The following is a 267,017-nucleotide window of genomic DNA, read 5'->3' as shown; positions in this document are numbered from 1 at the left end:
TGGGTTTGGGAACTTTAACAATCAACCTGAGAGGCTGGGGTTATGAGGACATAGCCGGGCTCACACCCCAAAGTCAAGATTCGCTGAGCAGGAGAGGACAGAGGGCAAGGATCCAATCTTCTTCCTGGGAAACAGCACTCTGGAAATGGAAAAGAGTGAGAGGAAGGAGCAGTCAGGTCTTAAACAAGGTAACAGCTGAAGCAGATACATGAAAAAAATGCTCACCCCCAATTAAAGAAAAGCAACGGGCCACTGCCAAGTGCAATTTTCACCTGCAACTGAGCAAAAGTCTAAGAAATCTCAGAAATACAGGATTGGCAATGCTGTGAGGATCAGACCCCTCACACACAACATCTTGTTTACAGAGATGAACTCAGCAAGAAACACGGGCCAAAGGAGCCCTCAGCTCCCAGCAGCTGAGACCTGTGGCTGTAAACACAGAGGCATGCTGATACAGCTGGGCAGGTGTAGGACATCTCACCCCTCAAACTGGCTGGACAATTCGACAGCAGATGTGGAGGTTTGGGGCCGCGGGGGTATGGAGCACAGGCATCACTAATTGTTCATTTAACCGAAATCCTGCAGGGGCCCATATCAGCCCTAGACCAGGCTCCAGGTTTTATTTTTAAAGAAGAAAAACTGTATTAGAAACTTTAATAAGAATCTAAACACAGCCTCTGTACTTTCATCAAGTGGTTTTAAAGCACAGACATCACTAAAGATGAAAGAATATTTTCCTGGGTTCTGTCTTGAGAGATGGTCCAGGTGCTGGTGGCAAGACACTGGGATCTGCTCCCACCGTCACTGCGACCCAGGGCTGCTCTGTTCCTTTTCATCTTCTGATGCCCTTACTTCTCGTGTCAGGTTTCTTCTCTCTGCGTTGAGGGCAGCAGATGGGAGATTCCAGACCCTCCACTGCATTCAGTGGAACAAACTGCAGCCACAGAGCAGGTGTCTGCAGAAAGAGGACTGTACTTCCGAGGCCCCGTGGGAAACTGAAGGAAGCAACATCATCCTCTCAGATGACATCATCACCCTTCTGTTTTCCTGCTCGTTTAGTCATTGTGGGCACAGTTGACAATAGTTGATGAGTAATGATGAAATTATTCCTGTAACTGAGCAGAGCAGTTTTACAGACACTAAACCCCCCACCAAAACGCAGACATTCATGTCCATGAGCCCATAGCCCCCAAGCCTTCTGGAGCCTAAGGATACTGTCAACCCCTGTGACACCTCCCGGTTACCTCACCATCAACCAGAGAACTATGCCCGAGCTGATCTCTGAGGGGCAGCCTGGGATGCCCCTCCCTCACCTGGCCTTTAAAAAGGCTTTCCTGAAATCCATCAGGAGTCCGGGCTCTCCCAGCACTAGCTATCCCAGATTCTGTTTATGGTGTGCATGCTAATTTGCTTCAGTCACGTCCTACTCTTCGCAACCCTATAGACTGTAGCCCGCCAGGTTCCTCTGTCCATAGGATTCTCCAGGCAAGAACACTGGAGTGCATTGCCATGCCCTTCTCCAGGGGATCTTTCCGACCAAGGGATTGAACCCTAGTCTCTTACATCTAATGCATTGGCAAGCCAGTCCTTTACCACTAGCGCCACCTGGGAAAGCCCCCTTTTAAGGCTTCTGACAATAAGTGCTGCACTTCCCTTCACCACTGGGTGTCAGCAGATTGGCTTGACTGCAGCATACCCGTTTGGTTGGGTAACAAATATTCCTAGGATGATGAAGTAGCAAAACGCTTCAAGGTACAGCAAAAGTAAGACCAAGGTCAGTGGACCACAGTGGTAACTGCAAGCCAGGAGATGATTTATTCTATCTGGAATAGAATAAAGGAAACAAAAGTAACACAAGGAAACAAAAGTAACCTGATGTGGTGTTCCCCTTGTGCTTTGAAGACCTGTAAAACTTAAAGTCTCACAGGAGTTAGAACTGCGCACTACCTGAGGTGCTAAAGAGGCACTGGAGACCCAGTGTTGCACCTGGTCCTCGGAAGGTGCAGCTGGGGTGTGTGGGGGCTCCACCTGGAAGGGCGGAGAGAGGATACAGGATGGGGAGGAGGGCCGGGTGGGGGTCACTACAGGCTGGGGAGGGGGGAGAAACATCATGGGGAGGGAGAAGGAGCAGGGTAGGGAGGAGGAAGGAAGGTGGGTGCAGAAAAGGGAGGGTGTGCAGACTCAAAGCCCAACACCCACCCACCTGCAGGTGCTGAGGGGGTGGAGGGAATGGGGGAAGCTAGGCGTCCAGGCCGCTCCAGACCAGACTGTTTTGGAGGCACCCCTGAAGTAGAGGAGCCTGCTGAGCCGGGGGTTGCCCCCTCTGCACTGCAGGGACCTCTGAGGATCAAGGGAGGGCCAGGAGGCTGGCTTGGGACCAGACCAGACTCTCCAGAAGGGTTTGTGAGGGTGGCACCCAGTGGACAGAGACCCAGAAAGCTGGGCATGCCTGGGAGGAGATCCCCCTCCGTGTCTTTGTCAGAATATGGAGCCTCGGAGGACCTGAGCCGAGGCACTGACCCTCCAACCAGAGCCCAAGAGTCAGCCCAGGAGTGAAGGGGCTCCTTGCAGGGCCCAATGCCAACCCTCCCACACACACTGAGGGTCAGTGCCCATGCTGCTTTCTCCAGGAGAGGCGCAACTCAACTGCTCACTTTATATACCACCTGACTTCTTGCAAAGGTGCCAAAGCAACCCAGCAAACAAAGGTAAGTCTTTTAACATATGATGCTACAATAACCAGACATGCATGTGCAAAAAAATGAATCCTATGTTACACTGATAATGACAGAGTAAAGGCACAAAGTGAAAAGTGTGAAAGTCACTCAGTCGCGTCAGACTCTGAGTGGACTGTAGCTCCCCCAAACTCTTCTGTCATGGAATTCTCCAGGCAAGAATACTGGAGTGGGTTGCCATTCCCTTCTCCAGGGGATCTTCCCAACCCAGGGGTTGAACCCAGGTCTCCTGCAATGCAGGTGGATTGTTCATCATCTGAACCAATCAGGGAAGCCCCAAAAGGGACGAAATAGGTGATTAAACAGTTAATCCCATTAGGAGATTATAAGCAGAAGAAATACACGAGGCTCTTGTAAGTTAACGATTACTCAAGAAAGCAGTATTGCTTAACCACAAAACCAAGCAGGCTTGCTTAGCAACAAAACTGTACAACAGAAGCATGAGACATGCCCCCCAAACAATAAAACAATGAGGCCTACATTTTGCCCAGTGAACTCAATAAATTAGGATATGCTCTCTGAACACGTAAAAAAACAATAATCTGTGGACCCAGATTGACCATATAGGGACAAGAAAACTCCCCTGCTCAACCTGGAGGAGGAACTGATGATGGAAGCATGACGTCTACTCAAGAAAGACAAGAAGAACTTCTTCCCCTCCCCACTGTTCCTTTGATTATAAAACTGTAGCCCAGTAAGTTCTCAGGACATGGTATCCCCTTGCCTGCCCGTGTGTAGGTCTTATAAGCATCCAATTCTAATAAATCACTTCTTATCTATCACTTTGCCTTTTGCTGAATTCTTTCTGTGCTGAGACATAAAGGACTATAGTATTATAGCTCTTCAGAACTTCCTCCAAAATGACAGCCAACCGTTTAAACATTGTGTACAAAAATTAATTTACAATGCACCATAGATTTAAAAATGAAAGCTAAAACCCTAAAGTTTTAGAGGAAAATATCTTTTGACTTAGGGAAAGGCTTCTTAGTTCTGAGAAAATGGAGAAATTTGACTTCATTGAAATTCAAAAAAATTTCTGTTCAAGAAAATCTACTGTTAAGACAATCAATCAGCAAACCAGAAGATGGGAGAAAATATTTGCAAAACTAATATATGACAAAGAATGATCTCCAGACTATAAATAACTCCCACTGCTCTAAATGAAAATATCAGACTACCCACTTGGAAAACTCCATCCTATCTCACTTTTGCTTTTTCGTTCACATTTGAAAAAGGGTCAGCCAAAGCATGGACCTGAATGCAACGTCTTTTATGGAATAAAGTCCATGGTTTGGGGGATATTTCCATTGCACCTTGATGCAGAGAGCCAACCAGCCCAAGAAAGTAATTTGGGAGCTGTCATCAACTGAAGGACACAAAGCAAAAGTACCCAGATATAAGTTAATGTATCAGAAATTGGAATATGTGCTTTTTTCTAGATATAACAATATTTTTTAGATTTTTTTTAATGTGGACCATTTTTAAAGTCTCTATTGAGTTGTAGCACTATTGTTTCTGCTCTGTGTTTTTGGTCTCTTAGCCACAAGGCAAGTGGATTCTTAGTTCTCTGACCAGGGATCAAACCTGCACCCACTGCATTGGAAGGTGAAGTCTCAACTACTGGACCACCAGGGAAATCCCTAGATGTAATAACTTAATTGCTTACATGATAGAAAGTTACATAAAACATACACTAAATATCAATAACCTCAGATATGCAGATGACACCACCCTTATGGCAGAAAGAGAAGAGGAACTAAAAAGCCTCTTGATGAAAGTGAAAGAGGAGAGTGAAAAAGTTGGCTTAAAGCTCAACATTCAGAAAACTAACATCATGGCATCTGGTCTCATCACTTCACGGAGAATAGATGGGGAAACAGTGTCAGCCTTTATTTTGGGGGGCTCCAAAACCACTGCAGATGGTGATTGCAGCCATGAAATTAAAAGATGCTTACTCCTTGGAAGGAAAGCTATGACCAAACTAGACAGCATATTAAAAAGCAGAGATACTACTTTGTCAACAAAGATCCATCTAGTCAAGGCTATGGTTTTTCCAGTGGTCATGTATGGATGTGAAAGTTGGACTGTGAAGAAAGCTGAGTGCCGAAAAATTGATGCTTTTGAACTGTGGTGTTGGAGAAGACTCTTGAGAGTCCCTTGGATTGCAAGGAGATCCAACCAGTCCATCCTAAAGGAGATCAGTCCTGGGTGTTCATTGGAAGGACTGATGCTGAAGCTGAAACTCCAATACTTTGGCCACCTCATGCAAAGAGTTAACTCATTGGAAAAGACCCTGATGCTGGGAGGGATTGGGGACAGGAGGAGAAGGGGACGACAGAGGATGAGATGGCTGGATAGCATCACCGACTCGATGGACATGAGTTTGAGTAAACTCCAGGAGTTTGTGATGGACAGGGAGGCCTGGCATGCTTCGATTCATGGGGTCGCAAAGAGTCAGACATGACTGAGTGACTGAACTGAACTGAACCTCCTTACTCTTCAATTATCACATATCCTCCCTACAACATGACTAAAGCTGTCAGAAGGAGGTGTGCTGCTCAGAATTACCAAAAGCCTGAAAATCCTCTTTTGCAGCACAGAAGTTTAGGGGGTCTCATTAGACTAACTACAATTTTGCTACCTTAAACAAGGGCTCGAACACTAGGAGGGGTATTCAAAAATTCCTTTTCTGTGTAAAAACCCCTTTCAAATGCCCTCCTGGAAGTTACCTGTGATAGTAATATTAATAAAATGCCACTGTTGAAAAACAAATTTAAGCTAAATAACCCAGTTTTTTTTAATAGACAAAAGATTTGTTATTTTCAAAAGAAGAAAAAAAGTGCTGTAGTATCATTCATCATCAGAACAATGAAAATGAAAACCACGGTGAGATACCACTTCACTTCTATTATAATGGCTACCACTTTTTTAAAAGTACTGCTGAGGATATAGAGAAATTAGAACCCTCATACACTGTTAGTGGCCTGAAAATTGAAAGCCATGATGGAGGAGGATCTGTGGCTTCTGGTGAAACAAACACACTCCTGTCCTTTGATCCAGTCCTGGATATCTGCACAGAGAAATAAAAACCTATGTCCACTGGAAGGCTTCAAAAAGAATGTTTGCAGGAGCTTAATTTACAATCGCCAAAACTGAGCCAGTCCAAGTGTCCATCAACAGGGAGTTTACAATGGGGCCCTACCAGTAACCAAAATGGCAAACCATCAATGCAGGAAACAAGGGTGGGTTGCAAAAACATAATACGAAGTGAAGAAACCTTACACAAGAGTGTGTACTCTGTGCTTCATTTATATGACTCCTAGAACAGGCAAAACTACAGTGGAAATAATCAGAATGGTGGATGTCTCTGTACAGTAGGGGTGGACATGGAATGGGAAGGGTATGAAGGAACTTTCTGGGTGATGAGCATGTTCTGTTTGTCCTGACTGCACCTTGGGTCACACAGTAGTGTGTATTTGCTAAAGTTCTGCAAAACTATGATTAGGATTTATGTACTTCATTGTAAATTTAACATTAAAAATCTATAAACAAATACTACATGCTAATGCTATGCATGCTAAAGTATTTGGGGGGACATGTGCTTATATTTGTAATTTAATAATATTATAAATATTAGAAATATATAGTTTTATGTTAATGGGCACCTGCAAATCTACTGCCAGCACCAAAACTGGAGCATTTCCAAAAACTTGAGTCTATTGGAGAACTTCTCCCCATCCCTCTCCCCAAGATGTTTAGCATTTTCTTGCTTTAAAGGGTTCCCCCCCGAGCCTTCCTAAGTGATCAATGCAAAGAAATAGAGGAAAACAATAGAATGGGAAACACTAGAGATCTCTTCAAGAAAATTAGCACTACCAGGGGAACATTTCACGCAAACATGGGCACAAAAAATGACAGAAACTGTATGGACCTAACAGAAGCAGAAGATATTAAGAAGAGGGGACAAGAATACATGGAAGAACTATACCAAAAAAAGATCTTCATTATCCAGATAACCATGAAGGTGTGATTGCTCACCAAGAGCCAGACATCCTGGAGTGTGAAGTCAAATGGGCCTTTGGAAGCATCACTAAGAACAAAGTTAGTGGAGGTGATGGAACTTCAGCAGAGCTATTTGAAATCCTAGAAGATGATGCTGTTAAAGTGCTACACTCAATATGCCAGCAAATTTGGAAAACTCAGTACTGGCCACAGGACTGGAAAAGGTCAGTTTTCATTCCAATTCCAAAGAAAGGCAATGCCAAAGAATGTTCAAACTACCACACAATTGCACTCATCTCACACATTAGCAAAGTAATGCTCAAAATTCTCCAAGCTAGGCTTCAACAGTATGTGAACCAAGAACTTCCTGATGTTCAAGCTGGATTTAGAAAAGGCAGAGGAAACAGAGATTAAACTGCCAACATCACTGGATCATAGAAAAAGCAAGAGAATTCCAGAAAAACATCTACTTCTGCTTTATTGACTATGCCAAAGCTTTTGACTGTGTGGATCACAGCAAACTGGAAAATTCTTAAAGAGATGGGAATACCAGACCACCTGACCCACCTCCTGAGAAATCTGTGCAGGTAAAGAAGCAACAGTTAGAACCAGACATGGAACAACAGACTGGTTAAAAATCAGGAAAGGAGTATTTCAAGGCTATATATCATCACCCTGCTTATTTAACTTACATGCAGAGTACATCATGTGAAATGCCAGGTTCGATGAAGCTGGAATCAAGATTTCTGGGACAAATATCAATAACCTCAGATATGCAGATGACACCTTATGGCAGAAAGTGAAGAGGAACTAAAGAGCCTTTTGATGAAAGTGAAAGAAGAGAGTGAAAAAAAGTGTCTTAAAAATCAACATTCAAAAAACTAAGATCAAGACATCTGGGCCAATCACTTCATGGCAAATAGATAAGGAAACAATGGAGACAGTGAGAGACTTCATTTTCTCGGGCTCCAAAATCACTGCAGATGGTGACTGCAGCCATGAAATTAAAAGACACTTGCTCCTTGGAAGAAAAGCTATGACCAACCTAGACAGCATATTGAAAAGCAGAGACATTACTTTGCCACCAAAGGCCTGTCTAGTCAAAGCTATGGTTTTTCCAGAGGTCATGTATGGATGTGAAAGTTGGATCATAAAGAAAGCTGAGTGCAGAACTGATGCTTTTGAACTGTGGTGTTGGAGAAGACTCTTGAAGAGTCCCTTGGACAGCAAGGAGATCTAACCAGTCAATCCTAAAGGAAATCAGTCCTGAATATTCATTGGAAGGACTGATGTTTAAGTTAAGGTCCAACACTTTGGCCACCTGATGCGAAGAACTGACTCATTAGAAAAGACCCAGATGCTGGGAAAGATTGAAGGCAGGAAGAGAAAGGGAACAACAGAGGATGAGACGTTTGAATGGCATCATCCACTTGATGGACATGAATTTGCGCAAGCTCCAGGAGTTGGTGATGGGCAGCCTGGTGTGCTGCTGCCCATGGGGTTGCAGAATCGGACACGACTGAGCAACTGAACTGAACATGTTTTAAGTGTTTCTAATGAATTTAGATGCCTAACAGTAGGCGGGCTTGTGGATGTAAATACTAACGTGGTGGTGTTCACTGGAAAACAGACTTTGTTGAGTCTGAAATTATCCACTGAACAAAACCCTGAAGGGCAGGTTGGGGTGAGGCAATGCTCTGATCTCTAGGTTGTCCACCCTGGACGAGCTCTTTGCCGGAGGAGAGGAGGCGGGGATTCGAGCGCTCAGAGCTGGCCTACCTGACCGAGGCTCCGGAGGCTGCTGGAAACCCCGCCCCCATCCCCGACGCCGGCCCCCAAACCCCGGCCCCGTGACCCGGATCCCTAGGGCGGACCCATCCGACTGGGCCTCCAGGCCCGCAGTAGCCACAGCTACCCACCGCGGCCCAGCACCTCCTGCACGTGACTGGACCTGACCAATCACTGTATCACAAGCTGCGGCCTTTGCGATTGGGCCAGAGGTTGACACATGATCCTACAAAACCAATCAGAGCCCAGGGAAGCCTTTTTAAGGCTGAGCCGACTTCACTTTCTGAACCCGGCCGCCCGAGGTCTGTAACTTTTGGGAATTAGTTTTTGCGTTGGCGGCGATCCGGAGGGACGCTGGAGGATCTAGAGAGTTGCCGAGACGCGAGAGGCGCCCGCTTGGACTACGCGGCCCTTGCTGCATTCCCCAGAGGACGACTTGGGATGTCTCCCTAATAAGCACGCGGGGTCGGAGCAGGTTCCTTGGCGTGGTGGTTCTGAGGTGCTGAGTCGCCAATCCCGAGAAAGCCTGGCCCAGAGGACCCGCCCAGAGACAGGCGCTGCAGACATCAGGCCTCTCTCGCAGTCCCACCGCCCCTCGGCCCCCTCAACGTGACAAGGACGCGCCCCTGGAAGGAGCACAGGGGGCTCCGGATTAAATGCTGAACGTTTATTGAGAGACAATACACCTGCTGTAAAATTCACTTATTTAAAGTGTGCGCTTTTGAACCAGCTTCCTTTCCGTGATCACTTTCTAGAATTTGCATTTCTCTAGTTACGCCACAACATTTGTCTGTGAGGGTTGAGGGTGTTAAGATGTAGTGCAGTTGTGGTTTGCGAAAGTGTGACAACACTCACAGTCTCCTGAAAAATGTCTAGGCTTTTAGTAGCGGTAACAATATTATCAATAATAAATAGTGTGCGGTTTAGTGGTTGTCAGATTCAGAGTTGAATGTCTATTTTCATCATTTCAGATGGAAAAAAACTTGCGCTTGTTAGCAGCCATTTTCCTCCCAGTCCCTCCAGCCCTGCGGCTGCTAAGTCACTTCAGTCGTGTCCGACTCTTAGCGACCCCATGGACTGCAGCCTACTAAGCTCCTCCATCCATGGGATTTTCCAGGCAAAAGTACTGGAGTGGGGTGCCATTGCCTTCTCTGCCCTCCAGCCCTAGGTAACCACTAATCTATTTTTGGTTCATATAGATTTACCTATATTGCTCATGCTAAAGAATTATTCCTTGTATGTTTGAAGTACAAGTTTAACAGGGTATCTTGTATGTTTGTTGGCTAAATTTGGCCCCCTCAAAGGGGAGTATTCAAGCACTCTGGCTTGAGGAGGAGGACCAAGGCGTTGACTGGAGTGTGAGATCTGCCCATAGGACATACTTCCACAAGGTATAGTTTCCAAGAAAATGGAACTGCAAAGAGGCAGACATCCAGCAATTTCTGGCTGTGCATGGGTCCTCTGGGACTATCCCTGGAACACCCTCCATGGAAGAAGATACAGGAGCTCAAGGAGAGGAGCAAGTAGTGAGGGCAACTTCAGGTCTTACAGGCCCTGAAGTCCTTTCATGAATGTATTTTTTTCTGCAATGATCCTGCTTCTATATTTTCTAGTTCTCTCTGTATTTAAAAATAGTCCTATTTGTTGTTGTTCAGTTGCTCAGTCTTGTCTGACTCTCTGTAACCCCATGGACTGCAGCATGCCAGACTTCCCTGTCCTTCACTATCTCCCAGAGGTTGCTCATACTCCTGTCCAATGAGTCAATGATGCCATCCTACCATCTCATCCTCTGTCACCCTCTTCTCCTGCCCTCAATCTTTCCCAGCGTCAGGGTTTTTCCTGATGATACAGTTCTTCACATCAGGTGGCCAAAGTATTGGAGCTTCGCTTCAGCATCAGACCTTCCAGTGAATATTCAGGGTTGATTTCCTTTAGGATGGACTGGTTTGATCACCTTGCAGTTCAAGGACTCTCAAGAGTCTTCTCCAGCACCATTGTTCAAAAGCATCAATTCTTTGGCGCTCAGCCTTCTTTATGGTCCAACTCTCACATCCGTACCTGACTACTGAAGAAACCATAGCTTTGTCTATATGGACCTTGGTTGGCAAAGTGATGTCCCTGCTTTTCAATATGCTGTCTAGGTTTATCATAGCTTTTCTTCCAAGGAATAAGCATCGTTTAATTTCATGGCTGCAGTCAGTATGCTTCTTAAATCACATTACAATTTTGTTGCTTTTTACTATTTCCCACAATTTCATGATGTAGCACTAGTCTCTGAGCAGCTCGGTGACCCTTCCTTTCACTTAGATGGTCCTGCTGATGGGGATTGAGTCTGGTGCCCCCCCCCCCTGCCCTCCTTCACAGCAGAGTAAACAGGCTGGGAGGCCTTACCAAGCTCACCAGAAAGTAAAGTGGGCTCTACGGCTTGCAGGCTAGCCTTCCAATTTCACAGCCAGTTCCCTTCTTTCTCTGAGCGTCAGGTTCATCACACGTCTCAGGTCATGGAAGATGATCATGTTTCCTAAGTGCTTGCAAGGCCCTCTCTTGTTTCATCTATTTATATTTTACTCATTCATTCTCTGTTCTCTTATGCCTGACCTCATAGGCAGCCCTTCAGATGTATGTGCACATGTATTTCTTTTTATCTCAAGAGGTGATAGACTTAAACGCTAACTCTTACTACAATTATTAGCAAGCTCGGAATGATAAAGAAGATCTTTAACTTCCAAATATCCTTTTTTCAAACTTTAAAATAAACTGTTTATTTTGCTGCACTGTGTGGCTTGCGGGATCTCAGTTCCGTAACCAGGGATGAACTCAGGCCACAGCAGTGAAAGACCAGAATTCTAACCACTAGGCAACCAGGGAATTCCATAAACTATTTTGTTATAGAACACATGTATGTTTATAGAAAGGGCTTCCCTGATGGCTCAATGGTAAAGAATCCCCCTGCCAAGCAGGAGACATTGGTTCAATCCCTGGGTTGGGAAGATCCCCTCAAGGAGGAAATGGCAACCCACTCCAGTATACTTGCCTGGGAAACCCCATGGACAGAGGAGCCTGGCAGGCTACAGTGTATGTGGTTGTGAAAGAGACATGACTTAACAGTTAAACAACAACAACATGTTTATAGAAAAGCTGTGAAGAGAATACAGAGTTCCCATATACCCCACATCCAGTTTTCATCTGTTATTATCTTACATGAATGAGTATGATACATCTCTCATAATTCATGAGTCAATATTGATACATTATTATTTTTTTCTCCATTTATTTTTATTAGTTGGAGGCTAATTACTTGATACATTATTATTAACTAAGGTCTACACTATTCAGGTGGCACTAGTGGTAAAGAACCCGCCTGCCAGTCTAGGAAATTTAAGAGACCTGGGTTCAATCCCTAGGTTGGGAAGATCCCCTGGAGGAGGAAAGGGCAGCCCATTCCAATATTCTTGCCTGGAGAATCCCATGGATAGAGGAGCCTGGAGGGCTACAGTCCATAGGGTCGCAAAGAGTCAGACACAACTGAAGCGACTTAGCATGCATGCACACTATTCAGGCTTCCTCAGGTTTAACCTCATGCCTTCCGGCTGCACCAGGACCTGTCCTGACCTCACATGACACATAGGCATCACGTCTCCTCCAGATGCTCTTGGCAGGGAGGGTCGTTCAGACTTTCCTGGTTTGAACGACCCCAATGGTTTGGAGGAGGGCTGGGCAGGAATGTGCACACTGTCCCTCTGCTGGTTTGTCTGATGCTTTCTTGTTGTTTTTCTGGGCTTGTGGGTTTGTAGGAGGAAGACCACAGAGGGAAATTGCCCTTCTCATCACATCCTGTCAGGGCTGTTCTCTCAACACAAATCCTCTTGTGCCCTTGGTCACCTGACTGAGGTGTGTCTGTTAGGTGTCACCACTGAGGAGTTCCTCTTGCTCCCCCATCCATCCCGTTCTCCCTGGAGAGGGGACCCACACTTGTGGCCCACACTTAAGGAGGGTTTGGTCTCCCTCCTGGAGGGCAAAATATCTACATATGTACCTTCAGATTCTTTCACACAGATTTGTCTCTTCTCCTCATTCCTGTATTTGTTCAACCATTTTTATATAAGTATGGACTCATGGATACCTATGTTTACACTTTGTGTTTTAATCTGAGGGCTTCCCTGTTGTTTATTTTGCTGCCCAAGCTATTCCAGCCTTAGTCTTGGGAACTCCTTTATCTTGTATCCCTTTTAACAGAGCCCCTTTGTTGTGGGTTGTTGTTTCATTTTGTTTTTGAGCACTTCTTTCCTTTCTAGCTATATTTGCCTGCTAGGGATACCATAACAAAGCACCACAGACTGGGAGGCCTAAACAACAGAAGTTTGTTTTCTCACCGATATGGAGATTGGAAGTTCAAGATCAAGGTGCTTGCAGTTTGATTTCTCCTGAGGCCTTTCTCCTTGGCACTTAGATGGCCATCTCCTCCCTGTGTCCTCACATGGCCCTTCCTTTATTTACTCACTCACTCCTGATGTCTCTTTCTCTTCTTGTAAGGACACCAGTTCTGTTGGATCAGGGCCCCACCCTTAAGACCTGATTTAACCTGTGTGCCTGCTATGTTGCTTCAGTCATGTCCGATTTTTTGCGACCCTGTGGACTCCAGGCAAGAATACTGGAGTGGGTTGCCATGCCCTCCTCCAGGGGATCTTTCCAAGCCAGGGATCAAACCCTAGTCTCTTATGTCTCCTGCATAGGCAGGCAGGTTCTTTACCACTAGTGCCACCAGGGAAGCCCAATCTAACTTCAATTACCTCTTTAAAGACCCCATCTCCAAATACAATCAGATGGGGAGTTAGGGCTGCAATGTATGAATTTTGTGGTGGGGTGGAGGGGATAGATTTTTGGCCACAGTTCAGTGTACTAACCTGTATGTATACACATATCTATAAATGTTTCTACATGTCCCCACAAGTATCCATAATAAGCATGAATTCCTATTGATGTCTCTAATTCTATTACTTCCTCCTAGCCTTTTCCCTGCTGTATCTGTAAACGCCCACTCCAACAGAGAGAAGTGGCTCACAGCATCTACCATCATACACTCAATAGTTCAATTGCAGTGTGCCTGCATGGTGGTTTCAGAATTAACTGGTCCCCGTGGGAAACAACATTACCAACTACACTACAGGTCTATGTACTGTTCTTTTACTTTTAGTCTTAGAGACCCACTCATTCCCAAAGCTACTTAGGTCAGCACCTTCCCTCACCCCTTTCAGTGAAATGGTCTCAGCTACAAACTGTGGTGCTGGAGAAGACTCTTGAGAGTCCCTTGGACTGCAAGGAGACTAAACCAGTCAATCCTAAAGGAAATCAACCCTGAATATTCAGTGGAAGGTCTGATGCTGAAGCTGAAGCTCCAATACTTTGGCCACCTTATGCAAAGAGCTAACTCATTAGAAAAGACTCTGATTGAGGGCAAGAGGAGGAGGTGGTGACAGAGGATGAGATGGTAGGATGGCATCATCGACTCAATGGACATGAGTCTGAGCAAACTCCAGGAGATAGTGAAGGACAGGGAAGCCTGGCGTGCTGCAGTCCATGAGGTCCCAAAGAGTTGGACATGACTTAGCGACTGAACAACAGCTTGTAATGCAGCTGGATTCTTCTGTCATCCCATCTGGAGATCACCATCTCCTAAATGATTCTCTTAAATTTGCATACGTTAAGCCTCATATAGTCTCTGGGTTTTAACAAACATGTACTTTCATGTATCCACCATTACATTACCATACAGAGTAGTTTCACTGCTCTAAAAATCCTCTGTTCTTCAGCTATTCTTCCCTCCCCCTATCCCCACCCCTACCCTTGGTAATCATTAATCTTTTTGCTTTTTCCAGAATGTCATATAAAAGGAATATACAGTATATAGCCTTTTCACATGGACTTCTTTCAATGTAATATGCATTTATGATTTATCCATGCTTTGTGTAACTTGACAGCTTGTTTTGCCAAATGATATTCCATTGTGTGGATGATCCAGTTTGCTATCCACTCATATAGTGAAGGACATCTTGGTTATTTACAGTTTGGGGCAATTATAAACAAACTTGTTAAAAATATTTGCAAGAAGGTTTTTGTATGGATGTAAGTTTTTAACTGTTGGGTAAATACTTAGCAGCATGCCTTGGTTCAGGCTGTTATGACAGAACACATAAACTGGGTGGCTTAAAAAACATTTATTTCTCACAGCCTGGAAGATGGATGACCAAGATCAAGGTGCTGGCAGACATGGCATCTGAAGGAAGCTGCTTCCTGACTTGCAAAGACGTCTTCTTGTTGTGTCCTCACTTGGCAGAAAGCAGAGAGAGTGAGCTCTCAGGCCTCTTCTTAGAAGAACATTAATCTCATCAGGAGCTCTGCTGTCTTGACCTGTTGTTGTTTAGTTACTAAGTCATGTCCAACTCTTTGTAATCCCCGGAGTGCAGCATGCCAGACCTTCCTGTCCCTCACCATCTCCCGGAGCTCACCCAAGTTCATGTCCATTGAATTGATGATGCCATCTAACCATCTTATCCTCTGCCGTCCCTTCTCTTTTTACCTTCAGTCTTGTCCTACTCATCGCCCCCCAAAGGCCCATCTCCTCACACCATCACACTGGGGGCTAGGATTTCAACATAGGAAATGGCAGGGGGGCAACATTCATTCAATAGCAGGGCATGACTGCTGGATATTGTAGTCTCTGGGATGGTCTTGGTCTGATCCACCACACACTCTCCACCAGTACTATAGGCTTGGGGGCATGATTCCCACTGGTCTGCTGTTTCTACTGTGCTGACAGCTTTTTAATCAGTAACAAAATAGACTAAATCTGTTGTATTCAAGGCACGTGTCAAGTGCTTTTCTGTCCCTATCGACTTATTCATAGGATCTTTCTCCTTTATTTATGAGATGGATTTGGATTGATGTGTTTGGTGTTAAACTAGAGAAACCCAGACCAGGAGGTCTGTTTCTCACTTATAATCATGAACTTTTTTAACCACCAGACTGCCAGGGAAGCCCCCTGTAATTGGGCCTAATATTTTATTTCAGATGTTTTGCACCCAAGTTCCTGAGTGAATGGGCCTCTCATTTTCTCTTCCCATTTGTCTGGTTCAGAGCCAGACACAGTGAGCTGGATGCATCCCACACTCTTCCACTTTCTGGAACATTTTGTCCAAAGCAGGAATTAACTGGTCCCTGGAATCAGGGTGGGACTCAACTCACAAAGCAGCCTGGGCTCCAGGCTGGGAGAGAGGAGGGCTTGGACCATCACTTTTTAGTCTATTGCTATTTGCCCTTCTTTTTGTGATTTAATATTTTTTTCTAAGAATTTATCTGCTTCATTTAGGTTTTCAATTTTATTAGTTTATGAGTGTTCCTAATTCTATTATTTTAAAATCTGTGTTGTGTCTGCATTTATTTCCTCTTTGTATGTTTTATTCCAGTGTTGTGCTCACCCCTTCTTTCTTGCCAGAGTATTTTCATGTGATTGTTCTTCCAGTGAACCAGCTTAGGGTTTTGTTTAACTCTGCTCTCCCTTTGCTCTCCCTCCTCCGTGATCTCTGCCCTTTTAAATTTTTTGTGTGTTTTCTCCTTCTTGTGTCTTTGGCTTTGCCGTGAGTTAAACTGCATTTCTGGAATCCATGTTTAGTTGGAGCAGAGCTGGTCCTGAGTCAGTTGCCTTTTCCACCCCATCCCTCTCTCAATATCACAGAGATTATTTCCAACAGTCGTCACCGCTGCCCTTTCCCGGGGTTTGTGCATCCTGAGCACGGCAAGAACCTGCACCACATTCTCCTCCACCCCTGCCCTGCACTCCTAAGCAGGTGTCCTCAGCCTCATTTGAGAGCACTCCAAGTCTAGCCTTCATTTGACCCCAGAATCCTCAGCTCTTGTCCCAGTTCCCAGGGCACCCCTCCTGGAGGCCTCCCAAGGGAACAGGCTTCAAGCTGGCCGGGGTTGGGTCACTCAACCAGACACCTTCTGCCAGCTGAGATGGTGGGGTGTTCTGGCTGGAGGGCCCCTCTGATGTCAGAGGCCCCAGCCCCCACCATGTCAGGGACCATGCCGCGGGACCTTCCAGGTGTGTGAGGCCCCAGGGGAAGGGGTGTTATGGAAGTGCTGTGGTCACCAGCTCACTGGTGGCACCCATAGAGGCTTTGCCCACCTGAGGCAGAATCTCAGCCCAGTGACTCACTGCCCAGTCACATAGCACAGCTGGAGATGCAGAGGTTGGCAGGCGAGGGGTCTGGGATCTACCAGCTGGCCTGTCCACGGGGCATACAGGGTGGCCACAAGAAAGGGGAGACCACCTGAGGCCAGAGAAAGGCCAGCAGCTACAGCCCACCAGAGAGGAGATTTGAGGATCACCCCAACTTCCTTCTGTCCAGGCTAAAACCACAGGTGCCTCAACCATGTGGGCATCACTCCCTGCCCATAGGCTGCCATCCCTGGCAGCTGGGACAGCATCTATAGCCCTGCCCATCCCCAGGGTGAGGAGGAAGGGGCTCTCGAGGGAGCTGTGTGGGCAGGTAGGGGCAGGAGCAGGTCTAGACCCCAACTAGAAGACACCCCAACTCTGCCTACAGGAGATGACAGTGGACAGAGAGTGGCGGGGTCGGGCTCTGGGCCAAGGGTAGAGGTGAGAGCCCAGGAGAAAGGCCTCCTGCAGAAGGGGCTGCCTCCAGAGATCCTTCTACTCGTGCTGGGGTAGGGTTGGGGGCCAAAGGGGTGCTGCCCTTGGATTCCAGAGAGGCTGGAGAGACCTGCTTCCTGTCCAGGAATAGGGCTGAGGACCACTTTGGGGGGACCCTCTTGCATCCACTGACCAAGGATGACAGCAGTGCAAGCTCTGGGATGTACCTGCTCTCTACAGGCCTGCCCGAGCAGAGGATGAAGGCTGGAAACCAGCTCCCTGAGGCTGAAAAGGAAACAGGGAACCGCAAAGAGGGGGTGGGGAGCTTGGGCTCAAAGGTCAGCGTTGATGTGCTTTCAGAGTGAGGTTGCTGCCTCAGCGCCTGCTGGCCCTCTGTCTGTCCCGTCCAAGTACTGAGGACCTGCTGAGGCTGTGTAGCCAAGTCTCTGCCCTCCGGAGAGGCTGGGGCAGGGTTGGGGCGCTCCCGAGCTGGGCCTGCTAACACAAAGACGGAAGACCGACCTGTACCCAACCCAGGTGACGGTCGCCTCTTGAGTGTGCCCCTCCCCACGCCCCCACAGATCTGAGGCTCAGAACTCCAAATGTCCAGTCCTCTGCCTTACAGAGAGAAGGGCAACACACTTGTGGATGTCCTTGAGCACGCCCCCCACCCCTGCCAGAGGCTGGCACAGTAGAGCCATCCACCCACCAGGCCTCCTCCAAGCTCCCACTCTCACCTGACCCAGGTAAAGGACCCACGTGGGAGTCAGGCTTACCAAGGTCCAGTGGGCAGAGATGCTAATCAGGTGCTGGGCTCCGTCTAGGGCAGGGAGCTCGCCACCTTGGCCCCCGTGACACTTGGGGCCAGATCATTCTCGTTGCGGGGGGGGGGGGGGCAGTACACTATGCACTGTAGGATGGGAGAGAGTCCTCCACCCATGAGGTGCCGGTGAGCCCCTGACTGTGATAACCCAACATTGCCAAACGCCGCCCCACCCCAACCCCGTCCCCATGCCAGTTGAGGCCCCTGGTCTCCAGCAGCCCTGCCCAAGAGAGCTTTCTGGAATGATGGAAATACTCTGTTCTGTGCTGTCTGATCCAGCATCACCGAGCACACGGAACGTGGCTAGTGAGACTAAGGAACTGGGTCTTTATTTTACTTCATCTTAATGAAGCTAAATAACCATGCATGGCTAGTGGCTGCCTCCACAGCAGACTGGGCTAGCCCACCCCTCCACCCCAGTCTGGCCTAGGCCTGGGCTAACTGTGGGAGTTTGGTTGGTGGCATGAACTCACTTCCGTTTCCTTCCTGGTGTGGGCCAGGGCTGCACGCCTCTACCCGATGAGTCATGAGGCTGGCACAGAGCACCCAGAGCCTGGAAGGATGTTCTGCCCGATCCCAGGGGTGCTCTGTCAGGCTGGGGACCCTGGATGACCCCAGTATTTTGTGGAGATTTCCTTGCCGGTGGCTGCGTGCTAGCTGTTTGGGAAATACTCACACATACACACACGCACACACAAGCTGCTGGAAGCCAGAGACCACAGCCCCATACCCCTCTGTGCCCACCTGGAGCCTGTCTGGGGGCTCCACAGTTCACTTCCCAATGGTGGGTTCAGTCCCCCAGATAGGGACTCACTGGGCAAGTTTGGTTAATTATGTGGGGATGATCATACAAACTGGCAGCAAGGGCTGGGCAGAGAACCTGCACCAGGATCTGAGCAGGAGGCTCCTGAGGAGGGCCTGGCCCTGGACTGAGATGAGGAAAGCATCCCTGCCTGGAGGGCACTCTGCTGCCTGAGATGCCCCTGGAGTTTGGGAGTCAAGGATGCAGCTGAAGAAGCCAGGCCCACAGCACAGGCAGAGTGGTTGCGCTCTGGGCCTGGTCTGTGGCCCCTGAGGCAGGCCCTGCTGTGGTCCCCATGATCCCTGTGCTAGCCCTAGAATCATGTTCTAACCCCAGAGTCTCCTCCTGCTTCCAGGGAGAAGCTGTTAGTGGAAAAGAGGTGCCTTTCAGTAACAGGGAGCAAAGTTCTTAAAGTAGGGGAAGGGGAGAGGCTGAGAGCAGGCTGCATGGTGACCCCGGGGTGACGGGGACAGTCCAGGCTCTGGGCCGCACCCCGGGAGAGTGGGAGCTTGGAGCAGAGAGTGAGAGGGCTGATGTGTAGGCCTACTGTTTAAAGGTCAAAGGTGGTTTCCATCAGCCAAGGTGTGTGCTCCCCATGAAGGAACCGCAGCTTCACCTTGGTCTCAGGGAGGAGTAAGGAAGTGAGCACTTCTTGTGGGCTGATCCTCCCCCCCCCCCCACCCTGGGAGCAAAAGGCAGTTTGGTTGTGTTTGTCCTGGTGGCCCTGGAACCCTGGACCCACTATGCCCCCAGCCAGCCCAAGGAGAGCTTTCCTCCCCACTAGGAAGGCCAAGAAGAGCCGCTCTCAGCTCTTCCCAGTTCTCAGATGAGGGCCCCAAGAAAGAGTTTCCAGCTCTCGGACTGCACGTCGGGCCCCTGGATGGGGAGGGGCCACAGTGAATTGTGTGCAGAAGTGATACTCCCACCCCTGCCGACCCACAGAAGTCTCTTCATGTGCTCTCCCTTTTGAGAGGCCAGCTGCTTCATCTCTCTGGGCCTGTGAATGACTGACAAGCAGAGTCTCCTCCCAGCCATGATGGGGGGTAAGCAAGAAACTCTTGCTTTTTGTCCCTGAGGTCTGGGGTCTGTTTGTTACTCAGCTTATCCATCCAGGCCTGACTGAGACAGTCTGTACCTATTTGATCCCAAAGTATTCAGGGCTGGGGGCTGGAAGGTGGCTACCTGGAAGGGGATGGGGACTTAGGAGCACCCCCCCAACTCAGGCAAGAAGCACTTAGGCTCATTGTGGGGACCCAGGAGAAGGTCAGTCAGAGAGCAGGTGTTGGGGGGTGGCATACCTAGCCCCACAGAGGGCATTGAGGGTCCAGAAGTTTGCCCACTTTCCTTGTCCTTCCTCCAGCTCCAGTTCAGTTCAGTTCAGTTACTCAGCTGTGTCTGCCTCTTTGCGACTCCACGGACTGCAGCACATCAGGCTTCCCTGTTCATCACCAACTCCCGGAGTTTGCTCAAACTCATGTCCATCGAGTCAGTGATGCCATCCAACCCATCTCATCCTCTATCATCCCCTTCTCCTCCTGCCCCCAATCCCTCCCAGTATCAGGGTCTTTTCTAATGAATCAGTTCTTCACATCAGGTGGCCAAAGTATTGGAGCTTCAGCTTCAGCATCAGTCCTTCCAATGAATATTCAGGACTGATTTCCTTTAGGAAGGACTGGTTTGATCTCCTTTCAGTCCAAGGACTCTCAAGAGTCTTCTCCAACACCACAGTTTGAAAGCATCAATTCTCCAGCTCCAACCACCAGGGTGAAAAAGCAGACACAGGAGATGAAGGGACTGTCCCCTCCAGTACCCAGAGCTGTAGGCTACCCGGGCCAGTGAGAGACTGGACCTGGGATCTCTGGAAGGCTAACTACCTTGGGGTTGTTTTTTTTTAATTTATTTATTTTTTATTTTTGGCTGTGCTGGGTCTTGGTTGCTGCTTGGGCCTTTCTCTAGTTGTGGCAAGCGAGTGCTACATTCTAGTTGTGCTGCCCAGGCTTCTTACTGCAGTGGCTTCTTTTGTTGGGCAGCACGGGCTCTAGAGCTCGAGGACTTCAGTAATTGTAGCCTCAAGAGCACAGGCTTAGTAGTTGTGGGGATCTTCCCGGACCAGGGATCAAACACGTGTCTCCTGCATTGGCAGGCAGATTCTCTACCACCGAGCCACCAGGGAAGCCCCCTGGGACTTAGGTTTTAATAAATGAAGAGGCCAGAAACTACAGATCTGCCCAGGAAACCCATCGGGCCTGGAAAAGCAGTTTTCTCAGAGCAGACTTGGGACAGTGGGAAGGAAGTCATAGCTGCTCCCTGCCCTGGCCCCCAGAGTCAGGCTGCCCAGCCATGCCTGGCCCTCCCTGCTCCTTCCTTTTCCCACATTGGCTCCCCCGCACTCTGCTGCTGCCCTGGAAGCCCCACAGTACTTTCCATTCATCTATGACGTTCCTTCCCCTTCCTGATGTTAATAAGCACAGTTGTTTTTTTTCTGCTGTTATTTGAAAGGAAGACACCAACTATTTTTCTCACCAAGACGATCTACTTCTCAACCTCCGCCCCATAACAAGATGAAATCTGTGGAACAATCTTTCCTGTTTTCTCCCCTCCTGATCACCTATCATGAGATCTGGGAAGGAGTCTATTCCCTGACCCCTTCCCCTCAATTTCAGATTTGGTAGTGCTAGCCAACTGATAGTGGCTTCCCTGGTGCTTCAGTCGGTAAAGAGTCTGCCTGCAATATGGGAGGCCTGGGTTCAATCCTGGGTCAAAAAGATCTCCTGGAGAAGGGAATGGCTACCCACTCCAGTATTCTTGCCTGGAGAATTCCATGGACAGAGGAGCCTGGTGGGCTATAGTCCCTGGGGTCATAAAGAGTCAGACACAACTAAGTGAGTAAATTTCACTTTCACTGTCAGTCTGCTGATAGACTTCTTGGCAGCCACCTCTATGTATCAAGGATCTTTACTTTTAACACTTACTTCCCCCAGTTCCCCAGATATGACCACTACCTATTTTCCACTATATGTCAGCATGCATGCGAGTGTATGTGCGCAAGCCACGTGTATGTGCACATGTGTATCTGGGCACACATCGGCATGTATGTCTGTGCACAGGTATGCATGCAGATACACACATGAACTCCCAAATGTATCCATGATTGTGGTGTGCATATACACACACATGAGTGCACACATAGCTATGTACGGGTGCACACATGCAGGCACGCACAATGTGCACATCTGTTCGGGCATGCATATGCACAGATATGGGGCTAGGGGAAAGACAGTTCAGCACAGCTCTCCTGGATCCTGTATGTCTCCATCCGGAGATCTGGCTCTGTCTCATTCTTGTTTACCAGGAGGCCTCTCTGGGCCCCTTTCTGCTTGGGCTCAGGTTGTCAGGTGCCAGCACATGAGTTCTGGCAGTGGTCCAAGCTGTTCAAAGATGCTCTTCCCCCGCCTCTGCAGGTTTCCGGTCACACAAGGAGCCCAATGCCAGTCTGACTGTCTTTCCTTTGTCAGCAACCTCTTTCTCAATGAAGCTTTGAAAATCTCTTTACCCGTGGGGTTTAGGAGTTTAACCAGGATGGGGCTGGGCGGGGCCTATCTTGGCCTCCTGCCTGGAGCTTGCCGGGGCTAGCATGCCTGCAGCCTTGGATTTTCTGGGATATGTTCTGTTATCTATCCAGTGCTCCTGGTTGCACTGACCACCTGTTGCTTTTGCCCCTCTGGGACCCCATCCACAACTGAGGTCTAAGCATTTCACCTTTTCTTGTGTGCTTTGCCTCTCCTTACATTTTCCCTCTGTGATATGAGGTGTTCCTTCTACCCAGGCATCCAGGTGTTCTTTGACAGCCACCTCTCCTTCAGTTCATTCTTCTAGTTCAGTTGCAGGGAGTGCTCTCTGCATGTGAGAACACTTGTGTGTATTAGTGTGTGTGTGTGTTCAAATGTGTGCACACAGGTTTTCTCTCTAGGGGCAGAGGGGTGGGATGTTCGCACTGCCTCCTCTGGCAGATCTTCCTCTTTGACTCCTGGGCTCAGGTCCGTGTCCCCCTGCATTGTTGCCTCATTGGTGCCGGGTCTGATGGAAGGAGATGCTGGTCTCAGCATCTGTGGTCCCACCGGCGATGAGGACAAAGCCATCATCCTACCTGGATTGGTGGCTGCCCTGGCCTGGCTGCTGCCATGGGCTGGCCCACCTGCCCTCTTCTTGGCACCATCTCCACGGCACCTGTGGCCTCATCCACAGTCTCAGTTACAGAGTTAAAACACAAACAAGCAAGGCTCAAGCAGACAGCACAATACTGTTGCAGCTGTGTGAAGCTCCTGGCACCCAAGTGAGGAAAGCAAGAAAGACTGGAACTATCAGAGTCATGGTGGGCGGTGGGGGGCAGTGGGGTGCGGGGGGGTGGGGGTAAGAAAGAACAGTGCTGAAGGGGGCAAGTCTTCCAGGGTGAAGGGTCCCAAGTCCCCTGGAACCTTTTAGGACAGAAAGCTGTTTACACCAGCCACTCCTCTGCCCCTCTTCCCCTCTGTCTCTTTTTCAATCCATGGATTTTTTTTTTAAATGTGTTAAATATACATAACATACACTCACCATTTAAACCACTAAGTGTACAGTTCAATGGCATTAAGTACAATAAGTACATTCATGCTGTTGTGTAACCATTACCACCGTCCATCTCCAGACTCTTTTTCACCTTCCTAAACTGAAACTTTGTCTCCATTAAACACTAACTTCCCCTTTCCCTCTCCCTCCTCTGGTAACTTCTACTTGACTGTCTCTTATGAATTTGCCTGCTCTAGGGACCTCATGTATATGGAATCAGACTGTCTTTGTCCTTTTGTGACTGGCTTATTTCATTTAGTATAATGTCTTCAAGGTTCTTCCACGTTAAGCACTTGTTGGCATTCCCTCCCTTTTTAAAGGCTGAATAATATTCTATTGTATGTGCAGGCACACCTTATTCTATTGTGCTTTGCAGATATTGCATTTTTAAAATTTATTTTTATTTTTGGCTGCATTGGGTCTTTGTTGCTTTGTGCAGGCTTTCTCTAGTTGCGGCGAGTGCGGGCCCCTCTTCATTGCAGTGTGCGGGCTTTTCACTGCAGTGGCTTCTCTTGTGCAGAACACGGGCTGTAGGCTCGAGGGCTTCAGTAGGTGCAGCAGGTGGAGTCAGAGCTGCAGCTTGCAGGTTCTACAGTGTGGGCTCAGTAGCTGTGGCACACAGGCTTAGTTGCTCCACAGCATGTGGAGTCCTCCCAAACCAGGTATTGAACCCATGCCCCCTGCATTGGCAGGCAGATTCTCATCCACAGTACCACCAGGGAAGTCCCGCTTTTTTTTTTTTTTACAAACTTGAACATTTGTGCTCTGTGTCGAGCAAGCCTATGGACACAATTTTTCAACAGCGTTGTTTTAAAATTAAAGCATACGGACTTTCCTGACCATCCAGTGGTTAAGACCTCGCACTTTCCTTCGTGCTTCCAATGCAGGGAGCGCTGGTTCCAGCTCTGGTCTGGAAACTAAGATCCCACATGCTGTGTGGTATGGCTAAAATAGAAATAAAACTTAAAAATAAAATTGGGGTATTTTTAGCCTTAATGCTGTTGCACAATTAATAAACTATAGAATAGTGCAAACATAATTTTTACTGAAGTATAGTTGTACAACATTATATGTTACAGGTGTACAATACAGTGTTTCACAATTTTTAAACATTATACCCCATTTGTAGTTATTATAAAATAAATGGCTATTATTTTACATTATAAAATAATTGGCTACATTCCCTGTGTTGTACAATATATCCATATTTCTTACTTTACACATACTTTGTACTTCTTAGTCCCCTATCCCTATATTTTTCTTCTCCCTTTCCTCTCCCCACTGGTAATCACTAGTTTGTTCTCTCTATTTGTGGGTCTGTTTCTTTTTTGTTATATTCACTAGCTTGTTATATTTTTTAGACTCCACATATAAGTGATATCATACAGTATTTGTCTTTCTCTAACTTATTTCACTTAGCATAATATCCTCCAAATCATCCATGTTGTTGCAAATGGCAAGCTTTCTTTCTTTACAGCTAAGTAATAGTCTGTCATATATATACACCACATCTTCTTATCTATCCATCTGTTGATGGACATTTAGGTTGCTTCTATGGAACTGTAAATAATGTAAATAACTTCTTGGCAACTGTAAATAACACTATGAACATTGGTGTCCATGTATCTTTATGAATTTGTGTTTTTATATTCTTTATATTCACACCCAGAAGTGAAATTGCCGGGTCACATGGTAGCTCTATTTTTAGATTTTAGAGAAACTTCCATATCCTTTTCTACAGTGATTGCACCAATTTATATTCCCATCAACAGTGTACCGGGGTTCCCTTTTCTCCACATCCTCACCAATATTCGTTATTTGTATTCTTTTTGATGATAGCCATTCTGACAGGTGTGAGGTGGTATCTTATTGTGGTTTTGCTTGCACTTCCCTATGATTAGCAATGTTGTACATCTTCTCACTTGCTTGTTGGCCATCTACACTTCCTCTCTGGAAAAAGTGTAAACACAACTTTCATATGCACTGTTGTTGTTGTTCAGTTGCTAAGTCATGTCCGACTCTTTGCAACCCCATGGACTGCAGCACACCAGGCTTCCCTGTCCTTCACTATCTCCTGGAGTTTGCTCAAACTCATGACCAATGAGTCAGTGATGCCATATAACCATCTCATCCTCTGTCATCCTCTTCTCATCCTGCCCTCAATCTTACTCAGCATCAGTGTCTTTTCCAATGAGTTGGCTCTTCACACAAGGTGGCAAAAGTATTGGAGCTTCAGTTTCAGCCCTAGTCTTTCCAATGAATATTCAGTGTTGATTTCCTTCAGGATTGACTGATTGGATCTCCTTGCTGTCCAAGGGACTCTCAAGAGTCTTCTCCAACACCACAGTTCAAAAACATCAATTCTTAAACACTCATCCTTCTTCATATGCACTAGGAAACACAAAAATTCAGGTGACTGACTTTACTGTGATATTTGTTTTGTTTTGATAGCCTGGACCTGAACCTGAAATATCTCCCAGGTGTCCTGCCTGTCTATGCTACATTTTGTTTATCCCTTTATCCATCTGGGGTTGCTTTCATCTTTTGGTTATCCCATCCTCTCTTGAATCTCTCTTTTTGTTGGCTTTTGTTAAAATCACAGAGAAGTTGAAATTGCAGGTACCCTGGAAAATCTTGGAATTTTAGTCAGATGGCCTCTCTGGGCCTGTTTCTGCATCTTGTAATGATGTAATGATGATCTCTAAGGGAACAACATGAATCAGCATTCCAATGGTTTGTTGACATGTAGCAGAAAGGAGGAGAATCACTCCTGGGTGCTCCGGTGGGAGCCAGTTAAGGAAGGTGGCCTTGGAGTCTTGGAGTCGATCTTCCCTCCAGGGTGTGAGCCTGAGCCACAAAACCCCTCCTTGGTGACCCTGGGCTGCCCCAAGCTCTGATCAAGGGTAAACTACAGGTGGATACAATTTGCAAATAGCCTTGGCCCCTGTGATAGCTTATGGTGAACAATGTCAGATTCATGATCTCTGAAGAAGATTTAGCTTCAGGACCAGGGACCAGGGTTGATCACTCAAGAGCTTTTGTGTAGCAGAGTTTTATTAAAGTGAAAAAGGGACAGAGAAAGCTTCTGACACAGTCATCAGAAAGTGCCCCCACTCACCAGTCTTACCAAGGCCTTATATACTTTTACCAGACCCACTCCCACAACATATGTCTTAAGATAACAAGATTAGTCAGAAAACCTTGTTAAGGAGAAACATGTCCTTGAGCAGGATACATTGTTATATTGACTAAAACAAAGGAAAGTAGAAAAAAAACCTTTTATCTTCATGACCCAGATAACCACCATGGTGTGAATACTGGGATAGAGCCAGACATCCTGGAATACAAGTGGGTCTTAGGAAGCATCACTGTGAACAAAGCTGGCGGAGGTGATGGAAGTCCAGTTGAGCTATTTGAAATCCTAAAAGATGATGCTGTTAAAGTGCTGCACTCAATATGCCAGCAAATTTGGAAAACTCAGCACTGGCCACAAGACTGGAAAAGGTCAGTTTTCATCCAATCCCAAAGAAACTCAATGCCAAAGAATGTTCAAACTACCACACAATTGCACTCATCTCACATGCTAGCAAAGTAATGCTCAAAATTCTCCAAGCCAGGCTTCAACAGTACGTAAACCATGAACTTTCAGATGTTCAAGCTGGATTTAGAAAAGGCAGAGGAACCAGAGATCAAATTGCCAATATCCATTGGATAATCAAGAAAGCAACAGAGTTCCAGAAAAATATCTACTTCTGCTTTATTGACTACGCCAAAGCCTTTGACTGTGTGGATCACAATAAACTGTGGCAAATTCTTCAAGAGATGGGAATACCAGACCACCTGACCTGCCTCCTGAGAAATTTGTATGCAAATCAGGAAGCAACAGTTAGAACTAGACATGGAACAGCAGACTGGTTCCAAATCAGGAAAGGAGTACATCAAGGCTGTATATTGTCACCCTGCTTATTTAACTTATATGCAGAGTACATCATGAGAAACACTGGGATGAATGAAGCACAATCTGGAATCAAGATTGCTGGGACAAATATCAATATTTGTCTCAGATATGCAGAAGACACCACCCTTATGGCAGAAAGTGAAGAACTAAAGAGCCTCTTGATGAAAGTGAAAGAGAAGAGTGAAAAAATTGGCTTAAAACTCAACATTCAGAAAACTAAGATCATGGCATCCGGTCCCATCACTTCATGGCAAATAGATGGAGAAACAGTAGAAACAGTGGCAGACTTTACATTTTGGGGCTCCAAAATCACTGCAGATGGTGACTGCAGTCATGAAATTAAAAGACACTTGCTCCTTGGAAGAAAACCTATGACCAGCCTAGATGGCATATTAAAAAACAGAGATATGACTTTGTCGACAAAGGTCCATCTAGTCTAAGCTATAGTTTTTCCAGTAGTCATGTATGGATGTGAGAGTTGGACTATAAAGAAAGCTGAGGGCCAAAGAATTGATATTTTTGAACTGTGGTGTTGGAGAAGACTCTTGAGAGTCCCTTGGACTGCAAGGAGATCCAACCAGTGAATCCTAAAGGAAATCAGTCCTAAATATTTATTGGAAGGACTGATGCTAAAGCTGAAACTCCAATACTTTGGCCACCTCATGCGAAGAGTTGACTCATTAGAAAAGACCCCGATGCTAGGCAAGATTGAAGACAGGAGAAGGGTACGACAGAGGATGAGATGGTTGGATGGCATCACCAATTTGATGGACGGGAGTTTGAGCAAGCTCTGGGAGTTGGTGATGGACAGGGAAGCCTGGTGTGCTGCAGTCCATGGGGTCACAAAGAGTCAGACATGACTAAGCAACTGAACTGAAAACAAAGCAATGTAGAATAAAACATTTGTCTTTTTCTCCTGAGAGCCCCAGACTCCTTTCTCCTCCTTGGGGACCCTGGACTTCTTATCAACCTACCTAGAAATTGACTCTCTCACCTGACCCATTAATTGACTCTTGCCAGTGACCTGGGGCAGAAAAAGAACCAGGGACCAAGACCAGCCAGTCAGCTGAAGGAGGCACAGCAGGGAGGTCAGGGGAGCTCGGGGACAGAAATTACCTGAAGCCAGAGCAGCCAGCCAGAGGAGGAAAGAGAACAGAGGGAGTGGCTGGGAGGTGTGGAGCTATAGTGAGATACTGCAGCCAGAGGACCCAGAGCATCTCCCAGATCCTGCCCAGGCCCAGGTCAGGTGTCCCTCCAAGGACACAGGCACATTCATGTGCCTCGTGTCTCTGGAGACTGGAGTGTGTATCTATCCCTCTCCCCCAAAGGATGGGTCTGACAACCCATAGCAGGAGGCCAGGATGGGATAAGGAAGGTGTGTGCTCTCAGGGGACAGGAACATGCAGACCTTTGCAACCTGATGTCAGCCCTGGTCTGACCTCGGAGAACACAATGGCTTCATTCATGCATGGGATGTGCAGGCATAGGTGCGGGGTACGGGCTTCTTTTAGGGGTGATGAAAATGTAAAATTGATAGTGATGATGGTTGCTATATACCAAAAACCATTGAACTGTACACGAATTGCATACTCTGAAAGGGTGAAATGTGGTTTATGAGCTTGATCTTGATAAAGCTACTCACGTAGGCACACAGTCGTAACCAGCAGAAGCCCAGGAACCCTCTGCGTACCAGGACACACATGGTCTCAGCTTGCTTCCTTCATGCTCTGCTTTCACATGAGGGCAGGGGACAGGCTGGGCAGCCCCTTCCCTCAGAAGCTTCCTCACCTACCCAGGAAGTCACAGGGAGTTCGGGTTAAAGCAAAAGGGACCGCGGGTTTGGAAATGCATTAAAACTGCAGTGCCAGGTGGGATGGAGATGGTCTGCAGGGACATGGGGCTCTGACAGGGACACACAGGGGATGGAAAGCGGTGTCAGGGACCCGTTGAAATCTAGGCAGCAGAGAGGGGCCAGGAGGGAGAGGATTGGGTGAAAGGCCTCCAGCCCTCCAACCCCCACTCCCCAGCCTTTCGGATGAGACTTTCCTTCTGCAGTTTTAGATTAAAATAAAAAGATCCCGGGCAGAGGCGGATGGGCCCCCAGCCCATTGGGGCACACACCTGGGGCAACCTGAGTGTGAGTGAGTTTTTGCGGGGCAGTGCTGATACAAGTCAGTGCCCCTGCTGGAAGCAGAATCATGAGTCTTGGAGGAAGGCAGTGAAACCCATCCTGGCTGTGAAGGTGGGGTCTGAACCTGGCAGTTCTCCTGGGAAATGGCCTGGCCTAGGAACTGGGAGTTCATCTGTATGAGTCATTCGTGAAGTCAGGGTTTACTGAGTGCCTACTATGTGCCAGGCGCAGCCTGGGTGTCAGCTTGGAATCAGCCTGAGCTGGATGCTAATGAGGCCATTTCCAACAAAAAGAACACTCACCTATGTGGCAGACTCCAGGCCACATGCCAGCCTTCTGGCCGTGTTATTCCTGGTCCTGACACCATGCCTCAAGGGAGGGTCTAGGGCACTGACTTTGACCTTCTCAGGGTCACACAAGAGCAGGGATAGAGGACAGGACAGGAACACGGACAGCATTGTGATTCCCGAAGGTGTATTAGGCCCTGTCCCCAGAGGCCAGAAGTGGGGAAGCAGCTCTCATTGCACAGCATCTGCAAGCCCTAGCCCTTGGAAGGGTGCTTCACAAATGGGAAACTGAGGCACACACAGCAGATGGCCATGGGATTACCCTGACTGATTCTGGGGGCGGAGGGGCAAGGAGAAGCAGGCAGAATTCTGGGGCATGAGAGGAGCCCAAAGAGCCGCAGCTTCTTGTTGAGAAAGGACTCTGAGGCCCCAGCAGGGGACTGCTGGCCAGCAATCAGCCCCAGGGCAGCAAAGGGAGTGGCCAGTCCAGTAGTTCCAGGAAGCTGGGGCCAGGCCCCTTTCTGTTTCTAGCCTGCACTCATGGTTTCTCTGATGGGGGAACTGGGCACCTCAACAAAAGATTCTGCCAGCAAGGCTATTTTTTACTAGTTTGCCAAAAATCTTCCCAACCCCCTAAGACTGAGAAACTAGGTTCACCACTGTATGTGGATATGAGGTGGTCCTGATTGCCCACCACTTAGTGGTTGATCCCGGTTTGCCTTGAAGCCTCTCATTCTGTCTTCAGGCACTGCTATGTAATGCTCAGGAACTGATGCTTGCTCCTCCAACCTGACCACCAATACTTTTCAAACAGGGACTGCACTACTGTGGCGGAGTGGTGGAGAGGGAAGACTTGTGAATGGAGAGACCAGGCATTTTCCTCCTCTGCAACTAGAGAAGCTGATCCTGAATCAACAGCCTGGGCAGCTATCTCACCCACACCTCTATGTAACCCCTGTGCTCAGAGTAGTATGTCTGTTGGCTGTCCAAAAATATGCATTAACAGCTTGTTCATGGTTCCTTCTTTTTGGCTGGGGTAAGAGATAGGCCGAGAGAAGAATCCAAGTGAAACTCATTTCCTTTTGGTTCAGGGGCCTCTCTGAAGAGCCAAGGCAGACTAAATGAAAACGGAGATCCAGTTTCCAAGACACAGAACTGGAGAGGCAGGCGATGCAGGCCTCACCCTCTGAACCACGGTAGCATCAGCCTCACCTTTCAATCTGACACCAGAGTTCCTAGGACTGCTCCTCCTTTGGATAGAGGCTTGAGCTTGCTGTAGGCCGTTGAGCCTGCTGGAGGCCCGGTGCTTGGCTCATAGGGCGGGAGGGGAACTGCACAGCGCACACCCTAGCCAGCCCAAGAAACCTGTGCACACTTGTGTCCCGGCCTGTGTCACTTCCTGCAGGCACCTGTGCAGGGAAGGGCGTCCCCACTCCCATCACCCCAGCCGCTGAGAGTCCCGAATGCGTGGGTCTGAGGCCTGCAGAGACAGGCTGTCCCCTCTCTCCCTCCGGCAAAGGGCACTGCCTGGAAGTCTGTCCCATGTCTGTCGCGAGGAGACTCTGGCTTCCCAGACACCTGCGGGGACAAACGAAGTCCCGGCGAGGACACGTGGATCCTGCATGCGGAAAGGGGCCAGGCAGAGGGCTCTCGGCCAGGGACTGCTGGGCGGGGGTGGGCAGGGAGCAAGGAAAGAGAAGGACTGGCCGGGACACCCGAGGGTCGCGAGTACGCGACACAGCACTGGCCCCAGGCCCAGCCCTGACCCAGGCTGTCTCCGGAGGCCCCGGCCGCGCCCCTAACCCCGCCCCTAGCCCTGCCCTAGGCTGCGCGGCCCCGCCGCCTGTCCTCCGCCCGAAGCCGCGGCCCCGCCCCTCGGCCAGCGCAGCCCCGCCCCACCGGGTTGCTAGGGGAAGTGACGTCACAGCGCGATGGCGGCGGCTCCTTCAGGCAGCTGAAGGGAGATTTAGGCCCGGGAGATCCGAGTCCATCCGCGGCGGGGAGAGGGCGAGCGGGGCCGGCGGGGGCCGGGACAGGGGCGGCGGCGCTCGAACTGTCCCATCCGCCCCGTATTGAAGCGCTGGGAGCGGCGGGGCGACCGGAAAGCGATGGTGAAAGCGGGGCCGTGAGGGGGGCGGAGCCGGCAGCCGGACCCGCAGTAGCGGCAGCAGCGGCGCCGCCTCCCCGAGCTCAGACCCAGGAAGCGGCCGGGAGGGCAGGAGTAAAGCGGTCCCGCCGCCGCCGCCATGGAGCTTAGAGTGGGGAACAGGTACCGGCTGGGCCGGAAGATCGGCAGCGGCTCCTTCGGAGACATCTATCTCGGTGAGGCGCCCCTCCCCCCGGCACGGGCCACCCCAAACCGGCGTCCGCTGGCCCCGGTTCCGCTCCGGCCTCCGCCCCGGCGACCCCGCCCCCGGCGGCTCGAACCCCAGGTCAGACCCTCTTCGCCCGTGGCGGTGAGCCGGGTCCCCGCTGGTTCGGATCTCCCAGCTCCCCAGGCAGGAACTTTTGGCCTTTTTGACCCGCGCCCCTCCACCCCACCACCCCACCCCGAGGGCACCTGCTTAACCTGAGCTCGCGGCCTCTGGGCAGCGGCCAGGAGCCTCGGTTAGGCCCTCGATGCCCGCTCTGCTCGCCCCGCCTGGTGTCCGCTCCCAGTGTCCCCCCCCCTCCCCCCCCAGGCAGACAAAGGCCGTCGGCGAGTGCGGCTCCCACGTCCTACGCTCGTGCGGCGGGCACGAGAAGAGTCCGGGGCTGGCCGAGACTTCTTCGGCGCTCCTCGTGATGGTGCAGCCTCAGCTGACCAGTCCCTCTGGCCTGGAGCCTGGGCCGTGGACCGCAGGTGGCGCACAGGGTCGCCTGAGGGCCAGTCCAGTGGTCGTTGAGAACATGTTGCGCATCCAAGTTCCGTACTAGGTATCTCGGCTTAAACTAGAATGACATTCAGGTGATTCTGGACAAAGTCAGCGTTAAGGTGTTGGCAGCCTTAGAGGCAAATAAAGTGCAAAGCTCTACTCATTAGCTTGCCCTTTTGCTATGAAAATTCTTCCAGATAGACGGGGGGTGGAGGGGGGAGATTAGAACGTTCCGGATGGCTTCAGATTTCCAGTGAAAGAAAGCGCATATACACGTGTGTAATGAAAGGTTGGCTTCAGTCTTACAGTTAAAAGTTTAAAAATAGCTTATTGGGTTTTCCCAAAGGAATAATTGTATATGAGTTACTCCTACCCCCACATTTGGGGACGTCCAGCCTGGCACGCGGTGCGTGTGCAGAGGGACTGTCATTGCGCAAGTTTGGGGTAAACATGCTCTGTGCTTGCGCAGCCCGCTCTGGTGTTTTTGTTTGGCTGGTGTAAGGGAGGGTCAGGAATAGCTTCTTTTGTCAGTAATGCTTCTGGTTATGCCTTTCAGATGGTCCCAAGTTCGCGCTCTCACCGCCCCATCCTTGGCTATAGTTCCCAGAAAGATGCATGACCTCCTGGGCTGACAGTGTAAGAGGAGTCCACACTTAGGGTAGTTCCTAACTATTTTTGGTACCCTTACCCTACAGGGAAACCTGTCACATCAGTAGGTGCTTTACTGCCCTGCTGAGTAGAATACACTTTAGAGACACTTGGATTTTGCTGTTTAAATATTTATGTCCGGTAGTCAGCAGTTGCCTTCTCAGCAGTGTTTTGGGAGGCAAAGTGCTGGGTAAATGCATGCTGTTTGCCTTATTTATAGAACGATAGATTTTGGCAAAAGTTTTAATCTAGGAGCTGTAGTGAAAAGCCAATCCATTAGCCACCCTTACACTGATACGAAAAAGTCAATATTTTGAAACTTTTTGTTCTCTGGTCTGAAACCTTGCCAGACAGCTCTCTGCTTTCCAAAACTTTGTTCAGACAGTCAGAGTGTGGAACACTGTCACCAGGTCATTCACAAAGAAGTTGAGAGTTTTGTGGGAGACCCTGTAGGCTTTATTCACAAGTGTGTCCTTTGGGCCTCACCTTGTTCTGGGCACACCAGTGGTGCTAGATACAGATCATCAGGCTGACTGGTCCCAGAGGGATCTGTCCTCAGTTTTCTCCTTCACATTTATCCTAAGATGGATAGACTGTGGCTCTTGAGTGCTCGTTATGAGTACCCACATGGCCCAGCCATTGGAGTACACTTAGAGTTACTTGTGTGCAGTTGGATACAACCAGTTATTTTCGTCAGCCTTGGCCCATGTAGTGGTGGCTTCAGACTACATGCTACCTCACTGAGAAAATGTGACATGGTCTTGTTAGATTGAGATGTGACTGGAAAGTGGGTCAGAGGTGGTTCAGTCGCTAAGTCGTGTCTTACTCTTTGTGACCCTGTGGATTGCAGCACCAGGCTTCCCTGTCCTCCACTATCTCCCAGAGTTTGTTCAGAATCATGTCCATTGAATTGATGATGCCATCCAACCATCTCATCCTCTGCTGCATCCCCTTCTTCTTTTACCTTCAGTCTTTCCCAGTGAGTTGGGTCTTCACATCAGGTGGCCAAAGTATTGGAGCTTCAGCATCAGTCCTTCCAATGAATATTCAGGGTTGATTTCCTTTAGGATTGACTGGTTTAATCTCTTTGCAGTCCAAGGGACTCTCGAGAGTCTTCTCTAGCACCATCATTCGAAAGCATCAGTTCTTCAGCACTCAGTCTTTTTTATGGTCCAAGGACCACGGGATGTATTGAGTCATCTGTACTACTGTTGTTTGTGGGTGTGTTTTTTTTTCCATTTTTTAGGCAATTAACTAGTCATTAGTTGAGGAATGAGGAATTTGGTTCTCATCTTAAAATTATGTCCTACAAATTATAGTATGGCGACGATTCAAGTTGTCCCAACTGCTGTCACTTTGCTATAGGTCAGATCACTGGACGACGACTCCTTCACCTTGCTTTCAGTGTGGGGTTTAGGGTCTTCCTGGACTTTCTAGCACTTTTAGATGCTTGAAGCCGAGGGTTAAGAGCTATCCTTCAGCTTGCTAAATGCCTTATGGACCAAGAAGGCCCAGAGCTGGCCTCCCTTTCCAGCAGCCTGCTGTGCTGACATGAGCACTCGGCACTGTGCCCTGCAGTTTATTCCAGTCTTTCCCAAACTGAGCCCCCTGTTCTCGTGGAGCTCTATTCTTGTCCATGTTTGTCTTGTAGAGGCGGTTACAGTACCTTGGACCCACTCTACTTCATGATTGGTGAATGGAGGAGGTTTTCTTCCTACCAGTTTTTGGCATTTGTACTTGATCCTGACACTCAGTTTGTCAGAGGATGGCCTCATCTGTCCAGTCTTTACCCAGGTGGACTTTGCAGATTGACTTTATTGTGTACACAAACGCTTTGGGGGAGCTAAAGCTTAGTAACCTCTTCATATTTGATTTTCATGTTTTTCCCCCTCTCTGACTTTCATTTCTCTTCAGTGGGGTGTCTGGCACGCAGTAGAGGTTCCAAAATGGTGCTGACTGGCCAGGAGAGGAAAGCAGTCGCCAGTACGCAGCTCTTGTAGTCATATGCCTGGGTCCTTTACAGTGGTGGCTTGAGTGTTTCTAGATACCAAGTCAGCTGCTTTGTCAGTGGTTGTCCTGCGAGAGTAACTTTTGACCTGCTGTTGAGAGGCCTCTCCCTCTTTCTTAAGATAAGACAACCATCAATGGGAGTTAACCTTTCTGTTCCAGGAAAGGGCCAAGCTTAGGGTTAAGTTCAGTTCATTTATCCTCTGCCTTTGCCTAATTTGAGGGACATAATTTTGTTTTCCTAGGACCAGTATTAACCTGTGTCTAAACATAGACTAATATCTATACCTAGTGAGAGGGAACTCTTGTCTGACTGGCAGTGGAACTGCACAAAAGAGCTGAGGTTGTTGGATAAAACATCTCACTATAAACAGACACTAAGAGTAATCATGATGTGCCACTTGGTTTTGACTTGCTCTGAATCTGGAACCCAGAGCCCAGTAATACCTTTCAGATTTTTTTGTTCCCCATCTAGAAGTACTTCTAAAAGTTACCTGTTGTGAAGGACCAAGTTTTGTAATTTCCAGTTGTGGCAGAAACCAGCCCTTTTGTTAAAAAAGATTAAAATGCAGCAATGTCATTTTGCCATCAGAGCTCTTGGGTGCTTCCTCGGTATCCTGCAATTTCCCTTTGTGGACTGGTGGCAGTTTGAGGACAAGACTTGGGGCGGCACTGGTGGTAGAGCACAGGGGCTGCTGTCAGCCAGGGGAGCTGGGATAGGACTACAGGGCTACCGAGTGGTGCACCTTAGTTTTGCTCAGGGGTCTCGTTAATGTTTAGTTCCCATGGAACATACAGAATTTGAAGCTCTGCTTCTTCAGCGGTGAAGAGCTCTCAGAGGAGACAGCCTGGAGTGGGTGCTGCCCTCAAGTCTGTTTGGTAGAGAACCCATGTCCAGCCTTTCCTCTTTTAGTCATCAGACTCAGGGCACCCTTCACATCTGTGATGCTGTAAAGGGCTGGCTCTGTTGCTGATATGATCGTGGAGGAGGTGGACTCTGTGCCCTGGTGTAATCTTAGGGCAGGCTGACTGTTTGCTGGTATAATCATGGAGGAGGTGAGCTGTTTCCTGGTGTAATCTTAGGTGAGTCTGACTCTTGCTCTGTGTGGTCTTGGGGGATGCTGGCTTTGTCGATGTGATGTTAGGGGAGGCTGGAATTCAACTGTGTTTCAGAGTTGCCTGTGGTCATTTGTCCCCAAGACTGTCAGTATTGCAGGGTGACTCAGATGTTAGCTTGTAACCATGATACAGTGGAGCTAGAAGTGTTCTCAAGCTTCTTGAAGGTGCAAGTTCAGTAGGTAGCCTGTGCAGGCCCAGGCTATGTTGTCATTGAGAAACTGCCTCTTGGCAAGGTTGACAGAGCAGACATAGTTGAAGGAGCAAGAGTGCTATCATCAGAGACTTTGCTGCTCCTGCTTTGGGGTGGGGGAGTTGCTGATGTAACTAGTAGGATGAGTCATCTGTTCCTCAGGGGCTGGCAAGTTCGGTTCAGAGTTCCAGGTCCTCACAGGAACTCAGAGTTCATTTTCCATTTGCACAGTACATTTTAAAATGAAGTCATTTCTCTTGTGATTAGGTAAATTATCACCGTCTGAGGCAGAAAGGACAAAATGTATTACCTGTCTTTCTTCTGAGTGCCCAGGAGTTTTCGTGGCATGGTAAATGGAGTTCTTAAATTCAAGGTGGTCACTAACAGTGATCAAATGGTGGTTATTCCCGTGGAAACCCAGCATTGGTGACCAGCTTTGTACCTAGGGCAACTAGAAATGGATGCATTTCAAGCAGCTGTCTGAGCAGACTAGAGGGGAAAGTTTGTCTTTCTTGGGCATTTACTGGGTTCGTGAGTATCAAGCAGACAACTCTCCTGCAGGTCTTCATTGTTCTAATGCTTGCTGACCTTACTCTGCCTTTTTCTGGGAGTCTCAATGTGCTTTGTGACCAGTAACCCATTCATCCCTACAACTCCCAAGAAACAGACTGCTGGTCTCCCCTCTGAACTCAGATGGTGAGAGAAATTTGAGTTGCCAGGGACTGGCAACATTGCTTTGCCCAGTGTGGGTCTAGGTTTCGTCTGGGCTGCTGTAGCCAGTGTTAATTCCTTTACAAACAACTGTACTTCTGGGAAGTATTAAAGTGCTTTAACTTAGAACTGGTGAGGAAAGCAAGGGAAGACCTAGTTATGTGCTTTTCCTGTTCTCTCTAGTGAATGTGCCTTGGGAGAGGGAGGGGGGTCTTGTAGCATAGCTTTGAGTCAGACTGGCACTCAGAAACATTTGTGTGATAAGCCTGCATAGGTAGTGGTTGTCATGTATGTAGGTCCACATTGTAGTAAATAAGAGAATGGCATCATGAGGTTAAACCTCTGATCTTCAGTCATGGGCTGGTGATCAGGAGGTGTGAGCAGATACGTTGCTAGTTTTAGCACAAAATTGGCAAAAGATGAGTGACAAGTACGTGTTGCACAGGTGTGATTAGGGCTTTGAGAACAGAACCCAGTCCTGATCCAGTGTCCATAGGAGACACAGAGCAATGTCTTGGTTCCAAGAGGGAAGGGATGTGCTGGGTCTCCCTGGGCCTGGCCTGTGTTGGGCAAATGATGGCTCCTGCCATGTTGTGGGAACCGAGCCCCCTTGGGAAGCACCCTGCTGTTTGTGGCTTGGTACTTAGGCCACGTGGACTGAGATGGGCTTAGACCATGTGGTTGTTCAGTGGAAATGCAGCTTTCCCTCTGGAGAGAGGATTGTACACACTTGGGGCCTATCAAGGAAGCATGGAGAAATGGGGTCGACATGGAATGTATTGCCCTGGGACTCCCCATGGTCTAGCCTTGGGTGGGTGAATGCAGGGCTGACCAGCAGGCTGGATGAGAAGGTTTAGACCAGGTAGGGATCCTGTGGAGAGAACTGTACAGCCTGTCTCTGGGTCTCCTGGTGATCAGAGTAGGGCCATATGGAAGTGGGTGATATAAAGCCATATAAGATTTTTCTATACATATTACATACTTCTGTTTTAAAAAGTGAAAATAAGAGTTATTTTCCCACAAGGATTTATCTACCGCTGACACCATTTTGTAGTAGAAAGTGGAGTACATCCATCTGCTGGTCGTCCTCAGAAGATTCCGATAGCACTCATGACTCCAGTGTGTCATGACGTTGGGTTAGGTGGGAGATACCAGATGATTAACATTTGTGGTTTTCTTTCTCTGCCAAGGTACGGACATCGCTGCAGGAGAAGAAGTTGCCATCAAGCTTGAATGTGTCAAAACCAAACACCCTCAGCTCCACATTGAGAGCAAAATCTACAAAATGATGCAGGGAGGAGGTATGATTTTTACCTGTTAAGAAAACCAAGGTGTTGTTTGATAAGGGAGATGGCAGATGTCATGAATCACAGTCTGGTTGATTTGGAAAGGGGGCAGGAACGTTCATACCCTTGGCCCCATCCTGTGACTTCCTTCAGATACTAACTGAGAGGCCTGCAAAGGGCCTCACTTGACAAAGGAAACATCATTTTATGCTTTTTGCATGAGTATTCCCTTCCTTAGGGAATGTTATGTACTGGTGTCTTTGAACACGAGCTTATGTCAGCACTGACATGAAGCTTGCTGCTGATTCTTCCATGCTGTCTCAGTCGTGCCTGCAGCTTTTGGACAGTCTGCGGACTCTTCCTCCTGAGTGAGACCCTTTCCAGCTCAGTTACTGTCCCCCTTCTGTGAAACCTCCCCTTGGGCCTGAGGGTACCTGATATCAGAGAGTACCCATCCTGGTTTCAGAATCTACCTTTTAGAATTCTCTAGACTTTGAGATTGTTTGGCTAATAGAGCAGGAAGGGGTCTTATTGGAGGGGTCTCAGTCCTGAAGACACTGCAGCATTTTGAAGGGTGTGCCTGTGCTGCTCCCCAAGAAGCTTGGGAAGTCTAGGCACAACCCTGAATATCTTGAATTTCTCTGGGGACAGGGCTTTGTGTGTGAAGAATAGCTGTGTTATTCCCTCTTGGAAACCCTTCAAGGCAGAAGCCCCCATGATACTTTCAGAGTTGGGGGTGGGGGTGGGCTGTTGCCTTTTTGCCAAAGGAAAGCTTGTCCTCAGAGTCTGTTGGTACTTTTGTCAGGTGGAAAAGGAGGACTGGTGAGGTGACTTCTTGACATCTTTGCTTCACAAAGCAGTTTAATCTGTGCTACTACTACCAGAAACCACCATATCTCTGTTGACGTAGCACAAGGTGTCTCTTTAGCAGCAGATACATTTTAAAGCAACATTCAGAGTCCTATGAGATGATTGCAGAGGGGGTGTCCAGTGCCTCTCATCCCTGGTATTATGAGACCAGAAGAGGCTATAGGTTCTCGGATGGCACATGGAGAGGAGACTCCCTGGCCCCTCCAGTGCCCAGGAGAGGTTGACAGAGGACCCTGCCAGTGTGTCTGCCCTCTGGAGGCCCTCAGTGAGCTTCTCAGGCACCAGGTGTGGTCTACACAGCTTTTAAGGTGGTGCTGACTTGGGATATGGCCTTCATGGTGGAAGGAGCTTGGTGATGGTGATTGGATGAAACCTTCTGACTGAAAACCGTGTGCATTTGAGGAGCAGCATCTCTGGGAACTCAGAAGCTGGGCGCTCAGGGACAGAGGGAAGGAAAAGAACAGATGCCAGGGAGGTGCTGCTATGGAGTAGATTAAGACTCAACAAAGGAATTCCCTGGCGGCCCAGTGATTAGGACTCTGCTTTCTCCACTAAGGGCACAGATTCAATCCCTGGTCAGAGAACTAAGATCCTGCCTCAACAGAAAAGAGTTTATTTGGGTTAGAACAGGGTCTCTCCTCCAAAGCGTTACTGTTTATTGTGGAAGCTGTCTCCTGCATGGAGGACAGAGAGCAGCATCCTAGGTGCCAGTAGGCCCTCACCCCCTCTCCCAAGTTGCAGTGATCAGAAATGTCTGCAGATGCTGCTAAATGCCCCTGCATGTACTTCCTGCTTAGAGCCCCTGTTTTAGAATGCAAAGGATCACTTACTTTAGTCTTCCCATACCCCTCCTCTAGGATCATGGAAGCCCACCAGAATACTAGAAAAGATATTCTCCTGTCTGACCCTACCCACACGTAGATCGGGTTTTAATCTTGCTTCAGGTATACACTTGGTGAATTCTATCAAGATGTAAATGTTTGTTTTTAGAAAACTGATTCTTTCCGGGAGAGTGGAGAGCTCCATGCTGGTACTGTTTTGTGAGCTTGTCCTAGCCGGGATGAAGCTGGGATGGCAGAGGAGATAGAGGCCTCTGCCTGGAAACCTCATAGCTCTGCAGTTGGCCAGCCTTCTGTATCCATCTCAAGTGGTGCATCTCTGATCATGGATTTTTTCCTTTTTATGCTGAGCTCTGGGCTTCTTTGCAGATGGTTGATATTGACAGCATCACAGGAGAAAGCTTGAAGCCCAGGGCTTGCTTTGCCCTCTCTAGCTCGTAGTACAATGTTGCCTGGGTTGCTGCCTGGTAACGTGGCCTTGCAGTGCTCCACTAGAGAGAGCCGCTGTGCTGGCTCACTCAGGCCACTTAGGGGAGGGGTTGGCATTTAAAAAAAAACAACAACAAGTTTTAGGGTGTGGATGAGATGGGTGAAAAGTTTCAGTTGTATGATAGCATTTGGTAACCAGACTTACTGTGGTAATCACCTTTTATTAGTGTATGCAAAGATGAAATTGTACACTTGAAACTAATATGTTTTATACCAATTTTACTTCAATAAAAGCAAAAGCAAAAAAAAAGACACACTAGTGTCAAGGTATTGTTAAAAGTATTTTTACATGTGCCGGCACGTTCTCCACCACAGTCATGTGCAGTAGATATCATCACCCTCATATAACAATTGAAGAAACTGAGGCTGTTTCTAAAGAACACAGGTTTGAACATGAGCACTGTAGCTCCCAGACCACTCCTGGAGAGCAGCCCTCCCTGAGGGTCAGCAATCAGGAACGAGCCCAGATCTAGTTGGTGCAATAGATTAAAAAACTTGAAATAGCAGAAATAATTTTAAGTTAATTATGTTGGTGACAGACTTGGGTGGACACCCAGTTTTTATCAAAACAAAGTGGACTGCCAGGCAGAACCTAGAGGCTGACTGCACTTTCCAGTCCTAATAACCCCACAAAGTATCTTTAGACCACATCCTCCTTGGGGAACCTTTGAGTGGAGATCTCTTGTTTAGTTCACAGCTACTTCTGGTCGAGGCTTAGGGTGGGTGTGGGAGGAGAGGGTGGGCCCTTTGTATGAGAATTCAGGCCAAGGGTGAGGATGGGAGCTCTGCGCTGATGGTGGGTGAATGCCACCAGTGACGTGGGCAGTTGAAACAGGTGGCCTCTCACCCAAGTTCACTCTCATTTTACATGCCTGGTCAGTTCCCACAGTATATTTAAGACAGTTATGATCTTTTTTATTAGGAAAGGTTTTACAGTGCCTAAGAACATGTAGAGCTCGTGGCTATCAGAATACTAAAATGAACCCCCAGAACTCCCATGTGCTTGAGAGAGAGAGCAGGAAGGCCTTCAGCACCTGTGTGCCCACCCCAGAACTTCTTCTCTACAGCTGCCCAAAGCCTGTCTCCCCATGCCCTTGCTTAGTTTGTTTCTCATTTTTTTTTCCTCCATTATCCTGCAAGAAGTTAGTTTTTTAAAAATCTAATGACATTGCCCAGAAACATTTGGCCATTGTGTTTACAGTTGTTTTAAGGTTCAATTGCCAAGCACTTCATGAACAATTGTATTTGCATTAATACTGAGTCCCTAAGTTTATATTGAAACTTTCCACAAATCCAATGGAAAGCATTTACCTGGTGGTATCCCCCCTTTTTCACCCCCGGGCGTATTTTTCATTATCTTTGGACTGAATGAGGGGAAAAGTATCAAGTGTCCAGAGCTGCCCATAACAGTCCAAGTGACGCATTTCCCATGTTAAGGGCGAGTGGGCAGGGGCAGCTGAGTGTCCCTAGCATGGCTGGTCACCGGGTAGCACTCTGGTGGCTGTGTCTCTCACCTGCGGCCTCACATGTCCTGCCCCAGCCCCAGGAGTGGTACTCTGGCATCCCAGGTGCATTTCAGCTTTCTGGTCTCACTGCACCACACCTCTGAGGTCACGGAGCAGCTGTCTGTACACAGGGAGCGGGGTCATTCTTGTGAGAGTTGATTGCTTTAGAGTTGATTGCTGCCTGGACCTCAGCATTTAGCTTGCAAGACAGTCTGCTAAGGATGAAGCCGGCTCCATAGCATCTTCCTCTTCTGGCCAGGGAACTGAGAAGAGGAGCTCCCTGCTTCTACTGCATCTTATCTTAGGGTGATAAGGTATGTTGGTGTCGCCAGCAAGAGACAGTGCTGCCAGTGAAATGGACCATCAGAGCAGATGAGTGGCAAGTCCATACCCCACATCTTCCTAGTTCATACTCTTGTGAACACGAGTAATACAATTTTACTGTGTGTATTCTACAATTTTCCTCTCTGACCTGCTGTGTTCCTGAGGTTCTTGAACGTTGACACAATTGTGGTTCGATGGATTTCGTTGCAGTTTATAGGCTCTTGTGTCTCCATAAACAGACCTCCCTGTGTTGAGGAGGAGCCCTGGCTGGCTTCTAGGGTTTTGCTCTTAAGCATGGTGCCACAGTGACTCCCTCGCCCACAGCCTGTTGGTGGAATAGCATTCTATAAAGTAAGCAGGTGCTCAGCCTGTAGGGTGGCACCCCAGCCATAGGGATGTGTTCCCAGGTGGTTACCCACATTTGCCTTCTCCTGGACAGCCTCGGGGGCTCCTGTTAGATCCACATCATCTTCAACCTTGCCATTAATCATTCTTCTCCAGTGTGACTTGGCGTGTCTCAGCTAGCACAGAAGGGGGAAGTTTCAAAGAATAAGGATGGAGAAGAAAGAAACAAAACTTACTGGTACATGATCTGACTTCCTATATAGGAGACCAATAAGACAGGTTAGAGTGGTGAGCCAGATACTTCAGATCAGAGTATAAAATTAGTTCTCTTATTACACCAACAACAGTCAGTTAGGAAATATAGTTCTTTTTCTCCTCAGTGCAAGCAAGTCTTTATTCTTTACATCTGACAGGGAAAAGAGGGAAAGGGCCAGCCCATGTGACAGGACATGGTGAGTGAGAAAGGAAGTGAGGGCACAGCAGAGTCAGCCACTGAGTCTTTGCTTTCTGGGGGTGAGGTCCCTGTGGCCCCAGGGCTGAAGTCGCCTGTAGTTCGAGAGCAAGAGGAAGGGGAACCAGGAGAAGACAAACTACTCCTTCCTCCTAAATTCAAGATTTCAAACAAAGCTTTCGTGTCTAACAGAGAACATGGAATTCTATTTGTTTGCTGTTAAACAGTCATGTGGCCACTTTGACAGACATTTCTTACACTTGCACAAAAGCTCTTGAGGGACCTGGAGATACATACATCTTCCCCTGAGTGGTCTCCCAACCTCACTTTCTACAAAGAAGCCCCTCCGCTTGCTTCTCTCTTCCCTAAGATTTGAGATTAAAGTAGGTTTGATCCATGCAAATTCAGCAGTGTGTTTGTCATGAATCATGTCAAGTAACAGTCTTGATTTGGAGTTGGGAACAAGGGATAGAGTGTTTCTAGCTGCTTCAGTACTTCTGCACAAACCTTTTGAGTTGTGGAGATACCCCACAGACTAAAGGTACAGGGTGTGTTGGTGAAGATGGAGAACGGAGTAGAATAGGAGTCAAGTTTTTAGTACAGAAGATTTGGTCTGAGATGGGGGAAGGGAACATGAAAGACCCCTGTTTTGAGATGGGGGGTGGGGCACCCCCAAATTTATGTCTCAGATTGTTTGCTTGGTACACAGCCTTTTATCTGGCTCTTCTTTGAATACAGTAGGAAGCTTGTAAACAACAAAACCCCAGAAGAACATGTGAAAAGGCCACTGCCTTATATTTACACCAACTAGGCTACCTCATGTTATTTCCAGATCAGTGACTCATGAAGTCCTATGAAGCCCCCACAAATAGTAAGTAGAGGGGCAGACACTGGGGTGACAGAACCCAGCATCAGACATACGTCCCTCCATGTGCTCCAGTGTATCCACCCCGTTCCAGCACTGAGTCTCAGCTTGTGAACTGAGCCCTTTGTCCTTCAGCTGCCACGACACTGCTGCTGCTGCTGGGGGCAGGTTGCTGATGCCAGACATTAGGAAGAAGCCCTTGCCTGTGGTCTTGAGAAGCCAGGGCGAGAAAGCTCAGCGTTATTAAAACTTAAGGATTTTGCTTCACCTTCACCTGGAAGCTTGAGCTGGGTGCAGAGGTACCCTTTGAACCCACTTCTTACAGACACACAGGAACCCTGGTGAAGGCTCAGGGAGGTGAAGCAAGTCTGTGCCTGGGATCGGAGGTCCGAAGCGGGAATCCCTCATCACACGTAGAGACAGCCCTTACCCAACCATGGCTTCCTCTTGGTGCTGTCACCTGGCCCTGCCTCTCCTGACCTGTCTACACCACGTTTCCTGCTCAAACTGATTTCCGTCCTTCCAGTAGGAGATCATCAAGTCATGGGGCAACAGTTAGAACCTTGTCTCCTGTGGAGCATTGATGGTAGAGAATGCTCTGCTCGAGACTGAAATACACAATGGAGCATTTCTATAAGGAAAAAGCTAAAATGCAGATGGTTCATTTGCACACAGCTAGTGCAGCTTGGCATCCTGAGAAAGTGGGCCCCCAGGGAGCAGTAAACAAGTGGTGCTGGCTTCGGTGGAGGGAGAGGGCTAGCAGTCTGCAGCTGTTGCCAGCCGTCTCTTTGCCTGTCCTCAGTCTCATGTCCTATCCCCAGAGCAGGTCAGGAGGAGGCCAGCGGGGGAAGCCCTGCCTCAGCCCTGAGAGCCGGGCTCCCAGAGAGCAGCAGCGTGTCCTGTGGTCTTGTGCTCAGCCTTCTCTGACACGGGAAGTGTTATTACCACATAGCCTTCCACAGGAAAGCACTTCCACGTCCTGGCCACTTGCAAAAGCTGGAAATTTGGGAGTGGAGACCAAGAGGTATTCAGGTTCTAGAGGGATTTCCCCCCACGCCCAGGAGCACTTGCCCAGAGCCTTCTTCCTCTGTCTCAGCCCTCCCTTGCCAAGAAGGAAGTGGGAGGGGTGCCATGGACCCTGCCTGAGGTCTATGGCAGTGCCCCTGCCCACTGTTTCCCTGCTTCTGCCACTTTGCTCCGTAAAGCTTGGATTGCAGAAAGATAGCCCTACCTACCGTGGCTGCTTTCAGCCCCCTGGTGCCTTTCACTCCACCTGCAGAACACCTCCCAGGACTGGTGACTGGAGAGACTCCATGCCCTTGGGGGACTTCTCAAAGGTCAGCTCCACTGCTTTGCTCTCCTTCAAATTCCATAAGCCCTCTGTGTACAGCTCACTCTAGAGCTTAGAGCCATCCACGTGTAGGTCAGGTATGACCCCAGGGATCGTGGATGGGAAGCTGAACCTGGCGCATAGTGACCCACTTTGAGTTGCCAGTACTGCACAGCAACTCCCCTGTGGCGCCTTGGCACAGCCACCTGCAAACATCTGGTCGGACAGAGAACCAAGATCCCTGGTCCGGTGGCTGTTGGACCCAGAGAAGTCCAGAGGCCAAAGTGTTGTTCTTATAATAATGTTTACAGTAGGGAAAGACAAACCGTAAGGTACAGGAATAAATCCTAAGCCAGGTGTGACCTGTATGTAGAAAATGTATTCGAGGATACTGATGAGGACTCAAGCAAGCGGAGACATTCTGTTCATGGAGAAGATGACTCAGCAAGATGTGTCCCAGAGCGGCTCAGAGAGAGGGCTCGGGCTTCCACTCAAAGTCCAGCCGTCCTGGCCCTCCTCCCACGGGACAGGCTGACAGATTTGAAGAGCAGTGAAGGGCCAGGTTGACCAAGATGTAACTGCCACACACACACCCAGCACTCAGATGTCGGCTTCTAGTATCACTCCCCACCAAGAGGAGCCCAGATTCCAGGGTGAGGCAGGAAGAGGGAAGTTGAGTCTGAAGAACGGGGCTAAAAGGAGAGACGTGCTTAGCCTCTAACAGGTACTCTGGCGGGAGTCCTGAGGACACAGGAACGAGCTTGAAGTGGCTTCAGTTAAAGCCTCAGCATGAATAACGGATTATAATTTGTGGATTAGACTCTCAGCACTTCTATTCAACATAGTTCTTTTGGACAAAAAAAGAAAAGGTATCCAAATTGGTAAGGAAGAGGTAAAATGGTCTCTATGTGCAGATAGGTGTATAGAAAACCCTGTGTACCGACTCCACACACAAACTACCAGAACTGATAATGAATTCATCAAGGTAGCAGGGCACAAGTGTAACATACAGAAATCTATTTCATTTCTTTACACTAACAATGAAGTAACACAAGAGGAAGGTAAAAAGACAGTTCTTTTAAAATTATATCAAGTAATATAAAATACTTAGGAATAAACTTAAGCGAGGAGGGTGAAAGACATATACTGAGAATGATAGAACGTTGATAAAGGAAATGGAAGATGATTTCAAGAGATGGAAAGATACACCATGCTCTTGGATTGGAAGAATGAATAGTGTTTAAATGGCCGTACTGCTTAAAGCAATCTACAGAGTGGATGTGACCCCTATCAAATTAACCATGACATTCTTCACAGAACCAGAACAAATAATCCTAAAATTTATGTGACACATGGAAGAGGGGAGAGTTCATGAGTCTACAGTGCTCTACACACAACTCGCATATGCAAAGTTAAGCTCCACAGAGGGGCAGAAGGGACAATCAAATGGAAACTGGCATTTTGTGGACACTGTTTTGTTACTTAATTGGTTTAAAGGGTATTGAATGGATACAAACATACCAGGTTGGTACAAAAGTAAATTGCTGCCTACCATGAATTTTAAATCATTATAAGTCGGTTCAAGGACATCTTTATTAATCAAAACAGGAACCATTAAACAATGACCACATTGTTGCAAACAAGAAACAAGTTTATTCAAATCTGTTCAAGATTCGACCAACTTTTGGAAAGTGTCTTCTGCCTCCTGCTGGTTGTGGAAGCATTTTGCTTGCAAAAGAAGGCTGTTGAGATGCTTGAAGAAGTGGTAGTTGGTTGACACGAGATCAGGTGAATATGGTGAGTGAGGCAAAACTTCATAGCCCAGTTCAACTTTTGAAGAGTTGGTTACACGAGGTGCGGTTGGGCACGTTGTGGAGAATTGGACCCATTCTGTTGACCAACACAGTCATTGCAGTTTTCGGTGCATCTCATCGGTTTGCTGAGCATAGTTCTCAGATGTAATGGTTTCACTGGGATTTAGAAAGTTGTAGTGGATTAGACGGGCAGCAGACCACTGAACAGTGACCATGACCTATTTTTGGTGCACTTTTGGCTTTGAGAAGTGCTCTGGAACTTGTTTCTTCTCAGTCCAACCACTGAGCTGGTTGTGGTATAAAATCCAGTTTGCATTGCATGTCATAATCCGATTGAGAAGTGATTCATTGTTATGTAGAATAAGAGAAGGTGACACTTCAGAACGGCAATTTTTTTTTTAAATTTTCAGTCAGCTCATGAGGCACCTACTTAGCGAGCCTTTTTACCTTTCCAGTTTGCTTCAAATGCCAAACAACCATGGAATGGTTGACATTGAGTTCTTTGGCAACTTCTCGTGTACTTTTAAGAGGATCAGCTTCGATGATATTCTGAGTTTGTCGTTGTCAACTTCTGATGGCCAGCCACTACGCTCATCTTCAAGGCTCTCGTCTCCTTTGCAAAACTTCTCATACATTCGTTAGCAGTTCCTGGATCAAATGTGATGATATTGCAAGTTGTCTGCTGCTTTCCAACCTATTTTGAACTCAAATAAGATTGATTGAATTTGCTTTTTGTCTAGCATCGTTTCCATGGTCTAAAATAAATGTAAAATAAACAGCAAGTAATAAGTCATTAGCAAAAAAAACAAAAAGTGAGAAATGCACATTAAAATGATGTGTAGCATAACCACATTGCAGAATGTATTCCAATATTAAACGGCCAAGTTCAACAATGCAAAACCACAATTTTACACCAACCTGATACAAGTTCAGGTATTGACACTACCCTCAAAGCTTCATCAACAGATTATTTTTTTTCCCTCACAGGTTACGTATTAATAATAAAGAGGGGAATTCCCTGGTGGTCCACTGGTTAAGACTGCACTTGCAAAGAATTTTAAAAAAGAGAAGAAAAAGAAAGACTGCACTTTCACTGCCTAGGAGCCAGGTTCAGAACCTGGTGAGGGAACTAAGAGCCCACGTGTCCTGTACACAGCCAGAATAACTTATAGTAGCAAAGAGAAAAGTACTTTTTGTTGGAGAAATCTGGCAGATTTCCATTTGTCAAGTGATTAGAACCAGCAATCAGGCAAATCCAAAACTGAGGACCATTCAAAATTGACCTGAACCCTTCAAAAATTTCTCTTTGCTGGAAGATTAAAAAACTGTTCTAGACGTAATCATGACGACGACATGGTGGTGCCTGGCCCTAGGTTGTTCCCTAGGCAGGGGACTTCTGTGAGGGACATTACTGGGACGTGCAGTGTGAGTGTGGATTGTCTGTCTGCTGTGCCACCACACTCCAGGCACAGAAAGACCCTCGTGGGCTCAGGCTGCTGACTTCATCGGAGGAGGTGTTATGGACAGTGAGGGAGGCCTTGTGAACACATGTGACTGAGGTTGCTGCCTCCCCTCACCCCAAGATCCACTTCGGATGGCTCAGGTGACTTTAGTGTGAAGAGAAAACTAAAACATTCTGGTTTTGGTTTTTTTTAATCAGCATTATTGAGAGGAATCAAACTGCATGTGTTTTGAGTGTGGTGATTTGAGAATTTTACCATGCGTGTCCTCTCAAGAAACCATTGCCATAATCACGGTGACAGAATATCTGTTGCTCTTCAAAGTTTGTTGGGTCCTTTTGTGCTTCCTCTACCCCCGCCTTTTGTCATCTGCTTGTCGCTGTAGGTTGATTTGCATTTTCTAGAGCTTCCTGTGCAAGGAGTAGTACTGTGTGTACTCTAGTTTGAGAATTTGTGTGTATGTCAATGGTTACTCCTTTTTATTGCTGAGAATTATTCCCTTGGGCCTAGTTTCTTTATCCGTGCACCTGTTCATGGGCACTTGGATTTGTTCCAGGTGTCAGGCACTCCAAACAAAGCTGCTGTGAACTTTGCTGTAGATATGTATATGGATGTTCATTTCCTTTTCCTCCTGGGTAAGTGACTAGGGATGGGATGGCTGAACCGGAAGTAGTGAGTGTTTTTTCTCTTTGGAGAAACTGCCGGACTGCTTGTACTTGTGTTCCCACCAACAGCATACAAGGGCTTTGTTGGTTCATGTCTTTCGAATAACTTGTTTGTTTCACCTCAGTTACTGAATGTATTGGCATAAAGCTGTTTATATTTCCCCATGTTTGTGCATGCTCGGTCACTTCTGACTCTTTGTGACCCCACGGACTGTAGCCCCCCAGGCTCCTCTGTCCATGGGGTTTTCCAAACCCTGGCAAGAATACTAGAGTGGGTTGCCATTTCCTCCTCCAGGAGATCTTCCCAACCCAAGGATTGAACCCACGTTTCCTGTGTCTCCTGCATTGGCAGGTGGAATCTTTACCATTGAGCCACCTGGGAAGCCTGAATCTAGTGATGTTGCCTCTCATTCCTGTTTGTTTTGTTTTGTTTGTTTTTCATTTTGTTTTGTTTTTGGTTGTGCCATGCAGCTTGTGAGATCTTGGGTCCCAGACCAGGGATAGAACCTGGCCCCTCAACAGTGAAAGCACAGCATGCTAACCAGTGAACCTCCAGGGAATTCCCTCATTCTTGCTGTTGGTAATTTTGTGTCTTCTGTTTTTCCCCGTCAGTCTCATTAGAGGTTTATCAACAGGCTGCTCGGAGGACCAGCTTTGGTCTCAGTCATTTTCTCTGTTGTTTCTCAGTTTTCTGCTTCTTCAGTTTCTGCTGTGATCTTTTATTTCACTTCTGACTGCTTAGGGTTTAACTCTTTTCTTAAGGTAGAAGCTGAGATCATTGATGTGTTTTCTGTAGTATAGGCATTTAGTGGCTATCAAGTTTCCCCCTACCATAGCAATATCTCAAATCCTGATGAGTTTTCTTTTTCCTGAAGTTCAAAATGCTAATATTACCCTTTTGATGTCTTTCTTGATCCATAAATTATTTTGAACTGTATTATTTAGCTTCCAGATATTTGAGGATTTTTTTTCTATAGAACTGTTATTTATTTCTAAATGAATTCCCCTGTTTTCTGAGAATACATGTTGTATAACTTGAATCCTTTTAACTTTATTGAAGCCTGCTTTCTGACAAGAATGTGATGTGTCTTGATAAATGCCCTGTGATACCTGGAAAAAAAACCTTGTCCTACTGCTGTGAGGGGTGACTGACATCTCTGGTCAGGTTGTGGGTGTCTCTCTCCTTGCAGTGTTGCTTCGTGTGTTTTAAAGCTCTGTTGTTAGCTGTTCAAGCACTTAGAATATATGTTTTCTTGATGAGCTGATGCCTTTATCACTGTGAGATACCTGATAATATCCCTGGAAATACTCTACTGCACAAGTCTACCGTGTCTGATGCTGACACAGCCCTTTTGCTTTCTCGTCAATGTGGTGTGGTGCACTGTCCTCCTTGTGGCATAGTTATATCTGAAGAGTGTTTGGTGTGGATCTTTTCTTTTCTGTCTAGTCTCAGAAAGTGTGCCTTACCTGTGGGGTTTACATTCAGTGTGATTAATGACAGGATTGGCTTTGCTGTTATTTTTGTGTTATCTGGTCTTCAGTTTCCCTCCTTTTTAACCTTATTTTGATTTTTTTTTTAACATTTCTAAATGGTTTTTCTTGTGATGATGTCCTTTGTTGAATTCTTTCACTGTCTTTGTGTTGTTACTTTAGTGGTTCAGTTAGGGTCTATCATCTGTTTAGCAGGATGCAGAGGAACCTGACCTCGTGGACTCCTGCCTGCCTGTGTGATTAGTGTCATATGCTTATATTTGCATGTTGTAAATGCTGCGGTGCATTGTTACTTTTGTTTAAGCAGTCATGTCTTAATTAATTTTTTGTTTTTTGCTGCTCTGGGTCTGTGTTGCTTTGCGTGGGCTTTCTCTAGTCGAGGTGAGCGGGAGCTACTCTTCATTGCCATGCATGGGCTTCTCATTGTGGTGCTTCTCTTGTCGTGGAGCACAGGCTCTAGGCACACAGGCGTCAGTAGCAGTTGCAGAATTTTGGGCTCAGTAGTTAAGGCGGGTGAGTTCCAGGGCACTTGAGCTTCAGGAGTTGTGGCGTGCAGTCTCAGTAGTTGCGACCCTGGGCCCTAGAGCGTGGACTCAGTGGTTGTGGCGCACGGGGCTTAGTTGCTCCACGGCAGGTGAAACCTTCCTGGAGCGGGGATAGAACTTGTGTCCGCTGCATTGGCAGGTGGATTCTTAACCACTGTGCCACCAAGGAAGTCCCATAAACAGTCATACTTTTTAAATTTAAATTATTTTTAATGTACTTATGTTGTTATTTTCAGTGCTTTTCATTCCTTTTGTAGCCCCACACTTCCATGTGGCATCGTTTGCCTCCTGCCTGAAGGACATCCTATAGCATGTCACAGTGCTGGTGATTGATTCATCACCCATTTTATATCTGAAAATATCTTCATTTTGTCTCTGATGAGGTGTTTTTCTGCAGGTTACCAGTTCTTTTCTTAGTTCTTGGAAGATGCTCACCCGCTGAGCTTCTTGCTCTAGCTGCTTTCAAGGTGCTCTGCTTATCACTAGTGAGCAACTAACTGACTGTCAGGCACGTCAGTGTTGTGTTGTTTATGTCTCTTGTGCTTGGGGCCCTGCTGAGCTTCTGTGTTCATGGTAGGCCACAAGCTTTTGTCACATTATGCCTTATGACCTATGGACCTTTTTAAGTTTGTTCTCATGTCATGTGTAAAATGTATTTTTAAAATATTTAATTGTAAAAATGAAAAGTTGCCCTGTTGATATCAAAATCAAAAGTATTTAGCATCTTATAGTGCCAAAAAGGAATGCAGTACTCAAAATAAACAGCCTGCAGTGATGGGGTGTTAAAGGGCCCCAGGAGCTGCTCACTGAGAAACAGGCAAGGCTGGGATGCTTGGAGCAACAGAATAAGTGATACAGTGTTGGAGTACAGACCAAAGTATAACACAGACACTAGTGGCTTATACTGATGGGAAAAAATAGTGAATAAGTAAATGAGGAGAAGAGACACATCTCTGTGGAAGCATTCTGAGTCATATATATATTATATATATATATATATATTATATATATATGCTCTGCCCTCTGGGAAGGGGGCCCAAAACCCCCTCTTAAGTGTGGGCCATGTGTAGTGACATCCCCGCAGGGAGAACGGGATGGGTTGGGGGGGGGGGGAACTCCCCAGTGGAGACACATGACAGATAGCCCTCAGCCAGGTGACCAGGGTCACAGCCACAGTGAGGAGTCATGCTGAGAGCACGGCCCTGCGGGATGTGATGAGAAATGTACTTTCCCTCTGGCCTTCCTCCCCAGACCCACAAGCCCAGACTAATAACGAGAAAAATATCCGACAGGCCAGCAGAGGGACAGTCTGTCATCCCTGCCCAGCCCTGCTCCAAACCATCGGGGTCGTTCAGACCAGGAAAGTCTGAGAGACCCTCCCGGCCAAGAGCAGCTGAAGGAGACGTACCGACTACTCGTCACGTGAGGTCAGGACAGGTCCTGGAGCAGCCCGAGGGCGTGAGGTTAAAACCTGAGGAAGCCTGAGTAGTATACACTTTAGTTAATGACAGTGTATCAGCATTGGGTCATTAACTGTGACACCTTACCACACTGGTGCAGGATGTCAGTCGTAGGGAGACTGGGACCTGGTTGTGGGAGCCAGCGGGGGTCTTCCTCCTGAGCCCCTCACTCCACCCCCACTGTGAAGCTGGCCTTCCAGCCTCTCCCCACGTCACTCCTCACTGCTGCTGCCCAGCCGCCCCCCATCAGCATCACAGGCACGGGCGTCCTCAGTGCAGGTGCGCGGAGGCGGACTGACGCAGACTCTCTTGCAGTGGGCATCCCCACCATCCGGTGGTGCGGGGCTGAGGGGGACTACAACGTCATGGTGATGGAACTGTTGGGACCCAGCCTGGAAGACCTCTTCAACTTTTGCTCTAGGAAGTTCAGTCTCAAAACCGTCCTACTCCTTGCTGACCAAATGGTAAGACTTCATTTTTCTCCACTGAAGGGCAGCCCACATGCTTAGCACATGCTTGGTTTGATTCATCATCTGATGAGGCCTTCAGGGTTGTTCGCTTCCTTTTTGTGCCATTCGTGCATACGGAGAAAACCGAAGCTTGTTAACTGTGCAAGAGATAGTGACCCATGGAGGGCAGGGTGTGTTTGCAAGTGGGCCAGGGTTCCCCTTGGTTCCTCCTGCCAGGCTGCAGCCTGGGGTTCAACCTGTCACCCCTGCTTCTCCACCTGCAGATTAGTCGTATTGAATACATACACTCGAAGAACTTCATCCACCGAGATGTGAAGCCGGACAACTTCCTCATGGGGCTGGGTAAGAAGGGCAACCTGGTCTACATCATTGATTTCGGGCTGGCTAAGAAGTACCGGGATGCCCGCACCCACCAGCACATCCCCTACCGCGAGAACAAGAACCTCACCGGGACGGCGCGGTATGCCTCCATCAACACACACCTTGGCATTGGTGAGCCCTCCCACCCTGGCTGTCCTGCACCCTCTTGGGGGCCCTGAGGGTTGGTTGTGGAACATTGGGTATGGAGGCTGGCATCAAACCTTCATAGCAAAGGCTGGCATCAGGGCCTGGAGACCTTATCTTTTGGGGCATGGGGGACAGCATGTGCTGGGGCCTCCTAATGGGTGGTAGTGCATCTCTTAACAGCACAGGAGAGTTGCTTCTGCGGAAGCAAAGACTCCAAGTGTCCTTCTCTGGGGCTCTGAGTTTATCCCCAGGCAGCGTCTGTGGGGTGTTGCTGTGCATGCTTAGGCATGCCGCCCTGACCTGCTCTCCTCTCTATCCAGAACAATCTCGAAGGGATGACCTGGAGTCTCTGGGCTATGTGCTCATGTACTTCAACCTGGGCTCACTGCCCTGGCAGGGCCTGAAGGCTGCTACCAAGAGGCAGAAGTATGAGAGGATCAGTGAGAAGAAGATGTCCACTCCCATCGAGGTGTTGTGTAAAGGCTACCCTTGTGAGTGTCTGGTGGATAGCGAGCCAGCTGTAGTTCTGTGGGAGGGCAGAGGCCTTTGAGGTCTGGAAGAAGGACCAGGGAAGCCCCCTAAGCGTCCTGCACAGTTAGGGAGCTGAGGGCTGGGCAGGTGACCCGCTCTTCAAGTGGCCACAGCCTCTGTCCCTAATGCTTCTCCACCTTCCTGAGCCATGACTCAGGGAGCTTTCCTTTTGTTTTTGTGAGACTTCTCCTGGGATAAATGTCTCAGATGAAACTATGTTACGCTCTGTGGTGCTCAGTTTTCTCATCCTCTTTCCTCAAAGGATTCCTGATGTTTCAGGCTCCAGCTTTCACAGCCTCTCTCTGGGGCCATGGGTGGTCAAGGGTTCTGTGGACAGACACCATTCTGGCTCTCAGTCAGGAATACTGCTGGTTACCTCTGAGTCTTCTGGTGTTTACAGCTGAATTCGCCACGTACCTAAATTTCTGCCGTTCCTTGCGTTTTGACGATAAGCCTGACTACTCATACCTGAGACAGCTCTTCAGGAACTTGTTCCATCGCCAGGGTTTCTCCTATGACTACGTGTTTGATTGGAACATGCTCAAATTTGTAAGTATGCCCCCAGTTCACCGACCACTCAGCGTGGAAGGGGCTTGCCTGTCAGCAGAAGGCCACCAGCTGCCACCATCCTTTTCTGGGAGCTATACGGGGTGGGGCTTCAGGAGGCATGGCTGCCACATGGGGAGCACAGGGGTTCTGAGAAGCAAAATGCCAGAGGGCAAGCCAGGGAGGCGCCTCAGGGCCACAGTGGAGTCTACAGTGCAGTTTTGCCCAGACCAGGGCTCTCATTTGAACTCTGTGGTCCTCAGGATATTGTGACTGCGCTGGTCTGTGAATTCCTTGTCAAGGGGATGTGACCCCCGCTGGGTGGGGTGAAGACTTGCCCCTGCTCCCCTCACCTGGCTGTGCCTCCCAGGGGTTGGGAGGTGCTGTGTGTTAGGTCTCTGTTTGGCCTTGTGAGGAGCTGGACTTAACATTTGATTTCCTTTGTCACCCAGTTTGTTCGTTAAGTATGAGCCTATGTTTTTGTGCATGTGCACTGTCAGGACTCAGGGTGGGAGCTTGGACTTAATTTGTTTTCTCTAAAACAGGCCACCTGTCTCTGAGTCTGTTGTAGGAGTTTGTTTAATCTCTGACACTACAGCCAGAATCCCATTTTGTTTGTTTTTTTAATTTGCACTTCCTCTTTCATTAAAAATGTGTTCTATGAGCTTAAAACAAAAATTGGCATGTTTCTAGGGTGACAAAATCTGATGGAGGAACAGAACCTCCTCCTCAGAGTGCAAAACAGGAAGCCTTATCCCGTGGCCTCACGGGTGCATGGGTGCTCACACAGGGAGCAGGTGGGGGCAGAGAGCCACAGCCTCCTCAAACTGGGGCCAGCCTGCAGAACCGGCCTACCCTGGACCTGGCCTGTGCCATCCTTCCAGACCTCTTTATTAGGATGGCCTTTGAAGGACAACCTTTGGGGGCGGTGCTGCAGGTTACTTGGAGTCTGCACATCAGGGTGCACTTCCTGCCAGAGCCACTTTAACAAACTTTTTGTTCTTACATCATCATCCCTCACAGGGATTCGGCAAACCTCTTCTATAAAGGACCAGACAATAAATGGTTTTATCTTTGCCGTCTGTATGGCATTGTGGCCACTCGACTCTGTATTGTGTGTAACTGGAGAGCCGCCAAAGCAGTGCGTCAGTGAGCAGGCATGACTGTGCCAAGAAAACTATTCGCACGAATGAGTGTGGCTGCATTTGGCCCGTGGGCTGCAGTTTGCAGACTCCTGCCTTACGGCACTGGTGATTAGGACATAACCTTTACTAGGACAGGTATCCTGGCGTCACCACTTAAAATCCAGTATCCCTCTGCTTGTGGTTTGATACTCACTAAAAGTGTCAACTAGCTGTTCTGGGAGCAGCTAGCTTAGCTAAGGCAGTGCCCACTACCTGGCCACTCAGGACGAGCCTGGCTGCCAGCCTCATCTCATGCGCACCAGCAGGATGTCAGCCTGAGCCAGGCATCTGGGCTCTGGTTGGACTCTTCAGCTGACCAGATGCGGTCCTTTCTGCCTGTCGCATGGGTGCCGTCCCCCAGCTGTCGCCACATTGGGCTGCCTCTGACCTAGGCCGGTTCCCATCCCCACATGAATAATCGCAGAGAAGAGGGCCGCCAAGTGCTGTTGATGGTTGGGTTCTGAGGAGTGATGAGGTGACTGGGGGGATGTTTCCTCTGCTGGAAAAGGAGACAAGCCCGGTTCCACTCGCCCTCCGTCGTGGGATGGGTCAAGCATGTACCCGGAGTGGGGAGCGCCTGACTTGTTAGAGGCTGTAGACTTCGAGGGGGGACTCCTGCACACGCCCCCATGTTTTTTCGAGTGGTGGCCAAGGGCCTTAGGTGGTTTTGCACCAAACCCAGTTCAGTTCTGCTGTCACCCTCTTTCCTCCATAGGGAGCCAGCCGGGCAGCTGACGATGCTGAGCGGGAACGCCGGGACCGAGAGGAGCGATTGAGACACTCCCGAAATCCAGCCACCCGCGGCCTCCCTTCCACGGCCTCGGGCCGGCTGAGGGGGACACAGGAGGTGGCTCCTCCCACCCCCCTCACCCCTACCTCACACACTGGTGAGTGGTCCCGCGGCTGCAGCTTATACCCCGGTCCCCGCGCTGCAGGCAGTAGGGGTTCTATTTGGTGTGTTGCTTGCTCTGGACACTCCAGTGTGTGACCTCATGGGGTCTGGGCGGGTGTGCCTCGTGAGTGAAGCATGTGCATCCTCGTTCTGTTCATTTCTTACTCCCGAAATTAGACACGCCAGGGAACCACCTGGAATAGCGCCTTCCAGAATATCTATTTCTCAGAAGTTGGCTTGTTGAAGGATTTTGTTCCCTGCAAGCTCTGTTGCTTTGCCTTTTGTTCTCATGACACAACATTTAGCCTCTTCCTTGCCTGTTGAGACAGGCATTGTAGGCAGAGGCCCCAGCCACCCTCCCACTAGACGCCTGGGGCCGTACTCCTAGGGATCAGCCTGTGGTGCCGACCTAACCTTAGGGTGCAGTAAGCTGTCCTGTGCCTGAAACTGAGGCAGCTGAAGGTCCTTGTTAGACGTGGCTTTCAAGGAGAGACCCTGTGCTGGAGTGTGGGGCTGCATTCCGAGGCCTCACGCTTGCCCCTGTCTCCCTCTCCTCCAGCAAACACCTCTCCTAGGCCCGTGTCCGGCATGGAAAGAGAGCGGAAAGTGAGTATGCGGCTGCACCGCGGTGCCCCGGTCAACATCTCCTCATCCGACCTCACGGGCCGGCAAGATACCTCCCGCATGTCCACCTCACAGGTACGCGCCCCGCGGGCCGGCCCCTAAGCTCGCCCAGGCCGGGTGCTGCGGGCCTCCAACTTCTCCATGTTTGGTCTGATCTTATGGGCTCCAAGCAGAGTGAGGTCATAGTTTCAAAGGCATTCCTTCTTTCCTTCCTTCCCTTTCTTCCCATTTTCGGGTGTTTTAACTGATGGGGTAACGTTGTGCCCCTCGATGCAGCTTGGCCCCTTGGTTGAGAGCCTCCTTGATGAGCTGTGCGGGATAAGGGCTCCACACCCCTCCCCTCAGGCTGTGCTGGGACATGCCACGGAGCTTTCTCTCTCCTGCTGCCCTCCACGTGGCTCCCAGCCCCCGGGCAGCCTTGGAGCCTTGGCCATCTTCCCTGTGCAGGCTGGTGCTTCCAGCCTGCTCACACCGTTTGTTATGGGCACATCCAGCCTCGGAGACTCTGTCCTCGGTCTTGTTGGCCAGGTGTTCCCCCAGCAGAGTGCCGGGCTGGGGGTAGCAGGGGTGGCATATTGCCAGTCGTCACTGTGCAGTGTCGTGGGCAGAGGCCTTCTAGAGCCCAGTGCTTGGCAGTGTGCTTCGGGGCGAGGGTTCCTGTCTTCTGGTGCCCCTTCTGATGTCTGTCTTCTGTCTGGCGAGGCAAGTGTGCTCAGAGGTGCAGGGCCTGGTCCCAGGGCCCCCTCCCCCCATGTCCTCTTCCCACTGTGGCTTTCCTCGCTGTCCTTTTGTGCTTGCTACCGTGCCTCCCTCAGCAGAGCAGCTCTTTGCCCACATGCGGACGTTTTTCCTCAAGTAGCTTCAGGGCCGCCTCCTGCAATCAGGGCAGTAGGCGTGGACAGGGGTCAGGAACAACCCAAGTGGACCACTTCTGCTTCAGCCAGTGTCCTGTGGGGACTGGGACCACCTCCTGGTGTCTACTCGGTGGGCAGGTGGTGGGTTGAGGAATGTCCAAAACCCGGGTCCCGGCCGTGTGCTGGCTCAGCGGCCCTGTGCTTCACCACGATGCCTCAAGGTTACGCTTTGCGTCCTGCCCTCCTCGGTGCTTGCTGTGCAGTGGGCGTAGATTGTTGGTGAATTTGGTGGGTCAAGCATTTTGTGAGAACTCCCAAAACCTCAGTCCTGTGGCATCTAGCCAGTCTTGTGGCAGAGGAACAAGGTGTGCCAAGGCACACTTTAAGCAAGTGAAATCATGTTTTTTGCCAAATTTACTAGTAATTTACTAGCAAGTCTACTAGAAATGGGTTTTTCTTATATGGTAGCTTTCTTTAAGAGACTGAAGATGCAGGTAGTTCAAATTGTGCGGCTCAGTGGGTCAGTAATGAGATTGGGCCTCTTAGGGCTCCCAGCCTCACAATCGTCCTCTGTCACCACAGGGCACAGAAGGGGCTTAACAGGTTTCTTTCCACAAGCCCTGGGATGCATGAGCTAGCAGTTGGAAGCAGGTCCCTGGAGGTGTTCACCATGCCTGGCCAAGCGGGCCTGGAGGAGGGCTCCAGAACACCTCAGCCAGCAAGGACCAAGGGAGGAGCAGACTAACTTCTTTTCTAACACAAGAAAACGTGTTTTGCTTTGAGGATCATTGAGGAAAGTGGAAGAGGCTGAGAGTTCTGAGAGTGCCAGGCAGTTAGGAGTTTTAATCCAGCCTCTTCGCCACCTGTGTCCGTCTTCATTCAGCCCATGACCCCTGAATGTTGACAACACACAGCTTCAAGACCTTTGCTATAAAGTCGTCCCATCACAATTGCATGTCTTTGCCCTCTGGTTCTCTCTCTGCTTTCCATCGAAGAAGTGGGCCTGAACAGTGGGGTGGGGGGAGCCGGTCTCTGAAGATATTCAATTTGTGTGTGTCCCTTCCAAAAGAAGCACCCTGGGAGTTTCCTTACGATCTTCATGTTGAGGGCTGGACAGCCCTCCCCTTCAGGTTTTCCTGATCATCCCCCAGGTGCTCTTCCTTAAGAGACTCTGAAAGACTGCTGTCCACCAAGGGTGTGATCAGAGTTGCTCCAGCTTTTATGACTTTGTGGCCTCCATTCACACACCCCACCCCGCTACCCCCGCCAACAGATGCAAGCAGGAATAGGGCCAGTGACACATTGATCCAGGGGGCAGTACCACGTGTGCACAGACCCCAGCCTCTTCTTACCAGCTTCCTCTTCCTCGAGGAGAGGTTGCGTCCTGTGCCGGTGTATCCAGGCCAAGGAGGTAGCACATCATCAGCATACACGTGCCTGGAGCCACCCGCCTGCTTGGGGGATGGCCCTGCTGACCCTCCCCATCTGGGGGTGGGAGGACGTGATACACCTGTCCCTTGTCCTGGCCACCACTCCTCACCCCTTGTCCTTCTCCAGGGACTACAGTCCCCACACCCCCGACCCCAGCCTGCAAATCTGGCCTCTGTTTCTGGAATGTCATGAAGACTGAAAGGCTTCTGGTGGCTGAACCTGTGTGTGATGTTTCTCTTTGTGAGAAGTGTCTTCTTCATCCAGTGCTGTTAATAGAACATAATACTGACCTGTGGTGCCAGTTTTTTCTTCGGGTGGGCTGACTCGTTTTAATTCCAGCTCTCCAAGTAAGGTCCACAGCCCTGTCCTTCTCCTTGTGTCAGTGAGAAAATACGTCCAGTCCTTGTGTCACGGGGAGGTGGCGTCCTCTCCACCTCCCGAGCACAAGCCTCAGGAGCTCCTGATGCCAAGATGCTCTGGAGGGGCTGCTGTCTGGGCATCCAGTTCTCTTACTGCTTGAGGAGTTGGGAAGGATCTCCCTCATTGGCCTCCCTGATGGATCCATCCTCAAGGAGCAGCGGCCACGTGTCCAGGGGGCCACTCTGGAAAGGTGGGACCCAGTTCCTTGTGTGGTCCCGGGATCCCCTTGAGCAGCCCCAGCCAGGAGTCCTGGACCTGGTTGAGGCAAGGCAGCACTTGTGGAAACAGGAGGGCCTTACGTGCTGGTCCAGCCAGTGGAACCCTTACCAACAGCTGTCTTTTCCCCCCACCTCAGAATAGCATTCCTTTTGAACATCACGGCAAGTAGCTGCACGTCTCCCCGTCGGAAGGCAGCACTGGGTGAGTGTGCTCACGGCGGGGCTCCTCGGCAGGCGCCGGGCCGGGTGGGAGCTGCCGCCCACTCACCGGCCTGAGGGAGCACGCAGGGGGTCGGGCTTGCATGCCAGGTGCCCCAGGTAGAGCCAGGCCCCGGCCCAGGTCCTCTCCTTACATGGATTCCAAAGCAGCTGTGGTGGGCTGTCCAGTCTAGGGTGACCCCAGAATCCTGTCCATTGGCCTTCGGCCCTCGCTATGGTCTCTAGTCAGGAGCCAGCATGGGGAACAGGAGCCCAGTCTCGGCTCCAGTGGCCCCAGAAGGCTCAGGGCCTTGTGGTCCCAGGTTGGTCGCCGGACGTGTATTGTATTGTGCTGGCTATGGGGGCCGCGCTTGGTGGGGACTCTTGCGCTCTTGCTGCGTGAGACACTCCTGATGGTCTCTGCTGTCCTGGCTTTGTCATCTCTCTTCCTTTAGCATTGATTTCTGTCCTCCGCGTTTGCTTTTCTTTTCGAACTTGGTCTCTGCCCAGCATCTTGTCTACACTCGTCTGTATTAACCCATCAGCCACAGCCGCCTGCTCCCTGCCATTGGTGCATGGCTGGGCCTCCAAGCCCAGCTCCCCTCTCGATGGCAACTCTTGTGGCTCCTCCCAGCTCAGGGCTTGCAGCTTCTGTCCACTCGGCACCGCGGGGCAGACCGGCTGTAGTTGTAACGTGACTGCACTCTTGGGGGACATCTTGATGGGAAGTGCTTTTCACGTCTTGCCCCAAGTGGAGTCCCAGTGCCCACTCGGGGCCTGGTCCTCTATTTTGGAACACCAGGCTACTTTCTAGGAAGGGGGCCCTGGGCATCTCTTGCCCGCTTGGACTCCGTCCGGTCTGACTGATCATGAGCTCGCGGCCCCACGGCCTCCTTGCCTGCATGGCTCTTCTTCCTTCCCCGTCTTCCTGTCACTCTTTCTGCTGCACGTGTCCTGGCCTCGAGGGACCTTCCAGAGCGGCTGGGTGGCACATGTCCAAAGGGGCGAGGCGCCATCTGTCCCTTCCTCCTCCCAGGGCGCTGTCACTGGTGTTTTGTACTCAAGCCTGACCACCTCCTCTCCTCTGGCCTCACGCTGACCTTCTCCTGTGCTTTGGCTCCGACAGATTCCCGGTCGGGTGGCGTCCAGTGGTCTGCAGTCTGTCGTGCACCGATGAGAACTCTCCTTTTTGCTGAGGGCAGACAATGCATGGCTGATCTACTCTGTTACTAGTGACACGCCCCCGGTCTAGAACCGAAATGTTAACACCGGGAGCTCTCCAGGCCACCCACCCAGCGACGCCCATGGGGGAAACAAAACACAAACCCAACCGGACAGACTCCAAGCGCTGCCATCGCCAGGGGCTGCACTGAGCCCCCATGAACTCGGTTCTAGCGGGGCTGGGAAGAAAGCAGTGAGACGGTTGCAGAGAGAATCAAACTCCCATCCAAGAGCCTTTCAGTCCCCTCCGTGGTGGCGCACCCGTGTCCCTGCCGAGTCTACTGTAACTACCGATCTTCTACTTGGTTAAGACAGTTTTGTATCATTTTGCTAAAAATTATTGGCTTAAATCTGTGTAAAGAAATCTGTCTTTTTATTGTTTCTTTCATGTCTGTTTTTGCGGTCTTAAAGATGCTGACTTAAAGAATTCTGAAGCAGGTCCTGGTGTGGAGTTTGTGTAGGAGTGAGGCAGGGAGCAGAGCACACGTGGGTTTCTGTGGTCTGCGTCTCGTGGTTTGTTATGTGGTCCACTGTGGAGAAGGGATTTTCTCATCAGAAGTTCTATCACGTATATACGCGTGTGTAAGTAACGTGTGTGTCCGTGTGCCGTGTGTCTCGTGACTTCATTAATCTAGTTTTGGCTGTCACGCTCCCTTCCCCACTATAAACTGAAATGCCCGCTCACTGCAGACCCGCTGGGATTCTTGAATCATCAGGGCAGTTAGAAAGCGCTGGCCACACGCCCAGGCACACCGGGTGCTTCCCGACAGAGCAGCCCATGGATCTGACCTTCCCAGACGCAACAAGAAGGAAGCTGAGCCTGAAGACTGCAGAAGCCATGGCTTCGCGTCGTGTTGCCGACCTCTCAGGAGAGGATTTCAAACAGAGACTTGGGCCCCTCCGTGGAGTCATATTTGGTTATGTTGGTGGTGGTTGCCTCAGTGCTTTTGAACTTGGGAGATTTTCTAAATAGGCTGTCAATACTACCAGTGCAAGTTGGCCCCCAGTCTGTGTTAACATCTCTGCTCAAAACCAAGGGCCGTGGTGTCCGCCCTGTGTGCCAGCATTGCCCAGAAAGGCCAGCAGGCCTAAGGGAATCCACTCTGAAGTGCCAAGAAACAGGTGACTCTGACGACCTGATGTCCAGGAGAGTGAAAGATAACATGCTTTTGTGACCTTCCCTGGGATGTAGTGACCCCACAGAGTCCAAGAAGCAGAGCAGGGCCAAGTCTCCCCAGAAAGACCCTCCGGGGCAGCCGGGCTCCAGGTGGGTTCCTGAGACACTCTCCTCGCTTTGCAGTAGCAGTAACAGAGGCACCAGGTGGTAGTGGCGGCCAGTAGACAGGAGCCTCCGTCTCTGGAAATGAGGTGCAATATATGTGTTCATAGGTACTTTCACATTTCTTCCCATCATTGCCCTGCAGTGTGTTCTGTTTAGAAACAGGCACTGGTAGGAAGCTAGGGACCTGAAAGGTGTCCATGTCTGTGTTTTCCCTTCCTGCCCCCAAAGTCCCAGCACAGGGACACTGGTCCTAGGATGCCCTGACTGCTGTGTTGATGGCACAGAATGCAGCTGGTTGCTTCTTTCTGAATCCTGAGCTGGCTACTCTGTAAGTGTTTCGGGGTGTGGACACTTGGCCAGGTGGGACTGTGTTTCTGGGAGCATAGGGGGAACTTGGGTTGGTTGGAGTGAGTTGGGGGCTTTCATCGTGTCCCAGTGGCTTCCTCAGAGGTGGACCTCCCCCTCCTGGAGAGCTGTTAGCAGCTGCGGCCCTGATGTTCTGCATCCAGGTTTTCACCTGGATTGCCAGATGGCATTTTAGAAGTGGACTCCAACCCTGAGTCCTCAGCAGTGTGGTTGTGGACAGTTGTGTCCCCGCCCCCGTCCCCCCATATTTAACTCCCCATCCTGACTTGCAGGAAACATAGTTGGAATGTCTGTATCAACCTGTGTATCAGTGGCCAGTCTCTGAACTGCGCTTTTGTATGACCACTGTATTTGTGTCCTTAACCACCATGTAAATAATAAATTCATGACGACTTCTGCCTTTCTTCCCTGCCCCTGCCATGTGGTCTTTATTTCATCAGTTTGGAGTTTTGATTTGTGTAGATTAACTTTGTGAAACTAATTTTCTGAGACTGGGCATTCATGTCTGTCCTTTGGAAGCCTGTTGGTGTACTTTTGTAAGCTGATCGGGAGCAGGTGGGATGAGCCTCTGAGGCGTGGCAGGGATGTGGCTGAGCTGCTGCCGATGTAGGCCGTGCGCACACACCAGTCCCCTGCTTTAACCACCTCTGTGGGAAGGAGGTGCTGCCACTCACCTTGTGTTCTCCGGGGAGTGAAGAGCATGGTAGTTGGCCCGTAGCTGTGTTGCTACTGCCCGTGGGGGTGCTCATGGTACCCATGAAGGGGCTCCCAGGGGGGCCCCTGCTGGGACCCAGGGGCTTGGACCTGGCAGTCGCCACCCCAGTGTGAGCACCAGCCTGCATCCTCATGCCCCAGGTGCTGTCCCTTCTAGTCAGGCAGTGTTGGGAGGGGGCATCGTCTTTCCAACTGTTGGGCTCATGGCCTCCGCTTCCCTCTGCCCCTGGAGTTGTTGGAGCTCAAGACGCCCCTACCCCTGGGAGCTCCAGACTGAGCCGAGTGAGAAGGTGTGGCCCTGCAGGAAAGTCCCTCCCTACTGAACTGGGACCACAGATGTGTTCCCATAAATGTGTGGTAACTAAGCACCTTCTGGTCCACACCCACTTGTCCTGGAGCTGAGTGTGCCAGCCTCGCATGTACTACAGGGAAATTCTTGGTGATGGCACCTGCATGCATGGAATACAGGTGGGGCAGGTGGGTCTCCCACCTGCCACTGGTTAGTGTTTACTGCTCACAAGCCAAGTGTGCCAGGCTTGTGCCAGATGGTCCCTGAGGATGTGAAAGAGCCTGAGCTCTTTATGGGTTCCCCCTCCTCCCCTCAGCCTGCTGACGCTTGGACTCAGCTGAAATGATGATGAGGTGAACCCTGTACCCGCGTCTCGTTCTCCTGCCAGGAGGGAGGTCACAGGCAGAACAGGGACCCTGGCCCCTTTCACTCAGCCTGCCTGCCCTGCTCCCCAGCCCCTTCACCACCTCTGTCTTCCCAACATGGAGAACTCTACCGCCTGAACTGCCTGGCAGGCTCCATGCTCGGGAGAGCAAGCTCTGGGTCCAAACCTCCACCTCCCACCTGCCCCAGGCCCTGTCACCTCTGAATGGGGTGCTTGGAGCTCCTCCCAGAAGTCCCTGTGTTGGAGGAGGGGACCATGCCCACCCCTGTCGGCTGAGAGCTATGAAAGCAGCACACTCCTTGGCACCACTGTTTGCAAGGTTATTTAGGGTTACAGGGGAGTGTCCTTTGGGGAACCATGAGGGGGCCCTGCAGGTCTAGGCAGCTGCCTCCCAGACTGCCATTGGCAGAACACTTGGGCAGCCACTGACAGCGGGGTCTGCCTTCCTGCTAGGCTCTCCCAGTGTGGCCTGCACATGTATACGGTGATTTAGGCTGGTGTGTATGTGTCCTCCAAGGAGCTGCTAAGGGCCTCTGAGAGTGGGCTTAGCACAGGCATCTGTGTCTTGATGTGAAGCTGGGTGTGAGCCTTCTCTGGTGGGACGTCTGGAGGACTAGGGAGAGCCCTGTCCATTCCAGAGCACTGACCACTCTCCTAACTGCTTTTAGGGCCATTGGCCCTTGGCAGCCACTGCTTCCTGAGGACAGGAAATTTTCTTCCTCTGTGTCTTGGGCACAGCTGGAAATGTCTGGAACCAGAAAACCAGGCAGACCAAACCATCTGGTTACCCTCTCCCCAGGGTTAGGGTTAGACTGCAGGTCAGTCTCCAATCTGGGCAGAGCCCCTGCATGCTTTAACCAGCTGATGTGGGAGCAGGGGGCCTCAGGTGCACCCTGGGGTGCATGGATCCAGCCCCAGACCAGCCATGGGCCCCACCCCCAGGGGAGGGACTCCCGCACCATCTCAGTCACTGAACGGTATACCTAGTGTGGCTGTAGAAGGTCCCAGTAGGGAGTGGGGACGAGTGAGGCAGCTTCAGGTGAGAGTGGAGGGGGGTGGTGTGGAATACAGGGGCCCTGGTCACCCCCACAGCTGGTTCCAAGAGACGCAAGAAAACTGAATAACTGGCGACAGCCAGGCCAAGCTCTTGCCAGGAGAGAAGGGGGCGTCATGATGAGAGCTGGGAGGGTGTTGGGGGAGGGGCACAAGCAGGCCGCCCACTCGTGCCCTTTTCCCTGCCCCTCTCCAGTTCAGAGGCCACAGGTGGGGCTGACAAGTTGGGTGCTCGTGGCTCAGCTTTCCCAGAGGGTGGCCCCTGCCTGGCCCACCTTGAACAGGGTGAGGTCAGTGGATGCAGGGCAACCACCTGACCCCTGCAACTGCTAGCGCTGCCCACAGCCCAGGCCCCTGGCAGAGGGGAAGGACAGAAAGGATGAGATGGGGCAGGGTGCTGCAGGCAGGTGCCTGTCTCCCTCACAGAGCTCAAAGGGCAGATGGAGGAGGGAGCCAGCAGCCCCCTTAGGGCAACACCTCTTGGGGAGGGGGGCCCAGGATGTGAGCTCTTGCTTGCTTTTCGTTTCAGAGGAGCAGGGATGTGGCATCTCTTCGGCTGCACGCGGCCCGCCAAGGTGCCCGCTGCCGTCCCCAGCGCCCTCGACGCACCACCTACTGAGGCGGCCCCAGCGGCCTCTGACCGGGCTCCCAGCCACACAGGCCGCCACTGGCCACGAGGGCAGGTGGGTGTGAGGTACCCAGGGCAAGGTTGAGTAGGGCTGTTCCAAGAGGACAGGGACCAAATATCAACCCTGGGCGCTGAACACGTGGGATGACTGTTGGCTAACGAAGGGGTGAATAAACAAAAGCAGGCAGATCATTTTCTTCAAACACACACCAGTGAACAGAAACCACATGTACATTCCAGCCTAAGTGTCCACATCCCTGCAGCGTGGCCCCTTCCCTGCCGACCACCAGGGTGCTGTGTGAACACGCTGAGCCGTTTGAGGTTCAACAGGAGAGGGTCCAGAACGAGCAGTACTTAGAAGGCTGACGTGGCTGACGAGAACCAAAACCACTTTGTAAAAATAAGCAGGCTGTCTTTTGAGAAAGAGATCTGGGGTCAACGGTTAGACCACTGTCCCTAAGTAAGAGCAGGTATATCTCAAACCTTTCAGAGGTGAAGGAGGGAGATTTGTCCACTAAAACGCTCAAAAGAGGGGTGGGCTGGGGCACACAGGAGACCCGGTAGGACAGGGCACTCACGGGCACATGGGGAGGCCTGTTGTGGGAGTGCCCACTCCATAGCTGTCCCCGGCCCTGCCCCCTGATTAAAGTCATGTTGTCTCCAAAGTGTGGGTCTCTGGGTCCTTGAGCCCAGCGGTGGGCACTGGGCTCCCTGGGGTCAGCAGGTGGGGTCCCTGGTGCAGACGGCTCATAACTTCGCGGCTTGGCTTCACCGCAGATCCGCCTCGGAATGACACGTTCCCACCCCGCCACCTCCCCTGAAAAACACTGATCGGGTGATGATGCACTGCCCAGGCAGCCGGCGCGGAGCCGAAGGCCCCGCCCAAGCTGGTCCTGTTTGTGAAATAAATACGAGCGTTGATGGTCTCTGTCCGGTTCCCTGCACCCCTGCCGTCCTCCCCGGGCTCAGACGCTCGTTTCCGGGGTGTGAACCACCTCCCCGTTCTTCTCAGGCTCCGTCTTCAGGAACTGCTCCACCTCCCGGGAGTCCACCTTCACATCCTCCGGGGGCTTGTGGCACTCCTCCTCCGTGGCCGTCTCGGGCCTCTTCCTAATGCAGAAGAAGTTACCCAGCACCAGCACGAGGGAGGAGGCCAGCACCTCGGCCCCCGCCAGGATAAACACATACTGGTAGACGTGCGTCGCGTCCAGGAGCTTGCCTGCAGTGCAGGGAGACAGGGTCAGCCCAGGGCTGAAGCTTCCACCGAAACCCCACCCCCAGTCCCAGTCACCAGGACAGCCTGGGACCCTGAAGGCAGCCACCCTCACTGCCCACCACCCCACAGCCCTGCCCCAGGTAGCGCAGACCCAGAGGCTAAAACAGAGTGGATCTGACAGAGTGGTTTAGAGCTACGCCAAGCCTTGAGTGGGGGCCCCATCCAGGGCCTCCTGAGGGGTCTGACCCTGCTACCTGTTGCCGCAGTGGCCCTCACAGGAACCATATGGACCCCAGAAGGACCCTGGGACCCCAGTTCAGGCACCTCCTCACACCAGAACTCCGCCCCCCAACCCCAGGCAGGAAGAGCGAAAGGCCCAAGGCCAGGTGAGAGGTAGAGGGCCTACAGGGTTGGCTGGAGAGACCCAAACCCAGGTGCAGAGGCTTGGCAGAGCCTTGGCCACACTGCTCCCACGTCCCCACCATTATCTTCTCAGCTATAAAAAAATAGAAGTCCAGTGTAACAAAAGCCGACCCTGGCCTCAGCTCTGAGTGTCCCCAGGGTGTGGGGACAGTCAGAAAGGAGGACCAGGACTCCACCCTGGAGCCATCGCCACGGCTCAGGCCCATGGACTTCCCATAATGAAACCAAGTGGGTCCTGGGATGTATAAGAGGCTGTGTTCCCCCACTGAGGTCAGCTGCCCATGTGCAGAGGTACATGGTAACCTGGCTAGACAAGGCTGGGAGCAGTGGTGGAGGCCTTTCCAGCTAGGAGCTCCCCACAGTGAGTCCGCTCCCCAGGAAGAGTAGGTGTGGAAACTGCCCAAGGGCCTAGCTAGGCCCAGGGAGGGGAGGCCGCTCACGCCCCACCCTGCCCCCCGCCAGCACTCACCTCCAGACGGTGGCCCAATGAGCACCGCTATGGCCTCCAGCAGCAGCACGAGGCCAATGGCACTGGAGAACTTCTGGGTGCCCACGATGGCCATGAGCACCTCAAACTGCAGGGCCCCCACCATGCCATAGGAGATGCCGAAGAAGATGCAGAAGACCACCAACCCACCATAGTCACTGGCCGTGGACCCTGTGAGGTCGGTGAAGCCGTTGAAGAACATGGCGAAGCTGAAGAGGTAGACAGAGTAGGGCCGCACCTTCTTGAGCCCCGTGATGAAGCCAGCGGTGGGCCTCGCAAAGATGTCGATGAAGCCCAGGATGGTGAGCAGGAAGGCCGCCTTGGTGTCGGGCACCCCCAGGTCCTTGGCGTAGCTAACCACAAACACGGGTGGTACAAAGAGCCCCAGCACCATGATGGAGGCAGCCAGGGCGTAGATGACGAAGCCACGGTCCCTGAAGACGCTCAGGTCCAATAGCCGCCGAGGCGGCCGCTGGGGTGCAGGCCCTGAACCCAAGCTCTGCCGGGGTGCCTCCAGGGGCCGCATGAGCGCAGCACACACGCAGCAGTTGAGCAGCAGGCCACCCAGGATGAGGAAGCCGCCCCGCCAGCCGTAGTGGTCCTGCAGCACCTGCCCCAGCGGGGACAGGGCGCACAGGAACACTGGGCTGCCTGCTGCCGCCAGCCCGTTAGCCATGGGGCGCCGCTTGTTGAAGTAGCGGTTGAGCATGATGAGTGAGGGCTGGAAGTTGAGCGCCAAACCCAAGCCTAGAGGGGAGCAGGCAGGTGAGTGCAGGTGTCCCGGCCCAGGTTCTCCCAGGCTCGGGCACCCGCCTAAATGATTCATGTGTGGACCTTAGGCATCCGAGTGAGGGGACTCAGTGTGTGTTCAGAGCCCCCGTCACCAGCCCACGTGTCCAGGAGAGAAGGGGAACAAGGGGGCAGACGGGCGCCTGGCAGGGACACCCCACAGCTGGCCTCCCCCAGGAGGCCCTATCTCTTCTGTCAACAGCAACCACTGCCACCCGGCCACTCCACTCCTGGTGGGGCCTCACTCACCAGTAAGGACCCCTGTGGTGAGGTAGAGCTGGATGATGCTTCCACAGAAGGACGCAGACACCATGCCCAGGGATGCCAAGAGGCCGCCTGCAAGCATGACTGGCCGGCAGCCAAAGCGATTCACACACACGCTGCAGAGTGGGCCTGGAGGGTGAGGGATGTCAGCTAAGGTGCGGGACCGAGGCTGTCCATGCCCAGGGAGACCTGCCCTTCCCCGATGCCCCTTCAGCCCGGCCCAGGAGACAGGGACACCACATTCACGTGTCTTCCTAAGTAAAGCATGGCTCACAAGGAATGGTCCCCACTGGGGGCATCTCTCCTGACTGGTCTGTGCAGGCAGCGAGGACGGCTCTGGGGTCCAGCACAGCTGTGCAGATACAGCCCTCTGGACAGGGTCTCAGACAGTTTGGCCTTGCCGACCTGCCCTCGGGAGACCATGGCACCCTCAAGGGCTTCCCACCTGCTGCCTCTGGGGACCAGGGCTGCGGACGCTTGGATGCACCACCCAGCCCCCAACCCCCATCCCCCAGGCCTTTTTGCCCAGAAGTGAACTTGGTGAACTCCCAGAGGTGGTCACCTGGCACGACAGCCCCTGCTTACCTGTGCCGTAGAGCATGGCCAGCAGGATGGAGGAGATCCAAGCCGTGTCACTGTAGCCTATCCCAAACTCCCTCATGAGTTCCTTGAAGAAGACGCTGACTGCCTTGGGGAAGGCGTAGGAGAAGCCCGTGATGACGAAACAGCCCCAAAGGATGGCCCAGCCCCAGCCCCCATCCGGGGCCTTGATGCCGGTCGGGCCCTCGTCGATCACTGCCCCTCCCATGGCCAGGAGGGCTGATTCCACGTCCCTGAGAAAGAGGAAGCCAGGCTGACTCAGTTGTCAGTCACTCAGCTGCAGCCCAGCAGCGTGGGGACAGAGATGTAGCTGAAGGCGGGCACCCGGACAGGCCGCCCATCCCTTCAGGCCCTAGCCCCCAGCAGCTCTGCTCTGGGCCAGGCCAGCCGCCTGATGTTACCTGAGAGCGCTGCCTCTGCCCCTCACCTGTGCTGGGTGCAGGGCAGCAGGGTGTGGGGTGACCAGGGCTGCGGCTCCTCCTCCCTCCCCCGCGCAGGCCTGGCCTGCTCCCACACAACTGGCTCTAAAGGGCAGTGTCTTTTTTGGGCTCAGCCAGGTCTCAGGTTACCTCCTGAGGAGGGCAGACCCCAATGGGGAAGTCAGCCGTGCTCTGGCTTCCCTCCTGACCTTGTGTCGGGAAGCCGCGTGGTTCTAGCCACCAGCGCCTCGGGCAGTGAAGCCAGGCCTTATGGGGACCTGGGGCTCGGTCTAGGGTGCTGTCCCTCGAGACCTCAGTCTAGATGTGGCCAGCCTTGCTCTCCCAGTCCCAGGAGGACAGGGCTTCCCTGTGCTTCCCACCCTGATCACATTGCACCAGAAGTGAGAGTCTAGGGAGGAGGCACACACAAGGCTGTGCTGTGCAGGGACTGTGTGGGGGAGCAGACAGGGATGGTGGGGGTCACTGCTGGCCCCGACTTGTCCCATCCTGTTAGCAAACACCTGCCTCGGGAGCCCGAGGGAGAAGGTGCCTGTCCTGCTGCTGGAGTTTTACTCCTCTGGTGAGGGAACGGAGGGAAGAACATGCTTCCATCCAGCCCACCAGAGCAAACCCTTCCAGCCCCTAGGCTGCCCAGTGGAAGCTGGCCACACCCACTGTCAGCCCCAAACCTGCGGAAGCTTGGGGTCAACTTCCCTCTTTTAAACCCCGAGGAACTTAGTTCATTTGAGGCCCAGGAACTTGATTTTCACCTGGAGATCCTCCCCTTCCCACCCATTTTCATCCCCAACCCGTCCCTGATCCTCGCTCCAGAAATCCCCAAATCCCAGAGATCAGCCTCACCTGACAGAAGCTGTTCCAAGGACAGAGTAGGCCTCCTCGCTGCAGGCGTGGGGAAGGGAGGGCTTTCCGGATCCAGCCACTCGCTGCCCACTGAAGCTCCGTGTCTCCCCACCCACAGTGAGCCAGCTCCCTGGTGGAGGAAGCCCTGATATGTAGTATCTGCCGATTCCATGGTGTAAATACTCCACCTGCGCGGCGCTCAAGGACCTCCTGACCAGGGGTCAGCACACGCAGCACCGCCACCCTCCTATCAGCCCACCCACCTGGGTTTCGTAATCTGTCCTGGCTTCACCCCTTGCCCCTTTTCCTTGGATCCTTCTTGACCTGGCACAGCCCTCCAGGTGGCCAGTCCTGCATCGGTGGCTCCAACAGAACCTGGGACAGGACTCTGGAGTGAGGACAAGGGCCTCTGTGCCCGGCCTGTCTGAGCACAGCTTCAATGTGCAGAGCAAAGGAATGTGGGGAATAAGACCCAACCCCCCACCTCCAGCCTGCCCCCCAGCACCCTGGCCACAGGGGCTGTACCCTCCAGGGCCCCTGATTCAGTAGTCTGGAGGGATCCGGACTCTGATTCAGTGTGGGGAAGGGGTATCCAGGTTGTGATCCAGCAGTAGAGGGGGATCTTGGGCTTTGATTCAGAGGGTGTCTGGGCGGGGGCAGGGTTAGGGGCTTTGTAGATGATTGCAAGCAGGAGCTGCTGTCTGAGCACCACCCTTTGATGGTTGGACCCCAGGAGCCAGCTGGCTATCATGGTGATGACAAGGCAGACACAGCCCACTGGAGCAGAACAGCAGCCCTGCCTTCACCCCCAGACTGGGCCAGAGGTCCACCTTCAGAGCCTGCGCTGGTTCTCAGCTGGGCCAGGGCCACAGGCACCACTGGGGAAACCAAGGGAAGCCCTCACCTCTCCCTGCACTCAGACCCCGGTGCTCAGAAGATACCTGGACTTCAGTGAGAAGGACAGAGGGTGTGTCTGAAGCCAAGAGCCATGCAGCCCTCTGGGGACACAGCCAAAAGGTGCACGGGGGCATCCCAGTCAAGGGAGCCCTCATCCTTCTGCAAATGTGGGCACAGCCCCTTGACCTGGTGCAGCCCCCTGGGTGGCCACCTCTGCATCTGAGGCCACACAGAACCCGGGACAGGACTGGAGGAAAGACAAGGGCCTCTGCGCCCAGACAGTCTGAGCACAGCTTCAGAGTGGCCCACCTCCAGGTTCTCCAGAGCCCTGCCTTGGATCACATGGCCACATGCCTGAGCCTGGTATGGGACAAGTGGACAAATGTCATCCCAAACTCACTGGGTGCCGTGGGGGCACTGAACCTCTGCCCTTCCCCTTGTTAGCATTAAGTTTAAAGGGTCTTTAAGGTACGTGCAGCTGAGTGATATTAAACAAAAAACAACTAAGTATATTCTTAGGAATGTGAATGCTCTATGATGCAATGACACTAAGGCAGAAAACACAGGAATCCTGACCCAGGACTCTGGACAGTGGTCGTGATTGTGGTCACAGGGACACTGAGGGATTGGTTGTCCTCAGTATCCCAGCTTGTTTGGGGTTGTGAGCTTTGTAAAGGAAATCAAATGGATCATGTGGAGGCCAAAGAGGAGAGTGTGTCTGGGGTGAGCAATTAGGACACTTATAAACCCACAGTTATAAGACAGGGCCTCCCTCTAAGATCTCCCTGGTTCCACCAGCCAGACCTGGGCCACCAGGGGAATCATGGGCACCACAACCTTTGAAGCCCCATTCTCTGCCCGCCAGGGCTGGGTCCTCCCTGGAGGCCTCCAGGATCTTGAGGAGAAAGAGCATCGGGGAGGGTGAGGCGACAGAGGAACAGGTGCCAAGGCCCAGAGGCAGGAGGGTACAGCGTGTCCCAGGACCTGTAAGGGCCAAGGCTCACACTAGGAGGGAGCCATTTCGAGCGTCTGGATCAAGGTCCTGTATAGTCATCTCTCCCACCATCCCCTGAGCACCCCAGAAGTTCTTCCTCAGACACTGCTTTCTCCTGGCTAACCCCCCAGCCCAGGTTGCAGCCACACTGAGATGACCCCCACCCTGTTCCCCCACACCAGATGGTTCTCAAAGGGAGATTTCTAGTGAACTTCAATTTGCAGTGGGGGAGGGTGGGCAAGCAGGGGAAGATGATGGAGAGCAGGGGTCTCTAGGTTGGGGGCAAAGGGATTTCACCCAGAAGTGCTCTGTGTATTTATGGCAGGGGCCAGGGGGTGGGGGGAGCGGAAGCTAAGATTTCCAAGAGCAAAATGACTTCATCAGTGCAGCCCATCCTATGGAGGAGGCAGGCTGGGGCACAGGTTGGCTGATACTCCAAGGGAAACTTAGGATGGGAGGAGCGGCCCCCTCGGGGACTGGTTGGGGACCCTCAGTACAACGCAGAGGGAGGTGGCACCAGCACATCTGTTAACACATGCCAGCCGGCTGTCCTTTCAGTGACATTTACTTTCACAGGGAAGCACGCAAACCACGTTCCCAGCCCAGAAATAACCCACCCTCCAGGCCTCGGAAAGCTGATCTCCCAGGTGGGTGTGTGTGCCTACTTTTGGGTCAGGTGAGGCTCCAGGGGCTGCCCCCAGGTCCTGGCCCAAAGAGGCATGAGTACAGAGGTCCCTCGGAATGACCCGTCCCTCGTGCCCTCCCACATCAGGGGCCCCGGCCAGCTGCTGCCTCGGGGGCCCACTGGCTATCTGGGTGAGGGTCCTAGCTGGGGTGAAGCTCCAAACTTCTGCATCACCCCTCTTCCTGTGGCCCCCTTCTCTGCCTACAGTCACCAGCTTCGAATGTCCTTGGTGGTGAGAGTGCCCAGCCTCACCCCAACCCCTACATCTCTGCCCAAAGAGCTAGTGCAAACCTCATACCAGCGTGTTCCCAACCTGACCCCAGACTCCCACCTCAGAGCCAGCCCTGACCATGTCCTGGTGGCCTCACCACCTCCCAGGCCCCTTCTGCCACTCCATTCCAGTCACAGGCTTGCTGCCCCTTAGGCCTCTATACTGACAATTCCCTCACCCACCTCGGTGTCCTGGGTCTGTGTCCTGTCAGCCTCCAGGGCAGGCCATGAACCGGGGAAGGGGCATTCAGTGTAAGGGGCCTCCAGCCCCAGAGCCTGTGTCCTGTCCCAGGTGCTTAGTCGGTGCACTTTCCAACCTGGCCAGTTACTTAACTGAACCTCTAGCCCTTGGAGTCCAGCTCCAGGTAGGCGGGGCAAGAAAGGGGCAATTACATTCCTTCCTGACTCTTCCGGCACCAGGAGGCTTGAAAGACATGCCTGAGCAACAGGGAGAGAGCCCAGCGAGGCCAGCTCCTGGCTCCTCAGGCCTCAAGGCCCCTGAAGCCCATGGGGGTGGCTGTACCCTCAGGAGAAGGGAGGGGCTCCCCTTCTTCTTTTGCCTGCAGCCCCTGTTGTGCAAACAGGTAACCAGAGGATTCAGGACACTCTGATCAGAGTGCCTGTCTTCTTTCTAAGAGGGGGGAAAGGACCCATCTCAGCCCTGCCCTCATCGTTTGGAGCTGTGACTGGAGGGAGGTGCCTGGGGCTTTTTCTGAGGAGGTGGGAGCTGGGCAGTGGGTGAAGTCTGATTCAGGCCTCCTGAGCCTGGCCTGGGCCCTCCACCCCACCTTCTCTGACCATGCACATGCCCAGTGCTCCTGCAAGCTCTCCTGTGGGCTCATGTCTTGTAGGGGCCAGTGGGGTGGAAACAATGGTCTCATTCACCAGACTGGACACTGCCGCCCAGGCCAGCCCCTAACTCTGAGTCATTCTCCACCTCCATCACCCAGTTATGACAAGAAGGCTATTCGAGAGTGGCCCTGGAGATGTTTTTTTGTTTACCTTGTTGGGGGGCCCCCTCCTCTAGGAAGCTCAGAGGGCAATGGGGAGGGGCCTGAAGGTAGCTGAGCAGGTCCAAGCTAACCCCCCTCAGGCCTGGATCCAACCCTGCCCAGCCTGGCCCTGCCTGGGCTGCCCATCCACGTGGCCACCTTGTCCCACTCAACTCCCTGCAGCACCCCCCAGCCAGCCCTAAACTGTCACCTAAGACCAAGGCCCAGAAGGTGATCTTTGTGTCAGCAAGCCCCACCAGCCAGGAAGGGACCCTTCCAGCAAAACTGGGTTCCTAGTTCCCACCACCACCACCTGGGGGCTTTGGAGCAAGTAGAAGGTGGGGGAGTTGGCTGAGGAAGTCAGAACGGTTGGGGAGGGGGAAGTGGAAGCCCGGCCGTCCCCCCCACCCCCACCCCAGGGAGCAGGATGGATGCTCCTTCATATTTCAGCTTCCGGCTGGGCAGGTGGGAATCCGGCCCACCCTGGGGGGCGCCGGGAGGGGGTGGGGGTGGGAAGAGAGGATGCTCCGGGCGGCCCCGCCCCAGCCCCGCTGCCAGGCAGCGCGCGGGACGTGGGGGACGTGACCACGCCAAGGGAGGAGCCGCCGCCGTATTGCCTGGAGTAGACGCCCTCTCTGTTCGCTACCGTATTGGCCAGAGCGCAAAGCCAACACTTAAGGCCACCAGGGTCAACGAACCCCTGAGCTGCACTGGGCATCCCCTCGCGCCAAAAGGGACCCCGTTGTTACCCCCGGGCGGGGCACTCTTCACTGTCCCCGCGTTGGAGCTGGGCCAAGTGGGCGCGGCTCGGCGCTCGAAACATTGACTGAGAACGCTGGGTCTCCGTGACCGGCTTCCTCGCACGGCCCATCGCACAGATGGAGACTGAAGCCGGGAGGTCTGCGCTCGCCGAGACGACGCTGGCAGGAGCCCCAGGCCTTATCCGCTCCCGCCCCTCCCCGCCCCTGCGTCTGGGCCCAGTGCCCGACGCGCCCGCGGACTGATCCCGCCTGATCCGGAGTCGCGTCCAATGGACTGATGGCTCTGCGTGGCTGTCTTCTCCACTGGCTTCCTCCCAGAAGGGCCGCGGGGGGCCCTGGGGTCGCTCTACTGGGCTCCTCACCTCTAAGGGGCGGTACTAGCCCCCTGCACACCTGCTAGGTCCCTGCCCTGGAGCAAGCCAGTCTTGTCCTGGGGACACCACCAGCCAGTGAGTGGGACCCCACAGACCCTGCTGCACACGCTCTGCCTGGTCAGTTTCCTGAGGAGCATGAAAGCCTGCCCCTTGTTCCTGCCTTTCAAGCAGAGGTGTCCAGCTGTAGTGAGTGAGAGCTGAGTTGCCTTCTGGGTATCAGGCCCTGCCCAAGGTCACATGGGGTCATTACAGAGCCTGCCTTGGGATCAGGCCTCCCAATGTCCACCCCAGGCACTGACTATACCACAGACTGGGCAGGAAGGTGCCACACCTGTCTGGGCACTGCCACTGCCACCTTCAGAGCCCCTTGGGGGCAGACCTCCCACCATGGGAGCAACTCCTTAAGCTGAGCCCAAGCCTCAGTCCATCAGTCAAGGGGCTGAGTCCATCCTCCAGGACACACTCCTCCATCTGCCCCCGTCCCTCCCAGCACCCATCTGACGGCTGAAGACTTCCTGGGCCTTCAGAATGAGGCGCTGGACCCCAGAACCCTCCAACCCTCAACGCACCCACTCCTCCTCTTGACTTTGGACAAGCCTCTCTGACCTGGGTTGCATAAAGGCCATGGGTCCGGCTGCCATCTGCTGTCCCACGGACCACTTAGCCTGGCCATGGTCATCACACAGAGTGATCCTGTCGTCCCAAGCACCTCTGGATGTACAACCTAGTGCCTCTGGGACAGAGAAGCACTTTGGCCCCAGGGGCTGTGTCTGCCCCTCACCCAGAATCCAGGCAGCACCCCCCGCCCCTGCCCAGAGGCCATGACCCCCACTGCTTCCCTCCCATTCACAGGCCTGCCAGCCACTGGCCTGGGCCAGCATCCAGGTGGGTGAGTTTTCAACCCACTTTTCAGATAAATAAACCAAGGTCCCTGAGGCCCCACCTGGTTTTCCCAGAGCTCAGGGCCTGGGAGCGGGGGTGAAGTGAGCTCGGGGAATCCAGTCTGATCCAGAAGCTGGTTCCCCATCTCTCTGCCCAGGGTCTCGATCAGAACCCAGTGCCTGAGGGCAAGTGTCGCTTGGTGAGTGTTCAGGGCGGCAGCGAGAACAGGAAGGAGGTGAGCCCTCGGGCACCACCACCCCACCCCACCCCCCGGGCCGGGAGAATATGTGCTCCCGGTTTCCCCCCGGGAAGGGGACCCGGGCCAGGCGTTAGCTCCACCAAATATAGCCAGCGCGCCCAGGCCGTACGCAGCGAAATGAGCTATTTATACCCGGAACCCGCTCGTCCGCCCCACAGAGCCGCCTCCTGGCGGTGCCCAGCCCCCGAGGGTCGCTCGACGGAGGGGCGCCCGAAGGAGCCGGGGAAGTCGAGGTTGGGCAACCCAGGTCGGAGGGCTCAAAGGGGTGCGGCTGGCACCCTGGGCTCCTCAGTGAGGGCCCCCGGAGGTGGGGGGCTCGTATGTGCCCGGCGTGCCCCCGAACCAGAAGGGTGAAAGGCAAAAAGTGCGGACCCCCAGGTCGCCCCCAGGCCGGACTCAGACTCAGCGCCGGGGCGGCTGGGAGAGTCCCGATCCCAGAGCCGCGGAGCATCGGGCCATGCCTACCTGCTGCCGCTCGGTCGCCGCGCGCCTCTGCCCGCCTCGCCGCCAGGCGCCGCGCCGGGGGCGACTCAGTGCTCCGGCCGCTCGCGCGGCACTTCCCCAGTGCACGTCACCGCCGCCTGGCGCCGCCCCGCCGGGACCCCGCGGGAGGGGCGACCCAGTGCTCCCCGACGGCGCAGAGAGCGGCGCGGGCTGAGCCTTCTCTCCGGATCAGTCCCTCTGCCCCGCGCCCTCAGACCGGCCCCCCAGCCTCGCCAACCCCTGGCGCTGAGCTGGGAGCCCTGGCCCGCATCCCCCTCCCGCCCCTTCGTCTCCCACTCTCTGCGCTCTCGCCTCTCTCTGCCGGGGCTGGTACCGAGCGCGACTGGGTCCCGCGTTCTCCGAGGCACCGACCCCTGTCGCCCCCCGCGCCCGGGGGCCGCGCGCTCTGACAAGTGAGCGCGCGCACCCAGCCACACCCCACGCCACCAAGTGCACGCGGAACCCGTGGGACTCTCGCCTCTCAACTCAGCTCTGGGACTTTGCAGGGCGCCCTAGCCAAGCCCCCTGGGATCTGCGCCCCCACCCAAACCTCTGCTTTCTCCAGGGCGGGCGGCGCCCGTTTTCCTGGGCTGGAGAAGAGGGAGAAGGCGAACATCGCCCGTCCCCCTAACCCCGCCTGGGTGATCTTGGTCAAAGATGTCATCCTCTCTGACTTCCGTTTCCCCTGTGGAGCCAAATACAACCGCTACCCCTCCTTTTGAGCTCCCCCTAACCTGGCTGTGCTGGGGGATGGTGGAGCCCCAAGGCGTGTTCCCCATCCCCATACTCCGCAGACCCTCACCTAAGGGGAGATTTAATCGCAGCTGGTCCTAGGCAAGGTGCTTCAAACCCGTGTTTTCTCAGCTGCAACATGGAAAGAACTAAAATTTAAAGAGGAACCAGAGTGTGGTCACTGGTGTCCTGGGCCTTGGTGACTGGTTTCAAGTCACAGGACACTTTCCACCAAGACCCCCAAGTGTTCGGGGACTTCAGTGACACCAAGCAATGGTGTCTGTGGGGTTTATCTCAAAGATTTCTGTTCATCACAGACAGGGTGACAGAGTGAGCATCCCTCGGTGCGATCCTCTGGAGGCATACCCCCTCCAGAGCCCAGTGGGGTGGCTCACGCCCCTTGGCACAGTAAAGAGGGGTGGGCAGAGGGTGGTGTGGGCCTTCTAGCCCAGAGTTCACCATCCAACCACTCTTTCAGAGAGACCAAGTCCACCGAGGACTTACGATCTTTTTTTTTCCGAATGCTGGGAGACCACCCCACCACCATCCCCTGTCCAAAGAGCCCTGGCAATCACAGAGGCTGGGCCAGGTGCTGCTGCCACCCTGGCTTGGGGCCCAACCACCCTCACCCCCACATGCTAGAGAGGTTGCCACATAGGCATTCGTATACAAGACAGCAGGGAGCCCAGCCCAAGCCCTCCTGCAGCAGCTCTGCCTAGCCCTGCCAGGAGAAGCCCCACTGAGTTGGCCTGGACCCTGGGTGTCTGTAGGGGCCCTTGGGAAGGAAGGGGGTCCCCACAGGGTCTCAGGTGATACCCCCACTTGCCTGCACCAACCAATAATGATCACTGGCTTCCTCACAGCTGGAGGTAGAAGGTACACCAACCTGGGAGGGCATCCGTGGGGGTGCAGGGCAGAGCTACAGAAGAGAATCCCACCCCTGTACTGAGATCTTCCAGGGAGATGAGGGCATCTCCCTGCTCTGCCTCAGATCATTTAGATCCACACCCTGCCCTTCTTGGGCCCCTCCTGCCATCACCTAGATGCCCTACCCCATCTTCATAAGACTTGGGAGCTGGTGCCCCACCACCACCACAGGGACCGGAACCCCAGGCCTACAGCCCCCAGCCCCCGACTCCTGCCCCCAAATGGAAGAGCTCAGAGTGGCCAACGAGGGGAGACAGATGTGGGGTGGCTGGGGTCTTCCTGACTGTTCCCAGCGCCCCTTAAACTAGGGCTGGGTCTTCTCTGAACTCTGAGACTGGGGAGGTCCCCCACCCAGTGATCTGAAAGAGTCCCTGGGGTCCACCCTGGGTCCATCCGGGAGGGCTGGTGATGGTTATCCAGGGACACTGTGATCCTGCAGGAGCCCCAAGGAGGGAGAGAACAGTTTCCCAGACCCAGGGCCCCTCAGACGTGGTCTCCCATGGGAGACCAGAGGGGCGGCGGGGCAGGCTGATCAGGCACCTGCTTACCAGCCCCCACCCCCTCCCCCCTAGCAGTAGAGGGACTGTCTCACCCAGAGGTTGGAAGTCCCCCTAGCTTTGACTGGGGATGTGAAGGAAGACCAAAGCGGGGTGGCAGAGTGATGACTGCTGTGTGTGGCTCTGTATGGGAAACCATTCTGCTGCCAGTCAGCAGAAGGGCAGAGCAGACTCCCCCCAGGTCCTCCCCTGGACCGGGGCCCTGCAACAGAGGGCCAGGAACCTCTGCCACCTGAGACCCTCGGCCTTCCAAGCCCCGACCTCCCCCTGGGTGCTTCAGTCTTCTTTCCAGGGCCAGGAGCCCTAAGCGCAGGAGAGAAGAAGTGGGCGCCATTCTGTGGTGCAGGGCAGGGGCGGAAAAGGCCAGTGGCAACCCACCCCAGGCCTGGCTGCAGTGCCTGATCCCCCACAGGTGCCCTGGGCGAGCCCCCACCCCAGGCTGCCCCTTTCTGAGAAAGGAGTGCGTGGAAAGGGAAGCAGGTGAGTGAGCCGGGGAGGTGCAGCTGCTCCTGGCAAGGTGGGGGGACGCTCTCCCTCATGACCCAACCTGCTCCTGGCCCTGCCCTCCCCCGCGGCCCACCACGCCCCTGCGAGTGCCCCCACCTGCCCTGTCTCCTGGATTCTAATTCTTCCAGTTGTTCCAAATCATAGCTGCAGGTCCCATCAGGCCCTGGAACATGCACTGAGGAGTATCCAGGGCTGCCTGCACCCCCTCCCCAGCCGCTGCAGCTCCTGGGGGGTGGGCTGCACTCCGCCGTCCCCAAGGGGAGAAGAAGTCTGCCAGGCCCATCCTCATCCCAGAGTCTGAGCTCCAGTGGGTGGGAACCAGGCTCCACTGTGCCACTATCTCTGAAAATGATCTTTGAAACCTGGAGAGACTTCTGAGGGTCTTAGCAGCAGCACCCCCAGGGAGGGTGTGGGACAGGCCTCCTGCTCCTACACAGAGCCTGATTGCAGGCGAGGAGAAGCCTTTCTGGGCTTGACGAGGCCTTGCAGATGGCCCATCCTTGAGCCCTGGGTGCACCCCACCTGACTCCAGGCCCCACCCAGTCCATTCGTCCTGCCCCAGACCTGCCTGTGCCACCCAGCACTGGCTGCCACCACCCTGTGGTCAGGATCGGGGCCAGCACAGGCTGGGTCGGTTGAAGAAAGCCAAGTCACAGGACAGGCTTGATGGCTGAGCCAGGGCCCCCTGCTGTGGGATCTAGCTCCTGTACCCCACCTCCCTTAGGGACCTGGAGACAGGACTGTTGCAGCCGGGCCTCACTCAGAGCACCCCTGGGCTACACCTTCCATGATGCAGGGTGGGGAGCCTGCCTTTCCAGAAGACTCGAGGCCAGTGGTGCACGGGCCCCTCCTTGAGACAGGCCATTCCCCTTCTTCTTTGCTTGCCTCTCGGCTTTTTCTCAGAACAAGAGCCCTGAAAAATTAACCTATTGACCACTTGGCTGGCCCGGGCTGTGGCCAGAGATAGAAACAGACTGCAGAGGCCAGACCCCTGCCCAGTCCAGCCCTGATTCACCTGTCCTCCCCACCCGGTGTTGGGCATGGGAGGTGAGGGTTTGGGTAAGGTTTGGAGGTGTCTGTGGGGGTGGGAACAGCCGACTTACTGGAAAAGACCCTGATGCTGGAAAAGACAGAAGGCTAAAGGAGAAGAGGGCAACACAGGATGAGATGGTTGGATAGTATCATCGACTCAACGGACATGAACTTGGGCAAACTCTGGGAAATAGTGAAGGACAGGGGAGCCTGGCATGCTGCAGTCCATGGGTTTGCAGAGAGCCGGACATGACTTAGCGACCGAACCACAACAAATGGGGTGGGAATGTCTGAAGTGGGGTTCTACGGGAAAATTGGGGAGTCCATAGCAGGAATTTGAGGTGGGGGTTGTGACTGGGGGTCAGGTGGGCTCTGCCTTGCGCCCTGGTGGGTGATCCCCCTGATAGCCATTGATTTTCTCCTGCAGATCTGGCTGGTTGCTGTTCCTTGGGCCAAGCTCAGTCCCAAGGAGGCTGCCCCTCCTGACCCTTCAACGGCCCGGATGGGAGGGTGTCACCTGAGAGGTGAGGGACAGCAGTGCATCGTGGGGGGCTGGGCCCAGGCAGGGGTAGCAGACTTGGGCGGGCCAATGGCCCCTCTTCTCGGTGGCCACAGTGCCCATGCCATTAAGAGACAGGACTGAGATGGGGTAGATGCTGCTCCCAGAGCATTCAGAACCCAAGGTCAGTGGGGCCACTGGGTGGGTGTGCCCAAGACTCTTCTCGTGGGGTGGAGGGGCCCAACAGAGAGGGAGCCATGCAGCTGGCCCAGGTCAACCCTGACATGCTCTGGCCTCAGTGTCCTGCCTGTAAAGTGACCACTCTTGGGAGGGCTTGAAAGCTCACCCAGTTCACCTGTCAGGTACATCCCCCTCCTGCCTTGTCGTCCAGCAGGATTGGTTGGGTCCAGGCCGGGGCTCCCATGGGAACAAGCCTGCTCCACTCCCTCCCGCACCAACATCTATCTGCTGGCTTTCAGATTGAGGCCTGTCCCAGCCTGGAGTCTCCCTCCATCTTCCCAAAGCCACCCATCACCCTGTACCCCTGACGCCCACCCCCGTCCTCAACTGAGCTCTGCCTTGGGCGGCCAGTGAGGGCATTGAGGTTGGGGCACCCACAGTGGGCAAACAGGGGAACTCTTAGGGCCGTGGGCTCTGAGGACAGTAGCCTCAGCCTTGAGGCCACTGCCACACTCTGTGGTACCCTGAGATGTTCTCAGGAGCTCTCCTCTCCCCTCCCCCCATCATAGATGAGGAAACGGGCTTGGCCCTGTGGGAGGAAGGACTTAAGTGCAGACCTGAGCCCGGATGTTGCAGAGAGGAGGCAGGGCAGGCAGAGGCACGGCATGGGGAGCGGGCACAAGGCCACTGGCCTGGCCAGATATGGATGGCATGTCTGTGAGAGGTGAAGACCGGGGATGTGGCAGAGTAGTGCCCGGCCCAACCCTGCCAGACTGAGAGGCTCCCAGGACTCTTCTGTCCAGGCTCTCCTCCAGTCTCTGTACCTTTGCACGTGTTGTTTGCGCCCTCTTCCCAGGGGAGATCAGTGAGCCTGCTGTGGATCTGTTCCCTGGAATGTGACTCCTCCCCAGGTGGGACTGGGGGCCTGAGCTCAGGGGCCAGGCGAGTGCGGGAGGATCCTGGCCAGCAGGAGGCAGGTCTGAGGTCTCCCAAAGTGCCCGGTACTTAGCCATGACTTCCCTTCTGCAGGACTCTGTCAAAACACTGGTGTCAAAATGCCCTGCCTCTCTCTGCCCACATCTATCTATCTATCTCTCTATATATATATATGGAGACCCAGCTCCAGGGGAGATCTCAATAAGAGAAGACAAGGAGCCTGGTGTTGAGGTCCCCTCCCTATCCATAGGTGAGAGATGTTATTGTTGTTGTTCAGTTGCTAAGCTGCATCTGATTCTTTGTGACCCCAGGGACTGCAGCACGCCAGGCTTCCCTGTCCTTTACTATCTCCCGGAGTTTGCTCACACTCATGTCCATTGAGTTGATGATGCCATCCAACCAGCTCATCCTCTGTCACCCACTTCTCCTGCCCTCAATCTTTCCCAGCATCAGGGTCTTTTCCAGTGAGTCAGCTCTTCAAATTAGGGGGCCAAAGTATTTGGACATTCAGTTTTAGCATCAGTCCTTCCAATGAATATTCAGGGTTGATTTCCTTTAGGATCAACTAGTTTGATCTCCTTGCTGTCCAAGGGGACACTCAAGAGTCTTCTCCAGTCCCACAGCTCGAAGACATCAATTCTTTGACCCTCAGCCTTCTTTATAGTCTAACTCTCACATCCATACATAATTACTGGAAAAAACCATAGCTTTGACTATACGGATCTTTGTCAGCGAAGTAATGTCTCTAATTTTTAATACACTGTCTAGGTTTGTCATAGCTTTTCTTCCAAGCAGCAGACATCCTTTAATTCTGTGGCTCATCTGTCTGTTAGTCGCTCAGTCATGTCCAACTCTTTGCAACCCCATGGACTGTAGCCTGCCAGGCTCCTCTGCCCATGAAATTTTCCAGGCAAGAATACTGGAGTGGGGTGCCATTGCCTACTCTAGGAGTCATCAACCCATAAAACCCCATAAAAAACTCATCCACTACTCATTAAGTCATCATTTCCTATTTCTTCCTTCTCCATCTTCTGGAAACTGCTAACCTGCATTGTGTCTCTGTGAATTTGCCTATTCCATGTCTGTCACATAAAAAGCATCACACCGTGTGTGGTCTTTGTGTCTGGTTTCTTTCATTCAGCACAGTGTTTTCAAGGTCCATCCACATTGTTGTCTTTATAACTTCATTCCCATTCATGAGTGAATAATAACCTACATTTGGTTGTCCATTCATCTGTCAATGGACATTTGAGTCATTTCCAGCTTTTGGACGTTGTGAGTAATGCCACTATGAACTTTCCTATAAAGTTTCTGTGTGGACCTATGTTTTCATTTCTCTTGGGCATATACCTAGGAGTGGAGTTGCTGGATCATATGATAATTCTATGCTTAACTATTTAAGGAGCTGCCAAACTGTTTTCTAACCATACCATTCTACATTCCCACCAGCAATGTATAAGAGTTCTTATTTTTCTACATCCTTGCCAACTCTTGTTAGTTTTCATTTTTAAAAAGTCAAAGTCATCTTAGTAAGTGTGAAGTGGTATCTTATGGAAGTGGTGTCATATTGTTTTGATTTGCATTTCCCTATGACTAATGACATCATGTGAAATGCTGGGCTGGATGAAACACAGCTGGAATCAAAATTGCCAGGAGAAATATCAGTAACCTCATATATGCAGATGACACCACTCTAATGGCAGAAAACCAAGAGGAACTAAAGAACCTCTTGATGAAGGTGAAAGAGGAGAGTGAAAAAGCTGGTTTCAAACTCAACATTCAAAAAACTAAGATCATGGTATCAGCTCCCATCACTTCATGGCAGATAGATGGGAGAGAAAATGAAAACAGTGAGAGACTTTATGTTTTTGGACTCCAAAATCACTGTGGATGGTGACTGCAGCCATGAAATTAAAAGATGCTTGCTCCTTGGAAGAAAAGCTATGACAAACCTAGACAGCATATTAAAAAGAAGAGACATCACTTTGCTGACAAAGGTCCGTCTAGTCAAAGATATGTATGGTTTTTCCAGTAGTCATGTATGGATGTGAGAGCTGGACCATAGAGAAGGCTGAGGGTCAAAGAATTGATGCTTTTGAACTGTGGGGCTGGAGAAGACTCTTGAGAGTCCTTTAGACAGCAAGGTTATCAAACCAGTCAATCCTAAAGGAAATCTACCCTGAATGTTCATTAGAAGGATTGATGCTGAAACTGAATGTCCAATACTTTGGCCGTCTGATTTGAAGAGCTGACGCATTGGAAAAGACCCTGATGCTGGGAAAGATTGAGGGCAGGAGAAGAGGAGGGTGACAGAGGATGAGATGGTTGGATGGCATCATTGACTCAGTAGACATGAGTTTGAGAAAACTCCGGGAGATAGTGAAGGACAGGGAAGCCTGATGTGCTGCAGTCCATGGAGTTGCACAGTCAGACCCAACTGAACCACTGAACAACAATGACTAATGACAGTGAACATCTTTTCATGAGTTTATTACCATTTGTATATCTTCTTTGGAGAAATATCTATTCAAGTCTTGTACCACTTTTTAAAGTGGATTGTCTTTTTTGGTTGAGTCTTAAGAATTCTTTATATGTTCTAGAGCCTTATCATATATATTTCCTGGGTTGCCTTTTAACTCTCTTGTATAGTCTTTTGATACAGAGAAGTTTTATATTTGTTTCTTTGGTTGTTGTGTTTTTGGTATCATAGCTAATAATTCATTGCTATGAAGATGTACCCCTATGTTTTCTTCCAAGAATGTTATGGTTTTAGCTCTTAGGTGTTGGCTATTGAGTGTTGAGTGGATTTTTGTGTATGGTATGAGATGGGGATTAGACTTTATTATTTTGTACATGAAGATCCAGTTGTCCCAGCACCATTTGTTGATCTATTACTTTCATAATTACAAAAATAGATTAAAAAAAATAAGCCTGCTCTTGTGTTTAAACTGAAGTAGATATTGCTGAGCAAGGACACCCCTTCGGGTCTAGAGGCTGTCCTGGTATACCCCTCCTACTCCTGGGGCAGTAGAGCCCTGCCCCAGTACTTCGTCCCTTCCAGCACTTGCATCTCAGTGGGCAGATCATCAGCCTCAAGCCGGAGGCCTTAGTGATGAGCATGAAGCAGGAGGCAGGCTCGCCTGGGTGCTGCGGAGGAGCAGCCCACCGTGGCATAAAGGGCACGGGTTGTCTGGAGCCTTGGCCGCAGCAAAGGCCACTGGCTCTGCAGGGCTGATCCAGCCTGGGGAAGCCAGACCAGGTCAGGCAAGGCCATCAGAGAGACCCATCTCTCCCTGGGATCAGGGAACCAGTGGATGCGGGTACAACCTTCCTCTCTTAGTTCAGCCTTTTGGTCTGGAGGCTGGGTAGGGCACGGCCCCTAGGGTTTGGGCTCTTCCTGCCCCCACCTGCTGCCCCAAACCCTTTGGAGCCAGTCACCACCACCCCCACTTTTCCTCCCACTTGCTTCATTTCACCTGCCCTTGGTCCCACAGGTAGCCACAGGGGCTCTGCCATCTCTGCCCCATCCAGGGCTGTGGGCGGGGGTAGGAGAGGGGGGCTGGGCTCCCAATGGCCCTTCTTGGAGCCAATCTAGGTCCTAGGGGTTGGAACTGTCACTGTGCTTCCTACTGGCAGGAGCCCCCCCATCTCCCTATTTGCTCCTTGTATCCACACACCACCCTCTCCCTGGGTGCCCCCAGACCTGTGCCCTCCAGGCCCCACAGGCAGCCCTTCCAACCTTGGTCCCTGCTACCCATTCCTCCCTCCTTTCCTCCTGGAGGCCACCCAGTCCAGGGACCCAATGGACAGCTCCTCTGTCTGCTGCTCGCAGTGCAGAGCTCCCTCTGGGTCCTGCAGGCTCAGGGGTTGCTGCTGTGGGACGTCACCTCTCTGTGCCCCCGCCCACCTCTCCAGTTGCTGTTTGCCCCAGCCTGGGGCCTGAGTGAGGCATGGCTAAGAGCGGTGGAGTGGCCAGCCAGGGAAGGACTGGGGGCTGGAAGACCGCTGGGAGCTGGCGGAGGGGGTCCCTCTGCTGGCAGGTCTGCCGCAGCCGTCTCAGCCAGGGCCTCGGAACAGAGCTGGCAACCACACAACCTGTGCTGGCAGCGGCGGCTCACATGGCCAGCCTTGACCTGCAACTGCACCTGCTCTCCAGCTGAGGCACGATGCCCCTTCCCAGGTCGGGGCAGCCGAGGAGGCTGACTGAGCCCAGCACAGCACAGACTCCCACTCACTCGGGTACCTTGCCCAGGGGGCGCCTCCTTGTCCAGGTCCCTGACCCCTCACGTGCACTGGCACTTCCTTAGACCCCATCTTCTTTCTCTGGCCATCTTAGGGTAGCTCTGTGCCCTCTCAGGGCCCCTGAGACAATCCTATTTGTGACCCCAAGGCACCCCTGCATCCCAGGCTCCCTGAGGACCCTCAATACCCTGGGCCCCCTGCACAGTGGGCCTCCCCCTGGAGTCCTTCTTTCCCCCACTCCCACATCCGGGGCCAGGGAAGTCCTACAGAGCCTCAGGCCCAGGCCGTGGCCCCCAAGGCTGGGAGAGCTTTGCCTGCTCTGGGGTCTGGAACGGTGCCCGGAAAAGAGTAGGCACTTCATGAATGCAGGTGAGTGAGGACATTTGGGGAAGGGCGCCTCCACACACCGCCCAGCCTCCTCTCCACCCCCGTAGCCCATTTCCCACACAGCGGCCAGAGGGAGCCTCCCAGCTGCCCCCCGCCACCGCCCCCGCCCAGGCCTCTATCTCTCTTCCTCCACCACCATGCAGGTTTCACTTGCTCAGATGGGCTGCCTGGTGGCCCAGACAACTTAGCCCTGGCCATGTTCTCAGCCCCTGACCTTGCTTTGGCCGACTCTCTCAACCATACCCTCGCCGGGGATCTGCCTACTTGATTAGGGGTGAGCTGGGTGTGGATTTTTTGTTAATTGGTTTTGCTGTCTAGGGCTCCAACTTGGCTCACCTGGGCTGCCTTCTCTGAGGTGGTACCCAGATTCATAGCTCTCCACTCACCCCCTAATCTCAACTTGGAGCATCTCAGCCCCAGGGGACAGAGGTCACACCCCAGCCCCCGCCTGGCCCCTGGAGGCCTGGGAAAGTCCTCCTGAGGTGGGGGATATGGATGTCTCAGCCCACCCTGCCCTTGGCTTTCACTAGGCCGGGATGGACAGCTGGAGGACACAGCCAGGATTGGCAAGGAATCAGGCCAGGAGCCACCAAGGGGCCGAGAGAGTGGACCGGGCTTCGTGCCAGGCTGAGCATAGGTGCAGCCACTGAGAAGAAAGGCCTTGCTCAACCTTCCTGTGCCAACCGCAGCCCTCCTCCTGTGACTCAGCACAGCTCGGCAGAATGCCTGGGGGCACTCAGGGGAGGGTAGGACACAGCCAGTCCCTTGCCCCTTGAGTGCCAGCTCACAGGTGGTTTCCAGGAAGGCATGCGAGTGGGTCCTGTCCCCACTCTGCTTGGCCACTCCAGCTCCTGGCCTCCCTCAACTTTGGCCTCCTCACTTTCACCCCAGAGTGTGGACCTTATGGTCTCTGGGGATTAGGTGACTGGAATTCCTTAGCCCAGAACCCCTGGCCCAGAACTGCAATGGCCAGCAAAGTGAGGTGGACACCAGCCCCCCGGGCAAGACGGCTGTCGGGGTCAGCTGACCTGGTGAGGCGCACCCCCTCTTGGTTCCCACTCGTTGGGCAGCTCGTCCCTTTGACATGAGTCTCCCAAGGAATACCCTCCTCTGTCCTGCCCACGTCCAGAGCCGGGCCTCTGTTTCAGGCCTTGACCTCTAGGAAATGGCTACCTTGGGCCCCCTCTTCACTGATCTCTTCCAGGAGCGCTGTGCTTGCCACCAGAGGCCCTTCCTTGTTGTGGGCCATGAGGATGCCCTCCCCTGCCCCAGTTTGCTGCCCAGTTCACAGGGCATTGCTTGTTTGGGGACGTGGGCAGGGACCATTCAGCTGACTGACCATGGCCTGGCACATACTTGGGTGAGGGGTGAAGGACATCTCCCACGAAGCCCCCACTGGTCCCTATTTCCTTGGGATCCCACCAGGGAATTGGTCCACCCCCTTCTGGAAGTCCATCGGGGCACACAGAGGCCCAAGCAGCAGATAGCAGCCTGACCTTTCCTGCCCTGGGGCCTGTGAGCAAGTGGGTAGGTCATTGCAGCCCAGCACAGGCACCTTCCTAACCCAAGGGGGAAGTGACTTGCTCAAGGCCATGTGTCCAAGCGGGCCCCACCCAGACCCCTGTGATTTGGGGACCCCATGAGAGGCCTGCAGTAGGGCTCCCACTGTGAGGTCAGCTCCCAGCACCATGAGTGCTGTGGCCAAAAACTGGAGGAAGGACCTGGAGTCATGGGCAGTCAGAATGGGGGCCTCAACAGGCAGCTCTTTGTTCTCTCTGCCACCACTAGGGGGCACTGTCCTGGGAGGGCATCCAGCTGCCAGGTCAGTGTGCCCACACAGGGGTCACTCATGCTCACCCAGGACAGGCAACATTCCAGGATCTGGGGGCCAGAACCCAAGTCCAGCCCTTTGATGGGTGGCCATCCAGGTTTACCCCACCCCACAATGAGCTAGCCTGCCACCCATTGTTGACATCTGCTCTGAGCTTAGGTGTGGGGGAGGGGAGGCACCAATGGGAGCAGGATGGCTGACCACCCCCGCTAGGCTGGCAGCCTTGGCCCACTCCTGAGGGCCCTGGCCTCAGTTTCCTCATCTGTAAAGTGTGGAGAGTTCTAGAATCACTCGAGTGTGGCCATCCCAGATGACATACTGGGAAGCAGGGCTCCTCAGAGCCCACTGGCTTCTCAGAAAGGTCCAGCATTAGCCCTTTGCTGGCCCTTCAGCGGCCCTGAGATATTGTTATTATCCCACAGGCATTGAACCCTCACAGGCTCCCACCGTATGCTTGGGGGTGCAGGGACAGTTTGATCCTGGCTATGCTAGTCATGCAGGTGCTGGGCAGGGAGTTAACCTAAACCTCCACTATTCTGTTACCACATCTGTGAGGAGTGAGAACAGGGTGGCCTGTGGGCAACTGGCCCTGGAGAGCTATCATCCCAGGGGAAGCAGTCTGTGGCGGGTTGAATGATGGCCCCAAAAAGATGTGTTCTGGTCCCAGTGCTTCAGGATGTGACCTTCCTTAGAAATAGGGACTTTTAAAAATATGTTTATATATTCAGCTGTTCCAGGTTTTAGTTGTTGCACGCAGGATCTTCAGTCTTCATTGTGGCATGAGAGATTTTTAGTCGCAGCATGTGGGATCTAGTTCCCTGATCAGGTATTGAAGCTGTGCTCCCTGCATCGGAAGTTGTGGAGTCTTAGCCACTGGACCACCAGGGAAGTCACTGGAAGTAGGAACTTTATAGATGTAATTAGTTAAGATGAGGTCACATGGGAGCAGGGCGGGTCTAGCCCAATAGGGCTGGTGTCTTTGGAAAAGAACCTGTGAAGAGAGATCCAGGAGGAAGGCCATGTGATGATGGAGGCAGAGTGGAGTGATGTGTCAGTGGGCTGAGGGACACCAAGGAAAGCGCCACTAGATACCTGAAGCTGGAAAGGGTGGGTCAGGATTCTATCCAGGGCCTTTGGAGGGAGCAAAGCCCTGCAGACACCTTGATTTGGGCTTGTGACCTCCAGAACTGTTGTCTCAAGACCCCCGGTTTGTGGTCACTGTGCGGCCCCAGGACAGACACATGGTCCGTCAGCACAGTGTGGATGCAGCAGGCTGGCTGAAGCGTCACTTGCCTTGCAGGGTGGGCAGAGGGCATTCTGGGTGGAAGAGGGGGTCTGGTCTGACCGGCAGGATGGTGGGCAGGTCGGGGGAGACAGATGAGGAGAATGTTGGGTCTGGCCTGACCTGTGGGAAGACTGGGCAGGGAGCTGGGTAGAGAGTGATCAGCGTGTCCCTTCTCCCCTTCCATGAGCATCTACTGAGCTCCTGGACATGGGGCACAGATAAGGGGCCGAGCTCCAGAGCCCAAGTGGACAAAGTTGCAGACCCTAGTGGGGTGGTGGGCCCACCAGGAGTGACAAGGTCCTTCCCAGGATGCTGAGAGCCCACCACTGGCCTCCATCATTCTGGGGGCTGCATGATGTGCAGGGGCAGGGGAGTACCATCCCTCTCTGTGCCCAGCACCCCAGAAGCCTTATCTGGGGCTCAGGTGAGGGAATCAGAGGTTCTGGGATATTGGGCGGTTGAAGTGGTAGGAGCTGGCCCCACCATAGGAATCAAGGGCCACCCTTAGGGTTAGTGCCCAGGGTCGGGGTCAGGGTGGGGTTTATTGCAGGGACAGGGTTATGGTTGGGTGGGTCAGAGTTAGGGGGTAGAATTAGTGTTGGTGAAGTCACAGAGTTAGGGTCAAGGTCAGGGCTCTGGTTAGGGTTAGTGTCAGGATAATTGGAGGGAGAGGGTCATGATGGGGTTGGTCAGGTTTCAGAATGTGGATGGTGAGGTGCAGAGCTCATATTTGTTGTTAGGATTTTAGTTTTATTCAAAAGTGTGCATCCTCTCGGCCCTTTTGGTTTATACACACACACCCCAGAGCCCCTTCACTTGGGCTGACCTAGCACCCACGTAGTTCATATTGTTGTTGTTTCTGATTCTTAAATCCATGAGGAATGGAAGGCATTATATCTACTTCATGAGAAGAGCAGAGTCCCAGCAAACTATACCAAGAGGAGCGGGCCTGAGGTTTGAAGCTGAACTGCCCTTTGAAGCTAGACTGGGGGCAGTGAGGCTGCCCAGGGCCTATGGGATATAGGTTAAAGGTCATGCAGATCCTCTTTGGCTTCTCCAGGCAGGTAGGCAGGGCTATTTTCACGTGGTTTCCGTGTGCTGATAGGATCACATCTTCCATTCTCCAGGAGGCTTGAATTATTGATCTGCCTAATGTTTAGTAACCTCTGGACCTCCCTCAAAGAGCTGCCTCTTAAAGCAGAGCCTTTCTTACTGTTAACTGTGTTGGGAGGTCTGGCAGGAACAGCTTGGGGACTGGCCCTGTGCAGCTAGAATGCCATCAGGGTGGAGAAAACACAGATGGGGAGGAGAGGCTGGACCAAAGACTATGTCCTCCTCTCTGCTGCCACCACTGTTTCTGTGCCCATTACTTCCTGGAGCTCCGCGGTGCCACTGGCCAGGCAGGCTGAACATGGGTGTCTCCGTTTGTTGGGACAAGTGGTCCTCTTCAGCTCCAATAGACCTTCAGAAGCTGGGGAAGAGGGTCTCGAATTATGGGATGGGGGCCTTGGCATAATGGTTTGCTCGTTGCCTCTGTGAGGTGTTTTTTTTTTTTTTAACTCATAATTGGACACACAAACACCAAAGCACACAGATTATGAGTGCAAACATGAATTCTCATAAGTCAAGTACACAGTGCAACAGCGCCCAGAACAAGGGTGCTGGCCAGAAAGGCCATCCCGCCACCCTGAGCCCGCTCCCCCCGGGCACGCAGAGCTCACTGCTTGCCCCCCTCTCCCGGAGGCCCCTCGCAGGGTCTGCGTGTTTCACTGCCGGAGGATCCACGCGTGAAGACGCAACTCTAGTGGTCTAGGACGTTTACTCCGCTCCACGCCCATGTGCAGCCTGGACCCCTTCCTTCCTAGGTACAGCTCCCTGTAGGCCCCACCCCGACCTGTCAGAGCCGCCAACAGCTTCGGGGCTACGAGACCGGCGGGATTGCGGAACCCGGCCACCTGCCACCCCCCTGTAGTCCGGAGCCTTCCTAGCTCTGGTGTACCTGCGCACGGGCGGGGCGCGAAGAACCCGGAACCAGATGTCAGGGCTCGCGTTTCCGGCCGGCGGAACCCGAGCGCTGTACCGAGAGCGCCCGGACGGCGGCCGACAGGCTCCGGTTACCATGGCAATGCGGAGGGACTGAAGGCTGCTCGGGGCCAGCGTTCCGGGTGAGGCGCGGGCGCGGGGGCTACGCGGCGGGGCGTCGAGGGGCCTCAGGGGCCCCCTACGCAAGAAGGTGTGGCCCTTTGGGTCGCTTTTCACGGGCATCGTCGCTTTTCTTGGAAAAACTCGAGACGTCGAAGTCCTGCCAGACGCCGCGCACTCCCTTGGAGCCTCCCTGCAGGGCTGTGGGCTCGAGAGCGGTGCCGGGTACGCAGAGCCCGGACTCTTCTCTGCAGCGCCCGTGTCGCAGACGGGGTGGGAAGGCTGGGGCGTTCGCTGGCGCCACGCTTTGAGTTTTCTGCGTTGTTATTCGATCCTTTCAGGAACCTGAAGAGGTGGGCGCTGCAGAGATGGGAGAGTTTACCGGTTCCACAGCCCGTGAGGACAGGTTCAGACCCAGACAGCCTGGTCCAGAGTAACTAAAGAAAAAAAATTATTTGAGATTTACAAAAGAGTTGCAAAAGGAGTATAAAGATTGCTTCGGTACTTTTACTGAGGTGCCCCCAAATGTTAATCTCTTATGTTACCATAGTTCTTTTTAGCAAACCGAGGAAACTTAACTCATACAAAAATATGATCTAATGTAAAGGATTTATTCAGACTCAGCAATTATCCCACGGATGACTTTTGTCTTTTACAAGATCCAATCCAGGACCGTCCGTGTTTTCTTTCTTATTCTTTAATCTGGAGCGCTTCCTCAGTCATTCCTTGACTTTTATGAGTCAGTTATTTTGTAGAATGCCCCTCAGTTTGGGTTTATCTGATGTTCCCTTATGATTACTTTTAAGTTAGGCATTTTTGGTAAGAAAAACCTTACCTGTGAAATTGTGTTTTTCTCTGCTTCTTATCAGGAGTCGTATAATGTCGATTTGTCCCATTACTGCTGACACTAACTGGGGTCGTTTTTGTTAGGAGATATCTATAAGGTGTTTCCATCACTGAGTTACTATTTTACCCATGGGGAGTTAGTTACTTTGAAAGTGTGTGAATATATTGCTTATAACCATACTGCCAATCACTAATTTTATCATCCAGAAGTGAGCATTTTCTGAAACAACTCTTAAATGTTGCTTTTGCCACAGAGTGATTTTTTTCATTTCCATTATTTTTACTTTTTAAGTTGGAATTCTACTGTAAGGAAGAACCTTCCATATTTTAATTTATTCAGTTATTTATCTTGGCATAGACATTTTAATTCTATTTCATAGGTTATAGACCATTACTAAGGGCTTCCAAGGTGACTCAGTGGTAAAGAATCTGCCTGCCAATGCATGAGACACGAGAGATGGGGGTTCAATCCCTGGGTGAGGAAGATCCCCTGGGGCAGGAAATGGCAACCCACTCCAGTATTCTTGCCTGTTAAATTCCATGGACAGAGGACCCTGGCCGGCTACAGTCGATGGGGTTGCAAAGAATCACACAAGACTGAGCATGCACACACAGAAGTCCATTACTATCATTTATTTTGTTGCTCTGTTGTGCATATTTGGCCCATTCAGGTTAGCTTCTGTGTCCTTTTTAGCCTATCCCCAACATTTTGAGCACTTCCTTATTTTCTGGTACCATAGGATATTCTGGACTCAATCTTGTGCTTTCCTTGACCTAACCTGAAATCAGAAATTTCTGTAAGGAGTGTTAGTTCCTTTTAATTTAGAAGATTTTTTTTCTTTAGAAACCAAGATCTTTGGAGGTATGCTCATTGCTACTGGAGGGTTATTACTTTTTGGCTTTCTCAATGGGCAGCACTAAGAAATATAACTTTGTGTATCCCCTATGCATCTGTATCTATTTCTATATCCATACATCTGTGTATATATTAAAAACTGAATTTATATTGATACCTCCAATTTCAGTCTATCACCGCAGGGTTCTTTCTATTAATACATTCCTTTTTGCTCTCTAACTCTGGCTCCCATTGTCTCAGTCTGGTCTGGTCTTTGTCCCCGAGTCATGTCTGACTCTTTGCAACCCCAGGGACTATAGCCCACCAGGCTGCCCTGTCCGTGGAATTCTCCAGGCCAGAATACTAGAGTGGGTTGCCATTTCCTTCTCCAGAGGATCTTCTCCACCCAAGGATTGGACCTACATCTCCTGCACTGGCAGGTGGATTCTTTACTGCTGAGCCATAGGGGAAGCCCTATTGTCCTCAGTATGTTTACCTTTTTGCTCAATCCTAGACTACGTATAGATTCAGTATTGCCAAGCCATATTTCTGTGAAAAACAAACCTACTTAAGTAGAGTATGATATTTGCATGTGCTAGTTTTTTCTTTTTTCTTTTAATATATAGTCAATCTATTTTACAAAGTTGCCTTAGTGTATTTATGTTATTAATTTGTAATAAAGTTAGGTTTATTTGTTTCTGATTATATTTCACTTTGAGTCCTTATTGATTCCACCCCCACTCCCCTGTGCTGTGCAGTTTGTGGGATCTTAGTTCCCCAACCAGGGATTGAACCTGGGCCCTCGGTAAAAGCACAGAGTCCTAACTACTGTACCACCAGAGAATTCCCAAGTCCTTATTGATTTTAAGTCTTGGTATCTGAAACATTTATGTGGTTCTAAAAGTATGTGCAGATTATCAGCTCTTAACTACAAGGCTGTTCAACTTATCTCCTATTTGATCATTTATTTGCTTTTTTGGACGGGGTGGGGGAGGCATGGGAATTTGGCAGCTGTAAATTCAGAGTATAAAAAAGCGCTATATTCTCTCTTTAGCAATATCCCTCATCCCCAGCAAGTTCCAGTGATGGAATTAAGATCCATCTGCTGCTCTTCTCTCACCTCAGGTTTTACAAATGGTTGTGGGTACTATTTGGCAGTCAGTGAAAGACAAGAGTCATAGGCCCATAATTTTCACCCCCTCGATGCCCTTAATGATCACCTGTACTGAGCTTTGTTCACTCGGGGGTCCTAGAGGGTGCCAGCCTTGAGTCCTCTGTCCCGAATACAGAAGTGAGCCACCTCTGGACTTTCTTTCAAATCCTGCAAATATGTTTCATAGATTTAGTTTATTAAATATATTTACAGAGCACCAGTAAGACAACATTCTGTATCTGATTTTGAGCCTTTACAAACGGCCTTCTGTTGTAACTTTTAGATTTTGCAACTGCTTAGGTTTTATTGAGGTCATGCAATGTGTTTTCAGTTAAGTACTTGTCAATGTTTATTCCAAAACAGTTGCTCCAAGTTTTTAATTAGATGAACAAAAGTATTATTAGTTCCATTGTCACGTCTGCAGTCGGGTAGCCTGTGAGTTCCTCTCTGACTTGGATGTGCTTTGCTCTGATGACTTGGTCATCTTGGCAAGGGCTGAGATTGGCAAGGACAGAATCATTCTCCCAGCCTCCTGCCCTATACATCTGGCTTGCAATCCCAGTAGGCAGCATGCCAGAGAGGTGGGGCCCTGCCAGGGCAGAGCAGGACAGGGCAGGCCCCTCTGCAGAGCCCACTTGGCTTGGAAAGCTCTTTCTCTTCCATGGAGCTCCTTTTCATAATTCCTTAGGACTCATCCTTTGCCCCAAACTCTTTTAAGTATGATACTGGCTGTCAGGAGATGCTTGGCCATGGGTCCTCCTCACAGCCCTTTCTCTGTTGTTACCCGTGAAGAGACACCTCCAAGTCTCTCACGGCCTGGACACACCAACTTCTGAGCCTTTTTCTCGCTGGCCCCTTTGATCTGACAAGGATGGTCCTGCACGGTCAGGGTCAACCGCTGCAGACCACTGCTAGGTTTTGGGTAAGAGAGTGAGTGAGTGCCCAAGTTCTTCCACACTATCTACTGTTTAGTCTGTGGCAGTGTCAATGCACCAGGGGTGCATTCCAGCTCACTCAGGACTGAGGTGTTCTTCCAGATGAGACTTCTGCTGTTTCTGTCTGCAGCCTGCACATTTTCCATGTTTGGGAAACCAAGGCTTTCATGAAGAGTAATTTCCATCTTCCTAAGACCCAGGGGTTTCCAAGTGCCTTTTAGAACTGACAGATTAATCCTCTTTAGATTAAAAAAAAAAAAGTTTAGAAAGCTCAGCATTTTACAGATGAGAACATCAGAGTGATGAGACAACCTAGCCTAGTCCCGCTGAGCCCACTGGTTCTCTTCGAAGACCGTGAGTGCTACGGGCCAAGCTGAGTTGACAGTGGACTTCCCACCCACCACCTTCCCTTTCCCCAGTTTTGTTTGCCCCACCCCCGCCCAGAAACTGGGTGCTTGCTGGGGATGCCTGCTGGCTGACAGACAGACTGGGTCCCGATTTGGAATCTGGTGTTTAATAAAAGCCGTTAATCTCAGCCTCGGGGCTTTTAGGATTTATAACGGAAGCAGGGCAGGCTGTCTGTGTTGGAGTGGGAAGGAAAGGAGCACGAGTGCCGGGCATGTTGGGGTGCAGTTGGAGCGTACACAGTAGAAGCTGGTTCCTTTCTGGGGATCAGCTGGAAGTCCAGAGGGAGCTGTAGTGGGCAAGGTGGGCTAGCCCCCATCCTAGGGGTCTTTTTTAAAAGATAATTTTATTTATTTTTTGGCTGTGCTGGGTTTTCATTGCTGCTCCGGCTTTTCTCTGGTTGCAGAGAGCTGGGGCTACTCTCTAGTTGCAGTGTGCAAGCTCCTCATCACGGTGGCTTCTCTTGTTGTGGAGGATGGGCTCTAGGAAATGCTGGCTTCATCAATTGCGGCACGTGGGCTCAGCCGTTGTGACTCGCTGGCTCTAGAGCAGACTCAGTAGTTGTGGCACACAGACTTAGTTGCTCTGAGACATGTGGGATCTTTCCGGGTCAGGGATCGTACCTGTGTCTCTTGCTTTGGCAGGCAGATTCTTTACCACTGAGCCACCAGGTACACCACCTAGATGTCTTCATATACTGTGCCAAACAGGTTGAACTTTTTTTTTCAACAAGGCCATGTGCCTGCCATGTATCACATGATCAGATTTCTATACTAGAAGCATAATTCCCATGGGTGCCTGTGCCATTGGTGCATTTAAGAGGCGAGCCTATGGGAGTCCTCAGAAGAGGGACCCCCATTGACTTCACAGACCTCGGCCTGCTGTCTCCATAAAGAACCATAGTGATGACTCACGGGCACTTCATCAACGATCACAGTAGCATCAGCATCATTTAAAGTTGTATATTTGCTTAAAAACTGATTCTTTGCCTGTGATTGTGCACAGGTATGGCCTGTGAATGCATGATTTCTGTTGACAAGTGAGTTCTGTGTCAGACCCCAGAACTCACTAGGCCACCCACCAGCCCGCGGTCACACAGCCCCACCATAGGCAGTCAGATTTGTGCATATGTTGGGGTTTGCAAGGGGCCAATTAGACGTCCAATTAGTGTGGGTGAACCTGATATTCTGGAGGTCACCGAGTCGCCTTGTTATCTCACACTGGACTTTGCCTGAACTTGGTGGCCAGCCTGACCTGCCAGAACACTGGTTTTCCAGTGGTCCTGGGTACCCTGCACCAGGGCAGGGGCCACAGCTGAGCAGGATGTGAGCCTCCTGAAGGCTTAGCAGAGCCACTTCCTGCCATTTCCTCTGGACGGGGCCTCCAGCCACTCCCAGAAGTTACCTCTTCCTCTCTTTGCTCCTGTGCCTCTGTCTTGTCCCAGCAAGGATGACAACTCGTTGGGGTGGGGACCTGGCCCCTCTGTCTCCAGCAGGTGAACCAGCACCTGAGATGTGGTGAGCGCTGAATAAGTACTTGTTGAATAAATGAATGGATTTAAGAAAGTTTGCTATGTCTGTGAGAATTTTACATTACTTAATGTCCTGTTTCTCTGGCTGCAGTGATATACATCCTGCATGGAATAGAAACAAGCATTTGTTCTCCTTCAGTGTGCCAGGAATTGGGGTACAGAACAGTGAACCTGGGACATTCGGCAGGACATACTTGGGGAATCCCCTCAGCTGTCTGCATGGGGGAAATACTTGGCACCTGACTGAACTTGAAGCCAGTAACTCCAGATTTTTACTGAATTCAAAACTTCTTAAAGTGAATGTCGGTTTTCCTGTAGTTCATTGATACCTCCAGTAACACATGTAAAGCTCAAGTTATTGTCAATCTAGAGTGACCGGAGCTGAAGGGTGAGGGCTGGCGATCCAAGTGTGGGGGACTAGGCTATGTTGGAGTGGGGGAAACCGTGGACAGGGTCGCAGAGGTGGGCCAGGCACCTCAGTGGATGCAGGGCTGTCCTCTGTGGTGGAGCGCACAGGGCTGTGGGCACTTTAAGGAAGCCGAGCCTTTGGAGCAGGAGGAAGAAGGGTTTGGAAGGGCCCCGGGGAGCAGAAATACCTGCCTTCCCCCAGTTCCTCTGCTCTAGCCCCAGAGCCTGTTTATGATTGTCCTGGGATAGTTTTTTTCCATTTAGTTACTTAGTACATACTTTTGAGCTTCTCCTGTGTGCTGGAGTTCCAAGTATGGGATACCATGTGGAGCATGTAGGAAAGAATTACACATAAGCAGTAAACACCGTCTCTTGATAAGTGCCAAGCGGAGACTTTGAATGTGAATAGGGCTACATCCTTGCACCAGGTTTGGTTGAAGATGCGGGAGGATTTCCTGGAGTGACGCTTGAGTTGGTCTCAGGGACAGGAAGGAGCCTACATGTCGGTTTCCAGGCACAGGGGCAGCTGACTGACAAGGACCATTAGGCACCCCCCAGCCCTGAATGTGGTGATCCAGGTGTTGTAAGCGGACTCAGAAACAGGAAGCCCTTGTGGGTGTGGTGGGGAGGGGAGGGTTTTTTTTTTTTTTTTCTAACCCATCCCTTTGATGGCCATAAAAGGGCAAGTACGGGGGAAAAAAAGGGGGGGGGGCAAGTATGTAGCAGAGGAGCCAGTTCAGGGTCGAGTCATTGAGGCTCCAGGTGAGATGATGGTGGCTGAAGGGCAGCCTGGAGGATGAGAGCAGGAAATACAGGCTAGTTCCAGATGTTTAGCTTGGGCAGCTGGATGGAGGTGGGGTGCCAATTTGACAAGCTGAGGGCTGTGGGGGCAGGGGCATACAGAATCAAAGGTGTCAGGCCCAGGGGTTTCCATCAGGCGCCTGTGGGTAGAGTGAGACTGCCTAGCTGGAGAAGGCGTGGAGGCCAGAGCTCTCCTCTGCTCCAGAGCCCTGTGGGGAGGCCACCACGCTGTCGCTGGTTAGAATAGCGCTATCAGGACACTTGCTTCCGAGTTCATCCTCCGTCCCTCCCTGCTCTCACAGTCAGAAGGCCTGCTTCCTCCCTGATGCCACTCGTCAAGGGGTGCTTCCTCCACCAAGCATTATCAGCATACATCTAGTGGACGTCTTACATTTTACTCAGTCTCCACACTAGCTGCCGGCCCCACGGGATACCCGTGGCAAGTCCAGGTTGTCATCTGTGCTTCTCCCAGCTGCTCTGAATCAGGGCAGGACCCCTCTCTTCAGGTTCAGTAATGTCCTAGAGCAGCTCACAAAACTATGGGAAGTGTTCACTTACTAGATCACCAGTTTATTGTAAGTGGACACAACTCTGAGCGGCCAGATGGAAGAGGACGAGGTGGGCAGGAGGGGCTGGGAGCTCCCACCCCCTCTCTCGCAGCATAATGCCCTCCATGTCTCCACACCTTCACCGGCCTAGAAGCTCTCCAAATCTGGTGGTTCAGGTGTTTTTATGGGTGCTTTTGAAACCATATGTAATAATTAGTCAAGTCCATTCATCTGCCTTCACTGATCAAGGTAGTTTTAAGACTTGGATATCCTGCCAGCAACACGTAACCTAAACAATGTTTGCCTGAGTTGTTTTCCGGGACTTGGGGTCAGCTGTATCTAGTTTGAGCTGAGCCAGTTAAGACTGGATAGGATTACTGACACTCCAACAGGACAAGTAGGAATGTCCACTTGGTGACCTTTTGACATAGGAGAGTCGAAAACCCCACCCTCAAAACGTTCAGAGGGGGGCTTCCCTGAGGGGCTGGTCCCTGGTCCATGAAACCACTGAGCCCGCATGCTCTGGAGCCTGTGCACCACAACTCGAGAGAAGTCCACACCCCGCAGTAAAATACCCTGCATGTCGCAACTAAAACCTGATGCAGCCACATGAGTTAATGAATTTAAAATAAACTTATGAAAACATGCAGAGGCCTGTATCCTAGTGTGTAACTGGGATACTGTGGATAATAATAACAAGGATAACTGTGAAGATCGATTACCAATCTTCTTTTTAATATTTACTTATTTGACTGCACTGAGTCTTAGTCATTGCTTGCAGAATCTAGTTCCCTGACCAGGGATTGAACCCAGGTTCCCTACATTGGGAGCACAGAGTCTTAGCCACTGGACCCACCAGGGAAGTCCTGTTCTTCAGTCACCTTTCCTCATGCTCCCCACACCTCTGACCCCCATGCTTCTTTATTCCTGAGCTCATAAATACCCCAAGCCGCTTGCCTCTGGGAAGGTGGATTTGAAATCCATTGCTTGACTGTCTTGCAAATAAAGACTGCAAACCTCTTTATCTAAGGGAGTTTTGTTGTATGGGGGAAAAATGAACCTAGTTGCCAGCCAGGAGGTTAAGTCCAGAGGGACTTTTTGCCTGTGGCTTTTCGGCCCCTTGCAGGTCCTGAAAGACTGTGGACAAGTCTGAGCAGCTGCCTGGTCTTATTTTTTCCAAGGACTGGCCCCTGAATCTCCCCAGGAAGGTGCTGCTGAGATTTGGTGCTTAGTTTTGTTTTGCAGCAAAGAGACAGGTTTTGGGTTTTGAGTATTTGGGTTTGGAAGATGTCTTTTGGTTGAGTAACCTCCTTTAAAGAAACGCACTAGTGCCTAGTTTGTTTGGCAGTCCTGTGCAGATCATGGGTGGGAGGCCCATCTGGCAGGATTTTGACAATCCTAACCAGATTATACAGGCTGATTAAACCATTAGCCATTGGTAACCATTGGTAGCCATTAAACCATTCAGCCTCCGGCTCCTCTCCGCTCCCTAAAAGTTGGAAGGTGGAGTTGCAAGTTCCAACCCTTTAATACTGTGGTTAGTTCCGCTGGCACCCAGCCCTCATTCATTGGTTATCCAAGGGCTTTCCAAACTCTCTTCATTAACTGACTCAGGTGTGGTTGAAAGAGGTTTGTTATGAATAATGGAAGACATCGTTTCACCCAGAGTTTTTTACGAACTAGGAACAAAAACTCAGTATAACTCCTGTTTAGCTCCTGTCATTTAGGAAATAAGGGTTTTAGGAGCCTGATGCCAGGAACCATGGATGAAGACCAGTGTTTACATCTGTTACTCTGTCACAGCATCACAGGACCCTGCGATCTCCTCCTGCTCTCTCAGCCTCTCGTGCCTGTGCCCTATCCCTGTGGGGCGGGGTGGGGACTCCCCTCTGTGCCTCCTCTCTTGTGTGGTCACCCTGAGACTGGCTGGGCTGGAAGCGCGTGTGTCTCTTCCCCTCCGTGAGCCTGGCCCACACCCCCAGTGGACACCAGGCAAGAGTTGTGGATGGATGTTTGTGTCGGAATTGAGCTCATCTCAGACCCCTGAGGATCAGGGGTACCATGACCAGTCTTAAGAAACAATAGTATTTATCACACAGTTGCTGATAAGAGCATCTCCTGTGTAAGGTTCAGGGGGTCAGCACAGCAGGCCTGTGGGCCAAACTCAGCCTACCCATTTTCTGTCTTCTTTGGCTGCTTTCATGCAGAGTTAAGGCATTTCCATAGAGACCCTGTGACCCACAAAGTCCCAAATATTTACTGACCAGCCCGAAAAGGAACAAAGCTTGCCAGGCCCTGCCCTGCACAATTCGTTGCCCTTATAAAAGAGCTACATAAGGAATTTGTCTAGATCTAACAAATGCCAGTGGCTTCACCTGGGAGATCGCCTTACTTTTTCCATATGAAAGATGCAAATCCAGTGATGGATCCTGTCTTCCTTTGTGCTTTGCCTTCTAACAAGCCACCCTTCATACTTAATAATTACCTGGCCTTTCTCGCCCAATCCTAATGTGCTTCACGTTGTGTTTTTTTATTTTATTTTTCTGTGTTCTGACTACTGTTGCGCTCAGCTCAGAGAAACAAATATCTAGAAAGCTTGTTTCATTTTCCCACTGTCCGCTGGGGTAGCCCAGCACACAGCACACATCTTCCAGAAAACACACCCTTGCTGTTTCTTTAGTCCTGACGGAATATTTTGGGAGTCTCTAAATACAAACCCAGACCATTATGACAATTTCTCCTTTACTTTATTTTCCCCCCATATTGCTAGCAGGATGTTTTTCTTTTCTTCAAGAAAATTAGAGATACCAAGGGAACATTTCATGCCAAAATGGGCTCAATAAAGGACAGAAATGGTATGGACCTAGCAGAAGCAGAAGATATTACGAAGAGGTGGCAAGAATACACAGAAGAACTGTACAAAAAAGATCTTCACGACCCAGATAATCACAATGGTGCGATCACTCACCTAGAGCCAGACATCCTGGAATGTGAAGTCAAGTGGGCCTTAGAAAGCATCATGACAAACAAAGCTAGTGCAGGTGATGGAATTCCAGTTGAGCTATTTCAAATCCTGAAAGATGATGCTGTGAAAGTGCTGCACTCAATATGCCAGCAAATTTGGAAAACTCAGCAGTAGTCACAGGACTGGAAAAGGTCAGTTTTCATTCCAATCCCGAAGAAAGGCAATGCCAAAGAATGCTCAAACTACCGCACAATTGTGCTCATCTCACAGGCTAGTAAGGTAATGCTCAAAATTCTCCAAGTCAGGCTTCAGCAATACGTGAACCGAGAACTTCCAGATGTTCAAGCTGGTTTTAGAAAAGGGAGAGGAACCCGAGATCAAATTGCCAATATCCGTTGGATCATCAAAAAAGCAAGAGAGTTCCAGAAAAACATCTTATTTCTGCTTTATTGACTATGCCAAAACCTTTGACTGTGTGGATCACAATAAACTGTGGAAAATTCTGAAGGAGATGGGAATACCAGACCACCTGAGAAACCTACCTCTTGAGAAACCTGTATGCAGGACAGGAAGCAACAGTTAGAACTGTACATGGAACAACAGACTGGTTCCAGATAGGACAAGGAGTATGTCAAGGCTGTATGTTGTCACCCTGCTTATTTAACTTATATGCAGAGTACATCATGAGAAGCGCTGGGCTGGAAGCACAAGCTGGAATCAAGATTGCCGGGAGAAATATCAATAACCTCAGATATGCAGATGACACCACCCTTATGGCAGAAAGTGTAGGTGAACTAAAGAGCCTCTTGATGAAAGTGAAAGAGGAGAGTGAAAAAGTTAGCTTAAAGCTTAACATTCAGAAAACTAAGATCTTGGCATCTGGTCCCATCACCTCATGGGAAATAGATGGGGAAACAGTGGAAACAGTGTCAGACTATTTTTTTGGGCTCCAAAATCACTGCAGATGGTGACTGCAGCCATGAGATTAAAAGATGCTTACTCCTTGGAAGGAAAGTTATGACCAACCTAGATAGGATATTAAAAAGCAGAGACATTATTTTGCCAACAAAGGTCCGTCTGGTCAAGGCTATGGTTTTTCCAGTGGTCATGTATAGATGTGAGAGTTGCACTGTGAAGAAAGCTGAGCACTGTAAAATTAGTGCTTTTGAACTATGGTGTTGGAGAAGACTCTTGAGAGTCCCTTGGACTGCATGGAGATCCAACCAGTCCATCCTAAAGGAGATCAGTCCTGGGTGTTCATTGGAAGGACTGATGCTGAAGCTGAAACTCCAATACTTTGGCCACCTCATGCCAAAGAGTTGACTCGTTTGAAAAGACCCTGATGCTGGGAGGGATTGGGGGCAGGAGGAGAAGGGGACGACAGAGGATGAGATGGCTGGATGGCATCACCGACTCGATGGGCATGAGTTTGAGTAAACTCCGGGAGTTTGTGATGGACAGGGAGGCCTGGCATGCTGCGATTCGTGGGGTCACAAAGAGTCGGACACGACTGAGCGACTGAACTGAACCAGGATGTTATAATTTTTATTACAATAGATAATTTTTTGGTGGGGTGTGTATGGAGTTGTCTTTGGGTTTTTTGTTGTCTTCCTCTAGAGTTTTATGTGTTGTACTACTAGTGATCACCTTTCACAAGGCAAAGGGTTCACAACTCATAAACTAAGCAAGACTTGGGCTGTCTGAGGACACAGGGCTGTCTGCTTCCACAGTGCTGGTGGCAGCAACTCTGCAGGTGTCTGAGTTGAGGTCCCTCAAAGCATTCCATCACAATAAACCTGATGCCATCAAAGCCTTGTACAGCATGAAAATTTTGTCCATTTCTTACCTCCACTGAATTTTGGGAAGTAAGGGTTCGTGGTAGAACTGTTGTTGGTTTTTGTTAGTAATTTCAGGAGTGAAATGAACTTCATGTCTCTAAAAAAAAGGTAGTGTTCTTTCTGGTTCAGGGAGTGTTTACTGGCAATGTAATGCTTAAAAACAACAAAAAAAACTGACCCTCAGATTCTCTTGTTCTTGTTTCTGAGTTTGCCTGTGGATATTTGCTTTACTTTGACCAAGGGAGACCAGTATTAATGCTCCCCTCTCAGGGGAGGGTCTACATGGAACCTTCACAACCCGCAGGGTGTCTTCACAGGCCCCTGAAATCCTGTTCCTGTTAGCAATCTCCCTCTGTCCAGGAGGAATTCTGTGAATGTGTATTGACCCTGTGGGTTGAGATGGCTTGGGACCGTATGTCTTTTCATCTTAAAAAAAGACCCACTTAAAATGAATCAGACATTTCAGATACTTTGAGGACAATGATACACAAAAGTTACTGCCAGATGCCTGTCTCAGACCCCACCTGACCTTCCTGGAAAAGCCCTCTCAGAGCCAGGCATCACTCACATTCCACCCTCTGTCCCAGAAGATGCTCATGGCACCTGGGCCAGCCTGCATCCCTCTGGGCCTGCTGCATAGCTGGTGGGGCCTGACCCACGGCCTCAGACTCACTGCATAAGTCAACCAGGGAGATAACACTCCCACTCCATCCCCACTGCACGCCCCCACAAGCGGTTTTGCACGTGAAAATCTACCCCATCTCCGCCAGTGCTGGGACCAGGACAGTCATGGAGGTGCCCAGGTGGGGAGCAGCTCTCGGCGGCCCTGCCCCATGTGTGGGCATCCTCAGTGGACATGGGAAACAAGAGATCTCCAGACACTTGTTGGAAATTTGACAAAGTGGTTTTATGCTGTTGAATCTAACAATTAAAAAAATTGGAGTGATGTATTATGTATTTTTTTCCCATTTTTTTCCTAGCACTTTATTGTGTTTTTAAAAACATGTCTGTGCACAATGGACTGGACCCAAGAGCAGAGGAGCATGCGCCTGGGTGGTGGATCTCCAGAGCTTCATTCCAGCTCCAGGAGTAGAGCATAGGGGTGGGAAGGGGCACTGGCTCTCCGGAGCCATGTGGGGCGGGCCAGAGCAGCGTTGGGTTTTTATTTGCAAAATAGAGAGCACTTCATGAAACTATTTTAAAACACCTAGCCCTTGTAAGTGAGCAAGCAACACTCCCTGTCTTTCCTTCTCTTCCCTCTGTGATCCTGTACTTCCTGTGTGTTCGGTCTGCTGCAGGGTGAGGAGAGGGTAGAAAGAGCCTTTGAAGTCTGGGCCTGTGTGCCTTGGCCCTGTTGGGCCCTAGGGGAGCTGCCTTTGGCTTTCCAGAATCCAGGGTGTGACCAGACAGCTGGTAACTAATCAGATCATCCTCCTGCTTTGGTGGCAGCAGGCACTTAGGTAGAGACCTGCGGTGGGCATTGTGGAGCACAGGTTTCCTAGCAGTGAACCCAATGCCTGCCTTCTCTTTGCTGCAGTTGCTGACATGATGCCCCCACCCTTGGAGCAGGACCTGAATGCCCTACTGGCTCACAAGGAGGAGGAGTGGCGAGCGCTGCAGGCCCAGCGCACCCAGATGCAGGAGGCCACCCTGCAGGACACACAGCGCCGACTGGAGGAGGCTCAGGGGAAGCTGCGGCGCCTGCGGGAGGACTTCATCTACAACCTGCAGGTGCTGGAAGAGCGGGACCGGGAGCTGGAGCTCTATGACGCCGCGTTCGCCCAGGCCCGAGGGCTGGAGGAGGCCAGGCAGGCCGAGGTGAGCGAGCTCAAGATCGAAGTGGCCAAGCTGAAGCAAGCGCTGGCCAGCGAGACCCGACGGCTGGAGGACCTGCAGCGGCAGTACCAGCAGAGGCTGCAGGAACACCGCCTGGAGCTGGAGCGGGTCCACAGGTGAGGGCCAGCGGACCCCACGCCCCTGCCCTCCACGGGCCTCCTTCCCCCTAGGGCTGCCGGGCTCCCACTTGCTCAGTGTTTGTCACAGGAAGGCAGGCACGGCCATACCTGGATGTTTTTTTCTGGGTCCCACCCAGTGCAGCTGAAATTAGTGGAGACTGGTTTAACTATTTGAAATTTTCTCCATGAGTTGCGAATCTGAATTATTGTAATAAAACATATTTGAGCTTATAATTATAGTAAGTCCTCTACATATGAATGATGTTCTATTCTGAGGGCCTGTTTGTAAGTCCAACAAAGTTAGTCCAGGTACAGCTGGTAACTAGTCAGAGCATGCTCCTGCCTTAGTGGCAGCAGGCACTTAGGTGGGCATCTGAGGTGGGCATAGTAGTAGTACTACTGTACTGTAATTGGTTTATAGTACTTTTCACACAAATAATATATAAAAAACAAAAAATAAAACATGAAAAAAAATTTTATTGTAGTATAGTTGTTTTACAGTGTTGTTAGTTTCTATTGTACCACAAAGTGAATATGTGTGTGTGTGTGTATGTGTATATATTTTTTTAAATTTCCTTCTCATTTAGGTTACTACAGAGCTCTGAGTAGGGTTCCCTGTGCTATATAGTAGGCTCTCGTTAGATATCTTATACATAGTATCAATAGTGTATATACAGTCAATCCCAATCTCCCAATTCGCCCTGCTCCCTCTGCTTTCCCCCTTCGCATTCATATGTTTGTTCTCTACGTCTGTATCTCTATTTCAGCTTTGCAAATAAATCATTTTTACCATTTTTCTAGATTCCACATGTAATGTTAATGTATGTTACTTGCTTTTCTGTTTCTGACTTATTTCACTCTCTGTTACAGTCTCTAGGTCCATCCATGTCTCTACAAATGACCCAATGTCCTTCATTTTTATGGCTGAGTAATATTACACTGTAGATATGTACCACTTCTTTATCTGTTTCTCTGGCATTTTTTTGCTTGGTTGGTTTTTTGTCATTTTTTTAAATTTTTTACTTTTTAGCTGCACCATCCAGCATTGTGGAATTTTAGTTCCGCAATTAGGGATTGAACCTGCACCCCTTGCATTGGAAGCATAGAGTCTTCATCACTGGACCACCAGCGAATTCCCTGCCTCTTCCTCTGTTGATGTACATTTAGGTTGCTTCTGTGTCCTGACTATTGTAAATAGTATTGCAATAAACATTGGGGTGCGTGTGTCTTTTTGAATTATGTTTTTCTCTGGGTATATGCCCAGTAGTGAGATTGCTGGGTCATATAGTAGTTCTATTTTTAGTTTCTTAAGGAATCTCCATACTGTTCTTCATAGTGGCTATATTAATTTACATTTCCACCAACAGTGCAGGAGGGTTCCCTTTTCTTTATACCCTCTCCAGTATTTATTGTCATGGATTTTTGATGATGGCCCTCTGACCACTGTGAAGTGATACCTCATCATAGTTTTGATTTGCATTTTTCTAATAATTAGTGATTTTTTAACATTTTTTCTTGTGTGTCTTCTTTGGAGAAATGCCTATTTAAGTCTTCTGCTATTTATTTTTTATTTTTGAGCTGCATGAACTATTTGTATATGTTGGAGATTAATATTTTGTCAGTTCCTTTGTTTGACAATACTGTCTCCCATTCTGAGGGTTGTCTTTTCATCTTGTTTATGGTTTCTCTTGCCACTGTTATTCAAAATAATTTTGAAAGTCCTAGCCATGGCAATCAGAGAAGAAAAAGAAATAAAAGGAATCCAAATTGGAAAAAAAGAAATAAAACGGTCATTGTCTGCAGATGACATGATACTCTACATAGTAGTAGGAGTAGTAGTGGTTTAGTCGCTAAATCGTGTCCGACTCTTGCGATCCCATAGACTGTAACCCGCCAGGCTCCTCAGTCCATGGGAGTCTCCAGGCAAGAACACTGGAGTGGATTGCCATTTCCTTCTCCAGGGGATCTTCCCAACCCAGGAATTGAACCCGGGTCTCCTGCACTGCAGGCAGATTCTTAACCAACTGAGCTACGAGGGAAGCACAGTACTCTCTACATAGAAAAGCCTAAAGATGCCACCAGGAAACTACTAATAGTTAATCAATGAATTTAATAAAGTTGAAAAATACAAAATTAATACTCTGTAATCTTTTGCATTCCTATACACTAGCAACAAAAGATCACAAAGAGAAATCAAGGAAATAATCCCATTTACTGTTGCAACAAAAAGAAGAAAATATCCAGGAATAGACCTACCTAAGGAGGCAAAAGACCTATATGTACTAAACTATAAGATACTGATTAAAGAAATCAAAGATGACACAAACAGATGGAGAGATATACCATGTTCTTGGATTGGAAGAGTCAATATTATGAAAATGACTATACCACCCAAAGCTATCTACAGATTCAATGCAATCCCTATAAAATTACCAATGGCATTTTTCACAGAACTAGAATGACAACAACAACAACAAAAATGACAATCTGTATAGAAGCATAAAAGGCCTGGATAGCCAAAGCAGTCTTGAGAAAGAGAAATAGAGCTGAAAGAATCTAAGCCGTCTGACTTTAGACTGTACTACAAAGCTCCAGTAATCAAGAATCTATGGTAGTAGCACAAAAACAGAAATATAGAACTGTGGAGTAGGATCAAAAGGCCAGAAATAGACCCATGCACCTATGGTCACCTAACCTATGACAAAGGAGTCAAGATTTTTGATGGTGGCCATTCTGACCAGTGTGAGGTGATACCTCATTATAGTTTTCATATGCATTTTTCTGATAATTAGTGATTTTGAGCATCTTTTCATATGTTGGTCCATATACAATGGAGAAAAGATAGCCTCTTCAATAAGCAGTGCTGGGAAAACTGGACAGCTACATGTAAAAGAATGAAATTAAAACACTCCCTAATACCATACACAAAAATAAACTGAAAATGGATTAAAGACCTAAATATAAGGCCAGACACTGTAAAACTTACAGGAAACATAGGCAGAACACTCTGACATAAATTGCCACAATCTCTTTTAAAAAAATATTTATGTATTTAATTTTGTCTGAGCTGGGTCTTCTTTTCTGTGAGGGCCTTTCTCTAGTTGTGGTGAGCAGGAGCTATTCTCTAGTTGTGGTACTCAGGCTTCTCATTCTGGTAGCTTCTCTTGTTGAAGAGCGTGAGATCTTAGACCCGAGGGCTTCAATACAGTTGCAGCTCTCAGGCCTAGAGCACAGGCTCAATAGTTGTGGCGCACAGGCACACATGCTTTGAGGCATGTGGGATCGTAGTTCCCTTACCAGGGATTGAACCCACGTCTCCTGCATTGCAAGACAGATTCTTAACCACTGGATCATCAGGGAAGTCCCAGAAAACCTTTTTAATCTTACAGTACAGTACCAGCCACATCATCACCACTGCTTTTATGCTTGCTTCTGGACATCCTGGGGTTGAAATAAAGATACTGTACTCTATACAGTACGGTAAAGTGCCCAAAAGCACAACCACATGTAGAGGATGCACGCACATGACAGTGTACGCCAGTCACATGAACTAGCTTATGTGACTGGACTTGCAAACACATGTTCTCATCTTGGAAAGTTCGCCTCTAGAAGGTTCATATGTAGGGGACTTATTGTTTTAATGATGTGAAATATATATTAAACCTGATACTAAGAGCTGACTTGAGGCAGGTCAGCTGAGACCCTGAAGCTGTTGTCAGGCCTGTGGGCTCCGCTCACGATGAGAAGGACAGGCCTCAGCTGCAGCCTTGATGTGCTTTATATTGTTTTGTGAAGTGTCTTCCCAGGACTTCTGCTCATTCTTTTTCACCAAATTTGGGACATTTTCAACCATTATTTCTTCAAGTACATTGTTGGCTCCACCCTCTTTTTCCTTCCACTCTGGGACTGCAGTGAGGACAATGTGAATGCTACATCTTTTGTTACCATCCCACGGGTCTCTGAGGCTCCGCTTATTTTTTTCAGCATATTTCTTTCTGTTATCAGGTCAGGTAACTTTTGTCATTCTCTGGTTCTTTTCTATAACGTGTTCATTCTGCCTTTGAGCCCAGCTAGAGTGTCCTTTGTTTTGGTTATTGTACTTCTTAGTTCTCAAGTTTCCATTTGATTCTTTGTTATATTTTCTTTTTCTTTTCTGAGAGTTTCTATTTTCCATTTGTCCCAAGGCTGCGTGAAATTGCTTGTCAGAGCATTTTTATGATGGCTGCTTTAAAATCCTTGTTAGATCATATCAGCATCTGTGTCACCTTGGTGTTAGCATCTATGGATTGTGAGTTCTCATTCAAGTGGAGAGTTCCTGGTTGTTGGTATGACCAGTGACTTGTGTTTCTTTTTTCTTTTTTGGCCACACTGCTCGGCATTCCCCAAACAAGGAATAAAGACCTGTGCCCTCTACAGTGGAAGCAGAGTCCTAATCGCTGGACTGCCAGGGAAGTCCTGGTATGACCAGTGACTTTTGACTGTATCCTGGGCACTTGTGGGATTGTCCTGAGAGCCTGTCCCACGTCATGTTCTCCTCTGCAGATAGTCACCTGTCCGGGTATAGCATGCGGGTCCCCTGGGTCCTGCCAAAGCCACTCCTGCAAAGAAGCAGCATTACCTGTCACCTCACATTTGCAGAGGATACCCTGCAAATGTATAGTTTGGAGACTATTCAGTGTGACTTTTCTTAACACTGAGCTTTTTTTTTTTTTTTCTAACATAGTGACAGGAACAATGAGCTGGATCAGCAGCGGGAGCAGTATGGGAACCTGAAGTGGAAGCTGGAGAGGAGACTCAAGGAGCTGGACGGCGAACTTGGCCTGCAGCGGCAGGTAGGGTGGGGGATCCGCTTCTTCCTCAAGACCGTTGTTTTGTTGGTTGTATAGTATCAACCTGGGATCACAGGTTTCCACTTTGTGGTGATCTGTGGCGAAATGTGTCAGGGTATCTAAATCTTCCTCTGTGGTAACGCCCCCAAAATTCTCCTTCCTTGGAAATGAATAAACATTTTGTCCTCTATTTATTTGAGAAAGAAGTATTATATTATGAAGTTAGAGTTCTTTACTGTGGAAGAGAGCTGGGAACTCAAATTGTGATAATTGTATTTCTTTCAACAAGCAATAAATGACACTAAGTTTAAATATAGCCGTGTCAACTGACAGAAGACACTTAAACCTGTCTCCGAAATTTCTCCTCGGTATCCCTGAAGCTCAGCCTCCACATCTGAGAGAGACTTTGCTATGTTGGAGTTTGGGTGAAGGACATCCTTCACACTTAGGGCTGAAGTCCATGTCTGGCAGGGCTGCGTGTGTGCACAACATGGGTCCCCTTGTTCTCCTTCTAGGATGTACCGAGCTTGTGTTGTCGTAGCAGCAGCTGGTGTTTATGGAAACCACCTCATGTAGCTCCTGGTTCGTGTGTGAACTTATCTGCTCAATACAACAGAGACACCATTTTGTTCTGCATTTTGCAAGTAGGGAACTGAGGTCAAGACATTAAGTAACCTGCCCAAGATCCCCCTCAGTAAATCGAGGAGCCGTAATTTGAGTCCAGGACACTTCCAGCGTGTGAACTCTTAGGCACTGTCCTTCTGTCATAGGTTAGCGACTCACGACTTATTTTTAGACTTGTGTCCGCGATATTGGAGAGGAGCTGGATCTGGAAGTCAGCCTAGCTGTGTCCCCACTTCTGCCCTCCTTGTAGTGATAGTGACTGAGTGATCTGAAGTGATCTGACTTTGGCCCCTGGTCTCCCAGTGGATGTGCCATGGGGCGGATATGAACTTTGTGCCTGCCTGTGCTGGCCTGTCCTTTCTTGGCACTGGGGTCAGCAGTTCTCAAGGAGGACAGACTGGTCAGCTGGTGGACTGAGGCCTGAGTGTCGGCCCTCCATCCCATAGCATGGCGTCGGTGCCCTGAGATAGGACAGCATCCTGGTGGGCTGTGCCCACCGGAATGGAAGACACCTGTAGACGCAACTGTCCTTAAGACTGAGCTTTCAGGCCCAGCTGCATCTACTAACCACCGCTGGCACAGGAGGAGGCCCTGTCCTTTCCTTCCCCTCTGGAAGCTCGAATTTCACTGTCCACAATGATGCCACGACTCAAAACAGTCTGTAGAGCCTTTGACATTTCCTGCAGAGGACTTTCTTTTGGAGTCCTTGGGGACCAAAGAACTTTGTCTCTTATGGGCGGGTTCGACTTTAGGAAAACATCCGAGGTCACTGGGGGCTGAGCTGGGTGATCAGGAGACCAGCTGTAACTCATCTAGGTCATGAGGTGTCCTCAGGTGCTGTCAGAGTCTCTTCCAGAGAAGGAATTTCAAAAGGGCACTGGGTGGTGGTGGAATCGTCCCTGTTAGCAGGGCAGTCAGTGGCACGTGGAGGCAGCGGTGGCCCTGGTGGGTGTTGTGGTCACTGGGCTAGGTCTCTGGGTGACTTCCCAGCTTGTCCACACTCAAAGAAGTCCTTACTGTGACTCAGGCTCATTCAGGCTTTGAGCCCCCTTGTCCACAAGGAAGGCCCCTTCAGATGTGGGTTTTCATACCAGCCCTGTCTCTTGCAGGAAGGAAACTTGACGTCTGGACTCTCCAACTATAGGCTCTGTCCAGGGCTGCTGCTGGAAACCTGGGCAGCCTTTGCTGCCTAGTGTGGTTCGGGTCCAGCTGGGGCCCATGCCAGCCTTGGGGCTCTACTGCCCGTGCCCAACCCTGTGACTGAAGGAAGGGTATTATGTGCTCATTGGCTTTGTGGCTTCCTTTGGGCTGGTTTCTGTCTCCTTTTTCTGAAGATCTTTGTGCTCATTACTGACTTGTCAAAGGTAGAATTGATTCAATGGTAATGTTGATTATTACCTTGAAGCAAGAAATGTAAGACGACAGGAGCTGAGTTAGTCTGTTTAATGTTTATTATGTCTGCAAGTTGTAGACTGTGGACTTGTTTTTTCATTATTGGTTAGCAGTCCCAGGATTAGAAGCCTCTAGAGGAGAAACAATGATTTATTCATTTATTGTTCATTCATTTAAAACAAAGAGATTTCGCCAGGCACGTTCCTGGGCCCTCGGGTTAGGGCTAAGCAGTAGCCCCACCTGCCCTGGGAGTGAGCTGGCCCTCGTCGGGGGTGCAGTGAGCACTTGAACAGTACAGTCTCTGGCTACAGCATCCTGGGGACATCTCCCGTGTGACACAGGGAGGCAGGGTGAGGTGGAACTAGTCTTTTAATAGGCAAGTCAGGGCACCCTGAGAAGAGGACTTGTGAGCCCAAGTCTGCAGGTAGCAACAGAGTTCAAGTTCAAGGAGGCTGAGGTGAGGGCTGGGAAGCCTCCCAGGCCTTCGTGAGAATGACCTTTGCTCCAGGTGAGGTGAGAAACTCTTGGGGGCTTGTGAGCCAAGTCAAATCTTTAAAAGAGCCTCTTCTGTGGGGTTGAGGACAGACTGTGGAGCGGGGGAGGCAGGGAGACACAAGAGGGCTGCTGCAGCCCTAGGTGAAAGGTGGGGGACTTGAGCCACTGACAGGTTCTGGATACACCCAAGACAGCAGAGCCAACCAGCAGGCTGATAAATCAGATGGGGTGAGAGGCAGGCACCAAGGACATGCCTGCTTTGGGGCTGAGTGCCTGGCGGGACAACTTGCCATGTATTGAGATGGGGGAACTGCACAGGAAGGATGGGGAGGGTGCTTGGTCGGGCTGTGTACAAGGAGGTGGCTTCTGGGCTCCCAGGAAGACACTCTGGGAGGTCAGGGCGGAAGGAGGAGCGGTCCCAAGGTACAGAGCTGGAAGCCTGGGGCTTCCCCAGAGGGTGGCTGTAGACAGAGGAGCCAGCTGTCCAGGCTGAACCTTGAATTCTAGAACAGGGAAGTTTAGGGGATATCATCACAGGGCAGGGGTGTGGCTTGGGGACTAGCAGGAGAGGGGCCCCCAGGAACAAGAGAGGAGGGTGGTCAGAAGGCAGGCCTGAGCCCTGTACCTCTAGGGTGAAGTGGGGACAGGGAATGCAATGGGCTTCTTGTTTCCTCGCCAAGGACCCTAAATGCTTACCTACTGGTCTGGGCCAGGCTCTGCCTCTGCACTGGCTTCCTGCCCCCTGGTGGCCACAGCCTGCACAACTTTGAGCAGAAACCAAAGGCTTCAGTATTTTGTCATGTTAGCAGTCAGAGTAATGCTCAAAATTCTCCAAGCCAGGCTTCAACAGGACATGAACCGTGAACTTCCAGATGTTCAAGCTGGATTTAGAAAAGGCAGAGGAACCAGAGATCAAATTGCCAACATCCATTGGATCATCGAAAAAGCAAGAGAGCTCCAGAAAAACATCTGCTTTATTGACTACGCCAACGCGTTTGATTTTATGGATCACAACAAACTGTGGAAAATTCTTAAAGAGATGGGAATACCAGACCACCTTACCTGCCTCCTGAGAAGTCTGTATGCAGGTCAAGAAGCAACACTTAGAACTGGACATGAAACAACAGACTGGTTCCAAATTGGGAAAGGAGTATGTCAGGCTGTGTATTGTCACCATGCTTATTTAACTTATATGCAGAATACATCATGAGAAATGCTGGGCTGGATGAAGCACAAACTGGAATCAAGATTGCCGGGAGAAATATCAATAACCTCAGATATGTAGGTGACACCATCCTTATGGCAGAAAACAAAGAAGAACTGAAGAGCCTCTTGGTAAAAGTGAAAGAGGAGAGTGAAAAAGTTGGCATAAAGCTCAACATTCAGAAAACTAAGATCATGGCATCCAGTCCCATCATTTCATGACAAATAGATGGGGAAACAATGGAAACAGTGACAGACTTCATTTCGGGGGGCTCCAAAATCACTGCAGATGGTGACTGCAGCCATGAAATTAAAAGATGTTTGCTCCTTGGAAGAAAAGTTATGATCAACCTAGACAGTTTATTAAAAAGCAGAGACATTACTTTGGCGACAAAGGTCCGTCTAGTCAAGGCTATGGTTTTTCCAGTAGTCCTGTATGGATGTGAGAGTTGGACCATAAAGAAGGCTGAGTGCCGAAGAATTGGTGTTTTCGAACTGTGGTGTTGGAGAAGACTCTTGAGAGTTCCTTGGACTGCAAGGAGATGCAACCAGTTGATCCTAAAGGAAATCAGTCTTGAATATTCATTGGAAGGACTGATGCTGAAGCTGAAACTCCAATACTGTGGCCACCTGAGGTGAAGAACTGACTCATTTGAAAAGACCCTGATGCTGGGAAAGATTGAAGGCAGGAGGAGAAGGGGACAACAGAGGATGAGGTGGTTGGATGGCATCACCGACTTGATGGACGTGACTTTAAGCAAGCTTTGGGAGTTGGTGGTGGATAGGGAGGCCTGGTGTGCTGCAGTCCATATGGTCGCAAAAAGTCAGACACGACTGAGCTACTGAACTGAACTGAGCAGTCAGTCTCAGTGATTTTCATATTCTGATCCCAGCAAGGATTTCTCGTGTGACCCCCTTAAACTTCATCTTGCTTCTCAAGGGATTTTAAAAAATGTATATTTTCAATTGTACCATGCAGTGTCTCTGAGGCCCCCAGCCTCAACTTTCAAAGGAGGGGAGGGAGCTTGCCATGCATTTATCTCAGGGAGGAGGCAGAGATGCACCCGTTCTTGCCTGGATGCTCTGGCTGGGCTCAGCCTCCCTTGACCCTTTCCTTCTGGTAACTGGGTCTGCCAGCTCTCTTCAAAAGCAGGGGCCTCATTACTTGGTCAGAAACCTGGAATCAGGCTAGTGTGCCATGCTCACACACTGCGCTTTCCACGTGCTGTGCTGGGTGGGCTCAACCTGTCCTCACAGCTCCTCCATGGGCTGGGCCTCCTGTCTGCCCATCCGTGTTAACCTGTGCTCACCCTGATGACAAGTGTCAGGTAAAGTCACTATGAGGTTTTAGGGCAGGAGAGATGGTTAGAGTCAGACTAACTCCAGGACACGCATTTCAGTTTGACTTTGTCCCTCGCTGTGATTTCTGCATCTATATCCAGACCTCCTATTCAAAGGCTACATCAGGCCATGCGTATCTGCTCTCCTGACACTGCTGGAGACAGGACTGTAAAGGACTAAGGACAGTGAGAACCCATAGCAGTGGCAGGAGCAGGAGAAGGGCCTCAGCGCTTAGACGAGCCTGCGCCTTCCCCGGGGGGGGCAGCAGGGAGAGGAGACCTGTGGGAGACGCATCCCGTGGATGTACAGACTCAGAGATCTTAGGCCTCAGGATGTTGAGGGATGTGCATGTGCAGGTGGAAATTTGTATTTGGGGCCCACGAACCCCTGCTCACATGCAGATAGAGTGCTCAGCAGCCGGAGAAGTGCCCTTCCCTAGACAGAAGCTCAGCACAAATTTCTTGAAGCAAATTGAATCACTCATGGGGAGAAGGAGGGCAGCTGTGTGGACCCAGGTGCCTGCTGCATAGATCTAACCTTAGGGAGACAGCATCCTCAGTCAGCCCTGCCAAGATTCAGCCTCATTAAGCTGTCATTTTCTACAGTCCTTGCAGCCATACTGTGTGCAGTTCCACAGGTTTAACGCAGGCATTTTCCCGGTAACAGCCAAGACAGAACTTCACTGCCACCCGAAGTTCTGCGTGCCTCTTTGTGGTCAGGGAGCAGCGCCCCCGGCCCTGGCCCCACCAGCTTGCTGCCTTCCACTTGCAGTGAGAACTGGCTTTTTAGAGAGGCCTGTGAGAACAGAGCCTCGAGCTGTTGCCCCTTTTAGTCTGGCTTCTCTCTCGCCGTGACGTGTCTGAGGTGCATGGATGTCATGCGGTTGGCAGCTTGTTCCTTCTCAGTGCCTGCTGGTGCTGTGTGTTGCATGGAGGTGCCAGTATGTTTGCGTTCTCTGTCAGCTCACACTTCGGACACTTGGGTCTTTTCCAGTTTGGGGCCAGTTTGAATAAGGCTGCTGTGAGCATTCTTGGCTGTCTTTGAATGGACACAGGCTCCACGACCAGGAGTGTGATTTCTGGGACATGTACTATGGCTCTGTCTAACTTTTTGAGAAACTGCTGAGGTGTCCTTTAGGATGGCTATGGGGTCACATCCCACCAGCTGCAGATTAGAGTTCTAGTCACTTCCCATCCTTGCTCACACTTAATGTTGTTAGTCTTTTCCTTTTTAGTAGTCTAGTGGGTGTGTAGCTGGGGATTAAATGCGATTATCCTTGATGATCAGAGTTTAAGTATCTATTAACGTGCTTATTGGCCATTCATATATCCTTGTGAAGTTTCTGTTCAGCATTTTTGTACTTAAAAAAAAATTGAGTTGTCTTCCTATTATTGATTTGTGAGTTCTTCATGTATACTCCAGAAATAAGTCCTTAAGTATATATTTTTTTGAATATTTTCTCCCGTTCTGTGCCTTACCTTTTCCTTTTTGTAAGTCTTAATTTCAACATCCTAGTGAACTATTTATTGCCTTATTCCTGAGTGTGTGTGTGTGAGGTCGCTCAGTCGTGTCCAACTCTTTGCAACCCCGTGGACTGTAGCCCACTAGGCTCCTCTGCCCATGGGATTCTCCAGGCAAGAATACTGGAGTGGGTTGCCATTTCCTTCTCCAGGGTATCTTCCCAACCCAGGGATCGAACCCAGGTCTCCCGCATTGCAGGCAGATGCTTTATCCTCTGAGCCACCAGGGAGGCCCCCCATTCCTGAGTAGGAGCGTGTAACTGAGGCAGGATTACAAGACAGAGAAATGCCAGCAACCCACGAAGAAGCCCACAGGAATAGGGAAGGTGATTCCTGAGACAGTGTTCCTAAAACCCACCATTGTGTGATCAGTTCAGGTGTGGGGCAGCAGGGTGGGCAAGAGTACACAGAGAGAGGGGGAGAGGGCATCGAGGGATCCTGGGGACCGCCTGGGGAGCTGTGAAGGGCAGGCCTGGATACCAGCTGTGGGGCAGCCCAGGGAGAGGAACCCCAGGAGGGGAAAGAATCATACCGTGGGGTGTGTCCTGGGAAGCAGACACCACTCAGGAAACAAGAGAGAACCAGAGAAGTGGTGGGGGAGGGGAATTGAAAACTCAGAAAAACAATGAGGTGGGAACCGTCATAATTGTTCACTGTTGGGTGTTCAGTGAATCACTAGTATAATAATTTAGGGACTTTTGGATTCAGCCCATGAGTGAGGCATTCACAGAGCCGGGGGGTGGAGCCATGACCCTGGGTTGGGGAGTGAGGTGGGGCTGCTCAGGAACCCGGCAGGTAGCATGGAGAACTGATGGGGAAGAATGGCATTTTTTTGCAGATATAGACGGAACCAACAGCTTAACTGCTGGGTGGGATGGTTCTGGGTTCATGGGCCTCTGCTAACCTTTCCTTTGGGTTTGCTAGCTGCTCTATCTGGGCAGAGCAAAACCCCACAGGATCACGGAGAAAACAGACAAACCCACGCCCGGGGTGAAAACTCAGGCTGTCCGATGCCCTTCATCGGGTATTACAGGTCCCAGTCCCACTGTTGACCACATCTTCAGTGAGGCCCTCTGCAGCCCTCCCACCCTCAGCGAACCTGTGGGCCTCTGCCGGCCCCGCTGTGCTCCTTTCACCATCAGCCCTTTTCTGTTTCAGGAGCTGCTCCAGGAGTTTGAGTCTGAAATGCAGAAGCGGGAGCATGAGTTCCGCCTGCGGGCTGACAACATGAGCAGTGTTGTCCTGGCACACGAACTCAAGGTAGCAGGCACCCTCGGACTGTGACTGTTTCCTCAGCATAATGAGAAGCCCCTGGCGAGTTAGGGTTCACACCAAGGCCTCCCCCTTTGTACGTGGGCTGGGGTCTCTACCATGCAGGTGACATGCTTGCCACCATGCCCACCAGGGCCCTAGTCAGGAGTGATGGCCACTCTGCCCAGCAGGAGGACCACTGGTGCCACCAGTCTGAGTCTGGTTACTCTGACTTTGAGGAAGGGCCTCCCCCAGGGGAAATCGCCATCCTGCAAACCCTGTCCTTGGCCTGTAATCCAGTGACACCTCGGAAGGAGCCTGTGAGGAGGGGTCACTCGCCTCCTGTTTTCAGAAGGAGGCCTGTCTGCTGTTGGTGCTCCCAGCTGTGGTGCTGGCTGCCGTCCACGAGCATGGCTTCTCTAAAGCACTGACCCGGCCAGGGCACATGTGAGGAGCACACACACCTGGCCTTTAGCACCAAGACCCGCCGGGAGGGGAGGAGGAGGTGTGCGAGGGACAGAGGAGCAGGGCTGACGTCTGGCCCAGTCCTGCCACCCCAGCTCGTCACACCTGGGCAGCGTCCAGCCAGGTGGATGGGTGCTTGCCCTAGTGATCATCAAGGTGCCTCCTCCAGGCTGCCAGCCTCCACAGGGCTACAGTCCAAGGGGTAGTGCTTTCTCTGACTTCCCTCTGAAAGAATGCTGTCCCTGTCACCCAGGAACAGCAGGACTTTGAGGCTGCCACAAGGTGACCTCCATGAGGCCTCTTTGGGGACTTCTGAGCACCAGGGGACAGAAGACAAGCAGGACGTGTGGGGCTAACGTATGCTTCACAGTGGAGTAGTGGGTACTCCTGTGGAGAAGAGTGGGGAAAAGTGGGCCAGGACATGCTCCACTCTCACCTCTAGCTGCCGTGAGACAGTTCTGGTCCCCTGAACACCTGTCCCTGGTGGGCATCACAGCTTGTACACAGCTTATACACAAATTTGGGAACAGCAGTACCATCACCTCTATGTTATAGTCAAAGAAGCCAAGGCCCCAGAGAAGCTATTTAACAATTGAGCATGTGGCTGGGATTTGAGTGGGATCACTCAGCAGGGACCCACGTTCTTACAACCTCCACCTGCCTCTGTGATTCCAGTATCCAGATCATGGCCTAGTTGGGTTGCTGGGGTACGACTTGGATTCACACGGGGGTCTGCTGTCGAGGCTGTGAGAGCGTGTGAGGAGATTCTCACTGTTTTGTTGCTTCTCAAATTCCTGTCTTTCTTCTCTGTCTGTTCTGATAAGATGGTAACACTTAACTCTTAACACCTCTGTTCCACTTACATCCTCATTTTGAATCCTCTTCTCGAAGATTAAACTGCTGAACAAAGAGCTTGCGGCCCTGAGAGAGGCTGGGGCGAAGGCTGCCGAGTCCCTGCAGGGCGCCGAGGTGGCGAATGCGGAGCTGGAAGACAGGCTGCAGCGAAGAGACTGGGAGCTCCGAGACCTGGTGGCCGTGAAGGATGCCCGGTGCGGAGCCTCCCCGCCTCCCTGTGGGTGGACGTGGCCGACGGGTGGTCTGGGCTCTAGCCCTGAGGCATCTGCCTTTCCCCGGTTATTCCAGGTTGGCTTTGCAGTAGCCTCTTATGTGCTTTTTCCACTAACATTTGCTGCTTTTCAGGATAAAAGACTTAGAGGGTAAACTTCACTCTATGCAGCTCACCAGGAAAAAAGAAGAGGAGACATTTCGGAGGAAGTGAGTGTTTTCTGCCTCCAGTGTCAGTGTAGGGATAATGTTCCCCCACCACCTTGGAGGCAAAGCCTCTTCTGTGGAACGTCAGCAGGGTCAGGCCTGCTCTTCCAGGATCGCCCCTCACTTTTCAGTTCTAATGAGCATATTTGTGTGTGTTTGGAGGAATATCATCAAAACACTGAGAATTACAGGACACGCATGGTGAAATAACTTGCTGAAAGCCGTCCAGGTTGACACCTTAGGGCTAATATACTTGACCCATTGACACAAGTCACAGGAGTGGGGTGCACACAGATGTTCTCTGTCATCACACTGCATGGTTCTGCAGAGTCATGTGCAGCCCAGATGGTGTTATTTATTTAGCCAAGGTGACAGGGAACCTGTGTTCCCTGGTGTGGGCAGTGGTGTTTGTGCCCTGGAATCTTGGTGTTTGCCTCTCGAAAATAACTAATGATCACAGGATGATGCATTCAGAGATAACTCCTTCCCTTCACTAGTTGTCATGATCAAACACTTCTTGTGATTTGGTGAAAAAGAAAGGTATATCTTATCAGAAACTAACAGGTACAGCAACTGCTATGTGTATATTTTTTTGCTACTAGAAGGTGGAAAATACTGAACAGTTTGCAAGATGAGTAAGGTGAGGACTGATCATAATTGGAATGAAAAGTACATCACGTGACTTGATTAAATAAGGCTTAACCATCTCACTGAACAATGCTGATGAAATCTGAAGAGAATGCTATAGAATTATATTTCTTAGGGCTTTTTACTTTTCACTGAAGCCAAATAGAATAAAAGCATAAAAAGTCATAGGTGTCATGTCGGCATAGTGTTGCATGTCAGCAATTCCCAGTGTATTTTCAAGACGAATATCTGTTCCACTGACAGAGTTTCGATAGGTTTGGCATCTCTGACCAAGACGGACATGCAGCCTGCCTCCCAAGGCCCCCAGTTCTTGGAGGTCTCCGATTCTGGGTTGTAAGCAGCTCAGCAGTTGGTGTAGCTGTGAAGGGAGGGCAGTTTGCACCTGCATTCTTCTTCCCTAGTCAGTGGGGCTTCTGCTGGTGGTGCTTTGCTGAAACACCTGTTCTGGGTTCTTTTTCCCAAGACACAAATATCTGCTTGAGTCTCTTTTTCCCAAGGACTGTGAGCTTGGGAGGGAAGGGGGCCAGTGTCTGAAAATCTCTTAGTCAGTGGTTCCTCATGAGGAGTGAGGAGCAGAGAGAAGCAGGCAAAAGTGCCCTCCAGAAGGACATGTATGTAGCCCTCCGGCAGGATGAGGGAGATTCTGGGCTAGGGGGTCCAGAACGGGGTCCATGTGAGCTGTTGGGGACCTTCCTGTGTTTCAGGCATGAGGAGCTGGACCATCTCGCCAGGGAAAGGGACGCTGTGCTGATGGCAGCAAAGAGCGCCCACATGGAGCAGCTACAGGCAGCAGACGCCAGGGCCCTGGAGCTGCAGGCACGATGTGAGAACCTCGAAGTACAGCTCCGCAGGGCCGAGTGGAAGCAGGTGGATGCCACCAAGGAGAAGGACGCCACCATTGACAAGTGAGCCCGGGCCAAGGGCCTGGCTGCCTAGTTACCTGTTTCAGATGAAGGGAAGTGGGCACTGGGTGTTGGGAGTCATTTCTGCAGCTCTCCCGTCACTTTTCTTAACCATTCTCTTTCCTTTTGTTTCATTTGAAAGTGTGTGTGGACATATGTATGAATGTGCGCATTTATTTGTTTATGATAAAACACACATAGCAAGAAATTTACCATCTTGGCCATTTTTAAGTTCAGCAGCATTAAGCACATTCACGCTGTTGAGCAACCAACCCTTTTCTTTGTAAAACTAAAACTGTGCCTCTTCAATAATGATTCCCTATCCCCCTCTCCCAGCCCCTGGCACCCACCATCCCACCACCCATCTCTGTGAATCTGACTGCCCTAAGGGCCTCACACGAGTGGAATCCCTCAGTGTCTGTCCTTCTCTGACTGACTTATTCCACTCAGCGTGATGGTTTCAAGGTTCATCCATGTTGTTGTAGCACACATCAGAATGTTCCTCCTCTTTAAGGCTGAGTAATTTCACATTGCTTGTATACAGCTACCTTTTGTTTATCAGTTCATCCGTTGATGGCGATTTTGGGTGTTTCCGCCTTCTCGCTGTTGTGACTAGTGCTTCTGTGACTGTGGGTGAGCAAATATCTGCTCAGGTCTCTTTTCAGTTCTTTTGGGTGTGTACCCGGAAGTGGAGGTGCTAGATATAACTTTTTGAGGAACTGTGTTCCACAGTGATTGCACCATTTTTCACAAGGGTTCCAGTTTCTCCATAAGCTAGTTTCTTCTTATCGGTTTGTTTTTTTTTAATTAAAAATTCTTTTTGGACTTCCCTGGTGGTACAGTGGATAAGAATCCACCTGCCAGTACTGGGGACTTGGGTCTGATACCTGGTCCGGGAAGATTCCACGTGCCGATGAGCAACTAAGCCCCCACGCCACAACTACTGAGCCCTTGCTCTAGAACCTTCAAACCACAACTACTGAGCCTGCCTGCTGCAACTGCTGAAGCCCGTGCACCTAGAGACCATGCTCCACAGCAAGAGAAGCCACCGCAATAAGAAGCCTGTACACCACAACTGGAGAGTAGCCTCTGCCCTCCCCCACTGGAGGCAACCCGAACACAGCAATGAAGACCCAGCACAACCAAAAATAAAATTTAAAAAATTTTTATTTAAACTACTTATTTTTTTGGCCATGCCATATGGCTTGCAGGATCTTAGCTCCCCAAGCAGAGATTGAACCCAAGCCCTTGGCAGTGAAAACACAGAGTCCTAACCACCAGACTGCCGGGGAATTCCAAACGAACTTCTTTTCAAACCCAGTTTTCTTTCTGACATCTCAGCCAGGCCATACACAACCACTCTATCCCACTCTGCTTGGTGTCTGTGAAGGAGCATTGTAACTGAAGCAGTAACTGAACTCAGCCTCTTGGCAACCAATAAGGAAGTGATCTTCAGAGAAGCTGTGTTTACAAAAATGATTAAGATAAATAAGTCATTTGCGATGCCTGCTGTTTAGCAACTGGCTTTTCCCTTTGTTTGGGAAATATTTCTTTCTCTCTTTCTCACAGAGAATTCTCTGCCAAGTTATATTTCTGCTGAAGGGGAAAATGGCTCTTAAACTATAAAATACCAGGAAGTCAAAGCTTATTCAGGATAGCTTCCTTAGAGTCACGCATTTTATTGTTTGATCTGTTAAACCTAGCCAGCAATAGCTGGAGGGGTGAGGCGGCTCAATCTCAAGGGTGTGTGTCTCCCAGTCCACTCTTTGTTTGGTTCGGATAGGCCCTCCCGGGGCCCTTCTCACAGATGGTGACTCAGAGCCCAGGGTCCGGGTGCACAGGCCTTCCTGTGGGGAGGCCTCCTGCCTCTGCTCTCTCCTCTTGGTGGGTTCACCGTCATGTTCCTTCCTGCTTCCCCACTGGACAGTCAAGAGGCTGTGACAAGCAGCATCAGTGGGTTCCCAGGAGAAGCCTTAGTGTCCTGTATCAGCGTCTTTTCCTCCCAAGACGTACTCTTTATAAGTCAGCAACAAAATGGCCCACATTATGATTTTGTTGTCTCTTTGGGCCTATTTGTGCTGGTTTTCTTGTGACCATTAGTTTGTGGATAGCGGGGTAGAGAAACCATGAGCTGAGACAGTATTGTGAGAACCTTATCTGCATGTAACCATGCAGACATATAACTATCAAAAGGAATATGGTAGGGCCAGAGGGCACTTTAACCTCCTAATATTCACAGCTCAGATGCAAAAAGAAGTAGATGAAATTAACTTCAATCCCATTTTTTAACCCAGTATGTCCAACATACCATCTCATCGTGTGCTTGTGTGCTCAAGTCACTTCATTCGCATCCGCCTCTGCGACACTATGGACGGTAGCCTGCCAGCTCCTCTCTTCATGGGATTCTCCAGTCAAGAATACTGGACTGGGTTGCCGTGCCCACCTCCAGGGAATCTTCCAGACCCAGGGACTGAACCCACATCTCCTGCATTGGTAGGCCGGTTCTTTACCACTGCTGCCACATGGGAAAGTAATTGGTTCATCAGCTATACCGCAATACAAAAAAAAGTTTAAAGTTTGAGAAAAAAATAAGTAAAAATATTAATGAAGATGGATGCCTAAACTTGCCTGAGCAAATTGTTATTGAGGTATTTCGCATTTTTGATGTTAAATTTTAAAGGCACATCGCAACTCAATTCAGACTGGCCACATGCCTGGGCGCCCTGAATGGCCCTTGGCTCAGTGCTGGGCAGCGCTGGTCCAAATGCTGGATGGAGGCCAGGACTCGACGAGGGCAAGTTCTCTGTTCTCCAGAACACAGGCTGGCTTGTGCTGTCTTGGTCTTGGCAAAGTGGAGCGGGAACCAGGATCCCATTCATGGCCACATACAAAGCCCCTGCTGTATGCAGATCTTCTTGTGAGAATTCACTAGAAATTAAGGAGAAATAAAAATATGGTTCTCAAGCTCCAGCAACTTCTCTTATAGTTGCAGAAGCCCAACACATATAGAATCATGAAGGATCAGGTCAGGGACTGTAATGGGAAGCTCAGAACAGACATCCTGCCTGATGTATGGGGCCCAGGCAGTCGACTTCCCAGGGCTGTGAGCTGCTTCCCTTTCCTTGGGCCTCGGAGCAGAGTTGCCAGTTAGTAGGTAGAGGGGAAGGAGTGCTTTCGAATTCCAGGGCAGGCCAGGCATCTCATGTCCTTTTATCTTTCAGTGACACACAGAACAGAGAAGAACCTTTCATTTCCCTCTGTCATGTCAGACATTGGACACTCGAGGCTCCGGGGCTAAGTGTCTGGTGGGACACAGCCAGGGTGAAGCCCGGATTCCATGAGCACCCTGCCTGCTATACATACTGCTTCGTGTGGTCTTGGCTCTAGGTTGGCTCATGGGGTGGGGGGCAGCTTTGTCACAGGCTCTTGGGCCCCCTTGATAGCTCAGTTAGTAAAGAATCCACCTGCAATGCCGGAGACCCCAGTTCAATTCCTGAATCGGGAAGATCCCATGGAAAAGGGATAGGATACCCACTCCAGTATTCTGGGCTGGAGAATTCCATGGACTGTTATGGGGTTGCAAAGAGTTGGACATGACTGAGTGACTTTCTCTTCACTTCACCTGGGCCCCCACCTGCTACTTTTATCACCCCAGCAACTACATGGGACCAGAGCAGGCACTGCCCCAGAAGGAGTACTGGGTGGGCCCAGAGAGGAACAGCTGCAGCCCCTGTTCTGACACCAGCGCTCTATCTGAGCTGGACGTGTTTTCAAGTTTCCAACGTTTTGCAGCCCCCTGTGTTACTAGGATGAGCTGGTTTATTTTAGGTAAGAAGTCAGTATGAATCTGGATGTACTAGAAGTAATTTGTTTAAATCATACTAAGAAAAATGACTTTTTCCAATAACTAAGAATAACACTGGAAATCTCACACTTGAAAGGTCTGAATCCTTTGAGAATGTGACACTTTTATTACATACTATATCTAGGCAGGTTCAAAGAGGGTGCCTTTTCCTAAGTTAGCAATAGAGCTGAAGAATCCTAATGCTTTACCAAGCAGCATGGCTTTCCTCTGGGCTGTGGGGTTTTGTACATTTCCCCATACCTATTCTCCTTCTTCATTCCCACTTTGGTCTTTAAAGGGTTTTCCCAAATGAGTTTCACTGCAGTCCTTTATGAACAGAGAACTCTGCTACTCAGAGTGATGATAATCCTGGCTTGACCAGGACTGAGGTTGTGGGACCCCCCAAACCAGCCTCTGCCCATTGCAGTGGGCTTTGCCTGTGAGCAGAGAGCCCTACCCAGCCACCGCATGTCTGTGCCAGGCACGCGAGGGCACTGGGATGCCCGAGAGAGTGGAGAGCACAGGACTCCTCAGGCAGGAGCTCACAGGCCTGGGGTCCCAGGGCCAGGGTAGGAAGAGCAGAGCGGAGCCATCTCGTTCCTGTGGGGTCGCCTGACCCTTTGCCAAGGGCATTTTAACCAACACGCCAGCCTCGAGGTTGAGGCCTGTTTAAGCTGAAATGTTGAAAGAAGTTTCCCATGAGGGCAGCTGCTCCTTTCTCCTTCCTGTCTCTGCCCCTGTTTGCATGGAGCTTTTCTAAGTCTCAAGGCAACTGCAGTCAGGACTTTGGTCTAAGACCTTGTAGACTGACGGCCATCTGCCTTCCCACGGCTTGTCCAGCTCTGTGCCGCAGTCCGTAGCCCACCCACAGGCATGTGGCTCTGGACAGTGGCCAGTGCATGACCATAGATTTTACCCCACAGCATGCTGAATGCAGCTGAGGAGGGAAACAGGCCGGAGACGCAAATAGGGTGACTACCATGCAAGCTTTGTATGGTTAATATTGTGGCTACTTTAGTCAATATCTTTAGATGTTTTTCTGAAGTTTTGCTTCTTGGGAGATTTATCAAATTTTTTGAGATTCTACCAATGAATGTACAACCTTATCTTACTATTCAATTTGGAGCTACTTGTTGAATGTCTCTGTGTGGAGTGACTGTGCTAGGCATGGCTAAGGGTGCCCAGGTGTGTCAGATGGTGCTGTCTCAGGACCTCTGGCTCCGAGAGACATCTCCTGGCCCCTGCTTCCCCACACACTTGGTGTGGGCTTGGAGTGCTACAGGCGTTAGTCAGTGCCTGTGCCGGTGGGAGGGGTGGGTGGATATTTCTTCTTGGGTAGGACCATTTCTTAATATAGGCAGAGAAGTCTGTGCCCTGATGTATGTAGAAGAGCCCTTGATCTGCAGCATTTCCTCTGAGGACTGCGTGCGTGTGTGTATGTGTGTGTTGTAAAAGAGCTTGGGTGAGAACCACGCCCACATTCACGTCACTACCCTTCTTGGTTTAGACTTCGGGAAGATGCATCAGCTCTAAAATCTGGCTGGGATGCCCAGATTGCTCAGCTATCCAAGGAGATGATCTCCAAAGATCTTCAGGTTCAGTCACTGCAGGAGGAGGAGATGAAGCTGAAGGCACAGCTGGCAAGATGCCAGCAGGATATTGGAAGGTATGTGTGATGGAGGAAGGGGGCGAAGATGGGGGCGGCAGGGCACATGGTCAGAGGCGGGCTTTCCCACAGAGCACAGTCCCCAGTCTGCACCAGGGCTGTAAAAGGATGTGTGCTGTTTCGTCCCCTGTCAGGAATCATCTCTGAGTACTGATTTGTTCTAGTGTCTCAGTGTCTTTTCCCATCAGCCAGAATGAACACTTGAGTAAAGGTAATACTCTCTTTCCTAAGGAATCGTTGAAATATAATAAATGTACCTGTTTTAACTGTACAGTTGATGAATCTTGACAAATATATACTTAAGTATGTGGTACAACCACCAATGCCATCAGTATATAAAACCCTTCCATCACCCAAAGCCCCCTCACTCCCTGGCACCCTGTGGACTGCTCTCTGCTGCTATGGGTTTCTCCTGTTCCAGAATTTCATCTGCATAGAATCCTACAGTTTATACTCTTTTGTGTCTGGTTTCTTTGGATATTTATTTAATATTTTCTATTTTATATTTTGTGCATGTGTCGCTTGGTAATTTGTGTCTTTCAATGAGTTTGTTCATTTCATCTAATTGTTGACTTTACTGACATGAAATTGTTAATAGTATTTCTTTACTGTCTGTCTAATATGTGTAAAGTCTGTAACAATGTCCTCTCCCCTTCTTGATATTGATGATACGTATTTTCTCTTTTCTTCTCGTCAGTCTAGCTAGAGATTTATCCATTTTAGAGATCTTTCCAAAGAGCCAGCATTTGGTTTCTTTGACTTTTTTCAGTGGCTTTTCTGTTTTCAATTTCAGTATCTATTGTTATTATTATTATTGCCTTTCTTCTGTTTGCTTTGCTTTAATTTGATGTTCTTTTGCTAGCTTCTAGGACTTTCCCCACAAGGTCTCATCTGCTGGAAAGACTGTGAGGGGTTTTTTTTGAGGGGGGTTGGTATTTTTATTTATTTATTTGGCTACATCAGGTCTTAGATGCAGCATGCAGGATCTTTAGTTCTGGCATATGGGATCTAGTTCCCTGAGCAGGAATCAAACCCACCCCCCCCACCCCCCCCGCACTGGGAGCGTGGAGTCTAAGCCACATGAACCACTAGGGAAGTCCCAAGGCTGGTGAGGTTTTTATTTCACACATTTTACTTTTCATTTCTCTCCTCACTGTGTTTGTGATTGCTTTTAATCTCTGAACATATTTACAGGAGCTGCTTTACGTATTTTCCTGCCACCTCTGTTGAGAGTCTGCTTCTGTGGCACAGAGGCCAGTATCCTGCTTCCTTGCACATATCACAGCTGTCCATGGCTGTCAGATATGTGGCCACTGTGTCAGCAGACCTCTAGGTTGGTCATCTTCCTTTCACAGGCCCCTGCTGCTCAGCTGTAGTTAGTTAGTTGGCTAATTAGTTAGGCCTGCAGAGCTGCTCGGAGAAGGCACTGGCACCCCACTCCGGTCCTCCTGCCTGGAAACTCCCAAGGACGGAGGAGCCTGGTAGGCTGCAGTCCATGGGGTCGCTAAGAGTCGGGCACGACTGAGGGTCTTCACTTTCACTTTTCACTTTCCTGCATTGGAGAAGGAAATGGCAACCCACTCCAGTGTTCTTGCCTGGAGAATCCCAGGGACGGGGGAGCCTGGTGGGCTGCTGTCTATGGGGTCACACAGAGTCGGACGTGACTGACACGACAGCAGCAGCGGCAGCAGAGTGGCTTGATCACTGAAGGGTTGCTTTAAGTCTTTGTTATGGTAGCTCTAGGGTCTCTTTGTGACTCAGTGGTAAAGAATCCACCTGCCAATGCAGGAGACATGGGTTCAGTCCCCCCAGTCAGATCCTTGGAGGAGGATATGGCAGCCCACTCCAGGATTCTTGCCTGGAGAATCCCATAATCCCATGGACAGAGGAGCCTGGCAGGCTACTGTCCCTGGGGCCACAAAGAGTCAGACATGACTGAGCACACATGCACATAAGGTCTCTTCACTAGGGCCAGTCTAGCCCTGTTGCTGCATGTCACCCCAGGGTCTCCACTGGGTGCCCTGGACATCTTCTGATGAGTCCTAAGGACACTGTGCTGACTGGCAGAGCCTACCAGTTCCTCCTACTTGCGTGGTACTTTCCTCTCTCCATTCTGATCTCTCCCGACCCCCAGTAGATGGACGCTGAGTTATGTTTGACCTTTCAGCTTACTGTTGACCCTGAAGCTCTGTGTCCTCTGCTGGGCACCCTCCTGCACTTCTCTAGTGCAGCTATTTTCTTGTTTGTCTGAGTTTGGCTTTCTTCTTGTCTCTTATTGAGTTTGACCTCCTCTCCTACAGTGCTGAGTTTCTCAGGATTGGGGGACCCAGCCACCTGCTTCCCTTTGAACCTGGGCCTGTGTGAAGGTGTCGGCTGAACCAGGGGGCCCAGGAGGGATGCCTCCCATCTCAGCTACATCACAGCCCAAAGGAACCTCAGGACAATGTTAATGTTGGCACTTTTTATCCCCACAGGTACAAACAGCAGCTGTCTCTAGCGGTAGAGAGGGAGCAGAGCCTGGAGCGTGACAAGGTGCAGCTAGAGCTGGACTGGCAGCGCCGCTGTGAGGGTGTTGAGCGGGAGCAGTACCAGCAGGCCGAGGACTTGATTCAGGGTCTGACAGCGGCCAGAGATCAGGTCTGCATTCCCCTGGGCTGTCTGACCTCTTTCTGCAGAAGGAAGAGCTGGGAATGTCCACTGCAGCATGGAGTCAGCTTGGGCCCTCACCAAGTTATCCTTTGCACTTGAAAGCACTCAGCCTCACTGAGCAGTTTGGTTTATAACAGTAGGACTTGTAGTGATGAGTCCCTGCCTGCAGCCTTTCTCTAATGGCCAGGCAGCTGTGTCTGGAGCTGGCTGCATAGGTGGCCCCAGCATTTGCTGTGCTCCTCTGGCTCTGACGGCCACATCTTTCCTGGGGTTTCTCACCCTCATGTCTGCTGTCTGCTTCCCAGCAGGGTAAGGAGCTGGTCTGGACCTTGAAAGTGGCACCGCTCCCTTCTGATCCTCCCAAGATAAACTGAGTCTGCGTTTTCCCCAGGTTGCTGCCAAGCTCCAGGAGACGGAGCGGCGGCTATGTGACCGAGAAGTGGTGCTGAAGGCCGTGACCCGAGAGAGAGACCAGGCCCTGCAGGCTCTGCGGACACATGGGCTGCTCCCTGAGGAGGAGGCACAGGTGAGGGGCCGCCCTCCTTCTCAGTCTCCCTTGCAGCTCTTCCTCACGTGCCCCTCGGAGATACCCGTTCCCCCAGCCAGAGGGAAAACACGCCAAATAGAATCAGCACTGAAGGGAGATCTTTTCACCCATGTTTCCTTTAAGATGACTGTTCACACAAGGTGAGGCCAAGGCTCAACCAGCTAATGGTAATCTGCACTCAATCTTCTTTGTGTCTTTAGTATCTGAAATATCAAAAAACCTCAAATTCAGAAATTGTACCATGGCAGACAGTAACACAGAGAACCAAAAGGTTAGAGCTTTATCCCAAAATACGCTTCTTCACATGTGGTGACTGAGCCATTCAATATATGACGATGGCTGTTCCTCTTATAAAGCACGGACTCCCTTGCTGCTGTGTGCCAGCCAGAGCCTGACACTGACTATGGGACCACCCCACATTGAATGGTGGCCCCGAAAGGTGTATTCTAGTCCCAGTGCCTCAAGTTGCAACCTTCCTTGGAAGTAGGGTCTTTATGGATGTGATTAGTTAAGATGATTAATTAAGGTCACATGGGAGCATCCCAGCAGGACATACTTAGACCTGACGCCCTAGGAGTTAAGCTCCGGAAGGTGTGTCTGTAAACAAACCTCTGGGAATATTCACACTCAGCCAGTGGTCAGGCTTGGGAGCACTGGTGTTCCCAGGAGGAAAGGAGGGGCCAACCCTAGTCTCCAGGGTCACCTATGGTCCTGGGGGCTCATCGCTGGTGGTTTTTGCATGGGTGCCTTCTCTAGGGCATAGAGAGAAAACAAATGCCTCTTTTTTTGTTTGTTTTTATCAATGAACCTCCCTACCCAAATTTTTCTTTTTTGTATTTTACTGCCAGGCTGGCAATTACAAGAAGACATTTGTCTCCAAGCACCAGCTCAGCTGGTCAGGGAGGCCTGTCAGTGGCTGGTTGCCTTGTTAAGTGATCAGGAACCTTAGAAATGGCCGGGGGATCAGAAACAAGTGCCCCATGCAGAGTGGGGGGATGTGCACCTCTGTTCTGTACAGGGGGCCCTGGAAGCAAGATGAGAGGGCGTGGCAGAGCAGCACCTCAGACACCAGCAACAGTGAGCTGGCCTGGTGGTCTTAACACAGAGATGTGGCCACCTTATCAAGCAGGGACCCGGGGTGGTGAAGGATGCTGTACAAGTTTCTGTTGACCAGAGGAATGAAGGTCTTGAATCCTCCAGATAATAGCAAAACACCTGCGTTCCCCTTTCAGGGCCTTAATACTGTGACCAGGTTAAGGATGTGACCACCTGGTAAAGCAGTAGATGTCGGCTGGCAGGCAGCAGTTGGTGCTGAGTTCTATAGAGGTGGGCCTTTGGCAAACACTAAGTAGGAGCAGCAGGGGATCTGTCATACACTGAAGTCAGAGACAGAGGCTGCTCAGGGAGGAAGGCATGGTGCTTCCTGGGAATCAGTGAGCCCTCCAGACTGCACTGCCTAGACAGGCAGCCTCTTGGCTGTGGCCACAGCTTCCTCCTTGCTTGGCACTAGTTTCAATGCTGGTGCCTCGGCAAGGCCGGAGTGATCACCCCACAGAGACCCAGGCACCACTGCCAGGCAGGCTGCTAGGGCAAACACAGCCACAGCCGCAGGGACAGAAGTTTCACCTTGGGAATGGGCTGCATTGCAACTTTGAGGTGGATCCTGTTGTTCAGGACAAGGAATTTGAGGCCCTAAGAGGGGTGGTCCCTTCCCCACAGGTTGCAGAGGGAGAATGTGAACAGTGCAGGCCCTAAGAGGGGTGGTCCCTTCCCCACAGGTTGCAGAGGGAGAATGTGAACAGTGCAGGCCCTAAGAGGGGTGGTCCCTTCCCCACAGGTTGCAGAGGGAGAATGTGAACAGTGCCGGCCAGTTACACAGCCCTGACCACTCTTCTGTCTGCCTGAGTGGGAGCAGCCTAAGGCTCTGCTGCAGAGAAGGTGGCAGTTGCCCCAGTGGGCACAGAGAGGGAGGTTAGATGTTTGCAGGAGGAGGAGTGGGGCCAGAGCAGTGGCTGGAAGGAAGCCGGCAGGTGCATAGCGGAGCCAGAGGTGGCTTGAAAAGCTGGGGACTAGCAGTAACAGAAGAAAAAGCTTCACTTTGGAAATAAAAGTAATATATACCACCGCAGATATTTTACAGTTTTAGTTCACCATAGTGCTCTCTGGAATAAAGCTGGCCCAACGTTCACCCCAGCTCAACTCCTGCATGGCCGGACCTCTCGGTATGGGATCTTAGTGGGAAGTCTTCTAGGTTTCATTGGTTCTTATGAGAAGTTGGTGATTTCTTTTATTTGTCCTTCTGCAGGAATGTAATGTGCCTTTTTTTCCTCTGGTGGTTTTTAAGAGATTTCCTTCATCACTGTTTTTAAACAGTTTGACCATGATGTGCTCTTTGGTGTGACTTTCTTTGTGTTTATCTTGCTTTGAGTTTGTTGAACTTCTTGGATCTGTGGACTTAGGTTTTCATCAAATTTGAAATTTTTTTGCCAACACGTTCTGAATCCTTTTCTGTCCCCTCATTGATCTGGGTTAGTGTTTGTCTGCTTCTCAGTGTTGTGCAGTCATTAGAGCAGAATGACTGTTGTTACTTGTTCTTTTGTCTTTCACTCTGTTCTTGAGTTTGGATACTTTCTACTGCTCTATGTTTATGTTCACTTAACCTTTCCTCCTGTAGTAGCTTATCTGCTCTTAATCCCATCCTATCCAGTGAATTTTTCCTTCAGGCAATGTATTTTTCATCTCTGTAGATGCTATTTTGTTATTTTTGATATCTTCTGTTTCTGTTTTTTCATATTTTTCTTTAAATCCTGGAGTATATTTATGTGAACTGCTTTAAAGTCCTTGACTATCACTCAGCATGATGTTTTCATGTTCCATCCATGTTGTAGTATATGTTAAAATGTCATTCCTTTTTATGGCTGTGGTATTTCATGATGTTAACTTTTGTTTATCTATCATCTGTTGGTGGACATGGATGTTTCCATTTTGGCTACTATGATTAATGCTGCTCCAAACATGTCTGCAGGTTTCTGTGTCGATCTGTGTTTTCACTTCTCTCAAGTCTGTACCCAAGAGTGGAATTGCTGGGTTATGTAATAGCTCTGTGTTTACTTTACTGAGGAACAGCCAGACTGTTTTCCATAGCAGCTGCACAGTGTTACATCTTACATTTACAAACCACTGAGTACTTTTACCATTTACAGTGTACAAGGGTTCCATTTTCTCCACATCCTCACCAACACTTGTTATTGTCCATCTTTTTTTATATTTATTTATGTGGCTGCACTGGGTCTTAGTTGCACCATGTGGGATCTAGTTCCCCAACCAGGAATCGAACCCAGGCCTGCTCCATCGGGAGCACAATCTTAGCCACCAGGCCCCCAGGGAAGTCTCTCTTTCTTTTTTTTTTTTAAATAACTGCCACTCTAACGGGTGAATGATGGGTTTTTTACTAAAAAGGAAGAGTCCCCAAATCTCCCAATAAAAATTATCTTTGAAAAACATTGGTCTTGTCTTTATGAAACATAAAAGAAAAAGCATTTTCTGTCAACATCACCCACCTCCAGGACAGATGAGGGGCAGCAGGGACGGCGGGGCTGGAGGATGCAGGCAGACACAGACACAGCCAGCCTCAGACGCACAAAGGAATCACTGGTTCTTGGCTCTCACCATTTTCTTTTTCTTTTATTTTCTGTATTTGACAGAGGCCTCTAAGGCATCAAGGAGAAGAAATCAATAAAAGCTTTCTGTCTAGTGAGATCCAGCGGCTAAAAGAGCAGAACACAAGTTTGCGAAATGTTATTGCACAAATGAGGAAAGAAATGGAAGCTCTAAGTGATCAAATTCTTCCTTCTGCCCAGTTAGGAGGGGAGACCTCACACACAAACCAGCCTGACCCAAAGGCAGCAGCTGATTCTGCGGTTCCTGGTGAGCAAGGGGGAGAGGGAAGATGAGGAGTCATCTCTACTGGGTCCGTAAATAGGCTTCGCTTGGAGTCTTAAAAATGAGCATCCCCTTTATAGATTAAGTCAAAGTATGACAGCTGCTTTCCCTCCAAGAGAAAGGATCTTAAGTCATATTTTTTATGTACAATAAAAACTTTGTATTGGTTCGTGGAGGGGAAAAGGGAAGAATACACACGTGACACATTTAAAAACCAGAGACAGGCTTGGACCAGGGGCTGGTTGGCACTGCGCTCTCCTGGAGTAGGAAGCAGGCCTGAGGGACCAGGCCTTTCCTCCGGGGAGCTTCTTGAGCCCCAGAGGTGGCTCCGCCTCCTACTGTTCAGGGCAGGAACTCAAAGGATGGTGAGTGAAGGGGCAGCACCTCTGATGGCTGCGCTCGGGATGGGATTGTCAAGTCTGCATCAAGGATCACAGGACTGAGGACTCCTGATCATGGGGCCCACTCGGAGAGCGTGGCAAGCTGATCTCTGGAGGGGAGGATGATACACAGACAGCATGGGACAGTCATGAGAGTTGGACAGGGGAGGGCGCGGGTGCTAGATAAAGAGAGTGTATACGCCTGCGCCTATGTGTTTACTGTGTTTTTTGGAAGGTTACGTTCTGGCCCTTGAAGCAGAAATGCAAAATCTAAAACATAAATTTAAAACACTGGAGGAACAACTAGATGTGTTAGATCCTTCGAAGACGTCCTTGTCCTGTGCTTGTGCTCAACCCAGTGTCCTGGTCTCCACGGATACCACCGGTGAGAGTCCTTGTCTAGTGTTGTGTGCTCTGTCTAGTGACTTCCCAGTAACGCAGCCCAAGGAGATGTTACAAGGGTGCCACCCTAGGAGCCCCACTTCCTCCTGCTGAGCCAGCCACTCTCCTGATTCCTCACCCTATGGCTGAATTTTCATATAAGTGGAATTACAAGTGTGTATTCTCATCTGGAGTTATTTCTCCACTGATCTCTAGTAACATATTGGGCACCTACTGACCTGGGGAGTTCCTCTTTCAGTGTCCTATCATTTTGCCTTTTCATACTGTTCATGGGGTTCTCAAAACGAGAATACTGAAGTGGTTCGCCATTCCCTTCGCCAGTGGACACACTCTGTCAGACCTCTCCACCATGACCCGTCCATCTTGGGTGGCCCCACACGGCATGGCTTAGTTTCATTGAGTTAGACAAGGCTGTGGTCCATGTGATCAGATTGGCTAGTTTTCTGTGATTATGGTTTCCGTATGTCTGCCCTCTGATGCCCTCTTGCAACACCTACCATCTTATTTGGGTTTCTCTTACCTTGGACGTGGGGTATCTCTTCACGGCCACCCCTCCTGACCTTGAACGTGGAGTAGCTCCTCTCGGCCCTCCTGCTCCCATGCAGCCACCGCTCCTTGGACATGGGGTTGCTCCTCTCGGCCGCCACCCCTGACCTCGGGCATGGGGTAGCTCCTCTAGGTCACTGCCCCTGACCTCGACGTGGGGTAGCTCCTCTTGGCCACTCCTGCGCCGTGGCAGCCTGGCGCTCTCAGTCGCCACCCCTGACCTTGGGAGAGGGGTAGCTCCTCTCGGCCGCGCTTCTACAGAGTCTGTTGCAGCCGCCGCACTTCTGCGAGCCACAGCGAAAACAATACCAGTGTGGATGTGACTGGTGATAGAAGCAAGGTCTGATGCTGTAAAGAGCAATATTGCATAGGAACCTGGAATGTTAGGTCCATGAATCAAGGCAAATTGGAAGTGGTCAAATATGAGATGTCAAGAGTGAATGTCAACATTCTAGGAATCAGCGAACTAAAATAGACTGGAATGGGAGAATTTAACTCAGATGACCATTATATCTACTACTGTGGGCAGGAATCCCTTAGAAGAAATGGAGTAGTCGTCATGGTCAACAAAAGAGTCTGAAATGGAGTACTTGGATGCAATCTCAAAAATGACAGAATGATCTCTGTTCGTTTCCAAGGCGAACCATTCAATATCACAGTAATCCAAGCTTATGCGCCAGCCAGTAACCCTGAAGAAGCTGAAGTTGAATGGTTCTATGAAGACCTACAAGACCTTTTAGAACTAACATCCAAAAAAGATGTCCTTTTCATTATAGGGGACTGGAATGCACAAGTAGGAAGTCAAGAATCACCTGGAGTAACAGGCAAATTTGGCCTTGGAGTACAGAATGAAGCAGGGCAAAGGCTAATAGAGTTTTGCTAAGAGAACGCACTGGGCATAGCAAACACCCTCTTCCAACAACACAAGAGAAGACTCTACACATGAACATCACTAGATGGTCAACACCGAAATCAGATTGATTATATTCTTTGCAGCCAAAGATGGAGAAGCTCTGTACAGTCAGCAAAAACAAGACTGGGAGCTGACTGTGGCTCAGATCATGAACTCCTTATTGCCAAATTCAGACTTAAATTGAAGAAAGTGGGGAAAACCACTAGCCCATTCAGGTATGACCTAAATCAAATCCCTTATGATTGTACAGTGGAAGTGAGAAATAGATTTAAGGGGCTAGATCTGATAGACAGAATGCCTGATGAACTATGGACAGAGGTTCATGACGTTGTATAGGAGACAGGATCAAGACCATCCCCAAGAAAAAGAAATGCAAAAAAGCAAAATGGCTGTCTGAGGAGGCCTTACAAATAGCTGTGAAAAGAAGAGAAGCGAAAAGCAAAGGAGAAAAGGAAAGATATACCCATTTGAATGCAGAGTTCCAAAGAATAGCCAGGAGAGATAAGAAAGCCTTCCTCAGTGATCAATGCAAAGAAATAGAGGAAAACAACAGAATGGGAAAGACTAGAGATCTCTTCAAGAAAATTAGAGATACCAAGGGAACATTTCATGCAACAAAGATGGGTTTGATAAAGGACAGAAATACTATGGACCTAACAGAAGCAGGAGATATTAAGAAGAGGTGGCAAGAATACACAGAACTGTACAAAAAAGATCTTCACGACCCAGATAATCACAATGGTGTGATCACTCACCTAGAGCCAGACATCCTGGAATGTGAAGTCAAGTGGGCCTTAGAAAGCATCATGACAAACAAAGCTAGTGGATGTGATGGAATTCCAGTTGAGCTATTTCAAATCCTGAAAGATGATGCTGTGAAAGTGCTGCACTCAATATGCCAGCAAATTTGGAAAACTCAGCAGTAGTCACAGGACTGGAAAAGGTCAGTTTTCATTCCAATCCTGAAGAAAGGCAATGCCAAAGAATGCTCAAACTACCACACAATTGCACTCATCTCACACGCTAGTAAAGTAATGCTCAAAATTCTCCAAGCCAGGCTTCAGCAATATGTGAACCGTGAACTTCCAGATGTTCAAGCTGGTTTTAGAAAAGGCAGAGGAACCAGAGATCAAATTGCCAACATCTGCTGGATCATTGAAAAAGCAAAAGAGTTGCAGAAAAACATCTATTTCTGCTTTATTGACTATGCCAAAGCCTTTGACTGTATGGATCACAATAAACTATGGCAAATTCTTCAAGAGATGGGAATACCAGACCACCTGACCTGCCTCTTGAGAAACCTTTATGCAGGTCAGGAAGCAACAGTTAGAACTGTACATGGAACAACAGACTGGTTCCAAATAGGAAAAGGAGTACATCAAGGCTGTATATTGTCACCCTGCTTATTTAACTTATATGCAGAGTACATCATGAGAAATGTTGGGCTGGAAGAAGCACAATCTGGAATCAAGATTGCTGGGAGAAATATCAATAACCTCAGATATGCAGATAATATCACCCTTATGGCAGAAAGTGAAGAGGAACTAAAAAGCCTCTTGGTGAAAGTGAAAGAGGAGAGTGAAAAAGTTGGCTTAAAGCTCAACATTCAGAAAACTAACATCATGGCATCCGGTCCCATCACTTCATGGGGAAATAGATGGGGAAACAGTGGAAACAGTGTCAGACTATTTTTTTGGGCTCCAAAATCACTGCAGATGGTGATTGCAGCCATGAAATTAAAAGATGCTTACTCTTTGGAAGGAAAGTTATGACCAACCTAGACAGCATATTAAAAAGCAGAGACATTACTTTGTCAACAAAGGTCCGTCTAGTCAAGGCTATGGTTTTTCCAGTGGTCATATATGGATGTGAGAGTTGGTCTGTGAAGAAAGCTGAGTGCCAAAGAGTTGATGCTTTTGAACTATGGTGTCGGAGAAGACTCTTGAGAGTCCCTTGGACTGCAAGGAGATCCAACCAGTCCATCCTAAAGGAGATCAGTCCTGGGTGTTCATTGGAAGGACTGATGCTGAAGCTGAAACTCCAATACTTTGGCCACCTCATGCGAAGAGTTGACTCCTTGGAAAAGACCCTGATGCTGGGAGGGATTGGGGGCAGGAGGAGAAGGGGACGACAGAGGATGAGATGGCTGGATGGCATCACCCACTTGATGGGCATGAGTTTGAGTCAACTCCGGGAGTTTGTGATGGACAGGGAGGCCTGGCGTGCTGCGATTCATGGGATCTCAGAGTCGGACACGACTGAGTGACTGAACTGAACTGAACTGGTTCTCGTCTGACTTCTTTTGAGCAGCAGTATGTTTTGGTTGATGGTCAGACCAAACTGTTCACATCATTTCCTCCCCCAATTAGCAGCTGAGAGAGCCGTTGCTCTCCTGCCACCACAGCACAGTGAGCCCTCTCATGTGCAGTATGTCCTTGTATCTTACTTATTTTATACATAATGGTTTGTACTTCTCAATCCTCTACCGTTATCTCACCCCTCCCTGCTTCCCTTTCCCCACATTAAGCGTTAGTTTGTTCTCTGTCTGTGAGTCTGTTTCTTTTTTGTTATATTCACTAGTTATATTTTTTAGATTCCACCCATAGACATTATACTGTGTTTGTCTTTCTCTAACTTTTTTTACTGAGCATAATGCCCTTCTGGTCCATCCATGTTGTTGCAAATGGCCAAATTTCATTCTGTGATCAAGGAGTAAGCATATGCAATGGGGAAAAGAAAGTCTCTTCAATAAGTGGTCCTGGGAAGACTGGACAGCTAGCTACATGTAAAATACCAAAATTAGAACATTCTCTAACACCACATATAAAAATAAGCTCAAAATGGATTAAAGACCTAAATGTGAGGCCAGAAATCATAAAACTCCTAGAAGAAAACTTATAGGCAGAACCCTCTGCATAAACCTTAGCAGTATTTTTTTGGATCCATCTCCTAAGGCAACAAAAATTCATAGTGTAAGACAGATTTATTCATCAGTCTGTTCCTCTATGGTTGGTCCAGTCTTAGAGGCTTGTTCTGGTCTCCACTTCCATTTCTCTTAACTTCCTTTTCCAACGAGAAGCCTGACTCCTTGTCCTCGTACGTTACTTCTTCCATCCAGTTCTTGGGTGTGAGTACCCTCCCTTGCACAGACAGAGGCCTTTTCCCACATAGAGGCCCCACCCTTTGACCCAGGCCCATCCTGGCTCTGACAGCCGAGCCAGGCTGCCCTTCATCCTGACTCCCTCGCCAGCTGGGTTGCAGCTCTCAGGCAGGTTAGCCCCGGAGGGTAACTTCCAGCCGCCCATCTGATGATTTATGGGCTTGATTGCTGAGGAAGGAAAGGAAAAGGCAGGCAGGACACTGCCTACATAGTCATCTTGTCGCAGGTAATGGAAGTCTTACTTTTGGCTTTTCCAATGCTGATACCTTTTACTTTTATTTCCTCATGTTATTTCCCCCTGATTGAACTCTTTAGTATGATGTTGATCATAGCTGACTTTCCTCCTGATCCCAAAGAAGAATTTTCAACACTTTAAAGTTGAATCATTACTTTTTTGTGTCAGATTAAGGAAATTTCTTCCTATTCCTATTGTAATACAAATCTGTGTTTTTTGTCATGATTCTGCCTCCACTGGGTTACTTGATGTTCTATTTTAATCTGGTTTTTCAGTCTCTTTAGGTACTTTTTCTAGTGTTTTCCCCAGGAATTACAGTATACTTACTTATCATGGTCAACGAGTGTCAGCACTTTGCAATTTCAAGTGGAATATGGGGATCTTACCACCTGTCAGGCCTCATCACCCCATTTCTTGTTGCAAATACCACCCCTCTGTACATCGAGAACCACATCAGACAGGATTCTCATTTTTGCTTTCAACTCTCAAACATAATTTTAAAAACTCAGGAGGAGAGGCATGGTCCATTCTTTCCTTGAATCCTTATCCTTTCTGTGACTCTTTCTTGATTCTAGGTTCCTTCTGTCTGAAGCACTTGTTTCGGCAGATTGTTTTTAGCAAGGCTGCTGGTGACAAACTCACAAGGTTTTCCTACCTCCGAGATGTCTTTGTTTCACCTTCATCCCTGAAGAGTATACTCACTGATATAAAATTATGAGTTTACGGTTCTTTGCTTTCAGCACTTAAACCATTTTCTTCTGGGGAGAAATCAGATGATTGTTTCTGATGAGAAGTCTATTGCCTTTGAATCATTTCTCTCTGCCTGCTTTCAAAGTTTGTCTTTAGTTTCAGAAATCTGATTATGATGGTCTGGGCATAGATTTCCTTGGCTTATCCTTTTGGCATTGAAACTGAACCAAATTTGAGGAGTTTTCAACCATTACTTCTTCAAGTATTTTTTTTTAGCTCCACGCTGTCCTTCCTTTTTGGACTCCAATGACAAGAGTATTAGAACTTTTGTTTTTCTCCCCCAGGTCACTGAGGCTCTGTCTGTTTCCAGTCTGTTTTCTGTATTATTCAGACTGGAAAATTTCTGTTTTTTCTTCAAGTTCACTAATTCTTTCTTCTGTTGAGCCCATCTAGTGAGACTCTTATTATGGTTTCGGTTCTAAAATTTCCATTAAAAAAAAAATTTTTTTTCGCACCTTGGCTGAAACTTCCAATATTCCATTTGTTTTGAGAGTGTATCATATTGCCTGTTGGAACTGCTTTAATCTGTCATCTTGTTATTGTCTTTTATCATTCAAGGTACAATTTTCCTTGTTGTTGGTATAACGAGTGATTTTGAATTCTGTCATGGATGTTTTGAGTGTTGTGTCATCCTCTATTACACATTGTTTTGTGTTTCCTTAGCATCTATTACTGGCTTATCCTGTCCTTTCTTCTACCTTATTTGCTTTTTTCCTCATTTTTGAAATGGACATTCAGCTCATTTATCTTTCATCTTTCTTTTCTAAAAAAAATCTTCTATGGCTATAAATACTTTTGAAAGGACAGCTTTAGATGCATTCCTTAAGTTTTGATAAGCTGTGCTTTGATGGTAATTCGGTTCAAAGTAATTTCTAATATCCATTGTGATTTCTTCTTTGATCTGTGGATTGTTGGACATTTTCGTTATTGCTAGCCAAATGACTAGGAGTCAACATAGGTCGGCCTCTAACAGACACTGGCTGGTAAAGTTGTATTTTTCTTCTGCAAAGACTCCTACTTTCTTGGTATAAAAGTTGTTCTTCATGTGCATCTCATCTCAGTCCTTGTGGACACCCAACTGCATCCACTTAGCTTTAGAAAGTCTTCAGCATCCCAGTGGACCAGCAGTGACAAGTGGCCATCCTTGGAGGAGGGCAGAGAAGAACATACCTACGCACCTCTGTCCTGGACGCCACAGATGTCCTCCCCAGGGCAACAGCAGGCAATTGGAAGCTCCCCCAGGACTATAGGAATGTGAGTCTGACAAAATCACTTTTTCTGCAGGAGGAACTGTGCCAGTTGATAGAGCATCCATGGGACTGGCACTCAGGAGGCTTGGAGACAGATCACATCTCCTGAGCTTCCTGGTGGCACGACTGAGACAGAAGGTATGGTCACCCTCTGATGCTCGACTGTGTAGGTCTTCCAACTGAGGGCCCTGCTGGGGTGGCAGTGAGCCCCAGGAATCTGCTGTGGCCTCTCTGTGCCTCCGGTTCCCTGTGAGGACAGGGTTATTGTTGGGAATAGCTGGTTCACCTCTCATATGTCCCTGGAAGGCACATGGTGAGGATCTGGTAGACGATAGAGGGGAGTCCAGGGCAGGAGGGACAGTGCTGGCCGTTGACACGCAGGGCCTTGTTTCTGCCCACCCAGGATGTGCTGAGCAAGTCCAGGGACCCACATTAAACCCAGGTACCGAGCTGTGGCAAGAGCATGTGCTCGTCACCACCGTCTGTGACTCTAGATGCTTCACCCAGTGCAGGCCCTTTCTGTCCTCTTGGCCCTGCCTTCTGGGGAACAGGTTGTAACCAGGCGCTGGGCTGACCAACTCCTTCCTGTGGAGGAGGGACAACTGGACAAACTCCAGTGCAGCTCCACCCTGGCACCTGGGACTGGTGACCCAGCCTGTGCTTTATTGCTATTATCTCGTGATACCTCTTTTGATTAGTGTTTTTTTTTTTTAATTCTGGTAAAATATACATAACAAATTTGGCATTTTTGTGTTTACAATTCAGTAACGTTAAGTATATTCACAGTATTGTGTAACCGTCACCAGGGTCTATTCCCAATAGGACGTTTTTATCGTTTGAACAGAAACTCTGTCCCCATTGAACACTTAACTCCCTGTTTCCTGCCCCCAGCCCCTGGTTCTACTCTTTCATCTTTGTGAAGCCGTCTCCTCCGGGAGCCTCCTATGAGTGAAATCACTCAGTATTTGTTCTGTGACTGGCTGCTTTCACTCAGCACAATGTCCTCAGGGTTCATCCATGTTGTAGCGGGGGTCGGAACTTCCTCTTAAGAACCCCACATTCAGTGTACCCACTCATCTGCTGGACACTTGGGTTGTTTCCGCCGTTTGGCTGCTGCCAATGTGATGGACTCCTATCTGTCCAAGTGCCTGTTTCAGTTCTTCCAGGTAGACGTAAAGGAGTGGAATCCCTGGTCACAGGGTAATTCTACATTCAACTTTCTGGAGAACCACTAAACATTTCCACAGTGGCTGCACACTTTCCACTCCCAGAAGGTGCACACGGGCCCCCATGTCTCATGTCCTCACCTGTAGTAGCTGCTTTCTGTCTTTTTGACTCTAGCCATCCCAGCAGTTTTGAGGTGGACCTCACTGTGGCCCGTTTGCATTTTCTTGATAAAAGAAATGGGGTGGCAAAGAGTCGGACATGACGAACAACTGAACTGAACTGATAAAAAATGACGTTGAGCATGTGTTCGTGTGCTTATCAGCCATTTGTGTGTCTTTTTTGAAGAAATGTCCATGAGTATCCTCAGCCCACTTTTAATTGGGCTGTTGGTCATCTCGTTGAATTGTCAGAGTTCTTGGTATTTTCTGGGTTCAAGTCTCTGGTCAGATACGTGATTTGCAGACTTTGCCTCCCATTCCCTGACTTACCTTTTCATGGTCTCGATGATGTCCCTGGGAGCACAGCTCTTACTGCTGGTGTTGGTGGTGTCACACGTCCGTGTTGCCTTGTGATGTTTCTTTCCCCTGGGGCCATTTTCCCATGTCCTTTCAAGTCTGTAAGTGTGTAGGTTACACCATCCTGCAGACTGCATCTTCTGTGGAACAGAACTCCTGACTAGTGACGGACATTGCTCGGAGCTTTCTGTCTCCTGTGGGGGGCAGGCAGTGCCTGGAAATCAGATGCCTTATCTTGACTGAAGAGCAGTTGTGCTGTTGCAGTGGAGATGAACTTGACCGCTTTTCTCTTTCTGGGATTGCAGACTTGTGTCACATACGAGGGGAGGGGGCCTTCAGATCTGTGCCCTTTCCCAGTTCTGCCCCACTGTGAGGATTTCACACGCCCCACAAGCTACAAACAGGATATAAATATATAAATAAGAACTTTTAATTTTGTTTTGGTAATCACAGACGATTTGATTATCCTGAGAGTAAAAGTCTACCCTAAAGTGTTTTCTATTTGTTTTTTACTTAACAGTATTTGTTTATCAGATGATCACCTTTTTTAGTGTATGTGACAAAGAATAAAATATTCATTACAAACTCATTATAGAAGTCCCTGGAACAGGAAAGTGTTAGTCACTCAGTAATGTCTGACTCTTTGCAATCCCATGAACTGTGACCTGCCAGGCTCCTCTTTCCATGGAATTCTCCAGACAAGAATACTGGAGTGGGTTACTGTTCCCTTTTCCAGGGGAATCTTCCTGACTCAGGGATTAAACCCAGGTCTCCTGCATTAAGGCAGACTCTTTACCACCTGAGCCGCCAGGTGGAAGCCTGGTGGAAGCCTCTGGAATAGGAAGATGGTATCTTATCTTCCTGAGAATAAAATGGGAAAGTTGAGGGTGTAGAGAAGTGTGTCTTTCTTTTTGCCTGTCTTTCCCTCTTTATGCCGGGAGAGTGGACATCCAGAGAGGCAGCTGAAGGACAGGGTGGCCCCAGAGCTCTGGCCTGGACTCTGCTCACATACCTCCTGGCCACCCCGCAGCTGACCCAGGCTGCTCGTGTGGCTGGGACTTCCATTCCTGCCCCTTCCTCCTCTTCTGTCGTTTGATGTGCTTGGGCCTTCCCACCCCTGCCCATGGTTACTTGCCCTTTGTCTCCACCTGGGACTCAGGCCCAGGGAGAGGGTTTTAAGACCTGTCGTCCAGACATTTCCATGCACAGACTCTCCCCAGCCACCTTTGGGTTCAGTGTAGGCTTTGCTGCAGGTGCCCACATCTTCACTCTGGGGGTGACGAGTGAAGCCACTGGGGAGCCTGATTAGGTGGGACCAGAAGTGCAGTGGCTTGGTTGCAGGGGTGCAGTCTAATGGAGGTTGGAATTAAGCCAGAGAGGGGAGGCTGACCGGCCTGTGTCCTTCTGATCTTTCTGGACTTTCTGCCACCTAGTGCTGCCCTTCTTCTGCTTCCCTGTCCTCCCTGCTGATCTGTTCCAGCCCCCCTCCCAGAGCCTGCCTCCTTCCTAACATTGCCTCTAAAATGGCCTCTTAGGTGCTGCAGGAACCCCTGGACGTGGACACCATCCAGCGAGAGCTTCCCCACGAGCTGGACCAGGTGCACCTGGAGGCTCTGCAGCTGCAGAAGCAGGTGGCCGAGCTGGAGAAGCATCTCGGGTCAGCTTGGAAGGAAAGTGGGGGCGCTGCCGGCAGGCAGCAGCCAAAGGCCTCAGATACTGCAGCTGTTGGAGGAGAGGTGGGTGCCCTGTGGTGCTTGGTATCCTGTGTAGGACTGGTCTGGGGTGTGGTCTTGGCCAGTGGGGAGCCCGCCCCACCCTCCCTCTTCTTCCCTGGCTGGGCTGGCCTTGTCTGGGCTGTTCCCTGCAGATGCCATAAAGGGCTGCCACCCCGCCCTTGTCCTGCAGGTCGCTGAGACCCCTCATGTAAAACTATGTAGGGAGCCTACACACGTGAAGGGGGCCATTCCATGTCCTCTAGAACAGGAGGCCTTGACCATGTGCTTCAAGGGCCTGGGAAGCCCTGAAATGGATATAACAAGGTGACTTTTCCTTCCAGAGGACCCCCAGGGGTGGACCCTGTGGATCTCATAAGCTTCTCAGAGTGTTTGAGATACTGCCTGGAGCATTGGCCACCAGGCCACCTAGTGTCCTGGTTCTGGTCAGGCCCTTGGCACCCAGTCCCCTTCCAGTTCCATGGTTGGGTTTAGGCCAAGGTCCCAAGCCAGGGCATGAGTTCTACCACAGCACATTTTCCCTACATGCCTACCAGACAGGCTACTTTCCCACTTCCTGAATGCCATTATAGAAATGCTGCAAAGAATGGCTTTTGTCACAGGGCATCATGTGACACACCTCCTGAGATCTGTCAGTTACCTGCAATCACAGATGGTGACCTGCAGTTACCTGTGATTGTCTGTGATTGCTGCAGTGACCTGCAGTTACCTGTTTCCTGCAGTGACCTGCAGTTACCTGTGTTACCTATGTCTGCAGATGGGATAGTCATAAGCAGAAGGTTTTAGGGACAATAAAATGATGTCTGGAAGGTGCTGAGAGTCCCCGGGCAGAAACAGCATTGACTGTATTCCCCACCCACCCCACACCCTGCAGAGTGGCTCTTATCCCACCAACCAAGCTATGAGAGTGACTTAGGGACACAGGAGGGACCCGCCTCCAGGACCTACTATCAGGGGCTGTGAAGGGCTTCGAAGGGAGAATATGCAGCCCAGGACGCTGTCTGACCCAGTGAACACGAGGGAGGCTGCTGTGCCTTGGCAGGGACAAACATGTGAATTGTGTCTTTAGGGACTGGTGAGGGGGAGGCTGAGGGAGTCTGAGCTGTGGGGCACAGGAAGTGGAAAGTGAACCCTCTGTGCCATCGGTAGGTGGGTGCCGTCCCCGGGAACCTCAGACATCTCCACAGTCCTATATCTCAGGAGTCAAGTCCAGAGGCTCTGGGCCCAACTGGGCAGCAGTTGCCAGCTGTGTCTGCTCTCCTGCCATGGCCACAACTGTTCCAGGTGTTGCCAGGGGCTTGCTGCAGCCCCAGTGGCCCTCATAGCTCCCTTGTTAGCAGCCCTCACATAACTCACTGACCCCACCTGTTTTGAGCGAAAGAGAAAGAAACCCTGCAAATGAGTGGAAATTAAAGTTGAAGTACTTATCCCTCGGCAGACAGCCTGGGATCTGAAGCAACTTGAGGCCCACAGCTGTTCTCCCAGGGTGGGTGTTTGGAGCTCTCTGGGTCTTGTAGTTTCTGCACAGCTGTCGGGGTCCCACCTCCTTCCAGGTCTAGGTGTCCCTTGACCTTGGTGAGGTCACTCCTAGGGTGAGAAATTGGAGGCACAGGAAACCCTTGGCCCAGACCAGGCCCACCCAATCCAGGCTCCACTCGTAATTGCCCAGCTGTGTGTTGGGTGCCCAGAGAAGAGGTTGTGGGCACCAGGCTTCCGAAACTGGGGGAAACGGTGGTGGGGAGGGCTGAGGTACCTCTGGGGCACAGATTGGGCTTGGAGTCACCAGGTTAATCTCGTGGGTTACTTTGAAGAGAGGGTTGTTCACACATCCTGGCTCCATCCACTGGGAGCCAAGGAACAGTGGCTCCCCAGGGTCGGTGAGCACACAACCAGTGCCTAGATCACATTCCTGAACTACTTGCTCTGTAGAGAAGAACCAGGGTAAGAGGCCGGTTCCACCACTGCAGAGACATAACAAAGGGGTAGGAGCCAGCATAAAGGGCTCCCACTGACCAGATCCAGACTAGTCAATCATGAAGTCACAGTTATAATTTGCCTACTAAAACAGGGAGTTTCATTCATGCTGATGCAAATAAGCTGACAAGGAAAGGAAGGAGAGAGGGAAACTCTTACATAGAACATCAGCCTGCAGTGACCTGCAGTAGGATGTTAAGGGAATGACACCATGGGAAGGTCATCAGTGGGCGCTGAAATTCTGGACAAGCTGTTTATGAGAAATCTCCCAAGTTCTTATTGTGAAGGGAAGACAGTAACTTTCCAGTGCAGCAGCCCATGGACACCACTTCCAAGGGATCAACTTCCGTTACCGACACTGGGACAGATAGACATCGTGGGCCAATGGACGGGAGAGGGACAGCCTCACTCCTGACTCCAAGTATGAGGTCTTGGACAGATCCTGACTGAGGGACACTAAACATACAGCCTGTCCTGTTGAGAGCATTCTGCTGAGGACTGAGGAGACCCGGGGCATGGAAGACGTGTGGGATCATGGACCCAAGGCAGGAGAAACAGGCCATAAAGGACGCCTGGAGAGCTGATGGAGGTGCCTGTGGACTGTGCGTTAGGTCATAATGCCATGGCCCTGTGAAACTTCTGCCATGTTCCTGTAGAGGAGGACCAAGCCTAGAGAAAGGATGGCCTAGCCAGTCTCACACCCCCTCAACCTTTGCACCCCTAGAGGCTGTGCAGCTTTCGAGACAGGTTGGAGCAGCCATCTGGGCAGGTTTCTTAACTGATTACTAAGAGAATGCCCCTATTTTTAGAAAGTACAAAATGAAGTATCAGGGCATAAAGGGGTGCAATGTCTCCAACTCACCCTCAGATGTTTCAGAGAGAGGTGTGTGTGGAGAGGGGAGGAAGCACCAGCAGTGAGACGGGCATGAGGCCTCAGGCCACCCCTGCAGCTTCTCCCTGGGGATGAGATTCTGCCCCATCAAGACCAGACCCCCAACCCAGAAGGGACCTGCAGACCGCGGAGCTCCCCCAGGCTGCATGGTCACACTTCCCTGTTTCTCTGCTCACCCAGGCCCCTCTGTCCCGTGGCCCCCTCTGCCCAGACCGGAGGCAAGACGCCTACTGGACGTCTCCCGGCTTCGACCACTAGGGGGCAGTGCTGGCCGCTGGCGCTGCTCTCCCACTGGCTCTGACTGGAAGTTTGGGAGCCTGCCCCCAGGGAGCCCACACTGCTTCTCCCCGGGCCTCAGCCTCCCCACAGGGCTTCTGGGGGGAGCCCAGACACTCTCTTCCTGGGGAACAGAGTCATTAGGATGCCTCAAGCTTCCCCTCTGCTGCGTGGATTCTGGCCAAGATGCTGGGACTGGCACCCGAGCAAGGTGGGGGCAGGTGGACGTGGCCGCCACAGGGTGGGACCTTGGCCCCTGAATGTAGCAGTGCTGAGGCTCTTAGGTGTTTCAGGTCATTATTAGCACTGTGTCACCGTGGGGAGAGGCTGTAGAGTCATCAAAATAAGCTTCATCTTACCAGGAACTGAGCTTAAGAGCAGGGCGCTCTGCTGCAGTCCCCCGCTCATCGCGTACGATCACTGTGTGAAAGAACATTGACCATTCAAGATCAGGACTCCCCAGCCCCGAGCCCTGCCACGTCCTGGGCAGCGTTGGTTCCTTGGCTCAGGCCAAGGGCCGTCTTTGCTGGGCAGGTGACGGGGGTGGATGGGTGGGCAGGGTGCTGCTTTTGAAGAGATTTTTAAATTTCTAAGTGTTCTGAGGTTTGGAAAGCTTCTGTTTTCGGGATTTTACTTCAGATAACACAAAATAATCCTACAGCATATCCCTGTAGAGGGGAACCAAGCCTGGAGAATTGGCCAGGCTGGTCCCCCAACCCCAGGGCTGCACCCCTGGAGGCTGTGCGACTTCCCAAAGGGGTCGTCATGTCAGCCATCTGGGGCCTGTGCAGCCCTGTGTGTGAGTTCACACTCCAGGTTTCCCACCAGTCCTGGTCCTGTGCCCTTGAGAGACCCTGCGCCAATGCCTTTCTCTGATGTTCCCTTGGCCATCTCACCTCCATATGCCCCCTTCACGCCACATGCCAGGCATGTCCTGGAGGCACTGCTGTGCAGTCACCATGGCCCCAAGGCCATAGGAGGGCACAGGTGCATGCCAGCCCTGGAAAGGCACACCAGGAAACTGGGCCAGGACAGGGTGTGCTGGTCTGTTCCAGGGACACAGAGCAGGTTCCTCGTTCTGGCGCCAGTTCTCCTGGCTAGGTCAGCAGTGCAGCTTTTCATAGGTGTTAGCAATAGCCATGCCTAAGTAGGCCACCTGCTTCCCTCGGGGCCTTAGACACCACTGGCTCTTCCTGGGCCCCTGCCCAGCACAAAGGTAGCCACACACATTCTCCTTTTTCCCTTTCTCTTTTCCCCCTCTAGGTGGGACAGCATGTGCATATAAGAGCCACACGGTTGGACCGTGGGATAGCGGGAAATGGGACAGCTGGGCCAGTGGTAGAATGGAGGGCCGCATGGTGCCGCCCGGGCAAGGGGGCTCAGACCTTGAGTGTTGCCCCGGGGCTACCTCCCAGCCCACAAGATGAGACCCCAAGCAGCCACTGCTCCTTCCTTTGGCTTCCTTTGCTTTCTCTCTGCACTCTTGTCAGGGTCAGGACAGTGGGAAAGCTGGGCCAGCCTGTGATGGTTGAGGGAAGTCTGAAGGACAGGTGAAGAAAGTGTCTGAGTTAGGAGTCTGGACAGATGAAGTCAGAGAGGAGGCAGGGGAAGCAACGTGCTGAGTGAGTGAGGGCAGAGGAGGCACTGGAGAGGGGCCCAGCTGCGCAGATGTCCAGGGCTGGAGAAAGAGTAACTGAGGCTGGGTTCCCGTCACAGGCCTCGCTTCGGTTCTCCACCGGCCCCCTTCCACACCAGACAGACAGCAGGCACCCAGCCTATGACAAAGGGGCCAGCAGAGGAGGTGGTGATCACATGTGTAGCCCTCATGGGTCCCGGGCCTGGGCTGCTTCCTCATTGTCTTCCCTGGAAAGACACAAAGGTGGTGGCGGTGAGGGGGTGCGGGAGCCACAGAGTAAGCAAGGGCAGGCAAGCCTTGGCCTGGGAGCTTTGAGGACCATCATCACATACTTCCCGCCGCCTCCCCCCACCCCCAATGAGAGCGAAGGCTGCTGTGGATGCGTCATGTTGGAGGGACGTCACCCAGTGGTGTGGGTTCTGGGACAGTTGGTCAGGCAGTGGCTCCCGCTGTCCGCACCCTCACTCCCACTTCCTCCTTCCCCCCCACCAACCCCAGGCTCATCTGATGGTCTCTGCCGTGTGGGTTTGTTCACAGGTTCCTGCAGACGGGGGACCTGCGGGGACAGAGGACCATGGGACACAGCCCCTGCAGGTCCTGTCTGTGCCCCGACTCCAGAGGAATCTAAAGGAGGCTGCCAGGAAGATCCTGCGGCTGCGCCTGGAGAAGGAGCAGCTCCTGGAGCTGGGGAACCGGCTGCGAGCGGAGCTGGGTCACCTCACCGGTGGGTTGTTCCCCCCTACTCCGCCCCTGCTCTGGGGATGGAGGTGCAGGGTGCAGGGGAGGGCTGCACGGAGAGGGGAGGCCCAGCCCAGGCTGGGGGTGGGGACAGAGGGAGAACAGACAGGACTCAGCTTGATCTCTGTGGTGGGAGTCCCGTGAACCCACCCCTCTGGCAGCATTTTGTGAGAAAAATGCCACAGGTTAGCGAAGCAGCTGGTGTTTCTATGCGGCTTTGTGGTGGCAGCAAAGGCTGCCGTGTTCCCAGGCCAGCTCCCAGGCTTGGCCTCCTCAGGATAAAGGCAGCAGTGTGTGCAGCGAGGCCAAGGCCTGGACCGTGGGCTGCAGACGCCCAGGCTGCCCGTCGTGGGGGTCTTGGGTGCTGGTTCCTGAGAAAGGGACCCATGGGCCGGGCCTGAGGTCCCACAGTTAACCCACTAGAGCTGCTAGATGTTGGGCCTCTCCCAGAATCTCGGTGCACCAGCCTCCCTGCTTTTAAGCCCCTTGGTTTTCCTGCAGCTAAGGCGCCGGCCCCTTTCTTGCAGCCTCCCCCTCACCTTCTGTGGCTCCTGCCTCTGTCCTTTTCCAGCCACAGCTTTGAGTAACTATGATGATCTCCAAATCTGGGGTCTTTGGGATTTCACCCTGTTGTTGATGTGAAACTAAACCACCCCTCTCTCCACTACAGCTCACCTACTTTAGGAGCAAAGTCCCTGACTTGCATTTCCTATTGGAGGCAGACTGCCCCAGCATGCCTGTAAAGAGCTCAGAGCAACAGGGTATCCACAAAATGTTTCTCTCGACTAACGAGAGCCCTGGCTTCCCTCCCGGGTCCTTCTAACCCCCAACCACTGCAGTGTCCAGAAAGCACTTCCCACTGAAGGGGAGGAGACGGGACAGAACATCCACACTGGTCTCTCCCCAGCACATACCTGCGTGAATGAGAATAGTTGTTTTGAATATATTACTATTTAGCCTTAATATGTTGACTCCTGAAATTACCAAGTGATGGGAAGTGGGACTCAGGAGCACAAAGGAGACAGTGGAACTGAGGGGACAGGGTGTGGAAGACCAAGGCGGAGCAGATAAGTCACTTGTGTTTTCAGCAAGCATCTTGCTGAGTGGCTGCTATGTGCCAGGCGCCTGGGATACAGAGGTAAACCAAACCGTCCATGTAAAATGATCCCCAGTTATACTTGGAGACTGCTGTACACATCCACCTTTTGTGGGTAGGGGACCTGGGCGAGACTTAAACTCAGAGGCTTTGTCCTTCTAAGAACCCACCCCTGATAGAAGGGTGAGCAGCGCTCAGTGTATTTCTAGATGTCATCAGTGTGCAAGCAGCAACAGTGGGCATCTTTCACGGGAGTTGGCTTTTTCCCTTGGAACCCGTTTGACAAAGCCCTCCTTCCATTCAGTCCTCCTTCTATTCCACAAGTTGAAGGGGAAGGTTTGGCTTTGCTTGTTCCTTAGGGGCACTTCTGGACCATCTTCTGCCAAGTTCACTAAAAACCCTGTTTTTACTTTTAAAGGCCATGCCGTGTACTCGTGCTCCCCGCCCTACACGCCTGTCATTTCATGGCCTTCAGCACTTATGGCTCCATTTCTTAATTCCACTCTGTTCCCTCCCACCTCTGAACCTTGCTTCTCCTTGACCTTGGCCTCTGTGCCAAGCCCTGCCACTGCTCAGGTGCCCTCCCAGCCCCCGAGGCACAGCCATGCCTCCCTCCCCCTCTGACCTTTTATTCCAGGGAACCTGTCTTTCCCCTCATGGTGAGTTCCTTGTCTAATCAGCTGGTCTCACAGCCAAATATGTGTCATTCACCTGTCTCTCTATCCAGCATCCACTCACTTGACACATTCACACATCTCTCAACCCATCTACCCCGCATCCATCCATCTGCCCACCTGTCCAACGAAGGAGCAGATCCTCCATTGCCGGACCTGCCCTCCTGTGCCTCCCAGTGTCAGAGAAAGCTACACATCCCTGGCAGCCAGGTTTGCAGCCTTCTCTGAAAGTTAGAGAGACCTCGGCAGTAGAGCCTTCCATGCCTGGTGTTTTCATTAGTGGTAGACTTTTAGTAATCTCTTCTGGTTTTCTTCTCTGGTGATCTGTCTGTATGGATTTTCTGCCTCTTCTTGGATCAATTCTGGACATGTGCATTTTGCTGGAAATCTCTCCAAAGTCCCTAGTCTTTCTAGTACTGCCATAGAGCAGCACATAGTGGCCTGTAACTATTTTCATCTGCATCTCTGGTTATTGCTCCTTCATTTCCTAAGACTTCTGTATGTGTAGGGATGTGGGATTCTGCTCCAACCGCCCTTTTCCCCATTCGCTGTGCACACTGGCTCAGTTCACCTTTGTATGAGGAAGGCTTCCCTAAATAATGGTAAAAAAAAGTCTAAAACCACCTAGAAGTGGGAAAGGCAAAAATAACAGAGTTGACGTCATCACATCCTAAAACATCTGTAAGGAAAAGACATCGTACACAAAGATAAGAGACAAATAACAGATGGGAAAAATATTTGCAACATACCTGACAGATAGAATCAGTACCCAGCTTGGGCATCCACTGATGGCAAGCAAAGTGCTGGATGGAGCGTCTAGGAGAAAATCCCCAGAAGTGACAGGATGTGGATGCCACATGCCTCTGCAGGAGTCTGAAGAGGGCAAGTAAGTCAGCGTCGAGTTTACGCCCAGACTAAAAAGTCTCATGGCAAGAGCTGTCATTGGTGAAGCCTTTCAGAGGGCAGTTTGCCTGCATCTCACAACTTTTAAAATTATCATACCCTTTGAATATGCAAATCTTCCCCTAGAGATCTTTTTAAAATATTTTCTCACAAATCTGAAAAAGATGCATATGCAAGGATGTTTGGCAGTGTTTTTTGTTACGTAAGAAAGCAATTGGGAAGGTCTAGGGGTCCATCTTTGGGACATTGGAATCGGACCATGGATGCTGCTTTAACCCTCGAGGGCATGTGGGGTGGACTTCCCTGCTGGTCCCGTCCCCCTGCCAATATAGGGGAAATGGATTCAATCCCTGGCCCAAGAAGACTTCACATGCCACGAGGCATCTAAGCCCCTGCCACACAAATCTTGAACCCGCACTCTGGAGCCCATGAACCACAACTTCTGAGCCCACACACCGTAACTGCTGAAGCCCATGCATCCTAGAGCCTGTGCTCCACAACAAGAGAAACCACTGCAGTAAGCCTGCACGTTGCAACAAGAGAAAGTCCACTCACAGCAACAAAGACCCAGCACAGCCAAAAATAAGTAAGAAAATTTTTAAAAAGAGAGCATGTGGGCTGCTTGCATGCCCACGGGTCTCCCACATCCCCATTGGGCACCATCTCTGCATGGTGCTTCTCAAATGAGAGAGACAGCCTGTTTTCCCCCTTCAACTCCAGTCCACTGTGGATAATTATTTTGTCAAGTACAATAAAATGTGGCCCTTCCAAATTACTTCAAAACTCCTCACTTTGTGTTGTTTCCTCACAGACTTGGACACTCTAAGGACCAGGCTCAGCCTGCTGCCCACATGGTGTGTGTGCCAGCCCAGACATGTCAGACTGTGAGAAGAGTGGCCTGCAGAACAGTGTGCTCTGAGGCCCAGGTGAACATACATAGCGTGTGTGCCCGCATGCACACAGAGTGCAGGCTGGAAGGAAGCACCTCCGTCCTAACACTTTGAGGAGGATAGTAGATGAGAGGAGGTGGAGTGAGGGGTTTGCTCTGTGAACCTGTGCATCATGGTGGTTTGTAAGAATGCCCAGTACAGGGCTTCCCTGGTGGTCCAGTGGTTAAGAATCCGCCTTGCAATGCAGAGGACATAGGTTTGATCCCAGTCTGGGAGGATCCCACATGCCCGGGGGCAACTAAGCCCTTGCACAGCTTCTGAGCCTGTGCTTTGGAGCCACAGCTACTGAGCCCATGTGCATTAACTACTGAGCCCACGTGCTCTAGAAGCCGTGTTCCACAAGAGAAGCCACCACAATGAGAAGACTGAGCGTAGCAACTAGAGAGTAGCCCCCAAACTCTCCGCAACTAGAAAAAGCCCACATGAAGCAATGAAGACCCAGAGCAGCCAAATTAATTAATTTAAAAAAGAAAAAAAACTATTCTAAGAATGCCCAGCACACTCCATTAGTTCCCTTTTGGCCACCCTCCCCAATACCATGTGGCAGTAGGTTTCTGCTCTCCCACATAGGGAGACAGCAAAGATTGTGACCAAGACTGGTCTGTCTGCATATTTTTTTTACAAAGCTGATTTATCCCGGTCATCAATCACGTGACTGTTATCACTAAGTGGTACAGAGTGACCAGCTGTGACAGAAGTATGTTATGTACCATCCAGCCAAGGCAGAGCCACGCCCACTTGGGCTCCCTCTGGTTCCAGCACCACTGGGCAGGGTCAGCCCCAGGGCTTGTCCTCACCTGTCCGCCTCTGGGAAAGAACTTCATCTCCCAGGGAGCTAGCGGAGCCGCCCCTTCACTTACCCTGGTTTCATCCTGCATCCACCACGTCCTGGGGTCAGGCTCCTGTCCCAGCCACATCCCCCCTTCTCCAGTTCAAGGCCTTCAGATCTGCATTTTCAGACAGGCAGGCTCATGTGGTTCGGACCTGCACTTTCAGACAGGCAGACTCATATGATTGGGTATGTAGCCCTGACTCAGAATTTCACTCTCCTACCTAATCTCTTAGTGGCTAAGTGGCAATGCTGGGGCGTCACCTGTCCTCAGGTGCCCCAGCCCCATTTGCACTCCCATCAGCCCAGCTGCAAGTGCTCACCCCTCACCTCTGAGACAGAGGCCATCACACCATCTGCTGGGGGTAAGGCCAAGACCACGACAGATGCCAGTATAGCCTGAGCCGGCCTGCACAATGGAAGATCAGAAAAGGACAGGCCATGAGGCCAGACCGAGTGTACTTCAACTCGGCCCACCTCTCCCCTACTTTGTTCTTCCTCTTGCTGCCAGTTCTCCTTTTCCCCAAAATTGGAACAGCCTGTGATGTTTTCTTAATCCAGTACACAGCTGGGATTCTTTAGAGTGTTGGTTATCAGGATCTAAACATCTGACAATTTTGGAAGACTTTATTTTGGAGGGCAAGTAGTTTTAGATTCACAGCGCAACTGAGCAGAAGACAACAGACTTCCCATACACTCCCTGCCCTGCACACGCACAGCTCCCCTGTTACCCACATTTACTTGGTGCGGTTTAGTTGCTAAATCGTGTCCGACTCTTTGCAACCCCATAGACTGTAGCCCGCCAGACTCCTCTCTCCTTGTGATTTCCCAGGCAAGACTACTGCAGTGGATTGCCATTTCCTCCTCCAGGGGATCTTCCTGACCCAGACATGGAACCCAAGTCTGCTGCATTGCAGGCGATCTCCTGCACTGCAAGCATATTCTTTCCTGCTGAGCCCACATCCACTCTAGATGATACATTCGTTGCAATCAGTGAAACTGCTTTGACACAGCATCACCCAGAGTCCTGCAGTTTTACATCAGGGTTCACCTTCATGGTTTACGTTCTGTGGATTTAAACCTTGTGTACTCCACCTGGTCACCCTCCCTCCCTCCTGACCGCTGAGAACCACTCATCTTTTCCCTGTCTCTGTGTGTAGCCTTTTCCAGTATGTCATAGAGTGGGGATCACACAATATGTATTCTGATATCTAACATTTCTTAAAGGCTCTTCTTTTTTTTTTTTCCCCTGATTTTGAAAAGGCTATTTGCTCACTATAAAAATTTAAATGAATGCTGATAGTTAATTTATACTGGAAAGCACAAATTGCCAACTAGAACTTATCTGCATTTTGCTGCCTGTCTGTTGGATTGTTTGTTCGCACTGTCACATGCACCCTCATGTTGAAACTGAGTGATTCCTGCCTAGCTCTGCACACCCTCCCTCAGGGCCATCACCGAGCTGGCCCCAGAGGAGACTCCAGGCACTGGACTGTTTCTATCACATGTCTGTTCAGTGGGCTCCAGCAGACAGGCTCCAACCAGCCTCTCAGGAGAATGTGAACCAGTTCCTCACCTCCCCCCACCCCCACCCCGCCCCCAGGGAAAGTGCATTTGGGTGTTTTTTTACAGTAGTAAAGTGTCTATTTGACCACAGCTTCACAGAAGCTAAAAATTCATTAGAAATTGGTTTTTGCCAGTTTAGTTAGGTAAAATTAGTTCATTGTTTTAATTTGTATTTCTTTACATTTCTGTGTGTGGGTGTGGGTGTTGGCCATTTGTATCTCATTATGTAATTTTTCTGCTGAATTTCTTTTGTGCTCTCCCCCAACTTTCTTGCTGCTGAATCTTTGATTCATCTAGAAATGATTTGGTAAAAAAAGAAACAGGTTAGGGATCTAGCTTTATTTTATTTTTTCCTAGGTGGTTAGCTGGTTGACCCAATACTGTTTATTGGGCACACATGCATAAATAGGAAAATACCTCTTTACATTTAGTTTATTAATTATGATTACACATGTGCATCTCCAGTCCTGTAAACGATATTAATTGAGAAGCAGTGATTTTCAGTCACATTTTATGAATTCCTAGTGTGTTTGCCCCTCGCTATCAGCGCCCTGCCACACTCTGCGTCTCCGAACCCCTGGAAGTCCTGGGTCATGCACAGCTTCACTCGTGTGTTCTGAGGGCCTTGGAGGGAAAGGATCTGATATTCAGGGATCTGTTCTTTCCTTCAAGAAGGGCCTGTGGGCGGTAAACTTTGTCTTCATAAAATGATTTTACTTTGACCACTTCCTAGAACAATGGCATAGCTGGAAGGGGACTTCTGATTGGCATTTTCTTACAACTTTTTTGTCAGACAGTACCCTGCTAATTTGTGAGAAGCCAGCGTCAGTATGAGCCTCTTCCTCGCAGGTGGCCTCCCTTTCCTCTATGGCTGCTTTAAGATTTTTCTTCCAACCCATTTGTGCTCCTGTTCTATCATCCTGCGTCTACGTGAGGGTTATTCTGCTTTAATTTAGCCTGCTCTGGAATCAGTATTTTTTTTATTTATTTTTTTTTACATCTTAAGATTTGTGGTTGTTGAGTTTATTGGGTTTTTTTCCATTCTTTAAATTTCTCAACTATTTGTCTTTTTTTTTTTTTAAATGGTTGTGCTGGGTCTTCGTTGTTGTGCAGGCTTTTCTCTAATTAAAGTACATGGGCTTCTCATTGCGGCGGCTTCTCTTGTTGCAACACACGGGCTCTCGGGCTTCATTCAGTAGTTGCAGCAGGTGGGCTCAGCAGTTGCGGCTCCCAGGATCTAGAGCACAGGCCCAATAGTTGTAGCACTTAGGCTTAGTTGGGCTTCCCAGGTGGTGCAGCGGTAAAGAATCTACCAGTGCAGGAGATGCAGAAGACACGAGAGACACAGGTTCGATCCCTGGGTTGGGAAGATCCCCTGGAGTAGGAAATGGCAACCCACTCCAGTATTCTTGCCATGGAAAATTCCAAAGACAGAGGAGCCTGGCGGCCGACAGTTCATGGGGTCACAAAGAGTCAGGCACAGCTGAGCGACTGAGGGCACACACACGGACTTAGTTGTTCGCAGCATGTGGCTTCTTCCCGAATCAGGAAAGAGCACGTGTCTCCTGCATTGGCAAGCAGATTCTTTACTACTGAGTCACCAGGGAAGCCCAGTCATTGTTTTTTTAAATACCGCGTCTTCCCATTTCTTTGTAATCCCTCCTAGAGCATGTTAAATGTGTTTATTAACCTATGTGTTTTAGAATTTCTTTGCTACCTTCCAGGGGGTTTCCTCAAAGATGACTGCTTGGAGTCAATGGGTGGTTTTCTATGTCTTTATCAGAACTTTCCATTTTATTTTTATTCGTTTCTTTCCTTGGGTTTATTTTATTGTTCTTTCCCTGATTTCTTAAGCATTTATTTTATCCTTTCTTGTTTAGTAATTGCATAGTTTTAAGATGTGAATTTCCTTTCTGAGTATCGATATTGCCATGTCCCAGGGTTTTGCTTTTTTTTAATTTGGCTGCACTGGGGCTTAGTTGTGGCACAAGGGATCTTTAGTTGCTGCATGAGGGATCTAACCTGGGCCCCCTTCATTGGGAACGCAGAGTCTTAACCACTGAATCACCAGGGAAGTCCCACCCCAGAGGTTTTGAGGGATAATATTATCAGGATGTTTAGTTGCTAGATATTCTACCACTACAGACTCAGGTTTTCTATTTCACTCAAGTTGATTATGAGTATTCACCTAAAAAACAAAAGGCCAGTTATTTTTCCAGAAGAATGAGTTTATTTGGAAACAACAAAGAACTGCAGTTTGGGACATGCAATTATGGTGAACCACATGCAAATCCAGTAAAAAACCAGAGAGAACTTGAGTCTTCTCTCAAGTAAAATAGGAGTAATACAAGACCTACTGTAGGGGATAATGAGGCCTTGAGCCCCAATAGCCTTTTTCTGTTACAGACTTTATACATTGAAGTGCTTACTTGGGGAGGGCATTTGAGGGAATCTGTTTGAATCTTGATGGGAGGATTTTGCCAATATCAATTGGACAGTTTGCTCATAAGGAAGGTGGTAGCTGATTCAATAGTGACAAATGATCAGTGTTTCCAGAAGCAGCTCCAGTACTATCAGAGACAGAGCAAATAAAAGAAGTCAAAGGATGGTTTAATTCACCTGATTGGTTAATTTTATGGCAACTGTCAAATTTTAGAACTGTTTCACCCTTTTTGGGAGAAAGAAATTCCAGCATGATACTTTTCCAAGAATCCCTGGCCTTATAAATTAATAGGGGCTGAGGAGCTAAGGAGAAAAGGGTGTGTACCTCTTAAAGGGTCTAAGCAAAAGGGAAGAGGTTCAGAAACAGGACCCTGTTGAGGTTCACTAGAGACCCCCACTATTTGGACCATTTTAGTATTTTTCTTTATAGTGGTGGGGCTGAACACCGAGAGTGTGATCTGGGGTCTGTAAAGACAGAGATTTGCTCGCAGTCTGGAGAGTGGTTTCTCCAAGTTGATTCAAGGAGAGGATTGAGAGAGCCTCAGTCATTCCTCAGAGCCCCTCACAGGGAGTTAAGAGCATGTTTGAGAGGCAGGTTAGAGGGCTAAAGATGCCCAAAATACTTACACTTTTAGCAGTCTTTTTCCAGTGTCCTGGCTCTTTACAGTAATAGCAGAGACTAGAAGGGTTTTGTTAAGACGCCTTCATTTTCAGGAATTAAAGATTAAGAATTTAGTGGTCTTGACTCACCTAGGATTCGAGTCGGCTGATTTGCCAATTTAACTAAATCTAGAGTGGACATACGGAGAAGGCAATGGCACCCCACTCCAGTACTCTTGTCTGGAAAATCCCATGGACAGAGGAGCCTGGTAGGCTGCAGTCCATGAGGTCGCTAAGAGTCGAACACATCTGAGTGACTGCACTTTCACTTTTCACTTTGATGCGCTGGAGAAGGAAATGGCAACCCACTCCAGTGTTCTTGCCTGGAGAATCCCAGGGACGGGGGAGCCTGGTGGGCTGCCGTCTGTGGGGTCGCACAGAGTCAGACACGACTGAAGTGACTTAGCAGCAGCAGCAGAGTGGACATAATCTCTCATTCCACCCTTGTCCTTCTAACTAAGAGAGAATGATCCTGGTTCAGCCCATTAGTAAGTGAGGCGACAAGGGCTATCCAAGTGATTTCAACATCTGAAGGAAGACCAGCATTTTTTTAAAGACAATTTGAAGTCAATTAAATAGTCACGAACAGGTTCATCAGAATTTTGTGTGCAAACCTGAATTTAGTTCCCATCAACAGGCTTGGGAAAGGCAATTGTAACTGCTGGTGGGGGTTTTCAGCAAACGTTCTGACCTCTTAACAGAAGCTGTGGTGGTTTAGTCATGAATCACACATGTCTGATTCGTGTGACCCCATGGACTGTAGCCCTCCAGGCTCCTCTGTCCGTGGGATTTCCCAGGCAAGAATACTGGAGTGGGGTGCCATTTCCTTCTCAGGGGATCTTCCCCCGAACCAGGGATCAAACCTGGGTCTCCTGCACTGCAGGCAGATTCTTTTACTAGAAGCTAGGAGTTTGTTTTTCTAAAGGCCTGGGGGGGGTGATTCCTTCAGCCTAATTTCATTCAGTGTTTGGCTTGCCTCTCAAAAAGATTGTGAACTAACTGGTATAAATCTGAGAAACCGGACTGGTAGGTTTGAGTAACTATGCTAAATTCTTCAGCAAATCTACCAAGGTCCTCAGTTACTTTTGGAAACTTTTAACCGTGTGTGGCAATTCAGCCTTTGTCAAGGAAACATAAGTAATGGGTCTTAATTACTTACATAAGTAATGGGTCTATTTGGACCCTCAGAAGATTGCTCTATATTTTTTAATTTAATTAATTTATTTATTTCTGCCAGATCTAAGTTGCAATACTCAAAAGTCTTTGATTTTCACTGTAGTATGTGAGACTTCAGTTGTGTTATTCAGACTCTTAGTTGCTACATGCAAATTCTTAGTTGCAGAGTGTGGAATCTAGTTCCCTGACCAGGCATGGTGCCTGGGCCCCCTGCATTGTGAGTGTGAGGTCTTACCACTGGACCACCTGGGAAGTCCCAGTTTTCCCTTTAAAGGGCAGTTTCTGATAGAGGGTGGCAGAGACTGAGACACAGAAGTGGGGGGATGAATGAGCTGATACCAGGGACAAAGAAGTGGGGGGGATGAGCCTGAGGCTTCAGAGCCATTTTGTCTTTGTTTGCCTCCGACGGTATAATTATTGTATTTGTAGAAAGACAATTTAAAATTCCTGATAATGTTTGGAAGCCTCAAAATAGCAATCAACAGAGGCACCCAATTTAATTTTGATGATTTCAGAGTCATGGCTGTCTAATTTTTTTTTTTAAGAAAGGTAAGCTTGGGGAGTCTGAAAGTTCTCCGTAATGGCCAGTGATGTTCTAAATTACTTTTGGTTAAAATTTGTCCATTTCTTTAGAAACATGCATGAGAAGGGATTGTGGTTTTTTAAACATAAAATCAGACACGGTCTTTGAATGTGGAGCGCCCTTAAGATAACTGGGATCCTGTTTTCTGGAGGGTTGTTTTTTTTTTTTTTCTTTTTTTTTCTCTAAAGCAAAGAGGGCAATTCTTAAACAGCCTCCAGGCCAAATAGCAGTACAGTTCCAGCTGGGCCAGCCTGATCCCAAAACAATCAGACCAAAGGCTGAATGGCACAGTTCCAAATAGGAACAGCCCAGTTCCAAAAGGAATTGGACCGAAGGCCAGCACAGTTCCAGTTGGGACAGCCTGGTTTCAAGTAAGGCTGAAGTGCCAAATGAGTGCTCACAGACAAAGCAAAGCCTTAACAAGAAGGGTGAAGCCTTTAAACATATCCCAGATATAGCCTTTGAGAGTTCTAAATGCACTAAGAGCGGAGCTCCAATCCAGGAGAAAACCTTCCCCTTAAACTCCAGGCGGAGCTCCAATCCAGGAGAAAACCTTCCCCTTAAACTCCAGGGGTGACTAGAAAAACAGTGAGCCCCGTGGACTTAGTGAGTACCACACCTTTTTGCTCACCAGCCCCAAGGTTGTCAGGAGTCTGCTCTGGATCTTGGTAGGTCCTCCAGTGTTAACCTAAAACTTATTTTTTATCAGCAAAATGAGTTTATTCAGGAGCAACAAAGAATTCCAATTTGGGACATACGACTGTGGTGAACCACATGCAAGTCAGTGAGTTCAGTCTCAGTTGTATCCAACTCTTTGCGACCCCATGAATTGCAGCACACCAGACTTCCCTGTCCATCACCAGCTCCCGGAGCTTCCTCAAACTCATGTCCATCAAGTTGGTGATGCCATCCAACCATCTCATCTTCTGTCATCCCCTTCTCTTCTTGCCTTCAGTCTTTCCCAGCATCAGGATCTTTTCCAGTGAGTCAGTTCTTCACATCAGGTGGCCAAAGTATTGGAGCTTCATCTTCAGCATCAGTCCTTCCAATGAATATTCAGGACTGATTTCTTTTAGGATGGATTGGTTGAATCTCCTTGCTGTCCAAGGGACTCTGAAGAGTCTTCTCCAACACCACAGTTAAAAAGCATCAATTCTTTGGCACTCAGCTTTCTTTATAGTCCAACTCTCACATCCATGCATGACTACTGGAAAATCCCTAGCTTTGACTAGATGGACCTATGTTGGCAAAGTAATGTCTCTGCTTTTTATTTTATTTTTTTATGTCTCTGCTTTTTATTTTATTTTTTTATGTCTCTGCTTTTTAATATGCCATCTAGGTTGGTCATAGCTTTTCTTCCAAGGAGTAAGCGTCTTTTAATTTCATGGCTGCAATCACCATCTGCAGTGATTCTGGAGCCCAAGAAAATAATGTCTGTCACTGTTCCCATTGTTTCCCCGTCTATTTGCCATGAAGTGATAGGACTGAATGCCATGATCTTTGTTTTTTGAATGTTGAGTTTTAAGCCAGCTTTTTTACTCTCCTCTTTCACCTTCATCAAGAGGCTCTTTAGTTTCTCTTCACTTTCTGCCGTAAGGATGGTGTCATCTGCATATCTGAGGTTATTGATATTTCTCCCTGCAATCTTGATTCCAGCTTGTGCTTCATCCTGTCCAGCGTTTCGCATGATATACTATGCATATAGGTTAAATAAGCAAAGTGACAGTATACAGCCTTGATGTACTCCATTCCCAATTTGGAACCAGTCTGTTGTTCCACGTCCAGTTCTAACTGTTGCTTCTTGACCTGCATAGTCCTGTAAAGCAAATAGTCCAAGTCTGATTCTAACAGTTGCTTCTTGACATGCAAGTCAGATAAAGCAAAAGAGAAGAAACCTTTTTATAGAGGAGTAGGGGACTGTGTGGGGAGCTGTTACAAACAGAGTCCTTTGGAGGAGACTGGGAGTTCAGAGTGTAGTGATTTTTCATTTGCTGAGCTGTAGTGACCTCTCATCGTCTGGGCTGCCGTCAGGCAAAGAGAGTGTCTTCCTCCTCCTTGCGGCAGTAAGGCAATGTCACTTCCGTCCGGAGATCCTAAGTGGTCTCTTCTGTTAAGACCTGTACTTACATGAGTGAGGTATGCGTAAGGGCTCTGCTTCTGGCCTCCTGACTCCTGTCTTAGTGAGTTACCCTTGGTTAATTTTCGCAAGAGAGAGTTTCAAAATTGAAGAGAGAATTGAAGTCTACTTTTGATTGTGTTCTTTTTAGCAGCCTTTTTGGAAAAAAAAATATAGTTTTATTAAAGATGCTGAAGAAGATCTAGATAAACAGAGATATAGTATTTCCACTGATGTGATATCCATACTCTAGTATGTCTACTAGAGTTCACTTTTTTGAGGACATCAGTTCTCAAATAGATGAAAATCCTAACACATTTTTTCGTGGAGTTGGACAAACTGGATTTTAGGTTCATGTGGATGAACAAATGAGTAGAACACCAAAGGTAATCCTGCTGGTCTTGGAGGGTCTCTGGGGAGGTGGAAGGCCACTGTGGCTCACTGTAGGGACAAGGACACTGGTAGCAGAGGTACTCACCAGGGTGAGCTCTCCTGGAGGCCAGCCACCACCCCAGCACCAAGACCCAGCCCCACCCAACAGCCTGTAGGCTCCAGTGCTGGGACGCCTCAGCTTAAATACAATGATTAACATTCTTTCTAAACTTTTGTATACTCGTCAACCTGAAATGCCAAGAACTATGATTTTTGCGTTAAAATCTTGCACTGTTCTTGTATTTCTTTCCATTTCTCCTTCCGCTCCTTACAACTGTGTTGTATCAGTTTTCACACCATGCTACTTAAAGCAGAAGTGTTCATACCAGTTTTAGCTCATCAAGATTAATATTATTCAGTGTCCTTTCTGATGTCTGGTATCATTTTAATAATATTTCTATAACAAGTGTTAAAAGATTATTTTCGGGAAGAAGATATGATTCTCAAACAGATATGAAAGCCAGCACATGTTTAGAATTTTCCCCTCTTCATTGAACAGTGAGGAAACCAGTCAGATGTTACAACCAATTCAAGGAAAAATCAAGAGCAAATAACTGCCATATGACCCAGCAATCCCACTTCTGGGCATACACACCAAGGAAACCAGATCTGAAAGAGTCACGTGCACCCCAATGTTCATCGCAGCACTGTTTATAATAGCCAGGACATGGAAGCAACCCAGATGCCCATCAGCAGACGAATGGATGAGGAAGCTGTGGTACATATACACCATGGAATATTACTCAGACATTAAAAAGAATTCATTTGAATCAGTTCTAATGAGATGGATGAAACTGGATCCCATTATACAGAGTGAAGTAAGCCAGAAAGATAAAGACCATTACAGTATACTAACACATGTATATGGACTTTAGAAAGATGGTAACGATAACCCTATATGCAAAACAGAAAAAGAGACTCAGATGTATAGAACAGACTTGTGGACTCTGGGAGAAGGCGAGGGTGGGATGTTTCAAGAGAACAGCATTGAAACATGTATATTATCTAGGGTGAAACAGATAACCAGCCCAGGTTGGGTACATGAGACAAGTGCTCGGGCCTGGTGCACTGGGAAGACCCAGAGGGATCAGGGTGGAGAGGGAGGTGGGAGGGGGGACTGGGATGGGGAATACATGTAAATCCATGGCTAATTCATTTCAATGTATAACAAAAACTACTGTAATGATGTAAAGTAATTAGCCTCCAACTAATAAAAATAAATAAATAAATAAATTTTTTAAAAAAATTTAAAAAAAAAAAAGAGCAAATGCAAACGAAGTAAAGGAATTGAATTGCAAATAGAGGCAGAACCCGTTTCTCTAAAGGGAGGATGGGGAGGCCATGATAAATCCAAGGGACAAGTCATGGTCTGCACATCCGGCAGCTTCCAGAGTTGTAAAGTAGCTCAGGCACCATGAGAGGCAAGACCTTGATAGCTCCTTAGGATGTGCAGCAGGCAATGCAGTTTCCACAGTTTTTTGTTTTTTGTTTTTTCTCTTTAGTTTCTCAGCTTTTGATAAAATTCATCTGAGAGATTATCCTTGATCGCGAAACAAGGCTGGTCTCATTTGGCCTGATTGTTTCCGTATGTGCAGTCAGAGTGTTAATCCATTATGTTGGCCTTCTTGAGTTTGCTTTGCTGGAAGTTACCGTCAGGATTTCAGGTTGTACTTTTGAAAGCATCTTATTTGTTGTCCTGAGTCCAGGAAGCCAAGAACCCACCATGTTTCACCTGCTGGATTATTTCAAGCAAATTCCTTTTTTCTTGAGCTTTCCAGAATATCCTGAGGCTCCTGGACTTGCCAGGAGATGAACTTCCTTATCCCCCTATGAGGCTGGCACCTGGCAGTTTTCCTGGGGAGGCCTTGTGAGCCTCGATCCCTGAGCTGCAGATCCTTAAACATGCTGGGTCCTGGTGACTGAATGAGTATCATTCTCCCTTGTGGCCACCCAGGCAAGGCCTTGGCTGTGCAATCCATGTTGCCAGTTAAATCCTGATAGAAACAAGAACAGATTCCCTTTGAACCTACACAGATTATAATATTGCCAGGAAAGGAAGAGTACTAACAAGAGTTTCCAAGTTCTGGAGGGCTCAGATTTAAGAGAACAAGATACCACTTAGAAATGTTTCATTTCAGTTTATAAAACCAGAGGCCACTAAATTTGTGTGGATTACAGACAGCTTAAGGGTTTCCCAGATGGCTCAGTGGCAAAGAATCCACCTGCCAGTTCAGGAGATACAGGGTACTTGAGTTCAATCCCTGGGTCAGGAAGATCCCCTGGAAAAGGAAATGGCAACCCACTCCAGTATTCTTGCCTGGGAAATCCCATAGACAGAGGAGCCTGGCAGACTACAGTCCATGGGGTTGCAAAGAGTCAGACATGACTTAGCAACTAAAACCACCACCACAGACAGCTTAAGGGGAAAGAGAAAGGGTTCCTTGTGTATCTAGAAAGAGCATTAAAGTCACATGTACAGTGTTCCCAGTAGCAGCTGCATTGTCCCTTGCCGGTTTCTTCAGTCCTAGGTGATTAATCCTTATTTACTCTGTCTTGGTTCTGAAATCTCAACAATCCATCTGCTGCTTTACTAGAGTTCTGGAAATCCTGAGTCAGGCCACTGGATGGCCTCACGGTGGTCTAAGCAATGCCCATGACAGTGTTTTCCCACTGTGCTGGCCTGACTCTCTTTTTTCTTCTATTTCTCTCTCTCTTTTTTTTACTTTTCATTAAAGTAAACCAAACTCTTTGTAGTTGTTCACTGAAGAGAAAATGCACAATCTAAAAGTGGAGAATTGGGTTATATTCAAGAATATTCCTGAGGACTACAGTCCACTGTTGCTGAAGCTGAAGCTTCAATACTTTGGCCACCTGATGCAAGCAGCCAGCTAGTTGGAAAAGACCCTGATGCTGGGAAAGATTGAAAGCAGGAAGAGAGGAGGAGGATGAGATGGTTGAACAGCATCACCAATGCAATGGACATGAACTTGAGCAAACTCCAGGAGATGGTGAGGGACAGGGAAGCCTGATGTGCTACAGTCCATAGGGTTGCAAAGAGTTGGGCATGACTTGGCAGCTGAACAACAGTCCGGGAAGGTGGCCTATCTGATGGCTCTGAGAGACTGTTCTACACAGGTCAAATAGGAGAACGGGATATGAAGGAGTTTTTGCTAAAACAATATATATGTAGCCAAACAATGAAAGATTACTACTAATCACAAAAAAACCAGACATCTCGAGGATTTTAGTGCCTTTTTATATATGGGAAGATGCAAGAGTCTGGGCCCATTGAAACCATTCCTCTGATATGCATCTGAATTCTCTAGGGCCAATATCCTGTCTTTGTCCATTCTGAATCCCATTAGGGTGCACAGTTGGGATAGCTGCAGCAGCTGGTTGCTTGTTTGCAGGCAATATTCTCTGTTTATTGAAATGGCAGACCACAGGTTTTTTTTTTTGTCCACATGGATGACAAAGACATAATATGGTCATGGTTAACTTATACTACTGATAATTTTCAAAAGTGAAAGATCTGATGGGAGTTCATAACAAGAAAAGTGCCACTGAGAAGTTATATTTTGTTGTTTCTGTGCCATGCAAAACAAAGCCCCCCCCCCCCAAAAGTTTTAGATAAAGTTAATCTAAGATGTTTATTCCTGTTTTTAAAGAAGACTGTGAACACTATATCTAATTTCTAAAAATCAATGAACATAATTTTTATAGAGGAAAAGTTCCTGCGATATGACACAAAATAATCCTGAAACATAATGTACCAAGACTATCAAGCAGGGAGTCAGGAGTTGTGGGGCAGGTCCTGACCATCTGCATACCAAGTATGAGATGTGAAGGCCCAGCTGCGAACTCCTGGCCTCCAAAACGCTGGATTCAAGTTAAAGAAGGAAGGTTGTGACCAGGTAAATATTTAAAACAGTGACTGAGTCTACCAATTTTTAAGCTCTATGCCCCTGTTCCCTCATGGCACTGGGCAGATACTTTAGACGAGATCGGGCGCTTTCAAGGTGGTATGGCCATAGAGTGGGCAGATACTTTAGGACTCTGATGAAGAAAAACCTGACAGGCACCCAGGACCCTGACAGATCTCTGGAAAGTTCCTCAAACACATGATGTGACTAACATTTTACCAACAAATACTAAATGGGATTGACTGAACATTTCTTCAGACTCAGCAACTCTTCTCATGAAACTCATGGATAATAATGCCTCAAATAAGCCTAATTATTTCTAACACTTCTAAGAACAAATCTTTGTGATTTTTCCAAGGCATGAAGATAATTTTAGGTGAAAAGAGTATCCTGGAAGTTTTATCTCATTTTTACCCCTAGGATTCAGTTTGAAAAGGAAAATTATCAAAGGCTGTCAGGAGATTTGAATACTAAAATAGGATCACAGATGCCTGGGAAACAACAGTATTTGTCTACTCAGGTGAAAGTGACAATAAACATTTAAAAATAAACACAGAAGTTAATGTCATTGTAAAGAACTTTAGTTCTCCCATAAGGGAGGTAGCTTTGCGTCTTTGTTTTTAATAATGAAATGCAATAAAGTCAACATAAAGCAAAGAAAACTGTTCTGGTCTTCTAGACATTTTCTAAAAATGGAAGCATGCATCGTGTGATCTTTTATGTCTGACTTCTTTCACTGAACATAATGTTTTTGAGGTTTGATCACATTGTAGTGTGTGTCAGTGCTCCATTTCTTTTTATGGCTGAATAATATTCCCTTGTATAGATAGACTACAGTCTGTCTATCCATTCATTAGTAATAGACATTTGGGATTTGTTTTTTTTTTTTCTGTCTTTTGGTTATTGTGAATAATACTTCTATGAAAATTCTTATACAAGTTTTTGTTTAAATGTGTTCTCAGTTCTTTAGATATATACCCAGAAATGGAATTGCTGCAGTGACATGGTAATTCAATGTTTAACTCATTGAGGAACCACCAAACGGTTTTTGACTGTAGCTGCATTTTGCTTTCCCACCAGTAATATATGAGGTTCTGATTTTCCACATCCTCAACAACACTTACTTCCTGTCTTTTTGTTTTTGTTTTTATTTTGGCTGAACCTGTAGCATATGGAGTTTCCCTGACCAGGGATTGATCCCATGCCCTCTACTGTGGAAGCACAGAGTCTTAACCACAGGACCACCAGAGAAGGTCCTCTGTCTTTTTTATTTTAGCCATCCTAGTAAGTGCAAAGTAGTATCTCATTGTGATTTTGATTTTGCATGTCCTTAGTGACTAACGATGTTGAGCATCTTTTCATTGTCTTGTTACCCATTTCTGTAACTTCAGAATTGATAGCCTTTAAACTGAGGTATTATAAACTAAGGAAAGTATATTCATTTCCAAATGTTGTTCTTCATATGTCTTTTTATCATCTGGAAAAAACATACATTACTTTAGGCCTCATCTCAGAAGGACCACGGTGGCAAAACTAATTTCATAACTACTCAGATGTTAATAACATGCAATATGTCCATCATCATTATCTTTAAATGAATGGAGAAATAAGCTTTTGAAAAATTTCTCTGCTTCAGTTTCCAACATTGTAAATAGCAGTAGTTATTAACCAAAAACAGTAAAACAGCCAGTAATTTTACCTGCCAAATGAATTTATTCAGGAGCAGCAAAGAATTGCAATTTGGGACATGCAACTACAATGAACCACATGCAAGTAATGTTGAGGCAAAGGAGGGGAACCTCTTTGATAGAGAAGGGGAAGTTGGGAGGAGCTGTTAAAAACAGAGTCCATTGGAAGAAATTGGAACTTCAAAGCACAGTGGCTTTTATTGGCTGGGCCATTGCCAAGCAGTGATAAAATCTTCCTCCAGCTGCCAGCAGTGTTACTTCCTTCCAGAGATGCAAGGTGGTCTCTTCTGTTGAGATCTGCACTGATGTGTGTGGGATGTGAGTAAGAGCTCCCCTTCTGGCCTCCCAACTCCATTTTAGTGAGGATCCCATGATTAATTTTCGCATAAATCACACACACACCAAAAAAACACACAAAAAAAACAACTTGGGGGTCCTCAATAACCTTGTATTTAACCAAATTAATTCGTTATTCTGAAAAACTGTTATTTCAATGGTAATTTCTCTCTTGTAGTATGTCAGCTTAAAGATAAATTTCTAAGGTTTTCAGGTAACATAACCCAAACTGAGTTAACAAATGAATGTTCACTTGATGCCTAGATCATATCTGATTAAGGCAGACTGCTGAAGCATTGATTACAAGAATAATCCTTGAGCCATACATATGTAAACTTTTGCTTCTTATTTTTCTATGCTGCAGAGAGGGTATGTCTTTGGGTCTGTTAATGGATGTGCTCATGTCTGCCACTCTGAGAAGCTGTGTCAAGGGTATGTGCCTTTATAGAATGTTTCTGTGTGTTCTGAAGTCTGCTGAAATGCTGCCGTTCACACCTGTCCATTCACCACCCCCACCCAAATTCTCTTAAAAGATAAGTGACTTTGGTTTTAAAGATGCACATGCTGTTCTTCTTGAGTATTTGTTTTCAGCAAGGGAGGAACCCAAGTGATATGCACACAAGGGATAAACTCCCTTTCCCTCATTTCCTTTATAGGGAAGCCACCTCATCACCCCTTCCACACCCCTGAGGCACAGGGCTCAGGTGAGGCTCCTGATGTATGCCTGGGACAGTGGCAACCCTGCCTCACAACTCAGGTAACAGTCCTTTATCTAAGAAACTTACTTTTAAGAAACTTTGTACTGATTGCTCAAATACTGCGTTTTCATAACAGAAACTTGAGAATATGGTAAACACAATTTAAAAAGCTTCCAGTTTTCAGCACTTCAGCATAGTTAGCAGTAACTTATCAGTGTATTCAGTTCAGTTCAGTTCAGTTCAGTCTCTCAGTCGTGTCCGACTCTTTGTGACCCCATGGACTGCAGCACTCCAGGCCTCCCTGTCCATCACCAACTCCTGGAGTTTACTCAAACTCACGTCCATTGAGTTGGTGATGCCATCCAACCATCTCATCCTCTGTCGTCCCTTTCTCCTCCCACCTTCCAATCTTTCCCAGCATCAGGGTCTTTTCCAATGAGTCAAGTCTTCACATGAAGTGGCCAAAGTATTGGAGTCTCAGCTTCAACATCAGTCCTTCCAATGAATATTCAGAGCTGATTTCCTTTAGGGTGGGCTGGTTGGATCTCCTTGCTGTCCAAAGGACTCTTGAGTCTTCTCCAATACCACAGTTCAAAAGTATCAGTTCTTTGGTGCTCAGCTTTCTTTATAGTCCAGCTCTGACGTTCGTACGTAACTACTGGAAAAGCCCTAGCTTTGACTAGATGGACCTTTGTTGGCAAAGTAATGTCTCTGCTTTTTAATATGCTGTCTAGGTTGTTCATAACTTTTCTTCCAAGGAGCAAACGTCTTTTAATTTCATGGCTGCAGTCACCATCTGCAGTAATTTTGGAGCCCCCAAAAATGAAGTCTGTCACTATTTCCCCATCTATTTCCCATGAAGTGATGGGACCAGATGCCATGATCTTAGTTTTTCAAAGTTATAAAATATATCATATATATTTTATTATATAGCTTTACCTACCTAGGTATTGTTTTTAAATCTTTACCAATATAACAGGTTTAAAATGCATCTTCTAAACATTTCTTATATCCTGAGCGTGTTCATATTTTTAATCTGTTCATCAGCCATTTATATTTCTTCTTTTGTGGGTTATTTATGCATGTCTTATGCTGATTTTCTACTTGGGTATTTGTACTTTTCCTTATATATACTAATCCTTATCTGTTGGATGACTTGTACAGTGTGTAGTTTGTCTTTTCAGTTTATTTAAAATAAATGGTGAGTTGAGTAACAGATAGATGGCCTGTTACACCATGAGATGACATGTGGCTCTTAGTGACAAGCTCCATCCTGGGTAAGAGAAACAGGTGGGTGAGGGTGGGAGGAGGGGCTGATGAGGAGGAGTGAAGCTGGGATGGTGGCTGGATCATAATGGGTGGGGGTTGGGGGCCGCCATGCGAGTCAGGATTCCCTAAAGAGTTTGAGGCCTGGGCAGCGGCTGTGGGTGGAGATTTGATGGACGGACTTAAATCCGAGATGATCCTTTACCATTGCCATGCCTACATTCAGTCTGAGCTTGCACATCTAGATGTAGAGTTTGAGGAAGAAGTCTTTAGCAAAGGGAAGTCTTCAGCAAAGTGCAGGGGCTCTGAGTCACCAGCGCAAGGTCAGCCAGGAATGGGTTGGGGGAACAGAGAGGCCTAGGGAGGCAGTGTACCAGGCCAGGAATTACTGGCCTCAGAAACTGAGAAGGTCTGGCTCTGAAAGGGGCCTAGGAAGCATAGTGTTTTCCACCGACAGACTCCTTCACTGACAAAAGCCTGTGGAGGATGTATTTGGGAAGAAGGAAAGAGCATAGAAAGAAGAAATGCAAGATCACTGAGGCCTAGGCACCCTGAGCTGGGCCTCACCTGGGTGGGTCTGCTGGAACCCGATAGGCTTTGTTCCAGACTCTTCTCATGTGTGTGCATGTGTACACAGACATTCAGAGTCCTTCCCTCTTCGCCATTCGTGGAAAGTGGTAGTAAAGCATCAAAGTAGCTGCCTGTCTGAGCTGCTTGTACCTTTCAAGTCATCTGCATTAATCATTTCAGTCTCTAAATGTGTGTTATTAGAAGAACTCTCTCCCAAATCATCAAATAAATGTGCCTGCTACCCTCTGTGGTGAAACACATATACTCTTATCTAGACTTCCATTTCTTTCTAGTAAATTAAGTAGTTTATTAAACTTTATCAATCTCTTTCAAACTACAAAGCTATTCGTTACATCCAGTGAAATAACTCATCTTAAAATTCGAGAAAGGAAGACTCCTTGAGGTCCTCTTTTTTGGTTCCTCTTTACTTCCACTAGTAAATGGTACTGTGTAGGAAGAAACAGGAAGAACATACAGAAAAGAATGCCTATAGTTCAAGAAGAAAAAGACGGATAACCAGTAGAAAAATAAGCAATGGGTAACAATCAGAAGGGGCTTCCCAGGTGGCTCAGTGGTAAAGAATCCACCTGCAAATGCAGGAGACGCAGGAGATGCTGGTTCCATCCCTGGGTTGGGAAGATCCCCTGGAGGAGGAAATGGCAACCCACTCCAGTATTCTTGCCTGGAGAATCCCATGAACAGAGGAGCCTGGCGGGCAGCAGTCCATAGCGTTGAGTTGCAAAGAGTCGGACATGACTAAGCAACTGAGCATGCACATATGCAACATTCAGAAGCCAATGCAGAAGAAACTCATTGAGTCAGTCAACAAACATGAGAAGTTGCCCATTATCACTGCCACACAGACACTGAAAATAAAAACCGAAAGATACGCGTGCATTACTCAGCTCACAATCCAAAATGGACACTTCAGCAGGAGAAGCGGCAGCCGCAGGTGGCCCTCAGCACCGGGCCCTCTGCACAGTCCGGGGCTTTGGTTCTCCTTGGTGCCCCCTCCCAACTGCTTCAACACAGGCCTCCCCTCAGAGGGCAGATGTGAGTGTTCAGGCTGCAGGGGACCAGAGTGGCCTCAGCTGTGCATTGAAGATGTGCCACAAAGGAGAGCTGCAGGGCCTCTCACCCTGTGCCCCGCGGGGCGCAGGGTGCCCTCCCTGGGCACCGCAGGAAGGTTGTGTGACTGTCAGGTGCTTGGGAACATACTTGGATCAGCATCTTGAGGCCTGTTAAGTTCGTACTGGCTGGCGGACACAAGCACGTTCTTCACTTTCGGCTTATCACAGAGCCAACTCCCTGATATCAGAAATGCAGGGAAGGTGTTTCTTCCTAGTCCCGAGGGAAAACTCAGTAACACACCCCGTCAAAGCCCCACAAACCCTGAGAACTCAGTAACACAGCCCATCAAAGACCCACAAACACTGAGTTTCTTGTACTTAAATTTCCACAACAGGACCCTAGGAAAGCCAAGAAAGAATGTTTCTCCGAATGCTCCGGAAAGAGCCAAGCCCACCTGGCACAGACAGTCCACAGAAAGGATGCTCGACCAGGCTGCACGGCAGGACCAGGACTGGTACGCAGGACCCACCAGCGCCAGCTCTTCATGCGGCTCACATTCCTGCTCGGGAAGCACCCAGAACTGGAGTACTTGGTGTCGCAGAGAGTGACCACTGCCTGAGTGTCTTCACCTCAGGGCATTGGCCCTGATTCCCAGTCCCACCTCCCTTACAATCCTGTTTCTTTGGGGTTGAGATTGGCTGCACTACATGGCTCATGGGATCTTAGTTCCCTGACCGGGGATTGAACCCAGGCCCTCGGCAGTAAAAGTAAGGAGTCCTAACCACTGGACCGCCAGGGAATTCCCCATGTTCCATGTTTGAATGTCCAGAGCTTCTCCTTGGGCCAGGTTCACTGTCTTATTACCCCAGGAGGGCAGGGAGAGAGGGTGGCTTTCAAGGATAGTTCTCTTTACTCTCTTTCACAGAGACAACACAGGAGCTCCACAGTGACTTGCAGATTAGCTCCTCAGAAAGAAAATCGGTCCCCAAAGCCACGCTTGGCTCAAGAATTCCAGGAGGAAACTGGCCACCACACCCGAAGGTCCTCATCACTTGCCAGCAGTTCCCTCCAGGACACATGGAAGTTGCTAGACCTGGGATCCAGCCCTTCTGGCCTCACTTCCCAGGATGACTCACCTCCAGGTAGGCTGCTGCTCTGTCAGTCCAGATGCTGGCCATGAGAATGGCAGTCCTGTCCTCTTACTTGGTGCCTGAGCGTCCCCCAGGGAAGGAGTGTGTCTCCCAGGCCCACATCCAGCTGACCACATTACTGCATCTACTGAGAGTGGAGACCACAGGTCACAAGGACCCTCAGCCCGCAAGGGGTGGGTGCAGTGTGGTCAATCTGTGACTCTGGGGGAGGCAAGTGTTCTGTGTTCTGCTCAGTCTCAGGCTGGGGCAGCCCATGAAGAGTGTGTCCTTGGCCCCCTGGGAAACTTGCTCCCGCTAATGTCATTGTGAGGTAATCAGGAAAATTCATCTGAAGGGCCACCACCTTTGGGGGAACTGCATGAGACTGAGGTGTAGCAAGCATGGTGGGTGAAGGGGAGGCTGTTTGAAGACCGGAGTTGGGGGAGTGAGCTTGGAGCCCTTTGCAGATCAGTATGCAGCTAGCACCCTCATTCTCAGCCTTATTGCATGACTGCCTCCCACTGTGCCCAGTGTGCCAATGGACATTTTAGGTTTTTCCCGATCTTTTGCCATTACAAATAATGCTACAGTGAATTAACTTGTACATGCTATAGTGTGTGAATTAAAGTATAAATGTAAATGCCAAGAGAGGGGTTTGTTCTGACCAAAGGTATATGCATTTCTGGCTTCCCTGGTGGTTCAGCAGTAAAGAATCTGCCTGCCAATGCAGGAGACACAGATTCGATCCCTGGGTTGGGAAGATCCCCTGGAGAAGGGAATGACTACCCACTCCAGTATTCTTGCCTGGGAAATCCCATGGACAGAGGGGCCTGGCAGGCTGTAGCCCATGGGGTCACAAGAGTCAGACACAACTTAGCAACTAAACTACCACCACCACATGTGCCTGTCTAGTTTGGGAAGATGTTAGTTGGGCTCCATCAGACAGTAGCAGTTCACACCCACCCAGCAAAGGCTGAGAGGGTGTCCTTCTCCAGACCTTCTCCAGCAGTGTCAGTGAACTGTAATCTTTGCCAGTCTGATAGGTATCATTTTACTTCATATTTTACGTGTTAGGAGGTTGTGCGTCTTTTCACATGATTGAATTATGTCTTTTCCTTTTCTTCAGTTCTCTGCTCATTGGTTTATTGGGTTTATAATCTTTTTCTTATTGATTTTTATGAGCTCATTATATATAATGGAAGTTAGACCTTTTCTGAGACATAAATTGCAAATATTTTCCTACAGTTTTTCATTTGTTCTTTTACTTTGCCTATGGTGGCTTTTTGTCATACACATTTTTTTTAAATGTAATCTAACTTATGTTCTTGTTTTTAATCCTTTCTGGGGGTTTTGCTCCAGATGAAAGCTTTTTCCACTCCTAGATGAAAGATTATTCTGCCATGATTTCTTCTAACACAGTTATGGTTTCCTTTTTTCATATCTAAATGCATGATCCATTTGGAATTTTATCACACTTGTAGGTTATGAAATAGGAACCAAACTTTGTTTTTTAACCCCAGGTGGCAATTCAGATATCCTCCCCACCCCCCACCATTTACTGAGTAACTCACATTTCCCCACTTGTTTGAAATCCTACTTTCACTATAATATTAAATGTTTTGTATGTACTTGAGTCGCTGGGCTCTTGTCCTGTCCCGTGGTTCATTGGTCTCAGTCCGTCCACATGCAGTGCTGTTTGAATTGTTACCACTTCCTGGTCCCTCATAATGCCTGCTGACTTTGACTCTCCAATTGTGCTTCTTTCTCAGAGTTTTCCTGGTAATTCTCATTTATTTATTTTTTACTTTTCCTGAACAGCCTTTAGTCCCAGCCCCAAAACTCTGTTGTGACTCTTCTCAGGATTTGTTAATCTTGGGTCCTGCGTCCAGAAGGAGCTGAGTCCTCCTATTAGTCTGAGTTCTGCTCCCTGGGGCAGCAGTCACCCCTGTGATGCCTCCAAGTAGTCTCCTCTGATGCAGACTGGTCTGTTCTCCTCACATCTCCTGCCCAAGCTCATGAATCTGAGAAGCTGCTGCTTCAATATATATATTTTTAAAGCCATGCTGTCTTTTATATATATATAATTATAATGTATATTTTATATATAATATATATATTATATATATATATAATTTTATTTATTTATTTATTTATGCCATGCTGGGTCTTCATTGCTGCATGGGCTTTCCTCTAGTTGAGGTGCATGGACTTCTTTTTGTGGTTGCTTCTCATTGCACACACACTCTTGTTGCAGAGCACAGGTCCTAAGGTGCACGGGCTTCAGTAGTTGAGCTCCTGGGTTCTAGAGCACAGGCTTGATAGAAGTGGCACATGGGCTTCGTTGCTCCACGGCCTGTGAGATCTTCCTGGATCAAGTATGGAACCTGTGTCTCCTGCGTTGGCAGGCAGATTCTTTACCACTAAGCTATCTGGGAAGCCATTCAGGTACATTTTAAATTCAGGAAAGTTTTTGCTATACTTTTCATTGACTCTGTTGGAAGTTTTTGGTAAATGTTCATTGCCATTTTGCTGGTTTCCTTCCTCATCTTTTCTCATAGCACTTTTGTACCTTTATTACCCCTCATCTTTAAAAGAGGTAATTTTTCCTCTACCAAGTATTTGTAGGAAATGTGTGCGGGAAAAGAAACCAGGGACATTGTCCTGTCTAGCAGTTTTTTTGTTGGTGGTTTTTAAGTAAGTTTAGCCTGACTTATCTTTGCCCATTTTCATGAAGCTCAGCTTCTTTCCCCTCCCACCCGGGCATGCTGACTCCAGTAGTTACACACAGGCTCAGTAGTTGTGGCACACAGGCTTAGTTGCCCTGAGGCATGTGAAATCTTCCCAGACCAGGGATTGAACCAGTGTCCCCTGCATTGGCAGGCAGATTCTAACCACTGGACCAGCAGGGAAGTCCTAGTTGGTGATTTCTAACATATTTACATTTTGGTTAGAGAATAAGATCACCATGGTGTCAGCCCTTCTGAGAGTATAGTTTTGCTCTAGCTACAGTAACTGACATGCCTGCTTCTGCCTGTGGCACCCGCTCGTAGAAAGAGTGGTGCCCTTTGTTGTTCCTTTCCCTGGGTCTGAAAGCCTGTTCCTGTTCAGTGTCTCCTGTGCTTCCGCTACCACGCTCCTGGATCAGAGCTGTCCTCCAACAGCTTAGTCTGTGTTTTGTCTTTAGTGTGCTTTTAAAAGTTTTTATTTCCTCCAGTCTCATCAGGGAGATCACATTTCCATTGCCTTCTGCCTGTTTTTTTTTTTTTTTCTTCTGCCTGTTTTTAAGTTACATTCTCTATGTTTATTCTTCCTCAGTGACTAAGATTCCACTTATTTTCATTTTACCCATCCATTTCTTAAATTTATCAGCCTCTGTATTTTTCTGATTTTCTACTGATATCAATGAAAGCATTAGCTGTTGGGCAGGAGATGATTGTCTTTTAAACAAAAGTAAATTTGGCTAAGTCCTTTATAATTTATCCTTATTTGCTTTCCAGCTCTCTCATAGTAGCCTCTTAGATATATTTTTATTCTTCCAAGGTAATTATAAAAGAGAATTTTTATATAGGAAACTTTGAGGCCTCTGTGTGACAGTATTTTTATTTGTCTCCCATTTACATATTTTAGTTGAGTGTAAACCCCCCCCCAAAAAAAAATAAAATAAAACCCCAGGCTTCCATTTCTCATAACGTAGCAGGCTGGGTAGCTGGATTAATACTGTCACTGAGAACAACTAACACTACTAAATAAAAAGTAAAGACAAGCTTATAAGGCATCAGTAAATAGCAGGAAGGTAAAGAATTCTCAAGCAAAGGCTGAGAGGAGCAACCTGAGGCTGCCTTTGACCAGGGACTTTGCCAGCCTGGGTGGGCTTGAAATCTGGTGTTGTCATCTCTCTGGCTTCAGAAAACAGGTGATGGTGATGAAACCCAGGCCTACCCAGGGCAGGAATGTGATGGCGCAATCCCCCCCACCTCCCAAAGCTGGAACTCCAAGGACCATAGTCTCCGTGTGCACGTGGACAGGTAGACCCCCACCGCCATCAGGGGCAGGGATGTGAGGACTGAGGCCATGATCTGGCACTGAGTGACAAAGGGAAGATTGTTACATATGTTAATAATTTGCCACCAAGAGTCAGTCCTCATGGTTTAGTCCCAGTTAACCCCTAGGTGCCTAGAACTTTCATTTCAAGAGGTTGTGAGCTGGTGGCATCCCCAAGAACTAGCAACAACAAGTGGAGGGTCACTTCAGGGGGAATCACCTTTATCCCAGGCCGTAGAAAATTTGCATAAATCAGATTCCTGTGAAAAATAAGATCCCACACACGAGGTACAAGGCACCAGGAATGAGGCCAGCATAAGCGGACCTGGGAAATCAGCGTATAAGTAACTGTATTTCTTTTTCTTTTTTTTTTTTTACCAAGATATCAGGATGTTTATTAGTATCATGGAATTTAGAGCAAAGAACTAGAGGAATGGACATTGAGACCAACTCCAAATAATACATTTAAAAATAAATATTATATTAACTAGGATCATCCTTTCTTTCACTATTATATTTCATAATCCTCTTCTGATAACATTACCTCCCTAAAACAACCCTCAAGGACATGGGATGACTAAGTAACTGTATTTCATAATGAAGTAAAATACCAGCAAGAAATACATTTAGGAAGCAAGGAAATATAAAGAAAGACCAAGCAGACTTAAAAAAGAACCAAATAGAGGTCTAATAAATGAAAAATTTAATTACTGAAATTAAAAACTCAGTGGATGAGCTTAACAGCAGGGTATGTACCACAGAATTCATGAAACGATGTTACATATGAATAAATTACCCAGAGACACACAGATTTAAAAAAAAGAAATAGAAAAGAGAGAAAAACAGATCAGGAGCCTGGAGGCTAGAGTAAGAAGGTGTGACCCGTGTTGGTCAGAGCTTTAGCGGGAGAGAGAAGATGGGCAGGGGCCACATTTGAAGTGACAGGGCTGAAGTAGTATGGCAAGATAGTCATTTCAACCCTAGGAAGTCTGTCAAATCCCAATCCAAATAATTAAAGGAAACCCACACCTGGATCTGTCCTAACAAAGCACCAGCGGTGATGACATTGTTTTGAAAACTGGCAGAGGAAGTAGAGAAGTTACCCTCAAAGAGACATGCCTGAGGAATACTGGACTTTTCACCAGCCACAGTGGGGAGCCTGAGACAGGGAGACAGTATCTGTCTGAGCTGAAGACAGCTGTCACCCTAGAATCCCACTAAAGAGGGCAAAACAAAGACTTTTCAGACAGTAAAAACCGAGCAACTTTGCCCCACACATCCCTCTCTAAAAAAAATTTCCAGAGTAGGCATCAGCAAACTTTTTTGCGAAGGAGGGCCAAATAGTGACTATTTTTGGCTTTGTGACCCAGTGGTCTCTCTTGCAATCTCCACCTGCAGCTCAAAAGCAGTTGCAGACAATATGTAAGTGTTGTGTACCAATAAAACTTTATTGACAAACTGGTGATAGTAATGCTGTTTCTCAAGCTGAGTACACAGGTTTTTGTTTAGTTCTTTATTTTTAAAAAGTTCTTTAAGCAAAACATGTATATTATATGTGCTTGATGTAGTTTGGGTATCTTTTATAAAGAAAAGTTTTAAGAGGGAGGGAGTGGTCAACTGGGCAGAGAGGTCAGGGAAGGTCAGGGCAGAAAAGTGTTCCATGTCACTGTCGCAGTCTTAGTGGAGTAGTGGAATTGTCATCCATCCTTCTCCTGGCTGAAGAGGCTGGGGAGGAACAAGTGGACTGCTTACTAAAGAGGCCTTGCTCTGAAAAGCAGCAGTTAAAAAGCAACATCTGGGCTTCCCTGGTGGCTCAGTGGTAAAGAATCAGCCTGCCAATGCAGGAGACAAGGGTCCAATCCCCGATCTGGGAAGATCCCACATGCCACAGAGCAACTAAGCCCATGCACCACTACTATCAAGCCTGTGCTCTAGGGCCCAGGAGCTGCAACTACTGAGCTCACATGCCGCAACTGCTGAAGTCCTCTTAGCCTAGAGCCCGGGCTCCGCGCTGCAACAGAGAGTGGCCCCTGCTCTCTGCAACTGGAGAAAAGCCCCCACAGCAGTGAAGACTTGGCACAGCTCAAAGTAAATAAATAAGTATAGTTTTTAAAAAAGCAACATTGGAGGAAACTGTGAAGGTGCACCTATACACAGGTGGGGAAGATGGGAGAGATAGCGCCAATGCTTGTGGCTGGGGAGGAGGGCAAACTCAGGAGAGAAGCGGGGGGTGTGCTGAGGGGCTTGGATTTGATAGCACAGGCCAGAGGCAGGAAGGCGATAGACACCCAGACTGGGAGCTTTACTGACCACACCTGACAAGCAAGTTGCCACAGCCTCACAGATGCCTGCAGAAGACAAGGAGGACTCATCACTCGCAGCACAGCAGACAGCCAAGGGTCTCCTCAACCCCTGTCCCACGCGCCAGGTCAGGAGTCTCAGTTGAGTGGCCCCGAACAGGCAGAACCCGAATCTTTCCTAGTGGGCTATAGGCACATCTGCCCTTTGCCCCCAAGGGAGTGGTGCTGTCATCTTCCGAAGCTTCAACCATGCAGACACCCAGTGAGAGAGTCCAGAGCAGAAGCCTGCAGTGGCTGGAGGAGAACCATCCCGACAGCAGGTCTGGTGGTGGGAAGAACAGGTCCCCATGGGTTCCTTTTATTTCCTCCTTTCAGTTCAGTTCAGCTCAGTTCAGTTCAGTCACTTAGTTGTGTCCAACTCTTTGCGACCCCGTGGACTGCAGCACACCAGGCCTCCCTGTCCATCACCAACCCCTGGAGTCTACCCAAACTCATGTCCATTGAGTTGGTGATGCCATCCAACCATCTCATCCTCTGTCGTCCCCTTCTCCTCCCACCTTCAATCTTTCCCAGCATCAGGGTCTTTTCAAATGAGTCAGCTCTTCACATCAGGTGGCCAAACTGTTGTGTAGTTTCAGCTTCAACATCAGTCCTTCCAATGAACACCCAGGACTGAACTCCTTTAGGATGGACTGGTTAGATCTCCTTGCAGCCCAAGGAACTCTCAAGAGTTTTCTCCAACACCAGAGTTCAAAAGCATCAATTCTTCAGCACTCAGTTTTCTTTACACTCCAACTCTCACATCTATACATGACTACTGGAAAAACCATAGCCTTGGACCTATGTTGGCAAAGTAATGTCTCTGCTTTTTAATATGCTGTCTAGGTTGGTCATAACTTTCCTTCCAAGGAGTAAGCGTCTTTTAATTTCATGGCTGCAATCACCATCTGCAGTGATTTTGGAGCCCAGAAAAATAGTCAGCCACTGTTTCCACTGTCTCCCCATCTATCTGCCACAAAGTGATGGGACCGGATGCCATGATCTTAGTCTTCTGAATGTTGAGCTTTGAGCCAACTTTTTCACTGTCCTCTTTCACTTTCATCAAGAGGCTCTTTAGTTCTCCTTTACTTTCTGCCGTAAGGGTGGTGTCATCTGCGTATGTGAGGTTATTGATATTTCTCCCAGCAATCTTGATTCCAGCTTGTGCTTCTTCCAGCCCAATGTTTCTCATGATGTACTCTGCATATAAGTTAAATAAGCAAGGAGACAATATACAGCCTTGATGTAATCCTTTTCCTATTTGGAACCAGTCTGTTATTCCATGTCCAGTTCTAACTGTTGCTTCCTGACCTACATAGAGATTTCTCAAGAGGCAGATCCTCCTTTCAAGTACAAGGCAAAGCCACGGACTCTGAGAGGAGAAGGAGGTGGAGGAGGACGTAGAAAGAGAAGTGCAAAACTATCATCTGACAGGGCCTTCCCTGGTGGCCCAGTGGCTGAGACTCTGAGCTCCCAATGCCAGGGGCCCAAGTTCCATCCCTGGTCAGGGAGCTAGATCCCACATGCTGCAACTGAGAGTTCACATGCCACAACTGAAGATCCCACGTGCTGCAAATAAGACCCAGCACAGCCAAATAAATAAAATAATAAATATTAGGAAAAAAAGAAGACGGGTCCCATCTGACAAGTGAAGCAGGGACAAGTAAGGGTGGGTGGCGCCGTCAGCCTGGCAGGGCCTCGTGGACAGCAGGGCTGTCCTGGATCAGAGCGAGAACAGCCCACTTGTGGCTGGAGGTAAAAGTGATGACAGTAATGGGGTGAGAGGAGCGTCACTACCAGCGCCGCACTGGAGCAGTGGAATTGGCCTGCTAGGGAGGCAGGGGTTGTGTGTATTAGTTTAAATGCTTTTGGCTACAAGTTACAGCACAACCTGATGAAAGTGGCATTTAGCATCTTCCCAACCGTTATCTCATCATGGCACCCATAGATAATCATACATGGTCACTGAATGAGGAGGAGGGAGGCAAGGCGGCCAGCATCTTCGTAATCTTTCTGACCTACAGTGTGCATGTGCAGCAGCGGGATGTCAAGGCCAAAGTAAATGGCTCCTCTTCTTCAAAAGCTGACTTCTCTGAGGCTCTTTTCTCCTAATGGTTTCAAGATGGCTGCAGCAGCTCCAAGCGTCACATCAGAAGACATACTTCTCTCTTCCTGCTTTTCTTTCTTTTAGTTGGAAAGGGATATGTTTCCCTAGAGCTCCTGGACTCTCTCTTCCATCTCACTGGCTGCCCGGGTCATGTGGCCTCTCTTGACCAGTCACTGGGAGACTGTCTTAGACCCTGAGAACTTGCTGCATGGAACTAAACAGCATTGGGATTCCTTGGCAAGAAAGCTGAGAAAGGCTATAAGTGGGCTGCAGCTGAGTCTGTGCAGGGGAAGGTGATGAGACACCTGCCCATAGCAGTGGAAGCTGCTACTTCTTTTTCTTTGCAGTAAAAAAGTAGGAATGATTGCTGCCTAGGCTTTTGGTTCACCCTGTGAAAGATTTGGTTTGGTTTAGAAGAAAGATTGAAATTAATGTAGTTTAGCTGTTTTAAACTCCCACAAAGCTTCTTTATGCTGTCCTTGTAATCTTGAATGTTTGAGCATGCATAATTTAACTACCTGTGATATGTCTACTTTGTATAATAGTACTTTTTAAAACCTTATTGGTGACTCAAATGATAACCACAACTTTGGTTAAGATGGAAGCACATTAGCATTTATGATAAAGGATGGTGTGAGTATTGGTCCACAGTCAAGCAGTCTGGAAGCTCCATTCTGGAAAGTGGAATGTCTTGCCCTCTGCTTTTTTTTTTTTTTTTACATTTTCAGCCCATTGTGAATAGCAGACTGTGAGACCTAGCAGTTATGAACAGAGTTAAAAGTGATAATGAAATAGTTTGCCGAGTTGTGGCATCTGCATTAATAACATGAAGAACTTATATGGTATTTCTCAGGACTGAGGGAGGTTTTCATGCTGAAAAGCCACACTCCTCTTCGTTTTGAAGTGAGACCAGAGCTGACCCTCCCACCTCTGCCCTGTCCCTACCTGCCCCACCCCTGCCCCACTCCCCATCCCGCCACAAGCACTCAGAGCTGGCTCTTTGCAGGCCTGGTCTCAAAGCAGGGCAGCAACCTGACACCCCAGGCCTTGCCACACCCCATACCCCAGGGCCACTATAGCTCCCTCCTCCATCCTCCTGGATCTTTGATCCGATGGGTGTGGTCTCTCCATGCCTAGCCTCCTCTCACCTTCCCCACCCCTTCTGACCCCACTTCACTCCCTCCTCTCTCCCTCCTGCCCCCCACCATTTCCTGCCTACTGTGGCTCTGGGACTCTGACCCCATCTCCCCACCTCCCCAGACACAAACAGCCCAGCTCTCTGCTGCACCTGAGGACACCCCACCCCCACCCCACCCCACCTCGTACAGGCATGCAGACCCTTGTGCATGCTGGGTGGGCACCCTTCACCTTCCTCTCCCTAGCAACCGCCTCTTCTCTGAAGCCCCACCACCACCTCCTCCAAAGTTCACCCCCTGCTTGTCTCGTCTTCTTCCCACTTCATGCTAGTCTCCAGGTCACTTGCTGATTTCTCATTTATCTTGACTCTGTCCTCTCTGCTGGAAGAATGTGGAGGTGGGGGCAGCTTCCTTGATCCTTGTCCCCTGGCCAGCACAGACAGGTCGGTACACAATAGGTGCTCAGTCAGGATGTGAAGAGAGATAACTGCGAAGAATGGGAGTCCAGCAAGGCCTTGTGTCCACAGCACAAGGATCCAGAGGCTCCGGAAGTGTGTGTGATTAGAGAAACCACCACGCATTGTCTAAGAAGTATCAGATTTGAAAGACAGACTCTTCCTGGATGGAGTATTAAATATTATAAAGACAGCTGTTTTCTCCTAATTGAAGTAAACAGTTTGTGTAATTCAATGAACTAGGGACAGAATTTCTCTTGAAGCTATAGAAGTGGGTTTTCAAGTTTGGGAGCAATAAAATGCATGGGGAAGAGGGAGTAGGGAGACCCAGCCTGATGATAGCTGGGGGGCAGGCACAGAGCAGAGGCCCTTCCTTCCAGAGTCTGCAAATCAGAGCCCCAGACACAGCAGGGTGGGGATGCAGCATGCTTCTGTCCTCACTGCCTGCATCCAGACCACACACTAAAATGCAGCCCAGGCACAGCTAAATGCCTTAAATCGAACCTAAAAATACACCAAATTAGAACTATTGACAAATGACTGTATCATTTGTAAAGGTTATATCATCTTAGATGTAACTTAAAAATCACAGGTTTCTAAGATATTTCTTTTTTAACCTCAAAAATAACCCAACTAGAAAGATATTTTTAAGCAAGATGACAAAGGTCAGCCATGTATAAATAATTCATCAAAGTTGACCAGATAGATGCACAGTGGCAAAAACACTCACCCAAGGCAGTACCAGAAAATACGGGTGTCTGACCTGCCAGCAAAGCAGCCCTTGGAGAGCTGACCCCAGGCCTGGACGGGGAGGCCCAGCCGCCTGGCATTATTGGTGGCTCTGTCCCAGGGTTGTTGGAGTCATTGGCTTCCCTAGCATCCATGCTGTGTGTGCAGGCGGCCCAGCTCAGCATGACTCCATGGCATGTCCACTGAAGCAAAGGGGCTCCAGACCTCCTCCTCCAGCATGAGTGACACTCCGTTTGGCTAAAAATAAACCAAAACAGCGTAGAGGGTTTTCAGTGGAAATCAGTCCTCTCCATCACCCCTCCCCTGCCCACCTGGCCTTCTGTCTGGTTCCCTTGCTCTTCTCCAAACATGCTCTATACTCTGTGGCTATGGAAGCTTATATTTAAATGTGTGTGTGTATATCCTCTTGCTGCTGTTTTAAGTTTCTGTCTGTAGTGTTTCTCCATTTTGGTTGACACTGAGCTCACAGATCTTTTCAGTAAGTAGTTCAGTGGTCCTGTGTGTGAGTACTTCCTTTTACCTGTCTGACATTCATGGACACTTGGGTCGCTTCTAGTTTTCAGTACTGCCATGAGTCTGCTGGTGTGGGTGGTTGCTTATGGGAATGTGTAGTCAGGTGAGTATCTAGGAGTGAAATCTCTGGGTCAAAGATGTGAGTGGTCTGAGCTCTGGGAGGTATTAACAAATCACCCTCAGAGAGTTGGTGCAATTCATGTTCATGGCAACAGGGTGTAAATCACGTCTCCTCACTCCTGTAACTGGTAGATTTTTATCAAGCAGTTTTTTTTTTTTTTTGCCAGTCTAATAGGTTAAAAAAGTGGTATTTCAGTATGGGTTTTAATTTGCAGTTTTTAAATTATGGGTAAGATTGGTCATTTTATGTGTGGTTTGTGTATTGTTCAGTTTTGTACCCTTTTTTAAGGTGACCGTGAAAGGTGGCAACAGAAGAAAATGCACATTCATTATGGTCTCAAAGTCAGAACACCAAGGGTAGAAAAAGTGTTCTAGAAGAGGCTGTGGCCCCTGCTCTGGGGAGGGCATTGGGTACAGGATTGGGGGAGGAGCTGGACATGATTTTTACAAATAAATGCAGTTGGAATTTTTTTTTTTTTTATTTAAGAGAGGAGTCCAGCTAGAAGCAAATGTTTGTTGAATGCCTGCCAGGTGCCCACCTGTGCTTAAGGCAGCCACTCCCACCATAAACCCATGCCATCCAGTCAGTGGGTCCACTTTCCAAAGGAGGACTCCAAGACCTCCAGCAGTGAGTCACTGCCCAGGCCAGAGTTCTCAAGTCCAAACCCTCTTCCCACCCACTCTGGAATTCCAGAGCAGAGAGGCCTGACCTCATCTTCAGGCAGATGGTTCAGAGAGGCCAAGGTTGTCCCTGGGGTCACATAGATAATGGGCAGAAGCTCCCAAGGAATGCAAGCATTCCTTCAGAAAGAGAGGAGCCGCCTGGCCCTGCCCTGGGGGCTGGACACGCCTTCCCCCATTCCAGCATTCTGAGCACCTGCCAGCCCAGCCCAGCACCCTGCGGCACTCCCCTTGTTTCTACCATGGGGTCTTAGAGGGTCCTGAGCAGTCCAGCTGTGAGCCCAACATTCTCGTTGGTAGAGGCTCTTCCCCCTGGGTGCTCCCCACTCACTGAGGATGAATGAAAGGGGACAAAGCTTTTAAAGGGTTGGGTTTTTTTTTCTCTTTAAATGTTTATTCTTTTGAAAATCATATTAGTTTCTCCTGAAATTAAGTTTTTTCCCTTTAACAAGGGTTGCACAAGATTTTAAGATGAGGCATGCATGAGCCTGTTAACTGCTGCTAATCCAAAGTTATTTTTAAACCCTGTGTAATGAGAACATTTCTGTTCAGATCTCACCGTAGAGATGGTACCTAAATCCTAGTTGCCAGGCTGTTCTGAGGATCCAGGAAGCAAGAAACCAACCACTTCCTGTTCTCAGCTCAGTGTCTGCTCACATAGGGCCCAGTGCTGCCATCGGCCCAGATATCACTCTGCCCGCCATCGTGGATCCTCTCCCAACAGCTCCTGGAGGCCAGGGCTTGACATTCAGATGATGAGACCCAGGCCCAGAGATGTTAATGCTGCTTGCTCAAGGTCACACAGCACCCAGTTCATGGATCAGGATCAGAATCCAAACTGTCCAGCTCCTGCCCATGAGCCCACAGAACTGAAAAAGGTCCCAGATGATAGTGCCCTGGGTGCCAGGCAACAGGTGGCTGAGTGAAGGGAGGCAGGACCATGTTGACTGCTGGGCAGTACTTGGCCAGCGGGTGGTGGGGGCCTGACCAGCTGGCCTGTCCAGCAGAAGCAGTTGATGATGCCAGCCCATGACAATCCCTGCACAGCAGTGCAGGTTCAACAAGCCAGATCTTCCCATTTTTTAAGAGGTGTTAGAAATCTTGTTTTGGATGTGAGGGCGATCTGGTTGCAATATCTGTCACCCCATTGATCACCAGGGCTGATTCGGCTGATCTGGCTGGCTAGGCGGGTGTCCCCTTCCTCCCTCACCACTCCATGTGCGTCCTTCCCGAAGCTGCGCGCTCGGTCGAAGAGGATGACCATCCCCTATAGAGGAGGACCGGTCTTCGGTCAAGCTGCACTCCCCTGCTAGAACCTCCAAACAAGCTCTCAAGAAATCTTGTTTTTTTGTTTTTTTTTATTAGTTGGAGTCTAATTACTTTACAATATTGTAGTGGTTTTTGTCATACATTGACATGAATCAGCCATGGATATACATGTATTCCCCATCCCGATCCCCCCTCCCACCTCCCTCTCCACCCGATCCCTCTGGGTCTTCCCAGTGCACCAGGTCCGAGCACTTGTCTCATGCATCCAACCTGGGCTGGTGATCTGTTTCACCCTAGATAACATACATGTTTCGATGCTGTTCTCTTGAAACATCCCACCCTTGCCTTCTCCCACAGAGCCCAAAAGTCTGTCCTATACATCTGTGTCTCTTTTTCTGTTTTGCATATAGGGTTATCGTTACCATCTTTCTAAATTCCATATATATGTGTTAGTATACTGTAATGGTCTTTATCTTTCTGGCTGAAATCTTGTTTTTTTATATGGTGCTCAGTCACTTAGTCATATCTGACTCTCTTGCGACCCCCTGAACTATAGCCCCCCAGGCTCCTCTGTCCATGGAATTTTCCAAGCAAGAATACTGGAGTGGGTTGCCATTTCCTCCTGCAGGGGATCTTCCCAACCCAGGGATCAAACCCGTGTCTCCTGTGTTGACAGGCAGATTCTTTACCCCTGAGCCACCTGGGAAGCCCCATTTTTTATATGGAATGTTTCAGTTTTTTTTAATATTGGCAAGTAATTAAAACATACAGGCCAAATTGCAGCTCAGTCTGCAAGCTACAGAAAACCCTGGGAGCCAGATACAGCCATGCCCAGTGGTACATGGTCTGTGTAGCCTCCAGCTCCAGGGGACAGCCTCCAGCAAATCGCCTTCCCATACCCAGAATAAAGTGACTGCCAGGCAAACTGAGATTCTCCTACTCTGAGAGTCACGTGTGATTGACTGCAGAACCAACGTACAGGTCCCTTGGTCTCATCCTTGTGGTTAGTGAGCCATTCTGCAGGGTGTCACCAGTCACTGAATAGGGTTGAGTGGGCCCTGAGGATACCAGCTTACCCTGGCATTATGTATTTTTGAGTGGAGACTGTTCCAGGCCTCCCCTGAAGGATGCTTGGACTCAGAAGCAGCGTTTGGGGTCTTTCTCTGAAGGCAGACTGATTCAGCCATGGGTCTGCCAGCCCAGCCATGCTCTGAGGACATACAAACATACTCTGAACTCAGGACCTTAGAGTCACCTTGCCTGCGCCCTCTCAAGACCGGGAGCATCATCACCTGGCCTCCCCACAGAAACTTTATGTTTCTCAGTGAACCCAGGGCAAGGAGGGCAGTTTCAGGCACCCCAACACTGCACTGAGTGAAGGACAGAAGGAGCAGCCACTTGTGGTTGGATTTGTGATAAGAAAGAAAAGGTGAAACTCTCAGGGCAGGTGACCTCCGAGAATAGTCAGGGAACAGGGCAAACACACCTGGAGCGTTATATTCTCTTTTCCCTATCTGTGGTCCTGTATGCAAACCAGGGTCTGAGACTCTGTCCTCAAAGGTGGACTTCAGGCTCCTAGTGTATCGTAGTGAGACCCAGCTCAGAGACGGGCAAACCTGACCCATGGGAACGGAGGCCGGCATGAGCCTGAGGAGGGGCCATCCTCCGCACCAGACTCCTGTGATGATGGGAACACAGCCATCAGAACGGCTCTGCCCGTGCTCTCTGCAGCCACTGTCACAGTAACCTTGTGGAGCGGATGGTGATGGGAACTGCCCAAGGGAGCACCACCAGACGCTCACTGAGCAGTGTGACCAGGGCTCTTCCAGCATCTGCTGGAGAGCGAAGGGATCGAAAGGGCCCTGCCGTGTTTGTCCTTCTGGCTCTGCACATTGCTGCTCTTAGAATGGGACTGAGAGAGAGCCAGGTTCACCAGTCTGCACCACCCTTTAGCACCTTCTATAATTGCAGCCAGAGAAATCTAAGAACCAGGGCTCTGGTCCAAGAAGGGGACCGTGCGGTATCTTGAGTTAGGTGAGCAACTCCAGCTTCCTGCCTTTACTGCTTATTATAGCCTGAGACTTTTTAGGACGTAAAGTATCCTCTAAACTTTTTGAGAAATATGTGGTCAAATAGGAGCTTCCCAGGTGGCACCATGGTAAAGAATCCGCCTGCCAAAGCAGGAGATGCAAGAGATGCAGGTTTTGATCCTTGGTCTGGGAAGATCCCCTAGAGGAGAAAATGGCAACCCACTCCAGTATTCCTGCCTGGGAAATCCCATGGACAGAGGAGCCTGGCAGGCTGCAGTCCAGTGGGTCTCAAAGAGTCGGACACAATTGAGTGTGTGCGCACACGCTCGCGCACACACATATACCCAAATAGATCTTTGTTAGCTCTTTTTTGAAGTTGTTATGATGAAACAGCTTTTCCTGCCACTTAGGGAAAAAACTTGTGTTGAAATAACTTTTAAAACAAAGTAAATACTTTGCTGTAGCCAAGGTGGCGTCTACTTCAGTGCTGTTTTTTCTGGGGCCACAGCATGACCGGCACTCGCTCCTACTCCTGGCCAGACTAAGGACTATAGATTAACATCCACCCCTACATAGGCAAAATATATGAAACAACTGTTTTCAGATGTTGGAAAATAGGCAGCAGAGGACTGTGATTCTTGAAAGAAGGAAGACAGATGAGGCATCTGTCAGGTCCCCCTGGCTTTCTGCCCTAAGGCATTTTCTGGGCTGCAGTCACAGGGAGGGGAGCAGCAGGCAGGGGTCAGCGCCTTCTCTGGTGGAGGAAACAGGAACTGGTGTCGGGGAAGGCAGGGGGGCTGGAAGTTGAAGGCAAGATTCCCAGGGAGGGGGTGGGGGTGGGGGGGGAGGGGTATGCAGAAGAGAGCTCCTGAAATCCTGGTAGGAATTGTCTTGAGTCTTTACCGTGTCCTAGTTGATTGATGTGCAGAAGAAAACTCCACAAATTCAGGCAAAGGGAAGATAAGCAGCTTGTAAGCATAACCATTTTCAGACCTCTTAGATGATGGGGAGATAGTCAATCTCCAGCCTTCATTCATTGGAGACCCAGAGAAGTCACACCTTGGTCATGGAGCTAAGTGTCTCTGAAGTGCAGACTCATCTAGACTTACCCTAGAAAGGCTCAAAAACAGTCTTTGAAATGACGAAATGAGAACCTAACTGCCTGTAAAAACAAAGCTCAACATTCTTAAAAAGACAAAATTCCAACACAGTACCTAAAGTGTGCAATAGCCAGTTAAAAATTACAAGACTTGTGAAGAAGCAGGAAAATGTGATCCAAAGCCAAGAGGAAAACCATTCAATGGAAAGAGGTTCAGAAATGACAGAAACGAGGAAACAAGCAAAGCCGTTGAAGTGACTGTTACGACTGCTTTCAGGTATTTAAAGGAGAACAATGAGAAGAACTGAAGCTCTGAAAAAGAACCAGACAACACTTCCGGAGATGAAAAATACAGTATTTGATAAGGAAAACACAGTGGATGGGATTAACAGTAGAATAGATATAGCAGAAGAAAAAACATGGAACTTGAAGACATGGCAATAGAATCAACCCAAAATGACATACAGAGAGAGAACATAGGGCATAGAAAACAGCTTTGGCAACCTGAAAGAGAGAGTCTTAACAGAGGGGAGAAAGAAGAACAGAAAAAGTGTTTGAAGAAATGATGCCCCTTCCCCCCACCCTTAAATTTGGTGAAAACTCCTAACTCACTGATTCAAAAAATTTGTCAACTCCAAGCACCAGGATAAACACACAGGCACAAATTCAATCCAGGGAATATCATCATCAAGTTTCTGAAAATCAGCAATAAAGTAAAATCTTAAAAGCAGTCAAAGAAAAGACACATTACTTGAAGATGAATGAAGATGAAATTTATGACAGACTTCTCTTCAGAAACTATAGCTACCAGACGACAAGGGATCATCGATTGTCTCTAAGCTCTAAGAAAAAGGAGTGCGCAAAGTAGAATTCTGTATCTAGCAAAAAGATCCTTTTAAAATGGAGGCGAAATAAAGACGTTCACAGACAAACCAGATAGAATCCATCACCAGCAGACCTTCCCTACAAGAAATAGTAAAGGACATTCTTCAGGCAAAGGAAATGATGGCAAATGAAAATTGGGGTCATCAGAGAAAAGTACAGAAGCAGCAGGTGAGTTTGTGGGTAAATGATGGAAATAGGCTTACATTTTTCTTTGGAAGATCACTGGCTGTTTAAAGCACAGATGATAACAGTGTATGATGGAGTTTGTGATACACATACAAGTGAAATGTATGACAAGATGGCATAAATGATGGGAAAGGGAAAGTACGCTCCTATTGGGCTCTTATATGTGAACTTGTATACTACTACTACTTCAAGGTAGAATGTGATAAATTAAAAATGTATATACCATAGAGCAACATTCAAAAACAACAAAACAAACAAAAAGCACAAAGATGTATAGCCAATAGGGCTGTAATAGAGATAAAATGGGATTTAAAAAAACACAAATTCAAGAGTAGGCAGGAAGAGACTTCCCTGGTGGTCTGGTGGCTAAGACTCTGCGCTCCCAATGCAGGGGGCCCAGATTTGATCCCTGATCAGGGAACTAGATCCCACACACTGCAACTAAAGATCCTACATGCTGAAACTACAAAAAGATCCCGAATGCCACAATAAATATCCAAAATCTGCATGCCGCAACTAAGACCCAGCATCACCAAATAGCTAAATAAATGTTTTAAAAAAACCAAAAACTATAAAATGTCTAGAAGAAATCATAGGAGATCTTTGTGACTTTGAGCTAGGCAAAAATTTTTTAGGATAGAAAAAAGTCTAAACCTTAAATGAAAAAAATTTGATGGATTGGGCTTCATCAAAATGTTAAAGTTCTGCTTCTGCAATGACACTCTCAAGAAGGTGAAAAGATAAGCTGGGAGAAAATATTTGAACATATATCAAGGACCTGATCCAGAATATACAAAGAACTTTACAACTCAGTGGTAAATAAATAAGCCCAATTTTTATTTTTTATTTATTTTTTTAACCGGCAAAAACAGTTTATTGAGTAAAACTAAAAAAGACTTTAGAGTCCTCCCCGGCCGAAGAGACCCACAGCAGGGAGCCACAAGCCCTGCATCAGGACCGCGCTGAGGAGCCCTGGAAGAAATCATTGCACATGATAGTGATGAGGGCCAGGAAGACGGCATACTCCTGGAAGTCCACCTGCTGGTCACTGTTCTCATCCAGATCACCCATCAGCTTCTTCAGGCCCTCCTCATCCACCTTGTCCCCCACAAAGCTGGGCAGCTCCTTGTGCAGAAGCTCCTTCATCTCCCCCTTACTCAGCTTGAATTTGTCTCCCTCTTGGCCAGAGTACTTGTGGAAGGTGGCAACAATCACAGCCAGCGCCTGCTCCAGGGGACTGGACATCTTGGATCCGAGGCAGACCAGAGAGCAGAGAGAGACTCCTGAAGGAAAGCAAAGGGCCAGATGCCCAGAGTTGGAATTTATATGCTAGCCCCACTGGCCCCCAACTTTGCATTTTAAGGAAACCAAACCTGCCCTAACCTGATCCCGCCAAAGCCTGGCCTCCTGCCACCCCCTCACACCCCCTCCCAGTCCCTCCCTTCCTGGGCAGCCAAGCTAAATAAGCCCAATTTTTAAAATAGCCAAAATACTACAGAAGACACTTCAAAAAAGAAGAGATACAAATGGCCAGCAAGCCATGAAAGATACTCAGTGTTAGTCATCAGGGAAATACAAATTTAAACCACAGTGAGTTGCCACTACACAGTCACTCAGACAACCAAAACCACACAATAATATGGCAATATCAAGCGGTAGCAAACACATGGAGCTGCTGGAAGTCACACTGCCTGAGAGAATGCAGTATGGTCAACTGCTTTGGAAAACAGTTTGGCAGTTTCTTAAAAAAAAAAAAACTTGCAGTTGCTCTCGCCTCCTCAGATGGTCCACACTGTCTGTGGAGTGTGTTTCTCTCTAAATAAATCCATTTCTTACCTATCAAAAAGAAAAAAACTTGCTACACGACTCAGCCATTCAGTTCCATGGTAACCAACATCCAAGCCCCAAAGGCCTTAACACGAATGTCAGATTGGAAACAACGCAAATGTGCATCAACAGATACATGGAAAAGCAAATTACTGTGTAGCAGCATGATGTGCTGCTTTTCCATGTATCTGTTGATGGTCAGTGGTAAAGAGTCTGCATGCCAACGCAAGAGATGTGGTTTCGATCTCTAGGTCTGGAAGATCCCCTGGAGAAGGGAATGACAACCCATTCCAGTATTCTTGCCTGGAAAAATCCTATGGACAAGAGGAACCTGGCAGGCTACTGTCCATGGGGTTGCAAGAGTTGGACACAATTGAGCGACAAAACAAGTATGCTCTACTACTCGACAAGCAAAAGAACTACCAGTACATATGACAGCAGGAATGAACCTCAGAAACATTGCTTTGATCTCTGGAAGAACCAGACATCAAGCACACCCTAGTGTCTTTTTTTTTTTTTTTTAATTTTTGGCTGCGCTGGGTCTTTGTTGCCGTATGGGCTTTTGTCTGTGTTTGACCAGTGGGGGCCACTCTCCAGTTGCTGTGCACGAACTTACTGCGATTTCGTCTCTTGTGGAGCACAGACTGCAGTTTGCAAAGGCTTCAGTAGTTGCCGCACGTGGGCTCAGTAGCTATAGCTCTGAGGCTCTTGAGCTCTGGCTCAATAGTTGTGGGGCACAGGCCTAGCTGATCCCAGATGAGGGATCGAACCTCTGTCTCCTACATTGGCAGATGGATTCTTCATATCTGAGCCACCAGGGAAGCCCCCTAGGGTACTCTTTATATGTGAACTTCTAGAAATGTCTCACATAGTCAGCAATGACAAAAAGCAGATCGGTGGTTACTTCAGGCTGGGAGTAGGGATGTTTGGGGTTGACGGAAATGTTCCATAGACGTAGATGTATAGATTTTATACAGCCCATTGAAATGCACCCTTAAAATGGGTGCATTTTATAGTATATAAATTATAGCTCAATAGAAGTTATTTAAAAAAAAACAACAGCAAAAGATCTCCTATGTTCAGCATCACCCAGACAGCAGTTGGAAGCAGCGTATTCTGGAGAACTCTGGCCTTCTGCTCTTGATGTTCTGTCTCTCTCCTGCTCCATGGTCCCTCCTAATCTTGGTTTCTAGTCTGGGTTATCTGCGTCTATTCCAGGCAAAATCAAGAAGAACCAAAGTAGGACAGACACCCAGTGTCAACTTGCCTCACGCCACTGCAGATCCTTGCAGAATTCTTGTAATTCATATCAATTTACTCAGGCCCTCTTAATTATCTTCCACTGGGCACTCAGGACTCCTCGGGGAGGTCATTACTGTCAACAGTGCCCTCCCAGTGGGGCCCCAGAGCCTCTCGGAAGGGCCTCAAGAGCCCTGAAGGTGGGAGGAGTGGAAGAGCCTTTGGCATCCTACGCTCATCCCAGCCTGGGCTGTCCTTTCCCTCAAGCCTGCACTCGAGATTTCGTTTGAAGGAATAGTAACTCAAAAAAAAAAAATTTATAGAATCAGTGTATAGAACAAACCCATCCACTTCTGTTTTTGTTTTGTTTTTATCCATAAGGGGTTATTTGGTCTCTGGAGAACACTGCACATTTCACAGTTTGTGAGGAGAGGGAAGGCCCCTCGGTGCTGGTAGCAGAAACAGCAGTGGGAACAGCAGCACTCTGGCCACAGACAGCCACGACAGGGCACGTCGGGCTGTGTTCCAATGAGACTATATTTTCAAAATAGGGCAGGCTGACTTAGAGTTTTCTTGCCTTTTCCAGTACTTGATCCTATTTGCTGGAAGGTCACAGTTCTGCAGAGAAGTGCTCTGTAGTGCGCAGTGGGCTCATCTGTCCACCCTCCTTGCTGAACTTCCTTGGTGGTGGTGGTTTAGTTGCTAAGTCATGCCTGACTCTTTCGACCCCATGGACTGCAGCCCGCCAGGCTCCTTTGTCCATGGGATTCTCCAGGCAAGAATACTGGAGTGGGTTGCCATTTCTTCCTCCAGGAGATCGAACCCAGATCGATCGAACCCAATCTCCTGAGTTAGAGGCAGATTCTTTATCAGCTGAGCTATGAGGGAATCACTAACAGTTTGTCTTGCAGTGCTTTTTTCCCTAAGTGGATGATCCTAGTATCTTCAGACAGTGACTGTTTCTTCCCTTCACTGCTTATAGCCCTATTTCATTTAATTTCCTTACAGAGCTGGTTGGGGCCCTGAAACTGTGTTAACAGGAGTGTCATCAGGGGCATCTTGTCTCATTCTCTGACTTGAAGAGATTGAGGCTCATTTTGCACTAAATAAAGTGATTGCTGTGAATTTTTAAATGTAACCTCTATCAAGTTAAAGTTTTTCCCTTACATTCTTGATTTACCAAGAGTTTTCATCTTGAATAAGTGTTAAACCTCATCAGATGTTTTCCTGCATTAATATAATCATATATATATTTTTTGCTTATTGTGGTGAAATATGGTGGTAGATTTTCTGATATGGAACCCACCTTGCATTACTGGGATAAACTATCCTTGATCTATTTTTAATACCAATTTGGCTTGCTAATGTTTATATATATAGTTTTTATAGCTACATTTATGAGTTAAATATTCCTGTGATTTTTTTTTTTTCTTGGGTTGTCTTTATCTGGTTTGGAAATGTAGATTACCTCATACAGTGAGCTCTTTTTCTACTTTTCTGAGTAATTGGAATCAGATAGAAATTGACTATTCCTTGAAATTTGGGTCTCTGAAAATTCACTAGAACCTCGTATAAACCTATCTGAGCCACAAGTCTTTGGAGAGGGAAGTTTTTGATCATCATTTCAATTTTCTTAATAATTATTGGACATTTCAAATGCTTTTTTTGTGTGTGTGCTGGTTTTGGAACTTTCCATTTCATCTAGATTTTATTAGCTTACTAGTGAACAGGTGTTTATAACATTCATTTTTACCCAGTTATTCCCCTGCCATGTGCATTTTTTCTCCCTTTTTTTTTGGATCCATTTTGGCAGAGGTTAATCTTATTAATCTCTGCAGACAGCAGTTTGAATTCTGTTGATACTCTGTGCTGCTTGTTTTCTTGGAGTTTCCATTCCACTGAATCTTGCCTTTAATGCTATGACTTCCTTTTTCTTGTTCCCAAGTTCGTTCTGTTCCTTTCTCTCCAGTTTCTCCCCCTGAAGGCTAGCTCATCTCCTGGTAGTCTTAACTGTTAGTATTTCCAGATAAGTGTATTGGCAGCTGCTTGAGCTATGTCCTACAAATTCTGAGATTCGATTCTAAATATTTTTTGAATTCACCATATGGTTTCCTACATAACTCAAGGATTATTCAGTAATAAGTTAGTATCCAAGCAGAAGGGATTTGGGGAGATTTTGATGTTGGTTTCTAATTTTATTGTATTAATATTCTATTTGGAATGAATTGAGACTTACCCTGTGGCCTGAGGGGCTCTCCAGGTGGCAGTAGTGGTAAAGAACCCGCCTGCCAGTGCAGGAGACATAAGAGAAGCAGGTTTGATCCCTGGGTCGGGAAGATCCCCTGGAGTGGGAAGTGGCAACCCACTCCAGTACTCTTGCCTGGAGAATCCCATGGACAGAAGAAGCTGGTGGGCTACAGTCCATGGGGCCGCAAAGAGTATGTATGGTCTGATTCTGTGTATGGTCCTTGTTTGGCAAAAAAAGAATGTGTACTATCTACCTACTAGTTTAGACATCTCTGTATCTAATAACTCAAGCTAATTAATTCCGTTGACTAAGTCTTTGCCATCTCTGTATGGCTTTATGATCAATCAGTTCAGTTCAGTTCAGTCGCTCAGTCGTGTCCGACTCTTTGCAACCCCATGAATCACAGCACGCCAGGCCTCCCTGTCCATCACCAACTCCCAGAGTTTACTCAAACTCATGCCCATTGAGTCAGTGATGCCATCCAGCCATCTCATCCTCTGTCATCCCCTTCTCCTCCTGCCCCCAATCCCTCCCAGCATCAGGGTCTTTTCCAGTGAGTCAACTCTTCGCATGAGGTGGCCAAAGTATTGGAGTTTCAGCTTCAGCATCAGTCCTTCCAATGAACACCCAGGACTAATCTCCTTTAGGATGGACTGGTTGGATCTCTTGCAGTCCAAGGGACTCTCAAGAGTCTTCTCCAACACCATAGTTCAAAAGCATCAGTTTTTCGGCACTCAGCTTTCTTCATAGTCCAACTCTCACATCCATACATGACCACTGGAAAAACCATAGCCTTCTCTAGATGGACCTTTGTTGGCAAAGTAATGTCTCTGCTTTGTAATATGCTGTCTAGGTTGGTCACAACTTTCCACCCAAGGAGTAAGCATCCTTTAATTTCATGGTTGCAATCACCATCTGCAGTGATATTGGAGCCCCCCAAAATTAAAGTCTGACACTGTTTCCACTCTTTCCCCATCTATTTCCCATGAAGTGATGGGACCAGATGCCATGATCTTAGTTTTCTGAATGTTGAGTTTTAAGCCAACTTTTTCACTTTCCTCTTTCACTTTCATCAAGAGGCTTTTTAGTTCCTCTTCCCTTTCTGCCATAAGGGTGGTGTCATCTGCATATCTGAGGTTATTGATATTTCTCCCAGCAACCTTGATTCTAGCTTGTGCTTCCTCCAGCCCAGCGTTTCTCATGATGTACTCTGCATATAAGTTAAATAAGCAGGGTGACAATATACAGCCTTGACGAACTCCTTTTCCTATTTGGAACCGGTCTGTTGTTCCATGTCCGGTTCTAACCATTGCTTCCTGACCTGCATATAGGTTTCCCAAGAGGCAGGTCAGGTGGTCTGGTATTCCCATCTCTTGAAGAATTGTCCACATAAGGGTGATTAAAACCTCCACCTACCTGGTTTTGGATTATCTACTTTGCCTTGCAGCTCTGTCAGATGTGATTTGTGTTTTGAAGTTGTCCCTTCACAAGGACTCAGAGTTCTTCTTTATACCTTAGAACAGTTTGTGCCTAATTTTATTTTATTTTTTTGTTTGTTTTCAATTTTTATGTGTCTTTTTTTTGTTTTTGACCACACCACCACAAGTCATGTGAGATCTTATTCCGTGACCAGGCCCCCTGCAGTGGAAACACGGAGTCCTAACCACTAGACCACCAGGGAATTCCGTCTTTTGTTTTAGGTGGGTTTAAAACATCTTTACACAACATCTTGTTGAATCTTGTTTGTTTGTTTTGAATAAATCCAATTTGATAATTTTTCTTCATTGGTGAATTTAACTCATTTATCTATTGGGCTTAATTCTCCTTGTTATTTATTTCTCATCTGTTTACTTTATTTCTGTTTATTTTTTCTACATCCCTACCTTTCATCGGAAAAATCAAGTTTCCTTCCGCTGCATTATAAGTTACACATTCTGCTTTTGCCCAAGGATAATCTCACTCACTCACAGGTGTTCACGCAGCCCTACTGATTTCTCACACTTGTTACCACTTCTGCGTTTCCCCTCCATAGGCACGTTCTTTACGTGCTCCCTTTCTCCCCACATCTGGCTATCCCACCCCCATCACGGCCACAATGTCTGGAATTCTCATTTTGGGTTGTTGTGGGTTTGCATAGGTTTGATTTCCCTATTTCTCAAGTGTCCGGCAGCTTCTTCTATATTTGTTTTTCTCCATATGTAAGCACTTCTTCCAGGAGTATTCTCAATGTGGCTCTTTAGACGGGACCAGAAATTTTATCCCACTTGTTTGAGAAACCCTCCTGCCTGCATCCCTGTAGGGATTTTAAAGTTTGTGTTTTAACAGAGTTCAGTACAAAGATGTAGAAGTTTATGTGTAAGTTTAGCATATCCAAATTATGTCCTCCATTAACATCCTATAAGAATGCCATTCATTCTTCAAGTAAGCACAGTAACAATGAAACATGTTGGGAAATGAGGGATTTGTTTTATTTATTCTTATTTTTGGCTGCGCTGGGTCTTCGTTGCTGCACATGGGCTTTCTCTAGTTACGGTGACCAGGCACTACTCTCTAGTTGTTCTGTGGGGGCTTCTCGTGGCAACGGCTTATCCTGTTGTGGAGCACAGGCTCTAAGGTGCACAGGCGGCAGTTGTGGTGGTGTATCAGTTTAGTTGCCCCGAGAGGTGCGGTATCTCCCCTGACCAGGGATCAAACTGGTGTTCATTTCATTACAAGGCAGGTTCTTAACCACTGGACCACCAGGGAAGCCCGGCATTTGCTTTTTAACTTGGGAAAGATGGTGAAAGGTTTTTTGGGCTTTGTATATGTGGCTCTCATGGCCCAGTTTCTTGTGTTTCAAAGGTTCGAACTTGAGTGCTTTTGGTACTGTCACACACACTACTCCGTTTATATCAGTGTTTCAAATAGAAAGCCAGTTACAATCCTGAACTACAGATGTCACACACAAGTGAGCAGGAGATCTTGTAGCATAAAATTCTGTTCAACTTTCCACGGACTCTGCTGCCAACATGCGGGTTTCAGGATTCACTCTGCGACCAGGGCTGAGCCTTCTTTGGTCCACGTGGGGACTGAGGGAACCCTGTAGGTGGGCAGAAAAGCCCAGCCATCCACAGAAGGGGTGCGCAATTCAAGGCTTGGGACGTGGGTCAGGCGTTCAGAGCTCCACGGGAGCCCTGCTCTTGGCAGTGCCTGAGGAAGGCCTGACAGAGGGACAAGAGCTGCGTTCTCACCTCCAGCCCAGAGGCTGCAGGTTGACTGTCCTGGCCTTTTGTTCTCAGCCCAGCTTCACCACCTCTGTGTCAGGCCAGGGCCCCTGTTTAGGGCCCGAGCATGAGGTGGATGTGTGTCCCGGAAGCTTCGCTAAGAGCCGTGCCTGGCACCAAGGCAGCACTTGGCACATGCCATGCTTGTGTTCACATGGTCAGTTGTTCTGGGGCCCAGGCCCCTGGAGAGGCTTCCTGGCCTCCTTGCCAGCCTCAGGCCCCCTACTTGAGCTGAAATCAGACAGGGGGCAGCAGAGAAGCTGTGGGCAGCTACTGGGCACACAGTAGGTCTGCACAAAGCTCACTCCCGACCTTGAGTGCTGTGTGCCTGCCCTGCAGGGCATGTCTGTCCTGGACAGGGAGTGAGGGCATTGGGAGGGGGTTCCAAAGTAGCCCTCAGGGTCATCGCCTGAGGCCTGGAACAAGACCTGCAGCTACTGTGCTAGGGGCCAATTGGCAGCCCTCCAGAGGGGGCACATTTCTGTGGAAAGGAAGAGCGTTGCTTCACTCACAGCGTCCCCCCTGCCAAGAGGAGCAGAGGGCAGCCCCTCGAGGCATGTGTACTGCCAGTCTACACCCTGGCTAGGTGCAGAGCTGGGTTGCCCCTCCATGGGAGGACCCTAGGATTCTTGGGTTCCTGGTCTGACCTACTGAGGGGCAGAGCCTCCACAAGCCCCTGTGAGAGTGTACCTTTTATGAATGTCACCTTGTTCGGTTTTCACTGTTTGATCTCTATGGAAAGAAGTGTGTTAGTTGCTCAGTCACGTCTGACTCTTTGCAACCCTCCCAGGCTCCTCCGTCCATGGGATTCTCCAGGCAAGAATATTAGATTGGGTTGCCATTCCCTTCTCTACGGGATCTTCCTGATCCAGGAATCAAACCCAGGTCTCCTGCATTGCAGGGGGATTCTTTCCCATCTGAGCCACCAGGAAAACCCCTCTATAAAAAGAAGGCAGATCAACATCCAACCCCCACCCCATATTCGCATCTGTGCCCTCCCTGCTGTCCCCACACTACCTTACAGAGGACACAAGTTGTCGGTACAGCCTGGGCACTCAGCTCCCCCAGTCCAGGCAGCCCCGCTGCCCTCCGCCATCCAAGTGGGGGAACCAACCAGGCTTGGAGGCTCAAACACTACTTTCCACCGCCTCCCTGACCCCAGCCCCCACTGTCCTGACCTCTGTCCTGGCGCTGTTTCTCCCTCCCCCACTTCGCCCATGCCCCCTCTGCCCAGCCACCCAACATGGCCTTTCCCAACCCCTCTCCTCTGAGGAGCTGGGCCTCAGACAGGGCCCGAGAGGAGGCAGTGCCAGCTCTCCTCTGCCAAGAGCATTTCCCCTCTAAGTCCCCTGCCCACGGTACTTCCCGAAGCCCAGGATGGGAACCACGCGGGGCCACACTGAGGGGCGCTAGCAGACAGTCCTGGGTGAGCCCAGAACCAGGGAGGAGGTACCCCCAAACATGATGGTAAGAAGGAGCAGTTAGGGGTTGGCGTCAGGCGTTAACTTCAGGAAGTGGGGGGGGCGGAGTGGTGATGCTGGTGTATTAGCCAGGGCTGTCTGGTCAGCGCCCCCAGCCCACGACTGGGAGTGGCCACAGGGCCCTGAGGATCTGGCAGTTCCTGCCTGCCCCTCCTCCACCCTGCTGAAGGGAGTCAAGCCTGGAAGTATCAGCCCAGAGCCTCTGCACCAGGGGCCTGCAGCAGCTCCCAGGCAGACAGGGCTGCTCAGGACAGGCTCGGGGGTCCACGTCACCCACCATCCACACCCCTGATACACTGAAGGCTTGGGGCTCTATCCCACAGGATTTGGGGCAGGGAGTGTAACAGAATCTAACTTTTAACCACTGATTCACAAGGACACCCAGGGTGAGGGTAAAGAGCCCTAGGGGGTATAATTCCCCCAACTTGAGAAATGTGGAACTTGGGGACTCAAGGGGCTCCCAGGGAAGCAGGAGAGAGGTCTCAGCAGAAGCGAGGGGCCATCAGCACCCAGAGGGGATCACCCCAAAGAGGAGAGGGAAGGCCTGGCAGGACCAGCAGAGGCTGAAGTGAGCCTGAGGTGGTCCTGCCCCTTGTGGCCAAGGCTACAACTAGGACTTGAGTCTCAAGCAGCGCCCAGCTCCACAGAAGGTTCTGGAGAACCAGGGCACACATGGCTCCATATCCCCTTTTTCAGGAGCTCGGGGAGTGCCTTTCCAACTGCCCTTAGAGGCCTGATGTGCCTGTGCTCAGAGCCACCCTGACAGGCAGGCAGATGGGAAGACAACAGGAGGGAGCTGGGCAGCAGCTCCGAGGCACCAGAGAGCTGGGACCCTTACAGGCCCCTGTGCGCAGAGAACCCCAGGAGGCCCCGAGACAGGAGACTAACCCTCCTCCCCCGCACCCCCCCGGGGCACTGGTCCATGAGATATGCCAGGCTCCAGGTCAGTAAGGGGCCAGGAAGGTCATGGGGAAGACCACCCACCAAAAGGGCAGGCCCACAAGCCCCTTGACTCAGTCAGCCCCTGCCGGGCCCCCATCCTGCCCCCAGGTTCATACTGGGAGGTCTTGGGCATTTCACTGAACCTTCCCGAAGGCTGGGGCTGTACCAGCAGCCTGTAGGAGGCAAGTGCTATGACCCTAAATGTCCCTGAAGCCTCATCAGAGCCCAGAGCAGAAAGAGAGCAGAACAAGTCAGGCACAGATGAGAAGGCAGAGAGCACGATGGGGGCCTTGCTTCCACAACCCAGCCCCTGGTCTGAGTGAAGGCACAGATCACTCAAGCGGAGACCGCTGCTCGGGCACAGGAAGTGTCCTAAGGTGAGCAGGCCTGACATGTTCAGCTTCATGCCTGAGCCAGGACTGCCATGCCCTGGACGCCTGTCCTGGAGGAGCCAGTCACCCCCTCAGGGCGACTTTGCAGGGAGACAGACAGAAACCAGTGCCCTGCAAGGCTGGCTGTGTTGTCCTCAGCTCAGAGGCCCTGCCCCTAGGCAGACAGGTGGGTCTGCCCGGCCTGTGCTTCGAGCAGAAACATTGGAACCACCTGCCTGGCATTCGGCTGAACTAGCAATCAGCTCCTAACCACCGGCCACAGGGAGCTCGACCTCCCAAGCAAAGGTCTCAGGCCCTAGGCTGGCCCTTCTCCCTACGCCTCATCCCCCAGGCAGACAATGGGATGGACTCAGGTCATGCCCACCAACCCTTGAAGGGGCTGGTCCCTCAAGTTGTAGGGAGGGACCCCCAGCATCGCAGTGGTCAGGCTCCTGACCCTGACTCTCCCCAATGGCAATGGCCTTCCAGAAGGAAACCAAGTTAGCAGGACAGGGCTGACCAGAGATTCCTTTATAAGCACTTATAAAGGCATCTAGGATGAGAAGGTCTCTGTGTAGAGAGGAAGAAATCACCCGGGGTTGAAGAATTCACACGAAGCGCCGGGGTGCTCTCTCAATGAGGGAGAAGCAGCCACGGCCACAGGAAGTAAAGGGAAACCTGGGACATCCAGGGACCCACATCCTCACCCCGCTCCAGGACCTGGCTCAGCTTTGGGTCTTAGGGCACAGGGGGAGGCCACTGGGTGTGACCCCTGAACCCGCCAGGAAAGGAGAAGCAGCTCCAGGCATCTCCAGAGGCCAGAGGAGCAGGAAGAGCACAAGATGAGAGAGGGGAGCAGGGCCTGGGTGCCCGGCCAGCGCCCAGCTCATGGTGCTGGAGTCCCTGGAAGAAGCCTGGCTCACAGCCCTGTGTGTGCTTTCCAAGTCCCGGCCTTTCCCGTCACCCAGCTCCATGCCAACCCTGCTCTTTCCCTCCAGAGGCTGGGCAGCTGCTCTGCTGGCCTTTCCCCAGACTGGAGTCTGGGCCAGATTGCTCCCTGTCGTCCACCTGTGCAGCACGTGACCATGGGCTGGGCGGACCCCTCCAGACCACCAGCGTCATACCACCAGGCCCAGGGTGGTGGGCTTGGCGACCGTGGGCAGACAGTGCGCGTCCCTGAAGTGTGTCTCACATGTGTATGCCAGTACCAGGCAGCCAGGCCCCACCTATCCTGTCTTGACGCCCTGTGTCAGCGTTCTTTTATTTTTTACATTTTTTTTTTTTTGGCTGAGCCACATGGCACGCGGGATCACGACCCCAACCAGGGATCGAACTCATGCCCCTTGCATTGGAAACACAGCGTCTTAACCACCGCGTTCTCTTTTAGCGCAGACTGTCTTGGAGCTCCAGACCCTGGCCCTGCATGCTGGGCCAGCCCAGGAAGGAGAGCTGCCGCTGAGCTTGCATCATCTCACCACTGCTTTTTTTTTTTTTCATTTTTTTTTTATTTGTATACAGTTTTTAAAGGTTATGCTCATTTACAGTTTATTACAAAATACTGTCCATATTCCACATGTTGTACAATACAGCCTTGTAGCCTCACAATTGCTTTTTAATAACATCTTCCTGGTACATTTTTTTAAAAACAGAAATACATTTTTAGTTTTAAAAACTAGGAAAATAGTGCAAAGCTCAAGGGACTTTTCAAACATCACCTAGGGTGCCCTCGTGCAAAGACAGTTGTTGCCAGTATTTTGGGAGGGCTGCCCTGGAGCAGTGGCCCACACTTAGAGCATGTGCTGTAGCTCCAGGGTCCTTGACCGGGGCCTGGCCACGCAGCATCAGCATTGCTGTGCCACTGGAGATACTTGGCAAGCATGGCCAGAGGGCACAGGGTAGATGACAGCCTGGGAAGTGCCGTGAGTCAACCATCAACCTCAGAACTTCCGTGGGACCTGTTACGAAATGATCACGACAGATGTTTTCACAGCCAGATATCCTGTGTGCCCAGTGGAAGGGCAGGTCCAGGCCCTGCAGAACACCTGGAGAGCACACAGACCCTCTGTGTGGGACACCAGGGCCAGGTCCTCCAGGACCCCTGCATGGGCTCCCACAAGAAAGCTGACATGGGATCTCTGGTTCCTGCTGGCGAGAAGCTCAGCCAGCACTCAGTGAACCCAGCTCTCCCTGCGCACTGCATCCTCCTGCCCCATGATGACTCACCCTCCTTTCTCTTTTCTCTTCACCTGCTAGAGCACTCAGCACCGACAGCCTGTAGCCTCCAGCACCCGGAGGGAAGCCCCATTGCGACGTGGGCAGCCTTTGGCGTTGAAGGGATGAAGATGGAAGCCCAGACAAGGGGCAAGCCTGCTAAACATCCCAGGGCTCATCCTCCAAAACATAAAGGCTGCCAGCAGCCCCCCAAGATTCGGAACTACAACTCCAAGGACTGACCTCCTCGCTGCCCCACCCCATGCCTCCCCCTCCCCCTTCTGATCCCCTCCTTCCTCCTCCTTCCCTCCCCTTCCCTCTCTTCCCCTTTCCCTTCCTGCTCCCTTCCAATCCATCTGTCAGTCTTCTTCCCCTCCTCCTCCTTGGTGCTTTTGTCTCCACGTCAGGGCTGCGCACGCACGTGTGTGTGTGTGTGTGTGTGTGTGTGTGTGTGTCTGTGTACAGTGGGGGTGGTGAACTGCTAAGGCACCTCACAGACTGACCACCGAATCCCAAATTCTTCTTTGAACTTGGGAAGGACAGTAAAAGATTTCCAGGGCTTTGCATATGTGGCTCTCAAGGCCCGGTTTCTTGTGTTTCAAAGGTTCGACCATGAGTGCTTTTGGTACCATCACACACACCACTCCATTTATATCTGAGTTTAAAATAGAAAGCCAGTTACAATCCTCAACTACGATATCACACACGAGTGAGCAGGAGATCTCATAGCTTAAAATTTTGTTCAACTTTCCATGGACCCTGCTACCAACATGCTGGTTTCAGGATTCACTCTGCGACCAGGGCTGAGCCTTCTTTGGTTCACGTGGGGACTGAGGGAACCCTGTAGGTGGGCAGAAAAGCCCAGCCATCCACAGAAGGGGGGCCAACTCAAGGCTTGGGATGTAGGTCGGGTGTTCAGAGCTCCACCGGCACCCTCGGCAGAGCTGCGTTCTCACCTCCAGCCCAGAGGCTGCAGGTTGACTGTCCTGGCCTTTTGCTCTCAGCCCAGCTTCACCACCTCTGTGTCAGGCCAGGGCCCCTGTTTAGGGCCCGAGCATGAGGTGGATGTGTGTCCCGGAAGCTTTGCTAAGAGCTGTGCCTGGCACCACAGCAGCACTTGGCACATGCCATGCTTGTGTTCACATGGTCAGTTGTTCTGGGGCCCAGGCCCCTGGAGAGGCTTCCTGGCCTCCTTGTCAGCCTCAGGCCCCCTACTTGAGCTGAAATCAGACAGGGGGCAGCAGAGAAGCTGTGGGCAGCTACTGGGCACACAGTAGGTCTGCACAAAGCTCACTCCCAGCCTTGAGTGCTGTGTGCCTGCCCTGCAGGGCATGTCTGTCCTGGACAGGGAGTGAGGGCATTGGGAGGGGGTTCCAAAGTAGCCCTCAGGGTCATCGCCTGAGGCCTGGAACAAGACCTGCAGCTACTGTGCTAGGGGCCAATTGGCAGCCCTCCAGAGGGGGCACATTTCTATGGAAAGGAAGAGCATTGCCTCACTCACAGCGTTCTCCCTGCCAAGAGGAGCTGAGGGCAGCCCCTCGTGGCATGTGTACTGCCAGTCTACACCCTGGCTACACTTGATCTTAGCCAAACAGCCGAGAAACGATACACCCTGGCTAGGTGCAGAGGTGGGCAGCCCCTTCACAGGAGGACGGGGCGGAGGGGTGCTTAGCCTGTCCTCCAGAGGGGCCAAGCCCCCCCTCAAGCCCCTTTGGAAGCATACATTTTATGAATGTCATTTATCTAGGTTTCAGGCTTTGATTTCTGTGAAAAGAAGGAAGATAAAAATCTACACAGGCATATTGACGTCTTAACCACCCATGCACTGCTTATCCTGGGCACACAGTGTTTGGGGAGCTGCAGAGAAAATGGCAGGTCTCTTCCAATGTGCCAGGAAGGAGCATGCCAGGAGCAGCTTTGGTGCCAGGTGGTAGGGTCTCCGTCCTCTGCCTTGTCTGGCACATGGCCATGTAAGTGAGATGTGGCCATGGGACTTCCTTTAGCTGAAAAAGTGAGCCCTGTCCGTTTCGCTAAAAATAGTTAGATCCAGTGAGTCCCCAGCCCTCTGTGGTGCAAACAAGGGTCTCGAACTCAGCCGCCCAGCCTGCAGTCTCGTCTCCTGGGCCCTTGGTAGACTTTAGTGAGCAGAGCCCCATTGACCAGCAGGAAGTGAGCCTGGGATAGTTTAAGACACCAAGAGTTGAGGGTGTTTGTGCAGCACAGTCTACCCACTCCTGATCCAGGATACCAGGTGTCTGAAAAGCTCTTAAATAGGAAGGAAAAGAAAATCCCACAAAGTTATTTGGGACAGCAACTGAGCTGCGTGATCTCCCTGCCCTCTCTCCTTTTTTCCTGTCTTGCCCTTTCTTTCACAGCGTGCAAACCAGAAGTCCCCAGTGATGATGCCAAGAGGAAGCCTAGAGCAGGAGGGATGAGCTGCCACTTGGACTACCTGGGGGTGTAGGGAGCACTGTAGGGTTTGAGGGAGGGGCACCTGAAGCCAAGTTATCTGGTTTGACGTGGCAGTCCCGTTCTGTCCTGCCCAGAACATCTGTGGCCAGTGCCATGCTGCACAGTTTAAAGTTTCTGAGAGCAAGACAAAAGCAGTTGCGAGGAGGCAGGCGAGGAGAGCAGCAGCGTTTGATTACAAGAGAAGTCGGCCGAGCACCTCTGCCAGGGGTTTTCTGACCTCACAAGGGTCCATCAGTGGTCCCAGGAGATAGTAAGGGCTGTGCAGGGCGTGGCCAGCCGACCGTCCTTCCTGGACTCACGTGATTCCCAAGACGTGTTTTCAGTCTGGAAAGTCAAGGACTTTTTTGTGTGTGTATAAATTGGATAAACATTTGAGCAGGGGAATTACAGAAGGAGGATGTGCGGGCGAGGAAGGACGCACTTCCGTCGGTTCGTGTGCGTGCCCGTGGGTGAGAGTGGCCACGTGCGCGCTCGAGTGCCTCTGCCCAGGGAGACTCCTTTGTTCAAACCACAGCAAGAGGTGTCCGTGCATAGCCCGCTCGCCAGATGGCTGCGCCCTGTCCCCACGGCCGTCTGCGGGAGGCCCCTGCCAGGCCTCGGAGCGTCCCCCGGGTTCCAGCACTCGCCCCGCGAATTTCGGCGTCAAGGCAGGGAGGACCCGGGGCGCTGCGCTGCGGTGACTGACAGTAACCCCGCGCGGGGCACCCTCCGCCGGGTCAATGACCGCGCTCGCCCTGCCGCGGCCCGCGCAGCGCCCGGGGCCGTCCGGCCCATCACCCTATCACCTAGCAACGCCCACTCGAGGGGCGCCATTGGGCCAGCGCGCACGCCCCCGGCCCCCGATTGGCTGCGGCTGCAGAGAGCCACGCCCCCGGCCCGTCTCCGCGCAGCCCGGACGCGGGCCGGTCAATTCGTACGCCTAGGGGTCCGTCTAGCCCCCAGTGTGGCCCCAGTATGACCCCCAGAGTGACCCAAGTAAGCCCCGTTCCGTTTCCACCGCGCGCCGTGCACACGTGGCCCCCGCGGTCCCGGGGGTGGGGGCGGCCCTGGGAGGCGTGGAGCACGAAACGGAAGTTGGGGGGCGGGGGTGACGCCGCGCCCCGCCCCGAAGCCCCCCGAGTCCGGGGGCCCCCAACCCGGCGCCCCCCGGGCGCGCCCCCGCGCAGGGTCCCGGCTCCCGGCGGCAGCGCGCCGCATCACCCCACTGGCGGCGGCGCGCCGGGTCCCGGGGCACAGCCCCGACGCTCATTGGCCTGGGCGGCGCAGCCAAGCTGTCAGCCCATGTGGCGTGTCCGCACGGGGATGGCCGCGGTTAAATAGAGCCGGCGCGGGCCTAGAGGGAGCCAGAGAGACAGTAGCGGCCTCCCCTCCAACGCGCGCTCCATCCTCGCTCTCCCCCAGCCGTTTGCAGAGCCGCCCGAGCCCAGACCAGGTACAAGCGGCCAGGCCGGGCCGGGGTCGGGAGTTGCGAGCCGGGAACCGGGTCCTGGGGCCAGACTGGATTGGGGGCTGGGGCGGGAGCAAGGCTGCCGGGCTCGAGGGGTCGCCGCCGGCCCACATCCTCCGGCCTTGGGTGCGCATGGTTCGGCGCGCTGATGGTAAGGGCTCATCTCGCAGAGCCTGCTCTGGTCTCGGGGTCCGAGCCTCCGGTCTGGATGTTCGAGCCCCACGAGGCGCCCGAGGCTAGGCGGCGAAGGGCCCTCGCGCCGTGCCTAGGCCCGGCGGGACAGGTGGGCGGATGGCGAGGGGCGGACGCCCGGGAACGCCGCGAACAGCCATTTTGGTCTTGGGCTGGGCCGGGCGGCTGCGGACCCTCGAGGGCCTTTTGGAGCCCCCAGCCGCCAGGTGGGCGCCGCCTTCCGGCGCCCCCGAGGGCCTCCTTTTCCGGCTTGGCCGCCGAGACCCTCCACCCGCGGCATCCTCCCGCCTCCGGGTGCAGGATAGCTGTCTCGGCCGACCAGAGGGCCTGAGAAGAGGGGAGGGAGGTGGATGCAGGAGGCGCAGGATCGTATGAGGACGGCTTCTCCAGCACGTGGGCTCCATTTGGAGCCCCCAAAGTTCTGCGGGGAGAGCCACTCCTGCCGGGTGCAACCTCGCGGCGGCGCGCGCGGTTTCGCCTGCGCCGCAGGGGTCTCCACCCTTTTGCCTCGTCCCGCCGGACTCCGTGTGAATAGCAAGTAGGGGGAGAACAGAGCGGGCGCTTTCTGGAGAAGCAGCCGCCCCGGGAGCTGGTGCTTCTGGGCCGGCAAAGGGCTCTTTATTCAGCGCTGGGGGAGGGGGCTCCCTCTGCCGGGACGCCAGGGCCATCAGGCCACCCAAGGAAGACGCTCTCTCCACTCCTACTTTCCCATGCTCAGAGAAACCCTAAAGGGTCGGTAGTTGGCGAGTTCACCAGTCATCGGCGCCATGAGGCCCTGGAGGCTTGGTGGAAGTTTGCAGGACCAACCTTGGCCTTGCCCCCTTCCTCAGGGACTGCACAGGAGCCCCCATCGTGGGCCCATCGGCTCAGAGTAGTCTAGCTCTCTCGTTGGTGCTGGGAGACCTGGGTCTGGGTAGACAAGCAGGCTGCACGGAAGTAGGCAGGCACAGTCCTGAGGCCTCAAACTGTGCAAATATGTGGGTCTGGGTAGCGCTTGCCTGGAAGCCAACCGGGAGTGGTTCTCCAGGTTGGAGCCTGCCGAAGGGGCCGTACAGGCTGGGGCTGCCCACTGTGGGACAGGGACCAATTTTTCCTCAGAGCCCCACCAGGTCTTGGCAGTGTCAAGAAGCCCGAGCTGTGGTTCCGGCCTGGAGGGCAGCTTGGGATGCTGAGCGCAGAGCCAGCTAGTCAGTGTGGGCGCTTTTTCCCACCCCCACATTTGCCCTTTCTCCTTCGCCTACTAAATTCCCTGGGCCACCTCTTAACAGGCTAACGGCCAGGCAGTCCCTTCCTCAGAAGGGTTTGGGCCCTGCCTGCCTCCCACCGTAGGGCCCCCTCCTGAGTCTCCTGCAGCAGGGCTGTGGTGGGGTCACCCCAGGCCAAGGCCAATGCCCAGAGAGCCCAGTGCGAGGTGTTAGCAGGCTGGACCAGAGTGGACTTCCCCTTCCCAACCACTGTACATACACTTCACACACTTGCACACCCAATGTTCTAGCGGGTGCACAGCCCCAGAGCTGGCCATGTGGATCTTGTTGCAGGGCTTTCTGAGCTGCTGTTCTCAGACCCTTGGGTGGGCCAGATGGAGGAGGGACGTCAGAAGCCAGGGTTGGGGAGCAGCTGGGTCTCCAGCAAGGCTGTGGACTGGCAGTGTTGGGGCCCAGGCTGACCAGTGTCTGGGCCCTCGCGCCACCCTCCTTGCAGAGAGAGCAGCCATGGAAGAGGTGGTGATTGCTGGCATGTCCGGGAAGCTGCCCGAGTCGGAGAACCTGGAGGAGTTCTGGGCCAATCTCATCGGCGGTGTGGACATGGTGACAGATGATGACAGGCGGTGGAAGGCGGGTAAGCCGGCCTGGGGCTCCCCGCCTACTTGGGATGTTCTTTTCTCTTTTCTCACCGCTACTGTGGACACAGTCTCCCGGGTTACCAGGGCAGGCCTGTTCTGGCCTGCACTCCAGTCCCATTGGCAGAGCCAACGGTCACCTAAGGTGAGGTCATGTTGCAGCCTCTTTCTGGAGATGGTATCAGAAGGCTCTGGGCTAGGGGAACCTGGGACCTCTGGCCAGTGGGCTAGGGACTGAACTCCAGCCTGTGGGAGTCTGGAGTTCCCTGGTTGTGGCCTTTGCTCCTTTCACAGACCGGGGGCATTGCTTGGGGGTGGAGCCAGGGCAAGGCCAGGTGGATGAACACCTCCAGCCAGCCACTGCCCGCCCACTGGCCCACCCACCTGCTGTCCCAGGCTGTCAGATAAGACATCAGGCTCCCCCGGGAAGCTGGTTTGACTCCCTCACGCCCAGTAGGTTCTCCCACAGAGCGGCTCCACCTGATCTACAGGATGTGAGTCAGTGTGGCAGAGCCTGGCTGGCCCTAGCTGCCAGGCCAGGATGGGGCCAGGCAGAAGGTCTCCAGCCAGGTCAGGACCGTGGGAGGTGGAAGGAGGTAGCGCTGCCCCCTACAGTGCTCTGCTGTGCCCCCCAAATCAATCACTCAGGGCCATGATGTCCTGTGACTGATTTCTCCACCTGTGTGTGTTCCCTAGGACTATATGGCCTGCCTCGGCGGTCAGGCAAGCTGAAGGACCTGTCCCGGTTTGATGCCTCCTTCTTCGGGGTCCACCCCAAGCAGGCACACAATATGGACCCCCAGCTCCGCCTGCTGCTGGAGGTCACCTACGAGGCCATTGTGGATGCAGGTGGGCTATCTGGGGGGCTGCAGAGGGCCTGTCCCCGAGTTTCCTGCTGCCCTTCTTGAAACCCTCCCTTTTTGCTTCTAAAAGCATCATGTGTTCATAACAAAACATCCAAAACAGGAGATAGTGAGGAGGGAGCAGAGTCCCGGGCTGGGGCCGACGGGGTGGGGAGGTGTGGGCCTCAGGCAACTCAGGTTTCACAACTGCACACCAGAGGTATCCTGGGCATGTCCCATCACCCCAGTTTCCTCACTCCCCATTGCGTGGCTGAACTTGGGGGTGAGGGCAGGACAACAGGTGCCAGGCAGAGCAGGAGGCAGGATCTGACCCCAGGACTCTTGCCCTCCACTCCCCTCTGCTGGGTTGTGTCTAGCCTTGAAAAAGTGCTTTGAGGGCACAGACTTGTCCCAGGGATACCAGGGACATGGAAGTCCTGCTGGGTGGGAGCGGGAAGGCTGGCCATGGGGGTGAGGCCCCTCAGCAGGTGGGCGGCGGGGGAACCCGGAACCTGCCAACTGCCACCTGTGGTTTGCAGAGTGGGTATCCTGGCCTTGCAGGTCTCTTGTCCTGCAGTAGATGCTAAGTAGTCCCTGGGGTTGTCACTTGAGTGTGACAGGGTCCTGGACAGGCACTGCCTAGGGGGAGGGGCGGGGAGGTGGAGGCTTTCCTGCTGCCCAGGCCCCACCCGGAGACCTTGGATGCCGCTCTCCTGGCCAGTGTCCCTCCCTCCTTCCCAAGCCTGGACACTCGGCCTTTGTCTCTCTCTGTCTTCTTATCTTGGCCCGCCCAGGGCAGGCCACTCTCAGGGCTCATCAGACCCTGCCAGCAGTACCAGTGCCCAGGGGAGTAGCCTGGGGACAATGCTGTCCTCTGTCCCCACCTCTGGCTGTCTCTGGCCGCTACCTGACCCAGAGACTGGAGCCCCACCTGGCACCCCGCTTGCCCCCCGGACCCCAGTTTCCTGTGACCTGGTTATCCGTTGTCAACCCTCCCTGGGCCGGCCACCCCACTCAGGCTCCACTGTCTCTTCCCTGGCCCCCAGCCACTCCAGAGTCAGGTCAGGTGGAGCCTCCTCTCACCCAAGCCCTAGTGGCTCATAAGATAAAGAATCCCCCTACAACGTAGAATTGAACCCACAGTCGATCCCACGGAGATGGAAACGGCAACCCACTCCAGTATTCTTGCCTGGAGAAATCCCATGGACAGAAGAGCCTGGGGGGCTACAATCCATAGGGTTGCAGAGAGTCGGACATGACTGAAGTGACTTAGCATGCACGCGATCACCCAAGCCAGAGAGCCAAGGGGGGACGCCTCACCTCCCAGAGCTCGACAGCAGGCTAGGCACAGCACAGCTGCAGGTCTGACTTCTGCCTCCCACAGGCATCAACCCAGCTTCCATTCGGGGGACAAACACCGGTATCTGGATGGGTATGAGTGGCTCTGAGGCTTCAGAAGCTCTAAGCCGAGACCCTGAGACCCTCGTGGGCTACAGCATGCTGGGCTGCCAGCGTGCCATGATGGCCAACCGCCTCTCCTTCTTCTTTGACTTCAAAGGTGGGTGCCCACACAGTCCCTTTGGGTCTGACTTGGGAGCGGGGGGCAGGGGCCGGATGACAACTGAGACCCTTCCAGACTCTGACCGCACCTCCCCAAGGAAGGACAGCAGGAACAAGGTCCTGGTGTCATGGGCTCCACATAGAGAGCACTCAATAGAGCAGTCAGAGCCCCGAGGTGGTAGGGTGGGGAGGTAGTCCCACAGCTGCATCGTGTCCTTGCCTGCAGGGCCCAGCATTACCCTGGACACAGCCTGCTCCTCCAGCCTGATGGCCCTGCAGAGGGCCTACCAGGCCATCCAGAGAGGGGAGTGCACCATGGCCATTGTGGGCGGCATGAACATCCTGCTGAAGCCCAACACCTCGGTGCAGTTCATGAAGCTGGGCATGCTCAGCCCCGAGGGCGCCTGCAAGTCCTTCGATGCATCAGGTGAGGGCAGCGGGCATGGGGCCCCGGGCAGTGCCCCCACCCCCGCTTCTATCCAGCACCAGTCCCTGAGCCCTTCCTTGAGCTTGTGAGCCTGAAGTGCCCTCCGCCCCCAGGGAATGGCTACTGCCGTGCAGAGGCTGTGATGGCCGTCTTTCTGACCAAGAAGTCCCTGGCCCGACGGGTGTACGCCACCATCCTCAACGCTGGCACCAACACGGACGGCTACAAAGAGCAAGGTGGGAGCTGGCCTGAGGCGGGTGAGGGTGGGGCTGCAGGCAGTCAGACGGCGCTGGGTGTGCTGAGGCCAGGCCCTGTCCCCAGGCGTCACCTACCCTTCCGGAGAGGCACAGGAGCAGCTCATCAACTCCCTGTACAAGCCGGCCGGGCTGGACCCGGAGTCTCTGGAGTATGTCGAAGCCCATGGCACCGGTACCAAGGTGAGACCCCTGCCTGGCCCTGCTCACACCCCACATCCCATGCCAGAGAGGCACCAGGGCGGTGTCCTGACCTCCCTGAGTTCCCCACAGGTGGGCGACCCCCAGGAGTTGAATGGCATTGTGCAAGCCTTGTGTGGCACCCGCAAGGGCCCCCTGCTGATTGGGTCCACCAAGTCGAACATGGGACACCCAGAGCCTGCCTCAGGGCTCGCGGCGCTGGCTAAGGTAGGCAGGCGAGTCTAGGGCCATCTTGTCCCTGCCCCATCAGCTTCTTACAGCCTGCTGTGGGGGGCGGGGAGGTTGGTCCCTCCAGGTTGTGCTGTGGGGTGTGGGCCAACTAAGGCCCGGAGAGCAGGCGGCCAGCATGTGGCCAGTCCCTGCTGGCTTCATGGGGCCATACATTTCACCCAATACTTGCTCCACAAGGGGCCAGCCAGAGGGAGCAGAAGCAACAGGGCAGCCCGCCTCTCCAGGCTTGCCCTCCCTGTGGCCTCCTGACCAGCTGGTAGCTTGGAGGATCCATGTTGCCACTGGTTGAGCTTCTGGGTGTGGTGGGAACTTCAGGTGGTCTCGGCTCCCTGGGCCAGCATAGCCACCTGTCTGCAGCTCTTAGCTTGGGAGATGGAGTGGGGAATGGCTAAGGAACCTTTGTCTAAACCCACAGCCAATCAGGCCAGGAGGTGGCAGGGCCCCGGGTGAAGCCTAAGGCTGAGAGGGGACAGAGCATGTGGCTTGGTCACCAGATCTCTGCACTGGGGCAGGGCGAGCTTGGTGGGGAAGGAGGTTGCTTGCAGTGGGCGGGCCCTCTGGGGTGGCCCCGAGGGCCCTCAGGAGGGGACGTACGTGAAGCTCATCCCTACAGCAGGGGCAGGGAGCCCAGGGCCAGCCACCCTGCTGACCGCGAGGCACCCACAGGTGCTGCTGTCCCTGGAGCACGGGCTCTGGGCCCCCAACCTGCACTTCCACAGCCCAAACCCCGAGATCCCAGCACTGCAGGACGGGCGGCTGCAGGTGGTGGACCGGCCCCTGCCCGTCCTCGGGGGCAACGTGGGCATCAACTCCTTTGGCTTCGGTGGCTCCAACGTGCACGTCATCCTCCAGCCCAACTCCCAGCCACCACCACCGCCTGCCCCGCATGCTGCCCTGCCCCGTCTGCTGCGGGCCAGTGGGCGCACCCTGGAGGGTGTGCAGGGTCTGCTGGAGCTAGGCCTCCAGCACAGCCAGAACCTGGCCTTCGTGAGCATGCTCAATGACATCGCGGCCCCCTCCCCAGCAGCCATGCCCTTCCACGGCTATGCCGTGCTGGGCAGCCAGGGGGGCAGCCAGGAGGTGCAGCAGGTGCCGGCCAGCAAGCGCCCACTCTGGTTCATCTGCTCTGGTGAGCCCCCACCCCACCCCGCCCCACACCACCCGAGGTCATCCCCAAGGGCCACACGGGCTGGGACTGCATGGCGCTGCCCTGACATCTCCCTCCGGGACAGGAATGGGCACACAGTGGCGTGGGATGGGGCTGAGCCTCATGCGTCTGAGCAGCTTCCGCGACTCCATCCTGCGCTCGGATGAGGCTGTGAAGCCTTTGGGACTGCAGGTGTCACAGCTGTTGCTGAGCACAGACGAGACCACCTTTGACGACATCGTTGTCTCCTTTGTGAGCCTCACTGCCATCCAGGTGCGCCCCTGGGGTCTGGGGTGAGTGGGCTTGGCAGGACGGTGAGCCTGGGACTAGCATGACTGGCATGACCCATCCTGTTCCCCCCCCCCCAGATCGCCCTCATAGACCTCCTGACTTCCATGGGTCTTCAGCCCGACGGCATCATCGGGCACTCCCTGGGTGAGGTGGCCTGTGGATATGCCGACGGCTGCATCTCCCAGAAGGAGGCCGTCCTCGCTGCCTACTGGAGGGGCCAGTGCATCAAGGAGGCCAACATCCCACCCGGGGCCATGGCAGCTGTAGGTAGGTGCTGCCCTCTGCTCCCCCATCCCGCTTCACCCCTGGGCCTGAGGGTCTCCGTGGGAGGTGGGCATCTTACTGGCACCGTTCTGTGTTGGCGCTGGGCAGAGGCCAGGGCCTGGGGGCAGCTCGCCAGCCACTGTCCTCACTGCAGGGTGAGAACAACCCTGATAGCCTGCCCCGCTGTGCCCCGGATGGCCTTAGAGCCCGGCATACTTGCCCACGGGGCTGTCGGTAGAGGCCAGCGTGATTTTCATATGATCCCCTTGGGGTAGGCTGCAGGCAGAGGAGTGGGCCTGCTCACACTTGGGACAGGCAGGGTTGGGGATGGGAGGAGACCAGAGAGAGCCAGAGGGGCTGTCGGGAGAGTAAGGCCAAGGCCCTCTCTGGTGGGCCAGGCGTGGGACCCGAAACTGGCTCCCGCCCGTAGGACGGCATTAATGACACCTCCGCCTGAGACCAGACAACCGCAAGGGTGAAACTGCCTCGTAAAGATGCCGCTCGGCAGCTGTTATTAGGGCCACCCAGGCAGTGTCCCCCTACCCGGGGAGGGCCGTGTGGGGGTGCCTGCTCCCCATGCACCCTCTGAGGCTCTCTTCTGCTCCCAGGCTTGACCTGGGAAGAGTGTAAGCAGCGCTGCCCCCCTGGCATCGTGCCTGCCTGCCACAACTCCATTGACACCGTCACCATCTCAGGACCTCAGGTGGGCCCTGGGAAGCGAGGCCTCGTCCCCAAGTCCCCTCCCACCCCCCCAGGACGCGCTCTGCGTGGGGAGCCAGGCACTGGCCCAGGCCTGGACTGCTGTCAGCGCCCCCATCCCTCCCCATCTGCGTCCCCCACCCCCAGGCTGCCATGTTGGAGTTCGTGCAGCAGCTGAAGCAGGAGGGTGTGTTCGCCAAGGAGGTGCGGACGGGCGGCATGGCATTCCACTCCTACTTCATGGACGCCATCGCCCCCACGCTGCTTCAGCAGCTCAAGAAGGTGGGCGGCTGTCCACGCGCTGCGCGGCAGGGTCCTCCCTGAGGACGGGTGGGGAAGGCGGGCCCTGGGTCCCTCAGGCTGACTGACTCTGCCCGGCCCTGCGCGCAGGTGATCCGGGACCCCCAGCCACGTTCCTCACGCTGGCTCAGCACTTCCATCCCCAAGACCCAGTGGCAGGAGAGCCTGGCCCGCACCTTCTCAGCTGAGTACAACGTGAACAACCTGGTGAGCCCCGTGCTGTTCCAGGAGGCGCTGTGGCACGTGCCCGAGAATGCTGTGGTGCTGGAGATAGCGCCCCACGCCCTGCTGCAGGTACGCGTGGTCCCGGAGGGATGGTGGGCTGGCCGGGCTCCGTGGGACCGAGCGGGGGGCCAGTGGCAACTGGTCAGGGGGAGGCCCAGCCTGTCTCTGCCTCTGCAGGCCATCCTGAAGAGAGGCCTCAAGACCAGCTGCACCATCATCCCACTGATGAAGAAGGACCACAAGGACAACCTAGAGTTCTTCCTCAGCAACATGGGCCAGCTCTACCTGACCGGGTGCGTCCCTGCTCAACCCCGGGAGGCTCCTCACCGGCCAGGCCACAGGCCGGCCTTGAGATTGTCCCCAGGAAGCGGACCTCTGGGTGCTGGGGCCACCTCTACACCCTTGCCATGCCCCCAACCCCCGTCTCAGCCGTTTCCAGGGTCTTAGGGGAGATGGGTTGACCATGGGTGTGACAGGGCAGTCACAGCTCCCCGCTTCCACCCTCCAGCATCGATGTCAACCCCAACGGACTATTCCCACCTGTGGAGTTCCCGGCTCCCCGGGGCACCCCCCTCATCTCCCCCCACATCAAGTGGGACCACAGCCAGACCTGGGATGTGCCCGCTGCAGAGGACTTCCCCAACGGCTCCAGCAGCTCCTCCGCCACCGTCTATAAGATCGGTGAGTCCTTGCGATGCAGGCAGGCCGGGGGGGTGGGGGGGCTTCCCCCCTCCGCAGCGGTGGCACTAAGGCCCCGGCCCCACAGACATCAGCCCCGAGTCCCCTGACCACTACCTGGTGGATCACTGCATCGACGGTCGCGTCATCTTCCCGGCCACCGGCTACCTGTGCCTGGTCTGGAAGACACTGGCCCGAGCCTTGGACCAGAACATGGAGCACACGCCTATAGTATTTGAGAACGTGACGCTGCACCAGGCCACCATCCTGCCGAAGACAGGTGAGGCGGGCGGCTCGGGCTACGGGAAAAGAGGGCCAGCTGCTAACCCCTGCAGCTGACCTCTTCTGCTGCCCACAGGGACTGCACTTCTGGAAGTGCGGCTTCTGGAAGCCTCCTGCACCTTCGAAGTGTCTGAGAGTGGCAATCTGATCGTAAGCGGTGAGCAGGGGCACCGGACCAGGCTACAGGGTCCCTGCTGGGGGGGTCTCTGGGTGGACCTCGGCTGCCGGCTCAGCCATGCCCTCACTCAGGCCCTTCTGCCACCCCCACCCACAGGGAAGGTATACCAGTGGGAAGATCCCGACCCCAAGCTCTTTGACAACCGGTATGGCATGGACCCTGCGACCCCTACGGACCCCACAGACCCCACGACTGCCATCCCCCTGAGCCGTGGCGACGTGTATAAGGAGCTACAGCTGCGGGGCTACAACTATGGCCCCTACTTCCAGGGTGTCCTCGAGACCAGCTCCGAAGGTAGGTGCAAGGGAGGTCCCACTTTGTGCTTTGGGGGCAATTCCTGCTGCCTGGTGTGAGGGTGCCACAAGGGGCCCCCCAGGTTGGGGCACACGGGGAAGAGGGCCCACGGCAGGAAGAGACCCAGGCTGGCCAAACCGACAGCCCCTTCTCCCCAGGCAACACGGGCCAGCTGCTCTGGAAGGACAACTGGGTGACCTTCATGGACACCATGCTGCAGATGTCCGTCCTGGCCCCGGGCCAGCGCAACCTACGCCTGCCCACACGCATCACCGCAATCTACATCCACCCGGCCACCCACCAGCAGAAGCTGTACACGCTGCAGGACGGGACACAAGGTCAGCCCTGCCCTGGTCCCACACGCATGGCTCCCCGTGCCAGGCCCCACCCACCCTCACCCAGCGTGTCCCCACAGTGGCCGACGTGGTAGTGAACAGGTGTCTGGACACCACGGTGGCCGGCGGTGTCTACATCTCGAGGGTCCACACCTCGGTGGCCCCCCGGCGTCAGCAGGAGCAGCCGATGCCCATCCTGGAGAAGTTCTGCTTCACACCGTACATGGAGAGTGGGTGCCTGGCTGGGGACCTGGCCCTGCAGGAGGAGCTGCAGCTGTGTGTGGGTGAGTCTTTTGCACCCACCACCTTCATCCCAGGGTCCAGCTCCCAGTGCCTGGGCCCCGTTACCCCATCACAGCCTCTCCTACACGTGAGGTCTACATCTGCCTTCCCCTGGGAGCGCCCCTGGCTTCCCCCTACCCGGAGCTGATGTCTTCAGAGGGGGCCTCGGCACAAAGGTGACAGATTTTGCCCCTCCTGTCTGCCTCCAGCCAGCTGCACAGGCGTGATACCACCCATGAGACCACCCTCTACCCAGGGTTCATGCCCAAGCTGAGGGGTGCAGGATGGTGGTGGGAGCTGGGCAGGGGCAGCCAGGGCCAGCAAAGCACGGAACCCACCCTCTGGGGAATCCACACTCTGTGGGGTTCACACCTGCATGGGGCGCAGGGCTGCCCTTTGCCCACCTAGTGGTACCGATGGTCAATGCCAGTTTCCAGCCCTGGAGGACTGGACGGTCCACTCCATCCCTCTATTTTCTGTCAGTGCGCAGAGCCAGGTAGTGGGTTCTGCTCCAAGCAGTCACCAATTCCAGGTGGCGGGGAGCTTCAGGAACCCCAGCCCAGCTGAGGCTCTTGCCTGACACGTGACTCTCCCCTCCCCAGGGCTGACACAGGCACTTCAGACCAAGGTGGCCCAGCAGGGGATAAAGATGGTGATTCCCGGGCTCGACGGTGCCCAGGCTCCCCAGGACGCCCCACAGCAGGGCCTGCCTCGGCTGCTGGCCACCGCCTGCCAGCTGCAACTCAACGGGAACCTGCAGATGGAGATGGGCCAGATCCTAGCCCAGGAGAGAGCCCTGCTGTGTGACGACCCCCTGCTCAGTGGGCTCCTCAACTCCTCAGCACTCAAGGCGTGCGTGGACACTGCCCTGGAGAACATAACCAGCCTCAAGATGAAAGTGGTGGAGGTGCGTGCCCCGCGCAGCCTCAGGCCCAGTACACAAGGACTCAGATACAGGCAGTTCTGACCCTAAGGAGGGCGTGAAGTTGCCTGACTTGAGATGGTGCTGAGGCTTTCCAGACACCAAAGGGGAAGGGGGCACTGGGAAGGGACTGGAGCTGGGCTCCAGGGGTGTGGTGGGCGGGGCAGCACTGGCCAGTGACCCCTGCGGAGTCAGTGGGTGGGCCTTTCTGGGAGACACCCAGCTGAGGTTGGGGGACGCCTGCCCAGTGGCAGCTGATCCAATAAACTATTCCATGCCAGGTGCTAGCTGGTGACGGCCAACTGTATTCCCGCATCCCTACGCTGCTCAACCTCCAGCCCTTGTTGCAGCTGGACTACACAGCCACTGACCGCCACCCCCAGGCCCTGGAGGCTGCCCAGGCCAAGTTGCAGCAGCTCAACATAACCCAGGGCCAGTGGGACCCCTCAGACCCGGCCCCCAGCAACCTGGGTGAGGCCAACCTCGTGGTGTGCAACTGTGCCCTGGCCAGCCTCGGTGACCCGGCCACGGCTGTCGGCAACATGGTAGCTGCCCTCAAGGAGGGAGGCTTCTTGTTGCTGCACACGCTGCTCAGAGGACACCCCTTGGGAGAGACTGTCACCTTCCTCACCTGCCCCGAGCCACAGCAAGGCCAACAGCACCTCCTGAGCCAGGTGCGGGCGGGGCCTGGAGTGGGTGGGAGGGGCCTGGGTGGGGGCGGGGCCGGGAGGCTGCGAGCCCTGACCCCCTCAATTGGCAGGATGAGTGGGAGAGCCTGTTTGCCGCGGCGTCCCTGCACCTGGTGGCCCTGAAGAAGTCCTTCTACGGCTCAGTGCTCTTCCTGTGCCGCCGGCTGGCCCCGCCTGACAGCCCAGTCTTCCTGCCTGTGGAGGACACCAGCTTCCAGTGGGTTGACTCCCTGAAGGTCAGTCCTTCCCAGCCCCTACCAGGCCAGGCTGACCCGGCTCCAGTGCCAGGGCATGGGGAACCCCCATCCCCCCGCCAGCCAACTCTTCCCTTGTCCTTCTACAGAACATCCTGGTCGATTCCTCCTCCCGGCCCGTATGGCTTATGGCCGTTGGCTGCACCACCTCAGGGGTCGTGGGCTTGGTGAACTGTCTCCGGAAAGAGCCTGACGGGCACCGGATTCGGTGAGATGCCCACTGTGCTACGTTGCCCCTTGCCTCCCAGGACCCCACCACAGCCTCCCCTCACCTGTCTGGCTGCCCACAGGTGCGTCCTGGTGTCCAACCTCAACAGCACGTCCCCCATCCCTGAGACAGACCCAAAGTCCTTGGAGCTGCAGAAGGTGCTCCAGAGTGACCTGGTGATGAACGTCTACCGTGACGGGGCCTGGGGAGCGTTCCGCCACTTCCCACTGGAACAAGGTGAGGCCCCCGGGACTGCCCTGCTCCTCCGGGTTCCTCACCTCCCAGCTGGGTGGATGAGGAGAGGGCAAGAGGACTCTGGCTGGAAGCCCTGCTCCAGGCCAGGGCCACATGTGATCCTAAGGATTCCACTTCCTATCACCCCCTAGACAAGCCCGAGGAGCAGACGGAGCACGCCTTCATAAATGTCCTCACCCGAGGGGACCTGTCTTCCATCCGTTGGGTCTGCTCCCCTCTGCGCCACACCCAGTCCACGGGCCCTGGCGTCCAGCTCTGCACCATCTATTATGCCTCCCTCAACTTTCGCGACATCATGCTGGCCACGGGCAAGCTGTCCCCCGACGCTATCCCAGGTACAGGCAGCCCACAGTAGGGGGACCAAAACAAAGACCACCCCCGAGGCCAGGGCCTGGGACGAGAGGGGTCCTCACCCTGCAGTGCTCAGGAACCTGGGAGGCTCTTCCTGGTGAGGTCAGGGCCCACTCACCCCCCATCTGCCCCCAGGAAATTGGGCCTCTCGGGACTGCATGCTAGGCATGGAGTTCTCTGGCCGAGATGCCAGTGGAAAGCGTGTGATGGGGCTGGTACCCGCCGAAGGCCTGGCCACCTCCACTCTGGTGCCTCAGAGCTTCCTGTGGGACGTGCCTTCCAACTGGTGAGTCACCAGGGCTGGGATCCGGGGCCCGACGTGGACGTGGCCAGGCATCGGGCCAGAGCTGACCCCTGCACTGTGCCCTCAGGACCCTGGAGGAGGCCGCCTCGGTGCCCGTTGTCTACAGCACAGCCTACTACGCGCTGATAGTCCGAGGACACATGCAGCCAGGGGAGACAGTGCTAATTCACTCAGGCTCCGGTGGCGTAGGCCAGGCTGCCATTGCCATTGCCCTCAGCCTGGGCTGCCGCGTCTTCACCACTGTGGGTAAGCCTCCGGCCCTTCCCAGAGCCCAGGATTGTCCGCCTGGAAGCGCTGCCAAAGCCCAGACTCACCAGGTGTGCCTCTCTCTGCCAGGGTCAGCCGAAAAGCGGGCATACCTCCAGTCCAGGTTCCCCCAGCTCAACGAAACCAGCTTTGCCAACTCCCGGGACACATCCTTCGAGCAGCATGTCCTGTGGCACACAGCCGGGAAGGGTGAGTGGTCCCCATCACTCACCACCCACCATACACCTGTATCCTCAGCCCCCTCTTCCTTCCATCCCTCACTCACCAGCCACACTGGAGGAGACACTGGCCCCTGCCAGGACAGGGTCTAGCCTTCAGACTTGTGCCAGGTTGGCCAGGCTGTGATCTTCACTATGGGGACCCCGCTTGCCCCCCTATCCCAAGGTGTTGACCTGGTCCTCAACTCCCTGGCGGAAGAGAAGCTGCAGGCCAGTGTGCGGTGCCTGGCCCAGCATGGTCGATTCCTGGAAATTGGCAAATTTGACCTTTCCAACAACCACCCCCTGGGTGAGATGGGGCAGCAGGCCGGGGGGCGGCTGGGTGGGCAGGGGGCTGTTGGGCAGAGTGGGGGTCTGCAGGGTGGTGGGCTGTGGGCTGTGTGGTAAGGCCCCCTGCCTGCCCACCTGTCCAGGCATGGCCATCTTCCTGAAGAACGTGACTTTCCATGGGGTCCTGCTGGATGCACTCTTTGAAGAAAACAGCACCATGTGGCAGGAAGTGTCAATGCTGCTGAAGGCAGGCATCCGGGAGGGTGTAGTACAGCCCCTCAAGCGCACAGTGTTCCCCAGGACCCAGGTGGAGGATGCCTTCCGCTACATGGCCCAGGGCAAACACATCGGCAAAGTGGTCATTCAGGTGAGTGGGGGACCCTGGGGCACTCCGGCCCCAGCCCTGGCCCCTGCCCCTGCCTGCAGTGTGTGAACAGGGGCACTGCTTGGGCTGCAGGTACGTGAGGAAGAGCAGAAGGCAGTGCTGCACGGGGCCAAACCCACCCGGATGGCGGCCTTGTGCAAGACCTTCTACCCAGCCCACAAGAGCTACATCATCACTGGGGGCCTGGGTGGCTTTGGCCTAGAGCTGGGCCACTGGCTCGTGGAGCGAGGGGCCCAGAAGCTGGTGCTGACCTCACGCTCTGGGATCCGCACAGGTAAGTGGCCCCAGGGCGGGCATGAGGGTGGGGCAGTGGGAAGGGCCTCCTTCAGACCCCCCTTATGGTGCTCTCAGGGCACCTAGGCTTGGGGCGCGACCTTCATTTGCCCATCCCCTCCCACCGTCTGTGTCCCGCAGGCTACCAAGCCAGGCAGGTCCGTGAGTGGAGACGCCAGGGGGTGCAGGTCCTGGTGTCCACCAGCGATGTCAGCTCACTGGATGGCACCCGGAGCCTTATCACTGAGGCCACCCAGCTTGGGCCCGTAGGAGGCATCTTCAATCTGGCTGCGGTGAGGACGGCTTTAGAGGGGCTGGAGCCAGCTGCCCAGGGAAGGGCCCCTCCCAAGAAGCCCTCCAAAGGCCTGGGGCCGAGGCAGGTGCTAAGATCTCCTCACCCCAGGTCCTGAGAGATGCCATGCTGGAGAACCAGACCCCTGAGTTCTTCCAGGACGTCAGCAAGCCCAAGTACAGTGGCACCCTGAACTTGGACAGGTGGGCTCCTCCCTCCTCGCCTCCCTCCTCCTCTCCCTCCTCCACCCTGCCCTCCCCTGCACGGCCCTTGCACTGGTGTCCGGAGGCTTGGCCACGGGCCTCTGCTGGGGCCTGACCGCAGGTCCAGGGAAGGGGAGGCAGTTTGGCGGGCAATCAGGACTCCTGGGCATGACAGCCGGTGGGCTGGGGAAGCCGGCTGGGGGTGACTTAAGAACCCACAGGGTGACCCGGGAGGCATGCCCAGAGCTGGACTACTTCGTCGTCTTCTCCTCGGTGAGCTGCGGGCGTGGCAACGCCGGCCAGACCAACTACGGGTTCGCCAACTCCACCATGGAGCGCATATGTGAGAAGCGTCGGCACAACGGCCTCCCAGGTGGGCCCACCTGCCACTCCCCGACTCCCGCGGAGCCACCCTCACACCTAGCCCGACTCACCCCAGCGCCACTGCCCACCCACAGGCCTGGCAGTGCAGTGGGGCGCAATTGCTGATGTGGGCCTCCTCCTGGAGTTGAAGGGCACTAACGAGATGGTCGTCGGCGGGACACTGCCCCAGCGCATCACCTCCTGCCTGGAGGTGCTAGACCTCTTCCTGAACCAGCCCCACCCTGTCCTGAGCAGCTTTGTGTTGGCGGAGAAGGCCAAATCCCATAGCGACGGCGGCAGCCAGCAGGACCTGGTGAAGGCTGTGGCTCACATCCTGGGTGAGGCAGCACCCTGCCCCCTCCCCACTGGCAGACACTCGTCTCCCAAGTCTGGTCTCCCAGGCTGCCAAAGAGGGGCGTGCTGGGCTTGCTCATGGATGGAGAGGCACAGGTGGTCTGTGCAGAGCTGGGTGGGGGCTATGGGTCCCATGTCCATAGTGATGATGGTTTGGGAAGATCCAGCCACCAGGGTACAATACCCACCCAGGGCCCCTCCCGCGTTGCCAACTGAGCCATCTCCCCACCCCCTCCCCACCCAGGCATCCATGATTTGGCCACCATCAACCCGGACAGCTCGCTTTCAGACCTTGGCCTCGACTCACTCATGGGTGTGGAGGTGCGCCAGATGCTGGAGCGTGAGCACAACCTGGCGCTGTCCACGCGGGAAATCCGGCAGCTCACAATCCGCAAGCTGCAGGAGATTTCCGCGCAGGCTGGCACAGCTGATGGTAGGTATGGAGGGGGTGTCCCCGCAGCAGCACTGTCCCCTCAGGGCTCTTGGCCTCCGAGCAGGTCAGGGCTTGTCCATCTGGCCCGTTCCTGAGAGCCCTCCTTGGGCGCCCAGCGGCCCCCACCCACCTGCCCTGGCCACCCGCAGCCAACATGTGTGCGTGTGTGTGTGTTTGTGGCAGGGGACCCTATGGTATCGTCCCTGGTATCTGCTCCTCTTCACAGAGCTGACAGACTCCACACCCAAATTGGGGAGCCCTGCCCAGCCGCAGACCCAGCTGAACCTGAGCACCCTGCTGGTGAACCCTGAGGGCCCGACCTTGACACGGCTCAACTCAGTGCAGAGCTCCGAGCGGCCCCTGTTCCTGGTGCACCCCATTGAGGGCTCCACCACCGTGTTCCACAGCCTGGCCGCCAAGCTCAGCATCCCCACCTATGGCCTGCAGTGTACAGGAGGTATGTCAGGGGCCTAGGAGGCTGCCCCCCAGAGAGTTGGGGATGGCACAGCACCTGCAGACAAGGGCTAATAAGCCTCACGCTTTGCCCACAGCGGCACCCCTAGACAGCATCCAGAGCCTGGCCACCTACTACATCGAGTGCATCAGGCAGGTGCAGCCAGAGGGACCCTACCGCATCGCTGGCTACTCCTACGGGGCCTGCGTGGCTTTCGAGATGTGCTCACAGCTGCAGGCCCAGCAGAGCAGCGGCCCCACGAACAACAGCCTCTTCCTGTTTGACGGCTCCCACACCTTCGTGATGGCCTACACTCAGGTGAGGGCGGCTGCGGACGGGAGTCCCCGCGTCCTTAGGCCCAACCCCTTGCGCCTGCCACTGCAGCAGCTTCTTTCTTTGTAGAGCTACCGGGCCAAGATGAACCCTGGCTGCGAGGCGGAGGCGGAGGCTGAGGCCATGTGCTTCTTCGTGCAGCAGTTCACGGAGGCGGAGCACAGCAGGGTGAGTCGGCCCGGCTTGGGGCCCGGCCTCCCGATGCCCCCGCCCCTGCCCCAGTGCTGCTCACTCACTGTCCTGTGCTACAGGTGCTGGAGGCCCTTCTGCCCCTCGGGGATCTGGAGGCGCGTGTGGCGGCCACCGTCGAGCTGATCGCGCAGAGCCACGCGAGCCTGGACCGGCACGCGCTCAGCTTTGCTGCGCGCTCCTTCTACCACAAGCTGCGCGCCGCCGAGCAGTACACGCCACAGGCCACCTACCACGGCAACGTGACTCTGCTACGCGCCAAGATGGGCGGCACCTATGGGAACGGCCTGGGCGCCGACTACAATCTGTCCCAGGTGTGCGACGGCAAGGTGTCGGTGCACGTCATCGAGGGCGACCACCGCACGCTGCTGGAAGGCAGCGGCTTGGAGTCCATCCTCAGCATTATTCACAGCTCCCTGGCCGAGCCACGTGTCAGCGTGCGGGAGGGCTAGGCCACCGGCCCGCCCCCCGCCTCCCACCTGCCGACCCTGGCACCGCACCCCGCGCGCAGGTGCCCATAGGACCAGCACCCCCACGCACACACACACCCCTCCACCCCGCGGCTGCCCTGGGCGCAGGGCAGGGACTGGCGCCGCCGACTTGGAGACCTGGCTGGTCTGTGAAGAGTCAGCTGAGTCGCTAGCCGGGCCGAGCTTCCAGAACCGCACGGGCTCTGCCGCACAGGTGTGGTCGTCGTTTTTCTGTTTGGATTCTCCTATTTATTGCGTCGCCATGGGGGGCAGGGGGGGCGGGGAGTGGAGACGCCAGTCGGTCCACCTGTGAGGCCGGCGCTTGTGGCAGCCGGGCCCGGGGCCCCATGATGCCGGAGGTCGCGCGGAGCAGCCCTGGGCGCTGGGCACCCACCCTATTTGTCTGTGTTCGTTTTTCAAGAAATAAGGTTCAAATTGCTGCGTGGGTTTTGAAATTTAATGTAATTGTCTGTGTAAAGAACCATGTCTGTACTGTTTCATTTTTACACCAATCTGGTAAAGATGTTGTCCTCCCATGATTAAACCGCACGTTCACTCTGGCGTCTGGGCATCCTTTCATGCTGCCTGCTGATCAGCTGTGTGAGCCTCCACTGTCCTGGCACCCCAGAGAGTACCACCCTCTGCTGTCCGCAGGAGGGGGGGGGGGGTGATACCTGGCTCCAGAAAACAGGCTGGACACCTCCAGGGAAGGGGCCCTCGATCAAGGAAACGACCAGGAGGAGACAGGTAGGCAGTCTGATAATCGGCTGGCATAATTGTGGAGGACCCCGCCTAGGGAAGCCTTGCCAGAATTCCTTCTCCCTCAGGGAAACCTTGGGTTTTCTCTCCTTGGCCTCAACTGAGTGGAGGATGCCCACCCACATTATTGAGAGTAATTTTTACTTGAAGTCACTTGGTTGTAGACCTGCACCAGATGGACCAAATCCCTTCATAGCAACACTTAGATGAGCGTTTGCTTAACTGGCCAAGTCCAGCGGAAGCCTGACCGCCACTGACTCACACAGGTTTCGGAGGAATGAAGGCTGGATGGGAGGGAGTAAGAGGGGCAGGGAGGCCCCAGGGAAGGCTGAGCCCCTCCAAGCCAAGGGTGGAGGTGGACCTGCTGGGCTGGAGGCTTCTGGGCCAACAGAGGTGAGCTGGAACAGGGAGAGAGATGGGCCCTGCAGTGAGCCAGGACTAAATTGGGCAAGGGGAGTAGGCCCCCTGCTAGACTTCTATCGGAAATGACAGAGGTGACTTAACTAAGATTATACATATGTTAAAGGCTAAGGACTTTGCAGTGGTCCAGAGGTTAAGCATCTGTGCTACAGCAGGGGTGTGGATTCAGACTGTGGTCTGGAAACTAAGACCCTGTGTGCTGCGCAGTATGGCCAAAAAAAGGCTAATGGAATATTACAAATGACACGTCAAACAATTGGACAACTTAAAAATGAACAAATTCCATGCAAAACAAAGTCAAGAAGAAATAGACAACCTGAATAATCCTCCATCTATTGAGGAAAATAAATTTGTTTTTAGAAATCTTCCCACAAAGAAAATTCCAGGCCTGAATAGCAAATTCTACCACTGTTTAACAGGAGTGAGTGACAGGGATTTAACAGAAAAATGTTACCAGTTCTATTCAGACTTTCAGAATTTTGGAAAGGAAACCAGTGTCAATAATTTCGAAAGAATTCAACTTATATAAAACGTTTTGGGATGTCCTAGTCTTCTCAGGGACCATAACAAAATACCATAGATTGAGTGGCTCACACAACGGGAATTTGTTTTCTCACAGTTGTAGATGCTGGGAAGTCCAAAATTAAGGTTCTTGCCAATTTGGTTCCTGGTGAGCGCTGCCTTTTTGCCTTGCTATGTCCTTTGGCAGAGTAAGCACAAGCCCTAGTGTCTTTCCCTCTTGTAAGGACATCCATCCTATTGTATCAGGACCCCACCCTTATGACTTCATTTAACCTTTTTATTTCCAGCTAGCCCCACCTCCAAATACAGTCACATACAACTGGAATGGGAGAGAGGAGGACCCAATTCAGTCCGCATCAAGGGGATAATTTACGACTCTTCTGTAAGGCCAGCATTACTTTTGATACTGACAAAATATTATAAGAAAACTACCAGTATCTATCATGATCATATATGCAAAAATTCTAAAAATAATTTTAGCAAGTAGAATTATAGTATAATGTTAAGACAAAATGGTGTTTTCCTAAGAATGCAAGGCTGGTTTAACATTCCAAATTCAATATAACTCGCCATATTAATTTTAAAAAATGATTATCTCAGTGGACGTAGAAAAGATCTATTAAATGCAGATGTACAGAATACAAAATCATTTATGAGAAAAACTCGCAGCTAGCTAGGAATAGAAGGAAGCTTCCTCAACCTGATAAAAGATTTCTATGGAAAGCATACAACTAACATCATACTTAATGGTGAAAGATGATATATTGTCCAAGATTAGGAACAAAACATTTCCAGTCTCACCGCTTCTACTCTACACTGTATTGGAAGTTCTGCCCAGTTCCGTAAACCCAAGAAAGGAAATCAAAGGCATATGGATTAGAAAGGAAGAAATAAAATTTCCCCTATTTGCAGATGACATCATTGTTTTTGTAGAAAAGCTGATGACATCTACAAATCTGCTAGAACTAATGAGTGCATTTAGGAAAATTGCAGGAGAGAAGATCAATATACAAAACCCAGTTGTAGAGCTTCCTTGATGGCTCAGTGGTAAAGAATCTGCCTGCCAGTGCAGGAGACACAGTTTTAGTTCCTGGTCTGGGAGGATCTCTCATGCCATGGAGCCACTAAGCCCATGCACCACATCTGAGCCCAGGAACCACAACTACTGAAGCCTGTGCACTCTAGAGCCCATGCCCTGAAACTAGAGTAGCCACTGCAACTGGAGTAGCCCCCACACCCCACAACTAGAGAAAACCCACGCTCATCAACGAAGACCCAGTGCAACCAAAAATAAATAAAAATTTTAGAAAGCTTATTTCCTCGTCACCTTATATGCAGTTTTAAACTATTAATTCTACCTCAATAAAGCTGTTAAAAAATTATATATATGCATGTATGAGAGCGCACATGCTCACGTCTGACTCTTTGCAACGCTGTGGACTGTAGCCCAACAGGCTCCTCTGTCCACGGGATTCTCCAGGCAAGAATACTCAAGTGGGTTGCCATGGCCTCCTCCAGGTCATCTTCCCAACCCAGGCATCGAACCCATGTCTCCTGCATCTTTTGCATTGCAGGTGGATTCTTTATCCACTGAGCCACCTGGGAAGCCCATCTATATACATAGATACCAGATAAAAGTCGCTTAGAAGCCTAACATATAATACACTTATTTTATTCTAAGAAAAATGCAAAATATAACCACTCTGAACTATTTCATTCCTTACCCATCAGACATAGAAAAATTCAGAACACCACCTACATCCTCGGCTGGTGAGGCCGAGAGGAGACAGCAACTCATGTACTCCTGGTGGCAGTGCAGAACAGCACAAACCCTCTGGAAGGAATTTGGCAATCTACAGAAAGATTATCCATGCAATCCCATGTCTTGTAATTTATCCTAAATGTACACCTACAGCAATTTTTATAGAAAACAGCACCACATGTTCACAAGCATATTCATTGCAGCACTATTTGAAATTACAAAATATCAGAGATCACATGTCCATAACGGTTGTGGCTCACATCATGAACTCCTTATTGCCAAATTCAGACTGAAATTGAAGAAAGTGGAGAAAACCACTAGCCCATTCAGGTATGACCTAAATCATATCCCTTATGACTATACAGTGGAAGTGAGAAATAGATTTAAGGGACTAGTTCTGATAGAGTGTCTGATGACCTATGGATGGAGGTTCATGACATTGTACAGGTGAGAGGATCAAGACCATCCCCAAGAAAAAGAAATGCAAAAAAGCAAAATGGCTGTCTGAGGAGGCCTTACAAATAGCTGTGAAAAGACGGGAAGCAAAAACCAAGGAGAAAAGGAAAGATATATCCATTTGAATGCAGAGTTCCAAAGAATAGCAAGGAGAGCTAAGAAAGCCTTCCTCAGTGATCAATGCAAAGAAATAGAGGAAAACAATAGAATGGGAAAGACTAGCGATCTCTTCAAGAAAATTAGAGATACCAAGGGAACATTTTATGCAAAGATGGGGTCAATAAAGGACAGAAATGGTAGGGACCTAACAGAAGCAGAAGATATTAAGAAGAGGTGGCAAGAATACACAGAAGAACTGTACAAAAAAGATCTTCACGACCCAGATAATCACAATGGTGTAATCACTCACCTAGAGCCAGACATCCTGGAATGTGAAGTCAGATGGCCTTAGGAAGCATCACTATGAACAAAGCTAGTGGATGTGATGGAATTCCAGTTGAGCTATTTCAAATCCTGAAAGATGAAGCTGTGAAAGTGCTGCACTCAATATGACAGCAAATTTGGAAAACTCAGTGGCCACAGGACTGGAAAAGGTCAGTTTTCATTCCAATCCAGAAGAAAGGCAATGCCAAAGAATGCTCAAACTACCACACAATTGCACTCGTCTCACACACTAGCAAAGTAATGCTCAAAATTCTCCAAGCCAGGCTTCAGCAATACGTGAACCGTGAACTTCCAGATGTTCAAACTGGTTTTAGAAAAGGCAGAGGAACCAGAGATCAAATTGCCAACATTTGCTGGATCATCAAAAAAGCAAGAGAGTTCCAGAAAAAACATCTATTTCTGCTTTATTGACGATGCCAAAGCATCCACACATTTGACTGTGTGGATCACCAGAAACTGTGGCAAATTCTTCAAGAGGTGGGAATACCAGACCACCTGACCTGCCTCTTGAGAAACCTGTATGCAGGTCAAGAAGCAACACTTAGAACTGGACATGGACCAACAGACTGGTTCCAAATCTGGAAAGGAGTACATCAAGGCTGTATATTGTCTCCCTGCTTTTTTAACTTATAATCAGAATACATCATGAGAAACGCTGAGCTGGAAGAAGCACAAGCTGGAATCAAGATTGCCGGGAGAAGTATCAATAACCTCAGATATGCAGATGACACCACCTTATGGCAGAAAGTGAAGAAGAACGAAAAAGCCTCTTGATGAAAGTGAAAGAGGAGAGTGAAAAAGTTGGCTTAAAGCTCAACATTCAGATAACTAAGATCATGGCATCTGGTCCCATCGCTTCATGGCAAATAGATGGGGAAACAGTGGAAACAGTGTCAGACTTTATTTTGAGGGGCTCCAAAATCACTGCAGATAGTGATTGCAGCCATGAAATTAAAAGATGCTTACTCCTTGGAAGGAAAGTTATGACCAACCTAGACAGCGTATTAAAAATCAGAGACATTACTTTGTCAACAAAGGTCCGTCTAGTCAAGGCTAAGGTTTTTCCGGTAGTCGTGTATGGATGTGAGAGTTGGACTATAAAGAAAGCTGAGTGCCGAAGAATTGATGCTTTTGAGCTATGGTATGGAGAAGACTCTTGAGAGTCCCTCGGACTGCAACGAGATCCAACCAGTCCGTCCTAAAGATCAGTCCTGGGTGTTCGTTGGAAGGACTGATGCTGAAGCTGAAACTCTAATACTTTGGACACCTGATGCGAAGAACTGACTCATTTGAAAAAACCCTGATGCTGGGAAAGATTGAGAGCAGGAGGAGAGGGGGACGACAGAGGATGAGATGGTTGGATGGCATCATGGACTGCATGGACATGGGTTTGGGTAAACTCTGGGAGTTGGTGATGGACAGGGAGGCCTGGCGAGCTGTGGTTCATGGAGTCGCCAAGAGTCAGACTCTACTGAGCAACCAAACTGAACCGAACTGAACGGTTGACTAACATAATAAGCAGAAGCCCATTCCCAGTAAGAATGAGAAAGACCATTATAATATTCTGGACACATGTATTAAGTGAAAAGTGTTAAAGAATGATATCTCTGTATATTTGAGGAGGAGAAATAGGAATATGTATGTTCACCTGTGCTTATTTTTTCAGAAAGAAGGATGAAGGAAACCCAGGGGCGGTTGAGAAGGTGTTGGTAGGACATTTTTCTGAGCAAGTCTTTCCATATGGCTTTGATTTGGGGAATTACATTAATATTTTATATATTCAAGGGTAAAATTTAAAAAAAGCATAAAATTAAGGCTCCCCTGCTGGCTCAGTGGTAAAGAATCCACCTGCCAGTTCAGGAGACATGCATTCGTTCAATCCCTGATCCTGGATGACCCCACGTGTCACAGAGCAACCAAGCCCACGAGCCACTACTACTGAACCCACATGCTGCAACTACTGAAGCTCATGCATCCAGAGCCTGTGTTCTGCAATAAGAGAAGCCAGCGCAGTGAGAAGTCCATTCATCACAACTAGAGAGTAACACTCACTCACCACAACTGGAGAAAGCCCTGTGAAGCAATGAAGACCCAGCACAATCATAAATAAGCAAATTTTTTAAGTCCCTGAGGGCACAAACCACATGGTGGAACAATTATTCAGGAAAATCTGCAATGACTTGAAAGAAAGTTACAAAACCTTGCTGAGGGCAATTAAAGAAAATCTAAATAAAGAGGGAATTATGCCTAATTCATGTATTCAAAGAGTCAGTATTGTTCCTATTTCTGCTCTCCCCAACTTGATCTATCCAGTGTAATCCAAATAAAAGTCCCACAGGTGTTTTTTGTTTGTTTGTTTGTTTTAACGTGAAAATTGAAAAACTGGTGCTAAAATTTAAGTGGAAATGCAAAGAACCTGACATGGACGAAATAAATTTTGGAAAGTACAAACCTGGAGGAATTCCACCTTTGATTTTAAGACTTATGATAAAGTTATATTAACTAAAACAGTGTGGTGTGGGTGTAAAGTTAGACATATGGATTAATGAAACAGAAGAGAGACTCCACAAAAACACCCTCACATATACAGTTGCTTTTTAAAAAGGTACCCACCATACTGATAATTTATGGGGTAAAGAGTCCTTTAACCAGTGCTGGAACAACTAGAGGTACATGTGGGGGAGGGGAAGAAACACAATCAGAAGCACTACCTGTACAAAAACTAATTCCAAATGGATTATAACCTGTAAGTGAAATCTAAAACTACAACATTTCTGTAAGAAAATATAATAGGAAATCTTCAAGATCTCTGCGGAGGCGAAGATTTTTTAGGCCATAAAAAGGCCTAACTATATGCTTAACTGGTTATCATCAAATTCATCTGCTCCTCAAAGGATCCTGTTTGGAAAACAAAACTAGAACCAACCATCACACTAGGAGGAACTATTTAGGATTCCTATAGCTAACAAAAGGTTTATATCCAAAATTATATAAAGAACCATTAGGATGCAGTAATGAGACAAATGGGGCTTCCCAAGTGACACAGTGATGAAAAATCCACCTGCCAATGCAGGAAATGCAAGAGACACAGTTTCAATCCCTGGGTTGGGAAGATCCCCTGGAGAGGAGGAAATGGCCACCCACTCCAGTACCCTTGCCTGGAAAATCCCATGGACAGAGGAGCCTGGTGGGCTACAGTCCGCGGGGTTGCAAAGAGTCGGACATGACTGAGCAGCTGAGCACAGTACATACATAGCACAGCACAATGAGACAAATAGTTTAGTTTTTAATGACAAAAGAATTGAACAGTCACTTTACAAAATAAGATACACACACATCCCAATAAACATATGAATATAGGCTCAATATCTTTAGTTATTCAGTTCAGTTCAGGCGCTCAGTCATGTCCAACTCTGCGATCCCATGAACCGCAGCTCGCCAGGCCTCCCTGTCCATCACCAACTCCCAGAGTTTACCCAAACCCATGTCCATGCAGTCCATGATGCCATCCAACCATCTCATCCTCTGCCGTCCCCATCTCCTCCTGCTCTCAATCTTTCCCAGCATCAGGGTCTTTTCAAATGAGTCAGTTCTTCGCATCAGGTGGCCAAAGTATTGGAGTTTCAGCTTCAACATCAGTCCTTCCAACGAAGGACTGATCTCCTTTAGGATGGACTGGCTGGATCTCCTTGCAGTCCAAGGGACTCTCAAGAGTCTTCTCCACACCATAGCTCAAAAGCATCAATTCTTCAGCGCTCAGCTTTCTTTATAGTCCAATTCTCACATCCATACATGACTACCAGAAAAACCTTAGCCTTGACTAGATGGACCTTTGTTGACAAAGTAATGTCTCTGATTTTTAATACGCTGTCTAGGTTGGTCATAACTTTCCTTCCAAGGAGTAAGCATCTTTTAATTTCATGGCTGCAATCACTATCTGCAGTGATTTTGGAGCCCCCCAAAATAAAGTCTGACACTGTTTCCACTGTTTCCCCATCTATTTGCCATGAAGCGATGGGACCAGATGCCATGATCTTAGTTATCTGAATGTTGAGCTTTAAGCCAACTTTTTCACTCTCCTCTTTCACTTTCATCAAGAGGCTTTTTCATTCTTCTTCACTTTCTGCCATAAAGGTGGTGTCATCTGCATATCTCCAAATTTGCTGTCATATTGAGTGCAGCACTTTCACAGCTTCATCTTTCAGGATTTGAAATAGCTCAACTGGAATTCCATCACATCCACTAGCTTTGTTCATAGTGATGCTTCCTAAGGCCCATCTGACTTCACATTCCAGGATGTCTGGCTCTAGGTGAGTGATCACACCATTGTGATTATCTGGGTCATGAAGATCTTTTTTGTACAGTTCTTCTGTGTATTCTTGCCACCTCTTCTTAATATCTTCTGCTTCTGTTAGGTCCCTACCATTTCTGTCCTTTATTGACCCCATCTTTGCATAAAATGTTCCCTTGGTATCTCTAATTTTCTTGAAGAGATCGCTAGTCTTTCCCATTCTATTGTTTTCCTCTATTTCTTTGCATTGATCACTGAGGAAGGCTTTCTTAGCTCTCCTTGCTATTCTTCGGAACTCTGCATTCAAATGGATATATCTTTCCTTTTCTCCTTGGTTTTTGCTTCCCGTCTTTTCACAGCTATTTGTAAGGCCTCCTCAGACAGCCATTTTGCTTTTTTGCATTTCTTTTTCTTGGGGATGGTCTTGATCCTCTCACCTGTACAATGTCATGAACCTCCATCCATAGGTCATCGGACAATCTGTCTATCAGAACTAGTCCCTTAAATCTATTTCTCACTTCCACTGTATAGTCATAAGGGATTTGACTTAGGTCATACCTGAATGGTCTAGTGGTTTTCTCCACTTTCTTCAATTTCAGTCTGAATTTGGCAATAAGGAGTTCATGATCTGAGCCACAGTCAGCTCCCGGACTGTATAGAGCTTCTCCATCTTTGGCTGCAAAGAATATAATCAATCTGATTTCGGTGTTGACTATCTGGTGATGTCCATGTGAGAGTCTTCTCTTGTGTTGCTGGAAGAGGGTATTCTCTTGGTAGAACTCTATTAGCCTTTGCCCTGCTTCATTCCGTTATTCCAAGGCCAAATTTGCCTGTTACTCCAGGTGTTTCTTGAAGTCCTACTTTTGCATTCCAGTCCCCTATAATGAAAAGGACATCTTTTTGGGGTGTTAGTTCTAGAAGGTCTCGTAGGTCTTCATAGAACTGTTCAACTTCAGCTCCTTCAGCGTTACTGGTCGAGGCATAGACTTAAATTACTGTGATATTGAATGGTTTGCCTTGGAAACGAACAGAGATCGTTCTGTCATTTTTGAGACTGCATCCAAGTACTGCATTTCGGACTCTTTTGTTGACTATAACGGCTACTCCATTTCTTCTAAGGGATTCCTGTCCACAGTAGTAGATATAATGGTCATCTGAGTTAAATTCACCCATTCCAGTCCATCTTAGTTCATTGATTCCTAGAATGTCGATGTTCACTCTTATCATCTGTTTGACCACGTCCAATTTGCCTTGATTCATGGACCTAACATTCCAGGCCCTTATGCAATATTGCTCTTTACAGCATCGAATCTTGCTTCTATCACCAATCCCATTCACAACTGGGTGTTGTTTTTGCTTTGGCTCCATCCTTTCATTCTTTCTGGAGTTATTACTCCACTGATCTTCAGTAGCATATTGGGCACCTACTGACCTGGGGAGTTCATCTTTCAGTGTCCTATATTTTTGCCTTTTCATACTGTTCATGGGGTTCTCAAAGCAAGAATGCTGAAGTGGTTTGCCATGGCCTTCTCCAGTGGACCACATTCTGTCAGACCTTTCCACCATGACCCATTCATCTTGGGTGGCCCCATACAGCAGAGCTTAGTTTCATTGAGTTAGACAAGGCTGTGGTCCGTGTGATCAGATTGGCTTTAGTCATTAGGGAAATAAAAATTGAAACCACAATGCCTTTTTAAAATGTTTATTTTATTTTTGGCTGTGATGGGCCTTGGTTGCTGCGTGGGCTTTTCTACAGTTGAGGAGAGCTGGGGCTGCTCTCTAGTTGTGGTGCAAAGGCTCCCCTTATTGAGGTTCTGAAGCTCTAGAGCAGAGGTTCAGTAGTTGTGGTACACAGGCTTAGCTGTACCGTGACATGCGGGGTTTTCTGGGATCAGGGATCAAACCCATGTCTCCTTCATTGGCAGGGGGATTCTTTACCAGTGAGCCACCAGGGAAGCCATCACAAGGCCTTTTATTTCTTTTTCTTCTCTTATTGCACTGGTTAGAACTCCTAGTACTATTTTGGATAAGAGTGGTAAGTGTTGGCATTCTTAGCTTTTCCTGATCTTAAGAGAAAAGCTCAGTCTGTCACCACTGACTATGATGTTAGTTGTAAGTTTTTTGTAGATACTTGTCATCAAATTGAAATTTTCCCTCAATTCCTAGTTTATCAAGGTTTTTTTTTTTTTAAATCATGATTAGCTGTTGGATTTTGTTCTCTGCATATATTGAGATGATCATGTGATTTTTGCTTATTTAACTTATGTGCAGAGTACATCACACAAAATGCCAGGCTGGATGAATCACAAGCTGATGAGTTGCTTTCTCCTACTGCTTTCAAGAGTTTGTGTTCGTCTTTTAGCAGTTTGACTATCATGTGTCTAGGTGTGAATATCTTTCTATATATCCTCTTAAGATTCTTGGATTGGTAAATTAATGTTTTTCTCATAAAATCTGGAAAGTTTGAGGCCATTACTTTTTCAAAAAACTTTTTCCTGTTCCTTTTCGTCTTTCCTTTCTCTTGGATGTGTATGTATTATATGTGTATTCTTGATGGTATCTCATGGGTCTCTGAGGTGCTGTTCATTTTTCTTTATGCTTTTTTCATTTCTGTTCTTCAGATTGGATAATGTTTACTGATCTATCTTCAAATTCACTGATTCTTCCTTTGGCCAGTTCATATCTGCTGAGGCCCTCTAGTGAAATTTTCATTTTAGTTATTGTGTTTCCAGCTCATAATTTCCATTGGCTTTTTAAGAATCATTTAAAGATATTGATAATCTTAACTTGTTGAGTCGTCATCACATTAAAAAAAAAATCTTTAAACACGGTTTCTTTTTGTCTTTTGGACATATTTACAGTAGCTGCTTTAATTCTTTGCCTGCTAACTCCATCATCTGAGCCCCCTCAGGGACAGTTTCTAGGAACCTTTCTTTTTTTCCTCCTGTGTATGTCCTAAATTTTTTGTTTCTTTGTCTGTCTTATAAAATTTTATTAAAAACTGGGCATTCATAATATGTTGTAGTAAGTAACTCTGGACTCTGACCCCCTCCTTGCCTTACTGTATGTGTTTATTGATGTTGGCATTTGTTTGCTCAGCACCCAACCTGGATGAATTCTATATGGTCTGTTTCCCCTACAGTGTGTTGCCACTGGTATCTCTACTGGATTTTTTTGGTTTTATTGGCCACACTGAGACGTGTGGGATCTTAGTCCCCTGACCAGGAATGGAACCTGTGCCCCTTGCATTGGAAGCACAGAGTTTTAACCACTGGACTGCCAAGTCAGTCCTCTACTAGATTTTTTTAAATCTTTTTTTTTAGGGAATTCCTTGGTGGCTCAGTGGTTAGGACTCTGCATTCTCATGGCAGAGGGCTGAGGTACAATCCCTGGTTGGGGAACTTAGATCCCACAAGCCATGTGGCAAGGCCAAAAATAAAACCTTTTTTTATATGCAAGCCTGGTTTCCTAAGACTTATCCCTGGGCCATTATAGTTTAATGGCCAGCCAGTTATTGGTTAGCGATTATGCTTAAGTCTACTGAACCAGTAAGGCCTCCACCCTTTGCAGTTAGCTCAAGCAGTTTATTGTTTGGGCCCAGCTTTTTCCTTGCACAAAGCCTCTTCTTCAGTCAGACAGGAGTATATAGCTGTGGCCAACTCTGGTCTTTCCTTGCTATATGCACAGCCTAGCAAATTACTATCTTATCAAGGCCCACATGGCTAGCTCATTTACTGAATTTCTTTGTTAAATTTATGGCTGGACTATTGCTTTCTGCAACCAGTATCAGGCAGCCAAGATACAGGTTTCTACCCAGTTGTCTGGGGCTTCTCCGGTGGCTCAGACAGTAAAGAATCTGTCTGCAATGTGGGAGACCCAGGTTCAATTCAGTCCTTGGGTCAGTAAAATCTCCTGGAGAAGAGAAAGGTTACCCAATCCAGTATTCTTGCTTGGAGAATTCCATGGACAGAGGAGCCTGGCAGGCTATAGTGCATGCGGTAGAAAAGAGTCAAACCTGACTGAGCGACTAACACTTTCACCCAGTTGTTTGCTACTGTGATTACAATTGTTTTCTGGGGCTTTCCCTATTTCCCAGTCTAGCCAGCTCTCTCCAGAGTCTATAGGAACTAGAGGCCCTCAAGGCCTACCAGGCTCTGGTGGAATTACCAGTGGGAGGAAGGAAATAAAAATTGTACAATACTGAAATCACAGGCTCCCACTGGTCTTCTCATAGATGTGCAGTTCTTTTTTTTTTTTTTAATAAGTGCTTTTCAAATATGGTATGAAATTTGATCAACTTCCAGAGTCCTGAAATGGTTGCTTTTAACAATTCTGTCCAGTTTTATCTTTGCTGTTTTGGGAAGAAATTTGGTGAGCTCCTCAATCTGCTGTGCCACAAATCCCACCCACATATGTAAGTTTAAAATTTCCAGTAGCCACATTTCGAGAAAGTTAAAAAGATCAAATTAATTGCAATAATATATTTAACCCGCAAAGAGAAAAAAAGAAAAAGTGTTAGTCTTAGTCTCTCAGTCCTGTCTGACTTTTTATGACCCCATGGACTGTAGCCCACCAGGCTCCTCTGTCCATGGAATTCTCCAGGCGAGAATGCTGGATTGGGCAGCTTTCCCCTTCTCCAGGGAATCCACCCAGGGATCTAACTGGTGTCTCCTGCATTGCAGGCAGATTCTTTACCATCTGAGCCACCAGGGAATTTGCCGTATTAGGCACTCATATGTAACCTAATGTAATATAAAAAATATTATTTCAACATATCAATATTTTTAAAATTATGAATTAACTTTTACTTTTTTTCCCCTAAGTCTTTGAAATCTGGTGTGTCTTTTTCCTGTTAGAGCACATTTTAATTCAGACCACATTCCAGCACTCAAGATGTGACAGCTGGCTGCCATACTGGACACACAAGGATGGATATTTGATCTTAGGAAATAGGGATTTTTCAGGTGTGTTAATGATATTGCTCTAAAAATTCCTGTCTTTGGAGGATACTGAGATACTTAAGGATGAAATGGTAAAATGAAACTTGGTTCTGCTAGAGGAAAAACTTTCCCTCTTCCCTTTTGGGACTGTGTTTAGGGGTCCTGCAAATAAAATTGACAAAAGACAGGTGAACAGGAAGAAAGTATATTCACACCCTCTGGCGGATACAGAGGACCGACACTCAGTAATCAGAGGTAGAGGTTTCTGTAACCGAAGGTAATAGGAGAAAGGGAGGGAGAGGGGGAAAACGAGGATCAATCGGTTTCTTTAGGAAAGGGAAGACAGTATTTAGGAGAACAAGCAGGAGGTAAGTAAGGTGGTTATATTCGCTAAGCCGGTGACTCTCGCATGTCTTAAGTTTACAATGAAGACTCCTGTGGGTCTGGGAGGCCGAGTGCGGCGCTTTGGGGGCCGCGGGCCAGGAATTTCACGCGGTGTTTGCTTTCCGAAATTAAACAGAGATTTTTGGTCCTTCGAAGACTTTTATGAGATTCCGCGTGGGGGCCGAGGCGAGGACTTTAGCCCCGAGCCTCTGCTGGGGAGGGCGGGGGTTCGGGTACGGTGGCACCCGGGCGATAACCAGCCCCCTCAAGCGAGGGGAGAGCCCCAGCGGCCCCTGTCCGGCCCTACCGCTGCGAAACTGCCCCACCGCGCCGGGCGGGGTCGACTTCTAGCCTACGACCCCCACCCCGCACACCGCCCCTCCGCCGAGCGGCGGGCCCTTCAGCAGCCGGGTGCGGTTTCCCGGGAATGCGTTTCTCGCAGCACCGCGGGCCGCCCGGAACTGCCTGACGGAGCACCTCCCAGCGGCCCCAGCGCGGAGCCCTGGGCCCGGCGGCGGCCCGGTGGCGGCCCCAGCGTGGCGGTCTTAAGCCGTGGGGTGAGCCCAGGAGCTCCACTCCGCGGTACCCTAGCCGCATCCCCGGAGCTCCCGGTGGGGCCCCTGGCGGGCCCCTGGCTATCCCCCCCGGCCCCGAAGGGCCCAGCTGCGCAGAGAGGAACTTCGACCCGGCTCGGGCGCCCAGGTGGCTCGGCTCCGCCCAGGTAGGTAGGTTCCCTTCAAGTTTGACCCGCGGTTCTCTGGGGCCCCGGGGCTCTTCCTTTGGGTGGAGGTGGAGGGCCCTGCGCTCGGCGCCTCGTGTCCAGGCCTCTATGGGCATCATATTGATTTTTACATGTCGCTTCACAGTTCCCGAAAATAAACCCACAACTGGGCGCTTAGGCAATTGTTAAGCCGATGACCCTGCTTAATAATTCCCAAAGTAGTACAGGAGGTCGGTGTTCTCTGACAGTCCCTCGTTACGATCTGATCCTTTGAGGTTTCCAGTTGTAATTCCCAGGCCACCTACCACCTGTTAAGTCACTGTAGGGATCGGTGGCTCTGATAAGGTTAGCCAGGCGTGCGTAAGAGAAGCCAGAGGGAACGTACTCTTAGTGCTTTTATACATTTGACACCCAGAGGAGGGCACAGTGTCCAGGTGACTGCCATGGGCTGCTTGGTGGGCCCGGAGGGCAGCGTCACTACAGGGTGGTCCTGCCTTGGTGGGGATCTCCAGGTCTTGTGGGTTGTAGCTGCCTTCTGTGATGGCCTCCCCTGACAGGCAAAGCACTGACAGGTTATCAATCACTGTTCCATTTACTCTTCATGCCAGTCCTGCCAGGCAGACATCTTAATCCCGCTAAGAAGTGAGAGGTTAAAGCTCAGAAAGTTTGAGTAACCTGCCCACGGTCTCCACTGGAAGGCGACAGCAATGAGGCGTCAGCTCCTGGCCTGCATCAGCCGACACCCTTAGCACCCGCGTTTGTGACCGTCAGGCAGCCCTAGAGCAGCCTTGAGGGGGGTCACCTCCTGCACCTGTGCTCCACTGGCTGCGGCTGAGCCCATGGTCTTGCCCTTCAGTGTGGAGGCAATGCCAAAGCTGGAAGGCTTTGAGTTCTGGAGCCGCACCCTGGGGGGGGCCCGCCACGTAGTGGCCCCCATGGTGGACCAGAGCGAGCTGGCCTGGAGGCTGCTGAGCCGCCGACACGGGGCCCAGCTGTGCTACACACCCATGCTGCATGCCCAGGTTTTTGTCCGTGATGCCAACTACCGAAAGGAGAACCTGTACTGCGATGTGTGCCCCGAGGACCGGCCTCTCATTGTACAGGTTAGCAGCCCAGCCTCCAACACTGGCCGAGAACCTTTTCCTGGGCCTTTCCAGAAAAGGCTTCCCGGCTTTCCGAGATCAGAGGGGCAAGGGCAGGCCAGTTCTTACAGAGGTTGATCTCTTCCCAGTAGCTGCCTCAGACTTTTGGCAAGTGGATGGCTTGGGTGCTGTGGAAGATTTGCAGCCCCTCCCTCCCCGCCCTTGACATCATCCCAGGTGCCCCCTCTTTATCAGACAGACAGAACAGCTCTGCTCTTGGCAAAGTCAGTGATACTGGCTTTCTGCTACATCTGGGAGGATTGTGTGAATCTGTAACTTGCTCTGCTGGTGGCATGGGGGTGCATCCTAGCTTGGTCATGTTGCTTTTTTTTTGGCCACACTGTGTGACATGTGGGATCTTAGTTCCCCAACCAGAGATTTGAACTCGTGTCCCATGCAGTGGAAGCATGGCGTCTTAACCACTGGACCACCAGGGACATCTCTAGCTTGGTCATATTGTAAACATCTAAGATAGGATACCATCCTGCAGTCATCCCCTGGGGCTACGCTCCCACCTATGAACCCCTGGGCAGCCCCGGTGCCAGGGCCTGGCTGGGGCTTGTGGCAACAGTCATGTCTCTTCCAGTTTTGTGCCAATGACCCAGAGGTGTTTGTCCAGGCGGCTCTCTTGGCTCAGGACTACTGTGATGCCATCGACCTGAATTTGGGCTGCCCGCAGATGATTGCCAAACGAGGTAAGAGTTCCTGTTCTGGGGTTCTGTGTTGTGTACCGGCTTTTGGCTAAGGCAAGGCTTGGAGTGCAGAGATGCCAGATGTGTGGGTGAGCTGGCTGAGGGCCTTCCTCTGGCAGCTTTCTGATGTGGGCCCTTTCTTTGTTCCTCCCTCTGTAGGGTGGCCCTTCTCGGTCACTGGGGGTAGGGGACAAGGTTCACCTGGCCGTCAGGGGCTTGTTACTTCCTCCATGCTCAGGAAGTTGTGGGGCTCCCTCTGGATAAATGTGTTTTGCTGAAGAGTCCCTCCTCCACCCTTGTGCTGCCTCGGGCACCAGTGGCCACTGCCCTGGCATCTCAGCCTTTCTCCCTCACTGGCCTGGGGAGTTCCTGGTTGGTCAGAGACCACGTGGGGTGGGCACTCAGCTCAGCACCCTTGAGCTCAGGCCACCGAACTGAAAGAACGTGGCCAGGCAGGTCGAGGCCAGTGTGGATGCAGGGGGAGGGTGCAGAGGCTGTGCTTGTTCTTTGCAGGTCACTATGGCGCCTTCCTGCAGGAGGAGTGGGACCTGCTCCAGAGAATGAGTGAGTTGGCCGTGTGCTGCCCTTGGGGACGTGGGGCCACATAGTAGTTGGGTGGCAAGTCCGAGACAGCCCAGCAGGGCTCAGGAGAGGACAGTAGCTGGCAGAGTCCTCCTGGCCTTGGTGTGCCCTCCCCCTTCCTGCTGTAGAGGGCGGCTGTGAAGTTGCCTGTCCCATACCTGTTGCCCTCCTTCAAACCAAATAGACGGTGTACTGGAAGGAGGCATCCTTGCCTGGACCACCTCTTCCAGTGTGATTGGAGGCACAACTCACATGCGGGACGTCTGTGGAGCCTGTGTTCCTTTGGGGGCTTAGCCATGGGTCCCCACAGCCTACTTGAAGGTGGCAGCACAGTTCTCTCAGGAACCGACTCTGCCCTTCCCCAGTTCTGCTAGCCCACGAAAAGCTTTCTGTTCCCGTCACATGCAAGATCCGCGTCTTCCCAGAGATCGACAAGACTGTGAGATATGCCCAGATGCTGGAAAAGGCTGGCTGCCAGGTGAGGACGGTGGGCTTCCAGGGCTCCAAACTGCTTCCGCACTTCCAGAAACACCCCTTGAGGGCTTACCCCTGGGATGGGCAGGAATCGGTGACCTTTAGGTGAGGCCTGATGCAGGTAGGGAAGTCCCATGCTTGCGTCCAGGAGGCCAGTATTGCCTAGGGGTGGTGTTGGGCCTGAATCACCTTCTCCCCACCCACCCCCACCAGTCCTGGGGTCAGGCTGGTGCTTGCTCCTCCCTCACACCTTTGGCCTTGGCAGCACTCCTGCTGCCACTGCAAAGAGGACTGGCCCTTGAAAGCATTTGGGCTCTCACTTCCACATCCTGGGCGGCATAGAGGGACAGCTCTGACATGGGATTCCTACGCAGCACTCCCAGGGTGTCAGCTGGCCCAAGTGTGGCCCAGAGGAGTGAGGGAGGCTGACGCCCGAGAAGCCAAAGGCAGAGAGTCCCCTGGAGTGTTGGGGGCTGCAGTTGAAAGTGGAGCTGAACCAGGTGCTCCCGTGTTCTAGCTGCTGACTGTCCATGGGCGCACCAAGGAGCAGAAGGGGCCCCTGTCAGGCACCGCGTCCTGGGAGCACATCAAGGCTGTGCGGTGAGTGGGCACGGGTGGGCCCAGGGCGGGGAGACAGTCCAGCCCCGGGGCAAGGCCTTCAGGCCTCTGGGCACGAGATGAGGGCGCAGGGCCTGAGGGCGAGCAGCTCAGTGGGAAGGTGGAGTTTGGGGGCCTGGTACTGCCCCCAGGGTTGGGGGAAGCAGCATCCTTCTGAGTGTGTGCTCATCCTGTTCCCCGACAGGAAGGCGGTGGCCATACCTGTGTTTGCCAACGGGAATATCCAGTGCCTGCGGGATGTGGAGCGCTGCATCCAGGACACGGGGGTGCAAGGGGTCATGAGTGCAGGTGAGGCTGTGCCCTCGCCTGCAACTGGGCCACCACTGTCAGGTGCTGGAGGGGTCCGTCCACATTGTGGCACCACTGGCCCAGCTGAAGAGCCTCAGGCTTCACGCGTCATCACCGAAGCCCCATCTGCCTGACTGGCCAGCACTCTCAGGCCAGTGGCCAGCCTTGCCCTGGGGATGGCCAGGCACAGGGGCCCTGAGCCTTGCATCACCTTCCCCTGCAGAGGGAAACCTGCACAACCCTGCCCTGTTCGAGGGCCGCAGCCCTGCCGTGTGGGAGCTGGCCGAGGAGTACCTGGACATTGTGCGGCAGCACCCCTGCCCCCTCTCCTATGTCCGGGCCCATCTCTTTAAGCTGTGGCACCACACGTGAGTCAACCCCCATGGCAGATGCTGTCTGATCTGAGCCTTGCCTGGGGCCTTTGGGGTTTTTAAGATAAGCTCTCCACAGACATTCACAAAATCACCTGCCACCAAGTCAGGTCTGGGAGGACTGCAGTGATGTGGTGAGGTTGGGGGGGGGAGGGATTGTGCCCCTCTGTGCCAAAGGCTCAGGGTCAGCAGTTGGGAGGTGGGGGCTGAGCCGGCTCTCTGATGGAGCATCTGTATTAGGCTGCAGGTGCATCAGCAGCTTCGAGAGGAGCTCGCCAAAGTGAAGACCCTGGAGGGCATTGCTGCAGTGAGCCAGGAGCTAAAACTGCGGTGTCAGGTAGGTGCTGGGCCACCACGTGGTGGGAGAGACTTGGTCTTGGGCCTCTTAACTGAGAGCCCTTTGGGCTTTTCCAGGAGGACATATCCAGGCAGAAGGAGGGAGAGAAGCCTTCAGGAGGCTTGCCTTTCTTCCACTGGATCTGCCAGCCCTACTTCCGGCCAGGGTGAGCCTCCTGCACATGGGCTGACCTAGGTGGGAGGTGTTACACAGAGGAGGGGACTCTTCTGCCTGCTGCCCAGCCTTGGACGTGCTGGGAGGCTCAGCTCCATCCCTTGGTGACTAGGGGCCTCCTTCCTTATCAGCCTGTGCTGTTTTATTTAAATTGCTTTTTCCATATGATGCTTCTCTAAGGTCCTCTGACCCTGAGTGGATTTGTCCTGGGATCAGCTAGACCCTCTCTAGCTTCCTCTGGACTTTCTGAAGTGAGGCTGGGCTGTCATCTGTAGCCAGAGCCCTACCCAGGGTTCAGACACTGGTGTCCAGCCTCCGTGCTGGCTGCTGGGGCCTCAGCAGAGTTGCACATACGTCCTCATCTAGGGACTGCAGCTGGTGGGCTGCCTCTCATGGGTGTCTCTCAGTTCTGCCCACCTTCCCCGCTTTCAGGCCCAAGGAGGGGAGCAAGGAGAATGGGGGTGCCCGCAGCAAGCGGGCCCTGGAGGAGGAGGAGGGCACCACGGATGTCTTATCCAAGAACAAGCAGAAGAAGCAGCTGAGGAACCCCCACAAGACCTTTGACCCTTCACTGAAGCGTAAGTGGCTCCCACCACTGGAGTTTGGCAAAAAGGCCAGTCCCTAACGGGTCCCCCAGGGTCACATGGCTCTGCTGCTTCCTACGCTGTGGGCAGTCCAGCAGGAAGGGCCCTGCAACCCTTCCACATGCCCCAAGGAGACTGGCAGTTTCCCTGAGGCCACAGCCAGCCAGGCATCCTGCCTTCCACTGTCCCTTAACTGTTGCCCTAGGGCAGCTAGAGAGGCAGGAGTAGGGCTAGGGGCTGCCATGCCCAGGAAGGACCTTCAAGTGAGATGAGGTTTCCCAGTAGGACCATGTATGCTGTGTCCTCTGCCCACCCCAAGAGAGCAGGGACACCTACCAAAGGCTACATGTAAAAGGTGGCAGTGGTGGGTGGCCTTACCTAGTTCCAACAGCACCTCCTTTCGCTCTTTTCTCAGCAAAATACGCAAAGTGTGATCAGTGTGGAAACCCAAAGGTGAGTCCGTCCGTCCCGGCTATTAAAACCTAGGGCAGAGCTCAGCCGCAGGAGCGGTGGGGACCTGCACGGGGAGTCCCTTTTCTATCTGTGCTGGTGGCAGCCGGGTCACCGCCCATGGTAGGGGGGCTTCTTTCCTGTAAAGTAGCTCTGCCTGGCCTCAGGACAGCTCTTCCATGCTCCTGGCCACTCAGGCTACAGGGTGGCTGAGGAAGGGGTATTAGCCCCTGGCTCACAAGCTTTTCTGTGTCCAGGGCAACAGGTGTGTGTTTAACCTATGCCGGGGCTGCTGCAAGAAGCGAGCTTTCAAGGAGACTGCCGACTGCCCAGGTGAGGAGCGCCTGCTGCCATCAGCACCACCCCGTTCCCCAGTGGGCAGTGGAGCCTCAGCCTCCTGAGCCCCATTTCCCTCCTCCTGCCCCTCTACCAGGTCACGGACTGCTTTTTAAAACCAAATTGGAGAGGTCTCTGGCCTGGAAGGGTGCCCAGCCGCGGCTGCAGGAACCACAGCAGGCCGGGCCTGGAGAACCAGGTGGCTTCCCTGAGGTTGTGGGCGGTGCCCTGGCCTAAAATGGGCAGCTACAGCCCCATGTGCTACCCCCCAGGCCTGCTGCTGAAGCCTCAACTGACGTCCCACTTAAGGAAACGCCTTTACTCAGGGAACCTCCTGCTACTTCACACGGAAGGACAAGCTGGTCTTCCCTTCGGCCCATCCTGGGGGCCCGGAGATGCTGTACTGAGGAGCAGGCTCCCAGGCTGGACCTGCCCTCCTCACAGCCCGCGTGTGTTCAAAATGAACAATAAACCATTTCAAAGATGGGATGTTCCCAGGCTTTTTGATAACATGAATGTTACTGGGGCCAATGGGGGCCGACCTTAGAACAGGGAAAGTGGGCAAGGCACCTCCTGCCTTCATCTTAGCCATGGAGACCTGCCTAAGGGAGGGCCATGCGCTGGCCTCCGCCCCGCAAAGCCAAGTAGAGTGTGAGGAAAGGGGGCCCCATGGAGACAGGAAGGAGTGGTACCAGGGGCTGTTCTCAGGCTGCCCTTTAATGGACTAAGATTCAACAACGCTGCAACCTCAAACGATGCATCAACATGGAGGCTGGGAGGCAGTGCTCCCAGTGGGCGCCCCAGGTGACATGTGGGTTAGCCCTGTGGGCTTCTCCTTCAAGGAAAGCCCACCTCCTCCCCAGGCCCCCGGCACAAGGTGCAGCGAGGGGGAGGGGGCACAAGAATCTGGGCACATGGAAGCCCAGGCGGGGGCACCAAGGACTAGCATCAGTCAGCAGCCAGACCCCTGCAAGTGGGCCACAGGCAACACCTCGGGGGGTGCCGCTGGAGCAGATGAGAGGCCCAGGAGTCCGAGAGTGGGGGGTGGACAGGGTGGGGGTGCGCAGACCATCCTGGAGGTGGAGGTTGCTCTTACATGTTGGTGCTCATCCGGGACTGGCTGTTGGCCGGTGTCAGCTCCCCTTGGCTCCCTTCCCGGGGAGGGGACTGCAGTGGAAACAAGGCTCAGACCAGGAAGGTGTGTGTACCCGTCCCATCCCTCCAGTCCCAGGGTTGTCCCTGCCCACACCTTGACGTGGATCTGGTTGCGCAGAACGGCCGCCCGCAGGATCATGGCTTTGGCACGGCGCTGGAACTCCTTGCCCATCAGCAGAGACTTCTCAAAGGTGGTGCTGCGTTGATCTACGTCCCGGGCATACAGGATCTGTGGAGGTGCAAGCTTCAGTGGGGCCCAAGGTCCCTCTCCCGCACCCCACGGCCCTGAGTCCGGCCACCTTGCTGTGGGAGTCGATGCGGGCGTTGATGAGCCCCTCCAGGATGAGCTGCGTCAGCTCATCCTCCAGCGCCGCCACTGTGGTATTGAAGGCTGTGGCCATCTTGCGCATGTCAGCTGACACGTAGGGGCTGAAATACTGCAGAGCAGAGGGAACGTGAGTTACTCAAAGACGCCTCCATAGCGCCCGGCCTCGTCCTCCACCAGAATGCTTACCTGAATGAGGGCCCGGTTGCGAATCTGTGTGTACAGGGTCCTGACGTGGGGAGCCAGGTACATGTCTAGCAGCAAGTTGTCCTGGCAAGGACAGCCAGTCAGGGACAGCTTGCCCCAGGCCTTCTGAACTTGCCCGCCCTTCCAGCCAGGCCACGCCCCTCACCTTCATCTCATCCAGCATCTTCAGGCATGAGGCATACTTGGACTCATAGAATTTGAAGATGATGTCCCGAACCTGTGGCTCCAGCTCCAAGAACAACTTGAAGGAGCTGCAGATGCCAGATTCCTCAGAGCTGGCCCTGCCCACCCACTACCCTGGAGGCGGCCAGGGGCCAGGAGCAGAGCTGTAGGGCCCAGCACCCCACCCTCCACCCACCTGCTAGAGATGACATTGCGCTGCAGCTCCTGCCGGTCAAAGGTGGCCAAGGCGCACAGGCCGCCATACACGGCCACGTTGCTGGGGGAGAGCAGCTGAGGAGCAAGGGAGGTGATCAGAGACCGGGGGTCAACGGCAGGCAGCACAGAAGTCTGGGCCAGGCCCACCCTATCTCACCCATTGCCCCCTCAGAATGCCTAAGACCTCATGACGATGAGCCCCCAACAAAGAGCCCAACTCTTGAGCACTTAGCCTGCTTCCCAAGTCCCAGTGAGGTCTCCTCCCCAGAGACCTCACGTCCCTCACCTCAGGGAAGTCGCAGTGGTCAAAGGAAGCCAGCAGAAAGCACTTAGCCGCCTGCTTGTACTTGCGTGCTGCCAACTCAGCCAGGCCTGGGGGCGGCAGGGAGGAAGGATGAAGCCCAGAGGAAGCTGCCTGTCGACAGGCACACCTGGGACAGAAATGCTGGCGAGGGAGAGGTAGCCTCATTGGCCAGCATCAGCAGCTTTCTGCAAGAGCCAGGCACCCAAGGAGGCCGAGCAGCTGCTGTTACTACTGCAAAGGGCACCCGAGCTGTTCACCTGACAGGGTGGGAATGGGGTGAAGGTGGGGATGGGGATGGAAGTGGGGGTAACCAACCAGGACGGCAGCTATCAGAAGGCAATGCCTCTACCCCCAACCACGGGTTCCTACCTCCTGACCTCCCTGAGAGGCACATGAGTCAGGCAAGTATCTGGTGCATGCAGCACAGGTTTGGGGCTTGTGCGTTTCCTAGGCTGGGGTCAGCTGGGGTGCCCTCCTGCCCCTATGCCCTGGGGTCCTCACCTGCTGCACATTTGAGCTTGGTGAGGATGGCCTGAGTCTGGGTGTCACGCTCCCCACGCTGCTGCAGGAGAAGGTGCCAAAAGTGAGTGACACATGCCCTCCATACCCTCAACTCCCAGGCGCCCGGCTCCAGCCTAAGAGGAGCAGAGGCAGACTCCAGGAAGACAGGGCCCACCAGGGTCAGTAGTGGTCAGGAATCCTGGATCAGGGTTTGAGGGGCAGAGAGCTATCTTTTTACCTCTGCGATTTCCGGGGTGGACTCTGCCTTGCTGACGTAGCTCAGCACATGAGACCAATTCTGCAAGTAGACGCTGACCTGGCAGGCAGGTGGGATGCACTCAGCCTGGGCGCCCCCTCCTGGTCCACTGGCATTGCTGCCCCGTGGCCACCCACCCTGGGCCCACCTTGATGACATTGAGGCACATGTTAATAACATGCTTGGCGCTGGTGCAATAGTCCCGGGCCCGGGAGTAACACTTGAGGGCGTTGCTGAGATCCCCACAGTCCAGATAGTGGTCACCCAGGTCATCATGTCCACGCCTGTGGGTCCGGGCACAAGCGGTCACTGGTTGGGCCATAGGACTGGCTGTCCAACCCCTGACTCCAAGGGCACACCTGAAGCTCTCCTGATGAGGCCCACCCCTCAGCTCCCTGGGCATACCTGATGCTCTCCTTGATAGAATTGCCTTTGTAGTTCTTCAGATCTGTGTCCAACTTCTCCAGCTTCAGCAAGGCCTTCTTCCTCGTGGCCTCCACCCAAGCTGTGTCCAAGGGTGGGGGCTCCACGCCACTCTCAGGGATGGCATCAGGCGCATTCTGCAGCTCCCTGAGGGAGGACCTGGCCATCAGGGGCCCACGTGCAGGGGGGGCGGGTGCCTCCCAGCGGCCCTCACCCCCATCGGGAGAGCGCCCAGGTGGCACAGGGGCAGCTGTGACAGCAGGAGCCCGCAGCCTGGCGGGAAAGCCCAGCAAGAAATAAGTCACACAGCTATGCCGAGAAGCCAGAAGTTGCCGTCTCCACAGGCTCTGCCCAGTGTCAGAACTGCACACACACACACACACGCATGCAGGTGTGGAAAGAGCCTGAATGCTCAGCAGGGAGAGTGAGAATCTCGCCCACTGAGCCATTCCCCACCCCCTCATGGCTTTTCAACAAGAAAGCCAGATCACTGTGTTCTGGAGCCTGCAGGAGCACAAGAAAGGCCTCTGCCTGGGCTCGCCACACACTACACCCTGTCCCTGCCCCACCTTGCTGAGCCCTGGCCTCACCTGGCAGCCTCTGAGAGCTTGCGGTGGATCTCCTCGTACATGTCCACATTGAAAGTCCTCTGCACAAAGGACAGGGCCATCTTCAGGGCCTCCACTCGCAGCGGGGGGCAGTGGTCAGCAATGAACTGCAGTCGCTCGATACGCATCAGGCCGCTATAGCTGGCCGCATACTGCTCCAGATCCTGGGGGTGGAGGTAGATTGTGCAAGCTGGGACCCTGGACCCCAAGCCCCCGCCAGTGGGTCAGGAGCCGGGACACGTGGGCACCAAATCAACCACTGCCTGGGGTCTGAGGAAAGACCACTCAGGATGGGCCAGTGCAGGGGCCCGGAGTAAAGCTCTGCCCTGGGGGTGAGTGGTCAGAGCCACGTGGGCAGCCAGTCACCAGGCTGAGCAATGAGGCAGGGCTTCCCAAGGGGGGCCCCAAGGAAGAGCTGTCCTCGCAGTGAGACTGGACCTTCAGGGGGCCTGGCACAAGGTGCTCCTCCATGTGGGGGAAAAGCAGCTGCAGGGTCTGGAGGAGGCCAGCAACCCATTAAAAATGGGCAACTAGATATTTTAGTCCATTTGGTGGCAGAGTCAGACACGACTGAGCGACCGAACAACAACAGAGAAAGTCTAAACGCTTCTGAGTTAGAAAAAGATGTGGTCAGGGAGCCTAGCCTGGAATTCCCAGCAGGACTGACACTCCAACCAGCCCCTTGACCCACCCCGGAGGAGAGCCTATGAGACTCCATACCAGGGTCGGGTTCTCCACCACGTAGTTGACATCGGGGGCATTCTGCGGGTCCTCCTGGGGGTCCACGTCAATCTGCATGGGCTCTACGGCCCCCTGCAACACGGGCAGTCACCTTGACACCTTGAGGAGGAGAAGCCCAGAGAGGGCGAGAGGCCCTCACTGTGCCCAGCTCAGCTCTGCCCGCCATCTCCCAGGCGGGCGGGATCCTGTCCCAAGACCCTCCCCACTGCCCACCAAGTCCAGCGCCGCCACACCAGGGATGGGGCTCCTGGCCAGACTGTTGGCTCAAGAGCTGAACGCTCGGCCGGACCATGATGGCCCATCTCTGGGGCGGGAACCAGACTCCGGAGGACCACTACCCAGGGACCCCAAGGGTCGCTACACGCTCCCAGCCACCATTCTGACAGCAGCCTCCTCCAAGCCACGGGCGGCCTCTACCCCGACGCGGCCGAACAGCCGAAGCCGCAGCGCCGGGCGAGTCCCGCGGCTGAACCCGGCCGCAGTCGCGGCCGGGAGACGGGAGTGGGGCACCTGGGCGCCCTGCGCGGCCCGGCGGGCGGGCGGGCGGGCTGGTCCCGGCCCCTGTCCTGGAAGGTACCTCATAAAGCAGCGTACAGGCCGACAGGCTGGCGCTCAGGCTGAAGTCCCCGGCCGTGCCCGGCAGGAAGAGCTCTGACCTACCGCTGGGAGGGTGCAGTGCACATCTGCCACTGACGACGCGGCCGCGCGGGGGGCCGGGCCACCCCGCATTCTGTCCTGACTCTCTGCACCCCCCGACCCTGACACAGAGCTGGCTGGCTGCTGAAGGAGAGAGAGCGTTAGCGCGCCGGGCCTGCCGGGGCCGACGGGCGGGACGCTGCGGCCGGAGCCCGGGCGCGAGAAGGACGCCGCGCGAGGGGCGCGCACGGCCGGCCCCGCTCCGGCCCGGCGGCGGGGGCGCGGAGGGGCCACCGGCCGCGGCTCGTTACCTGCAAGTTAAACACCTGAACCGGCAGCGGCATCTTCGCCCACCCCGCCGCGGCGCACCGTCCACTTCCGGGGCAGCGCGGCCGCGACTTCCGGGTCGCAGCGTGGGCGGGGCGGCTCTTAAAGGGGCCGCGGCGCGCCTGGCCGGGCGGTGCCCGCGGGTCCCGCGGCCGCATGAGCCGCGCGCGGGGGGCGCTTTGCCGGGCCTGCCTCGCGCTGGCCGCGGCCCTGGGTGCGCTGCTGCTTTTGCCGTTGCCGCTGCCCCGCGCACCTGCGCCCGCGCCAGCCCCGACCCGGGCCTTGGTCCCCGGCTCTGGCCCGCGCGCGCCCCCTGCCCGGCCCGCCACCGCCCCCCGCCTGCGGCCGGACGACGTCTTCATCGCGGTCAAGACCACCCGAAAAAACCACGGGCCGCGCCTGGGACTACTGCTGCGCACTTGGATCTCCCGGGCCCGACAGCTGGTGGGTCCGCCCGGGGACCCCGCCGACTCCGAAACCCCCGCTGACTCGGGACACCACCACCCCCACCCCAGCCCCCGCCTCTGGCAAACTCGCACGCCCCGAGATCCCCGCTCCTTCATCCTCAAACTTGCATCCTGCCCTGGACCCCACCCAGGATCCACCCCAAGACCCCCTACCCGCAGACGTGTCCCCAGCATGGCTGTCAGGCCCCAGGCCTGATAATTCAGGGACCCAGGACCCCCAGTGCCCACCCTCTCCTGCCCCTTCTCAGGCTCTAGTCTTCACTGGGTTCTCCCAGCTTCTGGGCTGAGACCCCAGAAACGCCTCCAGCTAGAGCAAGCCTGGCCCTAGCAGCCCTGGGGATGCTGCAGGTAGAGGAGGCTGTCCCTGGTTCACCACCCTCCCTTCTGGATCCCCAAGCCCAGGCTCGCCTGTTCCGCTTCATTCCCCCTTGCTCACCAGGCCAAGGCCCTGCCAGGCCCAGAGTCCCCGGGGTGGGGGGCCGCCCCTTGAAATCTCACAGGCCATCTCTCTGCAGACGTTTATCTTTACCGACGGGGACGACCCTGAACTACAGCTCCAGGGAGGTGAGTGCCCTCCCCAGCCCAACCTGGCTGCCGTGTCTGAGGGGTCTCCTCACCTCTCTCTTGGTCTAGTGCCATGCAGCCCCCTGCTGTGTACACAGGTCCAGAGGAGTTAAGGCACCTGCTTAGAGTCATACAGCTGGTAGAGAACAGAGCCTGGCATCCAGGGTCCACCCTTCCAGCCATGCTCTGGTCACTGGCTGACTTCCCAAGGCCTCTGGCTGGAGCCACGTCCCCTGAAGAAGGGCCAGCAGGGAGCCATGCCTTCCAGGCCTGCCCTGATGGGGATGGTCCAGCCTCTCAGTCCTGTTTCCTGGTGGGTTTGCTTGCATGGGATTCCAAGTGGTTGTCATCTGCCTGGACCTCGGATGGCGGCAACAGGGTCAACTGAGTGAGGCCAAGACAGGACTACCATTGGGTCTGACTTCACGGTCTTGAACAGGACAGGCCTCGTGCCGGCCAGCCAGCAGCATTTAGCCCAACTTTAGTGGGGTGGGCTGGCAGCAGGTCTCACCCCGGCTTTCATGCTTCCATTTCTCCAATGGGCAGGTGGCCACGTCATCAACACCAACTGCTCCGCCGTGCATACCCGCCAGGCTCTGTGCTGCAAGATGTCAGTGGAATACGACAAGTTTATTGAGTCTGGACGCAAGTATGTGGTGGCCCAGGGCCAAGGGAGGCTGGTCCCCAACTTGGGTCAGGGGCTCCCCTGTTCCCACCCTCTGGGCCCAGCCTGGCTCCAGATTTCTACACGTTCCCAGGTGGTTCTGCCACGTGGATGATGACAATTATGTGAACCCCAAAGGCCTGCTGCAGCTGCTGTCCACCTTCTCACCTAGCCAGGACATCTACCTGGGGCGGCCCAGCCTGGACCACCCCATCGAGGCTACTGAGAGGATCCAGGGAGGTGGAACCGTGAGTGCTGGGGCGAAGCGGGCAGGGGCAGCTGAGAGTATGGAGACCCCAGTAAGGAAGGGCTGGGGCTGATGCCCAATCCACCCAGAGGCGGTGTTTTGGTAACTGGGGCAAGTCAGGAGGGGCTGGAGCCACAGGCAAGTGAGTTTTAGAAGCCCTGTCCTCTTGTCCCTTTGGAAGCTTCTGCCCCTGGGCCTGGGAGCAGTTAAGGGACAGCTTAGGGATGACCCTCAGGGTGTCCAGATGAAGACTTAGGGTGACTAACCCTGACTAGTGGCTCCCTCCTTTTCAGGTGACCACGGTCAAGTTCTGGTTCGCTACTGGTGGGGCCGGGTTCTGCCTAAGCAGAGGCCTTGCTCTCAAGATGAGCCCATGGGCCAGGTGACGGAGGCGTGGTGGGAGGGAAGCAGGTGCTGACTGCTGTGGGTGGGGGGTTGGGGTTCCCCAAGGCTGGAGAGGCACTGACCTGTCCCCCCCTCCGCTCCCCAGCCTGGGCGGCTTCATGAGCACAGCCGAGCGGGTGCGGCTGCCAGACGACTGCACGGTGGGCTACATCGTGGAGGGGCTGCTGGGCGCCCGCCTGCTGCATAGCTCACTGTTCCACTCCCACCTGGAGAACCTACAGAAGCTGCCACCTGACACCCTGCTCCAGCAGGTAGGCTGGCTGGGCCTCTGCTGCGTCCATGGCCGGCCCTGCATGGGGGCCCTGCCCCCATGGCCCCCCCCCACCCCTGAGCTGAGCAAGGGCTCAGGGAGGGATTCTGGCGAGACAACCGTGGGTCCCAGCATGGCAGCAAAGTTTCGTGGACCCCGAATCCAGGCTGCTGGGACCCGGAGTCCCAGCTGTGGGGGATCCCCAGGCTCACATGAGGGCCTGTTGTAAAGAACAGCTGCTGTACCTTCCCAGGGGGCAGCCCTGGGCAGCAGGGCTGGGGACAGTGGTCTGGGCGTGACCAGTGTTACAGACCTGGCCCAGGCAGGGGGCCCAGGCCCTCTCGCCCCTACACTTGTGCCAGCGGCCTCCCCCATGTGTCTGCTGTGCTGGCCATGCCTCTCAGCCCCCAGCAGGCCCCATCACCTTTCCGTGGTGTTCCTGAGTTTGCCCTAAGAATACTGACTCCTGGCGGGGCAGCGGGGGCGCTGGAATCCAGGAGGCCAAGCAGCGTCTCTGCTGGAGAACAAGGTAGGAGGCGCCGGCCCTGAGAGTGACTCTGCTTCCTCTCCTCTCCCAGGTCACTTTGAGCTACGGGGGACCCGAGAACCCTCATAACGTGGTGAATGTGGCTGGGGGCTTCAGCCTGCAGCAGGATCCCACACGGTGAGCCGGCGGTGGGGAGGAGTGCTGGGGCCAGCCCACCCCTCCAGCAGCCTGACCCCTGCTTCCCTCCCAGGTTTAAGTCCATCCACTGCCTTCTCTACCCGGACACGGACTGGTGTCCTTTGCAGAAGCAGAGCCACCTCGCTCCTCGGTGATCCCCGACCCAAAAACCTGGCTCTGCCCCAGGTGCACGTGGGCGAACAGTGCTGGAACAGTGCTGTCCCCGCCTGGGCTCAGTTGGCTACTCCAGGCGGCGACAGCCGGGCCCTCATCCAGGGAGATACGTGCGCCCAGCAGGCTCTCCAGCTGACCGGCAGGCCTCCCCACAGCCCCGGGCGGGCCCGGGTGAGCTGGTGCTGTGGGAGAGGAGGACAGTGCTGGGGGCGTGGGAGGGGGCTGGCATCTGCCTCCCAGGGCTCCATCCTGTTCCCATCTGCTGGAGCGAGGATTCTTGGCCAGGGTCGGGTGTGAGATGCTGCCCCCTAGAGGTGACTGTCGGACGCCTTACTTGCTGTTCTCTTGGGATGCCACCCTTCCCACACCAGGTCTGGAGCCCAGCCAGGGCCTCTGCCTCCACTGGGAACTGCCCACAAGGGTGCAGACCCTCTGGACAGCTGTGCTCTTGGGTGCAGCTTACTCCTGGCCAGGTTGTCTCCATTCAGAGGCCACCTTCTCGGGGTCTCTTGGCCGAGAGGTCCTTCCTGAGGGACCTCGAAGACACTTTTCCTCCACTCTGGCTCATTGCTCAGTACTTTCCATCCTTCCCCCCTCCCGGGGGCCACAAGTCCATGAAACAGCAGGAGCCTCTTGTTTGGGGCCCCCTCTGCAGTGAGACGTCCCCATCCCACCAGTCGACCCACATTGACCTTGACAGTGCCTTTCCACAGGAGGAGGAAACAGAACAAGGGGAGCCAGCACCTGCCTTCTGGTCTCTCGCGCTGCTATTGCAACAAGTGAATAAAGGCTTGACTGTTACTGTCTGTTGGTCATTGTGTTAATTAACCAGTGACACCTGGCAGCTCAGCTTCAGGAAGGGCCACACAGCATCCAGCTCCTTCCCAGGAAGGCGCTGCCCCGAGACTAGCTCCCTCCCAGGCAGATCTGTGTCCCTTACAGCCTGGCTGGCCCAGCTGAGCCTGAAGCTGCCCACTGGACTCCAGTGTGAGCTGAAGAGTGTATGGGCTGTGGAGGTGGTGTTCCTGCAGGGAATGATGCAATCAAGACAAACCTTGCTCCAGAAGGCAGACTGCCTGTTAAGACTTGCCTTTTTAGCATACTGTGGAACTAGAGTGTGTGTATGCGCCAGCATGCACAGAAGCATACGTTGAGTTCGTGTGCCTCTGTCCATGGGTGTCCACACGTGTGCTTCCATGTATCTGTGAATTGCTGTGTAAATGTATGTATGTGGGTATGAATGCACATAGCTGTGTACATATGGGCAGGTGTGTGTGTATGTGCATAGGGCAGGCCAGCGACACCCGGTAAGCAGGTTGGAGTCAGCATGCACTGGTGGTCAGGCCGAGCGAGGTTCCTTGAAGAGGGGTATACGGCAGGTCACCAGGAAGTGTCCATGTGCAGCAGCCACCCCCCGCCCCATTATGTTCCCAGATGTGGAATATGTAACAGCCCTCAAGACCTAGACATGCACTGAGCCCCCCAGACCACTGGGCATCCACAGAGCACAGAACCAGGATAGCACCAGTTGGACCAAAATATCCCTCCTCTGGCTGGAGCCACCTCAGGCCTGGATCTCTGGGCCAGAGCCACCTCAAAGGTACAGACTCCTCTCTTACCGGGTCCAGAGGAACAGTCACCCCCAAGCCGCCGAACCACCTCCAAGGGGTGGTGGGACTGGCGGGCACCCCCAGGCTGCAGCATGGTCTGCCAGAATGGGTGGACCATGTATTGTTCAGAGAGAAAAAAGCCTTGAAAACACACAAAAATGTTTACATGTGATTGTTCCTGAAAAAAACTGCAAAACTGGTAAAAATGTTTTTTTCCTCTTCCTTTGTTGTTCAGTTGCTTAGTCGTGTCCAACTCTTTGTGACCCCATGGACTGCAGCATGCCAGGTTCCCCTGTCCTTCACTATCTTCCAAAGTGTGCTCAGATTCACATCCATCAAGTTGGTGATGCATCTGTTTCATCCTCTGCCACCCGCTTCTCCTTTTGCCTTCAATCTTTCCCACCATCAGCGTCTTTTCCAATGAGTCGGCTGTTCGCATCAGGTGGCCAAAGTATTGGAACTTCAGCTTCAGCATCAGTCCTTCCAATGAATATTCAGGGTTGATTTCCTTGAGGGTTGACTTGTTTTCTCTTCCTACTTTTTGATATTTTACAAATACCAAAATATGTTCTATGATAGACATATACTATGTATAATCAGAAAAAGTTAAAATTTTTGTAACTAAGGTTCAGAATTAAATTGTGTGTACTTGCCCCTCCATCTGACATTTTTTTGGACAACTGTTTACTAAGCATCAGTCCATCCCACATCACTGCATGCCAGAGGAATGATGATCTGCAAAATAAACCAGCTCTTGAGGCTGGAGAGAGCCGGCATGTATGGGATGTAACAGCTGATGAGTATGAGCTTTCTTTGAAGTAAAGTGAAGTGAGTCGCTCAGTCCTGTCCAACTCTTTGCGACCCCATGGACTGTACGGTCCATGAATTCTCCAGGCCAGAATGCTGGAGTAGGTAGCTGTTCACTCCTCCCGGGGATATATTGCAGGCGGATTCTTTTTTTTTGCAGGTGGATTCTTTGCCAGCTGAGCCACAAGGGAAGCCTTAAGCTTCCATTGAAAAGAGTCAATCCTCATTATACTCCATGTTTCAAATTCACCCACATAATAAAACTTATTTGTAACCCTCAAATCAATACTTACTTTCCTGGTCATTCTCAGACAAACAGTGGTGAAAATTTTGAGTCATCAGATGTGTCCGTCCCCTGCTGAGGTTGAACTGAGACTCCACCCCAGAGATACCCAGAGGATGAAGACAGCAGAGGGCAGTGCAGAGTAAAGCAAGAAACTCAATGGGAACTAACTTCATTCTAGAATTAGACTTTGGTGATAGTTACAAAATTTTGTGAATGTAATAACAACAAAAAAACTCTAGTGAATTATATACTTCAAAACTGTACGCTTTTTTATATGAGTGATGTCTCAATAAAAATGTTATTTAAAATGTAAGCCAAGATGAAATTAAAAATTAAAATAGTCCTATATTTATTACATAATTTGAATTTAACAAAAATATTCCCATAAAAAAATCTCCAGGATCAGATGGTCTCATTCGTGAATTCTATCAAACATTTGGGGGAGGAATATCATCAATCTTAGGATCTTCCAGAAAATAGATGAGAACAGTTCCCAGATCATTTCATGAGCCAGCATTACTCTGGTACCAAAATCAGACAAACACATTACCAAAAAATTGACCAGTTGCATCTAAATTTTATATGAGGGACTTCCCCTAATGGTCCAGTGGCTAAGACTCTGCACTCCTAAGGCAGGGAGGCTGGGGTTCCATCCCTGATCAGGGAAATAGATCCTGCATGCTGCAAAGAAGATCAAAGACCCTACGAGCCACAACTAAGACCAAGCTCAGCCAAATAAATTTTTTTCAAAAGCAAATTTGAAAAAGAACAAAGTTGAAGGATTTACACAACCTGATGTCAAGACCTACTATGAGATGTTGATGAAAAATTAATCTGTTGATCTATGAAAGAAATGGAAATTTTTATTTGAGCCAAATTTGAGGATTATAAGCCAGGAGGAGCATCTCAGAAAGCTCTGAGAACCATCTGTTAGATGTCAAGGCACAGTTCTGTAAGTTTTTTGAGACAGAGGGCCATACATCAAATGACGTATTTTTAAAATACTTATTAGCGAGCCAATTTATTTGACTGCGTTTGGGCCTTAGTTGCAGAACGCGGAATCTTCCTTGTGGCACAGAGGCTTTCTATTCCCGCCTCTTTGGCACAGTAGTCTCAGTGTTCTGACTTAGTTTCTCCACTGCATGCGGGATCTTAGTTCCCTGACCAGGGAGCAGACCCGTGGCACTTCCATTGCAAGGTGGATTCTTAACCACTGCACCACCAGTAGTTTAGTCACTAAGTCGTGTCTGACTCTTGTTACCCCATAGACTCCGTGGCCCACCAGATTCCTCTGTCCGTGGCATTTCCTAGGCAAGAATACTGGAGTGGGTTGCCATTTCCTTCTCCAAAGGATCTTCCCAATCCAGGGATCAAACCCAGGTCTCCTGCGCTGCAGGCAGATTCTTTACCGACTGAACCGCACCACCAGGGAAGACCCCAAATGACGGAAGATTGACAGTTTACATGATCCAGATCCAAGTGTCATGCTAGTAAGTCACGTGACCCCATACAAGATGAAGAAGAATGCTGTCTCTTCAGGAGTTGTCTAGTTGATGCTGGGAGAATGTTGCTCTTTATAGTTGAACTGGTATTCCTGCTGATGGGGGAGGTTTGGTTGATGCATAACGCAGACACAGAATGCACAGTGAGGGGAGAATGTAGGCCAAAGGGAAGAGAAGATTTTTTGTTTAAATATCTCATCTTGCCATAAAAATATGACTTCTATTTCACAAAGCTACAGTATGGAGACTGTGGTGCTGGCACTGGGATCAACAGATGGATCCATGGGACATGCAGCAGAACCCAGTCACAGATACACGCTTCTACCATCATAAGTGTTCCCAATAGTCATCAGAGCAATTTAAGGGGAAAAGTCTTTTCAGAAAATGGTGCCAGCATTAGTTTACTAATTAATCTTTTATAATTAAAAAAAAAAGCCAACTTGGAGAAAGTACTAGTCAGGATGAGCTGGGCTGTGCTGCAGAAACCACTAAGCCCTGTAAGTAAATTTGTCCGTATCACACTGTGATAAGCACGGGTGGCTCTCTTCTAATTGGTGAGTCAGGAACTCAGGCTGCTTCTATCTTCAGGCCCCAGCATCTTGTAGTTTAAGTCCCCCCTTAGATCGTCCAGGTGAAATGGAGGAGAAAGTGGAATGAAGGCACACCAGATCCACACCACCTGAGCCCCAAAGTGACATTAATTTCCCACATTTCACTGGCTGAAAGAAATCACAGGGCCACCGTAACAGCCAGGGAAGCTGGAACATAGAAAGAGACTCGTGGGTCTGCTGAGCTCTGCGGCATTGATGTTACAGAGATGTATGACCAACCTAGACAGCATATTAAAAAGCAGAGACATTACCTTGCCAACATAGGTCTGTCTAGTCAAAGCTATGGTTTTTCTAGTAGTCATGTATGGATGTGATGGTTAGACTATAAAGAAAGCTGAGGGCTGAAGAATTGATGCTTTTGAACTGTGGTGTGGAAGAAGACTCTTGAGAGTCCTTTGGACTGCAAGGAGATCCAGCCAGTCCATCCTAAAGGAAATCAGTCTTGAATATTCATTGGAAGGACAGATGCTGATGCTGAAACTCCAATACTTTGGCCACCTGATGTGAAGAACTGACTCCTTGGAAAAGACCCTGATGCTGGGAAAGATTGAGGGCAGGAGGAGAAGGGGACAACAGAGGATGAGATGGTTGGATGGCATCACCGACTCGATGGGCGTGAGTTTGAACAAGCTCCAGGAGTTGGTGATGGACAGGGAAGCCTGGCGTGCTGCAGTCCATGGGGTCACAAAGAGTCAGACACGACTGAGCGACTGAACTGAACCTAATGCAAGTTCATGTGCCTGATGCACAGTGAAACCAAACATACCGAAATGCTTGAGTCTGGAGCAAAGAAAGATTGATGGCAGGGCCAAGGAAGGAAAAAGGGTGGCTCATGCTCAGAAAAACCCTGAACTCCCTGATGGTTTTCCAAGAGTTTTTAATAGGTAAAATTTGGGGCAAAGACTGCAGGGATGTGACTTTCTTCTAATTGGTTGGTGGTGAGGTAGCAGGGCGGTGCTCCAGGAATCTTGGCTCAGCCTGAAGTTACCATCCTCGAGCTGGGTGGGAGTCTTAGTTTCTGCAGAAGAGCCCAAAATATTGTTATGTGTATTCCTAGAGGAGAAACCAGGACCCTGCCCCACGACTACACTATTGTTTCTTGACTGCTCCTCTGCCAGCATCCCCTCCCCGCCTTAACAACTGTTTGAATCAGCATTTTGGGACTCAGGGATACCAGGCCAAGGAGGCTGAATGAAGTCTATTTCCTACAAACAAGAAACGGGGAACAGGGAAAGGATTTGTACCTGGGAGGGCCCCACAGGGTCCTACTCTGTTTGACCAAGTGGACTGAGGGAAAGATACAGGGTCTCTGATGTTGCTTGCGCCACATTCTCATTGTGCACTTGTTAGTATGAGAGAAATATTTCAGCCAGTGTCGATCACCTTGTTTGCAGCTAGAACCAGTATAACTCATATGGAATGTGAAACACTGTCCATACATGTAAATTGTTTTTGAAAGGAGTACTAAGGGGAGACACAGCTTTCCAGGTGGCCCTAGTGGTAAAGAACGCACCTGCCAACGCAGGAGACATAAGAGACATGGGTTCAATCCCTGGGTGTGGATGATCCCCTGGAGGAGGGCCTGGCAACTAACTCCAGTATTCTTGCCTGGAGAATCCCATGGACAGAGGAGCATAGTAGGGTACAGTCCATAGGGTCGCACAGAGTCGGACACGACTGAAGCAACTTAGCACACACACTGAGGGGAAGAAGAAAAATTAAATAAAACAGATGTTGGGCTGTATCCCAAAGGCCTAAGGGCTGTGCTTGCC

At 50.9% G+C, this 267,017-nt stretch overlaps 7 protein-coding genes, 1 long non-coding RNA gene and 1 pseudogene across 23 annotated transcripts; 5 read left to right on the top strand and 4 right to left on the bottom strand.

The window, feature by feature from the left end:
• Positions 1-680: 680 nt before the first annotated feature.
• On the bottom strand, positions 681-1,820 carry LOC139038970 (uncharacterized). Its single transcript, XR_011492065.1, has 2 exons — positions 1,697-1,820; positions 681-1,115 (listed from the first exon to the last, which is right to left on the bottom strand). It is a non-coding gene; the product is annotated as an uncharacterized lncRNA (long non-coding RNA).
• A 29,938-nt stretch (positions 1,821-31,758) lies between these two features.
• CSNK1D (casein kinase 1 delta) lies at positions 31,759-67,792 on the top strand. 3 transcript variants are annotated; one of them, XM_020907317.2, is made up of 10 exons: positions 31,759-32,106; positions 38,505-38,615; positions 53,369-53,517; positions 53,787-54,015; positions 54,351-54,521; positions 54,962-55,110; positions 57,007-57,178; positions 57,743-57,882; positions 66,768-66,921; positions 67,644-67,792. In XM_020907317.2, exons 1-9 carry the CDS (start codon positions 32,031-32,033, stop codon positions 66,855-66,857), a joined length of 1,287 nt encoding a protein of 428 aa, XP_020762976.1. In that variant the 5' UTR covers positions 31,759-32,030; the 3' UTR covers positions 66,858-66,921; positions 67,644-67,792. The 3 variants fall into 3 exon arrangements, with proteins under 3 accessions (XP_020762976.1, XP_020762977.1, XP_020762978.1); XM_020907319.2 differs by lacking the exons at positions 66,768-66,921; positions 67,644-67,792 and adding exons at positions 60,868-60,932; positions 62,055-64,202 and having other exon boundaries at positions 31,764-32,106; XM_020907318.2 differs by lacking the exons at positions 66,768-66,921; positions 67,644-67,792 and adding an exon at positions 62,055-64,202 and having other exon boundaries at positions 31,763-32,106.
• On the bottom strand, positions 67,059-78,596 carry SLC16A3 (solute carrier family 16 member 3). Of its 3 annotated transcripts, none has more exons than XM_020907311.2 (6): positions 78,505-78,587; positions 71,926-72,055; positions 70,631-70,878; positions 70,031-70,174; positions 68,975-69,739; positions 67,059-68,085 (listed from the first exon to the last, which is right to left on the bottom strand). In XM_020907311.2, the coding sequence occupies exons 3-6, from the start codon at positions 70,851-70,853 to the stop codon at positions 67,832-67,834; spliced, it is 1,386 nt and encodes a 461-aa protein (XP_020762970.1). In that variant the 5' UTR covers positions 70,854-70,878; positions 71,926-72,055; positions 78,505-78,587; the 3' UTR covers positions 67,059-67,831. The 3 variants fall into 3 exon arrangements, with proteins under 3 accessions (XP_020762970.1, XP_020762968.1, XP_070335851.1); XM_020907309.2 differs by lacking the exon at positions 78,505-78,587 and adding an exon at positions 74,955-78,492; XM_070479750.1 differs by lacking the exon at positions 71,926-72,055 and having other exon boundaries at positions 78,505-78,596.
• A 15,101-nt stretch (positions 78,597-93,697) lies between these two features.
• CCDC57 (coiled-coil domain containing 57) lies at positions 93,698-209,024 on the top strand. 8 transcript variants are annotated; one of them, XM_070479743.1, is made up of 19 exons: positions 93,698-93,802; positions 107,582-107,996; positions 112,723-112,831; positions 120,562-120,663; positions 122,011-122,168; positions 122,320-122,394; positions 123,744-123,944; positions 129,293-129,451; positions 131,926-132,088; positions 132,492-132,626; positions 136,352-136,574; positions 137,205-137,354; positions 144,260-144,363; positions 147,443-147,643; positions 152,956-153,142; positions 173,187-173,287; positions 176,530-176,649; positions 177,061-177,277; positions 208,501-209,024. In XM_070479743.1, exons 2-19 carry the CDS (start codon positions 107,590-107,592, stop codon positions 208,698-208,700), a joined length of 3,012 nt encoding a protein of 1,003 aa, XP_070335844.1. In that variant the 5' UTR covers positions 93,698-93,802; positions 107,582-107,589; the 3' UTR covers positions 208,701-209,024. The 8 variants fall into 8 exon arrangements, 7 of the variants coding, with proteins under 7 accessions (XP_070335844.1, XP_070335846.1, XP_070335847.1 ...); XM_070479744.1 differs by having other exon boundaries at positions 93,746-94,004; XM_070479745.1 differs by lacking the exon at positions 137,205-137,354.
• On the bottom strand, positions 195,717-196,171 carry LOC110145570 (protein S100-A2 pseudogene; annotated as a pseudogene).
• Positions 209,025-211,883: 2,859 nt separating the features above from the next.
• Positions 211,884-230,947, top strand: FASN (fatty acid synthase). 2 transcript variants are annotated; one of them, XM_020905976.2, is made up of 42 exons: positions 211,884-211,905; positions 214,271-214,408; positions 215,106-215,258; positions 216,636-216,809; positions 217,038-217,238; positions 217,352-217,474; positions 217,560-217,675; positions 217,766-217,900; positions 218,591-219,053; positions 219,157-219,344; positions 219,440-219,629; positions 220,235-220,329; positions 220,473-220,607; positions 220,716-220,919; positions 221,028-221,143; positions 221,359-221,531; positions 221,617-221,808; positions 221,887-221,967; positions 222,085-222,282; positions 222,441-222,620; positions 222,698-222,901; positions 223,502-223,806; positions 224,103-224,495; positions 224,582-224,746; positions 224,854-224,972; positions 225,055-225,209; positions 225,359-225,562; positions 225,714-225,864; positions 225,950-226,128; positions 226,219-226,338; positions 226,534-226,656; positions 226,781-227,004; positions 227,095-227,296; positions 227,437-227,588; positions 227,699-227,790; positions 228,012-228,163; positions 228,249-228,491; positions 228,752-228,940; positions 229,167-229,397; positions 229,492-229,712; positions 229,797-229,895; positions 229,979-230,947. In XM_020905976.2, exons 2-42 carry the CDS (start codon positions 214,282-214,284, stop codon positions 230,366-230,368), a joined length of 7,557 nt encoding a protein of 2,518 aa, XP_020761635.2. In that variant the 5' UTR covers positions 211,884-211,905; positions 214,271-214,281; the 3' UTR covers positions 230,369-230,947. The 2 variants fall into 2 exon arrangements, with proteins under 2 accessions (XP_020761635.2, XP_020761630.2); XM_020905971.2 differs by lacking the exon at positions 211,884-211,905 and adding an exon at positions 212,065-212,362.
• Positions 230,948-244,836: 13,889 nt separating this feature from the next.
• DUS1L (dihydrouridine synthase 1 like) lies at positions 244,837-251,848 on the top strand. 3 transcript variants are annotated; one of them, XM_070479739.1, is made up of 14 exons: positions 244,837-245,085; positions 245,694-246,188; positions 246,814-246,922; positions 247,433-247,483; positions 247,867-247,979; positions 248,493-248,575; positions 248,778-248,881; positions 249,105-249,249; positions 249,493-249,589; positions 249,667-249,755; positions 250,196-250,341; positions 250,763-250,800; positions 251,055-251,130; positions 251,406-251,848. In XM_070479739.1, exons 2-14 carry the CDS (start codon positions 245,925-245,927, stop codon positions 251,678-251,680), a joined length of 1,590 nt encoding a protein of 529 aa, XP_070335840.1. In that variant the 5' UTR covers positions 244,837-245,085; positions 245,694-245,924; the 3' UTR covers positions 251,681-251,848. The 3 variants fall into 3 exon arrangements, with proteins under 3 accessions (XP_070335840.1, XP_070335841.1, XP_020761696.2); XM_070479740.1 differs by having other exon boundaries at positions 244,837-245,089; XM_020906037.2 differs by having other exon boundaries at positions 251,231-251,500.
• Positions 251,833-256,955, bottom strand: GPS1 (G protein pathway suppressor 1). Its single transcript, XM_020906001.2, is given in 15 exon segments — positions 251,833-252,300; positions 252,383-252,517; positions 252,588-252,725; positions 252,803-252,883; positions 252,966-253,071; positions 253,179-253,273; positions 253,485-253,570; positions 254,004-254,064; positions 254,242-254,319; positions 254,408-254,543; positions 254,665-254,829; positions 255,273-255,454; positions 256,011-256,103; positions 256,609-256,703; positions 256,706-256,955. Coding segments are annotated over 15 exon segments (1,581 nt in total). The 5' UTR covers positions 256,761-256,955; the 3' UTR covers positions 251,833-252,225.
• A 129-nt stretch (positions 256,956-257,084) lies between these two features.
• Positions 257,085-261,230, top strand: RFNG (RFNG O-fucosylpeptide 3-beta-N-acetylglucosaminyltransferase). Of its 2 annotated transcripts, none has more exons than XM_020906475.2 (8): positions 257,085-257,438; positions 257,977-258,025; positions 258,572-258,674; positions 258,766-258,937; positions 259,230-259,318; positions 259,427-259,592; positions 260,170-260,255; positions 260,329-261,230. In XM_020906475.2, the coding sequence occupies exons 1-8, from the start codon at positions 257,151-257,153 to the stop codon at positions 260,408-260,410; spliced, it is 1,035 nt and encodes a 344-aa protein (XP_020762134.2). In that variant the 5' UTR covers positions 257,085-257,150; the 3' UTR covers positions 260,411-261,230. The 2 variants fall into 2 exon arrangements, with proteins under 2 accessions (XP_020762134.2, XP_070335843.1); XM_070479742.1 differs by having other exon boundaries at positions 257,087-257,438; positions 258,784-258,937.
• The last annotated feature ends 5,787 nt before the right edge of the window (positions 261,231-267,017 follow it).

The sequence above is a fragment of the Odocoileus virginianus genome, chromosome 17, assembly GCF_023699985.2.
Source record: "Odocoileus virginianus isolate 20LAN1187 ecotype Illinois chromosome 17, Ovbor_1.2, whole genome shotgun sequence".
Taxonomy (NCBI): domain Eukaryota; kingdom Metazoa; phylum Chordata; class Mammalia; order Artiodactyla; family Cervidae; genus Odocoileus; species Odocoileus virginianus.
The sequence above is the reverse complement of the archived record's forward strand: the minus strand, read 5'-3'. Positions and strand labels throughout refer to the sequence as shown.

Excerpts from the sequence above, each read along its gene's own strand:
- CSNK1D (XM_020907317.2), top strand. The coding sequence starts at position 32,031 with ATGGAGCTTAGAGTGGGGAACAGGTACCGGCTGGGCCGGAAGATCGGC. Across the intron at positions 32,107-38,504 it reads CTTCGGAGACATCTATCTCG|GTACGGACATCGCTGCAGGA; the intron begins GTGAGGCGCCCC and ends TTCTCTGCCAAG. Across the intron at positions 55,111-57,006 it reads ATTGGAACATGCTCAAATTT|GGAGCCAGCCGGGCAGCTGA; the intron begins GTAAGTATGCCC and ends TTTCCTCCATAG.
- CCDC57 (XM_070479743.1), top strand. The coding sequence starts at position 107,590 with ATGATGCCCCCACCCTTGGAGCAGGACCTGAATGCCCTACTGGCTCAC. Across the intron at positions 123,945-129,292 it reads AAGGACGCCACCATTGACAA|ACTTCGGGAAGATGCATCAG; the intron begins GTGAGCCCGGGC and ends TTCTTGGTTTAG. Across the intron at positions 136,575-137,204 it reads AGCTGATTCTGCGGTTCCTG|GTTACGTTCTGGCCCTTGAA; the intron begins GTGAGCAAGGGG and ends GTTTTTTGGAAG.
- DUS1L (XM_070479739.1), top strand. The coding sequence starts at position 245,925 with ATGGTCTTGCCCTTCAGTGTGGAGGCAATGCCAAAGCTGGAAGGCTTT. Across the intron at positions 247,484-247,866 it reads GGACCTGCTCCAGAGAATGA|TTCTGCTAGCCCACGAAAAG; the intron begins GTGAGTTGGCCG and ends GCCCTTCCCCAG. Across the intron at positions 250,342-250,762 it reads CTTTGACCCTTCACTGAAGC|CAAAATACGCAAAGTGTGAT; the intron begins GTAAGTGGCTCC and ends CTCTTTTCTCAG.
- FASN (XM_020905976.2), top strand. The coding sequence starts at position 214,282 with ATGGAAGAGGTGGTGATTGCTGGCATGTCCGGGAAGCTGCCCGAGTCG. Across the intron at positions 224,973-225,054 it reads CCTGACGGGCACCGGATTCG|GTGCGTCCTGGTGTCCAACC; the intron begins GTGAGATGCCCA and ends GGCTGCCCACAG. Across the intron at positions 226,657-226,780 it reads TTCCAACAACCACCCCCTGG|GCATGGCCATCTTCCTGAAG; the intron begins GTGAGATGGGGC and ends CCACCTGTCCAG.
- RFNG (XM_020906475.2), top strand. The coding sequence starts at position 257,151 with ATGAGCCGCGCGCGGGGGGCGCTTTGCCGGGCCTGCCTCGCGCTGGCC. Across the intron at positions 258,675-258,765 it reads TTTATTGAGTCTGGACGCAA|ATTTCTACACGTTCCCAGGT; the intron begins GTATGTGGTGGC and ends GCCTGGCTCCAG. Across the intron at positions 260,256-260,328 it reads CTGCAGCAGGATCCCACACG|GTTTAAGTCCATCCACTGCC; the intron begins GTGAGCCGGCGG and ends CTTCCCTCCCAG.
- SLC16A3 (XM_070479750.1), bottom strand. The coding sequence starts at position 70,853 with ATGGGAGGGGCAGTGATCGACGAGGGCCCGACCGGCATCAAGGCCCCG. Across the intron at positions 69,740-70,030 it reads CACCACAGGGGTCCTTACTG|GCTTGGGTTTGGCGCTCAAC; the intron begins GTGAGTGAGGCC and ends GCTCCCCTCTAG. Across the intron at positions 68,086-68,974 it reads CATTGGGCCACCGTCTGGAG|GCAAGCTCCTGGACGCGACG; the intron begins GTGAGTGCTGGC and ends CCTGCACTGCAG.